The sequence below is a fragment of the Apteryx rowi genome, unplaced genomic scaffold (genome assembly GCF_003343035.1).
Source record: "Apteryx rowi isolate R43461 unplaced genomic scaffold, aptRow1 scaffold_4, whole genome shotgun sequence".
Taxonomy (NCBI): domain Eukaryota; kingdom Metazoa; phylum Chordata; class Aves; order Apterygiformes; family Apterygidae; genus Apteryx; species Apteryx rowi.
This window is the reverse complement of record NW_020450529.1, coordinates 7,803,419-8,091,776: the sequence shown is the minus strand read 5'-3', so window position 1 is coordinate 8,091,776 and position 288,358 is coordinate 7,803,419. Positions and strand designations below refer to the sequence as shown.

Sequence of the window (288,358 nt, the reverse complement as noted above, 5' to 3'; positions counted from 1 at the left end):
TATTACCCAGAGTCTACAATAGAAACCAACTGAAAGAACTGCTCCTCAGTCTGGCATGACACATCCTACACCAAAGAAAACAGCAATTTAATTTCCCAAACTACCCATGAAAAGAAATCAAACCCAAACCCCAGAAAATTTGTAAATATTACTTTTTTTTTTCCTTAGCACCATTAAAAGAAAGTACTGTAACAAAACGTTAAAAGGCAACAAAGGAATAGCTACAAAAAGAAAGTTAAAATATCGCATCAGACCAAACCTGCCATAATTGAAGGGATCATAGCAGATAAAAGAAAAACAATATTACAAAAAAAAAAAAGAGTAAAAATAGAAGTGCCAGGATATGACATGCCTTCAAGTTATAGAAAAAGCATCTGGATCGTCCTCAGATGGCCTCTTGCCTGCTGCCTGGCTCAGCGACCGTCCCTCTTGAGCAACCGAGTTTCCGCAAGAGGAGCAAGAGGGGAACGCCGGCTCGTTTGAAGCTGATGCCGTTTGGGGCAACGAAGCTGCCGATCCGGAGGGGAACAACTTGTGCCCTTGTGCTCGCAGCCGTGGCTGCTGCCCAAAGCGCGTCTTCCATCCAAACGTGGAGCGGCCGATGGACGTGCGTTGCACCCCCTGCGTCGCACCCAGGACTGTCTGTCTGTCCKTCCGTCCGTCCCTCCGGAGCCGAGACGCTGCAGACCAGCGCAAAGCGAGAGCAGAACTTTTCTGCCCGTCAGCAATACCAAAACTSTGAAACAACAGCCACACACCGCAGCTCTACAAATTAATACAGTGAAGTAAATTCACTCCAGTTGAAAGGAAGAGCACCGAGAACCTCATTTCGGTGTGTTACGGCCCTAGAAATATAATTTCCACCTTATTTCCAGAACCTGTCATTTATTTGGCAACGCTAAGGGGACCCAGTTCTCTTCYACACTAAGGCCTTCCCCTCTCCTTTCCACTGACCTAGGTGTAAGGCTTGGTAACAGACCCTCAATGGATACACACCGCACAACGTCCTGCTCTGTGCAAGGTCATCTGAGCACAGTGRATGACTTGAAATCTCTCTTTCTTCTTCTTCTTCTTTTTCTTTTTTTTAAGAGCCTTTTCAACTGAGCGATTTTTACTTTTACAGTAGTTACAGCCAACTATATTGCTTTGCATATGGTACCTGCCCAAATACGTCGTTCTGGTAAAGTGGTAACTACAGTGAAGTAATTGAAAACGTTTAAGCAAAAAAGATCTTTTGTCATTTTCTGAAGCGTTAACACCACTCAACGCTTGAGCRTTTTAAAGGATATTACGACTACTTGGCTGCGGACACCGACTTTCTTGCTTAAATTATGGATTTCAGACCACTTTGAACATCACTTCTGAAACGCAAGGACTTTGGAACGTTCCTCCTCTCTTCCGCTGTGGTCCCCGAAGTCTGAGCCATGGAGATATTTAACGTTTAATGTCTAAGCTAAGGCACCAAAAGAAAATCCTCGTCCAATAGGAAGTGGAGGAAAATGAACCCAAGCAGCTGCGTGTGAAAATTATATGAAGTCCAAATGCACCAAGCGTGAGCCTCAGGACAGAGAAACAGTCAGGCAAGTGCGCAAATGCCTTCCACGTGTTCTGGATGGAAAGAAACTGCATTTTTTAAAGACTAACATGGAAACTGCTTTAAGCAATTTGTCATTTTCAATAGAGACTCTGCAGCAAACCAGAGATTTAGACAAGTTAAACAACTTCCTACCGGAGTGGCTGCATGCAGTGTTTAAACTCCTTCTTTCAGCCTTCTTCAAAAAGGAATATTTATAATTTTGCCATTCAGGAAGACTTTGAAATGTCACTGCAGTTTGATTTGGCTAGTTAAGAGGAAATGCAGAGGTCAGAGATGGGGGAAACGATGCAAATACCCTTCTGTATTTTTAACTTCATTTCAGGCAGAGAGTTGGGGTGAATGGGAGCTAACAGGCATGAATATTTCTCATTTACCTACAAAAGTGGGAAACTTTAGAAATATTTCCTTTAAATGCCACAGCTTAAAGCTCACCTGGATATTACAASCCATGGATGTGCAATGCCATCTAAAAGACAGAGGAGTGTGAGAGCATCCTTCCGGCTAAACTGAAGCTAGGAACAATGTTCCCAGTTTTCATGGCAAAAAATCCCCTGAACGTGATCCATTACAACACTCCTACGTGCATAAGAACRTTAAGGTCTTTTCTACATTAGGGGCTTTGAGGAAAAATAACAAAATACACAATATTCCCTACCATTTTGGCTATGGGCTCAGCCAGCTATCTGCACCCAGCAGCGTCGCCGTTGGGTGCAAATAGGAACRGACCAGCCCAGTAGAGACCTTGCTGAAGCCGCGTTTTTCCTTGCTGAAGCTACCGGGAAGGTTTTGCACACCCGGGACCTCACGGAGRGGCGGATGCTGCACAAAACAGCCCCTTCCCCGGACGGGCCCCGAGGGAGGTTTTGGGGAAGATGCTGGAGACGTCTGGAGATGTACGAGAGGGACACGCAGGTGGAGAAGAGCCGCAAGTGCGGTGAAAGCAGCTGCGCCACTGCGGCCTGCTACAGACAACCATCCGCCCACCKGCAGCCAACACGGGCAAACAGGAACACCTTTTTTAATTAAGGTCTGCAAGATGGCTAAAAAGGTCCCTAACTCCTTAAAGCAAAGTTTTTAACCTTTCTGTGAGAAGGCTCCACAAGACCTGGAGGAGGGGAGGCTCTGCAGACAGCTGAAACACTGCGTGTTTTTTCTGCTGTTGTTTTTTTTTTAAAATAAACTAATGAATTACTGTACGCATCATCTGAAAATGGCTCTAACCGTGCAGCTGATGTAACCCTCCCTGTCAGTTTAATTGCACCGCAGAAAAACATTTGCACTCCCATTTAGAGGCAAGATCCCGTCACGGTAGCTACCACCACAGAAGACATCATAGCAAATGAGAGACAAATATTGAAAATAAAAATAAAATAAACGGTTGACTGTGATGAGCTAGCTCAGGAGCCAAGATGTTGTCGTTCTCTCCAATTTCCAGCCCACGACAGTAACTGTTGTCCCAGCTGTGCCGTGACAGCAAACCCCAGCGAGCGCACCGTGCCGCATTTCCTGGGGTTGCGGCTCCCGCCGCAGCCCCGAGCTCGGCCCTTCCTTGGGATTTTTCGGATACTTCTCGGCAACACGCGTCGACTCAGTCTCCAGTCCTAAACCACAGCACAAACAGCTACACGGAGCTGCGCACCCGCTAAATTAAATCAATTTGAACTAGATTTCAGTTGATCCGCCGCAACCTTTTAATGTCACCGAGCTCCTCGCGGTTGTGACAACTTGCTCAGCTTTTACGCGAACGGCAATTTCCACGCTGCTCTAGAGAGGCCTCGGCACCCATTACAGCACCTTTTACATCCGCGCAGACAGAAAGAAAAAGCCCTCTCCGACGTAGTACGTTAGCAGATGCTTAAATTGAAGCGCCCTCGTTTCTGCCGGGGCTCTTCTCACGCGTTAACAGCCCCGACAGAACCAAATTCACACGCGCACTGCTTACGAGCCTGTGACGCGACCGAGGTGTCCCAGCTGAGGTCAGAACTACCTAAGAAAGACTGTATTTCGCTCCTGGAAAAAAACAATATCTAGGTGTTTCCAAAAATCAACTAATACAATTGGAAAATTGTCAACAGAAAACAAACAAAACCACTTTCTCAGTCCCTAGGTTTCTTTTGCAGATAAAATCTCAGCAGTTGAAATGTTTTCCAAGCTTGCCGTAAAAAACATATAGGAGGAATGCGATGTTTCAAGTGCGTGAAGCAGTTCACCCACTTCCCCTGCATTTCCGTACGGATGCGAATCAGGGAAGAAGCGCAGATCCACGGCACAGCAGCAAAGGGGGGCTGAGATTTGCGGGTCCTTGGCTGTGCTCCAGGCCCTGCTCCGGCCATTTAATCTTTGTGCCCTGCTTCCTCCCCCTCAGACATCCCTCTGAGCCTTTTTAGGGACGTCTCCTTGCCCATTTCTCCTGTAAACCTTCCAGGTAGGGATAATTCCCACGGGTTCATGCAGCGCCTGGCACCAGAGGGTCCCAAGCTCAACCAGGCTTCAAAGATCACCATAACCACCCAAGTCTTCATTTCTTCTCTCACCCCCATAAAAACAAATTGCCTTCCATTAAAGTGTAACTTTCTCCTCCCTCTGGAACGAGGGAAGCGAACGCCACCCRGCTGCCTCCCGACGCCGCGACCTGCGCGCCCGGCGAAACTCGGCACCCGGCCAAGACAACGTCCATCGGCGCCTCCTGTCCTYGCTCGCTCGCCCGCGACGTGACTCACGGGCACGGCACCGCGGTCGCGATAGCGGCTGCCCCGCGCGCCCGGCGGCGGGGAGGAACGCGGAAGCYGCTCACGAAGCGAGGACGTTCCAAAGCAGGGGCGGCCTCATGTGCGAGAGGCTCCTCAAAAGCGGCAGATTATTTGTGCGACAAGTAGCGCTGAAACGGCAGCACCACGAGAACGTCCCAGCACGGTACCCAAGTGCTTCTTAAGGGCTCTCCTGATGAGCTAACAGGCAGGTAAACTTTTTCCCAGCCATAATGACTTTTTTTTTCCTAACTATTTCTTTTCAGCTTTCAAATAGCTCTCCTGACAGCAAAGCACTTAAATTTTACTACTTATTGTGAAATTCACAGCACTGGCTGGGCCAAAGCCTGAACCGCTGGAGTCATGGGAGTATGCAGGACGCTTGGTTTGCACTGAAAAGGAGTGGGGGGAAAAAAAAAAGAAAAGACACAAGAAGAAAAGAGTCTGGAACTCTTTGCCGGAGCAAAAATTGAAAACACAAATCCTAAAAAGCAAAAACTAAACACGTCAGTCACATGTGCTGGAAGCCTCACCCAAGAAATCTAAATATTTTGATAGGTGATACAGGATGTTTTTGTAAGTTCCTCCTCTCAGGCTGGGTGAAGGCTGCGCGCACGTGTAAAACCGTCCCTAACATCTTTGCAGCTCTCCAGAAAGCCAAACGTCGACCCCGGGCAGCGCCGGCACCGCTAGTGCCCCGACTGCGTTTTGCTCGGCTTTGCGCCTCTTGCGCAAATCCGGAAAGCCAAGTTCCGGGGYGAAGAGCCTCGCTCCGGGCGCGGGACACAAAACTTTCTGCCGCACAAGGGTTTTGTGCAGGTGATGGTTAAGTTCGGACAAAAATACCTCTGTGTGAAATGAGGTCGGTGATCGATACTCTTAGCCTACCCCTGCTTCTTCTGAAAAATGAAGTAACACAGCTACGGTAAGCATGGAAACGGATTCTTCAGGTCAGACCTCCACTTGAAAAAAGTCCAATTAATAACAGCAGATGGTAGGTGATGAGGAGTCCATAATTCATACAGACTGTACAAGAAGTCTATAAACCACTATAGTCTATTGCTGCGCGGGTTTAATATTTGCACACAAAACAAATATATAAAGTTTGCCAGCGCAGGGGGAGAAGATAACTTGACCAAAAAAAAAAAAAAAAAACTCCCCAAAAGACAAACAACTTTCTGATTTACCTTAAAAATAACTGAATCTGTGATTCTCAGGGGGCCCCACTGTTAACCCTCTGTAGCCTTTAGATTAACTTATGCACACAGACTGCTGCTATTTCAACTGCAAAACGGTGCAAATTAGCAAGATAATCTATATTAGCCACTTCGTTGTTTAAGGAAAAAATGCATACGAGGGAGAACAGAAAGGCATAATTGTTTGTTTTGCATCAAACTAATCCCTCTTTTGCCTTTAGGAAAGGGAGATGGATGGGGAGAGAATGATGCGATGCCCGGGCCATGCCGGAGACGGCCCAAGCCCGGCCCGGAGGGGCAGCCGGTCCCAGCAGCTCCAACACCGGTGCCGTCCAGGGGGGATTCGTCTGGGAGGCGGCAATATCCCAAATCCGCCCAAACCGCAGACTGCCCCTCCGCACGCCCACTGGGCATTAGCTCGCCCAGCACCGCGACGTGCCACGCCGTCTCCCGAGCTTTTTGCTCGCCGCCCTGTGCGAGACGCCTTCCCGTTCACGTKACGGCTGCTGGGCGCCCGTTTTGGACACGGTAGTTCTTCCCGCTACCCCGTGCCCTCCCGCAAACTGCAAGCAAAAACCACGTGCCAGCCTTTCTGGGCTCGCCTCCTCTAAAGGAAAGGCCAAATCTGCTGACTCCAACGCTGCCCTGGTTGGAGTCACTTTACTTCCCACATCCTACACATATTTGTGGAGAAGCAGGAGAATTTTGCTCTTCCTCCTCCTGCAGCAGCTTGTAGGACCACAATGTATTTTAGCCACCGCATCCTACCAGAACACTCGACAGCAAAGTAAATTGAATCCGAGATCATACACCAACRCTTCGGCATTTAGGGTGCCCAGAACAAGAAGATGTTTGCCTGGACTGCTGGGGACGGAGGTTTGTAACTGGCTGGGAGCACGGCCTCGCTCGCATCTGGTCCTGAAGAAAGCCCTTGGCTGCCTCTGCGCTTGGAGGGCTCTTTTGCTGCTCCACAGCAGATCCTCTCCTAATTTTCATCACCCATTTACAGGCCAGAGATGGTCTCAGCATCAGTAATAAGAGCCAGCGGAGAACACAGGAATCTTTCCTGAACTCGATGATTTTGGCATCCTTCAGACGTTCCCTGCTGCCCGGCCCTCCCTCTCCTTCCTCCAGCCATCCTTCACTTCCACCAGGGCTCTAGGTAATTTTTCTTCTCCAGTCACAAGCCCYGAGAGCTTCCCTGTGCATCCCAGCAGCTTCAATTGCTAATTCTACATGCACCTTTGAAAAAGGAGGAGGACAGACATATTCCCTGCTATTTTTAAGAAAAACCCTTGGCACAGCTGCTCCGAAGCCAGGTTGCTCGCCTTCCCGGTTGAGCTTGTTCGCCGTAACTTCCCTCTCTCTCGTGCACACACACATCTAAAATCAAGACCTTACTTTGGACTAATACCCACATAAAGCCGGATCTGCACTCCTGGAATAACAGAAGTTGAACATCAAAGTCTTTGGAAAGCACACAGTATCTGCTCAGCTTTGTTTATGCTGAGGGAGTGGCTGGGTTTTAGGCAGCCTCTTTTTCAAAGGCTTTTTGTTAATAACTAAATGAAAAACCCAGAGTTGAGGTTTTCTTCTAAAAAGCCACTGTGATTAAGGATATGAAGAAAGAAAAAGTCAGTCTCTTCCTAACCTAATTGCACAAGGCACTAACTTTAGGATTCCCAAATTACAGATGTATAAGCCAAGACAATGAGCGCTTTCGTCAAGAATTAGCAAACCACGCAAAACCGATTCCTTCCTCAAATGCCTTGCAATTGTAAGTGCATCTGTTCCACTTTGCAAACAAACCCAAAGGTTTTGGGAGGTATTTTTTGTTCCATTACGAAGACAGGACACTTTGCATTATTTTGCATCATGTAATAAGCAATACCGTTTAGTCTAAGAGAGGACACTCAATGGAGTCCAACAAATATTTTTAAGTTATTTTTAAGTTATGATACAAGCCCTCCCAAATATAAAAACAGGAGCTGTTCTTAGTCAAAAGTCAAGTCTGTGAAAATGTAAAATGTCAGGATCTGAAGAAAAATCTATTTTGTTTCCACAAGGTCTACTGGGGCAATTAAAAAAAAAAGAAAAAAAAAGAATTTATTCAGGTTTATTTAGGTTCATAATAATATTACTAACACAAAACAGTACAGCATAAATCACGCCAGAGGCAGAGCTGGGGCCTWGCACAGAGAACGATGCCATCATCCCAGCCCATAGCAGCAGAGGAGCTCTGGAAATCATTGCAAATGTCACAGCACGGAGATGGATGGTGTGGCTGACCTTGGAAACCGAYGGGTGGATCTCAACAAAAATATCCCGGCTACCCGGAGCCATGCAGCTCCTACAGGGCCAAGGAAGGTTCTGGCCCACCTCTCTGGTCTACAAGGAAAAGGGGAAAAGAAAAAAAAAAGGACAATAACATAAAAAACCCTCTCCAAACCTGCCAACATACCAGCCCAGTCTAGAAWGCTGCCAAGATGCTCTGAAAATAGGCAAGCTTTTATAGCTCTCTCTCAGATCAGTAGGAAACAAATCCTGGCTGATAGCCCAGGCTTGTTTCCCCACACCCAAAAACTGCAGAGAACCCCAAACTTCAAGCATCCAATGCCRTAAGGATTTAATATACAGACCTCAAGAGACAGCAAAAGCCTGAAAAACAGAAGAGTTTGAAACGGGTCCATGACGATGCCCACCCTCCCCTCGCTGGAGCAGCCAGATCAGCGACCAGGCGCCAGGGGACGTTTCCGTGCTCCAGCGACCACGGAAACCGGCTGCATCCTCCAGCGGGAGTCACGAGCCTCACCTGTGAAAACTGCGACAGCAGCCAAGCTGTGCAAGACCGAAACATAAAGTGAGAACAAACAAAATAGCAAGTGTCAAAAGAGGCAGAGAAAACGATGATAGCGGTGAAAATTATGTTTCTTCAGTAGATGGGCTTGCACGCTCAGCAGCACTGTCGCTCAGTGCCGAAAAGCTGCTGTCTTCCTTGTCCTGCAACCACTGCCTCTGGTGACGGGGTTACAGGAGCACAGAAGATCTTGGTATACCATAGGGGGGACAATCCATCCCTGTGTCCTTGGTACAAAAAGKTCACATAATACTCAGTTTCTGGAAGGCTTAACAAAATTTCACAGAGAGCTAGAGCAAAACTCTGCAGAAATATGGACCAGGACGATCCATTTTTTTGCTGCCCCAAGAGTTCTACGCTCAGCTAGAAGGAACTCAGATATACTGGAGGGGTCCGAGTACCCAMTCTGTAAATACTGATTGACCACAGTAAGGATCCCTGCATTCAGCTAACTTTTCCCCTCAACTCTTAATATTGCTTCTATAAATTCCCAGCACTTGCTCATACAGAACCAATATTCCATGTTTTTCCATCAAGAAACTTAAGTCACTTAGCTGTAGCCCACAAGGATCAAAAAGTTGTATGCCTTGCTTTTAGAAGTTCCAGYCAAAGTGAGAGAAAGTGTATAAAAACCTTGAAAAGACTAAAGTGTCCGGACTAAAGTAAGGGAATGTAAATAATTTGGCCTTTTTTTTAAACCATCAATAGAGGTCTTCAGGATTATACCCTTGCCTGTTGCTAATTCAATGTGAAACGCTCCTGAGGCAGCAGCATGTTCTCAGTCTCCAAGTTACCTTCAAACCGAGTGATGCTGAGCTCCAACAAGCGAGGGACRTGTTGGCCCAGRTGGCCGATCCTACGCGGCCACCACCTGYCTCCAACTAAGAGAGAGGATCTGGGCCCAGATCGGCAATTATACAGACTTGAGCTGTYTGTACCAAGTCTCTTGCAAGAGAAGATGATCACAAAAAGATGCTACTCAAAGATTTTTTAAATGCATAATGTCTCATAAAAAACTTAGCATATCTGTCTTTGGGGAGATGTTTTCCCCATGTATGCGTACAGTGTCAAAGGAGTACAAGTATTCTTGGGCATTGGATRAAGAGATAAAGAAACAGTCAAAAAAGACCCAAGAATGATTGCAGCCTGCACCAGAGAAAGATGAAAAACCCAAATGTAGAAACGTAATGAGCTATTGATGGTTTGGCTGTCAAATTTGCTAAAAGGCATTCTGAAACATCTAACAAGATTCATGGAAGATGAATCTTAAATCTCATATGAGCAGCCCAATAATTCACTAATGCAGAAGTTGAAACAGCCTTAAAAAAATAAACCAAAAACAAGACAAAGGTGGCGTTAACATCTTCTTTTGCAATAATCTTGAACAATTGCTCATAATGAGCCTATAATTGTGATTTAATTGCGCTGTGGTCTGACTAGCCATAACGAGAGAGCCTGGGATCTCCTCACAATGGGGGCAAAGATTAACCTTATTGTGGGGAGCATAATCCACTTTTATCCCATTGAAAGGATTGTATTAATTCCTGATTTTTTTTTTTCTAATGAAAGAAAAGATGTGGCACTTAGGCTCTGGGGTGCTAACTCTTCAGAGTCAGCAAAGGAACAGGCAATTGTTTTGCCACAAGTAGGATCACCTAAATCCTGACAAGTACTACACTGCAAATTCAGGCAGAGTAAAGATAAGGTCTTCCTAACACCACTATTTCAATATGCCGACATAAACATCTCATGACTATTAAATGCAATATTACTTTAGAGAAACAAGATTAGCAAYATGCAACAATATATTAGAAGTTATCTGAAAAAGAGAATCTGTCGTCTTTTATTTTACGTTTGGGTAGCGACTAGCCCTAAATAATGCTCATCCCAGCAGGTCAACGTTGAAAACAGGCCTTAAAAATCTAAAATGCATGAATGTCTCCAAACTTGCRGATGGCAAAATCTTTCATTCCACTTTGGATCCACTTAGGCAAAGTTTAAGAACAGGGGTCAAACAGAAAAACTACCCACAGAATTCACCGCACAAGCGACCGGCATTTAGTTACASACAGAATAAAGGAAAGCGCTTTTTGGAGGTCACGTGAGACACTCCAGGAGTAAACTCCTAGGAATTGCAAGAGCTCTCTGAACGTCTTTGACCTTYGCTAGACCAACGGAGGCAGCTGACTGCACAGCAAAAACGAGCGCCAGCTCTGCTACACCTCGCAGAGGCACGATGGCACCAGCGTTCGCTTTCGGTCTCTTTAATGCCAGGCACCGGCGTAACCTACTTAGCACAAGATGCTCGGTGTTACCCATTAACAAAATGACATGCTGCTTCCCAATGCTTGCAAAACTATTGATCACAGAAAAATTTACCAATGCGTCAACTTTTTTGTGTCTTTCAAAAAAAAAAAAAAGAGAGATTGGAAGACGGCACTTCTCTCATAAGCCCCCTCAGGGAAGAAAAAGCTCCAGATTCCAGCTCAGGGAAACTTCTTGAAAGAAGCTGCTTTTATTCACATTAACAGATGTAACTGATTCCAACATTTCATGGTAGGCTCGTACAGCAAATGCCAGCATGACATTGACGTGTACAGTCACCGTACCCATATGTTAGAATTCATCCTAGGGCCAAGTTAATGTTTGAAAAGAAACAAATACACCTGATAGGAGATGGCAAACAGTGATCGCTTCTGTTTGGGATCACGCCTGCTCGTATTTGCCTTGTACATGGTTTAAAAACAAAACAAAACAAAACAAAAAAAACACAGTCCTCCCTACTGTGGGATCACCCCAGTTCCAAAGGACTACGAACATACCTTCTGCATAAACCAATCCTCACAGTATCAAGGCAACTGATCACTTCGGGCCTGGGATTTTGAGAGCTACTTTCTAGGGAAGCAAAGTGTTGAGCTGAGAACTGAAAAACAATTTAAAAATAAGTGTACGGAAACACCAGCTTTGACAGTTCTCCTTACCAAACACCTGGCTTGGCATGATTTGGCATAGGTCACCTAATCAAAGAGCAAAAAAATAACAGGCAGCAATCTTAAGATCTCTGTGCACATGTGCATCTCGCATTGAGGTGGCAACGAGGCAAACATCTTCTTGCCTGCCTTAAGCAAGGCACCAGCTATTTGTCACAGACACAGCCTTAATTCTTCCCTTGTGAAGAAGAGCACGAGAAACTTTACTTGTGCCAGACTGTTAATCAGGGTGTGTAAGAAGAAACAGTGCACCTGATTTAAAATACCCTGTTCCTATTACTGATTTATCCAAATAAGCAATTTTGAAAAACGTGAAGTAAATTCTAGGAAGCTACAATGTTAACGACACAGCCTAGAAATCATTACGATAAGGCGATGCAAGCTTCTCACAAGATCTGCTACCAGTGCTCCGATACTCCCGTGCATCAGCTTTCTACTCTCCAACTAAGCAATAATAAAACTGCGTTTATTAACTCCACAGGAGTTAATGGCCAAATCCATCACAATTTAGGCACAGATGTGAGATGGAAACACAGTCRTAAAAGCACTACATTTTAACTAAAATAATGTTTTTTCACGTTTGACAGTTTGGAAAGAGATTCTTCTTCTCTTTCCCTGGCAAACCAGTCAATTATAACAGTATATTTTCTTCAATTATAATACCAAAAAGGGCACTTATGGGGAAAAGAAAAGGAAAGCTTTGTTAAAGTTCTTTAGTTTTCCTTACTCYTTCTCACAGGACAAGGGAAGGACCAAGAAATCCCATATGAACAGTATTAAATACTGTTATTCCAATTAAGCAAATTCATACAGGTTCCCCATTTTTGTACTGTGTGAGAACCTATTCAAGCTTATGACTCACAAAAGCAAGAAAAAATATTGTATTTGGACCTGTAAGCCTATAAACCCTAGTTTAATGGTAAAGCATGTGCATAACTTATTCAACCTTTGTTTCACATCTTAGTCCCTTGTCTTCTACTAACTGCAAGGTCAGACCAGTTATTTTCTCTGTTCATGCTTGCAGATGACTGACTTATTTATAGTAAATTTCCTGTTTTTCCAGCCTTGTAAATGTCATACARAGTAGACAAGCCTATAAAACTTATACATTTCCAGGCTAAGATYTCCACAGCACTTCAGCACCAGCTCATTAGGCACTAAGAACTGGGAAGAGGAAGAGAGTCATACAGTTAAAATTGTGTTTACAATCTGATCTTCACACTCCTTCGCTGTCTGCTCTAGTGCCACGCATCTCCTGTTGAATGACAATCGCCATCCCTATAATGAGATTTTTAATCAACATAGAAGTAATGCATTTTAATTAAAACACTCTCCTTTCCTACACATACAATCCTGATGCACGAGGGAGTTCCCTGCTCTGCACAGAACACCACGCAGATGCCAGGCTATCATTAAGAGAGGCATGAGGAATAGCTTTCTAAACCACAAAAATATTTAGTGATAAAAAAAAAAACCTATTCTATATTCCATTCTAATAAAGCATTTAAAAAAAAAAAAGGGGAAAATATGATCTCATAGTAGCCAGGGGCTTGGTTCTCACTCCTGGAGGAGGAAGGTCCAAGGTTCAAGTTCCTGCCCTGGCTCCAGGCAGGGCTTTGAACCTTTTTCTCCCAAGTCCCAGGTGAACCCAGCTACTATGAGAAAAAACACAGTTCTCTGACTCATTTTGACCAGATACTCCATTCTGGAGCTGAGATACATTCACCCCTAAATTCTGTCATTTCTGGTATATTCCCATGACGAGTTTCCATTTGGACTAAGTAACGTTTCCAACAAAAAAAAGTTTAATCGCAAATTGCTTGTCTSTTACCCACCTTCCTTCGCCCAGAACACTGATCCCTTTGCAGCATCGGAAGCTGCACGCTAACACTTCTGCTAAAACAATCAGCGTGTAAAAAACCTGCATAATTTCCTCATACTTTTCTTTATTTTACTCTCTCCCTCCCCTCCTGGGCAAAGGAAATCAGCAGACTCAGTTTCACTCCCTGGTTTCCAGCGAAGCAGAGAAAATGCAGCAGGGAAAAAGAGGCATTTGCTTGAAGAAAACTGTTTTCATTGGAGTCCAACACTGCTTGCTGGAATATTTCTACTGACTCAGGGTTTCAACATTAAGAGTAAGTAGTGTCATTACGATATATAAGACTCGGGGCAATTCTGAGCTGCTGTCATCCCTGGAAGAAGGGAGCGGAGGGCAGAGCAGGATTACACGGCACGAGCACAAGCGCCGGCCGCCCGCCCGCTCTCCGCCACGCGGAGCGGGACACGCCGTCGTCGACGGTGGGAGCTGGGACAACGGCCGTGAAACAAGTGCCCCCAGAGCGGCTCGTAAATCAGGCTGGTGGACAAGGCTTCGGAGGACCGGCCTGCCAACCTACCGTAAAAGCCAGGGCCAAGCAACAAAGTTAAAAGATCATTTTAGCTGCTACGTCTGCAGCGACCGGCCAGGTTGAAAACATGAGGTTAGAAACCATCATCTGCCCCAGCAGAACCCCCCAGGTTTGGGATGCGTACGTGCCTGGATAACAATAAACCCTCCCCTGAAGACTCTCCCGACAGATCCTAAGAAAACTTCCCCAGCTTCCTGCAGTTACCCGTGACCCTGGGGTGCGCTGCTCCGCCACCCGCACCTACAGGTGTTGCGGCACATTCCTGTTTATCCTGCCCAGTCAAATAACTTTAGCAGCTGTCGCAACACTAACAGTTTCCTGGCACTAAATTCAAGTCCTGCCCTGGAAACTACAAACCTATTAGCCAGGCCTGTTATGCGAACCTGTTAAACGACTGCTGCCTGCGCACCGACGTGAAGTGGGAGTTYAGGGGGTTTTTGTTTGGGGTTTTTGGGGGGTTTTTTTGTTTGTTTTTTAAACTATCACATGGGAAGGCTCTTCCCATCTTTTCCCCGGCCGGCTCTCAGCGCCCCCGCACAAGCGTCCCGCCGGGGGGGCGGCGCAGCGCCGCTCTCCCATCCCCGCGCAGGCCCCGCGCACCGCACCGCGCACCGCACCGCAGCAGCGCGCACCCGCTGCCGGAGCAGCAAACCCCCCCGCCCCGTGCCGGGCATCGCTGCGGNAAACTCCGAAACTCCCAGAGCCGAGGGCGCGCGTTGGGGGAAGTCTCCTGCCGTTGCTCGCTGCAGGCCGGGAAGCTGCAGGCTGATTCGGCACGATAACGTGACCATATGTATATATATGTATATACGCACATATATGTGTGCATATGCATACGCACGCCCTTGCACACCACCGCGGTGTGCACGCTGCCCGACGCGAGCAGCACCCAGGGGTGCTCCCCTTTCGGGGTCGTGCTGATGCTCGCCCCTCGCCTCGGCACCCAAAACTTCCTGGGCGAGCGCAAAGTTGGCCGCGGCGGAGCTCGGGCCGAGCCGAGCCGAGTCAGAGCAGCCCCCCGCTGCCCCCCCCGCTGCCCCCCGGCCCCCTCGCACCTTGTCTGACGGCTTTGACGGCGATGGGGTCCTTGCAGCAGCGGATCACTTCCAGCACGTCGTAGCGCGGCAGCCCCGAGACGCGGACCCCCTGCACCTCCAGCAGCAGCTCGCCCTCGCTCAGCGCCGCCTCGCCGCCCCCCGCCGTCACCGCGCCCGCGTAGGGGAACTCGCCGTGCTCCGCGCCGCCGAGCAGGGCGAAGCCCAGCTGCCCGCCGGGCCCGCGGCTCAGCGAGCACTGCCGCACCCGGCTGGCCCAGTGGTTCTTCTTCTGGACGACTCGCGACATGCTGAGCGCGGCCCTCCGCCGGCCCCGGCGCGCGCTAAGCAGGTGCGCAGCGGGGCGCCGACCCGCCGGCGCATAGACCGCGCCGTGCCCCGCCGCCGCCGCCGCCTCAAGCCATCGCCGCCCGCGCCGCTCCGCGCTGCTCCGCTCCGCGCCCCGCGCACCGGCTGCCGCCGGCCGCCGCCGGCCCTTTTAGGCCCTCGGGCCCAGGTGCGGAGCGGCTCATCAGCCCCCCGCGGCACCGCGCCCTTTTCTTTTTCAAACACGTGCTAAAACGCTCAGGTGGAAGCTCTTTTGTTTCGCCTACGTGCAAAAGCACTCGGTGTGCAAAGTTTTGCGTGCGCGCAGAAAGAGCGTAGGGCTGCAAAGCTTTTATTTATTTTTTTTTTTGCATGGAAAAGCACTTAGTGCAGGCGTGCAAACTTTTTTTCTGCATGCATGTAAAAATATTTAGTTCGGGTGTGCAGGGTCTTTTTGTGTGTGTGCCCGCACAGTGTAAAGGTGCAAACTCTTTTTAGCATGCATGCAGAAGCACTCAGTGTAAGGGTGCGAGCTCCTTGTGTGTGTGAATGTGTGCAAAAGAACTCAACACAAGGTGCTAACTTTTTTTTTTTTTTTTGCATACGTTCATGCAAACACAGTGTAGGGGCGCAAACTCTTTTTGGCARGCACGCGGGCACACTGGAGGCACGGGTGCAAACTTTTTTACGTATGTCTGCAAAAGCACTTAGCGCAGGGGTGCAAACTCTTTTTGGAATGCGTGCAAAAGCATTCAGCGTAGGGGTGCAAAGGGGTGCAAAAAGCCCCATGACTCAGGTGCAAGGTTTAGCGGCGGGGATTTTGGGGGTGGTTCCCGATGTTTTGGCGGGAGCGGGCACTCCCAGGCGTGCCCGCCGCTCGCCGTTGGGCGCCGGCAGCAGGCGGCAGTGGCGGGGCGCGCGCGGGCTGGCGGCGCCGCTCGGCCGCTCTCCGCGGCGGGGNGCCTGCACTCGCAGACAACTTTTTTTCTTTTTCCCCCCCAAAAAAAGGAGCGGCGCCAAACGTGCACCTTTGGGCTGACTGTGTTTTTAAAATTTCTGCAGGAATAATTCATTTCTGAGAGCGGGCTCAGAAGCAAACGCGCTTCGCTGAGTGTTCCTGAAAGCCCATTGAGAAGTTCAGCCTCTGTAATCTCACCGAGCGGCTCATGTTTCGGGGGAAGATTGGCAAGGGGGAGGAGGGCGATCCCTTGCTCTCCTGGGAGCATTTCCAGAGCTGGCCAAGTTGCAAACCTCGGAAAATCACTGCTCACCTGCACTTGCTAGGGGGTTGTTAGAGGACGGGACAAAATGAGGCAGAAGTCCTGAGGAAAGCCTTACACAAGTCTATAATTAAAAGCGGTATCAAAGTGCTTGTGCAAGGCTGAATTAAAGCCAACATAGATCCTTAGCTCTCTACTTTTCAATTTCTGAGTGCATGAATTTTAATAATGCCCTTATTTTATTTCCCCCGTATAATTATTTAGAACCTGGACAGACTGATACTGAGGTCCTTCTGCTGGGGAAGGACATGCATCAATTTATTTGCCCTTGGCCACAACTCTTCAAAGTTACCCAGAACTTTAATGACTGATGCAAAACTCAAACGGAGAATAAGTACGTGTGCTTGCACCAGCTGTCTCTTCCAGGTCATGCTCCCTGCTTCCAAAACCTGAAAGCCAGGCCTCATTTTGAGCAGTCTTATGCATGACTGAACCCCTTCCAGCAAGAAATTCAGTTGTCAGATGTACGCATGCCCTATTTTACTGCTGATCGGGACTGAGAAGTGACACAGGGAAACAAAAAGCCTCATCTTTGGTTCCTGCACGGCTGTAACACGCGCTCTGCTGGTACAGTCCAGCAGATTTTGCTGCTATCCGTGTTGCTGTCTCATCTCACATCTTCCAGCTATGACGGTATGGAAATGATCTGCGATGCAGGAGCGCCAGCAGGCTCGGGGGAGCTGGCTTTAATAGCTGGGGATGGAGCTCATAACATCTCTGATGCTGGCCGACTACTTTGCAAATGAGCCGGACTTGTTTCACAGACTAGAAAAGACGAGTGACTCTGATACCTTCCTTGCCTTAGATCTGCCCTAGATGACCAGGGATGCCAGCCCTTTCATCATACCCGCTGTCCTCCCCATCACCCCTTTCCTCCAGCCAAGACCCAGCTTACAGCTATTTCTGCAAAATCGCCGTCGTCCTAGGGAATGCCACGTAGCAGCATGACACGAACAGCAGGCTCTGGCTTGAATGGCATAGCCATCTTCAACCAGAAAACTGGAACACTGTCCAATGTCATGCATCACAGTAATGGAAGAGTTGGGTATATCCTTGAGTCCCAGGCCTCAAACACCTCTTTCCAGGTCCATATGGGAAGTATATGGGATCTTCAGCCGTTCAGAAAGTTGGAACAAGCGGTCCCTTCCAGGGGGAATCGCAGAAGCTGCCTTCCTGACTGTTAAGGACCAATGCAGAAATGGACTCATGAAACTCAACCTGCTATGTGTAGCCCTCGTTTCCTTCCAGCTTTCTAAAAGGTTTCTTTCCATTTGGAATTTGGATACTTACATTTCCTGCCCAAGCAAGCCATGCTGATGCTCTGTGTCCGAGCTGCAATCGCCCGGCATAACTGCCCTGCGTTCGCTTCCACTGCCTCTGTAACCRACTACCCAGCTTGTTGCTTTTAGGATCGTGGCATGCTTTTTATGGTGCCTTGGCCAGCAAACAGTGGATCAGTGATCAGGCTAAATGCCCCAGGGAGCAAATGCTCGGGAGGCCCACTAGCCATGAGCAGCAGCAGCGTGATTAGAGGGAAGGATTTCTATTTCATCTGCGTGCCAGCTGATGGAAGTCGTGTCACGCGTCTAAGAGCACAGTGCAGGGAGGCTCCTGTTCACGGCTGAGAACTGGGTGTGACGTATTTTCATCACTCTCGTCTTGTGTGATGTGTTATGTGACAGCCCTGCCAAGCCAAGATTCATCTGGGATCCATGTGAGCATCACATGAGTCGTGGCTGCCCCGAATAGATCTTACAGAACTACTCATGGAAAAATTTTTTGAAAAACACTATTTAGAAAAACAGTTYGGCAGTAAGATTTATGCCAGGACAGATTTCTGAGGGACCTTTTCCGTTTGCTTACAAATGCTGCGACACTGTAATGCAACTGTGATCTGTTCTTGTCTTCGTCTTAATGCTGTACTCTCATGTCTAGGCCACTCTGCTCCCAAAATTGCTCTTACTGCTAATTAACAAAATCCACAAACCTCAGCCAGAACTTTCTCTTAATTTTAAGATTTTCCCTTCAGTTTTGCTCTGTTCACTCTGTGTTCAACTGACTTCCTCCCATTTTACCTGCTAGTTGCATCCAGTAAGGACCAGTTGGTCAAGCTATTAGGAAAATCAGGATAGCCCTAGATCCTAGAAGCTRGTATTGCTTGTAACAGCTCAAATATAACCAAGAAGATTTCTTTGTTGTCCTCATTCTTGACCCTGCAATTGCCCAGAACGTTATTGCTGCAACAAGATGATTTCAGGACATACCTGCTCAAACTGCTTCTATTAACGGAAACCCTTGGTCAGCCGTTAACAGTGCTGAGCCGGTGACCCGCAGCAGTGTTGGTTTTGCCCCGAAGAGTCCCTTACACCAGCCAGCCAGATAATCAGGTCATTACGCTGCACAAAACCCTGCCCTTGCATTTCAGCTCTGCAGCATGTCCTCTCTCCCAGGAGACTGTAGTCCTGCCTTTGCAGGGGAACCGATTTAATGATCTAACAGGCCTCCTTCATCTCTAGTTACTGCCGTTCCAATAACAAYACCCTCCTTTTTGCAAGGGTCTCTAAGCACTTTAGAAACATTAATTAGCCAAGCTTCATAGCGTACCTGGGGAACAGTTGCATGTTAACATGGGGCAGGGAGAACCTCTGCCATGTCTCCTCTCTGAGGAGGGCTTGCTTCAGCCATCYGACCTCACCTGCACCTCCCGCAGGACCAGCTCAGAGGAGAGCATGCTGTTCACCAGCTTGCAGCCCACAACAGCACCAGAAAAGCTGATTCAGGCTGGCTCAGAGCTTCATGTAGAGCCCGTTTCCCTTGCTCCTTCGTCTACAGCGTCGCTGAAGTTTGGTGGCCCAGCTGTTGATTGCCTCTAATCTGTTGGAGAGTGGGATGCTGCTTTCTTCTTCCTTCAGAAAGTGCCTTGCATGCTTGGGGCCCCACTGTAAATATACAACAACTAGAGCGGTTCTTTCTGAGAGAATATTGACCTTCAGTCTTGGTCTCATAAGCTTCTCAAATTTCACGCTGCACCCTGGATTTTGGGCACAAGATGGGTCAAAACTCCCCCAAGAATCAAATCATTCTGTCTGACTTCATACTAAAACTAGAGAAAAACAGTTTTGCTTGTTTTGGGATGAAAAACCATGTCTAGTCACTGAGAATTTTGTGGGTTTATTCACCAGAGTTTAAAGAGAGACTAGAGTGACTAAGGCTGTGAACTGTAAATGCAGATGATTTAATACAACAGAATTAATTTTTAATTTCCAGATGAAATCCAAACCCTCAATGCTTTGACATCATAGGCCTTAAAGCTTTGAGAGCCCAGCCCTGTGGATACTAGGGTAAAAGAGACTTTAAACAAGATCCAGCCATTCTACCAGTGAGGTTTCCTGTTGGTACGCTCACACTACTAGTATCCATCAATACAAAAATCCTATACTGCTGTATTTGCCAAATAGGAATCATTGTTCATAGAAATCCCACCTATCTTTTATCAGAGGAGGATTTTCTGTGTGGTCAGAGATTTTTGTACAAAGCTGATCCTCTGGTAATGAGAGGGAATCTGGCTGGCTCTGCTTTGGATCCATCTCTGGATAACGTTTTGACAGAAGATGACCCAACTCCTACATCAGCAAAGCCCAGCTACGGGTTGACCCCTGGCACTTGTAGACAGCTTCCCAAGCATCAGGACATGAGCAGTCGGGGTTAGAGCCAAAGACAAGCCAGCGCGGACAGGTACTGCCTGAGGTCTTGCACAGAGCTGGGTCAGCGAACGCCGTCCTGAAACGCAGCCCCTTGCGTGCGACGGTCTCCAGCCTCCTGCCCCTAGAGTGGCTACAGCGCTGTTTCGTGGCACGTTCTCCTGGAGATGGACAGGGTAAATCTGTGACCGCAGGATCCCCTGAAGAAAAAGGCAACTCACCCCTTGCTGGGATCCACCATGTCACCTTCCTCTACAATTTACTTCAAAAATATCACACACAGTGGAATATAAAGCTGAAGATCAATCTCATAATCATACTAAGACACTCCAGCGTGTATTTTATAGGGSCATTAATATACTTCTTGGGTGGTTAAAGTCACCCACAGCATAAATTAATGGCTCCATAAAGTGTACTCTGCCATATCTTATGGCTTAAATAACACACAATAGGTGGGAGTATATTGGGGGTGTTATTGGGTTTTATTGAGTGTATTGGGTGGGAATACAAGGCCACAGAGCAAAGGCTGTAACCAGCCGGCAGCAGGTATACCCTCCTACGGGCATAAGCCTCTGGACATCTTACAGATAGTGTGAAGCCAAGAGCCATTTTAAAAAGTGATATTTAAGAAGCCTTAAACAATTTAGGAATGCAGGTCTCATTAACTTGCATTAGCATTTGTGCTCCTACGTCTATTAGTTTCTTTCAGGCATATCTTGCCCTTAGAAACGTTTGCAGTTACAGGATATGATTGCTGTGGGTGCGGCTTTTTGGCAACAGCGGGAGTCAGTCTGTTCCCAGCATTTTAAAGCTACCGAGGAAGCGCAGAGTGGAGGGGATAGGGCACAGCCTATTGGTTATATTAAGGATCAGGTTTGCTTTGCAAGGGAAACTAAGCCTGCCACATACTTCGACTTTCTAAAAGAAACCTGAAGGAATCCCTCAACACAGTATCCATTTCTGGCAGTTTTTATGGGAGTGAGGGTCTGGTACACATAGGAGCATTTCCACCTAATATTTTCAAAATGGAAAAAAATCTTGGCTTTTCTACTCAGCAGGACAACCTTCCTGCCCCATTCCCTGCATCTCCTCTCTGCTTTCTCTATRTATCTTCAACCCACAAAACTCGCTCTTCATTCCCTCTTAAAATCCTGAAAACCCRTTAGTGGGAGACAGCTGCTCCTAAATCAGGAAAGGCTTCTTTTATAAGTCTGTATGGTGCCATAAAGAAGATGCAAAGCCTGAACCTTCCAATGATCCTGCATGTTGAGTGAGTTGATAGTCCCTTGTGATGGATGTGGATTCAAAGCTGGTGGCTTAAATATAGAAAAGCGGGAAGGAAAAGCGCCAGAAAGCCCACCTCTCCCCATAGCACAGCATGGTTCAAACAGTTTGCACGGAGCTAATTAAAGGTGTCAATCTCATGTTTTTGTCTGGAAATAAAACTAGCCACAGAGGCTCTGCTTCCCAAAACCAACAGGCATGTGGGATTGAGTCAGGGTAGTGTCTTGTCCACTAGCTCTGATATGCAGTTTTTTCTCAAGAGCGGAAAGGCCAAGCACAGAATATTAATAGCAATACTATGTGCAGAATAAACAGCAGAAATCCCTTTTCTCCCTCCTATAAACTATGAGTGGAAGAAACATTTTTGTGATAGAAAATTTATTTCATCCTCAAGAAAAATTTGCCYGAACACCCTCAATATTATTAAAAGAGGGAAGGAAATAAAAAAGAAGTATCAGTAAAACAGAAYGATGGGACCAGCCCAGGGATTTGGAGAGGAATTTCTCCAGAGCAACATCAAGGCATCCTTCCTTCACCCGAGATAAGTGGCTGGGAGGTCCCTCTCTAGGTCATAATTATAATTCTGGCAAAAGCCRCAACAGATGAGAGAGCAATACACAGCATGGCCCTGATCCTGCAGCCATCTGTGGATTGGCTTTACTTTGCTCATGAGAGTAATTTACAGGCACGAGACAACCCACATGTGGAAAGCCAAGCGCACATATACATGTTCTCAGAAACAGAGCCAATTAACACACCACAAGATATCACCCAGTGATTTGGAAAATACACAAACACCATCTTGCCGTTTGAAGCACTGAAACAGGAGAATTCATCATGTTGCCTGATGCTATATCTTCACTGAAATATCCATGGCCAACTTACCGTTTGCTGATGCTGCAATAGCATCTTTACTCTAAGGCAGCACCTACTTCACGTACAAGCTCCAACAAAAGCAAGGTGCTACCTCTGCAGTCCCATGAAAAGATTACGATTATCATTGCTATTTATATATAATAAAGGCCAGAAGCCTTRGCTGGGATAAACAGCTCCCAGGGCTAACGTTATCAAACATAAAGGGAGATGCTGCTTTTCTCCAAGCAGCTCTGGGAGCAGGTCAACGGCAGAGTGGGGATTAGGATTCCTGACTCCCTGCCTAGTGTCCTAATATTAGCTCGCATTGTCTCCCAGACTGTCTCGCAATTCTTTCACATGAACCGCAAGCCCAAATTAGCATGTCTCGCTGCATAATCTGCCAGACTGCCCTGTGCTCTAAATTAAACAGGGCCTGTGCAGGCGGCACGGGAACGGCTCCGAGGCTCGCGTCTCTATCGTAYGTGGGCTAAACTATTCCTACTGCATTGTTTACTCCATATTTTCCTAGTAGCATCACAGAAGTACGACGGGCCAGATCCTGGCGCTATCCGATAGGCGCTGGTTGGTGCTCCAGCCTCCCCTTTCTCTGCAGCGTGGCAGAGACGCGAAAGCAAACTCGGCGTGGGCTCCGCTGGAGCTGGCTTCGGCAAGAGGCGTTAACACGCAGGCTCCGGTCGGGTGGCGTACGAGCAAAGCAAGCAACGTGAGGCAGCACCAGGGCTTGTACRAGCGCCAGCCCGTCCTCACGGCACACGCGCTGGCCTCCTCGGGGTGGCATTTACAAGCTTCCTTTCTCATTTCATATTCAGCAAGGCGACAGGCTGCCAACGTGCTGATCAGCTTCTGTCGGCTGCACGAGTCCCTTATCTCCTTGCACCCTCCAGCTACCAGCTCAGGGCTGTTTGTTCAGTCTATAAAAATACACAGCACACAGCAAAACGTGGATTTGGTCTCAGGGTGTCTCAAGCCACTGCCCACAGCGAGTTTCGGTCTTTTTTTTTTTTTTTTTTTGAGTCAAGCTCTTCCTGTTACCAGCGACCAATAAATCTCCGTTGCGCTCGTTATCGCCTCGCAGAGTAAACCCAGCCTCTTGCTCCCGCCCTGTGGGAATGAAGCCTTAATCAAAAGCAGAAAGATATGAGGAAGTTCTGTCAAATCCAGTCCCGACTCACCGAGAGCCGTGGGTCATTCGGTAAATAGCCGCCTCCCTTGGCAGGTAGAAGGGGACTGGGGTGGGTGCGCATCTCCTTCCCCAGATAAGGAGGCGTGTGCTTGAAATGTGAGCCAGGCTAAGCAACACGGTAGGCAGAATAGAAAGGGGAGGGTGTGGGAGATCCTGGAGACCTCTGGAGACATCGCTAGCTCTGTGGTTGCGCCGACATTAGGCTATGGGGCTGGTTTTATAAAGTGCAGACTGGGTCTTGGACAGCAGCAACAGAAAGACGAGCAACTCTTCGAGTGTGCTCCCTTTCTGGCAGCAAGACCCGCAGTCTGTTAGCTGTGAGATCTGAATCATGGCTCTGGCAGCCAGGCTCGAAGAGGAAGTAACTCCACCTTCCTGGTCTGCCCAGAGGTCAAGGCATCCACCACGCTATTCTGCCAACAGCGGCTTGCCAGACCTGTCACAGGCAACCACCGCAGTGAGGACGAATAAGAACGTTGCTCCCGTCATCCAGCAGGGACAACTCAACTCTGTCCTCAGCATATGGATGCTCAGCCCTTGGGGCATGAAGTCATGGACACCCTCTGCAATGCTCACAGAGGGGCCATCCAAGGCCACCAAACAACATCCTGTACAAGGAATCCATTCATATAGCACCATGATGGATGGAAATCATGAATATGTAGTGTATCCCATACATATATATATATATATATATATATACACACATATATGAATAGTCACATCCCTCAGCACCATTTTACTATTAGGCTCATTTCTGTGTTACTGCAGTAGAATCAAGTCTTAACACTCTTGACTTCCATCCAATGAGCCTTTAGTTGCAGATCTGGATCCACGGATAAAAGAAAAAAAAAAAACAAACAAGCAAAAAAACCCCACAACGCATTGTACAATGACAGATACAGTCCACTGCCCATCAGAGGACCCAAAATGGAGATTGCAGGTTATTCTCTGCCAAGCTGCTATGTATCACTTGTGCCTTCTCTTGTGGGAGCCTTCTCTTCTGCTCCCCAATTATTCTTTGGAGACAACATCTGAAGCAACAGTCTTTGCACTTCTAATATGTTGACTATAAAGCTTCATATATTTTTCTCAGTTCCTTGTGTGTGTCACTGGCCCTACATACACCCTACTGGCCAGAGATGAGAGCTTTGGGYGTTTGAAAACCCAAGCGACCTGGGAGTGAGAGAGGCAGGAGGTGAGAGAGCAAACTCTGCTCTGAAACAGGAACTTGGTGACTGTTGAATGAAAGCTCCTGCTGCTTGCCGCAAATTAAAACAAAGCCGGCTCAAGGATCTCGCTGGGGCATGAAGATCAGGTAGAGGAGAGGATGAGAAGTTCCAGATGGGTTGGAAGCGCCACGTGCCAGTCGTGCTCGCTCGCCACAGTATGATGGGGATTAGGCCAAAGGCATATTAGCTAAGTAGAAGGCTTGCTTTGGACCGAGTCCAATTTCAGCATATCAATAATTTATAAAAAACACACTGCTCCCCAACCTCCCCCCAAACAAGTTTCAGTTCTTAGATGATTCAGCAGCAGCGCTGCAAGGAAATATGAGTGTGGAAGAAAAAACGTAGGAATTCCTGTAAGATTCTGCATTAAAATAAAATGCCCCGAGCCCAGTGATAGGATGGAAACTGTGAGTTAAGGATCATGCCTTCCATGTCTGCAGGGACTCCTAATGGCAGGGGAAAATTTTAGTGGAGTTTCAGGAAAGAAGAGTGCTTTGGGTAAGAAGGCAGAGACTGGCAAGGATCTGGGTAGGAGCAGGAGGGGAAATACAGCGTGGGGTTTTGTTCTGGCCATTTTGTAGGGGCTATGACTCTGTTGCCACTAAAAAAGACAAAACATATTCCAAGAAACCTCTTCTCAAAATGCGGTCCTTACAGTGTTGTTGATCCTCTTGCTGTGACCGACAGGATGGAGTTTATCGCTGTCCTTCCATCAGCAGCAAGACTTCCCTTTACAGGCAGGACTTTGGCTGGCCAAGGCCTGTAGACTTAGTAGTCCAAAGTGGCTGGCTTCAACATGAAAAAAATCCTGGCAGAGCAAGTATGGGAGAGATTGCAGTGAGAAACCCAAGACATGTATTCGGAAGGTAGCCTGGGAAATGAGAAGTTTGAAGAGCTAAGGACAGCTCCAAAGCTCATCTGCACACTTCTTTGGGTTTGGATCAGATCCATGCCTATTTAAAAAATAAATAAAAATAAAAAGATAATAGGATATATAAAAGGAAAAGTACCAATGCTATGCAACTGCCCAATGCAAATTAATTTCTGAAAGGGCATGGCCAAAGATGAAATATGCATCTCTTTGTCTGTTCTGACCTCTTCCAATTCATTATCCTAATGTTGGCTTCAGTACCACGTTCAGCTTTTGCCTGAATGTCAAGTCAGCAGAGACTGGACAGCATCTAGCAAGGCATAACTGCTTTTCCAAAGAGATTTCAGCAGGGGTTGTAATGAAGGGGACTCAGAGCTGGAAAAACACTGAAACAGCATTAACTTTCTGCAAATGTCACTACTGGACAAATCCAGATCTTGGACTCTCGCCCTGCTGTGCACAGTGGCCTCAACCCATGGGGTGATGTTGTCCAGCCCATACCTGGCTAGGACCTTGCGTTACCCTGTGCACAGCCTGGGAGCTGGAGCACAGCCCGGAGAGGTGCTCAGCCCCTTGCAGGATGGAACCCTGCCTCCCTCCTGGGCCTGCCATGCAGCTGCTTTTGCCTCTGTCTTTTCTCTACAAAAGCAGCAATTCCATCCTTAATTTTATGAAGAAAACCCATTTCTGTTTTACTGTGCAGCGTAGACCTGATCCTCCATCCTCAAGTCCATGGGAATCCCGCCATGCATTCCCTGGCAGCCAATGCTGGCAGTTGTAGCCAGTCTATTGAAATTCCTTGTATTTTAAGTCTTCGTGGTTTTAATTGCCGCTCAGCACTGACATTTCAAAAGGATGCTTCTCCATTCCCTTTTCTTCTGTGTAGAGCCTGTTTGCGTTTTTGCTCACTGCTGTCTCTTCCCTGGAGCCCTTGCTAATGAATGCAGCATGCCGATGACCTCTCCATTATAAATAGTTTAATATTTTTAAATAAATATGGGATGGTGCCATGATTGTGTGGGTATTTCATCTAGCCTGCAGCACAAAGAGCTCGAGCTGACAAAGGCAACCGTGGTTTTATTTGTCATTCTGTTGCTTATTTGTCATAGAAAGCAAGGAGAAGGGGCCAGTACCCTGCACAGCAATGTGCAGCAGCAGATGTGTTATTCCAAATGTATCATAAGGAGCTACTCTTCATCCTAGTGGAGCAGATGGATGCAATAAAGAGAAAACTTTCTAGTTGTTATTCAGTTTCTTGAAACCTACAATGCTGCAAAACTATTATTCTGATTCATTCTGTGGCTCAGATAAGGAGGGAAAAAAAAAAATCTGTTATATGATTTTACACTGCACTCTGACAGAACTAACACAGTAGCCTGACATTTAGCTCATGTAGCTTATTCCTAACTTGGGAGCAAAATTTATCCTAGGCTGTAATATTGAAAAAAGAACCAAAACCCACCAAACCAATAGTGACAAGGGAGAAGAGAAAGGGAAAGTATTTGAGTTCAGGTCAGGTTTTGCAACATGTTAATTATGTTTTCATTCCAGCAACTTCTGTTGTCCTAATTTCCCTTCCTTCCTTCTGGGTGCATCCAGATTTCTGCTACATGCAGCTCATACGGGTAGATCCAAACTCGCTTGTCCCCCACAACCAGCTTCTTGGGCAGCAAAAAGCTCCCAGAGGACTTGCCCAAACAGTACCCGCGCGTTGCCTTCCCATAGCCAGCTCCCCGGTGGCACACAGCCAGTACTGATGCTCAGCATCTCCCGTTCCCAGCCTGCTATTTGACTGAGGCACGGGGTGTGAACAGGGATTGCTGCCAACAGCATAATTTACAGCAAGGCAATCCCTCCCCATGGACAAGGAGGAGCAGCGATAGCTGATACCAGCTGTTACCCAAATGTTTCCACTGACGAGCCTGCTCCTGGCCTTAAAACCCAACTTCTGGATTCGAGGAAGCCGCTCGCGGTTGCAAGCCTCCTCCTGCAGCCGAGCGCCCATCGGGCTCGTAGCGCCTCTCGGAAGCGGCGACACCGGGCGCTTGCCCCCGTAGAGCCCCTCTTCCTAGGCCCGCGCTCAGCCTGCCGCGAGGACGTGGCCTCGTGGCTTTTGCAAGCCATGCGGCTCAGACAAGTGCCTTTCCCCCCCACCTGAAGGCACCAAGTCTGAGCCAGGTGAGCCTTTCTCCCGTTGAACGTGGCTCACTGGCACAACGTTCAGCCCATACTCGCGGTGATCGTTTTCCATAGAACAGCAACAATTAAGCAGCCGTATGCGAATAGGTCAGTAATGAAGGTCACAGTTATTTTTAAGTGACTCGGCTCTGAGACTAACGAGGAGGCAGCCTGGGTCTACGCACTCAGTTGTTGTTCCTGCAGCCTCCATCGATGCTGTTGCTCCATAAGAGCAGCACAGGGATGACAACGTTTTCCCATATGCCAAGCCTCACCACCAAACGGGCATTTGCTGCTGAAACAGGAGGGCTGAGTATTAAAACGCCGTCTGTCTGCGCTGCTTGGGTCACAGCTGTCGATGTTAGGACACGCAGAGTAAATCGGTGCCCCGGGAGGAGCCTGCGCCGAGACCGCCAGCAGCAGAAGCACGGTTGCCCCCAGGCTCGGCGAGCAAGGGGAGGAAGAAGCGACACGTAGCAAGAGCAGAGCCTCTTTCAACGTGCTGGCTTTACAGAGAGCAACATGAAACCTGCCTCAGCCCGAGAGCTCAGAGTGCAAACTGAACTCAAGAGTATACTGGATAGGCATAATTAATAAATAACATGATTTAGAGGCAATTACTTAAGTGTTGCGCACGGTGCTGCAGCCTCTGGAGGAGACAGTCCCTGCCCTGGACAGCTTCCACCCCGCGCGCCGCCCTGCCTGTCTGGGCTGGTGCTTATGACCACCCTGGGAATTGCTCCTGCGGGGCGGACCGGGAAACAGCCCCACGGAGAGCCGGAGGCACAAAGAGCCACGGAGCCGCCAGCCCATGCGCCGCCTGCCTTCTCCGGCTGCTGTGGGGGCAACGCAGGTCCCTCCTGCGCTCCCAAATGGCTAAGCAGGTATTCCTGATAGTTCTGGCTCGCTAACTGCCTGAAATAAAAAAAAAATATATACATATATATATATATATATATATATATATATAAAATGGATTATCAGAAATGCCCTGTAAATTGAAGCTTCCCCTGTGAGACAGAGTGGGCATAAGTGCTGTGTTGTTAACCACTGGAGAAAATTAGGACATTGATTAAGGAAAAAGACAACAACAACAAAAAAATCTACAGCTTCTAAACAGCAAGTCACAAAACATTAAATTTCCAATTATTAACCTAGGAAATTTTAACATAAAAAGTGACTTGTGAGACAAAGTATGTGTTTTGCTGCTGATTAAAGCGTCCCCCAAGTATAGCTGCATTGCCCTTAATTCTGCACCTTAAGGTTGTCACAAGTACATAGCTAATCAACACAAACGCCTCTCGCGCCTGGCTCCTACGGCCCTGCAAGGCTGCTGCGCCCGAGCCGGATGCTCTTCGGTGGTTGCTACCACCTTGCCCTCGGTGCTGCATCTCCAGGGATGTTTCACTCGAGAAACGGAGCCCAGCAGCCTTCTGCGAGTTACTGCTATCCATGTAAACGTGAAGGAATGGGGTGATTTGCCCAGATTTATGTGCTGCCCAGGCCTGCCCGGGAGAGCTGGAGGCATTTGTGGGGCTGAGTGCCTGGTCCCGGAGGGAAGCTCCGTCACCCCCATCTGCCCGTGAGCGGCTGCCGAGTGCACGACAGCTGCGTTTCTACACACCGCCGTCGGTGACGAGCTCATTTCTTCATAAAGTCAAGTATGAAGAATAAGATATAGCACCAAATTATACTCCGTTTGCGTGCGTAATTCCCTGTGCATCTGGCTGGGAGCGTGCCCCGTGGCCTCCGTCACGCTGCATCTGATCCTCATTAGGTGCTTGCGATTCTTCCTCGATGGGGTTTTATTGCTCTCAGCCCCACACGGTCGTGGCCTGCACCGTTCACCCTCCCGGGCTGCCCTGGCGCGGCCACTGACCGCACAGCTCCTGCTCCGAGCAGATCCTTAACGGCACGGACGCGTTCTCGGGTGACGGCCCCGCGGGTTAGTGGCTGCAAGTGAAGCCAGAGCCCCCCAAACCGAATCCTGCAAATTGGCCGCATTTGTGGTAGCGGAGACCAGAGCACCAAAGAAGCTCTGAAGGTAGAGCCCGTGCTCAGCCCCCGGCAGCGTAAGACCGCCGGCTGCGGTCGAGCTGCAGGAGGTTTTGCTGGCCGAGGACCTGCAGCTGGAAAGGAGCCGGGGGCAGTCAGCTGCATGGAGCTGAACCAGGAGCTGGCATCCAGCCCCCCGACCTTCCCAGGGCCTGCCAGCACCTGGGACTCAGGTGTTTAAAAGAGCTAAAGTTGCATATGGCCACAGATACATTGTTTTACACAGGGGGCAACTTTGTACTTGCAAAAATTTTTGCAAGTACAGTTTTTTTTTTTTTTAATATGCATTGCACTGCCAGTCCCCACTCTTCCATATGTTACAGCCGTGTACAAGAGCACAGTCCTGGGTGAGCAGGTAAGGACAYGCAACAAGAATTTGTCAGATTGGGCATTAAACCTTATCTTAAAATTTAAGGTTCTGGGATGAGCGCAAAAGCAGACCAGGTTCTTTCCTGTATTCATCATCACCTTGAAATGAGGGAAACATTATCAGATATAGCCCTTGACACAGATCAGAAGTACCTAGCTAGATGGTATTCCTACTTGTAAAATGCAGCTCTACCGTGAAGGGGAAGCCTCTACCGCGAGCAGCAAGAAAACAAAGGTTTATTATGTTTACAGATTTCTTCTAGTTGCAAAGGAAGATGAGAGCTATGGATTTACTCCGAGTCTGAACTCTTTATCAACTCTTCAGAAAGTGACAGAATTATTCTGATACAGAACTAAAGCTATGACTTTCCACCATTAGTGCAACAACAAAACACATGGGTTGGAGTTTAAAAAAAAAAATTTTTTTTTGGTGTGCAACTGAGGTATCCTAGGAGCCCTGATTTTCTGGTAATCATTAAGTGACCAGCTGTTGTGAACAAAGAAGTAGGCAAAAAGTCATTTCTTACCGCCTTTACAGCTTCAGGGGGCTGAAGGGCTTTGCAGGGCCATCACAGCTCCTGTCAAGTCCCACATGCTCACTGGGGAATACTGCAATCTCTAATGAGGTTTCATTTGGGTTGCCAACTTACTGCGTGAGAGACCAAAGTCTCACTTGCRTGAAGTCTCTATCCTGCTCCTCATGCTTTTCTTTCCTCTGCTGCCACTTCTAGCAGAGGGTCTCCCCTCTTTGCTGGGCATGGCTCCTGTGCCAGCAGAGGAGCTTCTGGGACCTTGTGCTTCCTTTATGTCCCTTATCCACAACCAGGCCAGCACACAGTGGCCAGCATTAACTCCATGAAGTTTATAAAGCAATTAGAACCGGGTGAGCAACGCCAAAAATTCTCAGGGAAAGTCCTTGCAGCATTTTAAGCAAATTCACTCCAGCTGGGTTCATGCTCCTAGTGCGTTGGCTTCCCCTGCACATCCCAGCACAGGAGTTCAGAGGCACGAATGGTTTTGGAAGGGGTGAATTTTAAGTGAGAATTAGAAGAGGTATGCAAATTCTCAGCTTAAGTAAGGGTCTATGCAAACAGGAAACTCTCCCAGGCCATGTGAGTTAAAAGTCTAATTAAATCAGCAAAAGCATAGGTTGCTGATCAGTGAAAACAAACCATGAATGAGCTATGGGTCAGGGATTATTGAAGAAAGCATTCATGGAACTGATTAATTAAAGGTAGCTGCAATCTGTCTACAAATAATTCAATCAAGTAATTAGGTTGGGCAAGGAAATGTTTTTGCACTTACAAGTTTCTGAAATATTTCTTTGTTCTAACTCAGGGCAAAAGAAATACAAACTGAAAAGACAAAGAAAAATTTGGACAAGATCCTGCCTGAATCTGTTTAGGTTAGTTTCAAATGTGTCATTTCCTTTCTGGTCTTATTATAGTTCTGTGTTATAATTATCTTTCCTCTGAATATGAAAATGATGGTTCAAATTGGATATCTGGAAAGCAAATTAATTTTAAATATTAAAAACACAAGTATTGATAATTTCAAAATGTTATTTTTTTACTGAAACCTGTCTTTTCAAGTAAGAAACACATTTTAAATGAGTCAGCATTATTTGTTTGGAAAAAAACCCCTTCCAGTTAAAAATCCTCTGTCATTTACCCATCACATATTATTGAGCTCTAAATGCAAGAGCCTTGAAGGATGTCAAGCTTTCTTAGCTACCTTAAATGAGACACCCTGTCAAATGCTACTTTTTGATTATCTGGGTGCTGAGAGCAGAATCTGATGCCAGGGCTGTAGTCCAGGTCTCCCACATCTCCTTGATCCATCTTATTCTTTTAATTATCTTAGTTATCTTAAATGAGGTATCAGTCAAAAAGCTAGCATTTCTCCAGGGGGAAGGTTGGGGAGAAAAGATTTCAACWGACTCTCAAAATCAGTATGGGGTGACTCAGTTTCCCAGGGCAAAAGGCAAAAACACAAGCAGGGCACAAGGCAATAAGATTCCCTAATGCCAGAAGACTTCAAGGGAACTAATGTGCAGTTAGCCCTGGAAGGAAAGGACTATGTGAATAAGGGCCTGACCCCAAAGCTCCCTTGATAGAGCCCAAGGGAGGCTTTTAAATGGTTGCTTTTACATATAAGCATAAAGTAGGCATTGATTGGCACTTATTAAGGTTTAAGACGATTTTGACATGCAAAGGCAAGAAAACTGAGTTGGTTAATTTTGATCATTTTGAAGGTTTCTCTACCATGTCTGAATGATATTTAATCATCTTCCATGGGAAATGTTTGATTTTGATTGATTGAGTCCAAAGAAATGAAAAGTTATAAACTTTATCTGAATAATGATGATGTGCAGCAGTACAGTCCATAATAACAGGCTCTTTGAAGTAGCTTTTTAGGAGCAGAATGTGAGACACCCTGTCAAATACCACTTATTAATTATCCGGGGGCTGTGAGCAGAAAACGACCATAGGAAGCAGGGCACAAGGGCTGCAGTCCAGGTCTCCCACATCTCCTCAGTCCATCACTTTTATTCTTTTGGAATAGATGTTATTTGCTTCTTGACTGTGTGTATTATTGTCATATATTTCACCCTGGCAAAAGTGGTTTCATAAAGGTGATTAGCAATTTTTGATTGCTTCTTTGATTAAGATAAATAAGAAATAGCTTTAACCAACATCACCAAAGACTTAGAATGACTCATACGTCACTTCTAGATGCTAAAATTAGCCTAACATAAGAGGTTGCTGGAGCAAAAAGGCACAAACTTTTAAATAAATGACGATACTTTTTTGCTCTGAAAAGGTCTTCCACCCCAAAATCTCAAATCAATTTAATTAGAAACTGTAAACTTAATTAAACCTCGGAACAAACCTGCCACTAAGGCAAGTCTTTGATTATATAAGAAGTGTCTATCGGGGCCAGATTCAGTCCTGGCCAGGTTGGCAAAGGCATCAGAAATGCAAACAGCTGAGAAGAGGCAGAAGCAGGAGCTCTCCTGACCTGTACAGACACAGCCTCTGTAACAGCATTTTGGAAAGCGTTCCTAGGACGGAGAAGCTCAAAATCACACCTCTGACATCCTGTGCTGCTGCCAGGTGTCCCGTATTGGTGGTGTCAGGATGAGGTAGGACCTGGAATGTACCTGGGTCTAGAAAAGGAACAAGCAAAGCAAGGTGTCCTCAATCCCAAGGGCTTCTTCAGGAYAGCACAAAGAGGACCCTGGTTCCAGATTTGGTTTTAATCTACTGAGGAGGCATCTATTAAAGCATAGCATACAGCCATTTCTTTCCAAGGGCTCCAAGCAGGGAATACATGCTTTTCAGAGCAGTGTTTCACATGCAGGCTGCACAGTCAGTCTCTAAGGTCTGGTCCCATCAGCCTGTGACATGACACTCTTGGGCCACAGCAAGCAATTGGAAATGTGCACGGAACTGGGAGGCAAGCCATGGTTCTCCGCTTAGGAAATAGGAACGATACCACAGGATCACCTTATTGCTTTAGCTATCCAAGCCCCTGCGATACAGAAGGCTCAACATCTGCTAAGAAAAGTCCTGAATACAAAAAAGACCTACATGAGCAGAGGAAATAACATTTCAGATGGCCCTGAAAGAGCAACACGTCTCAACAGTTGGCAAACTGTTGGAAAGGTGACTTTATTTCACTCTGTGGCACAAGGACAAAGGACTGGCAATTTATTGACAGGGAGCTGTTTGAGTCCCAACTGGCAATGGAGAAACTCGCAGAAGCACCACCTGGCTTTCTGCAGCAATGAAACAAGGTCAAGGACTTAGCTCATCCCATCTGTGATAGTTTTATGTTGTAATTTATATTACAGGAGGAACAAGAGGCCCTGTCAGAAATCAAGACCCCATCATAGAAGAAAAACAAAAGAGGAGAGTCGAAGCATACCACAAAGCCCCTGCACTAACTCCAGTTTCCCAAAGTCTTCTTCGCAGAGGGCCGTGTAATAAGTGGGACCTCCAGGGGAGGATAGACCTCCGAGCAGCACTCCTTGGCAGTGGCTCATCTTTACATCTCCTGCAGCCCCAGAGTCCCTTCAGCAGCTGTGCATGAAGACCTCACAGCCCTGGTGAGGAACTGCTGGTGTTGATGGACCTCACCAGCCAAGGGGGGGGGGAAAAAAAGGGATGGTGAGGGACAACTGGTCCTGTTCAAAGGAACCTGCCATGGCTCCGTGTGCTGCTATTTTACAGGAATCTGCTCCCCGTTCCCTAGACACCTTTATGCTCCACTGATAGTGTCATAATGCCAGCCCTTTTTGAATGCTATAAGCATCCTCCTGCATTTGACAGATGGAGGCTCTTTGGGTCCAGTCTGGCTGTGGCTCACGCACACGGATTTCAGTGGAGCTGCACTGGGAGCACAGATTTCCTCCCAACCTTCGGTCTCCTAAAGCCTCGGTCGGTTTGGGGAAGGTTAGCGCTGAAGATGAAAAGAGTTCAATGTGCAGCAGGATCAAGGAGCAATTCCCTGCAGCCTCCTTCCGCTTGCTGTTCTCAGGGCAGAGGGCGGGAAGGGGAAGACATGGGGTCGGGTTCCCAGTGAAGAAACTAAAGAGTGAACGTAGCACATTTTCTGCTGAAACCTCAGCCCTCTTCTGCGTCATACTGTTGGGGGTCTGCCTCTTCCCTTCTTCAGTGCTGCTGTCTGAGGGGCAGCTGAACGCAGGGATGAGGCCCTGCTGGATGTTGAGGAAGAGTGTGGTGCTGTCCTTGATGGATACTGAGGAGTGCAAGCCCAGCAGACCAGAGCCTGGATCTATCAGCATTGCTGTCAGAAGTGGCACCTTCCCTACGTGCTGCTTTGTTGGTGGCTTCTTAGGATGCTGAGAATGGCTGGTTTATGCATCCTGGTCACTTTGACATGGATAATTGCAGATATATGCATTACTAATGAGATATTTGATGTAGTAGGCTTACTAAGCCAAAATCCCTCTGAAACGAAAGGGAGTTTTGCCTGAGTAGCAGGGTGTTCATTTGGCCCCAGAAACTCAGAGTATTCATGAGGGATAGTTAAAAAAGAAAAGAAAAAGAAAAAAAAAAAAGGAAAATCCCCGTTGGATTTAGTGTATAGTCATTAACAAGATATCCCACAGGTAGAACATGATTTATTGAAAACTAAAGAGAATGTCCTGGTTTTGCTAGAATGGAGTTTTTTGTTCTAGTCAGGGCACTTCATATGAAACAGATGCACAGTTGATAAATCAGGCTGTCCTGCAGTAAGGACAGCCTGCATTTTCTGTATAAATTATCCTGTGCTCTGTAGGTGAGTGCTGTAGATGAAAACATGAGTATTCTTGCTTTTTAAAAATCATTGATTATTATTTTGGGATAAATAAAATCCTCTGGCCTGTAGGATGTAGCAGTGGAGAGAACAGTCAAGGCAAAACCCCCTGCAGAAACCACTTTTCGAGTAAGAATTTGATTAAAAGATGAGACAATAGGAACACTTGAAACTTATAATCAGCAGGAAGTTCTGCTTTCTCAAGTTTCCCTTAGATTTTTTTTTTTCAAATGGATGCCCGAAAAAAGAAAGCACGTTCAAATACTTCTTCAAGCTGATAGGAGCAGCAAAGCCCGCTCGCAAACCTTTTTTTGGCAACAACATTAATCAGTGCTGAGGCAGCCTGCAACGCTCTGCAAGATTTCGAGTGATGCTGTGAAGAGACACAGCGGAGAAAGCAGCAGGACTCTGCCGTCGAAGGAGGAATATTCTTTGTTTGAGAACTGCTAGAATATGTATACAAAAAGCCCTAACGTGGGTGGCTTTCAGACAGAATTCAGAATGCAATAGGATATTACGGTTTTTCAATAAAACTAGCGAGGAATCATGTCACGGGATAGGATTTCCCGGGGTTCGTTGCTTACGAATGATGAATGTGTAAGACACAAAACAGAAGTTCACCAACGGCCAGTTCTGCCTGGCTCTTTTTTGCATGTAGTGTTGCCTTGCTTCTCTCTCCGCTGCATTAAACAGCTTTCTGAAAATGGATGTTGTTTTATGGAGAATGTCAACTACCTAAGCTGAGGCTTAAGCGAAGGCTGCATTTTCCTGCATGAAGGCGCTTAGGAATGCTCTGGATGGAACAGATCTGAACGTGTAACCCTCCTCACTCCTCGCTGTTTCCCTCCGCTTTTTTCTTTTAAACTGCATAAGCTGCAGATGAAAAATATATAAATAGTAACTCTATATATAGTCCAGGGATGAAACTGCAGTTCATTTATGACAGTTGACAAATCTAAAACGGGCAATGTAAGTGCATTACAAAATGATTAAACCTTAAGTTCTCTCCCCCTGGCTACCAGGCTGCATTAACATTACATTACCCACTGAATAATGTAATATGCTGCAGTTTTTGTCCAATTCAAAAATATAGCCAAAATAGCCCTTTCCATTCTCTTTACAGATTGTGTCTAAAAAACCATCTTCCTTGTGGCAGACGCAGCTTTCACTCCCTTACATCCACTCAGTTTCCATAAAATATGAATCCTACCGAGTTAAGGTTTGTTTGAAGCATATTCTTGGGTTTTAGCCACAGAAATGGCATGCATGCCTATGCTTGGGCCCCCGTTCATGGGATTTCAGAGGTATCAAGCTACATATCCCTGGAACTGGGACTGAAATCAATACTGGGTACATGTCAGAGATGTAATGGATTCAATCTGACCCTAACTTTAATTACATTTTTCATTATGACACTGACTTTTCTATGTCTGGATGTTCTCGAGTTTAGAAAGAGCATTTCAGAGCATTACATACGTGTTTGTTCAATATTCCCATTGATTAGTCTCTAATGAAGGCAGCAGTCCTCTGCAGCAGAGCAGTCCCTGGCAGACGCAGCAGACTGAAATCGGGTGTCTCGAGGTGTTACCATGCCCAGCCACCCACCCCATCCCCTGCGACAGCACCATCCCCGCAGAAAGGACACTCAGTCCGCCTGCGGTTTTGAWCCGGCGCGTGCATGTCAACTTCAATTTGCACCAGTTTACTTCACCATGCTGAGYACAAAACTGGGCGCTTTGGGAGCCTCTCGCTGGTGCCCTGAGCTCGCTGTTGCGGAGGTGGCAACGTCTGCTGGAGGGCAACATCGCAGGACAGTGCCCCAGCCCTCCCCGAAATCCGTCCCCCAGTCAAGGATCGGGGGAGGAAACCCTCTGCAGATGCACTCCTCCTCACCTCCAGAAGTTTACGTCCAAGCGGGGCTTCTCCAAGGCAACCCGTCGCTTCCCAGCTCATGGCCAGGAGATTTCTGCTTGCTGAAGCTTTTGGCGTTCTGAATCACACCCAGAGAAAACCAAATCCCAAGTGAGTGTGCGTTTGCAGCGCGTCCCCGATTTCACTCTCTGTCTGACACACAGGGCGCACAAGAGGTGTTCTTCCCCTTAATTTTCTTCAGKGTTTTCAGCAAAATGGGGATGAGCCCAGCAGAATAACCTGAACAAGCGTAAATCCTGCCGGCTGTGTCCATCCTCAGTAACCACCCTGCTCTCCCATGAGTCTCTCAGAGGTGTCGTGGCGCCCTCCAGGTGATGGGAAGCCCGCTTTGATTTACCCTCAGCATTCACCAGCTTCTCCTGCCACACTGAACAGGAGATTGGTTTGGTCACCGTGGCTGGACTTCGAAGCTAACTGCAGTGCAGCTGGCAAACTCCTTTGCAGGCAATCATTCAGTGCATTCACATTTTTTACTGTTTGTTCCTTACCTGATTTTCATGCCATTTGTTAGCCTGGACGTTGGTATACGCCAGCCTTGCTAGTGCTAAAAGGACCAGCAGACGTCTCTGGTGGGCCAGCAACTCCGTCCACCTCAGTCACCAGCCAAAGCTCACCCCACACTTTCCAGGTGCTGCAGGTTATGGAGGTGAGACAGCCGTGCTGCCTTCCTGATTTACCACCATACTGCCGTGCAAGGAAGAGCAAACTGGTGTCTGTAAAACAGATTCTGAGAACAGAAGAAGGCAGAATGCAGACTTGCAGCTGCACTTGTGAGCAACTGCTTCGTCACCTTGCAGGTCAAGTTCTGCTCTTTGTCGCTGACACCACTTAATACACTGTGGTCCCCTTGAACTCAAGAGAATAATTAATAAAGCACAGTGAAAGCCACATTAAGAAAATGTAACAGCTCTCGCCTTCTTCTGTGATCCTCAAGATCTATTTGATGTAGCCAAGACCTGTCCAGGGCTTACGTTTCACCCAGCATCACAGAGAAGGGACCTGGTCAGTAACTCCATGGGGAACCCCCCTAAAATAGCGTGTACTCAGATCCCAGAACTAATACTTATTTTTCCAGAAAACTTGAGGCCATGACTGTAACGAAAGCCAGCTATCAGATTTTCGTTTTAAACAGGCTTAGCTCAGAAGGAAAAGAAACAGCATCATGCTATTACACATGGAGCCTATTTTCTCTGGGGGAAAAAAATCCACTTTTCTTTCAAAAAGTACTGTTCTGTCAATACTGCTCCTATTCACAAAGAGGAGCTGTCAGACAATTCAAGCTAGAATTGGCTTCATACTAAAATTTCAGTATCAAGAGTTGAATGCAACTGAGCTAGAAGCATTCACAGTATTACGCTTTTACCTGAAGTTTCCCAACTGCTGGTTTTATTTTCATGACATTGATCCCTGCTCTTTCTGAGAGGCTTGATAGCTTTTTCCACTGCAGCAGCACGCGTAGAAGTGAAGCGCAAATGAAGAGCAGGGAGGTTTCTGGGCTCCCCGAATCTCCCCCCCCCAGGCAGCTGCCTGAGCTCACAGCCTGCAGAGGAACCAGTGAACATCTCCGCTCTGCAGCTGGACTCAAACCTTGGGCAAAGTGTTGCCATCCATTAGCACCCTGCCAAGAGGAACTGGATGTGACCAAATTACCTAAGTGAAGTAGCTGCTCCTTGAGAGACAGATACACGAGGGAAATTTTCCTCCCATTCGGAGTTACCTGACCTTGCTGAGAGATTGAGGATTTTTTATATATTGGTCCTTAATTATGAAGCTCCATTGGAAACTGCGTATTTGCGCTGCCTTTATAAGGTGCTGTCAGCAGCAGACTGCATTCAGCTGATGCTGTATTCCCCAAACTCCTTCCAAATTGATGTCTCCTGTTTTGCCACTTGCTCCCTGTGCCCACAGCATTGGTTCCCCAGGAGCTGCACCCGTTGCACAGCATTTGTCCATATGGCTGCTGTCCCCAGTGTAATTCTGTCTATGTGTTCAAGTTGGGGCTGCGATTTAACCCACCTCTACCTCTGCTGTGTTCAGGCTTCTCCAAGATGCTCCTCTTCCCTCCGTGGTCTCACAAACCGATGTAGAGTTTGCACCATGGTACCCTCCACCGGGAATAGCCTTTATGTGTGCTGGAAACCCCATCCCCTCCCAGGACAGCTTTATAGTTTCCAACCCCACACCTGGAACATCAATTTTTCCACTGCACTGCAAATTTCAACACAAAAGAGTCAATAGTTCAACCAAAACACCAGAACATAAAATTGAAACATCACATGCTAACATTGCTCCTTGATGTTATCTCACTATTTGTAGCTCACTACCCATATTAGCTACATATATATATATATATATTTTTAACACCACCAGTCAGCCGAGCGTGTTTTTTTTAAGGGTGGATCCATGGTTTGCAGTGAGAGGCAGGAGAAGAGCCTGGGGATGAGCAGTGATGCTCAAGGTCCCACTGCCATCAGCAACCCACAACCTGCCCCAGGACAGACGTTTCTTTTGACTTCTGCTCTGTCTTGGACTCACAAAACTCAGCTGTCATATGTTCACAGAGTTAATTAAGCTGTAATCCACCCCCTCCCACTCCCTCATTACCAGCCATTTTCAATAAGCAATTTGTTTGCTAGCAGCTCCAAGTGTTATTGCTATCATTAACACTGTTCACTGGCTTATTTATCAAATATAAGTAGCAGCTTTAGGACTCAGACAATCCTAGGACTTTCTCTAATCCTGACCAGGCTGTGGGAATGCTCCACGTTGCATAGATCAGGGATGGGCTGTGAATGAGTTGTCACATGATGTTATTTCTTCTCGATGTGGTTTGATGGTTTCTTGTTGCTGCTGTTTTGTATTTGCAAAGAGCAAGGTAGAAATAAAGCTTTTAAAGACAGAGGGAGTAGGATTTGATGGACCCGTTGAAATAATTCTCCCATCAATATCACATTTTCTGCCTCAAAGATGGTCAACRTTAGGTCCATCAGATGCAGGTGAATTTCCCACAGGATAGTGGATGTCTGTGTAATATTGCATGTGTAGGAAAGGGGAAAAAAAATCCTTCAAGAACTGTGCCAATACTGGCTTATACCCAGAGCACAACATTTGATTATCCTGTATTTTAGTACTGGCTGCAATTGTAGACATTTGCAATGACACACCACCAGACTCCTGCTAACTATGACTTTCAGAAAAGACTTACAGTAAATCTACGAGGACAAAATAAGCAGTGTTAGTTATATGTCAGTTCTTCAATCCAGCTACAATAACTAACATGAGAAAAACCTCCTTTAAATACCACTGGCTCACTAAAATGGGTCTGAAACAAAGCTCTGTTTGGGGAAAGAYGGATGGACGGACTAATGCAGCCAGACTGGATTCAGTAAACTGCTGCAGTGTTTGTGTTAATGCAATTTAATGTTGGCAGACATAAAAATTAGGTGTGTGGATGGGTTAGAAAGAGTGAATCAGCAAAATTCAGGGCATGTTTAAAGAAAATAAGCTGTAGACATCCTCTCCTACCTGAGGACAGCTAAGCTGGGGGCCAGGGGGAGACAGCAAAGATGGGAGKATTAAATTTAAGTGTGTGATAAACCATCTAATAAACCTCGGGATAACAGAGGAGATCATTTACTTCACTGTTGTGGGAAAGGAAATTGGAAGAAAGGAGACAAATTTAAATCTTCCTTTCCTCAAAGAATAAAAAAGTCAATTTGCTCAGGTTTTACCAATAACTGAGCGCTCCRTCCCCTCCGTGTGCTGTGACTTTACRAGAGCRCTCTYGAGGTCRGAACCCTTTACRGATTCATCCCTTCCAGGCCAGCATCACTCCAAATTTCCCRAGGCAGCTCCACGATGCCCTGTGTGGGCTCTACACCTTACAGCCYGGGAGCAGGTCCCCCAGGAAGCAGAGGCGTCTGAGAACATCTTCTGCAGCACGGAGGACCTTTCGCATTCAAGCCTGCCCAGCGGCTTAATGCAGCAGTAACGTATCGGTTGGGAAATTAATGCATCGCTATGCGTGCCCAGCTAGGTGATATCTTAATGGAGACTGCTTGCCTTTAATATGATAACGACGTTAAGTATAACCCGACATACAGCTGTAGAGAAGGTCTCTGAGCCAGCTCTGATGCTGGCAAAAAAAAAATTWGCTTCAACACAGTAATGCCTGCAAGGTGATTTTTATATCTGAGGACGCTGGTGTATTTTCTGCCAATGTAGTGTACCACGTTCTGAGAAATCACAGCTCGTCGGGGCTCTTTTTCAGCYTAAGGAGCCTGTCCGGTCTCCCGCTGCCTTTTATTATATTTGTATTGACTGCAGTAACACTACCTTGTGGGCAACTTCACTGCGACTGAACTTTAAGAGAGGTTCTCTGAGGATAAGAAGAACGGCTGGTAATAGATACAACACTCGCTCCAGCCCAGACAGCCACTGAAATAGCGCTGTAAAGCTAATCAATACAGTGCAAAGCAGAAACCCATCAACGCGAGCRCGGCACAGGCAGCGCAGCTTGGATTAAGGGCTCAATTCCCCGCCGCCCAGCGTCCAGGGAGTCAGCAGTGGTTCGTACCGCGTTTGAACTTTGCACCCGCACAAAAAACTACGCCAAGGGCCTGGCGGGGAAGCATCTATCCTCCTGTCGACGGAGGCTTTTGGCTTTCAGGCAGCTTCGCTCCCCGGCGAGGGCAGGCGCAGCAGCCACAGCTACTCGGCTTGAGCTGACCCCAGCCGCCCGCCAGGAGATCCCGGGGAGGAGCGTGGCCTCCTTCCCTCCTGGCAGCCGGGAAAGGCGGCCGCTGGCACGGCCTCTCCCTCCCTGCGAGGGATGTGCCGCACACGGCGATTCGGGGGCTGCAAAGAGGGCAGGGACAGGGCGGAAAGGGAGGGAGTAAGGCGAGAGCTGCCAAACCGGTGGAAGGACGTGGAAACCTTGGAGATGGAGGGGCGGGGGTGGAAAGGCAACGGAAAGGAAATGCGGAAAGCGCTGCTGCGTTTGACCGTTCCTGTTGGCCTGGTTGGCGGCGCGATGATGGATGCGGCGTGCGCACCCCTGAGCGCGCCTGCACCAGCGGGGCAGGGCACAAGCTGCCTCCGCATCCTCGGAGTCAGGCGACTTAGTAAAATATATTGCCTGTAATAGCGTGTCTCCTCTGTGCAACTGCCTTTCTGGATGTATTCTGAAATGTTTAATGAAGTGTGGCCGAAATGTAGGGATCTTCCTAACGGAACGCACGGGGAAGGAGAGCACAGGCACGTTGAGACATCTTATCTGCACTGGCAATTAATAACCTAGGAATTAAAACAAAGTATGAAACCGCAGAGTTTTAGGTCAAACCATACAATAMAATCCTGTAGCTCCATTCCAGTCAGGTTTCCACGAGGCTTCGCTGTAGTGAAACCCAGATGTCAGGGGAACTCCACCTGTTTGTTATTCATTTCTTGCAGACTGTGGGGCTCTTGGTGTTTTTGTGTCCCTCAGCCGGTCTTGAAGTTCATACATTCAATACGATTATATTGCTACAGATTTTTCTCTCAAGTCTGTGGTCCTGTTTTAAATTAGTCAATACCCAATAGGTTGAATTACAAATGCAACTGTAAAGACTAGTCTGGACACTGCAAACATTTGTTCCAGGATCCTAACCTCAGCCGTTCACCTACCGTGTGACTCAAATCCTTATGGAGCATCTAAATCAAGTTCATTAGTACCTATAATGAACTTGACAGCCAATTAATGAGTTAAACCACTATCACCAGTGCTTTTCCATAAAAAAATCCATTGCTTTAGGTGACAAGTGACAAAAGACCGCACATTCTCCAAAGAGTACGCAAGCTGGATAAAAAGTCTAAATCTAACTTGGTTGATTATGATAAGTCCTCTTAGAGCAGAAATTCGGTAGAAAGCCTGAACTGGATTAGACTATCCAACATGCCAGGCCAGGTAATATAAAAAAGTATTGCAAATGCTGTTCTTTGAATTTGCAAATTACTTTAGYGGATTCCCCTCATTGCAGAGAAAAAAAAAGAAAATCCAGAGACCAAAAATAATTTAGTCTCATCAGTTCCTATTTAAACAGAGATCCTCTCTTGATAACCCTTGGTACACTGCTCCTAGATGATCACAATAAGTGGAAAGAAGGACTTGCAGCTTCTAGCAAAGTCAAACCTCTTCCACTGCTCTTGAGTACAATGATTAATTGCTTTACAATAAAAAGTTCACAGTGTGCCTTGGCTAGGCAGAAATATTATTTGTATTCTTCCATGGGGAACTTTAAATTAAAATCATTAGCCACCTTACATAATTTAAGCCACAACCAATGCGTGATTAAAAGTACGTCACAGGAAAATGACTATAACATTGAAATATAAATGAATGATTTCAGAAGACTATCTTTGTTTCACAATGGCTTGTAGTATGTATTATTTCACCCTCCCTAAAGTTTTAATAAAAGTATTATACTGTCAGCACTTAGTAAATATTAAAATAATAATATATGCCATAATTATTTTCCAGACATTACTAAAGTGTTCTGATCTGCATAGAGCTTGGTTCTCAAATTACACCAAGATTTTAGAGAGAAGAAAAATGATTTCCTATTTCTACACCATTTACAGAAGGAGCCGGGTTAGCATGAGTGTTTCATGCCGGCTTGGGTCCTTCTCCTCACCCCAGGATCAGGAGAGAAAGTGAGTGGTTAGAGTACGTTTCATTTCAGCTATTTTCTGCTTTGCAGGGCCTGGAGGGAAGTAGATTATAAATCAGAAAGATGTTAAGTCTCCAGTGCGTAATGAGCACCACGATGTGCTAAATCCTGCCCCATCCGTACCTTACTGGAAGCGGTGTAGGTTGCTCGGTGAGGGCAGCGTGCTCCAGTTGGGGAGCCCTCACGTGCSATGCCTGCGCAGGGCGATGCCCCGGGGACTCATCCCGACTGCTCCCACCTCAGGTGTGTCTTGGGCATCACAACCTCTCAGAAATTTTGGGATGCACCTTACAGGGTCGGAAAGGTTGACTACCTGCTTGGGCCAATAACAAGCCGCTGCGGGTGCCGATCTATCGGAGGTCCGTTTCCTAAATCACAGAAGTGTGTATTACAAAATGAGAACGCCCCATCATTTTAGCAGGAGGATCTTGGGAGAAAAACTCGAGGTTGTGTCCTAGCAAAGCTCCACTTWTGCCAGCTAAAGACCATGCCCCCTAACTTTCCTTTTCCTGTTTATCCTAGGCAGAGTCATTTCTGTCTCGTGCCCACTAGCAGACACAGATGGAGAGCTGCTGCTTGCTATAACTCAGTGCGGAGTGCTGTGCTGGTGAGGAGAGGAACCGAGCTGATGAAGAAGAGATTTTTGGAAAAGATAAGCAGTAGGAAGGGGAAGGGTTTGCAACACCGTTGTTTATCAAGGCCCATGACCACAGACATATGCACCAGTGATTAATTGGTCAAGTGAGGCATATCAGGCAGTTTCCTGATTTCACATTTGTGTCCTGTTATCATGAGGAAGCTTTTGGAGGGGGAACCTAAAGGTAAGAGAAGAAACTATGAAGCCTTTAGTCAACAGGAAAAGGTTTTCAGCGTCAGGCTGAAGCTTGGTTAAGGCAGACTCTGGGGTCAGCACCCTCCGGGTGAGYGTACGCCATGCTGCCGTACACACCTGGAATGGCAGTACAGCCGGTTTGGACCGAACCAACAACTGCAAATCCTAAGCACCTGGTATGTACTCTGGGATCAATACCAGAAAGTCCTGCGTGCTCAGCTGCTGCAGGAAGGTGTTATTGCAATAATGTTCTGTAATTCCYGAGAGGTCAAGAAAAGTATTCCATGTGATTTCTTTTTTAAGCCCCATATTATTTCCACACCATTGCCTTAGACATTTGCAATGGAAATTGAAATGCATTTAGATTTAGTGTTTTAGTTTAAAATGGAACTAAGTGAAAACAGTTTCTTCTTATGCAGCTGAGCTGCATTGTACATCTGCAGATCTGGCCTCCGCCTACCACTGAGCCTACGCGGGCACGAGAACGGAGCCCAGTTTAGCTACAAGTCTGCAAGCGGCACGTCAGGTGGTGGGAGACAAGTGAGCTCAGCCCAGGAACCAGGCTRGAGCCAGAAACTCAAACTGACCCAAAGATGAGAAGGCATGAAAAAGGCATTTTTGCCTGKGGGACAGTATAAAACCATGAGTACATTATATCCCTTTCCAGCTGGGAGACAGCAAGCTCTCACCGTGATTAGCTTGCRGGACTAAGCTGCAGACTCGAACACTAGATGGCTATGCGTTAGTTATGAATTTGCACCCTGGTGACAGTTTTTGGGGTGGAAAGAGGAGAGGGGTCGGCGTACAGGATGGTTTGAGCCCTCTCTCAAAGGCAAAACTATTCCTTCGGGGAGTCCTAGTAGTACGGAGGTGTTTTTCTTCAGTGTTGCCCTGGTATTTAGGTCTGGGGAAAGCATTTACATCGCCAAAGGAAGAAACCACCGTTCCAGCTCACCTCTGCAAACTAGTCAACGCAGCCTGCTCTTTAACTTTGCTAACTTCATCTTCTGTTCTGTACTTAACGCAGAACAGTTGCATTTTTAAAAAGATTTAAAAGAATACATGCATGCATGTATGACAACTGTAATGAAACAATAGTTCTAACGGTGAAGGAAAGCCAAGCACACTTGTAATTTCCTTTCCCATAATCTGCAGTAATTCAGCAATACCATCATGAGATAAGAATTACTTTGAGAATAATTTTCTTCTAATAGCTCTTTCTAAAACAGAGCGAATTTCTTTTCTAGACGTTACAGCTTCTGGCCTGTAATAAATGGCTGGAGACTGAGCTAGAATTTAAAGGAAGCATCCTGGCACCACACAAATAAACAACGCACACCATGACTATTTCTTTAGAGGATTTAAAAAGGCATTTCACGTGCTGGGCCATGATGCTACTCATATACTACCCATTTAAAAGAAGACATTTAAAGACTTGGAAGCATTAGTGCGCTCCAAGAATCATTAATTAATTTAGCTGATGTATGCTTTGCACTAAGCATGGGAGCACACTGAGTTGAAGCAAATGATACACATCAATAGTGATACCAAAAACATTTACTTGCAGGAGGTACAGAGACAGAAATACACATGTGGCCAATAAAGCTAAGAATTTATGGCTGTGAGGCCAGAAGGGTTAATTTGGGTGCCTGGTGTGATCTCTGATGCATATCTTAATGTGAATTAATACTAGAAAAACATCTCTGAAAATTCCTCGCAAAGCTATTCCTACATTAAAATCCTGGGCCTCAGTGAYGAATCCCTGTTGACAGTATGAACCAGACAAAATATTCAGAGAGGCTCCAAGTCACAACTAGTTGTTTCAAATACGGATCCTGAATGAGATGTGAGTTCTCACCAGCTGCATTTGACCTTAGGGCTTCTAACAGCAGCTTCTTCAGTTTCAAGTTTCCGTACCTGTCACACCTAATATAAGCTTTCATTCTTTAGGTGTCTACAGATCCTCAGCCATTTCCACTGCGAGAGATTGCTTTGGAAATGTGTATCAAACTGCCAGGTTCAAAGTTTGGCTCAGCAGCTTCTCCAAAATCCATGAGTTACCGGGCCCTCACCCATGCTGCAAGGTAGGACAGTCTTCACCCTCAGACACGTCCCAGCTAACAGCTGACGTTTTATACCTCTTTGCCCTCCCCTGTGGCCACCAGCCCAAATCCACAAGTCTCTGATGGCATCCTTGGCACGGGATGTCCAACAACACACAGCTCCTTGTCACTGACACCCTTCCCTCAGCACACCCCCATGTATGTATATCACATGCAAAGTAGGAAAACGAGGCAGCAAATATGTAAGTCTCTGAGGGACCCTGGCAAAGGAGGTGCATTAAATACGAAAGTGTCTAGTGGTGCATATGTATTTTGTTGACTCTGCAGAATATGACCAGAAATTCCTGCACTCGGCCCCAGTTGGCATCCACAGACAACTGGGATTTTGCAGTCCTTGTTCTAAAAGAAAAGGCTGTAAAACCAAGCTGCCAGCAAAACCTTACTTGTATTGGCCCCAGGTTTGTGCAGTTCTCTGACTCTGTGCAGATCCTTATGATCAAAATGCCAGTTTACACATGCAATTAATTGTGCTTAATGTTCAGCAGAAACAGCTCGAAAGTCTCAGCAGACCTCTTATCCAATTGTTATTTATCAAGTTCCTTTCTCTCTTCTGCTCCTAAGCGAAAATTGGTTTCATTATATCATCTAATTGTGATGGATATTTTAAAGTCTATAATTTATCATATGGCACTCGTATCTAATGAGGCCACTTTTGTTCTTCCCAGTACAACACAAGAACAAGAGCATCAAACTTCCCCAGACACTGCTGGGACAATAAGCTAGACCAGAGGACTCCTTCTCTATGGAGCTGCATAATTTTAAGACATTTCTTTTTACTTAGTATGGAGATTTACAGCTTTTACTTCAGCATTCAATGGAGATTCACCATCCAGTTTTCAGCTGTGATCTCCAAATAAACTGGATTAAAGCCTGAAACTGTTATTCCTGTCTGAAGACAGGAAAACCATCCTTCTGTGTGCAGTACTTTTGATCCTGTTCTTTGAAAACATCAAGCACAAAATACCACTTTATCATTCTGATACTATAGCCAGGACATAGAAGGGAGCTAAACATATCAGAAAAAGTGATGTAAATAATCAGCGTATCTTGATCTAAGGCCACCTGACTTCCTTAGCGTTCATGATAAAAGGAAGAAAACTAAGAGCATGCAAAATTCACATATATGGGAAGGTCATGGATAAAAAAGTTAATAGCTGAAGTTGGTGTACATTTTGGAAAGATTAAAGACTAAACCGTAACAGTGATAAGCTGGTCTCTCATACGCTAAAGAACCATGAAGTACTAGATACTGTTAGATAGCAAGTCTGCGTCTCTTCAGAAATCCCAGCGTGTGCCCCAGCTCCTGTAACACCAACACCCCGACAAGTCTTACCTTGGGAAAAGACATCGCAATCCCCGTCCAAGCTCCCCTCGCTATGGCTGCTGGCRACTCAACTTTGCCCATCACCGTCTGAAAAGTGACAGCAAGGMGTAAACTAGAAACGTAAGGAGGCAATTCTTGTGGCAGCAAGAAGCTGAGAGAATTGGTTTATCTCCCCCACATCCTGCAGCTTGTTTGTGCACACTGGAAAGTATTCATTATTTACAGCCAAAACACAGCAATTAATTAAAAGAACAAAAGAAGCCYGAATGCTGCATTAGCTTTGATAGCCATGATAACCCCAAGACGCTCTTGGGTGTATATTTCATTGACCCAAGAGCTTAAGGATTAATGGATTAATTTACTAATGAATCAATAAAACAAATCCATATGATATTTTAGAAAACAGAAAAATCTCTTAATTTAAATTAGGCCCATACTTTTTCCTGGTGACCATGAGAAGAATATTTTAGCAGTGCAGAACACCTATAGCATCCGTTATCTCTAACGAGGATTGTGGTTACTCAGTGGTCCTACACACCAGAGCATATCTTTCTTTCTTTCTCACTTTAATTGCTGTTTAGTTTCTGCATTATTGATGACCAATACAAAGTGTCCAAACATGCCTCCAGGAAAAATATTACCCTTACTTGAAGAACTTGGACGTTAGTGTTCACAGGAGCAATGATTTATGTCCTCCGAGCAATGGGCTAGATTAGCAGCTTTGGTATCACAACATTCAGCCTACCCGTTCAGAAAAGCATTTGTAACATCTAAAGGGTAACATTGATTATTATCTTTGTTGAAATACACATTTTTACAGCCCAACTTGAATTGACATCCTGGTCTAATAAAACTACCTGACAATCAATACCAATAAACCGAATTTGCAGCTGTCACAACTGATATAATATCAAATTCTCTCTTGATCTCTTAACCCTCCCGTTTGTCCTAGCAGCTTCCTCCAGGCCAAGTGCACAATGTGACTCGCACTGGCTCACGACGGAGCATGACTTAAATTATCTGCCAGCTTTGCTAATACCAAACAACCATGCCCTCTTCATCAAAAAGCACCTCAGAAACGGCCCTTTGAGCCGCGCGCAGGTCCCTGGCCGCGTCTCTGCTGCAAGCTGGAGGCCGGCACGTGTAGTCCATTTGCTCCCAATGCTTTATGAGACGTTTTAGCTGCCAGTTAAAAACTCGACTCTTCCAGCATCCCATTCCTTCCCCTTCCCTGGGGAGGGTTATGTGCGGGGGGATCCTCCGCAGACAGAGCTGGGGCCCTGCCACTCGTGTCCTGACCCGCTGGGATCGGTCTCCTCTGGGAATGTGTCCAGCAGCTCCTGCTCCCGTATTTATGGCCTGCCCCAGCTCCGGCTGCCGGAGGGGGCTGCTGCAGCCCTCCAAACCGGCGCGCAGTAAATCACTTTGCAGGGCATACGCCACGAATGTAAGCAGGGCCATTATTTTTCAGATCCTGATTTCTTGTGAAAACCTTCATCTTCTGTTCAAGCCGATACAGTAAATAACTCTAGGTGCACTGAACTAAAGATCTGGCCTGTTTTCTGGCTAAAACTCCAAACGCATCCTTCATTGAAATCAATAAAGACACAGATCACTAGGATCAGTGGCCAAAAGATGGAAGAGGACATGTGGGCAGGCATTAAATAGTCATTGAGCTGTTTGCTAAAGATTTTTTTTTTTTTAACTTTCTCAAGGAGAACAAAGCCGCTGCAGAGGCAAGCTGCAGGCTCCCCATGGGCTCTGGCAGATATTTCTTACGATATCTGAAGGATATCTAATAAAATGACTGAACTCCGAAACAATGCAAACAAACATCAGCCGCGAATTGATCAGAAACCTCTGCACATTCTCTGATCTGTTGCTTGCACAGACCTTCCTTTTAAGAGAGGGAAGCGGAAACACAGGTTATTAATTCGCTTCTGACAAAAAGCAGAACACAAGTTTTTAAAGACTGCTTGATTATGGGAAAAATAAATACAGCAAAACATTTCCTAGATGAAAGATTTGTATTATTCCAGGCTCACTAATTGGTTTTCATATCTAGCACACAATTCCATTTTCAGAGTGCTGTCAGATAGATATAATGGGGAGAAAACTTTGCAAACTCTTATTGGCTTCGGAGAGTCCATGCTGTTTACCCAAAGGCTCTAATTCAGCCAGTGGATTACTACTTCTAGTCCATTCATGCTAAGTGACCTTGCTTTCTAAAGATAAACACAGAGTAATGTGCACTGATACATGCACACACATATACATAATGGAACATAAAGATTATTATAATAAAATAATTCAATATGCACATCCTGCCTCCCTGGAGGCTGATCACACATTACAGTGATATTCTGATATTTTATACATAAGCAGTATTTTTCACATCTAAAGTAAGAGATACCCAATTTCTTCCTCCCCCAGACAGCCCAGTGCCTGCAGCCTATGTATTCCCCGTGATTTCTAGAGCAGACCTGCATGGGATCTGTCAGCCACGAGCCCCCTCCATTCCACTGATCCCCCTGGGAAATGAGGGGGCAGAGAGGACACGGGTTTTTGGGGAGGGCTTTTGTGCAGGACATTGCTGCTCGCTCTTGGGTCTGAAGGGCGAGAGAAGCACATTACTTGCCATGCAGTGGTAATGGAAAGCGCAGAGTCGTCAGTCTAATGAGAAGAAAGACACCACCCAATTTATTAATTTAGGGTTCTGGAAATTAGTTTTGCTGAGCATACTTAAAGACTAAATACAGGTGTTAAGTCCAGCCATTCCCACACTAAATTACATGCTTTCACTTACATAATCACTGTCTATTTAAGGTTTTCCCATATTGCCTGCTATTGTGGTATCTAGGCAATAATTCCTATACTGGTAACCTGATACCTATTTTCACAGTACTGCTAAAGTACTAAGTAATACTGCTTTAGTCTGTCCTACAATCAATTCCTAATGTTGCTGTAGGAGCAAATGCACAACTTGATGTATGTTTTTCCCCAAAGGTTAGTATCATGTGTTTTTGATTGAGCAAGAAAAAAAATCCCTTTCCTTACAGGATGGATTTTGTTATGTCTCTTGTACAGCCATGGAGGAGGGGAAAACCCCCAGGGGACTAGTAACAGGACTGAGAACCGACGTTATCGTGTCAAACCCAGCCTAGGAGAGTCGCTTCAGGAAGCTGCTCAAGAAGCTAAGACGACTTGGTATTTTCTGCCCATACGTTAGCAGGCAGGTGCCCACATTGCAGCTGACAGCATGGCCAGCTCCAAGGGAGAGGTCTAAAACAGAGATGACAACAGATACCAGATCACCCAGAGGTACAGCCTACCCCTTGGTGATAACCGAAGTGTTCGACTGAAGCTTTCCTTACTTTTTGCCTCCTACTTTGACAGAAGAGACATTTTCAGCCTATCTGGAGGTCTATATATCCAACGGGAACGCTCTTCCAGCTTTGCAATCAAAGTGCACTCAACTCTGCCCTACATCCAGGAGATTTTGCTGTGAACAAGCAAGCAAATGCGCTGTGCTCTGATGCTGTAACATGAATCAGCCAGTGCGCCTTTTCAATATGGTCTGAATTGCATGATCGAGTATGGGTCTTAATAGCTAAGTGATGATTCATTTTTGATGGCACCAGGACAATCCAAGTGAGTTTTTACCTTTTATCCTGAATGTAATGCACTCCATCTATTACAATTTCAGCAAGATCTGAGCAAATTCAATAATCAGATCAGTATTCAGCACTCTTTATGTGCAGTTCTGAAATGAACTGCTACTAAAAGTTTAACGAGACCAGTCTTTTGCATTACTTTATAACGAGAAACACAAGGTTGCCTCAGTTCTGTGGGTATTTTCTCTCCACTAGACGTAAAGAGCTTTAGTTTTGGGTTATGGAGCACTGCATAATTCAGTGTGCTTTAACAGCTGCAAAAGGAGCCGAAGAGATTCGGAGGGTCTCCATTTGTGGCTGGCAAAGCTGCTCCCAGCAGCACACTGGGAGACGAGCTAACTGTACCACCCTTCTCGTTTCCAGCTGCTCAGTCCCATTAAAACAAAACTCAGATACATTAAGTACATTCCTAATATTGCCTTTCCGTGTAAGCAAACGCAAGCAGGGAGAGAGGTTATGCGATCGGGAGTGGGGCATGAGACATGAAGACATGAGACATGAAGATGGTTGTCCATGATACGAAAAAAAGTTAGGGAATGCTCGAGTTATACAAACCTTCCTGAAATAACAGGAAAACTTTAGCAGATGTTTCCTCAGTTTCTTTTCCCTCCTTCTCCTCTTTTGTATGTGGTTTTTCAGATCCCTCTGCTTTCTAAAACTTCTTTTGTAAGAAGGACCCATATTAAAATGTCAATTTTTATTTTTCCAAAAGACAACTGCCAGAAATGAAACCCTAAATGCTCTTTTCATAGCAAGGCAAAGATCTCTCAGGGAACCGCTGGGAATCCCACCCATATTTCTGATTAGATTTTTGTCAGCGGCATAGGAGCCAAATTCTCAGTTGCCCAAAGGCTTTCATCTAGATGAGAATCAGACTTGGAGGAGTTCTGAGGTATCAAATCATATTTACTGCCTGTGTTAGTTATTGGCAAGGCGTCTGGAAATACCTTGGGGTTAGTGTTTTGATTAGAATTCGATCATAGCTTTATAAAACACAGATAGAAATGATCTCGTTTTTGAGCCAAGAACTCGGCAGAGTTGAGGAAGGACTGGACATTTATATGAATGACGGGAATAACTTCTAGTGACAGTTAATACCAAGGGAGTTTTGGAAGGGATCAAGATCTTTTGCTGTGCAGAGCAAGGCAAACCCTGACAATTCAGGATTAGGCCAAAGCCTTCTGTGGGCTCCTCATTCAGCATGTCCCTAACACGGTTTGCCTGAACATCCTCTAAGCTCTTGGCCATSACTGGGGCTGAGATATTGAGGCAGATGAATTGTAGTCCAATTTCTACACTTTTATGGCAAGCAGGAAGTCAGTAAGAGCTTCTCTTGATGGCCAAGGTGGCAGCGGTTCAGCCTAGCCCTAAAAGGTTTCACCCCCAAACCTCTCCCATTGCCTGGCAGACCCAGTGGTCATGCATGAGCTATTCATATATAGAAATACAGAGGTGGTGACCAGGGTGAGAGGATAAGCTCTGAAGAGCCGGGGATTTTGGAAGGTGACACGGCAGAGGGGCTGACACACGCTGCTTCTCCTTGGGCAGACCTTTGGCCAGACACTCTTCTTCCCCATGCCTTTTTATCCCCCTCTCCGTCTTTATCTGTTTGACTTACATCTCATCCATCTGGCAAGAGCTGTCTCTGCCTCCAGCTCTCACAGCACCTTCCAGAAAGGGTCCTTAATCTTACACCTTATGAAGTGTAACACACACAAAAAAAAGGCTAATAAATGATATATGATGAAAATATGCAGTTAAGAACAGTGCTAGCCTGTCCCTTGTGCACAGAGGCACATCCATGAAAGGGGCATATTTTCCATGCATCATCCTCGGGCTTTGGGATTGTTTCATTTTGTTTTTAAAGGGAAACAGTCAYGTCAAACAAGGAGCCAGCCCTTGGACAGTCCTGGCTGCCGGAGGGTGGCTTTGCCCTCTGCTGGATAAAGCCAGACCTGCTGAAATTTTTCCAATTACAGCTATTCAGGCTTCAGCGGGTAGTTCTGCCTAGTTCTGGATTCATAAAGCAGGATCTGCCAAACAGAAACACTTGCAAACCTACGGGGCTCTCCATAAGACAGCTGCAAATCTGCATTGAAGATCTGAATAGATTGAGAAGCAGGGGATCTAGCAGTGCTGATGATAGAAAGCTAAAGGTCTGGGAAATACAAGAACTGGTCTGCATTGCACAAAAAGAAAAGAGAAGAAAAAAAGTGACAGGCTGTGTCTGGTCCCCTCTACTTCTGACTGTCCTCGTTTCTTCGCTACCTAATATTCAAACACCAGTTTTAAGTGAATGTATTGAGATGGCAAATCCAAAGTACATTTGAGAGTTATTGATTAAAATAAATCAAACCAAATACATCTTACTCTGAAACCCATTTGCAGTAACAGGATATGCCACCTGTTTCTGACAGGGCAAAGGCCAGAGAAGAATTCAGTTCCAATGGCATGTTAAAAATGTGAGCATTTTTACCCTTTTCTCTTGATTGTGAATGTTCAGAAGTAAATAGAGCTCACTGCCTTCAAAATCACATTAAGGGTCAGCTGCTGGAATTGAAAAGCAAGGAACTGAGGCTGCCACATGTGCTTCAGAGGGCTGTGCTCATGCGTGACAGCCCAAGTGGTCTCGTTTCAGCCGTGCACCACATCAACCCTGCCCACGCAAGTGCCAACACCAAGGAGAGAGGACCCAGTCTGTCTGAAATCACCTGGTGGTTTCACGCAAGAGCAGAAGACCACATGCAAGGTCAGCTTCAACTCACAGTTACGCTGTTTTTTGGGAATCACTAGCAGACCCAGTGGCTGGGAACAATGTTAGGATCGTAAGCCCAAGTTTTGGAAGGGAAAGGAAGAGAGCAGCTCTCAAAGGCAGAAGCACTATCCTTCTCTGACGCGTCCATCCAGCACAGCACATGTGTCTGAATCAGTTCACAGAGGCACGCTCATTGCCCCGATTTCGGCGAGCACCCCAGCATCCTCTCTCTTGCATGAGGAATCAGGCCGGCTAATACTGCTCTCAACCACGGCGTTACTGAAGTAAAGAGACAGGCACTGACTCATCACACGGCGATTTCCAGCCCATCATGAGACCAGGTTTCTGCTTTAAAAAACATTGAGGACTAATTACAATATACCTACAAGCAAATTTGCCCCTTTCATTTGTAGTTTAAAAGCTCTTCATTAATTCTGGGTTCAGTTCAACATGTTCTTGAAAGGTAAACAAAGTCCTAAGAGGGTAAATGATTTATCTACAGTCGCTCACAGCGCCACTCACAGAGTGCAAGATAAAACAAAGCAGTTCAGACCACCCCTCTACTCCCACTGATAGGAAACTGCACTAACTGTGTTTTCTTTTCATACATCAACTCGAAAAAAGTCAGGCATATAAACACAAATGCATCTAGGGCATCRTCTCCTCTTGACTGATTCCAGCCCAGTGTCACTTCAGACAGCTGCAGCATGAAATCCAGTTATTTTGTGTTAGCTGTGCTGCACTTGGGAAGACAAATGCATTAATTTTTACTGTAGCAAACAGCTTAATTAAACTTGCAAAATAAATACACCGTTCTGCAGCTTTTTTCTGTGTTGGAGCTTACCATTAATCTTTATTATTGTTATTAAGTGTTAGGAGGTGAGAACATTTTGATAAATAATAATGGAGAATACCCAATCAATGCATATTTAGAATTTGCATTTACAAAAGGCAGTGGCATGCGTATATGACTTGTGGGCTCTGAAGCTGTTTTGGCCAGATAGATTAATGCCAGTAATTCATCATGTGCTGTGGAGATTAGAGAGATGAATAAGAATACTTTCCATGGCTTTCTGGCATGTAATCAGTAATGATGTGCCTGTTCCGCGTCCCTAGGTCTTTTCACTCACAGTTCACCCTCAGATTCATCGGGCAAACTTTAAAGATAATGTAAGCCCCCAATTTTGCTTCCTTTTTATGGTCACCTACAATGATTGCTTCACATGGAGTCAAAACAGGAATAAATTCTGCATTCTTTTGACTCGTTCTCAAAAGAGATGAAGCCTCCAAAAGTTTCAGCTTCCTTTCTCTTTTGTCATTTTCAATTTGAAAAATGGGAGTTTATATTCATTTAGTTCAGGTTACTGTTAGCAATGGCTCTGACCCAAAATCATAAAGCTAAACTTTCTTTAAAATGAAAGGACAGGCAGTGCATAGTTAGGGTCCTGCTCAGGACTCAGAAGATCCCCACAGATGTATAGATTTGGAAGTGAAACGATACCATTATTATTGTCCATTTTGAGCTCTCCCGTAACAAAGCCCTCTGAAATTCACCCAGCRCTTCCCACCTTTAAGCCAGTAGTTTGTGGATGATGCAGAGCCTATTTTAGAGAACGAAATCCAGTCTAAATTCAGAGACAACAATGAGCACAAAATGCATCACATCCCTTCATAAACTGTTCCAGTGCTTAATTAACTGTTCATTTACTGCATCCATTCAAAATGGTTCCAATGATTTATTAACTTTGTAGTCAAAAAATTAGACTCTTATCTTAGGCTAGGCTTTGCTCAATTTAACAGTCTTGCTGTCTTTAAGATCTGGTTTCAGTCCCCAGCTCCGCCACAGACTTCCTCTGTTACCTTGGGCAAATGACTCATTTCCTCCGTACCTCAATTCCCATCTGCCTCGACAACACATCCTTTGTCCATCTTGTCTCAATAGATTATGTCCCTTTTCCAGCCGGAGATTGTCCTGGAGATACACAGTGCTAGCATGCTAGCAATTTTCTATCTATCTACTGCRGTTTCTAGCCCCTACTGTAATACAAATATTTAATAATAATTAAAATGCTGGACTTGATGCTGAACTTAATCTCCTGAATAGGCTGGATCAAATCCACCCAGCTGTGACATAATTCAAATCTGATATGGTAGTTCAAACTCACTTCTTTATCTCCTACAAATAAGAATAATATATCAATTACAATATATTTGCATTCAAAGTGCTTCTCCTTTCAGTTCACTAATCCAAGAGCCAACCCTCTGAGGTTTATTATACACCATCCAAAAGGGCTGGTATATGGCTGTGTGCCCTATTAGCTCTACAAAAATATACATCAGCGCTTCCCCCAGCAGGCAACAGTCAGAGCAGGAGTCATTTGGGGACCTCAACTGTACTAGCCCAGCACTTTGAAATTTCCCTGCTGACCATGGGTTACACCATATTTACAGAACCGAGGTATGGGAAAGTAAATATTGTCTCTGCAGCCACTCAGTGAGTTTTGCTTACATACTCGCCAGGGCCCAGGAGAGGGCTTGATCTGCCCTGTGTCTGCCGGTGGCATGYTGCAGCTGGGCTCTTCCACAGCTTAGGTTTCACAGTGCTGCCAGGAAGTGCTTGTGGCCTGTGGCAAGAGGTGGCATGTAGGGTGGATGTTCTTCAGGACTTCCCAAATTACATACCCGTTGCATGGCTGCCTGTGTATATGGAGAATTTCCTTTCATTACGCCGGGGTCGCTTCGAGTTCAGCACTTCTGTGACTCAGCTGGCGATGAGAAGCGAGACCCAGGAGCACGGGCTGCAGAGCGACTTCATCACTCCTCAGATCTGCACCCTCACGTGCAAYGCCAATATGCCGGCTAATGAGGACATTTCTTTTTTAGGCTCTCTGCCTTTCCTGCTCAGCAGTGAGCTTTCTTTGGACATGTAGCACTATTTGAGGTACAAATAGGATGTTATCCTTTTCCCCCTCTATTTGAATTTGCAATATAGTCATTCAAAAAACATTCTTATGGAAAGGCAGTGCTTGTCTAAACATTTGTGCCGCTGGGCCAGGCTAACGGTGCATGCACACACATGCTCCATCAACCCCCCAAAATCCCCTGCAGCTGCAGCATATGGTAGTCAAGGCATTTTTCTGCTCTTTTGAAAAGAGGTTAAATCCCTTCATACAAGCTATAGAGGGGGGACAGCCAGGCCTGGCCAACACGGGTCAGTGTGGCTGCATCACTTGTGCTTAGCCCCAAGCTGCAGCTGCAACTCCGGGGTGAGACCCTGGAGTGATGTTAGGGGCAGAAGTCCCAGAGGTTTCAATGGCATCAGGATTTCTGCTTGTGAACCTGACTGTGTGGGCTGCAGCACTCCTCTTAGCCATGACCTGTAGCTAYATGTAACCCAAGACCTCGGGTTACAAAGAGGCAATATTCTGTTTTACAAGTCATGATATTTTTGAATGATAAAATTTTGAATTATTTTCATTTTTATGCTCATGCAGAATGACATTTTTTTAAACAGTGAAAGCTAAGTTTTTTAAAGGTAAGTAGCTGATTCCAGCAGCCATAGCTTTAATTAAAATCCTGAATATGATGACATTAATGGCTAAATAGCTACTCTTTTGCTGCTAGTGCAAGATGTATGAGGTGGGACAGCAAGGTCAGAGACCTACATGGAGCAAATGAAGCTAACCAGTAATGTGGGCTAGTCCCAATGAGAGCTGAAACCTGTGTACTTGCATCACCATTTTTCTCTTGGGAAAAAGAAGCTCAGCCTGACTGCATCCAGCYTCAGCTCTTACTGCTGCCTTTCTACAGACCCTGCGGCCACCTGAATGGTCCCCAGTTGCCCACTGACGCTCGTAGATGCAGATGTCCACCTAAAACAGGGTATAAAAAAGTCAGTGAAAGACTAAAGTGAGCTGCGGAAGACGGGGATGCAAGCTCTTACGGTGAGCCACTGGTGAGCTGGTTCGCTTCTTCCTTTTTTGTGAATGCTATGTTCAAATGCACCTATCCGTCCTCGCTGAAACAATGCTTCCAGCTCCCAGCACTCTGCAGACCCTGAAGAAGAAGTGGGTAAATGCTCTTCTGATGCTGAATGCATCTCTCAGTGAGAAACCCCACTGCCTGAAAGCAGTGATTCACAGCGAAGTAAGAGTCACTGTGCATTTTATCCTTTCTCGTACCAGTTAATGTGAAGCGGTTACACTGATGAATCTCACTAAGAATCTCTTAGACGTGACATAAATCAGGGTAGCTTCACTGAAATGATGGAACTGCACATGTTTATATCAGCTGCGGAGCCAACCCTATATATTTTCCAGAGGAATAGCAGGACTCAAGACAGTGGAGCAAGGTCTTAAATGACTGAACCAGAACCAAACCCCAAAATACAGGCAAGACAGAAAGAGCATGAAGCAAAACTGCGGTAGGTTCTGATACCTGACCATACTTTTTGACATGGACAAGTCATTTGCACTAATGTATAATGACACTCTAAGCTCAGTGATATCTATGGGAATTTTACCACAGGTATCACCAGAGCCAACATTACGCTTAATATGTGCGAGTCTCAGTAGGCAATACCAAATTCAACTGAATCACACCTATAGACAATTTTCTTATGGGGTCTACGGCACCCTCCTCCCAGAAACATACAGTTTATACACCTCGGGTATTTTTCATGGTTCATTACTCTAGGTAATTTATGACATGTTTATTCTGCTACAGTACATCATTTTGTGATTTTCTGCAATAAAATTATTGCGTTGACTAGTCTTGGTTTTTTATTACATTTGAGGTCACTTAAAAGGGTAATTTCATCTACTGAACATCAAATCCTGCAATAATTCAATATGTTCAAGCTATTTGAAAGCAGAACTCTCCTTCTCTTATGCAGTGTCATGTGGCTAGCAATCCTCATAACCATGGCCAGGTATGGCATACAGATTTACACTAGCATGATTGCAAATACACTTTTCTGGCCACCTCTTAAATGATGAACATGGTTGAAGTAGCTTGTAAGGATAAGCTGAATGCTTGATATTTTATTATTAAGAGATGTACATGCTCAAGGCCATCACAGTCAGTGGAAAGACTCACATTTACTACCATGGGCTTTGGGACCAATGGACCAGACACTTGGTCCAATCTCAGTAGAATTTTCTTCCTGACTTCTGTAAGAGCTAATGATGCTTTTAAGCGTTTTCTCAGCCAACCATTTGCACAGCCAATGAGTTGGGATCCCTTGAGATTCTCTGAACTTGATTAATTTGCCACTAAAATGCTCAAGGAAATGTAGCTGCATAGCAATTGGTTAAGTAATAGCACTGAAATAGCTTTAATATTACACCATATCCTAGAGCTTTAGCTCAGACCCCCAAGGACTCCAGGTTTCGCCCACACTTACTAACAGCTTTACCATTCAGGATGGCCAGCGTGGAGCAACAAGAGGTGCTGTGGTRAGGGAAGTGATCTTGAAAGACCGGCACATCAATATTTTTTCCTATGGAAGCCATAAGCCAGTTCTCCCATCCCTGCCAAKGGATCAGAGCCTTAGTTGAAATTTTTAAATTATGTCATCATAAACCTTTAAAAAAATGTTGATATCATTCCCCACCTTGGGGAGGATTTGGCAAAGAAGAGAAAGGAAAAAAAAAACAAAAAACAATAACTCTGAGTGGTCTGAACTACCAGGAAAAGGGATGTCCTACACAAACCAGAGTGAAGACCAGCAACACCGCCTACCAGAACTGCTGTTGAGTGAGGTCCCATCAAGGCGAGGCCATGCAAAAGACTGCCACGAGACACGCCACCAATGCAACACCTACCTCAGGCATCCGGTCTGTTCAGGAAATAAAACAGACAGTTATATTACTACTGGCAAGGATTACYGTACTCTGGGTGCTAAAAATACTCACCATGCTACTTAGCTGACAGATTGGGGCACGGGGTTGATCATCAGCAGATTTGAACATCAAAATGCCACCCAGAGAGCAAACAGCTGCTGCCACGCCAAAAAGAGAGCGATGCGGGGAGGGCTGCCTGATCCCGAGCAGCTAATGAGGTGCAGGAAAATATGAACTACTCAGCTGAAATATGCAGACTGCCAGATGGTATCTCTCTCCTTTCAAGACAAAATATAACTTGTAAAACTTGGCTACCAATCTATCGTCTTCGAAGGGGTCTCTGCAAATGAGAACCTGCGTTAATAGCCCTGCTTCGCACTGCCTTCCTACAGCCATTGCTCTTCAGGGGCTTTCTGAGATGCAGGGCTCTTCCTTGGTCTTCAGCTCTCCCCTGGACCTTTCCTGCTCCTCTCCTGCATCATATCGGTGGCATATGGAAACATGTCAGAGGACAAAGTGGTTCAGTGCTACTGCTACTGACTGAACCATCTTTGCTTTCCTGTGTAGTTGCACACTCACTATCACCCATGAGAGCGTACTAGAAGCAAGAAAAAAAACCTCTCCCATCCCTGTACTTTGCTGCTTCATTGCTTCATCAAGCCTCCCTGGCAATGAAAATTCAGGTGGATGAGCTGTAGTGGCCTCACCTTTTGTCTATCTGGAGAAAAATTCCTCTTTAGCAAGCATTGCAAAGACAGATTATCTTGAGAGGACCCGCTAAAATCAGTGGGGCCATGGTCAGCCTGGGGGTGGATGGTGGGAGGGACTGCAGCAGGCTGGCACACAGCTGGGAAACGGAGAAGCCTTGAGCGGAAACTCCSTTTCCTTGACTGACAGCTGTGCACATCTTAAATGAGAGCCAGTGAAAGATGTCTACCCACCCCTACCTGTCAGCACTGGTTTTTACTCTCATGGATTGAGGAGTCAGGCTACCTTATTTCAGAGAGTTCAACCACATATGGTTCAGAGAGGGAAGCGATAATGAGTAGAAAGCTGGAACCTCTCTAGTGACATGAAGAAGATACTACACTGCATAGAAATGTGCTGGTTGCAAGGCTTGACGTCTAGGATGCTCTGAGGCTGGAAGCTGTACGTCTGTGCCATACTAAGGAGATCTTTTTTCTGGTAGATGGTCCTACAAGAGGTTTGGCACCAGAATCAGCCTCTCTCCTACTGCTTCCTCTACTCCTTCTGCCCTCTAGGATTTTCCACTACCTGCATTTCTCCATTACTTCCATCCTTCTCTCTCTACAGCCAATTCTTTTCTCTTTCTTCTATCTCCTGTATTTCACCTTTGCCTCTTTCATGCCCTTACTTAGCACAGGAGGGGGTAGGGACTACCTCCATGGAATATTTTGGTAGCTTACCCCTGCAATCTCACACACTCCCTAGCTGCGTAACTGTAAGGCTATTCACAGTGGGTAGTGGTGATGGCAAGAGTATTTGGACAGTAAAGAGAAACTGAAATAAATGGATGTTCTGGGAAAATAACGGAAGCACAAACTCTGCTCTTTGGTTTTACCGGCTCAGTACTGTGAAGTTTTAGTACTGTGCTTGCCCTAACGGTAAGTCTGTGGCTGAAGAGGCTGCAAGAGTCCCTGCCCTGGAGAACCTGGATGAGAGATTTCAACAGGAGCCTCATTTCTCCCCAGTCCCCTACAACTCCTCACGTAAAAACCTCAGCCTCAGACACTTGAACTCTTGATTCGTGGAAGAAAGAACCCAAACGCACCCTGTTTGTTTCACCAGAGTTGTTGGCCTTCAAAATAATTCCTGCTCAGTCGCCAATGATTTTTGCTGGAAAAGCCTGCGTTACTGTTTCCTTCTGAATTTCAATCAGGTGTCATTACTGTATGTTGCCCACCTCTTGCTGAGGATAGATGCTTCTCATAACGTACTGGAATTGCTTGATGTGGTCAACTCTTTTATTCTCTTTGAGAACCTGAATAACACTAAGTGGCTTTACTTACCATCTGCTTTTTTGATTTGCTTACTTTTCTTCTGCTCATAGTGTCTGCAAGAATCATTTGTTTCTCTGCCTATAAATTAGTGGTCTGGAAAGACTGCAGTGYTGTCAACAGACTACTGAAATACAGTTCTGAGAATGGACCTACAATAGAGATTGGAAGCAAAACTTAGCACAGAGCCAAACTACCTATAATTGGATTTTTAGACCAAAACATTGTAATGAACAGAGTGAGAGAAATAAACAGGATCATTTATTTTATTTGATCATTAGCAAAACTCCTCAGTTATGTGTGATAATTACTGGCAAAGATTTACATACAGAAAATGTGCCTGAACGTGTTTAAACCTATTTGTTTATAATAGATCCACTACCAGCATACCAATTACATGACATGAAATGCATCAAGCTCTGAGAAATCCCACGAGGATTTCAACAGCATAACCTGCTAGCATATCTTTACTCTGCTTTGCAGGATGTCCTGATTTAAGCGACAAATACACAGTCTCAGCAATCTGTCTTGTATGTTTACACATCTTTGAATGCTTCAGAATTATCTGCAGCAAAGCTTATAGTTTAGCCTGGAAATAAGAAGTGACACAAGATCAAGATCTTCAGTTCTCACTCTGGTAACTTACTAATGGATTATAATGGGTGATTTTTGTAAGCAAAGTATGTTCCTAATGTGCCCATTAAGAACCTTGTTTATCGTCTCACATTTAAAAAAAAGCCAAGTTTAGAATCCTGCTACAGTTTTATATCTATTAAAATAAATAAGAAAGCTCCAGCTTGCTTCTCTGGGACTGTACCTTCTTAGGGGTTGATTCGAAGGCCATTGCCAGAATGATGCTTACTGACTTCACAGTTGGATTCCAGTGGGTGAAGAGCCAAAATATATCAAATTAGATATAGGGAGGGAAGGAAACAGCCATGCCCAGAAGTATACACAATTTCACCTTAGAGGAGGGCTCTGCAAGGGGGAAAGGCACCTGGTGGCCCATCTGGTAGGCTGGGTTTCAACATAAAGGGGATACCAACAGGAAACTATGCATACCTTGCTCTTCCACCACCTAATTCTAGCTTGGCCTGCACAGTTTATGTGGAAAACAGCATCAGGACTTCAGCTGTGTAGAATTTTGCCAAAAAAACCCCTTCCACATCTGAGTGCCCCTGGTTCTACTGCAGGCTCAGGGCAAGGAAATGGAGCGGCAAGAGGAAGAAGATGAACTTGACAGGTGTCCAGACTTGACCCAGGCAATTCAGCTTTCAGATGAAGTATCTGGGTTAGCGAGTCTGTTGCCCAGTTTGCAGCTCCTGAGGCAGTTTCCAGGTGACCCAGAAAGGGAAAGCATGAAGGACACCAGTGCATCCCCATTCCTTGGGACAGACATGGTGGGAGCCAGACTCCAGTCAGCAGTACTTCAAATGCCAGTGGAGACAAGGCTAGGACTATCCTCTGTTGGGTACCGACAGGGTACTAACAGGTGGTGTGGCTACAGAAATGGAGGTAATCCAGGACATCTCCATAGTTTAAGGGTAGCTGGGAAGCACCTCTTTCTGGAATAGAGGAAAGCAATACAAGCCATAAATTGCCCASCAGTTATGATTCAAKATAGCAAATAGCAAAGGAGATAGCCAGACTAGCAAACCAAGGGAAAGTCTTGTTCAATTTTTCTGGTGTTTCCCCTCTGAGCTCAACGGACCTGCACTGGCTGAGACATGGCCACAAGACACAGAAAGCAGCAGGGGAGGAGACCAAAAGCCAAGGTTCCCAGGGCTTGAGGCCTTGTGATCTCCAGGGCTAAAGATCCAGCCATTTGCAGAAGAGTGCCTGTGCTGAATTTGGATTTGGGCCTGTGACCCGCTGCAGTTTAAGGCTGCTCACATATGATTTTCTCAGCCACACTTGTCTCTAGTTCAGACACTGTATATTGTAGTGAAATGGCATTAATCATTAGCTGTTGCAAAGGTTCTTCCCCTCCCCCCCCCCCAAATATGCTGGAATGATCTATTATTTGACAGCAATGTTATTCCCTCCTTACTGTTTGTAATACCAGCAGGAGGAGGAGGGAGAAATGGATACTGCAGTGTGACTGACTGAATGGGCAGAATACAGAAAGACCTTCAGAGGGAAGGGAATCACTTACTGTTTAGGGGGTTAGAGTCCAACCACACCTTAAATCTTTCTGGATCTTAGGAAATGGACCTAAAATCTCCTGGATCACACGTCTTTTGATATGAGCCCAAGCAAACCTCTTCTTCAAAAGTGAAGTTTTCAGTTCTCGTACTTATTACAAGCAACATTTTATGTACGTACAGAAATGACCTGAGAGGTGAACTGTGAGATCAGAAAGACAAGAGAAGGCTGAGGCACCATCAGAAAGCTAATGTGACACAAGCTGCTAACTTTTGGACAACACTTTATAGCTCTGAGACTCTTTGCAGCAAGCTTTACAGGGAGAGGGTGGGATGACCGAATAGCTGAAGCATCCTGTACTACCCGAGCCTTCATCTCAATCCCTGTGGACAGCTGTTTCTAGTCAGCTTACGAACATATATCCGATCTTTCTGGAGCAGGCAAAGGCAGATGGACTTTGCCAAGGACTTTGCTACCTAGCTTAATTAAGCCATGCRCCTTAAACATACTAGGCTGGTGTTTCATCTGACCAGAGCTGCTGGCAGCAATGCTTCTTGTGTTGCAAAGCTGCAGCACTTTCATGAGGTGCTTTGTTGTCTTATGACACCTTGGAAGAGGGAGAAGTGAGGAATCACAGATATCCTTGCTAATAACAGCACAGAAGGTCCCTGGTGAAAAAGGGAGAAGGACRGACACACAATCCATTAATCATATGTCCTTTAAACCCTGCCACGGGATATTTCACAGCAATGCTAGATCCTCCAGTCACAACAGTCGCAGGCATATCTGCATAGACATCTTAGCCTGAATCTGTTTTCAGCGTTAGTCAGTACAGTTGCACCTCCAGCACAGTGTGGATGGGAACCCCATAACGCTGGACATTGTACAAGCCCCAGAGAGCAGGGAATCCAAACGATGGACCCAAAAGGCAGGGTTACAGGAGAACAAAGCATCACACGTATTGCTTAGATTTTACCTCCCAGCCAAACTTTGCTACATCTTGTGTCACTTCATTCCTCTGTGCTACTACCTTTGTTCATTGGAGAGGCACATCTTGTGCCATTTTCCCTCTTCCATTTTAGTCCTAATATTGCCCATGGAATGGATTAATGGCATGCTATTTTCTAGTCTAGTAATCTTTGTCATGAAAGTGAGTAAAAGCATACAGTGAAAATGAAGATCCATCAGCATTGCCAGCTGACTGATAGCTAACTGATAGCTAAAGCTGAGATGAGAACAGAAGATGAAAAAAAAAAAAAAAGGAAAAAGTCCCTTCTTATTTTAATACCAAGAACAGTACACAGCACATATATCCATCTTTTTGACACAGGCTGCAATGAAAACGGCAGCGTGCTAAAACGTCATCCTGCTTCAGTGATGGGCTGTAATTTCACACCCTTCCATGGGCACTGTAGACAGTCAGTGATCTGCAGGCGTGCAGGGTAAAAATGCCTGTTGCTCTCTCCACCTACTGCAACTTGGAATCACCCAGATGACTTTTCAAGCCTCTTGCACCACACAAGCTACCACACATCCTATTTTCTATTAGCTAATTGGGCAAAGCCACAAAGTAGAGTGTGCACCATGTTTTCCCCAAATCAGTAACTGGTCTCATTTGACACACATATTTTTATACCCAACACCAGCTAGACAACAATATGTGGAAATGAAATTCATTACACTCATCTTCAGCCTTCCTGCCACAGGCATGTTCTTCACTGACCTTTTGCTCTGTTTCCCGTTTTAGCCACATCACAAGCTCACCTGAACTTTCACAGGAGTTAAAAAAAAAAAAAAAAACTGTACTTTTTTTTTTTTTTTTAATTTCCTGGCAAATCTCTTCTTACTATTTCCTTTTTCCAAGCCAAAGTCATGGCTAGATACTGCAAGGTCTAGACTGATATTGTTATCCTGGAAAAGACCTAAGCAGATTGGGTTTAGACATTGGCTCTGCTGGTTCAGCTTTTGGTGAAACTTGAAGAAATTGCATGTGTCTGGATCCATTTTGGGACCAGAAGCAGCCTCAAGCTAAGAGAGGAGGCACATGACTAATGTGATGCAGGAACAAATGATGCTGGATGATGGTAGGGTGAAGGCTAAAGTGTTCACCCACTCCCTTCCTCCCCGTAAACCTACAACTTTGCTCAGTTATTGGGCCCCCTTCCCTTTACTGGTTCTGGGCCAAGTCTCAATAGCTGAGCCCTTTTGCTTTCTCCCAGCGTAACTGGGAGGCTCATATTCCCTTGCTCCCCGGGGCCAAGGGGAATCTGGGGGTTAATCTTTGGGGAAGGACCTTGCCGACCTCTGGGCTGGGTTCAGGCAGGAGCTGAAGAAGAGGCCAGTGTAGAGCTAACTTTTCCAGGAGGGCTTTTGCTCCCCATTCAGTAGCGATGGGATTGCCATCCCGACTTCTGCATCTGGCAGAGCTTCAGCAGGGGATGAGGCTGGCTCAGGACACTTTCTCCCCTAGCTTTATCAAAAATGATACGAGTTTGCCAAGACTCTGGCACTGATGGGCAGTTGCACATATTTATGACTCACTCTCTTTCCAGGAGGATGGAGCATTTGGCAGCGGTTCAGGTACCTTTGTAAGGGATCTGTGCTAACCTTTCAAAAGCCCTGGGTTTACTAATCCCCACTAGATTGTTTCTTGCTTCAGGCAATTTACATAATAGTTATTAGGCCCTGTTCTCATTGTCTTCTCTAAAACATGCCGAGGACAGGACTAAATGAGAGGGGAAATTTGATTGCTTGGTATTTCATCTGTCTGTTACTATCAGCGGGGAGCAGCCACGCAACTTGGCAACAGTTTGCCGAAAGCCTAAAATACTCCAAAATTAAAAAGACTCAGATTCACACTTCTCCTGACTCCTCATTCTGGCAAGCAAAAAAAAAAAAAAAAGAAAAAAAAAAGAAAAAAGGAAAAAAGAAAGGGAAACAAAAAAGTAAAAAAGAAAGGAGAAGATCATTTGTTTGCAGAATATTTTTGTATGTGTATATTCTGCAAAAGGTTAATTGGAAAGGGTGTTTCTATGCCAACAAGGGCTGAGAACAGACGGCTGAACTTGGAGAATCATCCGCCCCCGAGCACACATTTTTGATGCATGGATGATGTGGCCTAGTGGCTAGCACATGAAACAGGTTGTTCGGAGACGTGACTTCTGGGCCAGAAGTCTTCCTGCCTGCAAACTTGGAGGAGTTGCATGACTTTTTCCCTCCCCAACTCAGCCTAGCGGATCCAGCTAGAGGGTGGTCCAGCCCCTTCAAGCCTCATTTTTCAGACCTTCCCCTTGCAAGCTGCGGCAGGAGCTGCCAGCCCTGTGCCCCTGCAGAGGAGACGGCGGGTCTCTCCCATCCTATGTAGATGTGGTACCTGCCTTGGGGGTTATAAGCAGGAGGCCGTGAAGTGCCGCAGGAGAAGCCAGGGAGTAGTTCAAAGTTAAACAGCAGCTGAAATAAATAACTGCTCCCCTTCTCATCACAGGAAAGCAGCCTCTTGGCTGACCCCATTGCCCCGCAGCCGCCTGCCCCTTGGACTATGCCAAATCCGATCCCTTCAGATCAGAGACTTGTGTAGTATGTTTGCATGTAACCCAGTACAATGGAGCCCAGATCTGACTACAAGCTTTAGATGCAAGTGTCACATAAAGATATCAATTCATTATCACTTTATTAACCTGTGCAACATTCAGGTCATTGTTCATCTGCTCTACCACCCTTTCCCTCAAAGGTATCTTATTTCAAGTCTGGGGAGGAGAACAAATGGGCTTTTAAAGGCAGATCATTTTAACAAGTGCATATTATATCAAATCTCTGGTTTAAGTTAAAAAAGACTACTAAGAAAACTTGGCTGAAAACTACTCAAACAAGGCTGAGTATGTTGCAATTCTTACTGACTCATTTCTCATGCAAGGACCATAATTTGAGCTGGCTCTCGGGACTGTCTTGAGAGAAAAAGCCTACTCAGACACTTTTGCACTTTGAAATATTTGAAGTGCAGATGGGGAACGAGGTGGCTTAGGCATGCCTTTGGATGCTGTGTTACAGACATGCTCAGAATTGAAGCATCAATCATGTATCCCAGATTTCTGGGGTGGGTTGCACAGTATTAGGGGTAGATGGGTCTCTAGGACACTTTGGATCATTCTCTCCTGGTGGAGTTCAGCACATAAGATATAGCGCCATACCCCTTGCAAAGGTCTTCAAAGCAAGTGTGCCCTATAAGGCCAGCTGGGGCCTTGCAGCTGGACTGGCGAGCATCCTTTGGATCAAAGGCACCCCTGAACTATGAGGGTTAGTGGGAAAGAGATGACCTTCCCCATTGTGAACTCAGGGGGTGAAAATAGCTTCGAAACACGTAGCAAGTGTGTGCTATTACAATGCCAGAAAGAAACCAAACGCTTAGAGCAGCTGGGTGGCACAAACCCCAGCTAACTGCAATCTCMCTGCAGTGCTGTTCTGCTCAGTTCTGCTGGCATACGCAGTAGTTTTCTAGATGGACTTTTTCTAGGTGATTTTGATTTTATGTGCTTGGCTCAAGGCATTCATCGACCCAGCACTGATTCACCAGGCAATTGGCAAGAACTCACCAGTTCTTGCTGGTTTGTAGCTGAATCCCCTTGAATCATCAGATGGACAAGTTTTCATCTCGTTTGCTCATCCAGGCTTTTACATGTGATAATGCTATGCCTACAGAGCCTGCTGTGGATGAGGGATTGCATCAGACAGACCACGCACGCCAGTCAGGCACCATACAGACAAGCTGCGACAGGTCCACAAGCGAGAGATACTTTGCAAGTGATCTACATCAGAACATCCAACGCAAAAGCAGCAAGCTCTCTTGATAACATCTCAGAGGCCTTCATCCTCATACCGAAATGAATAGCAATGTTTCCACTGAGCAGAGTGGGTAAGATCAGGTCATTACAAAACTGGAGCCAGAACCTAGCGTATACTCATAGCCCTCAGCCCACCTTTGGCATTCCACGCCACTACGCTTTTGCTCAGAGCCATTTCTGACTTAGCTAGAGCGTGGGCTGAGGTAGATCAAATTTTTATTTTGCCCTTGCTAATATCCAAAGAACCTATGTCATTTCAATAAGCTTCTTCAAGCCAGTCTTGGAAATCATTACCAAGAGACAGAACAGCTACAAATCTGTACCATGTTTTATGATTGAACCATTTTTAATATCCTACAATCGAGTACTTTGGTGCATGCCACGTTCAATAAAGAAAGCAACTGAACAGCTCTGTTCTAACATGAGCGCGCACAAGCTGATTTYCCTTGCTCTGTGGCATCTACTAAGGTACCTTCCTGGGAGCAGGGTTGCTGTACTTCACAGCTTTAACTGTTACCAGTGGAGAGCTGCTCAATCCTTGATGTTCATCACAAAAATACATTTTTGTCTAGAGCTTGCAGGGTATGCTCGTTTGTCTGTTCTTAATCAACACACAGGTCTGCACTTAAGCTTTGCCAACATAAGTATAAAATGATGGTTTATTTTATTTGAAGAAATTACATAAGCAAAAACACACTGACTATAGCAGCAAAGAGTCTCCAGGACCAAGTTAYAGATAAAAGTTTTGCCAGCAGAGTGATGTTCCTTAAGATGTGATTTTTTTCCTGACATTTCTGTGCCAGCAAAAATCATGTGAATGCAGCTATGCCAGCATAAAATTTCTTTTGGCAGCATAGAAGTGTTGAACAAAAAAAAATTAAAYTTATTGCTTTCCCAAGAAGAGTTTCTAGTGCAGACTTAAGTGCAATTTGTGTACTGGGGACAGAGTAATATATTACATTTGAAATCACTSCTATCAGGAAGGTAGGCAAGGCGTCTTACAGAGCATTTATTCAGTGGATGTCTGTGCTATTTACRGTGTCCTGACATCACATAATTTTCTCGTTTGCTTATATAGATAGAGCTTTTCTACAGGAGCTATGCACCAAAGAAAACGTTCCAAACAAATAATTTAAAAGAGGAGGAATTTAATTTGTGCATGCTAAACAACTTGTCAGAGAACCACAAAGCAGCTAGTGCTACCAGCCTTCTYGTTCCCTGCAATGGGACAGCGTTTAGCACACATCCATAAGCAGCACTCAGAGCATCCAAGCTAGACAGCCCTTGGGSATCTGTTAAGTATCGCTGGTGTATCAGATGGCTGCAGTCCTTGCTTAAGGCCTCCATCCCAGATTCACATCAGAGACTCCTGGACCTAAGGAAGTATTCTCTGGGAGGCCAGTGCAAGGTCGACACCGATGTATTTGACAGTAACCTACTGCTGCAATCTGCACCAGAGGAAGCTTCCTAAGATGAGGTTTGCACTGCTCAGGCACATGGAAATGAAGTGAGGCCAAAAGCCAAAGCCAAAGCTAAAACCAGCAAGGACCATATAGTATAGCAAGAGGGATGCTGCAAGCACGTCATCAGCAAGATTAAGTGCAGAGGAAGCGTGGGTCTGTTGCTGAAAGGGGAAAACTATGACTGTTATTTTGTGGAAAGGTCTTTGACAGGTTCCTTAATGAAGTGATGGTCTATGCAAGACATTGGCAGGCTTGCGATGATGCCATGGTGCTCTGATCTCTGGGCCAAGGAGGGATTGTTTGAGTAACCTGAACTAGAAATGATGTGTAGAAGTCCAAGTGAAAGTTAGGGGGATTTCTCTCATAGTAACATTCAGACAAATGAATATTAGGGTATGAACCCCACCTTTCTAAGGTAACACTCCTTCAAGGAGGAGATCACAAGGAAAGGTGGACAAGCCAACACTTCTGCTTAGCTTGGAAGCCTGAGAAGATAACAAAAATCTTCAAATACGTCTAAAGTTGCTGGAAAGAGGAGAACAAAGAAAACAATATAAGGATTAAAGCGCTTATTTAAAGCAAAAGGGATTTAATATAAAAATTAGGAACAAATTGCTAGCCGTATGGTAGTTATGCACTGGAATGAATTTACAGGTTGCTGAGGGGAAGCCTTGTCCAGGGAGATTTTGAAGAACAGGCTGCACAACATCTGCCCCAGTAGCTGGGGAAGGTACAGCCGATTCCGCTACAGCACAGTGGGATTTCTGAGACGACCCRGCCTATTGCGACAATCCGAACCCTGAGCCATCTGGCTTCAAGTACCATAGTAGTTCCCAAAAAAATACCCAAACTGTGGAATCACATCACCCAAGATTACTGATTCTTCCTCTCTGTGTTTAACACCACCTTTGTCTGTGAGCTTTGCAAAGCAGGTACCTGCTCCCCTCGGTCACCTCTTAAGCGCCCAGCAGCGAGAGGGAGGAAGGGAGGAGGCAGCGCTTGCGCCCTGCTTGGGATTCATCGGGGCACATGAGGCTGCGGCGTCTGCGCTTTTGGCCGTGCTACCTGGATTGTAATGTTTGCGTTTCTGCTATCCTCTAGATGCAGGGCAATAAAATTAGCATCCACATTCAGATTTATAACCCGGTAAAGGCAAGTTCACTCTCATAAAAACAAGCTCCTTTATGAGACCAGATTTCAGGCATGACTTGCAAGAGGGGAAAATAACATCCCGTGTAATCCTAATGGCTCATACCTCAGTGGGCAGACATGACGGATATTTTTCTGCAGCTCTGCTTCTGCCGTCAGCCTCCTCTCATCTGCTCAACGTCTGCGGGTCATTCGCGAGATCCTCCCGCACCGCTGCGAGCCGCAGGCTGGGCGCCGACAGCGCGCCRTTATCGCGGTCCGATGGCCCCCGCCTGCACGCTCCACGGCGAGCGCAGCGACTACGGACCCTCGCTCCGCTTCCCTTCCTGGCCCCGCTAAACGTGCCGCAGTGAGCGTTTCGCCCCACGCAGCARCCGCTTGCCCCGGGGGCGGAGGAGGAACGAGCCTGCACGCCGCTGCTCCGCTGCTAGCGCCCTCGTTGCTCAGCGTTAGCTCGAGGCGGGCAGCGCTCCTGGGGCCGCGCGCGATGCGGCACCCGATGCGACGCGTTTCGCCTCCGCATGCCCCCGTGCAACGGAGCATCTTCCTATCCCGTCTCTCCGGGGGCTCCCCRTTCACATTTTTCTTCTGCTCCGTGGAAAAAGCCCTCACTCACCCACAGAGCACAGCAGAGGCAAGAAACAGGAGTTTAAGCCTCGATGTTGAGCCTGCCRGGTTGTGGTCTGGCCAAGACTCCTGCCTCGTCGGCATAGGGGTACCCACCGCGATCGGGGCCAGCGYGGTCCCCCCCAGCGCACCTCTCACGCCGGCACAGCCAGGAAGCCCTCGCCACCTCCAAGCCTCCTTCCCCGGGCCGGCCGGACACCCACTCCCCAAACCACTCTGCCCAGGACATGCTGCCACCCACGTCGAGGCCAGCCCTGGAGAGGGGACCAAGGGGACAACGTGGAGCGTCCCCTTGGGAGAGATTGAAGGCTCTGGCACAAATAGGGCTGTGAGTTACAGGGCAGAGAAGCTCAAGCAACCGGAAGATTAAAAGCCACCATTTCTCTCTGTATTTACTATACCGATAAAATATCTTCATAGCAGCTGTCTGTAATGTAAATCCTCTTTAAGGACTAATAGCTGTAGAGGGGACCATTAAAAAGAAGAAAAAAAAGAAAAAGAAAAGAACACGCACACTCCATCGGTGAGGCTTTGGGCTGGGAGATTGCCTGCACCGTTATTGTGCAAGGCTGCACGGACGACCTCTCCGCAAGGCTGCGCAGAGCCGCTCACGGAGCTCCTCGCTCCAGGATTTTACTGCGGGCCCCGGCACTGCAGAGCTGATCAGCTCCCAGGCCGATCACCAGATAGCGGCTGGGTTTCAGGGGGGAATTTTCTTGCTCTCAGATCAATGCTACTCACCAGAAAAGAGCTAAACCAGCTCCTCTCTCCTGCACGTGCCCTCCCTGCTTCCTCTCCAGCAGCAAGCTGCTTGCTGGCCCCAGAGCCGGCTGTCTGCCACTAAATACCTGACCCCCCCGCAGAGCTGCGGGAAAGCTAAGCGAGCCTGGATGGGGCTGAGCACGCCTCACGCCAAGCCCAAACCCCTCCTCGGGCTGCAGCACAGGGCAGCGCCGGCCRCAGCAAGGCAGCTCCCTGCTGCATCTCGTCGCAGCGTTTGTAACAGGCTGCTCAGCAGGCGAAAAGGCTCCGGCAGCCTTTTTTCCTGCCAGCTCTGTGAACCCTGGATATATTGTCAGGGCCTTTGCAATGCAACACTTTTGTGGGTACATTAGGAGAAAAAAAAAAGAAAAAAGAAAAAAGAAAAACCGCACCTGAAAAACAGTTAATTAGTTGCAGCTCCAGCTCCTTTTGAAGGAGTAATGTAATCRTTTGCCTCTCTCTTTGTTCCTAGGGCATCTGCCTTTAATCCAAAATCTTACAGGCTTTCGTAACAGTGCTTGTCATTACGGCACTAAGCTCCCGGGATGCTGCACTCTGAGGATACCCTTCCAACATGCACCGACAGAAACACAGAGGCCCCTGTCAAGCCCACTACGTASTGGGGTGAGACTTGGAGTTCTTAGTGTGATGTGTCTTGAAAGCTATTAAAGGGTAGGGATACTGCACGCAGAGGAATGCAACAGAAATGATCCAAGCAGAGAGCCAAACAGTGACACTGCCCTGTTTGAAGACCTCATTCCAATTTCACCTGCGTAGGAGGGTATCAGGAAAAACAATGACCAAAGGAGGGAAAAAAAATAGAAAAAGAAAAAAAATCAAAGCACACAGAGGAGATGAGAGTCTGGGGCATTGCACTAATCAAAAAGCCATCATCTCTCTCTGTCTCACARTGCTGCATTTTTTCTCGGCCATTACATCGAACAAAGAGTTGGGTCATTACCTTCTCACAAGCTGTGGCTATTACAGGGTCTTGGATGCCATTTGGTACAGAAGTCACCTTAGTCCAGGGATAAGTTGTCCCATGAGCAGTGGGGCTGCTGAATCCTGTGTCCTACTATTCCCTGCACTGTGATAACCCTCAGTGCCCCCCCCCCCCTTTTAACTTCCAGCAGGTCAAGATGGGGCGGCTGTGCCAGCTGGCCAGCTGCGACTTGTGCCCATTGGCTGGCTGGCAGCCCATCCTCGTTTGCTYGTGCTCAAGCCTAATTAAGCAGATAATTGCTGGACTCCTGCTGTGGTCCTTCCTGTTGCAGCAATCTGGGTYACCCTGCTCTGCATAAGACCTAAATTCATTAACAACGCTGAGATCTCTTCACTGCTCCTCAATTTGGTTGATGTTGGCCAGTGGGTTCAAAAGATGCTGGGGAGAAGAGAGGAGGGACAGGCAGACAGTACTGAGCCCTAAATCTTGTTTTCTATCTTCACCAGCCACAAATGAGGCTCATCTTACAGCTGCTGTCAAGCTGTAGACTGCTAACCTTTGCAGTACTGTGGGCTGCACTGGTAACAGTCTTATCTTTCAGGTGATGGTGCAGATGGTGAGCCCAGGACCTGGTGATTACAGGCGCTCCCAATGACTAGAACCAAACCCCATGAGATGGCACTTGAATCTAGCACATAGCTGTGGGTTCAGATTTATGTTTCGCAATCTGCTTTCAAGCAGAGAAGTTGGCACAAATAACAGCACTCTTGCAGGATTCTGGCTGGCTGTTGCCTGGCAAGATTTATTAAGTTATGTTCATGAAATCTGACCCAATCTGCACCTGCTGACCTTGGTCCCAAGACTTGCAACATTTCAAATGAACATAGGCTTGCAGATCTTTCACTGTCTTTTTTCTAAGAGCCAGTATATCATCCACCCAGCTAATCTTGATGATCTTCATGTAATCAGCGTACAGATTCCTGATTGTATTTCTCAGATATTTGCAGAGAAAGAGCCTGCTGTGTCAAAAAATGAAAAAGATCATCCATGGAAGAGGCAAGTGAAAAATAGTTGCCTCTCTGTGCAAAAGCTCCATGTGTGTAATGGAGAAGAAAAAAGCCTGGGTTGCTCATTATGAAGCAACCAGCCCTGATTCTTCCCTCTGAAATCTGTGTGGCCTCGCTCCTCCACGGGGAAATCAGCTCAGTGACCATTCTGAAAGAAGGAATCCTAATGATGAAGCTCAGCGCGAATGAGAAGACACAGCAAGAGCAACCATTTCTAAATGAAGCTCTTTGCAAAAGAACATCATCTATCTGCTTCTGAGTTGCCTCAGCTAACACTGGAAACATCCTCCATAAGGAAAAGTAAAGAAAACATTACCTTTGAAGCCTTTTAAAACAGGAGTGTGAAGGCAGCCACCCTATGAGGTTTCACTGATTTTTATTTAGACAGGGAGTTTGATGGGTTTATATTATTCTGCTATTGGTATTTTTAAGATAATAAAACAAGCCAGCAAATGGTGGATAGTCAAATAAAGGACCCACTTCAAATGCAAGTTCATTTACTAATGTACTTGAAGGTTAGCAGACAGTGCATTCAGTCCTGCGCCCCAGGACTGTGCTGGGTAACTCTGAGGAGGACAGTTGTCGTACAGGCTAACACGCTGAATTCCTCTTTCCTTTTCAAAACCTATCAGATCTTCACTATGGAGCTTTATTTGGCACTTTCACAAATAATGATATCACCTGCCGGAATGTCCCGTCTCTGCTATCAAATGTTCAGATTTGTCTGCAATATGATTGAACTCAGTTTTAATTCCAGTATATATTATCTAATGTTGTCAATGCTYAAAGTATTCACTGTAGGTAGATATGATGTTGTGATTCTCTTTTTTATAGCCTACCAAAGTTTTCACCTCAATCATTAGAAACCACACTGCAGAACAGATGGCTAATTGATGCCACGTAATTTGGCTTTATCACAGCATTTCTTCTGTGTTTTTTTTTTTTTTTTTGGTGAATCTTCTTGCATTTCAAATGTAAATGTCATTAGAAATCATGTAGCAATTTTGCAGCTGAAAATCCACAACCACATCATCAGGAAATGACCTTGGAATTAAATGTTTTCCTATGAAGTTCTCACTTGATAAAATGCTACTGAATTTCCATGCTTGGGGAAACTCATCATGTGAGTAGGCAGCCGTGAGATTTTCTGGGTCTGCTTTCCAAGCTTGGCTAATCACACAATTTTAATAGCAATAAATCATTATTTCAACAAAGGGTTGTCTCTTCAGCAGAGATATGCAACTTCTAGTCACAAAGGTTTGAATTTATCATGTTTATTAATAGACATGCTCTACAGCTTTGTCTTGCTTTGTGTACTGCAAGCAGTGACTCAGCCGCCCTGCCGTGGGCACACAAACATTATTAATAAAGCCTTATTCTGTCACATTTAGACAGATTATGGACAAGCGATAAGGAGGTATTTGTGTATGAGCAATCCCATCAGAAGTACTTGAGAGAGGATCATATTTTCTGGTAAATTAGATATGTCATTTTCACTGGAAAAGGTCTAAAATTCAGGGAGTATATCAGTAAGTGTATCAGAAGTGGTAAACATGAGCTGCTAGCATTCCCTGAGGTATTTTGCTCCATCAATAACCGGGAGATGTCAAGACACTTGCAGAAGTGGACTTAGAGTGAGTGAGACCGTGGCCCTCTGCGCAGCCCTGCGCGGTGCAGCGGAGGCGTTGGGTTGTGCGGCGGGTGAGCGGTGCCTCCCCTGGCAGCAGCTCTGCTCTGCTTGGCCCTGGCTATGTGCCGCAGAATTGAGAAAGCTGGATTTGCTCATCAGTTTTGTGCTGAAAACATGTGAAACTGCAGATATTGATTAATGGAAGCAGATTTCTCTTTGGAATTAAACAGTGGCAGTTTGTGAGTATCCTCCAACCTCCTGATGAACCTCAGGTCTTCATAGGAGATAGGCTGCCACCCCATCCTGCTGGAGGAGTAAGAGCAGGGATCATTCATTTCACAGTGAAGCGTTTCACATTGAAGCTTTTGTCTGCACTTTGTGGCAACAGGAAGACCTGATCATTCCCCAAATCGCTCTGTTGGTGTGGGAACCTTGCGTGAAGACATCTTGCTCCACAGTTATTTCCATATTGCAGGGCTGTGCTGCAAAAGGGAAACCAGCCAGCGCTGATGATGGTGCTCAGGTCCCAAAAAATCTATACATGGGTGCTCTCAGTATCCCTCTCTTTGCAAGCCTGATAAGAGCTAACAGCAGGAGAAAAATCTACAAAATACTAGTAAACAAGGCTTCCCAGGAGGGAGACAGACTCTCCTCCTTTTCCCTCCTACTCTCTCTCTGCATGCAGGCAAACTTAGCGGTGAGCCAAGATTTACAGCTTTAATTATGAACTTTAGCCCAAGCAGTCATTCTGTAAATATTCTTACTGGGGAAATGCAGATTGGAACTTTGGTGTATGCAGTGAGGTGTACAACTGTGTCTTCAGCTCACTGTATTGAGTTCTGGTCCTTCATTAAGCTGACTTCATGTGAAGGGATTTTATCTTCCCACCTACTGCTGGTGACAAGCAAAAAAAAGGGGGAAAAAAAGTCGTCTCAATCTGTCTTTTACTTTGTTATCTAATAAAACAGCAGAAATTAGCCTCAGCAGCAAAGATTAGCCTCCTTCTAGCTCACACACCTTAATTAAACATGCTGAGCTCTGGCTGGCAGCAAACCCAAAATGTTTTACACTGTTAAAAACTGTTCATTTGTTTTACTGTCCAGTCATGCTAATTTTTACACACAAGCAGATCAGGACTCCTAGCGATAACCTGATGACAATGGTGGGCCATCATTTAGAAAACTTCTTGCTCATTTCAGAGAGAACATTTCAGGCAAGAAGTTAGAGGTATTTTTGTAAAAATGTCACTTGGGAGCCATTTTTCAGAACTGCACTGCAGACCACTGACACAGCGCCCACAGATCTTTGCATTGCGATATAATCTATTTGGGATACGCATCTCCAGTAAACACTATGGATAACACAGATTCATCACTGCAGTGATAAACCAGCTCTGATTCCGTACTGGTAGGGTAGCTATGCAACCATGTGCTTCCTTGCAGCAGTCCGTAAGTCAGCCATGACTGGGTGCTGTGCTGAGTTCACTGAAGAACTCACTGTGTTCACTGCGGTTCTGCAGATAAAGGAGTCAAAGTGGGAACTCAAGCCATCTGGAAGTTCTTTGTGGCATTTCATATGCAGTTTTTTTAATGAAGTACTAAGCTTTCCATGCAAGAGTAAGTGTGATTCCATAAGGGTGTAGTGGTGTCAGGAGCTTTATATGATTTTGCAGAACTTAATGGCAAGACACTTTAATTCCCTTTTGCAAAAGGTTTAAGAGACTTCAGAAAGCCCAGGTAAAGGGAAAGAGGAGCTGCTCAGAAACAAAAAGCCTAGCCGCAGCACCCTACCTGCCCAGGGCAGAGAGCTTCAGAAGAGGTATTACTGATAGTCAAACAAACAGGCACAACAGCTGAAACTAGCATCTGGGCTGGCCACACCGGACTGCAGAGTATGGTCATGATCAATTTTTGAAACACGTCTTTCATCATATCTATTATTCATTACACACTGCAGAAAGGGGACTTGCCATTCCCCATGGAGTCTAGGTTGGCCGACACTGTCTCAGAATATATTACATGAGCACCGTCCCCCCTCGGACAACCCAACATGTATCTAATCCCCAGCACAGGAGCAGAAAGGAGCATTTTCACTGCATAAAGATGACATGCTGGGAGGTTTCATTATGTCACATTTGACCTTCCCAGCTTTTCTAATAGATTGTTCTTGTCATCAGGGTCTAACAAAATGCATTACCTTTCTGGCATTTGCTGCTCAGCAGCAAGTACAAATCTTAACTCCACTAGCTTCATCTGGAGGTCCAGCACTCTGATTTAGTCAGAGACTAAAAAGCTTAATTTTTTTCCTCCAGAAAGATTGAATTTTAAATCTTTTTGTAAGAAGACGTTTGCAGCTGAGCAGTCCTTTTAAACTGTACTACTTTCTTGATAGGAAAGAAATTGAAGTACATTAGAAAATGTTCAACCAAATCAGCATTCTTAAACATTGCTGTGCAGGAGATAGTGGAAGTGCCTTTCCTGCCCTGTGTGGTCCAAGAGAGGGCCTCCCAGGACTTTTGAAGTCCTTGCTCTTTGTCTACTGTGCACTTGCTCATCCCAAATGTCCTCTTTACTGTTCTTTGAAGACTCTCAGTTTTATGTTTTAATTTTTGATTCCACCCAACAGCTAGCTCTTAGCTGGTGCTTGTGGCCTGTCTCACCAAAGCTCAGCAATAGAGGTCATGTTTTCAACGATATACTTTAAGGGTTATATCACTGCTTGATGTCCATTTTGATGGCAGCTCCATTACACTGARGATGGCTGCAAATATGGTTACTAATCTTGAACTAATTCTGTTTTCTGAAGGTCACACAACCCTGTTCTCCTCTCAGCCTCTCCTAAACACTGCTAGATATAAATCCATCCCCATGGTGTCACCCTCCAGTGGTCGCATGTCGGAAAAGAGCCTATGAGCACCGCTACTACTGACACTGATGGAAAGGTATCTTCAGCCCAGCTAATATAGCCATTGTCTTTAATGCATTGGTCCTTGGATAAAAAGCTTTGCAAATGCATAAGAAAGACACCTCAGCAGTAGGTTACAGATGGATTACTGAATGCAGCAGTAACTACTGTATTTCTAGGGAAGCAATTCAAGATAGAGTTGCCTCCACTCCCCACGTCACTGCAGAATAAACCAGCAGAGCCAAGAACAGCCCATTTGGCACAGGACACAACACCAGATTTGGGGATGCCAGACCAAGGGGCTGTAGCGAGACCTCAGGAAGAAGGTAAAAATTGCTGTGCACTTTAGCTGCTGAGATTAGGGCTCAAGTCTTGCAGCACTTTGGCTGTCCCTTGTTTCTCCCAGTGCCTGTTCCTGAAATTCTAACAAACCTGCCTTTCCTGTAGACTGAACTCACTGCTGGAGTGAGCAGACTGCTGGCACCACCCTTATTTATGCACTCAAGTGGTCCAACAGCTAGAAAATATCAGCACTAATGTAGTTGTAAAGAGCTCATGTCTAGAGACAAGGCAGTGACCCACAGACTACATCTACACTGGTAACTTCAACATGTCTGGGAACAAACAGTCTGCCATTCAGACCAGCCTGTGTCCACTCTAGCGAATGTCCTTTGCCGCTGACGAGGATTGAGGTTCACCAGTTGCCTGTTGGGGATTGCACCTAGGAACTGGTTGGGAGACATGGGTAGCTGGCACTGGCCAAGGAGACACCCTGCTAACAGATCAGCAGCATGGGCTCACTTTCCAGCACCCAGAGAAATCCCAGGGCATTATCTAATTTACAAGTGTACTTACTACCAGGGAAAAATGGACATTAGAAGAGTCTATGAAAGAGCTCTGAAGGTTCTTCAGATATTCACCTTTACCTCCTCTGTAGATAAATATATACATATACCTCCACTCTCAGCCCCTCTCTGGAGAGCTGGCATGAAATTGAGTACAAATGCTGTATTTCCTTTACTAGGAAAATTATCTGGAAGAAATATTGTATTAACTGGAGTTCACTAATGCACAGCCAAAAGCTGTCATTAAGTGATACATCATGCATTAAAGATAAAGTTATGGGCTCTAAAACAGATTTGGTAAAGGAAAATTTAACTTACACTAAATTACCTACGGAAATAACTCACCTAAACAGTGACTTAATTCATTATGATAGGTGCTATTATAATAAATATCAGATATATTCATAATTGCACAGCATTTATCTTGGGTTAATGACCTGTAGGAAGGTTATTACATAGGTTTTATCCTTCGGTTGCTGTAAATGGAAATATTCATTGGGCTGGCTTGCAGCCTCACTCTTCATCCTGAAGAACAGGTATTGCTGAGCCCTCCTGCAGCTTGACCAACATGTAGACCAGACGGTAGCTCAGCATTCACCCAGTGCTGGTATACCCTGCACACAAGGTCGAGGGAAAAAGCAGCTTATTTTTGATTGCTCTGGCCAGGAGCTATAAGGGAGTCTATGGCTCAACTCCACCTGCTCCCTCTGCGGCTGTGTGGAACCCCCCCCCCCCCACACACACACACCTACTTTCTTCTCTGCAAAATTCAGCAATGTTTGTGCCCCCTTGTGCCTCTTCTGCTTTGATCACAGCAGAGTTTGCAACTGAGCCTGGTATTAGTGATGTTGGTCCCTTCAGCACAGTTTACCTGTGAAGAGAGGACCAGAAAAAAGCTTTTATCTCAGGTTCGTTCAGATAGCCCAAGGCTTCAGTGGTATCCATGGAAAATACAGGACAGACATGTCCTGTCCCTCACCAGTGTTGGGTCTGTAGAGGAGTCTACCGTTGCTTCCAGAAACCAGAACTAATGCTGACCTAGGTGGCAAATGGATCCAAATAAGGTCAGATGAGTGAAAAATCGGCTCTTCTCCCTGATTCTGGGCTCAGTAAAATAATCATACAGTTAGTTATCTGCAAGTCCCAGAGATCCTTTCTGTTAGGAGAAAAAGACAGAAATCCATCCATTTCCCTTGTGAGCGTCACGAATGACATGCAAGTGGGTCACCCCTCACTAATCCAGTGAACTTCAGCCATGTTGGTTGCACTGGAAGCAGAGGCATTGCCAAATAGTGGAAGAGAAACAGGTCTTGGGAATCATGGTCCAAGAGGCTGCTTGGCTGAGTGCTCTGACATACAGCTCATCTTCCATGGCTGCATCTTTAAGCGTAATCATAAGTTTTCTTGGGTTTTGTAAGTATCAGCAAAGCAGCAGGTGGCCCAGAAGACTAAAAAAACCTTTTGTTGCTATTARTTCACCTCCAGGTCTTTTGGTCCTCCTGGGATCTTAGCCTAATGATCATGGTTCACATCAGTTCTGGTACGCTTAACCCAGCTCATCCTGTCACTAACCACAGTTAATGCTTGTAGTGTGAAGAAAGCAATCACCCCTCCTGGAAAGCTGTGGCTTTTCCTTGGCTGGTGTTTTGTCTATTAGTCTTTACCTCTCTGGATTCATTTTAGAAGATGAATTCAGTTCCACTTTGATAGCTGATCTTTTCATTTTGTAAAGATGTTTGGCTTTGTTCACCAGTAACTTAATCAGAGGCACCCTTCAAATCCCCTCTATTTACACAGGCTTCACACTTTTTCTTTTCTTTCTTTTCACTTTCTGTCAGACAGATACATCAGAGCTCTGAGAACCCAGGGTGATGCTGGAACAGGAACAAGTCTGTGGGAGGAACAAGGGCTGCAGCACCTGAGAAATGGTACGCTGAGAACCACTTCCAATTGCAGCTGGATCAAGAATGCCCCACCCTGCTGAAAAATGATAGTGCTTGGGCTGCTAGGGCCTTAAAGGGAAGAGGGGGGAATGGACATTTTGCAGATGACACAAAATTGGGAGCAGGGGATTGGACTAGACGGTCTCCAGAGATCCCTGCCAGCCCCAACTGTTCTGTGATTCTGTGATTTTTGCTCCCTCTAAGGCAAAGCTTCTATTACTTTCAATAGGGACAACGTTATCTGAAAATGTTTTTGTCATTATCTGAGTTTCTACTAGACAACGGTGTCTCTTTTTTTAAGGAGCAATAACCATCAGTCCTGATACCTTTTACCTCCTATCAGCAGGCATAGTAGGGAAGAAACAGCTAAGACTGAAAGTGATTTATTGTTTCTTAGTGTTTGACCGAAGCATGAAAGTTTATATCCTTTCTGAAAATCTCCATCCCTGTGTATGCTGGATGTTCTTCTGGATATTCTTCTTACAGGTATATCTCTCTCTTTTTTTAAACTTCCCAATAAATTCTTGGCCTTAACAAGAACCCCTGGGGGCAAGGAGCCCCTGACAATGTGTTATATTAAAACAAAAATATATTCCTTACAAAAAGTCTGAGTCCAGGTGTGATGGATTGTGCAAAGATTTGCTTGGATTCTTCCAAAAATGTGACCCAAGGCTGTGGGATGGAGGAGAGCTGTGATCTGAGCGGCACAGCTACCTGACCCTTGACAGGAGAGTGCGATCCAGTGAGAACGACAGCAGCCTTTCATTCCAGCATCAGGGTTGTTCTGGTTTTATTTAAATCGGAAAGGCAAGAGGACTTGGGAAGCTGCCAAAGTTAATGCTATAGTCACTGACAAAGTAAAATGTGCCTTTAAAAGATACACARTTCTCCTTTTACAAAGGCCATTGTATCACTTAAAGTTGAAGCTAAATATTTCCACCAAGCAGTTACGGGGAGCATGGATTGCACTCATTCCTGGCTGTGGACGTTCAGGAGAGATTCACCACCTAACACAACAGTTAACCTTGCTGCCGGAGACAGTGGAGAATAGGTTGACCAGTCTGCACGGTCTAATCGCTCTCAGCACTGCAATCCGCAGCAGTAGTTCGCTAAATTATGGCTAATGTTCAGCTTTATTTCTTTGTGAGAAATAGCAGCCAGTAATGAAGCAGAGCATTTAGTCAATAGTAATAAATAAAAATAATTTCCTTCTTAATCAGAAAATTAGAAAAAAGGAAGCCATAGGTGGGTCACCAGGCAATTCTTTTTCTTTTCTTCTTAGAAACATCACCAAGAAAAAGCCAAACAAGAAGTTTTAAGGAGACAAATGCACACTCAGAAGTTTATTAGTGTGTCAGAGCAGGTTCTTCAGTGATAATTCGCCATGTTATGTTTAAACCTTAAGCCTGTTCTCTGTGAGCCATGCATTATAAAAAAGATTATAATTCTGTGCCCACATAATGCTTTCTTCCCTCCTGTTTTAGCCTCCTAATCCTGGTGAGAGTGGAGTCTCCTACAGAAATAGATGTCCTCCTCYTACCTACCAAGGACCTGCTGCTTTTTGACTAATGCTTCCCATTCCCTGCTACTTCCAGGCATCACCATTAACCCCCGCTTCCTGCTGTAGCTCCCTTGTGTCCATGGCCACCTCTGGAGCTGCCCTGGGAGAAGGGTTTGAAGGGAGCAGCAGTTCCCTGGAGCATTTCAAGGCCTTTGTTATATGTCTACTCTCAAAAAGAATGAGGTTTCACAGGATGTGTTATCCCACTGTATCAGTGACTGACTTGGCTCCCTGAGAATGCCTTGGGCATTTGTGCTGTCCTTAGCATTTCCACAGACAAAGGGACCTGCTGGAAATCTTCAGCAGGGCCAAAGAAAGGTTGAGAAGGAAAGGAGCTAGGCTGATAGCAAGAACTTGCTCTTTGGGATCAAAGGACCCTCAAGATCCAGACTTCGGTTGTCCAGAACAGCTTAAATTTTATATAAAAATAAAGCAAGTGACTCTGAGATGCTGTGTAAGCTCTTATTGACCACACAAAGGCAATTTGGAATTAAGAATTAAAGTTAAGAATAGACCAAATGTCTAGGGATGTTGTTGGCGCTGCTTGGTTCCTGTGTATCTACTCATTAGTTCTTTATATGCTCTATTCTGCAACTGAATGCGATCAGTGTTTGGAAAGATGGGACTTACCAGTTACYGACTTGGCTTCCTCTCTTTTGTGCTTCATTAGTTTTTGCTCCTGGCATGTCAATAAAATGTTATCTCCCAGATAAGCCGAACACACTATGCTATTGTCTTGACTTTATGCAATAACATTTGGCCTCTGTTTCTGTGGGAAATAACGTTAACTGGAAAGGGTACCTTCTAAATCACGATTAAATTATCTCCTTGGAGGTACTGCCTGCACGTCACCACCACAAGCAAAGGTGTCTGAGAGGCGATGTGAAGATGAGCACCTGGCAGACGTCCCATCCCTGCTGCACACAGCCAGAGCGTAGCCATATGACGTGCTGCAGAGCCTGCCACGGGCGGAACGTGGAAGCAGAGGCATGAGGCATCCCAGCTGACAGCTGAGCAGCAGCAGGAGAGATACAACAGCCRAGTGTTGGACTTCGCAGGGAGTGTTAAATAAGCCCTGATTTAATAGCCAGGTGTGTTGCATCGGACAGGGAAAGGCAAGGACTGGTGTAGCTAGCTGAGAAAGCGATGCTGCAAATGGGTTGTAAAGGAGTAGGTGTGAAATGAAGGCTCCCTGCTCTGCCAGACACATACTTTATGTTCTTGTGACTTAGGGCAATCTGGTATTTCCCGAGGCCACCCAACCACTACGCCTATCAGCACTTTCTGCAATATTGGATTTAAGCTGCTTAGTTGCTGCCTGTGTTGCATTTGAGARGAGGCCTGCGGCTGTGTTTGGGCTTGGCCAGGCTGAACACACAGGGTTGCGGTGAGGTCCATGGCATGGTGGAAGCTTGAGCATCCCTGTGCCCAGGCCTGAGCCCTTGCTCCATGCTGGTTAGGCAGCTCTGGGATGGAGACGGGGGGCTGAAGGGAATTTGGGGCTAGCGATGGAGAACAGGGTCCATGCACCAGCAAGCAGGAGCACCGCGCCACTTGTGACGTATCTACAAGAGGCTGCTGGTCCTGCTTGGCTTTTCCTAAAGTACTGCAGAGGCCGTGGAGGGGGCAGCTGGAGTTTCAGCTGCAGGAGGGACTGGAATCAAATAGCAGCAGCGCAGGGTTAGAGCCTACACGCTAGGTCCAGGGAATTTGGATCAATATTTCTCAGCAGCTATACTGAGCTGCTGAGAGCATTACGAGCATGTTACAGTTGCGGGGAGTGTCAYTGGCTCCTCTCCCGCAGGCTTCAGGAGTCACAGTTTATTCGTCATCACTGTGCTCATAATCAATAATTGCTGCATTAAGCCCAAAGGAGCTGCAGCTACCRTCTCCAGTGGAAGGGGACTAGATACAGCTCTCCATCACTAAGGCAGGAGCCAAGTAGCTCGTAAAGGGCTCCATGCCATGACGGGAGGCTGTGGAGACTGGGACTTGCAGGGCTTCCTAAGCCTGTCTCTGCTCTGGGGTGGGCACAGAGAGCTCCCCCTGCTGAAATCTGCTTAACCTCTTCAAACAAGACTCCAAAACACAGGCTTTGCCTTGAAAATCTGATGCTCTGAGGAGGCCCTGGGCCTCTCTCATGAGGTGGCTGGGAAAGGTCTGCCTTATCTGCTGAGGGGGGTCATACATTCCCGTGGCAGGATGAGGTAGGTCTGGCTCAGAAGAGACCTGGTTCCAAAAATCACGTATTTTCAAGGTGATTTTTGAAAATATGCTCTCATTATCTGTATGCACGTGTGTGTCAGTAAGCAACAAAAAACATTGCCTATGACCCCTTCATGTGCTTTCTCTGCTGCTCTTGTCCTGGCTCCCCGGCATAAGCACACAACACACTAACAAGAGACGTGGGATCTCTTCTGCAAGCCTTTCAGTGATATATGACTGTCAACATTAATATAGCAGGAGAAGCACCATAACCATCTGCAGCACTGACAGAAATCAGGCTTGATCCATGAGAACACTGTATATTTTCAGCAAGGATCAGAAAATCAGCTTACCAGGGAGAAAAACAAAGAAAGACTGTCATTTAATACCTTTGTCTTTTCACCTGCTCCCCAGGATATGAATTTGGACTTTGTGACCTTCTGGCTTTTATTTCGTTCAGCTCTTGAGGGGACGAAACAACTGGGATCCCCGCTCCAAGGAGAAGCGCACGGCTCATATACAGGTAGTGCCACTGCTAGCAGAGCTCCCAACCTGCTGCAAGGCCACCGAGCGATCTGTGTTTGGCAGTCTCTGAAGCCGGCTGAAGTGGCTCATCTCTTTCCTAGCAGAAGCGTTTTATGTTCTCCAAGGGGGGGAAAAAATGGAGAATAACTGCATAAATTACCGGTGGAAGCAATTTCTTCCCTGACAGTCTTCCCTGTCTTCTCTGCTCCTGGAGGAACAGTATATACCGATTCTAATCAGGCTTGTCTGCTCGTGTTGGGAATTTCAACAAGACCAGGGATCGGAGAGGTTCCCTGCTTTCAAACAGCCAAAAAATCTCCTGTATTGCAGATTGTTCCCTGGTGGCAGAGGCCCTTTACCCTCATTGATCAGAGGAAAAAGTTGGTCGTAGGCATTATCTAGTTACCTTGGCCTTCATTTTCATGAGTAACATTACCATGACTGCTTCCYGCTGAGCGCCCAGCTTACATTTTAACAAGTTTGATTTTCGGGTGGGAGGTGCTTGGTACTGCCTGAAGATCAAACTGCTTTCCACTTCCTCAAGCAGGGCTYGCTGCTCACTCATGCAAAGCTGAGCGCAACCATCTTCAGCATCGCAGAGGCCAATGCTACAAGAGCGAAAAGGCAGAGGTTCACTGTGTATTTTCAATGCAGGAAAACAGGATCATAAAAGTTTCCTTTACAGCTCTCCTATTCTAATCCAGAGGGAAACTTCTTTCATTTTTTACTGCAAATTAAGGAATTCCAGGGGCTTCTAGAATATTTTAAATAGCTTGCAAGCTCTGCAGAGGCAATGACTATTATGTGTTTTAGCACCTGCAAAAATCACTCAGATCAGCAACTTTCCAGAGCAACAGAGTAGGTAAACCTGATATTTTTGCATCTGTTTAGTATGTGCTGTTAGTGGGAACCAGCTGAGTCTTTCCGGAAGGTTCATGTTTCTTTGCAGGAAAAAAGCGGATGACACAAAATCCCTTTCCTTGTATTTTAAAAAGAAAGCTAAGAGACGCCACTTCTCTCTCCTGCATAAAACATTCAATAGGGCCCAAGCTCATTATTTTCCACAGTTTTGGTATAAATCTCTAAGCAACAAGTGCAGCTGGGAAAAACTGCAACCTACAAACCATAAGACACTCATTAGGGCTGTACTGTCCCCATCTCTGCACACCAGACTGAATGGCAGGGTATTGATAGCCGTGATTTTTCTGAACAAATTTAAGTCTTGTTTCAAGTGAGATGGGACCAAATGATCCCTTTGCATCAGGTCTGCATGAAACTGTCTTCCTTGGCATTGACATGTTAGAAGATGCTATGGGAGCCACATACCTTGAGACAGGCTCTTTGTAACACTCCTGAGCTCCTGAAGTTACTTTCTGAGTTAGGAGTACTGGGATATTTATATATGGGAGCATACTTCTTCTAAACACCTCCAACACCACCTGACGATAACTTGCAACTCCACCAACTGCAGCACCAGAGTAGAGAAAAAATTGGCAGAAAAGCTGCTGTGACATAGAAGGATGTGCAGCTGATATGAATCACCACGGGGCTATTTACTGAGCTACGACTTCTCCAGTTTTCTACCCCGCCATCTCCACTCCACCAATTCACACCTGACTTCTCCAAGAACCAGGTAACTCCTCTCTGCTGTTCTCCACCCTGGCACACAGCCCATAAGTGCTCCTCTGCCACCCTCATCATCTACAGCAGGCAAGTAGCCAAGGGTGTCCTGGATGGCACATGGGTAGCCAGAAAGATGTGGAAAGAAGACAGTGTCTTTTGTTTCCAGTTTGTAGCCTTTCCCAGCCTTCTCGCAAGTCACAAGGATTTGGGGGTTGCTTGGGGAAATGGCTGAGTGAAAAAAAAAAAAAAAGGAGAGAATGCTAATACGGAGTTGTTAGGGGTTAAGTGTTGTCTGAGGCTGAATGACTAGAACATGACCCAACCGTGGTTTGAGATGCACATTAGGTGAGAATTCAGTGTTAAACTGCTTCCTTTTTCTCCTTGGGCACCACCTGCTGGCATGTAATTAAATTAGCATCAGCAGCCAGATACTAAACTCTCTGCAGTCACTGAGAATATGCCAGGTTTTTCCAGATTATTAAGCAAGGTAAAGAGAAGACTTCTTTTTTTAAATCACCTTGTGCATACCCTGTACCAGCGCTTAGTCGCTATAAATATATCTCCTTGTGCATCCCTCATGTTTTTGAGATTATGGCAGAGAGCTCTTAGGAAGAACATTTTTCTCTGCCTTACTGGCTGCTGACAGCAGGCAAGATCATTTGGGAGGAGTTTGAGCCCTTTGGCATGAACATGGAGCCTCCTGGACAAATGCAACCACTACCCTCTCAGCCTGGTACATAAATGGATTGGTACAGAACCAAGGCAGTCATTGGACCAGTTCCTGCACCCTGCTGATAGCTGGTGAGGGCACACTCTGCACAGAGAGGGGGGCCAAAACCTCACCCCTCTGGCACTACCTCTGAGGCTATCAGAGAACCTCTAACTGGAGTTTGGGGGAATTAATATTCCCACTGTAAGGCAGCTTATCCCATAAAAACTTGCCATGGGGTTCACACATTTCATCTGAAGCAGCTGGCACTGACCTATAAAGTTCTGAATTATGGTGACTGCTGGCTTCTTATATTAAGGCAATTCATATATCCTGTCACCCAAGGCCTTGGGAAAGGAGCCTCTGAACTCTAAGGCTGCAATGGTAACCAACCAAATTGGTCAGCAGGGCTATGTCAGAGGCACCCTGCCAGGCAAGAGCAGCCCCTCCTTCCTAAGAGCCTCCGTGGGCCTACAAAACCATAGCTGGAAGGACAAAAGCAGGACTGGAAGTCCTTGGAGGCAGGGACAAAGCACACAGTTTACCCAGGGTCACTTAACTTTCTATAACCCCCAGATCTAAAATCATTTGGCTGGAAAATAGTGGCCTAGCTCACATGGACAGCCCAGAAGCAGATGCAGGCTACAGTAAGAGCACAGCCGGAGAACTAGTGGGCTGCTCCCGGCCCAGGAGGTCTGCAGTGGAGATGCTGGGGACAAAGCGTGGTCATGGGACATGACTGCTGGCCTACAGATCTGAAGGTATGGAAGCCACAGCACAGGGTTCAGGCCTGATCCAACAGTCCTTCCTCTTCTGAAAGTCACGTATGTTGCTTCCTCTCCCTTGCAGAAGGGAATGGAAGAGTCTTCTAGCTGCAGGCTCTTCTCCAGGAGTGGAACAAAGTGGGACAGGGCAGCTAATGAAAGGGCTTTTTACCCTGGGCACTAAAAATCCCCTGACTGGGCACATGCTGGTGGTGGGGTAAGACAGTGCATGGTATCCCACGTTCATCCCACGATACTTCTTACTCAGCTTTTGGCTGAGAGCTTCACAGCTGGTCCCAAACATACTGTTCTGTTTCTCCATATTGAGGGAATAAGGATAACTAGGGCTTGGATTTGGAAGGCTGAGAGGAAATGAGAAGTGACATCCAAATTGCTCATTGCTTGCAAGATGTGTGTACACCACAGGAGGAAACAAGCCAAAAAATAAAATTAAGTTTAAAAACTTTGCTTGTGAGAAATTACACTGAGAGTGGAAAAACCTCCTATCGTTTTTGCTAGCAATATGCTGTTGAAGGCTTGTGGTCTTGTCTCCACAGTACTGTGGGAAAGCTCCATGTCAGGTGGCTCTGTAAAGGGCCAGGAAGGCCCCTGGAGACATATGGGAGCATTTATAGAATATCTGCCATTAGTTATCTGGCTGCAGAAGAGTGTGACTTTGAGACAGCATTGCTTTTGGGGGCCCTCATCTTGCTGCAGAGCAGATCTTTGCATTTTCTTGGCTATAGCATCAGGAGACACAAGAGTAAATCCCTGAATCCAACACATGCGTGAAGCTCCCCAGGTGTGCTAGGGACAGGCTGAAGTTACACCAGCATAACAACCAGCCTGCCTGGCTGACCTGCCAGGTCACATATAAATACACACATAAAATACCTAAAATAATGCTTAGAGAAGGGCCAGGCGTGCCCCTGCCACATGCCAGCCCCGCAGCACACAAGTCATTTGGTGGATCTCTTGGGCAAATGTAGCCCCTTCCCCCACAGAGCAGAAAGCACCTGGGATAGCCAGAGCTTTCAGCAGCATCCTTCCCAGGACCCTTTTAAGAAGGCATAAAGCCTTCTATGAAAGTCCTCTAAAGTCTTTAAAACAGACTGGAAGAAACAGATGGTCAGTTTTGACAGAATTTCTGTTACTAAGGAATAAAATCTACTCAAAAGTAACACCAGAAAAATACCATTTCCAAGAACTTTGCAAAGTGCAAACTTAAGGCAGTCAAAGCAGAAATGTTTCCTTATCAGGCACAGGAAGAGAAAAACAGGCATTTAAAAAGCAAGTTCTGGAAAGGATCTTACAATGTGCAGGATGTCTGGAGCTCCAAACACGATTTGTGCAGAAGGGATACAGAAGCAATCTGAAGCTGATGAAAGAATTTCCAGACTCTTGTGAATCTCTGCTGGTACACGGTGAAGGGGTTTTAACTTGGCAGCCATACATCTACTCTCTATCATTCAAAGCTGTTTCACACCCACATACAGGTAGGAGAAAAGTTCTTGAAACTGCCAGAAGAGAGATTTTTTTTTAACACACAAACCTGAGATTTCCTAGAACTCTTCAGCATCCAGAAAAACATGCATCTTCACGGCCTCCCTGCAGCAACAGCACTCCTTCTGCTCTTGCAGAGGTGACCGCAGGTTGGTTCTCAGTCAGCAAAACTCTAGTGGGAAAGGTCAGAAAAAGGAAAAAAAGATGGACCCATACCAGAAATTGCATTTAAGACGAAAACAGCACCCACAGTCTGAGGACTGTGGACTTCCCCCCAGCAACTGCAATTTCCTGTTGGTCTGACACAGTGTAGATAGAAACATCAAGATGTGGTATCCAGCAGAGCTGCAAGTTCTCTGCTTTGCTTTACTGTAGTCATTATTTATATGAGGGGGAGAGGTGCAGTTCCCAGCAGAAACCTCACAAAAGGGCAGCAGCATCTAGCAGGGCTCTTGCCAGAACTACCCACCTCATGGACCCTTGGAGGGGGAGCAGCCCCTTCACCAGGTGTGAGCCCTCCTTGCATTGCCTGTAATGACTAACACAGACACACATTCAACATGCCTCCAAGGCAGCATATTAAAAAAAGAACAGTGAAAAGGATTTTAAGTGTGGTTTATTAGTAATAAGGCTTTCTCCATGTTGGCTCCATCCAACAATCTCTCCTCATACAAATTTCAAAGAGGGTTTTACCCCAGTGAAAAGAACAGTGAAAGGCTTTTATGTTTTTTTAAAGCCTATGCAATCAAAAAGCTCTTTGAAGCTCCAGGAGCCCTAGACATTGTCTAGAAACATCTGCTTCTATTTTTCTGCTGTATTTTTCCTTGATAGGAAATGAAACCAATCAAATTCTTGTTAGGGAGGAGAGGAAGGATGGTCCTGTGCTGAAAGCCCCTGGTGCCAGGCTGGAATGTCTGGCCTTGCTCCTCCTTAGGCACCTGTGAAAACCAGCACTACCAGATTTCCAGAAGTGGCCCCTCTTGCAGGACTTGGTATTGACCTGGCTGCTGCTGCCAGGGTTCCTGAGGCACAGAGCCCCTCTGCTTGCACCATCTCCAGGTTAGCAAGCAAGTTAGAGAGAACATCTGTGGATCTGTCATTTAAAAGCATCTTATGGGAAGAAGGCCATTTTTCAGTGTAAAAGCAGAAGCTCAAAGAAATATTACAAACTGTGAGCATTATTTAGTACTTCTTTCACAGCAGGTCTGAGCCATCTCAGCTACTACATTATGAAGAAATTACATTAGATTTCCTAAAAAACCCGCCCAGAACTAATTGAGCTACCTTGCTGCTTCTTCCAAAAGGTAACTGCTTAATATGAACATCTCACTGTCTTCAAAGAGAAATAAAAATCACCAAGCCTACAGACCTTCTCTGACYGCTCTCTGCAAGTGCACACAGACCCTGCCAATAACTTCTATGTCACATATACAAAAATATCATAATCAAGATCAACCTCAATGTGTAAAACAATATTCACATAAGCAATATTCATCCATGATGAGAGCCAGAGTAACATGTCCTATGTTCTAGGGCAGTCAAGCTGATCCAGCTTGAATGGTGGCTAGGGCTTACATGCACCGTCACCTTGGGGTGACGAGGTGTCTTAGTTCCAAGCATGTCCTGACCCCTTATACTATGCAGATACAGACCAGTTAAAAGCCAAGAGCCTTGCAAAGTGAGCTTGTCTCAAACAAGCAAGAGGAGACAGCACAATGGCACTTGTGCTATTTTTTCTCCTCCCACACTTCTGAGCCCAGCAAAAGGGAAAGCAGAAGGAATGAGTGCCCAGACCTAGAGGGAGCAAGGGTGGAGAAGAAGGTAACATCCTCCAGAAAAAAAAAGCATATTTAAACAGAGGAAATTAGGGAAAGTTTTATGCAATTCTGGCATTGCATAAACGGTGAGTTGCCTGCTTGGCCAGCCATTTGCCAGCACCGTTACCCCAGCGAAGCACATTGAAACCCTTGGGCAGAGCAGGGAGATGGGATCTCCCATACTTGGGGTAAGCTCTGCAGCCTTTAGAATAAAAAGGACTGCTGCAGGTTTGGTCTTTTGGTTCTTCGGCACATCTGTTTTAGTGGCAGTCTTTTTGACAGCCATCCCCAGCCTAGCATTTAGCAGTTTTCATTTTTGTAATGGCAGCCGGATTTCTGCTCTCCTCCATCTCTTCTCAGACAGCTTCAAACAGCCTTTAATCACAGTTCTGTCAGCAGCTGCTGGATGCAGCTTCTCTATTTCTCCAAGGATACTTGCTTTAATTCTGTTGCATTAAGCAGCATGGGACATAAAACAGAACAAACCCTGGGCCCCAGCCCCAAAGAGCTCTCCTTCCTTGCCCGGCCCCATCATGTGCTCCCTGGCCCTACGCTGAGATTTCCCTCCTGTTTGTGGTATGATCAGGGGGCTCCTTCCCCTGGACTTCTGTTGACTCTGACAGGCAGCATTTAAATGCAACACCTGTGGCATAAAAGCTATTTGGGTAAATGAAGTGGGGGCAGGGGGGAGGGAAAGAACTCAATGTGAAGTTTTATACTCAGCTTGAGGTTGAAAAAAAAAATCAGTGTGTTCCCCACTTACCCGCCTGATTCCTACCCCATTAGCTCTGAGAGGGCTATTCACAACAGAATATATTTCTGTATGGTAACAGGGGGAGGAGTGACAATTTGGCATTCAAAAATGGATGCGGTTTATGCAGCAGGGAAGAAATTTGGGAGAAAGATTTGGCAGTGAAACAGGAAGGTTTTGGATAAGGATTCAGTGCTGCCTCCCCACACCCCCCAGCATCACGCACACGTGTACACACACACAGAAACACATTTAACAGCAAAGCCTAGCTGGAAAACAAAATGATGCCAAACCAGTTTATAATGCAGCATGAGCTGCATCTAGTGGCAAAGAAAAGTAATGCTTTTCATTTGGAGAACAGTTCTGCTTTTTTGTAGAAGGATAATGACCACTTTTGGGAGTGGAATTAACACTTCTCTCCTTGCTGCTCAAGTTCGGAGCTCAAACTGTATTTGTCCTGCCTTAAAAAACAGCATCTCTCACTAAAATCACAATTCAGAACATTTTAAACAGCACTAGTTTGGAAGGTGCCATAGRAAAAAGCCCTACTGACATAGGTTTGGCAGCCCTTGGAAACTTCAGGAACCTTGTTAGATGAATGAGAAAAGGCTAACACTGAAAAAATGCTATTGCTCCCTGCAGCACTAACAAATGATGCAGAGTTTATAGAGCAGACCTAGGATTTGGGGCAGAGAGACAACAAATACAGACCAGAGCAAGGAAGTTGCATGCATTAGCCAAGAGATCAGCATGGAAAAAGGATTAGGAGGGAGCAGATGATCTGAATAGAGCAGTATAAAGTCATCTGCCTCATCACTGTTTAGCTATCTTGTTACAGTAATGAGGAAAGTGAGAGATGTAGGAAGGGTGATGGGCTGGCAGCTGCACAAGCTGCTTTGGAGAAAGAGCTGCCTTTGCAGAGCAGTCGGTCTGGAGGCACATGTTCAGCAAAGGAGCTGATGAGCAGAAAGCTTAGGTACTCCTTGCTTTCTGTGAGCAACACTGAGAAGCCCGATAGCGTGGAGGAAGCGAGCTGGAAAGAATGTGGCAGGTAAAGGCAGCAAATAACATTCCATGGGAGAAACTTGAGACAGGAAAACCATGCTCAGCTGGGCTGAAAGCCAAAGACCACAAAGACCTCACTGGAGGGTTCATACTTTGCCTGGAAGATTTGGTAATTGGGCATTGCATTAAACCTTGTCAGGCCTGTAAGCATGCAGGTGCTGGCAGAAACCAGCAGGTTTCATTCGCAGTCTCACACCAAGTGCTCACCTGAGGCTTTGCAATCAGCACRTCTCACACCTCAAGAGGTGCCTCTGTGAGCCTTGCTTTGCTTTTGCAATGGCCTGTGTAGCTTTGTATTCTGCTCAGAGCTAAGTAATCCCTGGCTACGTTATTAGAATCCTCAGTATTTCCTCCTCTAAATCTTGATCTTATACTGACAACTCAATTCAAAAGCCAAAGCTTTTCCTTGATGTGGAACTTTTTCCAAACAGGAGGCAGAGTACATCAACCCATGGCACAATTACCCTCMTTTCAGAATAGATGGCATGTCAGGKATAAAGCTGTGAAGTTTTGATTTTAAAAGGCTAATCAAGGAGAAAGCTATTAACCAAGGGGCAATGGATTATTAAATAAAATGACAGAAGAAACAGGATGTCAGAACACCTAGTTCTCACTCTTGGAACATGTAATTGCACTTCTTATCTATCCAAAGTCTTCGCTGTGAAAGTTAAAGCAATCTCTCCATCTGAGATACCCACACAACTTTTTAACATGCTGAGAACCTGACCCAACTCCCATTTAACCATTTAGAACATGGCATTCAGAGCATGGCAAAGTGCTTGAAACTCTGGATAATGTCACACAAGGGCTTTCTCAGGAGCATTCAGTAACAGTGAGCTCAAAGACCAAGGCCTGGGTGCCACCCACTACAAAACTTAATAAATTGCATTTGACTGACAGCAGGGCTGATTTTGCAGTGGCACAGTCTGAAGGGCTGTGCTACAACATGTAGTCAGAGCGCCAGGATAACATCCATGGTCATAAATACTACTTTTCTGGCATCTCCTTCCAAAGGAAACTAGTCCCTCCAAAAGCTGTATGTGAATGTAAAAAGGAGGAAAATAAGGGGTGCTGAAACTCTACAAGAACAAGTCACCCTGTTAATGGCAACAGAGCTGCTGCAGAGCAAGAGCTCAGCTTCTGGGAGCCCCCAAGAGCTTTCTGGTTACAGGGGCAGAAGGAGCAGCTCTCAACTCCCCCAACTGATATCAGCTTTGAGCACACTATCCCTGGTCAGCTCATTTCAGCATCCAGTCTAGGGGCCGAGGAGCTGTACCAGTTTCCACAAAGCTTTAAGATTAAAAGCAGCAGCAAGCCAAGACCATCTTTTGCAGGTGTTCAGAGTGCTGCATGGGGAGCCAGGGCTGGCTGAGCAAACTCAGGATAGCTCCAACTTCCCTTTCATCCCCACACCTTCAGCCAAAACTCAAAGTAGCACAGAAAGTCGCCAAGAGGCCTATATACCTCTCRCTTAAGCCTTCAAAACAGAAACCTAATTAGAATATGAAGGAGGCACCCACCCCAGAGCAGGAGATAGAGCAAAGACAAGAGAAAGTCAGCAGGGAGAGGTGAGCATCTCCAGACAGAGAGCAAGCAGACTGCTGGTACCCAAGGATTACTGTAGCTGCAGAAGAGAAAATCCTCCAAATGTCCCATTTTTTCAGCAGCACAGCAAAAATTTACTAAATCAGCAGCTTTTTATTTTTCTTCTTTKGCCACTATGAGCAACACTGTTGCTCAGCAGTAGCCTGTCTCACCTCTGAAGGGAACTTCCAACACTGGGACAAGCAAACAGCCAAAGGAGCAATGATCTGTGAGGCAAAGCGAAGGGCAGGGGCTGCCACCGGCCAGACATCCACGCCAAGCAGGCGCTGCAAGCTCTGCCCGGCGTTCTGCGTACTGGCAAGTTCAGAGTAGACTGGACAGCTGAGCATCAGATGTTCAAGTCACTGCAGGGATAAGGCAGATTTTTATCTTTCTCAGGTGGCTAAGTTGAAACCTGTGCATTTCAGAAAGTGCCAACAATTTGGAAGAGCCTCCCATAAAGGCTTGTACCTATAGGTGACTTTGGCCACAAGATATGCCCTGTYCAGAGGATGGGCAGTGCAGCAAGGTTTTTTACTCTGATATGCTGCTGAGAAAGTGCTTCTGGATGGAAGATCTAACAATTATTTGTCATTTAGTTAGCTGTCAGCAGTCTGGTTAACCTAGCTTTCCAAGAGCTGAGCAGTCAGTCACCTGTGGACCTGTCGGATTCACAATGACTATATCCCTAGTTACAGTGCAGATAGAGCAAACACAGGAAAATCCTACCCCATGGACAATTTCCACCCTGTGCCCTGTGTTAGCACTAACCTTATGGTCCCTCTCTCTCCAGGTGCACGTAACACCTTTCACTACCGCCCAACTCCCTCTCCGCCCTGTTACAAAGCTGTCCTCTGCCACTTTTGCTCCAGCCCTGAAGCTTGGTCCTGTTCTGTCCCTACCGTGCCCCAACAGACACAACTGATGTCTTTATCCCAGCCCTCCCACTGCGTGAGCCTGTACCCAGCACTTCCAAAGCACTCYGCTCCTTCCTGCCATGATTGAGACAGCAGCTGCCACCACCTGATTTTCCCAGCCYGCTGTGCTCACGGCTGGTGCTCTTTGAGCAGGGCCGCAGACTGCTTGACTAAGCCTTGTTATTCGGCAGCGATCCACTTGAAAGTGCAATAGGATGGGACCTCAAGCAGGGCAAAACATTCTCCTACAACAGCTTTTAGAAAGCTGGCATTAGTGCATGACAGATCCTCTCTGGGCCCCAGTTAACATAGTTTGTTATAGCTATTTGGCTGCTTTTTTTCCTTTTCTGTTTAGTTTATCTGTTTTGCTTTTCAGTATCTATTCCTCCTATGTGAGGCAGATAGGAAGCAGAGCCGGAGAGGCTGGGCAGCATTCAGTGCCTCAGGGATGAACGCAAAGGCATGGCCCACAGACACACCTGGAGGTTTAACCTTAACAGAATTCCTTCAGCTGCAAATTCCCTAAACAGCAATTTTAAAACCCACTCAGCAATTTAGATAAGATAACTCACAAGTCAGTCAACACAGGTTACTTATCCTGAAATGTATTTGCAGAGCAGTGAGCATTTCCCATGGAGCAGCCGTGCAGAATCGCCTGCCCTCCCTCTCCCTGTGCATGGAAAGTCTCAGGGAAACCACTSGAGCCTGGGACACAGGACAGAGTCCTTCATGAAGCCAGGCTCTTTCCAGGCTGCTTGAAGTCATCAGTCAGCCTTCCTAATTCAGTCAGTGCCGGGAATTACAGAAGTTGAGGACAATGAGCTTGTTTGGGTCTCAGTACCAAGGGCACTGAGAATAGATAGAWGAAAGGAAGGAGAGAGAAAGGTCAGGAAAAACTGCTGATATCAACGCCAGGCTGGTGGATATGGTCTGAATGGCCTCTCACATTCCACTGATACCTAGGTTATCTGTGGTGAAAGAAAAGGTTGCTGAGAAACCCATCAAATAAGTTATTTTCTTAAATCAATAAAACTACTTTCCTCTAAAAGGGTTTTCTGGGCTGCTGCCATATAACTAGTGTCAAGAGAAAAAAGCCATCATGTTTAGATGTCAACAATGCCAGTTTTTTTGTATTTGAGGAAAGTACTTGTCTACATGTCAGTCCTGAGTTTTTTCTAGGTTTTCTCACTTCTGAACAGAGCAGAAGTGAGAAGGGCATTGCTTCTGTCCCTCTCTGCTTTAAAGTCTTTTACATTAACTCTAAGGAAAGCTTTGGTGCTCTGACACTGTGTTTTTGACTGGCAGTTAGCTTCCTCGGGTCTGCAATGACATTCAGGCATACATTCTTTGTTAATGAAGCAATACAGCAGGACAAGTTTGGAAATAGGGTGTTTCCCCCTGAGGAAACACCAGAATACTTATTGTTCAGCCTCTGCTGCTGTCTCTGTTGTGATAAAACTAGAAGAGGCTGCTGTGGTAATACTGGAGTTGCATTCAACCAAACATAATAATAGTAAGGCTGCGAAAAAGCCAGGGATGCCCCTTTAGCCAGTGTAATGCCAAGCTGCTCACACAAACTAGCCAGGTCATCATATGTATTAGTTCTTTATAATAGAAATCGGTGTCAGCCCACTGATAGCGCACTCTATCCAGGAATCTGTGTCCTTTACAGAACTGTCTCTTCACATTTTATGGGTGGGGTAAACTGAGGCAGGGTCACTAACTCCCTCTGCAGAGCAAGGAGCCAAACCCAAGCCTCCCACACACCAAGCCAGGACTCCTTCTTGGTTTTAGAAACTGATTATTTCATTTTCCCCAATAATTTTTTGTAAAGGGGGAAGTGTGTTGGCATCTAAAATATTTTTCCAATGAACACGGTAGGCTGGCTTTATAAAGCATCCTAAGTTACTGTGACGGAGTTTTTGCCAAGTTGCTGGATTAACAGCATCCCTGTTCGCACACCTGAGTGCAAACATCTAGGACAATAGCAACAAAGTTTAGTTGCACTGGAGGGAGCTGGATTGTGATACTTGACACGACTAAAAATGTCTTTTTCAAACCCAGGTATGGGTTGAAATTTCCTGCATAAATGGCAGGCCTGGCTCTAGCATAGGCAAGTAGGTGGTCAGTGTCTATTGGGAATGATTTCCCCCTGCAGCAGCAAGAGCAGGAGGCCCTGCTCTCCCACGACCCATCCCTGTGCTCTATCCCTACCTCTTTGTGGCAGAAACAGTTCAGCTCTCATCCTGGGGCAGCAAAATACACTTTGGCCCTTGTTACTGGGTAGTTTTAATTTTCAGATGGCCTTCTTGATCTGCAAAGGATTTGCTGAGGATTGCAGCTTGGATGTCTGAGCTGTAAGAGAAATTTGAGATTTATTCAGAGTACACTAGAGAGCATATTTTAAGTATGCTGAAGATGAAAGGCAGGCACTCTAAAAATGGTTAAAGTGCATCGACATCTTCAGCCTGAGGATGTCCAGGGCCCTTGCAACATTGTGAAATTATTGTGTCAATAATCTGAAGAAATAAGATACCATTATGGCTTCAGCATCAAAAGCAACATAATGGCTCTTCTTTGCTGTCAGTGGGTTAAAGGCTTTCTCTGAACTACAGTGGTTGCAGTAGAAGATGTATATAATGAGCATGGCATGGCACAGTCTGTCACAGCTCATTCAATATTGGCAATAAAGTAGAGCTGCCTGAAGAGTCCCTGATGCAATATTTTTCTAGTTGAAAATGCTGTTACAGCAAACTGTTACATCAAAACTGTAAGTGGGGGAATGGGAGGATTTGGAAAGGCACAAGAGATTTTGTAGGTGAAAGGGGGCCTTCTCATAGTTTTTTTTGCTTTGAAATTACTCTGAAAAGTATAATAGAAAGAAAGAGGATCTTGTTGCTTTCTTGCTTTGAAATTAGTTTGAAAAGTATAATAGAAAGTAAACAGTAAATCAATAAAAGTCACAGGCAGGGGATAGCTCCAGTCTCCCCTGCAGCAGCCTGGCCAGAGCACAGGAGTCATCTCCCTCTTCAGGCAGCCTTTGTGGGGCTTGAGGATCACCTAATGTGTCTTTGGAGTTGCTTGATTTTGGGGGGTGAGCACAGCAGGCAGAGACTGTTACTTAAATAGCCTAATTTTGCCAAAGTCTGCAGATCCACCATGAAATGGCCAGTGCCACGTGCAGCACAGCCTGCAAGAGGTATTATTAAATTGGTTCACTAATTTTTCAGGATCATAAGCCTGGTTGACTTTTCTATCCTAACTCAAGTGGTAAGATGGCATTTTGTGGCCTTCAGTCTCTCTTCTATTTGTACTTGTGTCTCAGGAGATGAATTCTTATGATAATGTAATTATAGTAGTGAACAAGTGATTGCATTGCACATTTTTCCCCTGAAGAAGCTGCAGTCTATCATCAGGACACTAGGTGGTAGTCTCAGTCCAGAAACATTTCAATGAACGTTTGACATTGCAGTGACAGTAAACCATAGTTCTGTTTTAGTAGTTTGCTCCTTGAAACACCAGATTTAAGATGAGTCAGTCGTGATGTGGATATGTTATTCAAATGTGAACTCTGTACACTTCACTTCTGGGGATGTTCATACAGTAGCTGGTAACAAATTCCCCCTTGATTTCCACAAATGATCTTAAATCTGTTTAATAATTTTGCAATTAACCATTCCTGAGTGTTACTGATTTACCAGAAACATTAGCAAAATACAGATTTCTGATGGTGTGAGCAAAATTTCTGATCAAAAGAGAAATCCAGTGCCTAGATTATCTTGATGACTGGAGTCAATGGGATGTTGAAGACATGCTAGTCCCTTCTTTTCCCAGTTTGGAGTAGAAGTATGAGCAAGTGTCCCCTAAAACTATTTAAGTGTACTCGTTTCTAAGCTAATGTGTGAAATTGTCCTATTTCACATTTGGATGGACAAACTATAACCCATGAAGTTATGGTAATTTTATCACCTGTGATCATGCTGGTATGTTCTACTTTGCATAAATCATCAAATACTCACTGACTTGCATTCATTGTTGTTAGGGCTCTCATATGCTTTAAGTTCAAGCCTCTGCTTTGAAGGAGGCAGACCAGAAATTTAAATTTGTATCCTCCATAGCCAAGCCCCAGCATTGTGTAAGACCTTCCTTTTTCACCCGTTTCTCTTTCCCTGGAAAGTAAGAATTTTCAAGGCTTATTTTACAGTTATTATGGATGTACTTACACAAAATAAAATCCAGATATACCATTAAACTTCCAGGAACAGAAGAATTTAATAGCAGTGCTGAATCAGAAGAGGCTTAGTTGGCTTCATTCCCCACTGACCAACATTCAGGTTATTTTAGATGTACCAGCTAGGGAGGGAGCTTCTTCCAGCTTTTCCTGAATCAAAGAAAAGTTTCATTTTGACCCCAGTGAGTGCACAGCTATGTTCCTGCTTGCTTTCTTCAGTATACATTTCCATGTGAGGTTATTAAAAAAAATGTATGTGGGACATGGAAATAACCTGTTTTTAATTGTGAGATATTGTAGAATGACTGAAAAATGAATCCAGTTTTCACTTGCTGAGAGACTGGGAATAGAATTAAAGGAGAAATCGGGCATATATTACTAGTACCCTGACCACTTCACAGCTTCAACAAATTGCAGACTAGTATTGATTTCTATACAAAAGCTATGAAGAGAAAAGAATTACAAAATTTTTCAGCAGCCTGAAAAGCCAATATCGACCAACTTAGAATGGCATTTAGGAGAGCGATGCTTAGCTGATGAAAATAAAYAGCAGTAAAATAGCTTTCACTTGTAATTTTTATCTAATATTGTATCAGGTCTGTAATCCTTTGCAAGTGTCATCTAATGCATCACTGGTGACTGGAGAAATGTGCAGAATTAATAAGGAAGGTGTCTGGATGCAGAGTACCTAACCACCTCCAATCTTTCTGAAAGCTTCCAGTTTGATGTATGATATTCCCCTGATGAAAGCACAAAACCTACTAGTTAGTTCACGAAGTGAGTCTTATTCTGTAGTTCCAGCAGAAGTAACACTTTGCTAAAGCACTCGGTTTCTTACCACCAATTTGTCTTTATCCGAACACAAATCTTCAGCCACGAGTTCATGTGGTCATGCTATGGCACTTCTAACAGTAGAGGCTATGGGGCTGCAAACATGCAGATTAGAATCAAATGTATTTTACTACTTCACTACTTTTAAATACCTGAAACAGAAGAAGGGAATAATGGATAGTAGATGGATGTAAATTGTCAGACTGCACACGAAGGGAACTCTCTAGCAGGAAGGGGAGCAGAGCACGGTTATGGGGTACCTTGGGTACTGTGAAAGAAATGGGCATGCCAGAACACCAAAAATCACAGGAGACCTTCCCCAGAAGAGCATGGGCTTGGTGTCCTCTGGAGAACCCTTCCCCTTCTGTTGTTCTGTTCCTAAACTCTATCATTTCAGTGCGTGACAAACGTCAATAGTTTTTAAGGGAAAAGGAAGGAGAAAGTCTTGCTCACTAATGCAGGCCAGTCATCGTTCTGCAGTTAACACTTCCCTGCCTATGTTCTGGTTTCTCTTCTGTTTTGGGGCTGAGGAGCCAGTGTGGGATGAAGGGGGAGCTTGGCGGTGGGCATTTGCAGAGCACGGCTGTGGGATCTGCCCATTCAAACATGCAGGTAAAAAGATGACTGACTTCCCACTGTCATACCAGTGCCCAAAGAAAAGAGCCAATGGTGCAGGTACCGGGTCCCTGAATGTGTCTGCCCAACACCTAACACTAACATCTCTTGGTTGAAACCGGCACACCTGGTTGATTCATGACACCTCCTGGGTTCCAGGTGTCCCCCAGGGTTTGGTGGGAAGTGAGATGTGGCAGGGTGCTGCTTGCCTGCCTGGAGCGCTCCCAGAAGCGCCGAGCTCTTTCTCTAAAAAGTTTAGAGCAGCAGCAGCTTTTCTCAGCTCCCTCAGTGAACTTCTCATATTGAAATGAGAAATCCCTAATCAGTTACTGCCACTGCTTTTTTTTTTTTTAACCTGTTAAGCCTAAAAATTACTGTTCATTCACTAACTCAGCAAGTATTTAAGCTCTTGCTAAGTATGGGAGTTTGCTTTCAATAGGATGCTTGTGTCTAAGGTTCAACATGCACTTTGCTGGACTGGAGCTCTAATCTTCATCTACTAGTGGCCAGTTGTAAGCAAGAGCACTCCATCACTTAGCTTAGAAATATTACTGTTTGACTGGTATCATACTTTGAGAAGCAGGGGTGGTAAAAGTTGTGTATGACCAAACAAAATAAAAGTTCAGGAAGCCTCTCTGTGTATCTTCAGCTCAAGACAAACTTTGATGAAGCTGGATATTAAAAAAATAAAAAGAAAGAAAGAAAAGTGCAACATTTTTCTTTCTCTTCTGACTTGCAAATTAAGCTAACCTCACATTATGAAAGCTGATTGGAATTTATTTTCAGCTGAAGAGTTCACCACAGACTTAAAAGACTAAAGCCAAGATCATAATTACATATTGTGGACTGCTCCCGCTGCAAAAGTTTTGCTGATTTCAGGGCAAAAATCTACTTAGTGAAAGGTTTTTTTGTACTCAATGAATAGTTAGAAATGCAGTAATTGATGTTTCTTGTTCAAATGCAGAAAGAATTTTGATTTAGATCCCTGCTCCCTTCCTTTGAAATGCCATTTACATACATCAGAGCCTAATCAGGTTAATGTGTTAGATGTTCCCCCAATGTAAATTGTATTGGTGGAAAGAACACTGCAAGAATAGAGTCCTCCAGCTCTCTTCATTTGCTTTCAATGTGTCAAATTAATTTTGCCACATGGGTAATAAAAGCTGTGCTTCTGTGTATTTCTGTAAACATTGTATGATTTAGAAAGTGTTTATGATTTCTTTTAACAATGAAACTTAAACTGTGCACAGTCCAATATCAGTGAGTAATTTCAGAAGCGACTGAAGCATGTAATTGAGTTAGTCAGTGTAATTGTATTTTGGAATAGATAGTGGTTTGGGTTTTTTAGTCGCTGGCGAGTCTCGTATTTAGTGTGCTGATTAATTCTATTAGAGGAGTTAATTAGACTGAGAAGGTGGGGGTGAGAACGGATACAAATCACTTTAAAGTATTGCATTTAACTTGGAGTTGATTGTTCTGTGCACAGAGAAATGATGCCTCTCCCTGTTACTGACTCACGTGCCTGATTAGACCTCATCAGCGCAGCCCTACATCTGTGGACAAGGACAAAATGATGAGTATGGGTGCAATTCTCTCTCCTTTCATGCGTGAACTTCCAGACTGATGCATTGCAGGGTACAGAGATGACCTGACCTTAAGATAATAAGCTCTTGTGTTTACTCCATAATAATAGAAATAATAATTACAGTATCTGTATTTCTGGCACAGCCTCCCCATATTGTTTCCTGTAAAAGACAACAAGGAATAAATAGGCAGACACTTGAAAACACTTGCTGGCATTGCAGGCTTCAGAAGAGCTTAGGCTCAAGTCCATGTGTGGGAATATTCAGCTCTCCCCCTGCAAAAAGAAAAGGTGCTTGGATGCTGGAGATTTGGCCACTGCTATAGCCACTTGCGAGGCGCTCAAGTCTGGAGCTGAACACGCTGCTCTGTTGATCCCTTGCAAGCGGGAGCTGGTGCTCCTCTGCCGCAGGTGGTCGCATTGACTTCTCTTACAACAGGACCTAGGGCTCAGATATTCCCTTCATGTACTTCCCGTGAGATCCCTAGTGCACAGTTTGCTCCCTTGCAGGCAATTCCCTGTGTGGTGTAACACCCTGAAACGGAGTGCCTGTGGCTTGAGGGCTGGGAGCTCTGCAGAGAGGTGGGAGCAGGGGACTCAGGTCTCATCTAGAAGAGGGAGCTGAACTTGTGTCTCYCACATCCACTGAGGAGTTGTATAAGAGGCACAGATCGGACGTGGACCTGGTCTGGTAGATGTGACGTAAGCATTTCTAGAACACACCAGCTGTGTTGGATATCCTAGGAAAAGAGAGAGGGGAATGTCTCCTTCCAGGATGATGGGACTGCCAGTGCTGGAATGGCAAATGGGACACCTGCACTGCAGGAGGAAGTACAGGCATTCTCCCTACCTGCATGACATGCTGGCTGGGTACTGCACACAAAATTATGCCCAGAGGCATGGCAGAGCATGGTAGCACAGACACAGAGGAGCTAATGTGATTCATCTCCTGCACCCGAGCTAGTGTGGACCTGGGCAGCTCAAAGCCCAGGTGGGCTGAGCTTGAATCCTCCTGCCCCTCTCTGTCTGCACAGCACGCCTGAAAGCACTTCTTGTTGTGTATGCCAGAAGGACTTCTGATATCTGGAAAAGTGAAGGTCAAAAAATTGGAGGCATCTTCCAGGAATATGGGCTCTCAGGGTATAGAGGAACAGGGTAAGATTTTCAGGATTTCTATTATGACAGTGAAATTCCCCTTATGTCCCAGTTGAGGCACACAGGATCGTGAGTATTTGAAGGTATCTGACAAAACTCCTGATAACTTCTGAGATCAGAGGGACTGAGGAAAGGGGGAGATGGAATTTAAACAGCCTCCTCTAAAATCAAAATATATGAAATATATAAAGAATAGATTTTGAGAAGCTGTGCATAATTTAAGTCACCTGGAATATTTCCAACTAGATAAACACAAGGCATTATCAGAAGAGCTTTAAAACATGCCTTGAGGCATCATCTGAGCTGGACAGAAGTCAGGTCTCCCTTCATAAAACAAGCTTAAATATTGGAACCTGGTGTCATTTTCTGGAAAACAGTTGCAGTCCAAAGGAAGGATACAGACAGATGAAGCAACAGACAGAACTAAACAAAACCCAGGTCAATAGTCTGTACATTTTCAAGAAACTCTGACACACTGTCAGGGAATTGCTCGCAGGATGCGTGATCAGGCCATTGTAATGCTGTCAGTAAGAATTCTTATCTCCAGACTCCTTCCATATACAGATAATGCAGTCATGGTCAGTACAGGGTATGTTTTAATAACATTCAGAGTGGTAACATCTGGCAAATTCACATGTCATACACTTCTCCTTCCTCATGTACAAACAGTCTGTGTTCCCATGCTTTTGTGTTTCCCTTAGATAATGGCTTTCCTCTAACAGAATAAGAATGACGGGTTATCTGCCAGGAATGGCAATGCATCTCATGATGGCATAATATGAAGAAGCAATCAGAAACTTTCCCTGTTGGGAAACTTCACATCGGAAACCAGCTGTGATAATTCTATTGAAAGGAGAAGAGCTGGCAATTTTCTCGTGCTGCAAAACAGAAGGAAAAGGAAGAGAACCTTGGAAATTCACAGGAGGGTGAACAAGAATTTCTTGTCATCAGCCTCCTTCCTCTGTTCCCYGGGAAGAACCTCTCAGCTACCTCTCAGCAAAGGGCTATGCTGCACAGTGTCAAATAAAATATGTAAAAGTCTCACAGCCATGACTGGATCAGGACTAAAGTATCTCAGTAAAGAATGGCATGGGGTGGGAGAAGTTGGGGGGAGCCTCATGCAAAAGGGCAGCTTGGCTGTCCAGGCTTGTTGTGTGCTGTCAAGATAAAATGATGTCACTTTGCAATGACATCTCATGTCCTGACTACTGGGATTGGGTTCAGCTGCTGGATTCTGTGGCTGCTACAGCAATAGTCCAGGGTTTGGGGTGACGAAAGATGCAGACAGATGCCTTTGGCGATATTCTAAAATGCTCAAAGTTAGTGCCTGCAGTCAGCAGGATTTGGGAACCTGACAATGCTTAGGCACTACTGAAACTCCCACTATCCTGCTTTATCTTACTGTAACATCATTGAAATTCCAGCTTCCTGTGACTGAATTCACCTTACTGCAATATTCAGGTCTGTGATTTTGTTTAATAACCTCTTAGGCTTCATTATAATCCAAAGATCAAGCTCTGGCTACAGATGGGGCTTACACCAGTTGTGCAGGTTCTGGTATAATCTGTGCTTGCAGCTTTGGGTACTGGATTGATGCTGCTCTGATGTAAGATTTTTAGCTATGCATCCAACAGCTGTACAAGTCAGAGTCCCACAACACATTTATCCAGAGCTTTTCAACTTCCTTAGTTCAAGGACCTCTACAGATTTTCCAGGAGAGATGTGGACCTCCRTCTCATGGTTTTAAACCTGCTGTCAACAAGCCTGTTTGGCTTAGTTACTTCTGACAGGCCACTCAAACAAGTGTGCTGCTGGCTGAAAACCTTGTGTAACCTCAGCCTTGCAAAATATCCAGTCCCTGAGCAACACTGCTATTTTCGTCTCTTTGTCAGTGAATGGCAGCATTTTGACAACTTCCTTGACTAAGGTGGTGAGCCGTAGGAGAGCAGCGAGGAGCAGAGCCAGTTTGGCAGGGTGCCGACAGCTCAGCTAGGCTGCGCTGGGAGGGCAGCTGCACCCCAACAGGTCCTCAGCCGGCAGGGGAGCAACGTGTATCCCCTCAGAGACCTCAGCTTGTTGCGGACACAGCGAGGCTTCTGGAAAGGGTGAGCAGCTGTGGTGAAGCTCAGACCACTCCCCTTTCTCTGCATGGGGAGTTTAATAATCTGTTCCCAGGAAAAACTATCGAAACCATTTACCCAGAAAAATAACATTCCGTAATTTTGGTTTTCTGACGCAGACCCCTAGGGCATATGGACAATTTGCTGAACATCAGGGTTTTGTATCCAAGCCTAGAGCTGCTGCAGGAGACAGAAGGCCTCTTTGATGCTCTTCTGGAGAAGTTTCAGTTCCCTCCAGGGGCATCTCTATGGGTTTGACTTGCTATCAGTAACTCACTTACCAAAAAGAGGAAGAAGGTGGTTGAGTGAGGTTAGGTAGCCTTCCTCCCTTGCAGCTGACACCCTCCTTATTGACAGGATAGCACAAGCCGAAGGGGAAGGGCAGCACATGCTCACACAGTTGTCTCCGCTTTGAGTTTATGGATGGGATCTCCATGGAGCAGTTGTCTCCATCCACTCCCTTGCTCTGCCACTGGCCCTGCAGAAGGGGCAAACGAAGTGGGACTTGATGCAATCTTAAAGAACATAGAGGGTAGTGTGGAGGGGGGGCAAAAAGGGACATGCAGCAGTTTTGGGACAGGTGACGTGCTGCAGCAGCTGGTCTTTATTAGACAGCTGGTAATCTCTTTAGCCCTCTTCCCCTTGTGATAGTGGTACTGTCATGCATGTGCAGTACTCTGCTTTCTTTGTACTTCTCTGAGTGGCCAAAATGGATTGAGAACAACCTTTCCTTGAATTAAATGATACTAAAAATGAGTTATATCAAGTACACCGTACATTTTTTTAAAGCAAACTATTATTCTTACCGTTTATGTTAAAAAATAGTTGTCATTTATAATGAAATTCAGCTGTTCAAATAAGCCCATAAGCTCCTTTTTCAGTGACATCTCCCAATAGGTGTATCATTCCAGCTGCAGTGGCTGCTCTATATGTCATTGCAAGCACTTCCTAACAGGCAGTGCTCCCTGGGAGCCAAAGAAGGAATTTAGCTGATAAAAACTCAGAGCTGAGCAAACAACTGGCAATGAACTAATTTTCTAAAATATTGCTCCTCATCTGCATGGGAACAGTTGTAATTTATTTCCACTAGAAGGTTTAAAGAGCTGAGCAACTGAGGTGAGAGTTGCCTTCGGGCAAGGAGCCGTACACCTCTCCCAAGGATTTGCATGCTGCTGAGAAGGGGTGCTGCTGGGCTCAGGGATGGAGGAGCCGACGGCCCTGGGTGGAAGCCATGAAGTCTCCCACTTCCCCACCGAGCAGGGAGGGGGCTCAATGTCCAGCTCTCAAAAGCCATATAAAATTCAAGGAGCACTGGAAATGGAGTCTTTCCTCACAAAGGCCCAGCAAAATAGCCTGAGGATCTCCACCATGATGCCCTTGGTCTCCAGCTGGTCCATAGTGGTTGGAAGGGGAGGGACAGTGGAAGAAGCTGCAACATTGCACACGCTCCTCCCTCTCCTAGGAAGTGACAGCACACACCGTGTTTAATTAACCCTGGCTGCAGCCTCTGCAAGAGGCTAGGTCTGTTAATTCTCTTTTTAAAGAGAGGAAGACACTAAATCACCAGGAGAGTGACTCAAGAAACTCAGCTGCTGAATAGGTGTCCCAATTCTAGCTGCTGTAAGAGAACATCAAAGATGTTCCTCCAGTACAGTTTGGTAATGAACAATTGTCAGGGCAGTTTAGGGCCATTGTGCTGCAAACTTTTCTTAGCTCTGCTTCCTGAGTTAACTGAAGTCATTGGATCAGCTCACAAAATGAACTGAGAACAGATGTGAGCAATTCCAGTGTCAGGGTTTTGGACCATAACCACAAATGCAGGCATAATTAAGATTTTCCTCCATTTCTCTTACATGCTAAATGGAAATATTAGATTAATTCAGCTGTGCTGTAAGATTAACTGTGGAGAGTCTCTGGAAGATGTGTTGACGTGGAAAAGGTCACTACATTGCCACTGGATCGTTACTTCACTTACTTTACCCAGTAGTTAAAATGGATATTTTGTGTCTTTCCCAAATCACTCATCTTCAACTGTCCAGGCAGCCAATAAGGCAAAATAAATGAGGATCATCAGAAAGTTGTACAGTTTAAGGCTTTTTATCATTATGCAAAATCTACATCTTCATTAATCACTTTTTTCTTAATGAAGTTGGGGACTAGAGTTTCTGCTGCTAAGTACTCAAAGGAGTTATTAAATCTCTGGCTGTCTGGTTCCCCCATCTGTTTCCATAAAAATGTACTGCAGTTAGTATTTCAGGGAACACTACTGTAAACAGTGAGGGGAGCTTATAGTCTGAGTGGCAAAAAATGATTCAAAATCCACATTAAACCAGCCTTCTCTGTACTTTGCAAGAGAGTTAAGACAGCAAAGGTGGGACCAACAAAACAAGGAGAGGCTGAAAAAACTGCTGCCCTTCCAGATCCAGAAGTCCACTGTAGGCTAGATGTTAGGATAATATTTAATTCATATTTTTTTTCTGAAGGAGGCACCCCCAGCAGCACATGCAACAGCCAGGTAAGTAGGTAGCAGTCTGTAGCGTAGCTACTGTGCGTGCAGACAGACTGTGGTCCCTGGGCACCACATAACGGGGCACAGATGGAGGTAAGTACCAGTCCAGGGGTAAGTACAGGACACAGGACCCTGCTTCCTTGCACAAGAGCCCCTGGCCACTTGGTCTCAGTACGCTGCTGAGATTTTATTATACTGAAGCTGTGGCCAAGAGCGTGGGCCATCCTTGGCAGAAGTGCCCCATCCTTGGCAGAAATAAGTAGCAAAAAATAACCCTGTGCTTGTGCGAGAATGCGGCAGGAGCGCTCACCTTAGCGTGTGCACTTGTCTGGTGTTTAAGGAGGCCGGTAACAACGTCGTCTCTGGAAGGAGAAAGGACACTGTCATATCATACCGCACAGTCATGCAGCTCTCCTATGCACGTTACACTGTCCCAGTGAACACCTTTTGCTCTTCATTAATTTCACAATCCTGTGGCAGTTTGTAATAAAATGGTACAAGCAGGTTTTTGATGGCCAAAAGGTTATGTTTTCTTCATAGTCTCTGAATTAACAGACTTCCAACTGGCATGATGCAGTTCTGTAGTGAATCACAGCCTCTTGGGTGCCATAATATGTGGACATATCATTGAAATCCCCCTCCAAATAGCCTCCCTGGTCCCTTTTTGTATCTGCTTAGTACCAAACGGGCCCAGTTTCTCGGGAAGGAAGAGCTGCAGGGTGTTGTCTGAACTGATGCAAAAACGATAATCCAAGAAGGGCTGACTGACTGGAAGGGGTTGGCTCTGACGTGCCTGAATTGCCCAGGAGAAAGATAATAAACAGAATGAGGAGAGCAATTGCTTTAATAAATAAACTGGAACATGTGTGCAACTGATACCGCCAGGGGCTGATATATGCCAAGAAGTCTGTTTTTAACATCTGCTCTTCAGCAGCCTTAATATGTTATAACCAGATCGATATATCTTCTGACACTGGTGTCAGACTTCCTGTAGCAGCTAGAGACTGGGGGGAAAAAAATACATGCATATGCACATACATAAATATATACATACATATTTGTACATAAATACCCAGCAATGGGAGGATTTAGCATTGGAATCAATACCAAATGGTGCTACAGCAACCTGGATAAAGAGGACCCATCAGTGGCTGATACATGATCCCTCTGATCTAATATTTTGTAAACTGTAAGGCAGAGTATTGGTACCGCTGTTGGCAACTTGTTTTTGTAGATGCAGTATGTTCTCTGTCATACTGTACTTAAAAGGCTTTTCATACTTCACCAAGGCCTTTCTGGGCTGCAAAGGTGAAGGAGGGAAGCAGGTGAAGAACTGAGGGTGTAATGGTCATTTTTAAGAGTGTTTTCTTACCAGCCTGCAGCCATGTACAGCGAAGGGCAGAGAAAGCGAGGAGGAGGGAACTGAGGAGTGAGGAGATGAAGGGAGAGGCTGCACAGGTGGATGTTTTGGGGCTGACTGCAGTGTTCAACTAAGTGCGAGTGGATGGGAAGAAAAGAAGAAATCCTACAGGCAGGAAGAAAAGGTGAGACCATATCCAATGCTTGAAAGCCATGTGGATGAGATCACTGAAAATCTTGAAGAACTTCTGCATACTGTGTGCCACAAGAGAAATCAGGACCCCACTGTGTAGGCACTGAGCGGTTATGTAGTGAAAGAAAAGCTAAAATCACATAGTACTTTAGGAAATCATGCCAGGATGGGGGTGAAAGCTCAGTCTGGCCTAGGCATGTGGTGGAGGACTCGGACAGTTTGTTCCAATGCAGCTGTATTTTTTGAGCCCAAGTTGCTGGCAAATCCCACAGACTATTGCAGCTGCCAACAGTGGGACTCTTTTAGGAAGGACCAGCTTGTTTGCCTGCCTTCAGCATGCTTGGGACAGACCCCAGCTATGGAGAAATGACCCAGCAAATTTGTGTACAGCAGCAGTTTGTAGCTTGTGAGATCATGACTGTGAAGTTCAGCTGCCAGACAAAAACCTGGTGACCACCAAGCTGCTCTGGTGCTGGCAGAGTTAGCGCTGGCAGCACTGCGGCCACAACTGCCAGCCCTCCCCATCCCTGCAGCGTATTGCACCTGCACCGCCAGGGCTGAAAGGACCATGCAGCTATGCCGCAGCTTCCCCAGCTCACCCTCCAGCCCCCGAGTCTCAGCCACAGCTGAAAGAGGGCTTGGGAGAAGGTACAGGACTGCGAATACCTATTGTTCAGGTGCAGTCAGATGTCTCCTTTGCCTGTGTGAGGGTTTTCTGCTCAGCCCATCTTCTTTGCTTGCAGTAGAGATGTTGGGCAGCATCCACAGTGTTTTCTCACAAGGAAGAAAGGACATGAGAAAACTGATCTTCTTCTTCTTCTTCTTCTCTCAACTTACTCCACAAGCTCAGGGGGAATCCATTGAAGGACTTATCACAAAGATTAATGTTTGGTCTGCAGCATTAAGCAGAACTTGTTCATCTAAGATAGGACAGCGGTTTGGAAGAATAAGAGATTGTGGCCTCTCTGATACAGCAGCACTGTTCTTCTGATAGAATGTGATAAATAAGAGTCACAGTGTCACTGAGTGTATTTGAAAGCTTCTCATTGAACAATGTGAAAAACGCTTGCTATGACCCCAAGAACCTTTACATCAAGAGACCTCCTGGGCACACATGGGGAATAAGGTCTCATTTTAAGTGCTGCCATCAGTAGATTATATGGGGATAGCAGTAACTCTAAAAGCATGCATCATTTACCGCAGATGTCTGATTTTCCCCTCAATACCTCTCCAAAGTACCTAATTTAATGACAGACATGGACTTGGAAACTGAGGAACTTTCAGCTGTTGTGTTTATTTAGCCGTTTACCAGAACACCAGCTGGAAACAGTAGATTTCAGATCATTTTTATTTCTGTCTAAATAGCAGGGCTCTTTCAAAAAGCCAAGTACTCTGCTGGATGTTACTATAATAACTGTCCACATCTCAGTCTCCGCTATATTACAGCTGAAATATATAACTGTTGCTCTGTTGCTCCTACTTGTTTCAGAAAACAGAACCAAAGTTATCAGGAATTAATTCCTAGGATACTCAGCCCTGTCTGCTTGGCCCAAGAGGCCTTTCTTAGGATTTATGTTCATTGCAGGCTTTGGAGAAAAGATGGTGAGACAACCAGCAAAATCAAATAAATTCACTTGTTTGATCATGCCCTGATATAAGACCAGCAGGTGATCTAGATAAACACAATGAAGCCTAAATCAGAACAAAGTATTGATAACTCACCAGATTCAAATATTGTAAATTAGGACCAGAAAACTAAGAAGCTAGCTCAAAAATCAAAGTAAGATGATAAATATAATGCCTTCAGGTTCTTTATATATTTGCCTGCAGCGCTTTGAGCTTTTCACTCAAATATGTTTTGTCTTTTCTCTGCAGACATACTTTCCTTCTCAGGAGATGGAGATTCTTAAAACATCACCTCTCCCTGGAAACCGAGGAGTTGCAGGAGAGCTGTAATAAATTTGCTGGAGTTGGCAGCTCCACTTTGATGTCAATCACTGCACTCCGGAGGGAGGACATGATGGGACAGGGCAGCACAGCATTTCCTACCTGCAAACTTCCTTAGCAGTTTGATGATGAGGAAGGTGTCTGAAGGTGTTGGAACGCTGAGAGGGTGAGGCATCATCACCTACTCAGTTGTTGCATCCAGAAATTTTCCGAAGTGATGCGCCTGCAGCAAGGAGATCTTGAGTTTAAGCTGGTTTTCCTGTCATGCATGCACTGTCTGTAGTGGTCTCCAGTATTCACCCCTTTTTGCTCCCCTAGAATTGTATTTCCCATAATTTCAAGACAAACCCTCAACTGACTTCATAATTGTTTTCCTCTTAAAATACATGACTTTTTCTATTGCATTTAGTTTTTGCTTTCTAAACAGATCTCCATTGCAGGTGGAAGGAACTGCGACAGCTACCTTATTGTTCGTTCATCAGCACTCCAAATGGCTCATGTTTAGGGTAGAAAACGTTATTTCTATTATAGCAAAGGGGCTTTGTGGCTCCTCAGAAGCAGGGAGACAGCAGGGGACGGTTCTCCTCCCCTTTGGGAAGCGCCTGGCTGCTAACAAACACCAAAGCGCTCTCTGCCCCCGGCTGCTCCCCACGGAGAGACCCCACCAACGCGGCCGTCTTGAGCGGCGGCTCTGTTTCGGGGCCCTGCTCGAGGGCTCGCGGAAAGCTGGCTCGCCACCAGAGGAGCCTCCGCACTTTCTGCTGGTGGAGAGCAAGGTGGGCACCCGTTTCTGTGCCTCCGCCAGGCCGATTCTTTTGGAATTTCCCTCATTCTTTTGAAAAAAAATCTAATGTTTCCGTGTTTGATAAATACAGCCTACTAATTAATTATCATTAAGTGATAATTAATTAATTAATATTTAACGATAATTATTTAATAGTCGAAGTACTAATACTTTAGCACGAGGTAACAGGCCTTACACCCCAGCCCCACCCCCCGCTGTCGTCCTCCCTCCGCACTAAGGGCAGCGGGAAGGGCAAGCCGCCGCGTAACGGCCCCGCCGCGGCGTCTCTGTGCGCCGTGCGCATGCGCGGGTCCTTCCGCGCAGGCGCAGAAGAGAGAGCGAGTGGAGCCGGCGGGTCAGGGGKCAGTAATATGGCTGCGCCCATGCGTACCCGGGAGGGACGGCCGGCGCGGGGGGGTTAGCCCCGTCCCGTCCGTCCCGGGAGGACAGAGGCGCGGCGCCACCTCCGCATGGAGCCGCGGGAGTCGTGGGCGGCCTTAGCGGTGAGTGCGCGGGCCCGGGCCTGCCCGTTGCCATGGCGACGCAGCGGGCCCGGGGCCGCGCTGAGGGGCGGCGGGGCCGGGCGGGCTCTGCGGGCCGGGGGGGCCGCGGCGGGGGAGGCCGCGGCCTCTCGTCGGGAGCCCCGCGGCGCTCGGGGTGTTTCTGCGGCCCCGGCGCTGCCTCTGCGGGTGCCGGGAGCGAAAAACTGCCACCTGTTTTCCGTTTTGTGTTTAAAAACGTGATCGCGGGCACCTGGGCTGGCCGCAGGCCTGAGCACGCACCGGGCAGGTGGCGGCGGCAGGCGAGGCCGAGGTCACTACGCTCGAGTTAAGCCCAGCAACGAGATTAAATAAAACCAGGATCTAAATTTATCAGGTGTGTCCAGCTCCTGGTAAAGATTTTTCAGCTCAGCTCCTGATAATGCTAGCGTTACTGAAAGGCAGCGGAGAAGGTGCATTTTTAGCTGTCTTATTATCTAAAAATCATTACCGTTTSTCTGCAGACAGCGTGAACGCGCAGGTATTGTCGCCCTCTGGCAGGTGCTCTATTAGCTGCTTCATGAATTTAAATGGCATTCAAGATACCGAAGTTTGAAATCCAGAGAAGCARTTAGTAACTTTTGATGCATGTTTCAACAGTTGGCTAGATTAAATCTGATCAATGTTATTTTGAGTAGATAAGAACTGTGATGAAAAAGAGTGAGAAAAACCAATGCATGCAGAATAGCCAAATAGATTAAAAGAGTAATTAATTTATTGATTAAAACCTTAGTAGTAGATAGTGAACACCTCTCTGAATCCTCTATTGGCACTGAAAAAAAAGTCAGAGTAACATGCAGTGTAATATGRTTTTATTTTCAGGCAGGGTCAAAAATCTGTGCTGTTTCTTGTGTGCTGTCTTCTCTTCAAAAAAGCAATGCATCTAAATAATGTATCATAATGGATTAATACTAAATATTGACTTTTTTGAATTGGGGTTTTCTGTGTATTTCAGTCTCATCCTCCTGTTTTTAAGAAGTAATTCTTTTCTACACATCAGCACTGTCCTGTAGAAGCTTCTTCCAGTTTCTGTGTTTCTAGATGACTTTTTTTTAAGTTGAGCTTTAATTGAAACTAATTTTTATGGTATGGTCTTGTGTCTAGGATTGTTATGAATAAAAGGCTTCCACTTTTCTTTTTAACTTTCAAAATATATTTGTTTAAAATGATTTTAAAAAAAGTTTAAAAAGACAATTAAAAGAAGTTWGCTAGGAAAACGTGAATGTGTTTCCTAGAGATGTTTTCAGGGGAAACAGAATTGCCTCTGTCCRTCTCTGTTCCCCCCCACCCCTTCACACAAGTTTCTAGAGGTAATGGTCATTCTGTGCTGTGTCATTTTGATAAGTGGCATTTAATGCTGTTTTGTAGCTTATATGTACAGTAAATCAGTGTTGCATTGCTTTGCTTGATATTTCATTGCTTTGAAAAAYACGTCTTAAAAATGGTTCTGAAGCTGGGATGTTTATTACTTTCTCTCTTTTGTTAAAGCTTCCTTGTTATAGCTGTAGAAGCTATTGAGGTCTGTGTAAGACCATCAGGTAAAATTTGGCCTCAGAATGGATATGCTCAGTAGTACTTTGGTTTAGGCATGACCCAGTTGCTCACATATGCACTGCTGTTTCACCCCTGTGAATATTAATGCACTTTACTTCCTGGTTTTATCTCGAAGGCTGGTGGAGTTGCTGGTGTCTGTGTTGACTTGATCCTTTTCCCACTGGATACTATGAAAACCAGACTGCAGAGTCCCCAAGGATTTAGGAAGGCTGGTGGCTTTCGTGGCATCTATGCCGGTGTTCCGTCCACTGCTATAGGATCCTTTCCAAATGGTAAATTTTGTCTGGATTATGCTTTCTCCCCCTTTAGGTGGGAGCTTATGTAGTATAGGACATCTGTGTCCATGGCTTCTTTTCCTGCAGGTGACTGTGTGTTTGGATTCTGCRAGGAGCAGCTTCTAGGATTGTACAGTATTGAACAAACTCTGAGGAAGCCTGGAGTGAAGGCTACTATGTGTTTACTCTGAAAAGCTCTGGTTTTGTGTGTCTGGTCTTACTGCTATATTTCAGCTGGGAACTTTTCTGAATGGGATCTCTTAAAAATAAGCAGTTTGTATCTGAGGCCTTCCTTGTGGTTTAATTATCCCACTTCAGCTTCACGCTGCAGTCAACCTTTCTGAGATGAACAGTCCCTTAGTTTRGCTCTTGACAGTGGGTAGGAACTGGAGCCTATGCTAATATTTAGAGAAGCCTGTCCCACTGTTAAGGGGGCAGCATACGTCTCTAACGTGAATGCGGTTCAGTGTTCTCTTTCAGTGTATTTTGCTCTGTTAAGTGTCTGTAAAAATCTCACTATCGTAAGCCTCATTCTATGGTAAGAGTAGTATATACTGATTGGTGTAGCCCGGCAGTTCAAACAAATCTAAAATAAATGAACTCTGAAAGTTATCAAGTGGTATTTAGCTGCCAGTATTAAACACTGCTGGTACTTCTTTACATGTCCCAGGCATACAACCCCCATGGAAGTGTTTATGGATATGTTATTAGCCTATTCCTACTTACAGGAACATGCTAAGGCATTTCCAGGTGCCAAAGAGGGCATAAGTCTTGCTTTCCGTGAACACTTGTGCCACTGTATTTCTTTCACTTTACTGGAAGTGCATAAGAATTCTTCAAAGTGATTGAATGTTGGAGGTCTTTGAGCTAAATGCCCTGGGGATAATATGCTGCTCTTTCTCTCCCTAGAAATAATTACAAGTCACTTAAAATTAGAAGACATCAGGGATACATATGAAATTGAAACTTTAAAAAGGCAAATACTTGTAGTCCCTGCAGAGAAAAGGCATCTAAAATTCCAAAGGCCTTTGTCCATTTCCTTTTTATACAGAGGAGAAAAAAAAGCACCAAGCTATGCTGTCAGTAGTAAGTGTTAGAAGTTTGCTGACAAATCCACTGACACCTTCAAATGTTTGATGTCCTTCATGAGATGATATAAAAAATTTCAGTTCTTTATCTTGTCTCGTCTGTTATCTCCTTTTGAGGTGATAAGCATCTTTTGATTAGCAGCGGAAGGCAATTCACGTAGTCCTTCTTTACAATTAAAATCTGTTCCCCCGTGAGACATGTCAGTTTTTTCAGGATTTGCATCTTTAAAATCTGAACTGTGTTTTTATCTTTCCAGTGTAAGACAGAGAACTGAAATTGTCTTTAGGAGAGGGAGTAACCCTTAAGGTGCAAATGCCTTTGTAGCTGACTCTTGCAGGGAAAAAAACACTGTTTATGTTGCTATGCGCTGATTAGTTTTGTACGTTTCTTGCCCKCTGGACAGAGTACTTCAGAAACTTTGAAGAATTTTCCTTCTGGAACTGAAGTGTGAAATATTAAACTGATCATTTCTAGGAAGATGCTATTAATAACTGCTACTGAAACGGTTTTGCAGAGTAGCAGACGTGTATCAAGTACCTCTTTTTTTTTTTTTCTTTTTTCCCCCAATTGCTCCACTGACCTTTTTACAAAAAGTAAAGACCAGTCCCCCAATTCAACTAGTATGGAACAACCTCATCTCTACTCTTCCAGTCTCCAAGTATGGAAGATATGACATTCTGAAACCTACTGGACAGTCAGGAATACTTAACACATCTTTTCTTATCTCAATACTAAATACCCTCTTGGAGTCCAGACACCTTTGATATTAATGGGAGGTTGGCCAAAGGTAATTAAGGGCGTGAACTTCTGAAGGAAATTATCTGCAGATTGTGTTGATACTATTGTACTGTTCTGAAGCAATAAATACTTTTTTTTTTCCCCTTCTCCAAACACAGTATTGGAATACTAAGTGACAAAATCCACTTCTAAATATCTTTGTATTAGTTCTGTGATGGAGGAACAGTTAAATGACTGTGTACTTTTGAATTTCAGCGGCTGCATTTTTTGTCACCTATGAATATGTGAAATCTGTGCTGCACCGTGGCTCGACACCGTACTTGACTCCAGTAACACACATGGTGGCTGCCTCCTTTGGAGAAGTGGTAAGAAAGAAATTCATCTATTGTGGGAGGAGAGGAAACAATTAATTTATGAAAACTCAGGTTTGGTGTTATCCCTCACTTTTCTGAGTGTAGACCATCTTCATACTTTGTGACACTTATTACAAAAATACTGCTTCTTATTTTCTAATGAACTGTCGACATGTTTGAAAATTCAATGTGGGACTTCTTTCAGAGTGTGTAAATGAGTTAGTAATAACTCCTAGTAGGCTTATTGGCAGAGCTCATTAAGTCAGTAGGTAAAGGAAGTATGCGTCACTCCAATACACGATTATACCTTTGCATTACAGTGGTTTTGTGTCAGTGCTGAAGTTCAAGAAGACTTTCTTTGCCTATACGGCCTTTCAGCTTCRTGTGGGGTAGCTGTGAAAAAGATTTCATTTGCAGAAGGTTTTTACAATCGTGACACAATGGTCTTATATGTATAGTAGGAAAGTCTCATAATTTGAAACCCATCTGCCTTTGCTGCTAATAGCCAGTGTTAATTCCTGCTAATATCCTACCCCCTTCCCTCCATGTATTCAGATTCAGTGAACGCCTTTTCTCAAAAGATAGGTTGTCATATTGATGAGAAGGCTTTCTTGCATTTATAAACGGACTCTACCAGTGAATGTACAAGGTGACATGACAGGATGGGGCAACTGGCAGCTGTGTAACTTCGCTTGCCAAATGATGTGTAATGCTTTCCTGATGAAGCCTGTCTCAGTGGAAAGTGTTGTAGGTAACCTAACAAAACGTTTTTCCTTGGGATGTATACCTGTGTATTTTAGTGACAGCTTTTCATATAATCCCTCTGATAGCTTTAGCTCCGTGCAGTTTAATGTACTGGTTGGGCAATTGCAGGAATAAAACATATGTGAATAATGACAATTATTTCTATATATAAGCTTTTTAAAAGCCTTTTYCCCCCACTTTTTGGAGAGGTTGCTCTGTTTCTGGTCCATTAAACCTAAATTACTGTGTTTATAGTAGGATCTGGAGCTGCAAGTAATGACTTGCTTTGCCTGGGTTCATACAATGCCCAAAATAATTGAGACCAAATTCTATTGAACATATTAGATGCTCAGTAGTAAGGAAGATTGCAAAAGAAGCATCTCTTGTTTTGATGCCTGTGTTGCCCTTGCCTTGTTAACAGTGTGGACCTTGCAATAATTGATTGTTTTTGTTTCTTTGTTTGTTTTTTTTTWAAAATTCTAAGTTACAAATGAAATAGCGCTAACCTATTGGATTTAAGTACCAAAATACCTCTGCCTCTTGAGTTTCCAATCTCTGTGTACTTAGGCTATTTTCCAGCTTACATTGACCACTGCTTTGATTTTTTTGTAGAGAGGAGAAAGAGTTTTCACCACTAAGGAAATRTCAAGGATCTATTTGAAAGCGACTTTATATTCCATTTTAGGATCACGAAATGAATTTCATTGCCAACATGCAATGGCAGGATGACTGGACAACCCACAGATCCGCTGAGTTGAGATTTTGGTTATGGCAAGAGCTAGTATGTGACATTTCAATAACAGGAAGGAACTTTTTGTGTAAATAGTCTGCAGCAACATATTTGTCTATTGGTAAACACAGAAGATGCTTTATCCACACTCTTCTGCAGTGTAGACCTAGAAGTTGCTGCTCACTTGAGGTAAAATACACAGACCAGCTTGAATATTGTGTTTAAAAACAAGGAGAGTAAGGTTGGTTTGGGATAGCTGAATCAAATACTTYCCAGGTTCAGCAAAACACTACTTTCCCCAAATATTCCTCTTGTTTTTAACTGCAGAGTTGGCATAGTGTCCTGGCAGTGTTCCAGGCYAGGTGTTCAGCTGTAAACAGTAAATTGCCGTCCCTGCCAGCACTGTCCCCCTCCTTACTCTTAGTTTTGGCACCCTGGGTGTTTCTTGGCAYTGCAGTGATGAAATGGAGTGTGAACTGTTCTCTCCCCACAAGTTTGGGGGAGGGTGATGGGCAGTACTGAATTAATTTTTTTGGCTCATTTGCAACTTAAAATTAGCCCATGACATGGAGCAGAAAAATGTATTGTGTCTTTGATTCCATATTCCGCTTTTATTAAGCGAGGTTTTTGTTTCTCCTGARACTGGCTTCTCGTCCTCTCCTTCATGTGTACCTCTGCATTTACACTCCCCTCAGTGGCCTAGCTTGCTTGTAACTCGGCCCCAAACTCCTAGAAGTGCAGATGGACCAAAGCCACTTTAGCTCACCTACTAGGTGCCTCAGTATTATAGSAGCATGGCCTAGCTGCTTCCCACAGGAAGCAAAGCAGCAGTTCAGCCCTTCCTGCTTTCCTTGATTTCAGCTTCGCTTCCCAAGTGATTTTTATTCTCATGTGGAGATGAAACTGAGTAGACTGAATGTGACCGTGGTTTCATGTACCAAGCATGTGAAGATAGCTGAATGCAGCATCTAATAATCACTTTGGCAATGGTTATAGGCAGGAATAGATGGAAGGTGATAGATGTCGGGTGGGTGGTATACTTCCGTGTTGCCTCCTCAGGCAGATTCCTTTTGATCTTGATTAGACTCTGTGCTGTCAGGTTACAGCTTCTAACTTCAGGCAATGCACAGAATTTGTTTCTGTGGAAATCTTATGAAAGCTTATAGGAATTGGCAAGAGATTCTTCACCACCATTGCAAAGCATAGCCCTTAAACTCCTTGTTTGCCTGACCGACTCATGGAACGGCAGATCTAAGAGGTTTCTTAAGTTTCCCAAGTGGACTACTCTGTTTCAGAAACAAGAAATGATGGTTGGCCCCTTGAAGAGGTGCCAGTGTTCTGTGATAAAAATCCACAAGAAAAGCTTCTAAAAAAAGGTCTCTTCTTTTGCGAGTGTATTTTTTTTATAGTGCACTTCCTTTGCCTGTGAGGATACTGTAAGAAAACCATGGCCAGACAATATAATTGGCAGCAGCCAAAGAATAGCTGGCTACAGATGACTCCTTGCATGATTGCAGATCTGTTGCATGAATGTTCCAAGGTGGTCTGTGTACTCGTGACCCTTACGAATCAGGACTGTACTGCTTTCATTTTCAGGCTGACAAACGGAGGTACGGCACAGCTGCATGACTTGCTCAGGGTTGTCTATATCTGTGCCTCAAGTGCAGGGCTCTTGCTTCCCTAAGGCCAGAGAAATGTATAGTGATAGTCATGGAAATGGCAGTCTGACTTGATGGTGTGGAAACTGCAATGCTGGAACAGCCATTTCTCAACTAATAAGATTCTGCTTTTTGCCAGCCTTCCCTCCCCCTTCCTCCCCCCTTCTTGGTACAGTGGGAAAACTAAGCTGTAAAATAATTGAGGCAGGGATTTAGAGATTGGCTACAACAAACCCATAATAAAAATATCACAAAGCAAGATCTTCTCACATTTGTTTTATATCAAGTCTTAGCAGATTGATCTATCGATATATAAAAAATGATTCCAAATTGCATCAGGGTGAAAGTTATAATTATAGTTTTATTGATTGGTCATTAAGTTTTAATCAAGGCATAGCCACTGGGACTATTATTTTGTCAGTAGTTCTTTTGTTTCATACACACTTTTCCTCCTTTGTACGCTTTAAATAATTGCTTTTGTATAAATTACTTTTAAATATGAAATAATAAGCCAAAGATTCTGTCATGTTAGGATTCCCAAGACATCTCTTCACGTTTTCAAACTGTCTGTCTTCTTACAAAAAGGAGGAATTAAGGTTTAGAACAGGAAACTGGTATTGGATTCCTAAATTTTCTGCTCATTCACTGGTGAGCATATGTGAATTGGCTGCCTTCTTGTGCATCAGTAAAATGTGAAGACTTGCTAAGCTTAAAGATATGTTAATGCTGACTGATCCGCTTTGAATGAGTGTTAGCACAATGTGCCCTGTTAAAAATAATAGTAATAATAATACAAAAGGTAAAGATTAAAAATGCAAAGGTCACATCAAAATATGATAAAATATGAGAGAAATCAGTCAAATGGGAGTTCTTGGTTTTTATAACAGGCATTCTTCTGTATTATTTACAGCCTGTGTAAATTCAGGGGAAACATAGTCCCCTGGAATTGGGTTGGTCCAATTTCCCAGTTATGGACTGGGAGGCACAAAACCAAGCAGTAAAAAGGCAGYGACCATAGCATGTGTGGTTTTTTTGTTTTGTTTTGTTTTTAAAGACAGGAGGAATATAGAAGGCTAATCTCATCTCCAGCAGTGAGATAAAGAAAAATGCACACAAAATCTGACCCCATTAAACATAATTATTTTTTCYTATAACTGAATCTTGCTGTATAGGGACTCTGAATAGCCCATAATACATGAGAAATTACTTACAAAGGCAGAGCCAAAACTCTAGAGGACAGATGTACACTATATCATATCATCTCATCAAGGAAGAATGAAGGTTGAAAAATACAAGAGTTACCAAGGGGGAAAAAAAACCCTTCGTATACCACTGTGTGTAACTGAAATTCAGAGCTAGGAAACACACTTACTGCATCCAGGGCATTGGAATTTTTCATCCTGACTCTACATTGCCCTGTATGTTTAGTCTGCCTGTATCTTTATAGCGAGCTGCCAAATGTGCTTGGAAAACATGATATCATAGGGGATGGAAAGGAAAACCAGATGTTTTGAAATTTTACTTTTAATATTCTGAGGTGGTGTAACTCAGAGAAGGAGCAGTATTTTTAACCTCCTAGTGCCCATTTTAAATAGTAACAGGGTGCTTATTGCAGATCCAGAGTTAATTGATTCGTACAGGTTTTTTATTTCAGCTTCATAGTAATAGCATATATACTATAATTACAAGAAACCTGAGTAAAGAGAAGTTCCCCTCCCTGCCCCCCACCAGCCTGCTGCAAACATAGTTTTATGGGACAAGTTTAAGGTTGTCCAAGTTTGGCTGATGAGGTTTCCTTCAAGAAAGCCAAAGTGCTTGGATTCGGCACAGTTAAGTTTACATCCTGCTGGCTTTTCCATGGAGGTGAGAATAAAGTCATTTGGATCACGTTCTAGAGAAGCTTGCTGACAACAGTCTTTTCCATCTAATATTTAGATATTGTTATGGTTACGATCTGAGCTTTGCAAGATATTTAGTGGGAGTTTTGGGCTGTTGCTTGTAAATATCAGGTCTACTTTTATCTTTCTGGCCTTTTTTCTGGTTTTAATTGGGCTTTTTTGGTGGCTTTGTCTTCCTACTCTGTAGGAAAATAAACTACTTGACTTTCAGCTCACTTGTGAGGTGAACTGTGGGGGAAGGACTGAGGATGGGATGTAGATGTCCTGTTCTTTTGGCAATTAGCATTAGTGACAGTGCTCTGGAAGTTGATTACTGCTGAAGTTATTGAGCTGTTGTTGCCTTTGTGTAGTTTTCCAGAGTACTTCAAGATTACAGCACTGGAGACGTGTTGACACTGTGCAGTGCATCTTCAAGCTTGCAAGATCCCTAGGTTACCCACAATAAGCTGGTGTGTCTGCACGGTATGCAGTAGCACCAGGCGGAGCGAGTAGCTCGGATCCTGAAGGTTGCATAGTCGTATTAATAACACAGTGCCTGCATTAGTTTGGCCTGTTTGGGTTCCTGAGCCAGTTTGTTTTCAACCTGCTTCAGTGTCTCTGCTCTTTACTCCCCTGAGTCATGTAAATGCTTGACAAGCTTGCAGGTCTAGGAAGGCATTTCTGGTCTGGCTGCAAGAATGCTGAAACTCAGGCTATCCACCAAGCTTTGGTGGCACGTGAACCGCTTAGGAAAAAATGGAGACCTCAGCTGTGTTCTCCTGGAACAATTTTGAATGGTTATGTAGGGACTGCTCCCTCCAAAGGTGATAGGCTTGGCTGGCTTCAGCAAGAAGGATTTTGGCAGAGCTGCACGCTCAAGTTTTTTCCAGATTTGAGAAATGAGGGATGTTAAATCCATTTGAATTGAAACATCCAAAAGTTTGTCACTTGACTGGGGAGAGGGGATGAAAATGGCTGAGTTGTCATGCTTTGCATAACCTAAACAAACTAGCAGGAGCATTGAGCTCAAGAGAGTAGTAACTAAAACACGGGAATGCAGTTGGGCGTTCAACTCTCTGCCTCCTCTTGGCTTAAATAAGTAGGTAGGTGGTGTCACATTATCACCTTACCTGCTCCACAGGGCAAGGTAAGGACAGGTGTTTCAAGGTAAGATTCCAATCTCACTTGTGTATTCCAGTGTGTTGCCACTTTAGATTGTGATAAGAGCAAAGTGTGTGGTTCATTTGTGATTACCATCTGACCCTCAGTATTAATAACTTGAAATTTTTTATCTGCTGTTGGAATGTGTCAAATAGAAAAGCTTCTTAATGTAGGAATTAGCTTACTGGAGAATTCAGCTAGCTTTCTCTGCTCATCCTAACTTCTTTCTTAGAAGAAGCAATCCCAAATGCAAGCAAGACAGTTTACATCACATTTCTGTAGAATGAACATTTTGAGAATGCTATAACATTAAAAAAGAAAAAAAAAAAAAAAAAGGAAAGAAGGCGAGTATTGTATTAGGCTTGTTTTTGTGAAGAAATGAGGCATATAACATCATGATGTCCATGTCATTATCTGTCCATTTGTCAACTCTTTCTTCTTCCCTCATCTGTGGCAGTAGCTTTTGAAACAGTTAACTGGTTTTAATTTAATAGAAGAACAGCAATCTTGGAAGTGAATATAAATTTCATGAGACTGCCTGGCTACGTCAGAAAAGAGAATCACTATCCTGAGGAAAAGGACGGAAGCATGAGCCAGACAATCCACAAAGATGTCATGAAAGCATCCCCAGCAGGATAACTGTTCAGGGCTTGCACCACAGTAAACACTAGAAGATCAGATTGCAGGAATCAGCTCCATAGGAGATGAAACAGCCCCTCATGCCACGCCTTTTAGCTATTTGAAACCCCCAAACTTGCATGTGGGAGGATGTGGTTTTTCAGTTYAACAGGTAGGCTGGACACCTTAGGGAGAGTTGCTTCTAAGCTAGCAATCATCTGCTGCAGCAAAGAGGTGATTTGGCACTTACTGTATCTAGGTTTTGAGCTAATGCCTTTGAATTTTTAACAACTTTCCCTTTTCTAAGAGCAGAACAAAGAAATGGACAGAACTGCTTCTAAATGGAAAGCCATGTTTTCTATTTTGTATCCCATTGCCTCCCAACCAGTGCCATATGGTCTGGCAGATAAATCTACCCCTTCTCCCAGGTCATTCCACATCTTGGTCCCTGTTTGTTTCTACCATTTCACAACATATTTCTGTTGTAGCAACTAAAYGTGGGACCCTGTGCAGTCACCCTGCTAGCCTCGATTCAGGTGGTGCTGAAGGAGGTTAAGGAACCTCTTCTGCTCATCTTGTAAGATTTACTGAAGGGGAACAGAAAACCTCCCTGTCTCCATTACTGAAATGGCCTTAGCTTGGACTGGTGCTGTATCAGGCTGGAGCTGTTTGGTGTCTAGAGTGCTGAGCTGAGGAGAGCAAGGAGGCTTTGGTGATGCCCACACATTCCTCCTAGTACACGCTGTTCATGTCAATCCCCACTGCACCCCTGCTGGTACTAATAACCTATCGCAGGTCAATGATACAGGAAAAACTTGTAATATTCAAAGCTTGGTAGGATCTCTCTTACAGTACTTATGCTTTCCAGGCTATTATTGTTGATCAGTGCTTGCCATTTTGGGCCTGACTTTTTTTGTGCTGCACGTAACTGGATACTTACAGGCCTTGAGCAGTGGAACATGCTGACCCTGGCAAGACAAGCAGTGTTGGGGAGTGCAGCAAGGTGTGTGGTCTTTTGAATTAATCGTGATGGATTTTGAAATATTCATAAATTAGTCTYGGTGAGGTCAGTTCTGCAATACAGTTGCTGTAGGATTTTTGCCAAGCTGTTACGCAGAAGCGTAGCTGAGCAGTGGTCAGAAGATCGTTGTGAATATGAGACTGCTGCCATGAAAAGCTAGCAAAGAAGGAGCATGGTGAGAGCAGACGGAAAGTCAAATTAAAGCTGCAGCTTGAAATTGCTTGTAAATAAAGATGAATGGAGGCATGAATCCACAAATACTGCCAACAAATTCATCATACAATTAAAGGCTGAAGCAGCAAATTAAGAACAGTCGAACACCTAACCAGCCACCCATGCTGCTCTTTTCTTGTATGCTCTATGTTAACTGCATGTTTTACCTCTTCTTCATCAGTTCTCCTTCCTAGATCACTTTTTATTTATTCGGCTCAGGACTTAAAGCATGCTGCTACTTTGGAGGACAGAAGCTTGATGTTTGTCACCTTTTTTTCTTTCAGTACTAGAACTGATTAAAAATTACTCTGAGCTCAAAGCATTGTTTAAAGAGGAAAGTTAGACTCTTTAACCCCAAATAAATAAGAAATAAATAGTTTAAAAATGACTTTCTGATTGATTTCCTGGGTTGCAACTTATTCTGCCAGAGTCAGCTTTGGCAGTGACTGAGATCATTTAAAATAAGGTATGCTTATTCCAAGGTAAGGTTCTGTACAGGGTTTGTCAGGAATGGCTATTTCTGAATAGCTCCATATGTGGACAAGCCCATAATCCTTTAAGTAAAGAGGCTGTAGGAAAGAGTAAGGGATCAATTAAAGGAAAATACTTGATAAAATACAATATAGCTGAAATTTCCATGTTCTGGGCCAATGTAACCCCGAGAGACTGAGCAAATTGTAAAATACTAGCCACCTTTCAACGGGAGACTTAATATGTTTTCAGAAAATATTGCCTGTGTTCTCTTGCCTGGAATCTCATTAACATTTGTCCTCCTGTAGCACAGTCTGACCCCACTTAGCTCCTTGGAAACAGTTTTATGCTGGATGGGATTCACCATCCTACTTTGGAAGGGAACTTTTGCTGAAAGAACAGTTTGGCTGGTGGATGGAATTAATTTCTTAAGACTTTAAAAATAGTTTTAACAGGCTCACAGTGGCGGAAGAGTTGCTAGGATAGATTGGATCATGCAGACAATTCTGTAAGTTGAGTTAAGGGCCTACTCTTCTACTTTAAGGCTGTTTATGTTTAATAGTAGTAGCAGCTGATGATTTGAGCAGTGAACCTTGCTTCAAAGCACCAAGCTGGTTAAGGAGGATAAAGACTGGAATTTTTAAAGCTATTTAGTCGTCTGCATTTTGTCACTCAAGGGTTTAATTCAACTTTTTGTGACTGTGCCGAAGAACTTCAAAATCCTTGGGACTTSTAGTTTGTGCCTGAGTACAAAAAAGAAGCGCGTAACAGCAGGATGCTTTGAGTAAGTTTTAAGTTTGGTTTAAAGCAAACAAACAAAACTGTATGTTGATTAAATTGCGAAAGACCACTTTAGTTGTACAGAATGTAGGCCTTGTTGGCTTCATAGACTTTCCCCGTTCTTTGCCCGTTAACTGATTGTAATGGGGTGATAGTGTTTCTTCTTGCTGTGAAGAGAGCTCAACACAAATCTCCACTGTCTGGGACAAAAGAGACCGGCCAGTTTTCCGAGGCATAACTGATACGGCTGACGGAGAGGTGGGCAGGGAGCCTCCAGCGAGAGATTCACAGCCCGTAGTTGGGCAATTGAAGAACAGAGCACGGGGAAGGAAATCTAAAGGTGAGGCAGAAGCCCATCTTGAGTGGACTACTTAAGTGATGGACAAGTAGGCAGCTGAGAGCTTCAGGCAGCTAGGGAGAAAAGGTTTGGTCAAGATGGGCTGTGTGAGGAAGTGTGTGGGGTGYGGGCAGTGCTCTGGAGCAGGGAGAGGAGAGCTCTGGAAAGTGATAGTAGGGAGCAGACTTAGGTTTGACAGTAGCAGAATGGAACAACACGCTGCAAAACAGCTCTGCAAATTCCAGGTGGAGTCATCTAAGGTAGGAATGTGGAGGAAGTTGAAAACGTTTTTGCAGAAGCTCCTATATTCCAAACGTTTGCGACATTCAGTCCCTCTGAAAGGTCTGCTCTCTGAAATAGTATGTTTTTCAAGCCCTGGGAAGTGCTGAGATCTGAGGGATCTTGCTGGGTGAGATTGCTCTTTGAAGAAATGTTTCCTACCAGCATACAGGGGAGCTGCAGTTAATTTAATGAAGGCTCTATTGTGTCAGTCAGAAGAAAAGACAGGACAAAGAGCTTGGCTTTGTCTAAACTTTCCCATCCAAAGTCCATTAGTCAAAACTTGTTCTCTCCATGGGCTTTAAATCAGGAGTGGAGTCACCTGTTCTTGACCCCAGCAGCTCTCTACAGGAATGAATTTAACTATGCTGAAAGGGCACATCCATGGTTTGTGCGTGTGTGTATACGTATGTACATATTGTGTCAGAGGAAATAATATTAGCATAGTCTGAAGTTTTATTTTGAAAGTGAACACTTATTCTCCGGGGTTGGCACTTAAAGCAGAAACTGATAGTGGACGGTATGTGTAATGGCATCTTCTTGCCATCCCTGGGGACAATTTCCTCATTAAATAGGTGTTGTGCTTCATTTCTCCACTTTTGCTGTGCTTTAGCAGGTAGCACAGCCTGCTGACAAGCATGTGCGGAAGGACTTCTTGAGTTGCAATCCACAGCAAATTACAGACCACAGAGACTCACATTTTCATTCTATCTTGGTCAAAAGGGCAGCGATTATTTAGATGGCGGCTTTATTGGTGGTTGAACTGTTATGGGTCTGTGATTGCAGCATTTTGGCTTTCTCCGTCCAAAGAAATATTGCATCGAAAATGTTCAGTTTTTCTCTTCTATCYGGCAGCTGAATCACAGTGAACTCTGAAGAACCAAACATATAAACAGAATTTGGGGAGGCCATGGGAAGCTGTAATGCTGAATTTGTGGCTTGTTGAAAGGCTCTTACTTGAATCAAGATGGAAATTTCCCCTGCTTTTTCAAGATCCAGAGGAAACCTGAGCAATTTAAGATCTCTTTGATTTTTAGACTTGCCTATTATTTCAAACAATCATTCAGTTATCTGAGGAATAAAAAATGACACTTTTCTTGTTTCAGATAGAAAATACTAATTTTCTATTTACAAGGGATTATCTGACATAGAAATTGTGGTACTCGGATTACGTTGTATTTATTACCCTGTTTTGAGAAGCATCGTGTAAAAAAAACTGAGCTTTGAAGTAGCTTTTGTCAGCAGCAGTATGGACAGGGATAATGCAAAGTGCATTAAAAAAAAATCCTTATTTCTTCTTCCCCTTGAAAGGGGTTTTAGAGATTGCTCTGTTTTTCTTGGCTTTTCTATACTATCTTGGCACAAACAATCATACCGAGTCTCAAGAATGAGGTGAGAGATTAGGATTCTGTTTCCAGATTGACTGCAGCCTAAACATATGTCCTTTGATAAGTCATAGCCTTTGTCGTCATTTTTGTGCAGTGGCTTTTGCTCCCAACTGGCTTAGTGATTATCTTGCACAGGTATTGTGAGGTTTAATTTATGTCTCTGCTCTCTGGATACAAAGTTGTAGTGTCATACATTAGACTCTTATTTGATTAAGAATAAACTTATGCAAATGACATTTAAGTAACTCTTCCCCAGGTATGTTCCTTTAGTGCTATATATTAAATTGTATTTGCATGGTGAACGTCAATTAAAGCTTCCCAGGCTACTTAGAAAAAGTTGTTAAAACTAACCTTCTTGTTGAGAACTTAAAGTCCTGTAGAAAGACAGTGTTGTAAAGGGTTCAAAGCTGCAACCCAAAAGCTTGCTGAACTTTATTACTTGTTTTTGTACCCAATTTTCAAAGCAGGCTTAGCCATATAAGCCAAAGATTCCCTGGGAGTCACTGTGCCCAGGTTCCCAAGTCTCAGTGCCCTGACATTATTCAAGAACAGTTCTGTGTCCTTAAGCTACTCTCTCCCCCTCGTAGCAGAATAGCTGGGTAACTGCAGTGTGGAAAAAAACTTACTCTTGATCCTCACCCAAGCCCAGGTTAGTGCAGAGAATACATCAGTTTGTTAGCCAGGAGCACATTAAGTGCCAGCATCTTAATGGGTTGGGCCCTTAGTCCTTGCGCTTCAGTATCCTGTTTTAAGAACAGGGATTATATCTATCTCATTTTAAGCGTAGGAGGTGCTCGGGCAGTATGGTAATGGCAGCTTGTAAATGCATAAGCTGGGTCCTTTACTGTACAAGGTCCATGCCAGGCTGCATATGGAAATGCTTTCTCAAGCTGCTCTCCTTAGAGTTACAAAGCTGGGAATAGCGTTGTACCAGCTGTGTCCCCAGTTCTGAGGAAAAACCTGCCATGCATCGACCCAATTTAAATACCCTGTATTAGCCCTTAATAGTGACTGCAACACCTGCCCTGTCCTGTTACAAATGTTTCTGGATCATCCTGCATGTAGATCATGTATGCAAGGTTAATAGTCAAGTTGTAGCACAGTTACCTAAAAATAAACTCACAAACATGACACAGTTGTCTTTGGTTCTCTTTTAAATCCTGCAAAAACAGTCATGTAGAAAATGGTTAGCCTGGAACACAAAGGGTAGAACCAAAAGGCTGATAGTCTAAATGGAGTTGTTAATTTTTCGAGTAATAAGAGCAATAGCTCTGAAGACTGGAAAGAGTTGAGCTCTTCTCTGATGTGTTTGTCTTATGATTGGCTTTGACTAAGAACAAGAGCATATTGGATAGAGGAGCAAAGATGTGATTATGAATCAGAAATGCCATTACAGTGGTTTGCAGCTAAGCGCTTGTTCCACCGTTTGCAGTGGATTTTTCTGTTGGGGCAACGTTTGCTATTCTGTTTCCTGAATCTCAGCTAAGTAAAGCGATATCGGGGTCCATTGCGTTTTATATTCTGCGATGCACGCTCATTATATGGTCCAAGATAAAAGATGTGAAAAAAGGTGTATTCTCTCTAGCAAGTAAGCAAAATACCAACGAAAAAAGAGCAAACCCGCCTACTGTTTTGGTAGTATTTAAGATATCACAAAAGAAAAAGATGTATAAATATCAGAACACAGGGTGAGAATTTCTGTTCCATGTTTGCTTTTTCTTCCTTAGGAAAAYGGATCTAAAACCTCTCCTACCTTGCGTAAGGGCAGCACTTCACATTTGCTGCCAGAGTCTTTTCTGTTGACACCTGCAAAGACAAGTTAACACAAATCAGGTGACTACTGTTATCTTGCCAGTGGAGGTTAAGAAGTTTCTCCTCTGTAACGTATTGAACTGCAATGCATTTAATGTCTGTGCCCTTACTTAACGGTCATCACTGCATCCTTTAAATGCCAGTTCACGATCGTGACTGATTTCTGAATTTTGTGAAGATGAATGGCGTGTTTCTTTGAAGCGCTATTAATGATCTATTTTGTCAGCCCACGGAGACACTGGGAATTGTAGTTTGTTCTCCTGTCAATAAATGGAAATGAACAGCTTCTTGAGTTCAACCAGCTACTTCACATTTCTTTGTTGTGTTAATCACAAAATCATTTAAAAATAAAAAATCTTGGTTGGGAGTTTTCTTCAGCCATTTTCACACTAGGCTCTGTTCTCTGCTGGTTTCTCTGGATTAGCAGAGCGCTGCGGGTATATCACAAGTTCTCTGGCTATTAAATCCAGGCATCTGGGTCCTGGCATCTGAAGCGAGGCCAGGATGACCGGCTCGCATAAAACCACCTTGTAAGCAGAGCTGTCCCCTCCTTGTGCTTTTTGGTTATGTGCCTCTTCTTATTGTCTAAAGAAAAATGACAGGTAGCTTCATGCTGATGACTTAGGTCAGCATTGCTTAATTCTGAGTAGTTGTTCCAGCTTTAAGCAGGATTGGCCCCTATGCAAAAGTCAGTGTTTTAACATGAGATGCTTTCAATAAACTTAGCTGAGCCAGTGTAAAAAGGTTTTGTGCATGTTCCTGTTCTACTTATAGCAGATGTATTTTCTTTAAGCTGCAGCCAGTTAAGAACAGGTTTCAGGTATACTGAAACAAAATGTTTAAATTGGTAYGTACAAAAGGCTTTGTTTTGATTTAAACAGATTTTGGAGACTTTAAATGCACTGGTCATTCTTCAGGGTCAATTGAGACAGTGATCAGAGCAGTCACAACCAGTGAAGTCTGAGTCAAACACAAATCAGACCAGAAGATGGCAGCCTTGATACACGCAAGGAACATGCAAAAGTTAAACACTTTTTCCAGAACTGACAAGAAAAAAATTACCTTCACTTAATTTGAAGCTGTACTGTCTTAGTAATATATAGATAAATTTTAACAAAATAATCGCATTTTTGTTTTTGTCCTTTACTGTGTAATGCAAATAGGTGAATTAAAAATGCACTTAAGTTTGTATCTGAATACTGGATTCAGCAGTTTGATCTGGTAATGATTTAAGACCAGGATTTTGAAATTCAGCACTCTTGTTCAGAAGTGGTTGTAGTAGTAAAAGGCTAGTAAGGTAACAGATGCTCACATTGTCACACGAGCGTCTGTAAGCTGCTCTGTGAACTAATAATCACTTTGTTTTTAGCTTTAAGATCAAGCTTTATTCAAGCTTAAATCTAAAAATACCTGAGCCTTGGTTTAGATGTCACTCCCTTCTTGTCCATATGGTATGCATGCATGTGCGTTGACATGGGAGATCGAACGCCTGCTACTTTGGGCTGAAAATTGGAGAAGTTTTATACCAGACCTGGTAAATAAGCAAGGACTTCATAAGGAAGTACCCATTCCCCCCCCCCCCCCCCCCCCCCCCCCCCGAACTTGGTCTGTAGGATCTCGATTCTATGTTTCTGCTTCCATCAACATATGGAAATAGGCTYCAGAGCTCGCTTGAAATGTGCTCTGCCCCTATCAATAGGGTACTGTTGTCTGATGCCTTGATGTATGCTGCRGTAACTGAGGGCCCGCTTCTGTACCCTCTCCATTTCTGGCTACACAGATGTCTGAYAGAGAGCTAATTCAGTGCTGGGTCATCCCTAAAACCAGTAGGATTCACCAGGAACGGCCCTGAGTTTGAGGGGTTGTACTGTGCTCTTCCATGGTAAGCAATCGGCTTCATTTCATGCAGAGCTGAGAGTTTAAAAAGTAAACTTTTCTTGGGATCCTGGTGATTAGGGAGGTGGATGGGCTCTCGCTACGCAAAGTCGAGGTTCCTTAGTCACAGTATTACCTGTCCTCTGTGTTTCTAGCCCTGTTTTCTTGGCACTCCCTGTAGCTCGTACCTTCCCGTGGGACCTGGCAGGAGCTTGTTTTTGTGGGGCCGTAGGCTGTATTGCTACAGTACCTAGGAACCCAGTTAACGCCGGAACTGTGTGTGCTGTGCTGTCCAGCCAGCACAAAGACCACCCTGAGGGAGCAGAGCCCGTGAGGCAGGGGAAGAAGTTGCATATGTGTAACTGAAGTTTGGGCACCTGCGTAAGATACAGTCAACTAAAGCAGTGTGAAACTTAGCTGCCTTATGGTGATTGCTTTTATGCTTTCACCCTTACGGTAGCATGCGGAGCAGCTCGTTTTATCTATTAGTCGATGCAGGTAAAAGCATGCATGTAGACAGTTACTGCAGAGCAGCTCTGCAATGATATTTTCCATCCTGGATCACATAGTGGTAACTTGCTTACAACTTTGAGAAGTCAGAACTTTTCAGCAGATACTGTCTCAGTGCTAGAAGGCAGTGTATTAGGTCACACTGACGTTGCTTGAACAGATTTAGCTACCACAGAAAACTGAGGGTTGTTCATCATTTGCTTTCTTTTAACTTTTGCAGTGTTACCTAGAGGACACTGAAATGATTTAGAGCTGAATATAATAAATTTGAGATTTCTTTTCTGCACCCATCTATCCCAATTCTCTCTTTTTCTTTTTTTCCTTTGTTTTCTTTTAACCTTGTGGTCTAATAAGACAGGTGTGAAGTTAGTGGTGCATACTTTCCTTTAGAGACTTGTATTGACTGACATCAAAAGACTGCTTGAATTGTTATTGATAGTAARGTACACATGTAGAAACAAATACGGTAACAAGTTGTAAGTTCAGGTGCACAGTGAAAATGTCACTGTTCAGTGTGATGTTGGCAGTCGCTGCTTACAGCTTTTTTAGCACCAGAAATGCCCTATGGAGCCAATCTGACAGAGGAACCTGGGTGACACAAGCTTTCACTTCCTTTCATAACGGCACAGTGTAATCACTTTTTTGTTCTTGTGCAGCCAGAGATTTCCTTGTAGCTCAAATTCAAATGGGAGGAACATCAAAGTTAATTTGAAACAAAATGCACCCCAAGTAGTCCGGGGGAAATAGAGCCATTACTTTGTAGCCACCCTTCTGGTGCCCAAACCGGAACAGCACAGATGTCAGGAAGCCACGCTGGGTTCTTTGTATCCCCTTGGTTGAATAGATTGTTTTCATCTGAGCCTTTTTAAAGTTTTCCTCCTGTCTCGATATTTTTAAGGAATGGAAAAATAATATAAGGACATGGAGTGTTATGAAGCATGAAGTTCTATAAATATTTATGCTGAACTATCAAAAAACTTGACAGTTCTTATTTTCCTGACATATTGGGGTCATTTGTTATTTTTGACCCCGAGAATTGAAGAGCACATGGAGTTATGTCTGTTTGTAATGACTCTGGGATATTGTTGTCTGGTAAACTTGTAAGAATGTAACAGGATAACAGACTTTATTACTTAGTCACTTTATGAATATGAAACTTAAACTTTGTACTATGTTATGGACAAATAATCGTTCAAGTTACCAGTAGCACTTAGGTATCTACAGTCTGGCAGTGAGTTTCTAAATTTAAGCTGTCTGTGGCACATGTGAATTTATGAGTTAGTGACTTAGTTTGCCACTTCAAACCTAGATATTTCACCTAGCTTACTCTTGATTTTTAAGTATTCAGTGATTACCTTTAATTCTAGAAACCAAATTCAGCATTGTACGTTCCTGAGCCCAGCACAGGATGGAATTGAAGAAGGCTAAAAATGTGGCAGATCTGTGTTATTTCCTGTGTTTTGCCACCAGTCCCAACACCATTTTAAGTAGCCCTGGGACCGACTGAAGACAAGCAGCTCTTCTTACTGCCCGTTTACCAGCCCTTAAATGCTTTTTTAGAGAGCTGAAAGGCTCATAACTCTCCCATGTTTCAGTGTCCTCATTCCTTAAAAGTGTGTGCACGCAACCTTAACCCTGATCTCAAATTGTAGTGACAGGTGAACATTTTAAAAACCAGATCTAACTTTTTCTGAAAAGCTAGAGCACATTTTTGTGGCATCCAGCAACAAACATCTTTCTTGCATAGTAAATACATTGAATAGAAAAGAGTCAATACAATCCTTCCTCTTCAATTGAAATCTGGTGTGGGTTTAAAGAGAAGCCTTGAATGTTTTGTGTGCGCTAACTGGAATGTCTCTTGGTGTTGGTCACTAGAGGGCACAATGGAACTATCTAGGAAATATGTTCGTTGGTCTCCAAGTCCTGATTCTCCCTTTTAGATCTGTATAGTTGAGGGAAAATTCCTGTGGCTGCCAAAAGAAAGGATGGCTTCTAAACTTTGATTTCATCAGTGATTTCATCACCCAAATCCATTTCTGCTTTGGAAGATAAAACTGAAGCATTAATTGCAAGACTATTTCCATTTTTCTGTTAGTACAACCTTGGGTTTAGAAAGCACAGAGCAAGTGCCTAAGTTTTAAGACCAACTTATAAGTACAGAAATTGTTTCCTGGTTTCTCAGATTTCTATACTTATAACAATCTCCTAATCTGTTAACTTTATGAAGAGCAAGGAAACAAAGGGAATTGCTGTCTGAATGTATGGCTCTTTTACAGGTTGCATGCCTCATACGGGTTCCATCTGAAGTCATCAAGCAAAGGGCCCAAGTTTCTCCTTCTTCTAGTACCTTTCGGATTCTCTCCCACACCTTATATCATGAGGTAAGATCAGAGCAAAATTTCAGATAAGTTAGTTGCTTCATTCTTCACGCTCAGTGCCGTACATGTCCAGAAACATTCCTACAGCTTAATCGTAATTCTGTTATGTCCCAGCACTTTTCCATCAATTCTCCTGTTGCTGAGAACAGCAAAGACATGTTATGTTTAAGGAAGCCTAGCCCTTCTCCCACCAAACTCCTCTTATTCCTTTTATTATTTGGGACACGTACATTTAAAATATAGGGATTTGGCTTTCCAGTTTCCAAAACTCTACTCAGATTTATGCAGATGGTGCTTGTCTGGAGCAACAGGACATTGAGTCCCTGTATCCTGAACTTGCTGAATGGTTTCCAGTTTTTGAAGCGTGCTTTGGTGGCACATCCGAAGGGCATTGTTTCAGAGGGGCTCTGTGGCAGCTCTGGAAATTAGTACTTTTCCAGTATCAGTAACTTTTGAAAAATAAGGGCTTTTGTCATCTTTTCAACAGTTATACTGTTCCTTCCTGTAGAACTTGTTTGCCACTGATTTTACTGTGTCTCACAAGGGGTGTTTTCAAATTGTATTCCATAAAAGAGAAAGTGGCTTTGGAAAACACTGGGGAAAAGTATTGTACATGTTTCCATGTACAAAAAATAGCAAAAAGGAAGAAATAATTCTTTAATGGTCAACTTGATTTTTATTTGTTTGCAGTGAAAACTATTGTGATAACTCTGCCCGAGAGGTTCCCTGGAATTTTTTCCTGTGGTTTGGTCATTCTGCTCTAAAATCTGCTGCTCTCCATGTTTGTGTGCTTTTCCCCTTCTTTCTAGCTGACCAAAGAACTGCAAGGTTTGCCAAACAGTGGAGAAACTGTCCTTGAAAATATTCCTCCTGATTTTATACACAGATGCATAAATGAACACAAAGTCCATTTAAAGTGTTTCAAATGTTATCACGTAGTTTAAAAAAAAAAATCTGTCTTGATAAAAAGCTCTGAATCAAAGCTAAGAAGCTAGACATATGCTCAAGCTGTCATCCTACATGTTCATTTTGCATGGGCTACTTAAGCAGATGAATAGTAGTTTCAAGTTATGCATGCATTTAGCAAGCAGAGTTAGAAATAATGTGTTTCTGTGCTTCCTTGCCTTTTTAATTTTAACTGTAAGGTGTATTTTCTTCTCCATGTGACTCCATAATTGATTGTTCTGAACAGTGGCTAAATGCTCTTTGAAATGAAGATAAAACCCTCTGGCATTGTAAATCATGGAATACAGTATATAGTGTTATAATCAATGTAGTCAATTTGTTAAAAGTTCAGGTCTGACTCTCAGTCAGTCTGTAATGCTTGCCTTGTGATCACCAATAAATTGTGGTCTTTGACAGACGAATTCCCTATAGCTGATGCTTTCTTTTGTTGGTTTATAGGGTATTCAAGGACTTTATCGGGGATATAAAAGCACAGTATTAAGAGAGGTAAAACAGTTTCTATCTTTTTTGAAATTGATTCCTTTCTCTTCACCTTGTTTGTATTTTCTAACGATATACAGAAGTTGTACAGTTGAGATCAATTGCTGTAACCATGTGCTTTAAATACTAGCCTATTTCATTCTAGGTTTAAGTTATCAGTCTGTAATTTAAACAGAATACTGATAATGTGCATTAAAAAACCTGATTCATGCAAAAAGTCATCTACTTTCCTGTCTCTCAGTTCTGTTGCTGCTAAGTCTTGAGGGGATGGAAATATGTGTATATTAACATGATGAAAATTATGAAATAAAGTACTGGAAATTTGCTCAAGTCTTGTGACTGCATCGCATGAGGTACGTATTCTAACAATGGTGAACCGCTGGCGTCACGCCAAGTTTGGCACAGACAGATTTAGGTGTTCTTTAAATACGTTTGTCAGCAGATGCCAAGAGATTATCTGTCATCTGTATATAGGGAGGATTGTGCTGGCTTTTTTTTTTTTTTTAAGTGTGTGTGAAAGAAATGCATTTAGTTATCCAGCCTGTGGATGGGGTATGGCGTTGCTTAACCTAAATCGGAAGTACCTCACTGTTGGAAAGAACTGGAGCTAAATATGTTTTAGTCTGCATGGCAGAAAATAGTTCCTAAACTAAAAGCTCTTCATAAACATACTATGAATTTCAGCATTAGTGTCATGGAAATGTTTGATATTCTGTGTGGACTGAAGACAGATTATAAAAGGAGTGGAAAAACGTTTCTGTTGGGTTTTGTGACCCTGGCTTGTTCCCACTGAGTTTTGCAGGTAAGCAGAGGGTCCGATCATGTTATCATTAGGTTATGGTACCGTCTTTGATACAGCTGTGGCTTTAGCCTTTTGCTTATCGTTGGTGCTCTTCTAAAGCAAATGGGACTGTGGCAACTGAGATCGGCCCAAGGGAATCTTGACGCAGGCCAACAGCCTTGGCATCTCTGACTTTTAGATCTTTAATATGGCATTTGTGCGGCTTCTTGAATTCTTGTTTCGCATATTGGGTTTCCTCTATGGCTTCCTTGAAAATTTCAGCTTTTTGGATATTCTGTTTAAATGTAAAACCTGTCCTAACATTAATGCTCCTGTAAAATGTATTTGATCTTCTCTGAACTGTTTCAGATTAACCAGTGCATGGAAAGATTTTTTTTTTTCCTTTAACATAGACTGAGGAACTCCCAATCCAAAACTTTGCTTCAGAATCAAACCCCAGGGGCTGTCATTTGACAAAGCAGAAGTTGAACCATGAGTATTTCAAATAAAGAGATGAGGCTTAATTCCTATGAAAACGTATTGGCTATTGTTCAGAAAGGGTTCTTCGCTTACTGTGCTCAACGTGATGTGTGTGGGTTTGTTCCCTTCTTGTATAACGCAACTGAGTAAATAGGTTTGGATCTTTGCCTCTTTTTTAAATGCAAGATCAGATCTGTTGGCTGTGTTGCCATTTTGATAATAATGCTAGTTGCAGGGGCTTTTTAAGCCCTTCATTCAATAGTTACTTGCTTTAAAAAGCCTTTCTTCACACTGTAAACTCTTTTTAGGACTGTTGTGTTAGCCAGCTCTTGTTACAATACAGGATAAAGATGGATATTACCTAAAATAAGAAATCCCAAATTTAGTGTTACTTAAAGTGCTGACAAATGACAATGCACTAGAGTTTATTTTAGAGGCTCTGAATATTTTAAAATTTAGTTATTTGTGCAGAAATGACACCTGCTTTTCTGAAACATAGCCCCCGCCATAGCTTCATCCTGTACTTATTTTCTGGCTCACTAAACACATGTTATTCACTCAGATTTCATTTGGAGACAGGCAAAAAAAAGGCCAACAAGTCATTCTGATTTCTCTGAGGGGTTCTGAATAAATGAATAAATTTAGATGTCATTGAATACAGATTTTGCATACTAACAGATAGATAAAACACATGGTTACAGCCGGGTGATATTCTCCTTAAAATTTGTTTTGACGTATGTCAGGATGGTAATTAATTTGCAGACCAAATTCATAGCACAGTGTGCGACCCAGCTGAGATAACTTTGTTTACTCAAAATGGCAGCACTTTGTTGGAAATTTAATTGGGGTCCTCTCCATTATGTATATTCATAAAAGATCCTTCAGAACTGATTTCAGTTGAAGTATTGCTTTTTGGGAGAATCTGTCCAATAGAATGAGAAATAAATGATTACCAAATGAAATGTGCTTTCTCTTCAAAATGAAACAAATCATAGCTGATGTTGAATTCACAAAGAGTTTTTTTTTATCACCACGTTAAGACTTGCATTTTCTGACACTAAGTGTCGTAGAGCAATAATCCATTCGAGTAAGAAGAGCATATTGAACCTCCAGCTGGAACTGTTGTAAGCCTGACATTTAATCTTGTTATTTTTCCCTCTCTTTAAATGTACTTCTACCTTTAGGGAAAATCTTTATTTTCAGATAAAAATCTGTACTAGTTCATTATTGGACACATCCAGGTAGCTGTGTAGCATAGGTAGTCTGGTGCTTAATTCAAACTGAATTTTATGCTTATAGAGTTTGTTTGCATGCTTCAGTTCTTTGCTCACAGAAAATAATTTGTTTAGTTACAGTGGAGTGGGTTTCTGGTTAGAGGGGCTTCAATGCATGATTTCTCATTTAAAAAAAAAAAAAAAAAGAGGGGGGATACTGGAAGAGGCAGTGAATAGAGTTCCTTTTAGGAAGTGATATTCTTGCACTAATGAAATACTTAAGCCAATACTTAAGAAAAGTTAATTTTAGCTGTTACTTAAAAATAAAGTTTTGCATATTGTGCCAAGCATATCTCAGTGCCTGAGCAGAGCTCTGCTTGCCAGTTGCTTGGACTTATGTGAAAATGAATCTGACTGTTTACAAAGGGAATGAGATCTTGAAATCTCTTCTTGCTCTCCTTTTCACCTTAGCACACACAGTAGGTCTTTTCAAGACAGCCTTATTCTGCTCTGTTTAATTTGCATTAGCCGCTTTGGTGCGAGGGAGTTGTTTAACCCTTCATTTTTGATTTTCCATTCTTTCACTTAGCTTCCCTATTTTCTCATCAATATGCTTTCTGCAAAGATGAATATTAGGAGAGGAAGAAGGTGGCTGAATACCTGCTTTTTGGAAGTATCTTTGAGTGAACCTCAGTGGAGAGATAAAACTGGTCAAGCTTAGAAGTCTTGGCTGTGACTTTTCTTCCCACCTTCTTTTTGATGCCTCCTCCCTTACAATCTCCATTGCCTGTTGGTCTTTACATCTTCCTTTGACATTGGCTACTCTGAACTAATGCTTAAAAACTGAAGGGAGGCAAGGGACAGCACATCTTCCTATTGGCAGTAGCAGCTTGAAAGAGACACCTGTGCTCCAAGAAGAAGGCTTTTGTGATAAAGCAAAAAGTAAGAGTCTGGTGGTTCTGAGGTTGCCGAATGAGACTTTGAATAAATGGCAGAAATTGGAGGCTGTGAAGAGATGTGGAATTCCCATGGTATCATTTCCAAAGCAAATCCAAGTGACAATCATCCCTTCCTGTGATAGTAGTGCACCAGTGTACACCAGTGAGGAAACTGGGTCATGCTATTCAGAGCAGTCAATGGACAGGTAAAGTTATTCATCTTTTCCACAAGACAGAGGAGTTTGTAAAAATCTCTAGCCATCTTATAACAAGGCAGGAGTAGACTGTAAATTCACTGTAAATCCTCTAGAATTTCTTAATGGGAATGTAGTTCTTCTGCTGAGACCTTATATAAGCAAATGGAGCCAGATTTTTAATTCCTGCATAATTCATTTTATTAACTATGACCAAGTAGAACATCTGTTAAAATTCCATAATGTTAAGTTCATGGGAAAAAGAGAGAAACTCCTGAGTTCTCTTTGGAATTTTTCCATTTCCATTAACATTACAGGACTCTAACAGATGTCCTAAAGGGCATTATTATTAATGAGAAGACAACCCAGAAGAAAATGAAGTGCCTCGTCCAGTTTCACTGAGTACAATAGCTCGCTGTACAGTGAGTTAATTTACTCTCTGCAGGTCTGTGTGCAGGTTTCAGCTTCACAGCAGCAGTGCCACAGTTAGCTGCAAGTGTCCATTCTGTCGTGAATTACTGTAGAAGCGTTTGGAAGAAGTGGAGTTCTGAGTGGGTGTTTTGTGTGTTTTTAATCTAATTTGTCACTTCTAAAAATATCGCAGATGAACTGGGCCCGAGCCCAGAAGTAGGCTGAAAAGGGTAACTAAAATGAATATTAAACTCTTCTCTTAAAGAGGGCTGTCAGCTCTTTATGATTTGCAGATGACTTGAAAGGAGACTGAGAATTGCTTTCAAATGTCAGCCCTTGCTATACAGGTAGCCCTGGGTGAGCTAGTCCTCTGTATTACCCGGTAGATTTTTCAGAGGAAATTTAAGCTTTTTGCTTCTAAAGGTCTCCTTTCAGGTAGTTGTAGCAATGCTGCATTACTTGTAGTGATGTTTCAGAGCCTGTTGCAGGATTCGAATGAAAACTGTTGATAAATCTGAGCCCACTCTTGCATAGCATGCTCTTGCCTTGTCTTTCAGGGAGACAGCCTAGCCAAGACTCAAAGGTGTGTATTTAAAGTAACTGAGAGATCTGGCAAACAAGTCTCAAGTGAGTCTCTGTGCTGAGCTTGGGAAAAGGGTGTCCTGAGGCACCCAGTGTAGCCCCAGGCTAGAAGTTACCAGTCCTGTGCCAGGGATGGGGGAAAGGAACAGATTTCCACACCTCGGTTTCTCGAATTCACACCTTGATGTCTTAACCAAACCGCTAATAGTGGTTTCTGGTGGTGCTGYGATGGGAAAAGTCTATTTTACTGGGGGTCCTAACACTTTAAATTAGTACAGCTGTTTTCTTGCAGCGTATGCGAATCGGAGCCGTAAGTGGGCAAAGGCAGCCGCTACTATCTTCAGAAGAGTGCTCTCTATACTATATTTGTTTTGGGGAGGAGGAGAACAGCTAGTTAAGAATATGTTGTTGTTGCAGCACTGAGTGACGGCAGTGCTGTGACAAACAGGTAAGGAATTCAGGCCTTTCCCAATCTGGGAAAGCTAGGAAGTACTAATGTGTCATGCGGAAGAGGTACTCCTGTGTGTATGCAGCAGAACTAGTATCCTTTTATAATGTGTGTACCAACAGGGAGAGAGAGGATGCACAGTGCATCCTTTGCAGAGGAAGAGGGAGCTGGCAGAAAGAAGACCAACCAACAAACCCTCCTAAATGACTTATTACCTAGGAGAAGGTGAGAAGCACTCTGCAGCAATTGGAAGCAAAATGGCTCTTAAAGGCACACCTGCTGCACTTTCCTAAATTTAAAAGGTCAATGCATAAAGGATGCTGAGAAGGGTTTGCATAAAAATGTGAGACCCAGCTGAGACATGTTAAAACATTGACTAAGGGATGGAGGGGATCTTTGAGGGTTGATCTCAATAGAAAGCAGTCTGCAAACAGGGAGCCTAGTTTGTTTATCTACTTGAGGTAGTTTTGTGTGCTTTTCTTTTGTTAGGACGTCTTTATATAAATATCCTGTTCTCCTAGCTGTTAAGCTTTTTTTTGCCTTTTTTTTGCCTTTTTTAATTTATGTTTGTGTTGCTGTAGGACAATGTTATTAAGACATTCTTTTACTTGCACAATTAAAACTTTGATCTTCTCTCATTTGCTGTGTATTACAAAGCAGATGTTGATAGAAATAGGCAAACAGGACACTAACACAGTGTTTGGAAAAATAAACATCCTCTTTAATGAAATATGTGCAGTATCTGTCTTTTGTTACCTTCTAGAAAACTGACCAGGATTTACTTTATTTTGCTGTTCTAGATAGGCTAGACTTAACCAGGAATTTGCTGGGCAGGGTCTGTAGGACTAGGATTTTTGACTACTAAAAAACTAGCACTTCTTAGACTTGGATATTTCCATACAGAACAGCAGCAGTCTCATAAAATGGATAGAAACTGTTTAACTAGTTAGTCCCTACCCTGTGGAAAATGTGCAGAAGTTATGTAACTTGATTAATAAGAGTAAGCTGGAAAAGTAAGTCTCTACTTTTCTCTCTCTCTTAACTGCGTTCTTCTAACACCATTGTGTTTTGGAAAGTGTATCACTGAGATTATATCCTCTCTCTGGTAGAATACTTATATCTTTCTAGATTGTTATATGCAAGAGACTTTCATTTTGGAAGGTGCGTAAGTGTTAAAGGCAATCCCTGCAGGGTAAGAGCAGGGGACAACTGCGTGCTCTGGTGTAAGGGCTCAAGCACACTCTAGGAAAAAAAACTTTCTAGCTTATGACCTGGAACACTGATAAATGGACCAAAGGAATAAGTGTCCTTCACTGTTGTGGGTTATTCAGCACAGTCATTAGCATCTCCCTACAAACGCTAGGATAGGATTTGGAAATGAAAACTGAGATCTAAAAAGGCACTTGTAAATGACTTTTCAAGCCCACAAAATAACCCTGCTTTTTCTAATTTACCAGTGTTGGAAAATACACTTTGTGACATTCCTGAATGGCAAATAAACTGGCCAGGATAGATGGAAATGGAAAGCAAATTCTCTGTTGAAAAAATTTTGTGACAAGCATGTGCAATGATCTCAGATTTTCCAGTTGAACGCCCTCTCTTTTTCAGGCTAGGTGCAGTATCCATATATAGTGGTTAGAAGCAGAATGTAACCATCCTTTCTACCATTGATCTGCAGTTTACCAATGGACCATACAGTTATGTGGTTTGTCTGACATCAATGGATATCTGCAGGTGAAAAGAGCTTCATATGTGCAGAGCATTTCTTTATTTAAAAACTACAGCCTTGCATCTAGAGTCTGAACAGACAAACCACTTTGGAAACTAGGTACACTGAAAACAGTTTGTGATTTGGTAATGCAGACCCTTTGCAAATGAATGTGCATGCAAGTACAATCTTGCAGGAAGCATATTTTATTGCATGCTTGAAATAGAGATACTATTTCTATAAMTCCTGTAAGTAGCTTGATTAAAACATCTTTGTAAGTGATGCTTTCTGCAGCATTCGTAGTGTAGGAATGTGTTTTGTGGGTCAGTAGCAACAGCACGGGCAAGAGCAAGGTGGGAAGAGGCATATGCATAACTTGGATCTGTGTGTGTGTGTTTTCTTTTTATGCTGCCCCCCGCCCCCCAACCTAAGAACAAACAACTTTCTTTACATTGGTTGCCCTTGATTTTTACATGTTTAGCAACGGTTCGAATATCATGTTCCCCATGTTATCTCCAGTGGCAGCTGTTAATATGAATTTCCCCACTTTGTTTCCACACCTAAATAAAATTATAACAAAGGATCAGGAAGTGATTACAAATCCCTTATGAAGGAGAACACACAAAAAGGATCGTTTTGCCTGATAAGAATGTGAGATTGTAATATGAGGGGGGACAAGCAACAAGAGATTCCTCATGGCAAAAGGAGGGGAAAGGGCTTAAAACTGTAGGTAGCAAGCAGAAGTGATCTTAAGGGATTAAAAAAAAAAAAGGTTAGCAGGTAGTCCCATTGGATGAGTAACATCTTTACAGCTTTGGAGCTTTCCAAGGAAAACTAAGGGTATTAGAAGTAATGGATTAACATAGTATTCTTCGGTCATTGTAGTCCGATGGCATGACATTAAAGTCAGTAGGAGTTACTACACGTCTAGTGGGATTAAATTGTTGTGCCTATTTCTGTGAGATTTGGCTAGCTGTAACACTTGATACTGTTTAAAAGCAAAAAGAAAGAAGTAAACAAAAATTAGTGGAATTTTTGGCCAAGTGTTGGATTTTAGTTTTAATTCTGCAGCTACATTCCACTACAGGCCACTGTATTCTGTCTGTCTGCATTCTTTCTGTAGTTCTCGGTGGGAGACGAGATCTCCCGTCTCACTAAGTTGTATGGTAATCCTGCAGATGGCTGAAGAGTTGCCAGGCTATCTCTGGCGAAGACTCCATTTCATTTTGGGGTGAAACAATTTCTGTATGTCTGTGCTGAAGCAGGTAGTTGTCTAACCCCAAAAATATATGGGTGTGTCTGTTTATATAAAAACGGTGCAAAAGAGACGCATGCATAGACATTTAAAATGTGATATTGTTTTTAAGAATAGTAACATCCCTTGTCAAGGATCTTACACTCTCTAAGGTGARTAGTCCTGTGAATGTGTATGATTGGTCTGGAACAACAAGCAATTTAGCAGTATAGAGTTGTCTCTCAAGGATGAAATTCTTGCTTGAAATAGTCAAAAAGACTTTGACAATAGAAGACTTCCACAGCCAGAATCACACTGCTGTCAGTATTAATAGCCATTTTCTGTTTTTCAGTATTTTGCCTGTTATCTTATTTCTGTACATCTGCTAAGGAACAGAAGCACAATTTAAAAAAATCAGCAATACGAGATCAAAAACTTTTTCTCCAAATTCCTTGTATGATGTTATCTCAACAAGCAGTTCTGCTTTAATGCCAAGACTTTAGTTTCAGCGCTGGTCAAGAGAAGATGTACTTCTAATGCAGCTTGAGAGCCTTTAGCACCTGCAAGCCCCTAGCAGTGAATTGAGGGAGGATTGTCATCTTGTTTTCTCTTCTATCAAAAGCACGACATTTTTGGATTCAGTAGCTTAAGACGGAGGCCTGAGGGCATTGACACGTGAGCTCTAGTGATTTGTTTGGATGAGTCCCCTCTTCTCTGCTGGGAGGTTAGCACCTCTGTAACTTAAATCAAAGTGGCACTGAAGCAGTGGGCTTTGAACTGCAGTAGCCGAGGACCTGGTATATCCTGGCTTCTGCAGGTTCTGATACAGGGTGAAGAACCTCTGGCAGTGGAGTGAAGCAGACAGCTGGGGAGAAACACCTCTTAAATCATCCCAGCATCAGTTCTAGGAATTTGTCATCCATACCCTCAATATCAGAAGTGCTGATCCACACGTATCCATAATAACATGCCTGTCAGTGGTGCTCATGTTGGTGGGATCCTTGGCATTTGAATTACTGCTTGTGCAAACTTTTCTTTTGGCAGTAGCAATCATGATTTCCCACCTTGTAGGTACAACAGCAAAATTGGAGGGATGTGGCTAAAGCATGCAGAAGAGAGGAGACTGATTTTAATCTAGAGTGCTGCTGTTGAAACTGTGGCTTCATTTGAGCAAAAATAATTCTACCCATCCCCAACATGTCATTAGATTTTATTTATTTTTATATGTGTACATAATACTTGCTCTATTTGTTCATATCTATCTATATAGCTATTATCTGTTTTTATTTAAATATAAAAAAAACAAGTATTAGGCTTCTACTGAGAAATATGAAACTAAAAACTTGAATCTGAAAGCCAAAGATTATGGATGAAGGTGTGAAAAAGAAACCAGATCTGCAGCAGAGAGCTTATATAGTTTATCACAGTTATGGTAATGTTTTAGAAATATGGCCAGAGAGACCTGTGACAGTCCGCAATAAGAACAGTTCTTGCAAGTGCTTAACGCAGATCGCACTTGAATTTTGTGGAAAGACTAGTTTATTAATAATCTTCCAGGAAGCAGGGCTTGATTCCACTGGTTTGAGTGTAGCAGAAATGAGCCCCAACACAGAAAATGCTGAAAGTCATACCAAGCTTCAGAACATCTTAAGGGCTAGATTCAGCAAGTTTTAGTTAATAGAGTAAAAGAAATAACTTGTTTAGCTTGTTTAAGGGGGAATCGTGGGAGTGCAGTAGCAATCAATATTTGTAGTACTTTTTGGCAGGTTAAGGGACGAGACAATAACTCTCGGTAAGGGCACCTTTGTTTCTGTTAAAAAGGTTGGAGCACAGTGGCTTTTTCTCTGTTTCTTCCTTGCTATGGCATGTTGAATTTAGTGCTACAAGCTGTCATACGCTAGAGGGCACACAATGCCTGCGCTTTCTGTAGTGCCRGCTTGAAGAAATGCTTATCGCCAGGGATCTACTTTTAGGATGACCTGCAGATCTTGAAATTGGCTTTGCTTTCATCCTGCCCCTCAACTAAGCCGCAAAGGAAACATAAAACTTGAAGCGCTACTCACTTCAAGTTTTATGTTGCTCTGGGGAGTAGTCCCATTGAATTTCCTGGGACTAACTTGTGCGAGTAAATGGAGTGAGATTTTAGTTTGAGAACAACCTTATGGATTCTTTTTTTTTTTTTTTTTTTAACTTTGATTAGACTTTCATTTGATGTGAATTGATTGAATAAGGTCTCTAGGCCTGTAGCACTCCACGTGTGTTCTAGCCCGGTGGAATAACGCTACAGTCCTGTTATACAACAGGAACAGAAAAAAGTCTCACCAAGATCTATCCTCTCCTGAGCCATCCTATTCGATCATAAAGAAGGGAAGGGAGGTTGGAGGATCATGACACATTCATTAGTGTCCATGCTGAGACTCCACAGGCTATTTATTAACCTGTTTTAAGTTTTACTTCAGCATCGGTTTTTGCCAAGATTCTGAATTTGTTTGGCTTACCTGTTTTTAAGAAAAATACAATAAATGTTATCATATGTTTTGAGTTAACCCCCATGTGTTTTGCACCATAGTTTGAGAATACCRTTGGAAAATGAGCAGTTCTAAGAAACCAAATCTTCTTAAAGATAGAGAGGGACCTTTCTGCCAATGTAAAATTAAATAAAAAAAATATATACATACATACATTTTTGGTAGTAAATGCTGCTTTCTGTGTCCAGGGTCACCATGGTGATCAGCTGCAGTCGCTCCTTGAGAGAGCAAGTGGTTAGAAACTCAGTCTCGTGCAAGACAGCAGAGGATCACAGGTGTTGGTGGAATATGGGGAAGTATGAGCAAAACTTGCTCGTAATCTGGACCTGTGTCGCATTCGGGGCCCTCCTATTTAGGTAGCTCTGGTGGTGAAGAGCAGTTTGGCTGAAGAGCAATTTGTGTAYGTTCCTACTAGGAGAAAGGACTCCCTAGTTTTTCCCAGGGCTCAGGAGACAGGTTGGCTTTGTTTTTTGGGGGGAGCGAAAAGCTGGCAGTGGAAGGGGAGAGCTGTCACTCATACCCAGCTGGAGATGCGCATGGGGGCTGGAGCCGCTGGCTGGGGTGGTAACGCCAGCCCTCAGGTTCGACTGCCCTAGCTCTAATCTCACCGGAGCAGAACCCCTGGGCTATAAGCTTTRTTTACATGATTTTCATTATTTTTACAGAATGTAGGCAAAGCAGGCCTGGTGTGTATGCTGTAGCTGGAAATAGTGTTATTAAAACAGGCTCTTATCTCACTTTTATTTTTCTGTTAATTTTATAGAAGCAATAAAGTGAAAGCTCCGCAAATTTTCTTTTTATTGAGATTGTGTTCTTGCTTTTTCAAAGCCAGCAGGCTTGGTTACAACAAAGTAGAGCTTGGCCTGAATGCTTTGGCATCACGCTGCAGATGCAGCGATCCTCAGATCACTCTGCCAGATCTGGCTGTTCCAGCCTTGAACCTTTCCCGGCTAAAGACTGCTAGCGATGCACAATAGGTTACATGTAAGAATTTCTGTCATGAGTAAACTGAGGCTTCTCCATGCTCTTTCAGACAAAACAAACCCAAAAGAGAGAGAAAGAAACACAAGCCATGATACTGCCCCTGCTTTCCATGGGAGGATAGCCAGTACACTGTATTCTGCAATTGTTTGATATCACAGAGTCTCCCCCTTTAGAAAGGGAAGAGCAGTTAAAGAAATAACCTCCCTCTGAGGTATGTGCATATTATTATTTATTGTGAGATGTATGGATATTTGCTCCCTTCTTGCTTTCGTTGGTATGAAATTCTAAAGTGCAAGGTGACATTTTAGGAGTCTTATGAGATATAAGAGCATGAGGCACTTGACTCAATGATGTCTTGCTGACTTCAGTAAACAGAATGCCAATTGCAGCACAATTTGGCCCAGTATAATTTTGCCACTGGCTGCATACCTCACACGTTTTGGGAAGATTCACCCCCTCCCTCCCCCCCCCAGCATTTTGCCTTCTGGCCTGTACAGCTGTGCTGCTGGTATGCTTTCTATTTCTGGAAATGACCCATGCGGTTAGGTCAGTTTGTTTTAGCCTTGCTCCTTGTTGCTGAAGTAGAATAGCACATTTCCCCTAACTGCATGAAAGCCAGGGTAGACATTCTTGATAAATATGATTAATGGGCCTCTTTGCTTTGCACTGCAGCTGAAGGCTTCCTGAGAGTCAATGTCACCTGGGGTACAGCTCCCTAACTAGCCTTTACATAGAAAGTATGCCTCAGATTCAATTATGCTGTTAAAGATATTTTTATTCACAGTTTTTGCTACAGTTTTTGCAATTGAAATATGGTAATAAATTCTAAAGAAGTAATGTCAGGAAGAAAAGCAATCTGTAAATAATCCCCCCTGTCTGTTATCTAGAAGTTGGTTGGTTACATTTCCTGTGACTGAACACAAGTCTAGGGTTAGTGAGGTGTTTAAATAAGTTACCCTGGTCAGCATAAATGGTAGTGGCTTACAGTTGATTGCAACGTGTCAGTACACAGAATATGTTCATAGGTTACCGTTATGCTTATTTCCAGTGGCATGGCTAAATATGGTATTCATAGAATTTGATAGAAAGTATCTCATGTTGTCACTTTTGTCAGAAAGAGAAACAAATGAAGTATCATGTTGTCTTGATGAAAAATATTGTCCAGAGATCCCAGATGTCCAAAAAGAAAGCACTGATGTGAGTGATAGTAAAGTAAAATTTGTGATTTGCATCAAGGACCGTTCAGCTAGCACATGTCCGAGTGTTACTGAACACCTACATTAGCGAGGGCACTTTGTGAATTCTCTGTAAAAAACAGAGGCCAGACTTCTGCCCTGCTGGTGGGAATAGCTGGCTGCAGCCCAGGCTGGATCCAGCTAGGCTTTCCTGGTGACTGCTATGCAATTGTAATTGCAGGCCTCCTGAAAGGAGCACATCAGCATGCTCAATAATTGAGTACAAGTCTTAATGGCAAATAATCCTCTTGAATTTTTTTTTTTTCCTCCTACTGCAATCAAAGGAGAGCTTTGTTAAGGCATTAACTAACAAATTAGTTGTTAAATACTGGTAATAATCTATTTCCTATAGATTGCTTTTTAATTACACCCTAAGCTGTGCAATTCTAGAAATTGCTTCTTTGTGGCAAACCAATGTTTGTGGACSTTTCCCACCACTGTAGCTAATTGGCAAAAACCTCACTTTTTAAAGCCTTTGCTGATATCAGACCATACTTGGCTTATGTTTTCCTGTCTGCAGGAGAAGTGCTTTCTCAATTTTTTTTTTCCTCTGTTACTAATATTTTAATCTTACTGTGTTATTTTCTGCTGTGAAACTGTAGTTTTAGTTTTACTTCAATATACGATATATAAGTTCTCATTAGATTTTAGACAGCATGGATACTTTCCACTTAAATGTTACAAGGAAGAAGTTTTCCTATGAGGAGGAGAGAATTGACCTCTTTATTTTTATACGTACTGCTTAATGCAAATGAGTATTTATTTTGCTAATTTGTGTCTCAGCCACCATTTAGAAGACTAAATGATCTTTGTTTTGGGGCTGTGTGTGAATTTTTGTATATTCATTGCCTTTTCTCCCTTGATTTCAGTATAGTCTATACCTCTTCCAATATATCATTCTCCTTCCTTTCAAACTTGACTCTTCTATAAAGGAACACAGCCATCAAAATTGGCAAGCGTTAAGCATGATAATTAGTTCAATATACTGACCAATTTTGTGAGTTACGAGTTCAAAGCAACATATGGACATGGATGAAATCAGATTTTGGCATTTCTCACTTAGATTGTTTCAGGACACTGCTGGAGCTTCTTTGATCTGTAAATAACAACTGCAGTTCAGTGCCTTACTTAAAATACATCAAACACGTTCATGACTTTTGTTTGTAGATAGAGACCTCATTTCTACTTATAGTTTTGAGTCAGATAAATAGTTATTCATGTTTTGAGATTTCATAGAGAAAGCTACCAAAGAYAGTTCTTTTCATTCTTGATGTTTTAATAGATGCAGCAGACAGTTCCTTCTGTGCCTTAATGTGCACCCCAGAGTATTTAAACAGATGTTGGATGAAGTCAGAAGCAGCTATCTCCTTTATTGCAGTTCCTCTACAACTTGATGGAATTGGTGTCTTCCTTTACTCTTTTCAGCAGTGTAAAACATGTGAACCATCGGTTTTTCACTGCACCATTCAGTAACTTATTTCACTAACTCCTTTCCCTGCTCTAGCTCGCACATAGCAGCCTTTTTCTCAGTTCTAAACTTTAATGGTTTTAACTGTGATGTGCCACCTAGCAGACACCAGCTTGAGATAACCAGATAGTCCCTATTTGTTACTTACAGCTCTTTAACATGGTTTTTTGCAGGTGCTAAACTAGTTCAATAAGCAATATTTGCCTTTCCACAGTTGATTAAATGCCCTGCATCTGTTTTTTCAGGTAGCTATGAAAGGGCTATTTGATTTTTGGGAAGAAAAGACTGTGGAGAATTATGGGTCCTTGGTGTTTTACCATCATCTTTCTAGCTGGGTAATTCCATTGCTTCTAATTTAACTTCCACCATTTTGGTTAGAAATGTTTTTCCTAATCCGGTGTTCAACTGTAGTGCAATGTCAGTTTTTTCTGCTGTTGCTGTGTTTTGTTTTTGTCCCGCAAATCCTCTGCATAGTTCGCTGTGTGGTTACCAGAGTTCTACACAAACCATTAAGAGATGTTTTCATAATGCTTTCAGGTCTACTTCAATCAAGTTTTTATCCTATGTAACTCCAAATCTAGCTCTGTGCCCAGTGAAAATTCACTGCAAAAACAAAACAAAAACATAAGCTTGTAACTCAGCTGAAGGATGAGCTTCTTCTGTAAGGAATCCCTTCCCTCTTCAGTTTATAGTGCCTTGATAAGAAGCCAAATACCTCACACTTGGTACGGCATTTATTTCTGTGTGTGGCAGATGAGAAAACCCAAGTAGGAATGTTAGACTTGCCCGACTGGATCAGACCCACGTTCCCTTTGGTCCACTGTGCTGTCTCTCCTTGGGGCCAGATGTTAACTGCCCAGGGAAGTCTGATGTTAGGAAAGGTGTCCTACTCTGTTTCAAGCTCACAACTGACAGCTGCTGAAAGGCCTTCCTCAGTGATTCCTTGTTAGTATGAGCACTCTCAACAGAAATGATGTTAAAAGCAGGTACTAAAAATCCCAAACTTTTACATTAATCTTTTTAAATGAATGCAGCTGGCTCATAGATTGCTTATGCCAATGATTGATTTTTTGCAGCAACTGATATTTATTTTCTGGGACAATGGATGACTTGAGGTTGATCCTTCCTACATATTTCCCCTTTATCTTTCCCCTCAAGCCGCTCCCCTCCCCTTCCCTTTTTTATTTGTGTTCTCCCTCACAAAACATCATATTATACAGATATAAATTTTAATCTTTGTGGGCCAAGTTTTCCTGCTGACTTCCATGTCAGCAGAACTATGCGCTAACAAGCTGGGGCACAGCCGGAGAGCACACGTCTTCCAAACCCAYGGGGCAGAGGATTCCTCAGGGTGCCTGCCTGACTCTCCTTCAACTTCATTGCAAGGTCCTTCAGACATTGCAGTTCATTGTCTGAAAAGTAATAACCGGAAGAGTGGCTAGCACAGCTATGGGCAGAAAAAACATTTCAGAAAGATGTTTCACGTTGAGAATTCTTGGCAACTTTGGAACAACTTCATCTCACACCTGCTATGCTTGGCAGTGGATTTTGCTTCCATGTCATGGAAAAAAACCCAGCCGTACACATCCAAAGAACCCCGAGGTGTGGAGATATAGTGTGGTATGACAGAAAGACTTGACATCAAAATGTAGCTGAAGCTGTCATGAAAAAGAAAACAACTGAACCGGACAAGGGAAAGCTGAGGTGTGGCACCAGCAAGAATGCTGAGGTGGGCTGAAGGAACTGCTGCTCTTGGTATTGTGTCAGATCTTGTGTTTAGCGCCAGACTTAGTCAAAAATTGGCATTCGGAGATAGAGTTCTCAACTTATTTTGTGCTTTTTTTCTCTCCATTGGCTTTCTTTTGGAAGCAATGCACTTGCTCTTTCATGGACAGCTGAACATTTTTATTGTGTACTCTGGCTGGCTGCAAGGCCTTGTATTTTGCAAAGGGATCACCCTGCAGTAAAGGAGTGCGTAACAAATGATTTTCAAAGTGAGAAGTGCCTTTTGGTGCTTTCAGGCTGTATGGGGTTTGTTTCCCCCCCCCCCCATCTAATTTTTATGGTGGTTGCCCCTCGTAAAAGCCTTTAGCTTCTGTACTAGCTTTTAAAAATATGTAGGGGATACTTCTGTAGAGACCTTCGTTCTGTTGTTAATTCTTTCAGAAGTCTTGGTAGACTCTGCATTTTCCAAAAGAAATGACATGATTCAGTAAAATGCAACTCTTTAGCTTTGGCTTGGCTAGCTCACCACACTGAGATACTTCATTTTTGTTTTGCTCAGCTGCCTTTTTGAGCTGAGGATTCTGGCGTGACTGGCTGGAAAGAGAAGGGCTCACTGGGATTGGGACTGACTTGGCTAGGATGGTATGATGAAGAGCAAAAGGACAATGAGGACCTTCTGAGAAGGTAAAGGGCTGCCTCTGTGAGGGCTCTGGGATTAAACTTTCTCAGCAATATTTTGTACACTAATATCTGAAGTTGCGGAGATTTGGTAAAATTGGATTCTGAAGCATATTAGTCCTCTTTCAGTTGTCTCCAGCCCTTGTGTCAAAACAATATCCATCAGATCATACTTTATGCATTTTTTAGTCATGCTTTGGTTTTCTTATTTCTTTACCCTTTTTGATGATCTGAAATATATGTATATATTTATATATACTATATATGTTCTCAATTAGTGCTAACACTTCCTCTTAAAGTATTCAGTAGAAATTTTGTTTCAGATTCGCAGCTCTTTCTCTCCAATGCTCTTTATTGTTTTTTTCACTTTGGTTGTAAGTCTTGGTGTGTGTTTATTTGGTTCATCTTGATTTCTGTGTAGTTGAGAGATGCTTATCCTGGATATCTAATAGTACTAACAGTTATTTTTAGAACATGTAGTTTCTGAAAGAATGAAATTACAAACCAGAACCAGGAATTTCTGTGGCAGGTCAGGCACTTCTGGCCTCAAATGTTGACTGGAAGAAGAATAAAGCTCATGCTGCCTCTATAAATCACTGAAGTGTTCCTTTCCTTGATGTTATGATATATGTCATATACTCAGCAGAGAGACAATATCAATATGTCTGGTGGTGTACTGAATTATGTTCTGTGGACAAACTTGGATGTTATTTCGTCTTCTCACTATGCTTTTTACAATTCACATCTCACAAACTGCTGTGACTATGTAAAATATGAGCTGTCTTTAAAAATACAGAAGTGTGTCTCTATCTAAAGCCTATGGAAAAAAATTTCTGGGAAGTAAAATAGATGGTATGGTGCTGTTTCAAACACCAGGCAACAAAGGAGCCCGTGTGTATTTGCTTTCATTCCCATACTTTTGAGGGCCTATTTCATGATTGTTGATGCTTCATTCAGGATTTTAGGAGTGCACTTGAATAAGGCAGTGTAGTTGTGTGATTTGAGGCTGGTAAAACCTCAGTGGTTTGTGAGCACAGTGGCTGGGAACAAACTCACCTTGCCTAGATGTTCCACATGCCCATGAAGAAGAGAAAAAAGCAACAATTTGGATAAGGAAGAAATACTTAAAAATAAATGTTTGGGATCAGCAAGCCATGGGGAGAGAACTCTGCCAGAGATCCTAAAGGCCCTGTTGTGTTCAGTATGGTGAAAGGCAAGATGCAACAAATCTTTGGTGTATACTTAGTACTTTATTTTACTTCAAAGTATCTGACTCGATTGGAATTTATCCGGCCAGTAACTTAACCTCTGACTGACCCTGGCAATGGTACAGCATTACAAATGTAGTCTTCAAGGAAGGATGAACAAATTTTTTTAAGCCACTGGGCACAAACAAAAGCTTCAAAATCGGGCAAGAATACCTCCTTGTTCCACTGCTTCATCACCCTTCGTGCCCTAGGATGTATTTATTGCGGCCAAAGCTAGGAAAATTCCATCTGCCCATTTATGTTTTGTGCTCGGAGTTACTAAATGTACCTTTCCTAGTCTTGTCCAAMTCATATGTTTAGTTTTGTGTCCTTTTAAAAATTTCCAGACCACCAAGTGTGATGGCTCTCAGCTAAGCATGTGAATATCCATGGTTTTACAAACTAACCCCTTTTGTTAATTTACATCAACAGAAAGGATCATAAAGAAAGGAATGTAAAAGCACGTTTTTCTTGACAATCCCAAGTACCTGCATCAGCAGTTTAGGAATTAACTAATGCAGGCCACAGGAATCGTGTCTTCTCACGGGTCCCAAAAAGGGAAAGTGGTCTCTCATGTGTGATTCCATTTTACCTTCATTCCCTCCCCAAAAGTACCAGACATGGAGAACTCCCAGTAAGAGCAGCGAAGGAGATTAGTGTGCTTAGTACTTCCAGAAGCAAATCAGGCTGCTTAAGTGCTTAAATATGGATTTAGCTCTTTAACTTTTTAAGTATATGACTTAGAAATGTGTTCTTTTTTGTGTGTTTAAGGGATTGCCAAATCTTCTTTTTTTGGAACTTCCCACCATCTTTAATTAAAAAGGGGAAGTATTAGTAGGGAGCAGGAGTAGGTTATATTGGTAGGAAGAAGCCAGCTCAAGGATCTAATGTGAAATTCATGCTATGTAGGTAGCTGGAAAATCCTGTTCACATTATGGGGCGTACTTACAGTTTTTAAATTCACGGGGTRAGATGTAGACGCTCTACCCGCTGTGTGTGTTCTGCAAGGCAAATAATGACGATTGCTGGAGGAAAACTGCTTGGTATTTTCAGAGATTATTTTGAAGGTTCTGTTGTTTCAGTGGGTTTCACAACTGTTGAACAGCTTGTAATGGGAGTAAATTGAATTCCAACATTTCTTTTTCAAAACTGTAAATTGCAGACTTTGTAGACAAATGTTTATTGGCTTGCCAGTTGTCTTGACCTCCTAAATTGCAATTTACTTTGAATTACTTGAAAGTTAAAAGAAAAAATTTTTTTTTCCTTCTCTCCTTGTGATTCTGCTATATATGTATGTGGAGAAGACTCTGGGAAGAGAAAAAATTCTGTGTTCTTACTCAGAGACCTAGTGGAGAAGGGCAAAACCCATTACCACCCACAAGTTTGATGCCAAGGGTAGACCTGACTTTATGGATCCCCTTTAAGTGTCTAATGAGCTTTATGCCCTGTGATGCTGTGTGTGGCAGATGGATCTTAGGAGGGTATTTTTAGAGACCTCCCCCCATCTTGGCTTCTGAAGGGGTTTTATTTGCACATTCCTAACATAAAATGAGGTATGGAGTCTTAGCTCCTCCTGTCATGTTTAGCTAGAGTGATACCATTGGGACACACTGAAACATGGGACCACTTGCCGAGGTTAATTTTTGATCTCTCAGCCCCCTGGGAAATGCGGATCTTGAAGCAGTAGGGCCTAGGACAACTTAAAACATTTATTTTCCCGAGGCCCATGAATTGCTAACACAGGGAAATATTTTACTGTAACAAAATACTGTGTATTTAAAGAGAATTCCTTCTCTCTCTCTGAGGACAAATGTGACCTTGATTAAATTATTTCTATTTTTAATCAACTTGAAGGTCCCTGGAACTTCTAAGGTTCTCTGCAGCTGTTCCTCRGACGTCTGCTGGCCTGTCAGCCTCACAGATTTCCCCATCTCCTTGGCAGGACTTAAGGACTCTAAACAACCAGAAATACCATTTTGTGGCCAGGAAAGACTAAGTGGTACTGTAAGCATGAAAAAGGTTTTGTGAGTGAGGCATCTACAGAACTTCCCCACAGAGACTGATGTTAAGAGAACTCTGTTAAAGAGTGCTTCGGCTTTAATAGATGTGCACTGACCCCCAGACTCTGGATCCTCTTTCTGCTCCCATGTTCTTCCTTTCATGCAACATGTTTTCTTTGAGGGCAGAATCTCATAGGGTCTTATTTTACTTGGTGGTGCTCCAGCCCCACGAACCAGAACTATTTGGGTTTTAAGCAGCTTCACCATTGATTCACTGCAGGTCTGTGGTGGCTTTTTTGTTTTCTGTGTTGTTTCATCTCTGTGTGTGTGCGTGTTTTGGATGGTTCTCTCTTTCTGGCAGGAAATTTGGTAGGAAATTTCAGTAGGAAATGAATGGCCGTTTAGCTGCGTGAATCCTAGCTTTCCTGTGCCTTCTTCCAGTAGTCCCTGAACGTGGTGCAGTTTATGTCCACCATCATGTTCTCAAGGCCGTGGTACCTTTTCTTTACTGAAGTGGTTTTGTAAACAGCAGATGCCTGGTTCCCTGTGGACCTGTAATCCACAGCACTTCTGCCTTCCCCACTGCGCTGACTCCTGTTCTCCTTTGACGTCCTTAAGCTCCCACCCATCCCTGCAGCACCCCAGCTCCCTCCTGCAGCCTTTAGCTGTTGGCTGAGCAGGTGATAACGCAAGCCGTGGTGCTTCCATAAGTATCCATGTGCTGATTGCCTGCCTGTATGTACACACAAAGCGCCTGGCGGGCAACCGAACAGGTAGCTGTTGAGCTAACGCTGCAGCCTTTCCTGCAAAGCGGAGTTGCTGCTTTGAGTCTCTCTGCTCAATTCGGATGCTTGCAGATGTTTGAGAGATGTTTGTCTGACTTCACAGAATTTTTAGGAGCTTTGTATCTCCAAGGCCCCCACCTCTCTGGCGTATTTGCTTAATATTAGCCAGTGAGTTCAAAAGCTAAAGAAAGGGGGGAAAAAAGAGGGCAATGTCATACACTGCTTCTATAGTAAATCAGTTCAAAAATGCACCTCTTTACAGTCAGATACAAGGTGTCAATAAATATCCCATTGAATTGCCAGTATTCTATTACTTACTGGTGTATCAGAGACATTTATTTTCTGTATAAAAATAATTACATTTATTGGGACCAGATTATAAGCATATGATGGAGAGGGAAACCTTAGTACCAATTAAATATTATTATTCAGGTGATTAACTAAAATCTTATCATCCAGACATTGTGTAGTTGGAGCTGGGGGAAGGCAAAACCCAGCAATGACACTGAAATTTGGATTAGGCCCATGCCATGGTATTTGTAATTGGCAAAAGCATGGAGTTTTACTGTAATAACCCAATACTGTCATTTATCCTGTCTCAGGTACCCATTGAAAATACATGGGCTACAGTCCAAATACCTGTGAAGATTAACAAGTTTAAGGTATAATATGGGCACTCCTGAAACCACTCAGGGATTAAAAATGAGGAATGAGGAATGCTTGTTGCTACAAAATGTCCTTGAACTTTGCCAGACCAGATGTCCTTTCAGTAACTGCTATGGATAGCCTGCCTGTGCTCAGCCATGACTCAGTTCTGAGATACCATTTTCCTTTTCCTGGTAGATATGAGACCACTTAATTGGAGATTTAGTTATGGACTTCACTCTCTAGAAGCAGAATTCCATAGTTTATTATAGTGAAATTCCTGAAATAACAAGAATAAAGTCTATAAAAGAGGATCAGGCAGTTTAAAGCAAAGATAATAGAATTGCATGTTGTTGTGTGTGCTTTGGGTTGTAATGGACCTTACCAACAGTGAAAATAGTTGCAAACCTAATTTGCAGAGATGGAGTTTACTGTTGTTGGTTTATTTTCAAATAATTGTATCCATAGAAAGTAACTGTTTTATTTGCTAGAATGGCCTTAAAAATCTTTTTCTTTCAAGGCATCTGATCCGTGTTTCTTTGGTTTTAAGCTTTTGCACTGGTAGTTAGTCAGGTTTTATGTAAATATGTCAATGTTATTTCTACCATTGGTGATCTTATTTCTACAAGCACTACTATTTAACTCTATCAAAGGTGTTTCTGTAATTAAATTTATATTGCAGCTTAATAACAGTTGAGAGAACATAAAGCTCCCAATGTGTTTTAGTTCTATTTGAAAATGGATACCCAGGCTACAGTTTGGATCAGAGACAGTAAAATTGGATAGCATTTTGTGACCATAAAGCTTTTCTATTCAGTCACATCTTAATTTCCAAATTACTGAAATGGAAAAGATTTTTGTACAAGCATGTTTTGAAATATTTTATTACAGTACAGAAAAGTCACAATAAAATAGAACACTGAGCCTTTTCTGTATATTAAGAGCTGTTCTGCACTCCAAACTCCTGTTAACTTAAGTGTGAACTGCTTAAATGGGATGTTTGCAGGATCAGACTGCTTCCAGGCATATAGATGGAAGATATCCTGGTTTTCTTTACGTGACGAAGCATGTTGAATTAACAGGAATTTACCAGTACCTTCTCTCTCACCCTCATGTATTTTTTCATGAGAATAATCAGGAGATATAAGTTTCTTACCTAAGAAAGAAATGGTCAAATTGTCCTTTGACAGTAAAGAAATGACATTAGAAAATCCTGTTGACCAAAAGTATTTTGTGGGTTTTGAAAATAGGAGTATCATGAATAYGGGGACAGTCCAGAAGCCACAGTTTGAATTAACTTTTTGGTCAAGCATACAGGAGTACCTTTGGGTGAAAGAATGTAGAGTTCAGCAGTGCTCCCTTTTAATCATGAACTTTACTCCAATATATCCTTTAATGGCTGTGCTTATGCTGACAGAAAATCTTTTGATTATCAGTGCCTATAAAGGGCAGATGGTATCTTCTGAATGTGTTTTAATATGAGAAAGTATTGAGTATAGCTTGAGACCGTACATATTTTCAATCAACTGTGTCTGTAAATTCTATTTCAGTGTTACCTGTGCTTTGAAGACCTTGAGGTATTTAATACATCTACAGACATCCCATAAATTCTTATCCATCCCACCTGCCTGCTTGTGCTAAGTTCCTGCTGTTACAAGTAGAGCTTTGATGAACATTTAGTTTGCACTATAAAGTTCTTTCCTTCTAAGATATGGATTTTCCTCATGGAAAAAGCTTTGTTTCTCTTCAGAGAAACACATAGAAGAAAAGGATTCTTAGGTCTGCAAATCACCAGTATTGCGAGCAGAAAGTGAGTGAACAGTTCTTGCCAGAGCAGTAAAGAATAATGAACGCAGTTTCTTAATGCCCCAAAATTTTGGTCAAAAAACAAGTTTAGTAAGTACTTAGAATTTTTGGCACTGAAGCAGTCTCTTTCCTTAGTTCTGAAATTATTGCAGTAATCTTCTTGACAGATATTATTTTGTGTTTGTTACATGCTTGTTAATCTTGTGATCTTCCCAACCCCCAAATATCTTTCCAACCACCTATCTGAAGTACCAGTCATAGGAACTTTTTCTTTTTTTTCCCCGGGAATCAGCTATGTAGTATGGATATAGTTTTACATATGCAGCTGTCTGAAACTGCAGCTATGCAGCTCSCCTTTCTGAAGGGGATATTTTAGCTGGTATTAATGATGCAGCAAAGTCCAACCTTTTAGCCTTATGTTAATAGGAACAAGGGTGAAACATCAGTGGAAGGCTGAGGTCTGAGATTTTCATTAGTGCTTTCAAGTGTCATTACCATCCTACAGGTAATCTAGTGTTCTTACTAGAAATGTGTGCCACTTATCTGGCCGGAGGGCTTATAAGGCTTTAGACTTTCATTTATTTTCCTCCTTGTTTTTCTTTACTTTGTTCTTCACAAATGACCCTTTTGCCAAGCTTTATAGTAGGTAGCAGTTTGGTTAGAGTTGACTCTCTGAGAGGTCTTCCATAGAACTTAAATTATTAAGTGATGGGGAAGACCTCATCATTTAGTAATTTAATTTGAAGTATTTGGTCTCTATGGAAAGTCTCTTATACGTGTGTGCATACACCCCTCTAAGAGAAAAGTTCAAATCTTGCGGGTACAAGGATTGTGTTGCAATATTGGGATTTGACCCCTCACAATCCTGATAGTGCTCAGCAAGACACCTGGATCATGTATGTGCTGCTTTAGGCTTCAAAGCAAAATGGGAGATGTGCTGACATAATTTGAATTTCTTTTGTGTTGCTGGAGGAGAAGATTCGTAACTGAGATGTATTCTTATAGAAAATACTTGTCCAGAAGTGTTTCCTTTCTAGGAGTTTTTGCTTCTGAATGCAACGGTAACCCGCAGTGGAAAGGGAGGCTTTGTTCTCAGGTAGACTTCATGTATGTGATCATTGCACATCTGAGCAGACATGTTATGTTTGGGTCCTTCAGCCACTGCTGTAAAATAGATAATCCATGCAAACCCAATCAAAATCAAGGCCTTGTTGTTCTACTGGCTGTACTCGCAGCAAAAGGTTGTCTGTGAGCTGAAGACCTTCCAGTCCAAACAGACAAGACAAAGACCTACCATTTTTCTCAGCTGTCAGATCCATAAAGATTGAATGCTTTGCCTGAGGTTATGCTACTGACTTCCTATGCAGTTGGGGAATTCTCCTGATTCCCAGACCAGTTTCGTAAATTAAAGCCTATCCTACTGCCTCACTTAAGGGTTTTCGAACTAACAGTTGAACACACACGTTGCATTTTGCTACGGTGGCTGATGTTGCTAACAGTCTTCTCTGAGATTTAGTGTACATGTGTGGTGACTTCTCTCTGGTTCACTTTTGAGCCCCAGAATAAGGTGGGCCTGTAGCTCAAGCTTCTGCACCACAGCATGTCTGAGACTACATAGCCTTTCACAGACTCTTCGGGTTATACTTGTTTCCCACAATTTTCTGCATGTTTGTCTCTAAACGAACCATGAAATGATTCAGTGCCCGCATGTGGTTTTAATAACAAGCGTATGTGGGCAAATGAGAGAATACAAAATGTTCAACTGGAAGTTTCCAGCATACGTTATGGGTTAAAATCGAAGTAGGTTTGTAGTACAGTGTTTGTCAGAGTTGGTTAATTACTCGTTGGTTAATGTGATGTTTCAGATGAGACTTCTATCTAACTTTATAACAACTGCTGAGTGCTAGAAATCTCCATACATAATCAAGGGCAGATTTGAAGCAATGGAGCAATAAGCTCCGGTTTGATCTTCACTGTGATCTGATTGTTTTTCTGGGAGGTTTGTGTGTTGTTGTTGGTTTTGGAGAGTTTTTAGTTTTGTTTTTTGGTTGTTGGTGTTTTGGTGGGGGTTTTTTTGTTTGTTTTTATGAAAGAGTGGGAAGTAGTTTTCTGATCTTGTTTCAGCTGAGGTCATTAAACTTTTTAAATAGAAAGCCAAATGAAGCATCCACATCTTAAAAACTATGAGCCTTGTAGATATACTTTGGCTTTGGATGGGCTTTGCAGAGTCCTGAACAATCCTTCCATCAACCATGTACCCTCAGCTACGCAAAATGCTTCTGAAAATACTTTGTGTTTTTCATTATTATTTTGTGAGAGATTAATATGTCTTCAGATTTTAAAAATCTGTTTTTCTATCCTTTTCTCCCACCTCAGAAATATTCCACTCTGGTGTTTCTCCTTCCATGGATACTGAAGTGAGATTGTGACATCTCACTAGCCCAAGATCAGGACAAGAAATTTTTTGCTGTCAGATGAAAGAATCTCTCTTATGCTGTTGTTCTGATTCTCTGTATTTTCCTTTACTCCCAAACTTGAAGGCTTAATGCTGATTTATACTTGACCAGCTTTTGTTAACAGTCTGGTTTAAGCTTGTTGATGAAATGCACAGTGAGAACTGCCTTTGTCTGTCATTGAGACTGATATTCTTGTATGTGAAAGGCTGGAAAAGCATTGGAAAAGACACAGGGAAGAAACATGATCAATAAAGACACAGTGTACTTGAAAATTTTCTGCAAAGGGGAAAGGAAAAATCTGTTCCTCTGCCTATGATGAGAAGGTGAAGAAGTAATGACTAAAATTGTTCTGAGGAACTATCCAACAATGCAGCATCCGAGTGGATTGTCCATGCAGTCCATCCATTATGAGAGGCTGTTAAAATAGGTTAGACTAATGTGTTGGGAACAGGTCTTGCCCTTGTTTGGGGGAATAAAGATCCTTCAAATCCTTTTTTCTCCATAATACTGTAATTCCAGGGAAAGACAGGTATAGTTGTAAGAGAAGATGAATGAGAAATGCAAGGGAACAGAGCTATTACTGCTGTAACAGTGTGTCACAACAGTACTCTGGTGTAGAATAAGAGTCTGCAGTAAACGAGGTAGGTGMAGTCCATTAAATTTGTTAAACTCAGTCTCTGTGCTTGGGTACCTGGAAGAGTTTTTTCTCTGTGGGATTTCTTTAGCATCTAAATGATGTGTCAAGGTGATTTTATTGTGTGGAGGTACCTGAACTTGGTGTATAGCTGTGTACATGAGCCATTCTGCACCATGTTGGTTTGTTCTCGCCGAAGTCTTTGGGCGTCAAACTTGATTGAAAGAATTAGTTAAATTGCTCACGTATAAATCTTTCTGCTGCTTTGTGAAGAGTTTGGATCTCCTGGAACCTCTGGGTCATAGTCAGTGTAGGGCTCTGAAATGTTAGCAAGGAAACCATGGTAAAATTTGTCATAAATACTCCCACCTTTGCCACAGAGGGGGCCAAATGCCCAGTGCTCTCCAAATCAGAACTTACTTTAGAGACCCATTTTAGAACTGTTCAGGTATTTAATTGCAGGTTAGTACTGATGCTCTGAACTCTCTACTTAATAAAGAAGAAAAGAGTTATATGTTCAKAAACACCTTATGTTCTTAGCTCATTGCTTGTGTGCATGCAGGCTCACTGACCCCAGGACTCTGTTGACAAAAGCTTTGCAATCCCTTGTCAGCAAATAGTTGAATTTGGCAAAGGCTTTTTGGTTTTTGTTCTTTTCTTTGTAAGGTGCAGAAACCAAAACATGCTTATTGTAATACAGCATAACAGCAAAAATGGGCAGTCTGTAGTTTCTCTTCATTGGCTAGAGAAGTAAATTAAAAATAATTACAGAGAGGAGACTAAAATCTATAATTGCCTTATATAAAACTTCCAAAAATATTTTGGGCCCATAAGTTTTAAAACAGTTGTATGTCATCCGTACCCCGGGATAGAAGCTGGAAAAGGGTGGGTGGTCTGAGCTTTGTGAGTGCAGAAGACGGTAGGAGCTCCCTGAGGCTGAGGGAAGAGTAGCCCCCGACGGCTGCACTTACCTTCTACCTAGCCGTGGATGTGGGGCCAACCCCAGGCAGCATATGGAACTTCTCGCAAAGCAAAGGCTGTAGTATCAAGGCAAATATTTGCATGTTCTAGAGGGGAGATGCACTGCTCTGAACCGAAAACATCCCAAGCTACTGTAGATGATAACACCTGTATGCAGTTATTTTATCTCTGGGCTCATCAGGCTTCAGGAACTGAGCCATATCTTAAAGGAGCTGTCACAGCAATCCTCGTTTGCCTCCAAGGTGTCTCCTGAAGTGCTCCTGAAGGTAATTAATCACCTAATAAAATACACTCTTTGACAGTAGGTGGAATTTGGGAATTAATTTGCACCCCTTAAATGAGGGTTCTAAAACTATAATTATCATGAAAGGAAGAAATGATCTGTGTCAGGTGTATAAATGATTTATTTAGCAAGGATAGACTGTCACAAAAGTGGCACTTAAACTTGCAGTGTCTGTGCTGCATTTCTTTTTAAGTGAATTAAGCAATTATATTTGCTTTCCTTCTCGTATTTGCAGGTCCTGGGGCAAATCTTCAGTTTGTCTGTGAAGTGTTCAGTACAAAAGTGACTTGCAACAAAATTATTGCTGCCTTTTCCCTGTTATCCTTCTCCAGTGTGCTGGTCACTCCTTCTTGCTGCCCCATCATTCCCTGCTTAATGCCTTATCCCCAGAAGAGCCTGTGGCCTCAGAGGACGCTGCGTATCTTGTGTGGCCCAGTCTGCCRTTCACGTTTCTTATTGTCTCTCCAAATGGTGGATTTTGTGAAATGGGTGTTGGAAGCATCCACAGATAGAAAGAGAAGGAAGTTTTAAGTAGTTCAGTTGTCTGGACTGCGTATGCTCATATATAGTACTTGGAATAAGAGGAAATCCAAGATACCCAATTCTCTCTCTCTCTCTTTTTTTGATAAAAGTTTGAAAATGCCCGAGATCTATTTTTGAAGGTTGTGAGAGAGCRATGATTTGTTTGGTAAAATCCAGAGAGGTGTGAGAATAGCGACATTTTAAAAGCAAATCATTTACAAGAATATATTTGCCTTCGAAATTGAACCCTACTAAAAATGTGTCACGGAAGTGTCTGACCTGTGCACCAGAGCATTTGGAGACTTAATTCAGCTGTATAAGTAAAGGGGACATGGGCTTCATTGCAACCTTCACTGTTAAAATTGTTACTAACAACTCTGTCCTAGTTGCTACATTTGAAAAATGTATTTCTGGCTTCAAAGTGTCTGTGTGGTGTACAGATACAGCATGTAGGTTGTGTCACATGGCAAAAAAATACCATATTATTATATATTAATCTTGCATTATTGGTGGGCTTGTTTCTTAGCTGTAAGAGGATTTCTATTCATTCGTGTTAAACTGACTTCTCTAATGTACAGGTTTCTGGGAAGGGTTGTGCCTGATTATTTCCCCCTACTTGTTTGCCTGAAGTTAAGTTGACTTGGAAAGGGGATGAAGTCAGTACCACTGGCTTGATTCAGAAGTCCTTTGCATGTGATGAGAAGACTTCTTGAATTAAAGCCCCACACTCCTTGAGAAAAACCTGTGTGGGGGTGAAAATCATTTAGAGTACCCTTTTTGTTTAAATTTTAGCAATGTTGTCTCCTGCAGCCAGAAATCGCTTTTGCTGGAATGCATCATTAATACAAACAAAATAGGCAACCATTCAAAAAAACTCATTTGATGCTATTTAGATTGGAARGGCCATATTTTAGTTTATGGGTACTGACAGGTTGCAGGCAACTTATGTGAGCAAGGCGTATTTGTGAGTCTTACTTTTCACTCAGGATTGTAGGTTTGGAGAATGCTATGCAAAATCCTTTCGGTATAAACTAAAACCTTTCTTCTCCCTCCTGCTCTGAAGTTTTACCACAGACTGTTTTTACTGGATTACAGAATTCTTTGGAAGTGCGCTGGAAATATTTTTCATGAAACCAAGTGGCAAAAATTAAACGCTCTGGAATGCAGCTGAAGGGGCAGTCCAACCACCCGAAGCATGTCCCGGTTTGCTTGAAATATGGTTGCCCTTTACAGGCACTCAATTCATCTTGAGGCCAATTTTAACAGTGCGCAGTGCAGAAATGACTAACTGTTATGACATGCCCTGAGCCAGCTCCAGTTCAGCTTGTGTAAATTCTACATGTGGGGTGCTTTTGGAGCTGACAGGTGGAATTTTATTGTGATTGTATTTAACTATTCTGCCACAGTAAAGGCTTTTGTCGTTTATCTTGCTAAGCTGCTATGTGTTGCAAAGCAAAGGAGCAAGTTCTTTACCCTCTTATTTATTTATTTTTAATCAGCACAGTCTCGTAAAGACTGTTGCTCAGTGTCTGGAAATGCAAACGGGATCTTCCCGGTGCTCAGTTCTGCTTTCTCACCAGCTAGTCTTGGGCACAGTACATCTGGGAGGGCTGCTGCTGCGCGTGCTGTGGTGGTGGTGGAAGTGGCTTGTCCTTGTTTTAGGCCTGCCAACCTCCTAACTGAGGCAGCCAGTACTGACTTTTTCTTAGGCCACGATCAGATACCCTCTTTGGGCTGCACAGCCAGCAGAAGAGGCTACAGCCCCCAGTCACTCATGGCTGTCTTTGCTAACCTGCCTTACTCAGGACTCACTTGGGAGCAGGATGAAGGTGGCAACTCCTCCATACTGACAAACGCAGCTGAAAGAGGAAATTCAAAGATACAGTAGAAGTAGAGCTAATTTTGTCTTGAATTCTCTTAGCATATGGAAATTYCTGTCCAGCATAACATGCCATTTCCACCGTGTGTATTAGCATTTCGGCGCAGATTTGGGAACCTCCTTTCCACCCCATTTTAGTCCTAGGCCTAAAACACTGATGATACTYGCTGCAGGACTTCCAAACAAAGTCAAGTCATTTACTGGCTTCATGTCAGCTGACCTTTTAAAATTGCACATGTGAATGTAGAATCAACACACTCTTCTGCAGGTTTGTTAGTTCTCTCCATGATCCCTCAGACCATTTCCAGCCTTTGGTAGCACTATTTAAAGAAAGGTGTTAACAATATTATAGCTTTTGATTGAAGGTCCAAGTTGATTTTTGCTCTCATATCACTTAGGCAGCTTTTGGTTTTATTGTCTGGCGTGATTTACTTACTCTGAGATAAAAAATTGTGAGTGTCTTAAGTGAAGAGAATGTCCTGGCACAAATTAGAAATTCCCAAGGAAGATAAATGAAAAATGTAATTAAAATGCATCAAGGTTGAAGCATTTTGGGAAGCGTAATACAGTGTGCTAATCTCATTGGAAAAAATTCTGTTGAAGTCGCCTGGATATATTATATGCTGCTAACACCGCTCTGTGCCTTTTCAGCCCAACACATTACCAACATTATACTGGAAAAGGCATTTGTTTTGAGATCCCCCTATTCTTTTTATTAGGCAATAACACTGCTTTCTTTTTCCTTGGGTTTTTTTTTTTTTTTTTTGATCCTGAACCTGTGTGTTAGTTTTTCTTTACCGCACTGCCTGTTGCCCAGTTCTTTGAGTCCGGGTATGTGAAGTTCAACTTCAAGAATACCATATCTTTAATCAAAATCAGTGTTCCTTTTCTTCAGATACTGCCTTACAATTTCTTTGGGATAATTTGGGCAGATAAATCGCAGTGAATCTCAGGGTGAAAGGAGAATCATGTACCTGTTACTGGGTCTGTGGGTGGCACTTAGGATAAGGCATCCAGAAGCTGCAGAAACAGAAAACAGTTCTTGAGCCCTTCCTAGAGAGTAGGTTCCTCAAGCAGGTACTCAGTACAGATACTCAAATATTGTGCATTAAAAAGGTAAAATTTCTGGAGATCCCTTGTGTTGGGGTATGTCCGTTTCCCCCAGCTCCATTTTTGTGTTTGGTTTTGATCTTTCCTCTCAAGAAATGCCTGTTAGCATGAAAATTGTYTCGTCGTTGCTGTTCTGTTTTCCAGCTAGAATACAACTGGGAAGATTACGGTCCAAATAGATGTAAATGTCATCTACTGTTTTATATAGCAGACAAAAATCCCTGTTGGGCAACAAGACTTGAGCCATTGCACAGTGAATTTTACAAATCTACCTATGACAGCAGGGAACTGGCAAACCTGCCGCTTGGCTGTGATGGGCATCTGACACGGCTGCCACGCCAATGAGGAAAAGAAATCATCTCAGTGGAACCTTCTGGATGTGAAGTGGCCTCTAAATKAATTAAAGCTGCGAGAGCAGCATTTCCCATCCCTTTCCCCCCGGGGGCCAAGCTGCAGTGGGCGTGCAATTTGGCTTTCTCCTTTTGGTATCGATGTTTTCCACAGAAGCTGGTTTCTTAAAGGGGCCATCAGTGCAACAGATGCTGCGCCCGGACCTGCTGCGTGAGAGAGGAGCTTGCTGGAGCTGGTGGGATCCGAGTCCATCTTGGAGCCTTGGCAGTCACACTGGCTGCTTGGGTTTTTCTGCTGCTAATGGTAATGCTAAAACCTCTTGGTGGAGCTGCAGTTGTGTAACCATTGCTTTATCCCGTGTTTGGTGTTTGAGGTCACTTTGAGTTCTTTATTGCGTATCTAAAGTAACCCACAGAAAAGTGTAGACTATTTTCTTTGGCTTTTCTCTTCATTCAGCACATTGGTTGCAGCCCCAAATTAGCAGAAATCTTTGTTTAGGCGTCAGTTCAACAAAACACTTTGGCGCATTTCCAGCTCTGGAAGAGCTTTTAGATTAATGGGAAGTTGGGAGCGTAAAGAAGAGCGAGGAGTCTAAAAACTTGTTTGGGTCTGGTCTTTAATGTTTCTAAAGCATAATCTTGTTCCTATTCAGCAATAGTTAAAGTTAAGCATGTGCTTAAGTGCTTTGCCAAGCATGGAGGGGATGATTTATACTTGTAAAGTGGAAGCTTAATAGTGTCTACTTTGCTGATCATAGCTATAACCAGGATTTCATAGAACAAGAGTTAGCTGCCGTCACGCTCTGCAGTTCAGTTCCCATCAGGCCCTGGAGATAGCCTGACTCTGCAGCTGGGATGTGTGAACAGCCCCACAGGGTGACCAAATGAAGAAAATAAGGGTTTGCACATGTCTGAGGGCGTACAGATGTTCCTGTTGTTCACTTTTCACTCACTCACCAAAGCACCCTTGTTCCTGTGGGTGCTGTTCCCCTACTCTTGCAGTTTGGCACAGTTTCTTTGTGTCCAAGCCTGGGTAACTGAGCATGAGGGATCGTTTTGGTTTGGTTTCATGATTTAACTTTGTTTTTGTGATAGATCCTCAAGGCAGATAGAAATAAGGTGGTTATATAAAAACACGCAAATGAATTCAAAGGCCTATGGTGAAAGGATCTTCTCCATAAATGACTTAAAAAAAAGAAAAAACTTGATGGACTTGGTTGAGTGTGAAGTTTTATTTCCACAGGTCTTTTTAATGGCTGTGCAGAGTCGTGCAGCGGGGCTAGACTCCTTTGAGGATGCCTGCAAGAGGTTCTTGAAAGCAAACTCCCCCTGCTCTCGGCATGCTGGATTTGCAGATGCAGCCAGGCTCTTTTAAAGTTTTTCCCAGCTTGCTGACAGGCAGGAAGTGTGGGGGGGTGCAGTTCGCATGACGACTTTCCCAGGGGCCGAATTGCCGTGGCCTAGGCTGCGACTCCACACCTGGGAGGGCAGTGAGTCCCAGGTGGCCATGCAGGGTCTGACCTGACATTGTCCAGCTGCTACCTTGGGGTGGGGGTGGAAAAAATACTCCATTAGGAGCAGCGAGTAGCTCTCCAGCTGCATAGGCAGGGAGGTCTTCTGGGTCCTGGGGGCTTCCTGTTTAAATAGTTACAGAGTCTGCAGAATTGGTTAAACCATCAAAAAAAAAAAAAGGCTAAAAAAAATAGTAAGGGAACCATCCTTCCTCTATCTGTACATGTATTGTCTAACTGTTCGTTTGGGTCTTGATCAAGTGCTTGTTGGGATTTTTCAATTCACTTTAATTGGTTTTAGATTAGTTTTTTTGTAATGTAGAATCTGATTGAAGTTTGTCGAACTGTAGCTGTGGCTTAGGAAAGCTCATGCCTTAATACATTAAGGCTAGAAGAGACAATTTTTGTAAGGTAGTAGGTCCCCCTGTGTAACATAGGCAAGTAATTTCGCCCAGTAATTTCTGCAAGGCCCTATCATGTGGTTGGGCTAAAGGTTTATTAAAAAAGGAAGAAAATAATGCAGTCTTGATTTCAGGCATACAGAATAGTCCGACTCGTGTGCAGGATTTAAGGACACGTTTAAGTGCTTTGCTACAAAGAGGTGGGATATTAGACATGTGTTTTAGTGCTTTACAGAATCAACTCCCATTCAGCTAACACTGAACAGAGAGAATACATGTGGTGAAGTCTTTCAAGGAGCTTACGAAGATCAGTTCTTTAACCCTATCTGTATTGACTTGCCATTTAGGCTGCTGTATAACTGACCACTAACTTGGGCCTGCTGAAGTATCCTCTACATTTCCTCTTAGGTTCGTTGTGTGGGTCCCCACTGGGGTACTGCCCACGAGACTGTAAGCACTTTGAAGGACAAGCCTGTCCTTTTACCTGTGGCATGCAATGAAGATACAGCTCCTGGTAAATAGCTGAAAACATCCAGGCACACAAGGAAGCTTACCAACGTGCCATTTTGAGAGATATTCACAAAATGTTGTGTGTGTATATACATAAACATGTGTGTGCATGTGTGTAAGACGCATTAGATATCTTTACATGAGTAGCACTGCCTAAATTTGATGTTAATCTGCATTTTTTCTCTTTGCCACATGATGGAGATAATGGTGTAAGATATATAAGCAGTACTGTATGGTTCCTACACTCTGAAGACAAAAGTTTCAACCTGGGTTACTGTTGCCCAGTTGTATTGTTGTGTTACAGTAGTTGTTGTGGTGGTGTTGGTTTTGCCTTAGACTTGGTGGAATAATTTTATCAAAACACCTGTGTGGGATTTTTTTTCTTTTTTAAGCAACTTTTACCTGTCTAGTTCTGCTTTTCCATAAAAGGCAAATATGCAGGAAAATCCTTTCAGAATCATGAGGGCTATCAATTCAGCAAAACCAAAGTTCATATTTGCTAAGACATTCAAAAGCATAAGTGACATTGATGTCATTGGAACTTTAAGTTGTACTTAAATGTTTTGCACAATTTGGGCTTGAATATAGCTACTAGGAGGGCTATGATATCAGCTTCTCTAAAAGCAGGGAATTTGCAACAGGTCCTGCCCAGCAGGTTGGAAAAAAAGCACATCCTTAGCTTGTAGTCACACCATGAGTTTGACTCTCCCTGCATCCTGGGAAGGCCATGGTAGTATCCAAATTAGTTGATCCTCATGTTGTATATTAGAATCCTTGTATCTGCTCTCTCTTCTTTTCTCCATCTTGAGCGTGGATCCTGATCCAAAACCTGTTGAAGTCATATGTGCAAAACTTGGATCAGGCCCATATATGCCAAGGAAGAGATGGATTTTCCCATGGAATTTTTTTAATGACATTCAGAAAACTCCCAGTGAGAGACATTTTTAATTTTTATGGTAAGAGCTGCTGTGTTATATTTGTAATCATAATGTCATAACAAGTCATTTGTAACAAAATTACTGTAGATCGAGATACATCTGCCAAGAGAGAAGCAGGTTTCCTTGCATTCTCTTAATTTTTTGTAGCTGTTACTCTGAGGACAGGAGCTCCTATGCCAGTGTCAGTGCAGGTATAGCTACACTGTTGCCTAGTTTGATTGATTGAATATTTGCTGGATGAAGCACTACTCTCTACCCTGTCTGCAGATTCACCTGCCTTATGAAACAAACATGCCGTTTAATTCTCAGTGCTCAGGTCCTTGTATCTCACTCAAAAAATCTCTTTTGAGGAACTTTTCAGCTATGTGATATTGAAAATCTGTCAGTCAGATGCCTTCCTATGAATTTATTTTCTTGGATTAGATTTTTATGTGTTTGTACTTGGAGGGTCTCACTTGATAGTTACCTTTATAAGGCATTTTTGTAATTATTTTCAAATTAAAAATAATGCATGTATGTAAAATGTACATGAAATGTCTTCAAAGTTACGGAACTGAAGTGCTCCACTGAATAGCAGCACATAACCATAAGTGTGTGTCTGCATATTTGTGTAATAGCTTCTCCAAATGTTAGGCTTTTCCTTCACAAGACTTTTTCCAGAAATGTTGTATTCCATGCTCTAGGGTTCTGCTGTTATGTTTTTTTCATGAGAACAAAGATTAGGCCTTCATGGTCCTAAACTCAATGCATGTGCATGACTTAAAGGCATTACCTACCAATAAATAGGAGATTAGCTGCGGCTTGTGTATTTCCTGATCAGTTCACGTTTTTTCAGATGGCTCATTGTTATCCTGTTTCCTTTAACGATGGGACACTTTAATGAGTTTGCCATCTGACATACATCTGCTTCCTGTTAAACAATACCTTCATTCTTCCAGAGCTGCTAAACTCATCTTTTAGCCTACAAGATTTTTATCTGTGCCTTAAAAACGGCATGTACAAATTGATGTTAGCATATTCACTTCATTGCCGAAGATTTTTTGTGTGTTGTTTTAAAGATGGAATAACAAAACGGACATCTCCCTCTGTGCTTGTCTGTTGGAGGCGGGGAGAACATGGCTAGTATTTGCCTTTTTAGGGCCTGGTCAATCCCGCTTCTGCTTGAAGTTCAGTAAGATCAATTTATTTGGCTAACCTTAGACAATTTCTAATACAGCTTTTCTGTCCTCGCAGCAAAGTATGGGGCTGGTGCAGAAGGTGAGATTTTAAAGGCTGTTTCCTTGTTAATTTGTTCCTTTGAGGAAATAGCTTTTATAGCTGCATGATGGTCTGTGTCACCCTTGTGAAAGGTTAGAGCCTTCTGTGGTCATCAGGCTCTCTCTTACACAGACTCAACACAGGATAGGTTGATAGATCTACCTCAGTGCTTCTCTTATTCCCATGTGTTGGGAACATGTAGTCATGGCAGATCTTTGGTTTTTGTCCCTGTGCTAGTCAACATTGCTTCTCTAGAAAAACTCTTTTTTTTTTTTTTTTGGCCTCTTTTTTGTTTCATCAAACTCTTTTCTAGTGGAGGGGAAACTGGATAGAATTTCACTTTTATAATACAACCTATTTATCTGTCTCTGCTTAATTCCCTTTTTATGTTCCCCTTCTAATCAGTGTGCAACGCTGTTGAAAAGAAAAACCTGTTGAATGTGAACTTCTATCACATAGGTCCAAAAGACATCTGCGATAATGGCTTGTAACCAAATTAAGCAACCCTGCAGGGCATGTAATGTTTTGTCTCATAAAGGAATTTATTTCCAAACATTCACATATGCCAGGTGACAAGTGGAATTACTTTAGTTTTAGAGCTGGAAAAACAGAGGAAGCAAGGTGCAAATATTTATTTGAGGATTAGTGGATGTTTGAATCAGAATAATGCTTACAATTCAGGTGTTTTGTATTCCTGCACATTTACAGCTTGCAGTTGTCTCCCTAGCTCAAACAGGGTTAATGTTAATTGCTTGAAAATGAGGGAACTGCAGATTACCTCGGACAGTTGCTGGTGTATCGGCCGAAACCTGCATTTTAATGGTACTCTTGACAATGTTGAGATTGGTGTTTCTGCCATCGTGGATGCTGTCCGTCTGCCCCTGGCAGTGCTGCAGAGCCACACGTTCAACGCCGAAGGATTTTCAGAAGTTGTTTGTTGCAAATGCAACTTCAGAGTTTTACCTGTGATGGCCCTGCTTTCTCATACAGTCCTACAGCTCTTTGGCTTTGCGTAGTTGTATAGGAAGTTGCTGTACGTGGACTTAGCGTTTCATTGTGTTCCTTAAGAAGTAGAGCCAGAGATGATCTTCTCTGGTCATTGTTATACTAGAGTTGTCATGTTCTCTTGAAGACTTTTGTTTCTAATTGCCTCAGTGTTTATTAGCAGAGCCTTCCATCATTTTTTAATATATAAACTTGTCCGTTCTTTCACTCTGCTCACTCCTTTCATCTCTCAAAGCTGCAGAACATGGCTGATGGCCTTGACAGCCTTTCATTCATGTTAAGATTACAAATTACCTTCATTAGGTTCCTTGTGGAGTATGCCATTTATCAAGTAGGACCTGGGAGGCAGTATTAATTGAAGCTTTGCAAGAAAATAAGTCAACTTTGTCAGCTTCAGGATACTGTTGAAGGTGGCTGTTGCCGAGCTCATCTACACCTTCACCTTTAGTCTGTACTGTGGAAAGCTACAGTGCTTTATACTGCACTGTATATAATTATGTCTATTGGTGCAACCTCTGACATAACCAAGGGAGAGGCTTGCCTCATCTCATGCTCTCTCTTCAAATCCTATTGTGGGGAAAGTATAGTTAGAACATCAGTGTATCGTAACCCAAAAGTATTGTGCAAGTGCATGAACAATTTTAAGAGGACAAGACACTGAACCAGATTTACTGTGGTGGTGAACTGCAGTGTTTCGGTGTTAACTCCAGCGGGCGGACAGAGTTGTTTTATTCTGCTGTAACATGAACCTGTTTGAAAAGAACCATCTCTCATAAAGGGGCTGATTTAAAAAACAAGAAAAAAATAAAAACCCAAAACAAAAAAATAAATGAAAGATTGTTCTTTTGAAATTTGCAGACTATGTATCCTTGGAAAATAGCTTATTTTTTGATCCCCAGTAGCAGGTTATTTGACTTTTTGTCGTAATTATGATGGAGAACCTGCAGTTCAGCTTACCGTGGGGGCATACTCGTGACAGAGATGCTGGCATCGTTGAAGCCTGTATTTGTGAGCCTCATCAAAACGCTTGCAAGTGACAGATTAGGCGCAATTTCAGAAGATGCAGTGCTAACTGCAGTAAGTTCTCCTGAAGCTGGCAGATGTTCTTGCCATTGGCCTTTGTGACATTAGAGCTACCAAAATCCTCTTCATAAACCATCAGCTTTTCGACAGTTGTTAACGATATAGGGAATAGTGAAGGTATTGGGGAGAACAGTTTTGGGGACGAAGGTACAGTTTCGGGGACGTTGAGAAAGCTCTTACCGGGTGAGCCTGTTTCCTCCTCTGGCTGTTTAGCAGATCTCTCCTTCGGTATTTACTCTAATGTTTGCAAAAACAGATAGCTCGTTGGGAGAGCACAGCCCCACTGAACTGGAGACAGAAAACCTGAATAAACAAACATGTGCCGCAGATTAGTAAGAACATCTGTAGTTTTTATATTGTTTTGAGAACACATACCACATAGCTTTTCATTTCTTACGCTTTTCTAGTTTCTCCCTTTCTTTCTGTCTTTCTCTTTTCTTCTTCTTTTTAAATATATTRCTAATAAAGGTTGGAGGTAGAAAGCACAGCTGGACTCTGCATGACATGCCACTGTTTAATTTCTAGCTCGGAGGATGAGAAGAAGAGTAGTTTTATTGTATGCTAGAAGAGAATAAAGCCACATGCAAATTCCAGCCATGAACATCTGTTTCCTCTTTATGTGAAAGAATCCTCATATTTTGAAGGGAATCCCAGTTTTGAAGGGACTGATGAGTTTTTTTGTTGTTGTTTTTTTTCCTTCCCCTTCTCCTCCCCCCATTCTCTCTTCTTTTCTTTGCGACTCCTTCAGCATGCCCTCCCTGCTGTCTGGCTGCTGAGTTTCCTTCTGGAAGATGTCAGCTTGCAATTTAGCATCACATATTGAATGGGGGAATTTTGAATTACTTAAAAATGCTGTGTTATAGTTATGAAGAGTGTTACCACTACCTCTGTTTTCCATGCTGATGCATTTCTATGGCTCTAGTTATAAGCTCCTTCTTAAATTTTTCTTATTTAATTAAAGAGCATTCGGTGAGACTTTCTCTGTTCTGAGATAAATCTCTAGTACGTGCAAGTTGGTATTTTTTTAGAATTGGAGATTTGTTTTTCTATTTTGCTGGCTGCGAAGTGCAACTGTTTCTAGAAGCCACTTATAAAAAATAATCTTTTTAAATCCTTCTGTATGAAGAGAATTAAGTAGATCTGTAAAAATAAAAAGGATCTGCAACATTTGCTACATTAAGTTAGGTATCAGGTGCTAAAGAATGCAGGGGCCAGAGTAACTGACAATTTCACTAACCTATAAAACATTTTAGAATAATGATTTACAGCTGTCTGGGAGCTTTACACTTTTTTTTTTTAGTGTAAGATTTGACTGGGCTGAACAAACAGCACAGTTATATAACATCAAGCCAGACATGAGAACTGGTACTCTCTGTCTATTTTACATGAACGTCAAATGAGAGGTTGGTGGAGCTCGCCAGGGTTTCATATTTGCTGGCAGAAAGTTACCCACATGTGTGGACCACATTTTCATTGTTGCCTTAGCCTATTTCAGGCACAAATATCGCTGCCTGGCAGGGTGTGATTCTGTTCATTGCTGAAGAGCTTTTCTTTTAAAAAGAAGAATGTGAAATGGAATCAAATGGTAAATGCTGCAACTGTTCAAATTGAGAATCGTCCCCAAACTGAGAGATTTTTGTCACATCTGTCATGGTAGAGGAATAAAGGCTCACATGACATCTAAAGACATTTTCATTGTTGGATGAATTACACTTGCAGAGATGCTTCTTTTTGCATATATTAATCCTACTTTTGGGCGTAGGCTGTTTAGTCTGGTTTCTTAGGGAAACTGGGCTTATGCAAGCAGGGTGTTTGCACACATGAGCGCGCACCAGTGTGTACAGCCCAGCCATTTCTTCCTGCCCAATACCCTCTGGTCCTGTTGGCCACAGAAATGTGGCAGAAAGGCAGAGGCTGCAAAGAGAGATTTAAGGTCCCATACGCTTCTTAAAAATAGGTGCATGAGGGGAGAGTAGAAGTAATTTGGGGGTTTGAGGGAAGGCCTGCAATGTGAACCCAACTTTTAACAAGGGCTGYGGGATCGGTATCGCAGAGAGCTGTGATGACGATCCTGGCCACGGGAAGAATGCTGATCTCGGCATGTAAATTTTTAGGCTTCGGAGAATCTAATGGCGAAAAAGAAACCTGCGGGAAGCCAGACCACCTTTAGTTCCCCTGCCCATGAGACTGCTTGTGTGGGTTTTGTTTTAAATCAGGATGTTGTCAAGCAGGCTAGGATGGAGACTTTGATTTTAGGAGATGGAGAACATTTCTTGTTAGGATCTTCTGGATGCAAGTGAAGGTGCTTCGTTGTTTGGTTTTGGTCCGTCCTTGTTTGTTGGTTTTTGTAAGCTTTCAAATTCTATTAAAGTCTGATTTATGAAAATTGAGGTCCTTATCTTGCAGACATCCCAGGGAGGATGGAGCCTCGTGGCTGTATAGGTCCCACTGACCTGCATCCTAACCTTTTCCAGTGATTTTTGGTAGGCCGTGTGTTACAGCATCTTCTGGGACTCATGGGGAAGTGAAAGCGATAATACCCATCCAGTTCTGATTCCCTCTGAGCAGGACACAGAAAACAAACAGCACTAACGCTGGAAATCAAACAGCAGATGTGAACAAATTTCCTCTTTGACTGAAATGCCGCTAGCTAGCAATGGAGATAAAAAAGGKTTTTTTGTCAAAAGCTTCCCTTGTCTTATTAACAGCTGCATAGTTTTACCACTCATTCACAAGTATAGAAAAGCAACTGAGACTGTGTATTTGAAAGCTTGTTTTGTTTGGTATACAGCTGGATATAAGCATTTCCTTTTCTCTTTTTAACAAATTTGAAGCAAATGTAGTGGGTATTGTTTCTTTTTCCCCCCTATTTTTTGGCCTAGATAATAGAATATTATGTTGCTTTTCATTTTACATTGCAAAGAAATCATGCCATTTAACTCCAGTTCAACAATGATGCAGCAGCATGTGTGTGTATATATATATATCTTCTCATAAATATATTACTGCACATTACTGTCAAATAGCTGGACTTTTTCACCCAGTATTGAAAACGAAATTTAATTGCTACACTAGAGTTTCAAGGCCCTGATAAATAAGAGCCATGTTTGACCTTTATTGTGARGCTTTGAGATGCCACCAGGGATATTGCTCATTGTTCAAGATGACAAACTTCCTCTGAGATTTCAGTTTGTCAGCTCAATGTACAGCAGTGACATTGATTTCTTCTCACTGCCATTTCCTGCCTGAATAGATAACAAATTTTCTGTGGCAGGTGTCTGTCAAGCTTAGTTTTGCCTGGCAGATTAACTTAATAGACTCATTTATTAATCATTAGTCGCTACACAGTGAAGCAGACAATACTCTTTAACTCTTGTGATGTTGAATAGTTGTACCATTTCAAACTTCCTTTGTATAGCTTGAATTTAGATTTAATAAGCTGCTCATATCTCTATACTGAATGTTTTTAATCTGCTGTTACTCATGTTAMAAAGAGTAAAGATTTATGCATTAGCTAAGTATGACCCATTTTGAGTGTCTACTACTTCTCRTGACAAAAGCTGCACRTKTGCTTTCTAAGACTAATCAAATAACACACAAACTACGAAAACAATGCAAATAAGTGAAAATCTAACCCAACATGCATCATGTTTGAGGACATGAAGATAAGATTAGGGGAAGAAAATAGATAGTTGGAAGGAGGTTTAAAATTGGGGCTGACTGGCTGTTGAAGTGGGGGAGATAATGGAGAAGCATTTAGCAAGGGGCAAAACAGAGCTGCAGATGCAGCTGTAGTACAGTTCTGGCACAAGTTAGTATTGCCATGGGGACTCCTTCCTCCGACATGTCTTGAGACAGAGAACAGGGCTGGAGATAGTGAAGGCAGGATGAGTACCAGACGTGGACATTGGACAGGGCTTGTCGGAGTGGTGAAGGAGTAGGAAGAGACAGAAGAATTTAGCAGTGAGACTGGAGGAGGAAGAAACTCCAAGAAAGGCAAAACCATGAAAAGTAGTGGCTTCTTGTTGTCCCTCTCTGTTTTCTCATCCCTTTCTTAATGGATGAAAACTAATTACATGTGTTAGCCCTGTACAGCCTACAGAGCTAAAGGAGAAGTACGTTTGCTTTTCTCCTGTGTGTTAGGAGGGTTGGTTATGAGGCATTTATCAGGGCAAAAGCAGTGAAGGAGCTGGAAATGCACAGACACTGCTGGGGATGTGTCGCAGAACTAATGAGCCTAGCTAGAGATGAGACTACTGTTGGACAGAACCAACTCTCATTATAGGTGATGAGTGAGGGGAGAACCACAAAGCTTCTCCTGTGAGTTTTGGCTGTTTACAACCTGCTTTTAATTCTCAGCGGATCCTCTTAATCTGAGATCACTGGGAGATGTTCAAAAAAGTTTCCCTCTGCTGTTGATGCCTCATTTGCAAAGCCCTGCTTAGAGCAGAACTGGTTTATAAGCCCATCATTCGTGAGAGTGTGTATTACTGAAGATGATTCTTCGCCAGCGTGTTACTTGAACCATCCTGATGGCTCTCTTGGCGAGGAGTCAAGCCAAGAATGTCCCTGCACTAGATCATACTGCTTATTGCTCTTCTAGGCCACCCTGGTAACGATACATTAACCTCTCAGCAGGGAATGCGATAAACAAAGTAAAACTGCTGTAGTGAAACCAGTCATTTAATGGCAGCATACATAAAGTGTCCTTAAAGATTTGTAAATGTAATAAGCTGCAGTTCACTACTGAACAATAACTGTTCCTAATTTAGCCAGTCAAGAAACATGCCAACCTAATTTGCTTTTGTAACGTTGTGTTTTTTTTCTTTTTTCTTTTCCCACCTTCTCTCCAGATTCCTTTCTCTCTGGTACAGTTTCCACTCTGGGAATCCTTAAAGGTAAGTCCTCTTTAATGACAGAAATATGTTATGTATCCCACAAAGGCTTTCTGTGGTAATTTACCTAGCTTGGTTATCACGTTCATGGACACAGTGCAGAATCAACAAGTATGTACCAAGCTGCCTGTGCATGTCAAGGTCTTTTGCATGAATATTTGAAAAATAACAGGAATCATCTAAACCTTGATACGTGGCATGCAGACCAAATTTTACTCCCCAACATGCCAGAAATCTTATTTGCTGCCCTAGTTAATTTTATTGATTGAAGTAGAGTGGGAGCCATTTGAATTGCRTGATATTATGTTATTATGATTTAAATTTTTTAGCATTTCAGTCTTAAAGGTAACAGGAGTTGTGACTGGTGCAGAGAAAACTGACAGAGCCTGTTTTTGTAGACAGGGAGAGACTCTTAGTATATCACTGACAAGCTATTTTGATTGGCTTTGTATACTTTATTTGAAAAGTCATTTAAAGAAGGTGTCAGTCGGATGATATTTTAATAAAGCAGTCTTTCAGAATGATGCACTGTTCTCCCACCTGCTGGTTGCTTTGTTTATCATGGACAGAGTCACRGTCTAGTGTTTGGAGCACAGAGCTGGATTTGAAGCTGTGTAATTTCTCAGTCCCTCTGTTTTCCCTTTAAATGGTGATGCTGGTTACTTACTCACTGCAAAAGGATAAAGGACGGCCAGAGTTTTCTGTTTTTTCTGGTGCTTTGAGATCCTGGGTTGGAAGCACAGAAAACTATTGCAGAACTTTAAAAGCACTGTGGCAAAATGTAATATTTATAAGAGAAGGAGGGTAGGGAGAGAGAAATTGTCTTTTTGTTAAGGTGCTGGGCTTCTGAGAAAGTCTGCCTTAAAGCATGATCAGCTGTTTTCTAGCAAAATGGTAGGCAGAGGCAGCAGCAGTACTGGCTCCCTGGGTCGGCTCAGCAAAGTGCACGGGCCCTCTCCACAGAGGAAGCAGATCCAGAGCAGATCCAGTTTGCATTCAAACATTTAGTGCTTTCCGGAGAGAGCAGAAGTTGTGCTGGTGGTTTTGGTGATGTGGATGCTTGCTCCCTTGGAGCTTGCTTGAGCCTTCAGAATAATTCCCCATAAATGCTGAACAGCTGTCAGCCATTAACTATTTGTCTTTCACTACCAGCCACTCTACAGCATATACTGTGCGTTGCATTGCCGGGTCTTTGCTCTGTTTTGCCCTCAGAGGCTGGAGGCTTGGCTTCATGCCTTCCTCCTCCTTACCCCGGCATTCCAGCACCCCTGCAGATGCTCTCCACCAGGACCCAAACTGGGAAGAGGTGCTGAGAAGGACGGGAACTGCTGGCAGACTTCCTCGCCCCTTGCTGCTCCTAGTTAGGGAGGTTGGCTTTACGTTCTCCTTGGTGCTTGTACGCTCCTTGTTGTGTCGGAGGGTAGGAAAATCCCCAGAGCTGCATGGCCCTGCTCTTCTCGGGCCATGTCTTCCCACTCTTGAAGGTTGTGAAAACAGCTAGTCTTTTCTCTGTGTGGCAGAGGTTGTGCTGGGGGGATGAGCCCATGCTCTGAGCATTAGCATCTAGAGGCTTCAGTGGGAGTCCAGTACCCTATGCTCCACCGGCATTCATGGAAAATAAAGGCTGCCCCAAAGAGCTGGCACTTCAAATGTAAGGGGAGTCCACAGGTAGGAGGAGCGTGAAATACGGACATGAGCATGCATAAAGCCTAGCTGGATTTTGTAGGTCCTTCATGTGCTCAGCCTGATGCAATATCTGGGCATTGTCCCATTGCACGGGGTAGCTTCGGCTACCTTATTAGGAATCTGTTTCCCTGCCAGTGTCTAGGAATGGCTTTCTGTAAACTCTGCCGCAGTGATGCTGCCGTGACCTGCTGAATATTAGTGCAGCAGCCTGCTTTGGGAGCCAGAGATGGCAGAACTTAAAGAGAAAAAGTGCAGTGTTCTCTCCAAAACCACATAAAACGGCAACATCGTGGAGTTGTTTTCAGAATGTAAAGTTGTTGTAACTAATGTTCCTGTAGCTGTGGCAATAAAATATATTGTTTAAAGTGCAGGCTTAAGGAAGACAGTTTGAATTTAGCTAGCTAAGGGAGTGAGTCACTAGAATGAGACCTCATGTTTAATCTAAAGAAGTGAGTGCAGATCTGAAGAAAAATCGAATTGGGTTAGTTTGTTCCATGGAGCAGTTGCAATATATTCTTCTGCATATGGAACTGAGAGTAGAAATCTGCAAAAATCAATCTCGCATGCTTCAGTCACTTTGTTTCAGCACATAGAGGGAGCTCAGGGTTTGTCACATCAAAGCCAGGCAATGAAAGTGGCATACGTTTTATTTAGCTGAATTAAGCTCTTAGAAAGCTCTTAGCTCTTACTGTCTTACCCTGACAGTACAACAAAGGATGAAAGATGTTATGGCCCCATCAACTGGGAGAACATGGCCAGCAGCATCACTAGCAGTACGAGTGATGGTAGGGCTTCTCGCTGGTGCTTTGAACCGAGAGACAGTAATTAAGATGAGGTGGGAATGCAAAGGATGAGAGACGAACAGTGCAGATCCCAAACACGGAAGGGTTAACTGAAGCTGGTGGTTTGATAATGTCTAAGGGACTCTTCTGCACTGTATTAATGGGATTACTTGGGAAGATAAATGCTGAAATAGTTATGCATTAAATATGTGTTGTTCATCTCACAGAGGAGAACAGTTCAAGCGTTGTGTCTGGGTGATTTTTATAGCCTTTGGTACAATGTTGTATAAACTGGTGGATAGTTGACTCAGTCTTATACTTCTCTGAGCAAGCTAATCACCTTAAGAATAAGGAAAAAATACCTTTCCGCTGTAAAGGACAGTTAGTGAGGCACATGGAAGAAGAACAGAATTTCCTTTTCCTTCCTGTATGTGCTGACTGCAGCCAGCAGAAGGGTGTTAGGCTTAAAGAAGCCTAATAAAGGCTAGTCATAGGCAGCAGATCAGGTGCTTCCACATCCCTTTTTGTCTCTCTGCTTTGCTCCAAGCAGCTATTCGTTATGGTTCCAGCTGGCTTTAGCCACATAGTTTACAGGCACAGTTTTCTTCTGCTTGTGAATGTAGAGCAGCTGTCCTATGTGAGAATAAACTTGCATACCATGCACTAATGTAAAGTGAGTTAGAAAAAGGAGAGAGATATCACTGGGCTATTAAGATCACTTAAACTGTGGGTGCTGGTAAAGGGGGTATTGCAGTGATTAACAAGAAGTAGATATTGCTCCTTATAGTCTTTATTTCCAGTTACATAGGTTAGCAACTCTTTTCTTAGATCACAATGACTTAAGAAGCAACAGTAAAGAAATTATGGTGATTTTAATTWAAAAAAAAAAAAACTTTTATATTTATTTTGATATAGCATCCACTGATGGTATGTGTGTTTTACATATGTCCTTTCCCTTCCCAAGGTTCAAAAATATAGCAGTTTGTCTGTCTTTTTTTTTTTTTTTCAATTTAGGCACAGATTATTGATATAAATCAAGAGCGAGAAGGAAATTGTATTATGATATATTAGATATCAGGACAGATGTTGTAATTCTCTGTAGGGTGATCTAGTATAGTGCTTCCCTGTCTTTGCAGCCCAGGCCGTACTTCACTCGGCTAAAACAACTTCTCAGAGTTCAGGAAGAGAAGGGGTGCTTCAAGTCTCATTCTCTGCCTGTAACACCAACCCTGGGAGAAGCACCCTGGCTGATTACCCTTGCAGCAGTTTGGTCAGATTTAGGCTCTCTTAGATGGGACTAATGCTTCTGAGCCCATGTCAAAGCCAGCCAGCCAAGAAGAAAGACGGCAGAACATAGGTGCGGTATGCTTCTCAAACCCCAGCTGAGCCCGTTGCCGTCCATATCAGTTCTAGTTTTGGAATAATGTTGTAAAATATAGTTCCCTTGCATATTGCCCTGGAATTTCCAGGGTGTCTCTGTAACTTGCTTTGGAAATACTGTATTTGTTTTCTTCATTGTGGAAATTTCAGATTACAGGACTGCATTTTTGAAGTGAAATTTTTGTGAGTTATAGGGAGTTTAGCCCATCCCTCTTGCTTTACTCTGCTGCAGGGAGTATATAGTCTTCACTCAGATGAGTATAGCACTATGAAGTCCATCCCTTCTGCATTAGCTTACGTTCTGCTCTGTTTAGGGGGTTTTATTCCATAATTCTAATCATAATTTCTGAGCACCTACCAGCAGCATGTAAGAGATTTATTCATTTGTTCCATGTTCCATTTTATCCCATAATTTGTCTGAGGAAGACAACTTAAATATCTGTTTTAGGGATACTGCAGAAATGTGGAGCATCAGTTTGTTCAACAAAATAGGAATTTTGAAAAATCAGAATCAAGAACCCACTGGCTAGTTTGAGTGCAGCAACATCTCTTCAAAAATGCCTGCTTCTTATGGCTAAGTGGAAATGATCAGCTGAAAATCTGGGTGTCCCTAGGACAACAATGCTTTGTATAAGATGAGCCCTTCTCTTAGGTGAAACAAGGCTCAGTCCTCTTGGTTTTCATATTTCTTCTTGTTGGCTGTTGTTTCAGAGCCAGTAAGAGTTGCTCCAAAACAGCCGTAAATGGAGAATGCTTTCTTTATAGACCAAATGTATTGTATGTCTGTAGAAAGGCTCTGGTAGTCAGTGAGAAACGAAGGAGCAGATAGGGCAGGAGGATATAGATCTCAAATGAGTGTAATTGAAAAATAAGGTGGTTTTATTTTTCAAAAGAGGAAAAACAAACCTAATATGGTGGGAACCTTTTGTGTTTTCCATTAGACACGTCCGATTCTGAGATGAGACACTTGCACATTGCTAAGAGTATGTAATGTCAGGGTCATGCTGACTTCACCCTCCAGAACGTGTGCCAAAGAATGCTGCTCTTGCACATGCAGCCTCTCTAGGAGGGCTGTCACAGACTGTGCTGCTTGGCTGGCCTGGGTCCTGGAAGGCAAGAGAGAAATCTTGGACTGAATACACTGAAGGTGAAGATCTGGCTCTTCTGGCACTGAATGGAGCCAGAATTTTCCTCTTAGTCTTAGTGATGGGCAAAACCCAAAGCTCTTAGACTTTTTGCAGTTATACTGTACTTACATAATTCTTTTTCATTGGTTTTAGCCATAAGATGAGTTTGCTCAAAGCTCTAATCTCTCAAATTAGCAGGTGTTTTTACAAAGAGATGTATTTGGTTGCACCTTCAGAGTCTATTGCTGGAGAGACGGAGCTGAGATACATGGGCAGGTCTCTCTTGTGGGATTTTGCAATGACTGTGGTGGCATGTGATAGCAGCGAAAGGCCCTGAACAAGCAGAGGGTTGCTTCAAGAGAAGCAACTGAATAGTACGTGCAGGCACATTGCCACCCTGTGAAATGAGCAGGGCATCACAGCAAGGGAAATGGGGAGAGTCCAGCTGTTCCTCCATGAGGCTGAGTGGTGACAGAAGGATGGTTGGGTCGGAACAGGAGGTCTCTGCGTTTGTTCCTAAGCTGGTTTCTCTCCACATGGTGGRGAACAGGCTTGGGACTGGGTTTACTCATACTCGGGCCCCTTCTTTTCTCTCTAGGTTCAGCCATTGTTTAACCTAGGCACAAGGGACCCGTGTTGAAAATGAACAGAGCTTGGGAAACTTGCTGGTGGACTGGGCTCTAGATCTGCGTGAAGGCACTGGGCACAYGTGCTCATTTGCTTGGTCCTCTCGGTTCTCCCCTCCAGGACGGTCTGCTCCTGGGGGCCTCTCAGGTGGCCTGGTTCTCAGTGTAGGGTGTGAAAAAGTCTGGTTGCGAGGGTGGGCTCAGACCKGCTTGTAATTGTCAGTGCAGAAGTACTTTTAAGACGTACCCTGAGGCATGCTATGCAAGGACCGCTTAGTGGGTTTCCATCTTGTTTGGAGCTCATTGCACCTGATTTTTAAAGTTAATAAGAATGAAAAGCTTACAGAATGCTTCTGCCCAGGCAGCTGGGGTCCTGAGCAGTAATACGTGTTTATAACTCCACCATTGAAACAATAAACCACGTGCTATTTCCCTCCTAAAATTTACAATCGAACCTGTTGCTGTTTAACAGAATAAGTAGAAAATAGAGGAATGTAGCCAAACTGGGCCTAAAATGGCTTTCCCTGCTCTAGGTGACAGCTTTCCTTTTTTCCTGGAGAAGTGGTCTAGTATTTCTTTTCTGCTATGCTCAGCTGCATATAAGTCAATAGTAAATGAAACCCAGGCACAGCTTTAAACCCATTTCCTTGCACGCAGCGTAATAAGTGTTTTACCATACCTCGCTCCCTCTTTGAGTAACGATCAGGCTGATTTAAGGATTAAGTCCTAATGGTTAAATAACGCTAACGTGTCTGCCATTTGCTTAGGTGCTGTATCACGAAAACAGATTTGCACTGCGGCRTTTCAAGGCGTGATGTAACTTGCAGCCAGTGCGGAGCGCGCATTCCTTTAGCATAACGGCTGCATTTTTCTCACAAAAGAACAATGTAGCCAACAGCTGTTCAGCAAACAGCCCTCACTTTATTAGTGTCACAATAACTGTCATTCAGAGAGCCTTTAAGCACAGTCAAAGGAATGCTCCCCGCCATCTGCACTGAAGAGCAAGAAACAAATGCAATCATTACTTACAGCGCTGCAGACACGTCTGAAAAAGTCAGATGGCCTTGGATCGTCAATGCGCCATTTGAAACAGCAGAAGTAAAACAGACTCGCGCAGTTTATAGATACAGGGCTGGATTGTGATGCTCTTGATCGTGCTTAGACCATGAGCAGTTCTCTGGAAGTCACTGAGCCTGCCAGTGATGTCTGGGGATGTTTTTGGTAGAATATAGACGTAATCAGTGCAGAGGGCTCACCATTTGGCTCAGATATTTTCTTCTTGACGAAGAATCTTCCAAGTCCCATATAATTCTTCCATGTAGTTTATTCACACAAGCCTACATGGAGCACATATTTATTAACAGGTAATAGCAGTGCACCTGCTCAGGGAAAGTTGTTCTGACTTTGAAGTGATTTTTTTAAATTGCTTTTTCCTTCCCAGACACACAACTGTCCCTTCACACTGTGGAGGCTGAGAGTGTCTGGCATATTATGCTCTGCCTTGCCATGGGAACACTGGTTTCGAGACAATTTTCTTTAACCAGCCTTTTAGCACATCCATTTTGATTTACATTCAAATGGGTCACAGACATCAATGCAGTATTATATGGGGAGAAAAAGGGAATGAAACGCTTTTAACATGAAAAATATGCTGTTGCATGTAGGCCAGCTTTTGTTCTCTTTCTCTCAATTTATCTGGGATTTGGGTGGGTTTAAGTTCTAGGGCCAAATTCACTGCTGGCATAAGCGAACACAACTCCATTAGTGTGATAGCAGTCTCAACGTTTATGTCAACAGTGAACTTAGATCACTGAATTTTTCCCATGTTAGGGCTTGCATGTTTCCTGCAAGATAATATACACATGTACTGCACATATGCTGCACACATGCACATAAAAATTCACTGGGGAGGACGTTTGGCTCATTGCTTTTCCACTTTATGTGTAGAAATTGCAATCTGCTTATGAATTTTTTGCTTCTCCTATAGCTAATGTGCCATGCATCTGTAAGGACCAGCCATGCAGAATGCCACGTTGCAAATAAAATACCTAGTAGCAAAGGCAAGCATGAAGAATGCTTTTTTTTTTTCCTCCGTCTGCAGGATTATGCATACGCACAAATCAATATGATTAATTCAGAGAGTTTTTTCCACTCTCTGTTATCATGAAGTTGAACACTGCCTGGAACAGAGGGGTGCATAGAAATACTACAGATGCTTATCACTGGAGTGAATTGTAATATTTACTCAGCTGCAGACCTAAAGTTTGGAGTATGCCATGAGCCCTGCTTCCCTCTTAATGGCTGAAGAATAATAAGGCATCTGCCTTAGAGGGATCTCATTCTCTCCAATGCTTATTGCAGCTTTTGGGATATTGGTTTGGTCATCAGGTGCAAGAGAACRATGCGAGTGTTGCACTTGCCCAGTGTCACCACAGCCTGGGGGTCCTGAACATATAAACCAAGACCCCGCTGTGCTGCAAGCACAAAGGCAAAAGGTGATCTCTTCCCCAAATGCTTACCACAAATGTAAAGCAAAGATGGCAGGCACATAGGTAAGAAGTTATGTGAGCTAGTAAAAAATTATTGGCCAGCTTGAGGCCAACTGTCCTCAACATATGTGTAGCCTCGTCAGTGCCATGCTTCTGTGGGCACCATAAAATTCTTCCCATATTTAAGAGATAATCTTTTCTTTTTTTTGTTTGTTATTTAGAGATTGAAAGGATTTTGATATATCCTAACACTGACTATTTCAAAGTGCCTTCTGCTGAGTAAAGTGTGGTGTCCAAGTGCTCTTRTATTCTCATATTAAAAGAGCTAAATAATGGTCGTGATGAGAAATAGAAGACAGTGGCCTATGGGATGGAATGAGATGTGATCAGGAGAAAGAAAAGTTTTACTCTTCTTTCACTACTTACATATAAATCTGAACTCTCCTCTGCAAACATTGTCCCTGTGAATACTTGGAAATCTGCGTTCAGGCTTCCCGCTGTGTCCGACCCCTTGGGGACACACTCGCTGTATTGCTTTACACGGTGCAGCAATGCACAGCGAGTTTTACRTATATATCACATAAGAGTGTTTACAAAAAAAATTAGCATGTGATTGAGCTGGGAAGCTGCAGAGGGCCCCAACTGTACAAGTTTCCATGCGCTTCAGCCAGAAGATTTATTTCCAATTTGTTATTCATAAGGGAAGAGCGAGAGATTGGGATGGGGTCCTTTGAAGTGGGAAACAAAGTCTTCTATTCAGCCTTCAGCCTAATAGAATACACATGACACAGGCTTGGCATGGCGGCCTGCTTTCATGTAATGTGCTTGCTGTCGTTTTGCTTTCCTAGGCTGCGAATACTAGTGGGAACGGGTATTGCCCAGAAAAAGTCTCATTATCTCATGCTGCCTTCTGTAGGACAAGCCTAGGGTAATCAGGTGGGAACTATTTGTGGGGAGGGGGGAACCAGGCTGATCAAATTGTGGCAATTACGTTGCTAATAATTCCATGTTTATACTGTCATGCTAAAATGACACATGCAGAAAAAGCAGYGTAATTACAGTGCTTATACCGGCCTTTTGCAGGCACCTCTGCGTGTGCTTAACCAGCTCTGGGGCTCTGAACGGGGAGTCATGAAGCATGGGCTTTAGTGCTGCCTCTGACGCTAATCTGCCGCGTGACCTCAGGCGCATCGCATTGTATCTCTCCCAGCTCTGCCTGGGCTGAGTGGCACGGTGTACTGAGGCAAAGCTGCTCTGAGCTCCTACAGCATCTAGGGAAGTGGAGCTGTGACCAGGGTACCACGTCACTGCAGATAACAAGCGGTTCTTGAGCAGAAGTTGGTGTTTTGAGGAGGTGTGATAATTGCACTTTTTTTTTTTTTTTTTTTTTCAAGCCTGTAGTAGCTTCTATGCTTTGCTCTGTATTGTGCTAGGTGCAGCCCAAAGTGAAATGTTGTAAAGACCTTACAAGCCCATCTTAATGTAAAGCCCTGTCAATTAGCGGGTCCCTGGGCTATAATGTGTGACCTTCAACATGTCAGCTTGGCCCGCAGCATGAGTGTGGTTAGGAAGAACATGGTCCAGGGACTTGCTTGTCCTCTTGGCCCTGTGGCACTCATTCATTTCGGTTTCCCCTCCTTCTGGGCTGCTGCACTCATTCCCCTCTTCTCTGTTTCACATGTTCAGGTCTGGAACTCAGAGTGAATCACCGAAATCAGAGATGGAAAGAAATGCATGAGGTCATCTCAGCTGGCCCTTGCCAATGCAGGATGATTCCCTACAGAACGATCTTGACTGCCTTCTCCAGTCTATTTTTAAATGACTCAAAGGAGAGGGCTTTCCTCTCTTCCCTGGGGAGACTGGCTCCACAGTTCAATAGACCTCACTGTTGGGGAATTTTCTTCCTGTTCTCCAGCCTCAATTCTCCTTTTGCCTAATTTAATTGAACTGTTCCTAACTCCACCCTTCTAAACAATTTTCCATACTGCATGACTCTTGCAATTACCTGTTGTCAATTTGCAAGCTGAACAGATGGAGATTCATCAGTTTGCCTTGCTTGGCAAAGGCTCTTTGTACAGAACTGTACTAGGAAGTCAGGTTCTGTCAGAAACTAGATTTCAGAGCTGCATGCCAACAAATGGGAATGACCTTTTGCTGCTTCTTTGGGCAATGCCGTTAACATAAACCCTCTCCTGGCTGAGACCAGGCTGGGCTTCTGGCAAAACCATAGAAGTCTACATTAATGTTCTAGCTTTCCTGTTAGTCCTGCAGCAGATCTTCCATAGTGGTTTTTGCATAACAAAAGTAGCTGTTCTGAATTCCAGGGTCTGGTTGTAGATGTATACATACTTGGGGAATGTTTAATTAAAAAACCACAGTTGCTCTGTTTCTGTCAAGTGGCCCCAGCACTTAAATTTCTAAATCCCGATTTTCAATTTGAGTTTTCTTAAGCACCTTAAGTTTTATGAGAGCGGGTTTTGAAAATGGGACTTATGCTTTGACAATACTTAGATGTTTTGGAAAACAGCACTCTTTGTCTTATGGGATTTGCGTGTCCTACAGCAGGACCAACTTGCAAGAAAACAGTATGTCCAAAGAGTGTAAGTTATTCCAGAAAAGCAACCTAAGGGTTTGAAGAATTATGAGTCCTTATTTATTTATAAGATGAAAATCAGTTTTTGCTGCGGGTGACAGCAGAATAGCAACGCATGCTGAAAACACCAGGAAAAAGAATGGCTAGCATTAAAGACGCTGAAAGCCCTTTAGTGCTTTCGTAAAGCAGAGCTGCAGCTATTTAGCTGTGGCAAGATACCAAACATCATTGTGGCTGGCCATTGTTTTTTGAACAGTTTGATTTTTAAAACATTCAGCTGAAGTATAACCACCAGCCAAGTTGGAACATGTGAGTTGCAAGGACAGCGCGTTAAATGAAGAGTCAGCAAAAAGGGAAGCAAGAATCCTAGTGCCCCAGTGGACTGTGGTCATATTGCAGGTTGGGAGGCTGAGAGCAAGATCTCAGCCTAGCACGGCTATCAGGTTGCTTTCAAGAATATTTTATAGCATAGAAATAATACGGCTTTAAAAAAAGTGAGATAGTGCCACAGCTATAAAATAGAATTATTGATTTCTCTGCGGTAGGGCTCAGAAGGGCCAAAGATCCCATGCCTTTTCACTAAGCGCTCTTCTTAACATAACAAAATGGAAATCCSTACTCCAGAGAACTTCCACTGTTAAGCATTTGAGGAGACGGAAAAGGGGGAGAGATGAAGTGTGGGTGGAGGAGGAGAGAACAAGGTGACCGTAGCTGGAGTAATAAAAAACACCATCGCAGCATGCCTTGGCCTTTGTTGCTGATACCAGTCTGACTCATCAAACTATGTTTGACTTGATCCTTAATACTTGTTTTTAGAAGGCACCATTGGTGTTAGTGGTTTTAAATGTGCATGTTTAAATGACGTTATGAATTAAATGGATTGGAGCATGGTGTGTGGGAGCGGTGGAGAGAAGGAGGGTGTGTGGTCCCTAATGACGCCAAGTGAAAAACAGAGACACACCTGCTTTGCAATGTAATGGGAGTGATAAGAGTAATTTCTTAATGATGGGGTTTTGGGGAGGAGGGGGGCAGAAGGGGCTGGTTACAAAGTGTGGAGGGGGGCGAGCAGGATTCTTACYTCATGGAGCCAGGGACCGTTCGGTCTAGATGGGGGTGTTTGGTGCAACTGGGCTGAACTGATATTGGATATTGCATGACACCCCCGCCCCCACAGTGGTCTGCTTCGCACTGTTTTATCTGCCAAAAAGAAAATAAATTCACAAAATATTTGCAAAGTTGCATGGCCACAGGCTTAAATACATACATATGAAATCCCTGAAAGCAATTTGCTTCAAGCCCTCCTCAGTTCCAGACATCTTTCTCACTCCATCTGCTTGTTCGAGTACACAAGTTCCTTGGGAAAAATCACTTATTACATCACTGAAAAATGCCGCAAAAATAGCTTTTCACTTCAGTTCCCATCCTTGGAGTTAACTCACATGGGGATCAGATAGATTCAAACATTTAATAAATTTTTATTTTCCTTTCTCTTTAAACACAGGATCTCTGGTCATGGAAGCAGGGTCACGTGGTGGATTCTTGGCAGTCAGCAGTCTGTGGAGCTTTTGCAGGTGCAAAGGATTATATGTTATACTGGGAAAGACTAAAGAAGAAAGGGAAAAATGTGCAAATCTATTAAGTATAGCAGAACAGCATTCTTTTGTGATTCAAGTTTGTTTAGAGGAAAACGGATCCAGTTGTTGTTTGGAAGAAGGAAAGTCAGCAAAGGAAAGAGGAGGGAAAAAAAAACCCAGACAGACTCGAACAGGGTGTCTGTTTGAAAGACAACCAATTTGTTTTTGACAAATTTCTGTTATTTAAAAACCAGGGGCCTGTCAGTCAGGCTTTGCGATTATTTCAAAGTTGATTTGTGAAATGCTCATCCAGGGGAAGCTTTGCTTGGGTGCAGGTTCGTGCAGCTGTCTGCTCTGAGCAGTTCCCCAGGGGCTGAAGTGATTGCAGTGAGAGGCCGTGATTCACCATTCATGTGACGGCTCTGACAGCCCTGTAGATTAACTAGAGTCAGGAGAGCAGAGGCCAGCACTGCACCAGCCCCAAGGCAAAAGCCTTCCACAGCAAAAAAAAAAAAAAACCCACAAAAAACAGAGGACAAAACATCTGGGCAATCTCCAGACACTAGAGCAAGAATAAAGAGTGGCAGAATACAATACTGCACTATTTATTACCAAACAAGCCAGAAGTTAATTGAATTCTTCAGGAGGCTTCTTTCTTGATTTTAGCCTACTGTAGATGTTTCAAAAAAAACTAAAAAAAAAAAAAAAAATCAATTAATGACTCATCAGTATAGCTGACAAGTTAGAGGGAGGAGAGACTTAATTGTCTTAATAGAAAAAGTAGATTAGTACTTTAGAGATGGATAGCCAGAGCTTTTCCCCAAGGAGCTAAAATACTTTTTAAGATTCCAAATCAGTAACAGAATATGTGGAAAAAATAAATCCTGTTAAAAAAGACATTATATCATTTCTTGAAATAGAGATTATCAAAAGCAAAGCTTGTTCTTTGATGACTTACAAAATCAGAGCCATTACTTTGTATGTCATTTTTTAAAATAAGCTCTGTTAGGGGAATTGAAGTATTAATAGCAGCAGAATTCCAGCAGAGATTAAACTATTGAGGCTTCATTTTGATAGGCACTGTGCATACACATGCTAAGAGAGGATTCATTGCTTTARTTGCACACAGTTTAGTAGAGCAGGCACACAAGCTGTGAGGGAATGGTTTAGGTAGAATTGATTCTGTTTTGGGGTGGAGAGGATATATAATATGATCTTTTGTAGTTTCATCCAACCCTAATTTCCAAGTTTATGTAACGGGAAGGGACTTTTATTCTGCCTAAGATTTGATGTACTTTCGGATTTCATACTGCCTTAATCGGTGCAAACAAAATCAGAGTGCTTATGTTGAAACAGAGCATCCTTTTTGTTTTGAAACAAAACAAGCTATCAGACTAAAAATGCTTTAAAATGCAATCTGTATGTCTGCAGGTGTAATAGGGGATCATTAATTTAACTCTGATCTTTTTACAGTCATATTGATACAAAACCGGTGTTCAGGCATGTTCAGAGAGCTGGAAAGGTTATCTGATTTACCCAAGGCCTTGAGGAGTAATTTCCTGAAGCCCAATTCAGTCCCTCAATTGGAAATCTAGCGCGGTGTCTCCATTTCCTTCTCTGTACATCTTGATTCTGGCCAGTTATGCTTGGGCTTGCTACTATTTGATGGATGTTTGGTAGTGTCTGCTCACTTTCTAGTAGAAATATTGCRGAAGGAGCTTCCAGAGGCACAGTCATGCATGAACGGTTCGCTAYGCTTTGGCACGCACTTGGGAGACCTAAAGCTTTGTGCTTGGGGAGACACCAGGTTCTGAATCAGCACAGAGRTTTCCAGGTTTGTAGTGGTGGTAGATGAGACAGTTCAGCCTAAATGACTTCAGAGAAACTATTCCCAAAGCAGAAATCTTTGGAGAACTGCAGTCTGACTTGGTAGATTATGTTATAATTGGTGATGATATATTCTACTATAGTAACTTATGCCTCTAGCTTTGTTTCCTCCACCCTGCTTTTTCTTCTTTGTTCTTTCCTTCCCTATTCTTTCTTTTCCTTTCCAACAGCAATATTTTTAACTTCTTCCATCATTTGTCCTCTGAGAGCCTGCTTCAAAACTCTCAAGATTAAATTGCTTTTGGATCAGAACCTTACTCTTCTATCTCCATTCCCTCCCTCTGTAGATATGTGATAGGCAGGCCCAGTATTGATCTAATCGGGCACTGCATCCATTCTGTTAGGTTGAAAATATTCAGCCCCTTTGCTGAGTGGAGGAGGTGGAAAAATAATTTCCTAGCTTCTGAAGATGGAATCCACAGTTAAAAACCATTAACTACCTTCTTACAAGTTAAAAGCCATTAACTACCTTCTTACAGCTTCAAACAAGGGGAACAAAAAACAAATCAAACTCTTCCTTATCCCTCTCTCCCCACTCCAAACCCCCCCAGTACCCTGCGAATAAAATGTGTGTGTGCATCAGAATGATATTCACCACATTATAAACCTTGAAAGGAGAAGGAGGTTATCCAGAAAACAACCTTTAAACACAGAAATACTGTCAAATGCCACCATGGTAACAGTGGGATGGAGAAATCATACAGGCATGTTCTTCTCCTGTGTTCTTTGCTTGAATTCAATACTTTCTAAAAATATATTACAGATCCTGAGGGGCAGGGCAATAAGCTGAAGCAAACTGAAAGAAAAGTCTTGTTTGGCTTCCCTGTATGGCACGCACACATATATGCGTGTGTCTGTGTGTGCTTGTTAGCTCCTAGCGAAATYGTAATTGATTATTTGGCCAAGATGGAACAAAGAGCAACAATATATTGAATTCCATCCCAAATGCCTGTGAAATGGCAGGGACTTAAGCCAAAGTGCTGTGAGAGGTTTGACTCTTCCTTGTTGTGTGCAGATGTGTAAAATATATGTATGCAATCCGCGGGCTTTTTATAGCAACGTAATAGACATGAGCATAAATATCAGAGATTTGGAAACCTCTCTGTGTCATCTGTTAATAATTTAATCCCTGGAGGCCTTGTCCAGCTTTATCATCATCTCTGGTGTCTTAACTAGTGGAGATGTTTGGAACAGTCTAGGAGAGAAGGAGATATCTGAGCAGGCAGCTTGGGAGGAACCCAAGGGTAGATCTACATTATGTTTTAAGCCTAAGGTTCTGTTTGAACCAAACTCATGTCTGAACTGTTTGGGTACCAGCCCGGATTTGGGCAGAGGTTTTGACAGGCTCGAGGCAGGTGAGGCAAACATGTCCCTGTGCTGCAGACAGGCCAGAAGTGTTTTGGTCTGTGCCTGGTTGTTGAGTCGTCTTTGGGCTTGGCCGGCCCATTCTGCCCCTGAACGGTACCAGGGCAGATTGTTCCAGGAGAGGCATCTTGGCAGGTTTCATACGTCTTCCATGGAGCTAGGTGCATGGCAAGGAAATTCTGCCATCAGCTACTGACTGTTGTTGGGAGAGCAAAACGCTGCCCTAAACTAGTAGGGCAGCTCCTGCTTGTCAAAGAACCTGAGTGTCAATTTAACACAATTGAAAATTGTCTCTACTAAAGACGCTCTCTTTCTCCCAGAACGTGTGGCTTAACATTAATAATTTACGCTCTGTGGTGACAGAGTCACAGTCAGAGAATGGAGGTGCAAGCCTAGTGAATAATAAAGCACTAACAAGAGCTTTTTGCACATTAACGGAGAAGATTTGCCATCATTTTTTGTTTTGATTTAATTAACTCTGACAAGATTACATGCTGTGTCTAAAAGCCTCTTTAACTCTACAGCTCTGACTAAATTTTGGAGTAGTTTTCAAGATTTCCCTTCAGTGTCGTCTTGGACCGTGCTTCTAAATCTAGATTGCTAAAATCACAGGAGGAGAAGTGCTTTGTCTCTTGGTACTTTTGCTCAGATCTGGCGAGCTTCTTTCCTGGGTGGCTTTGCTCTGTCATTATCAGGAGTTATTCTTGCAGTCATAAAGGACCAGGATAAAGTTCCCCTTGAAAATTAACATAATATCAATAAAATACAAGTTCAAATAAGAACTGATTGAGTGAAGAGTTCTGAGAAAGACCATCTGTGAGTTTGGAAATCGCTCAGTATAAGAGGATGTTGTGAGGTTTAGTAGGGTAGCATTAGACCTGATGCTACTCAGTTTTTCAACCTTAATTTGGGATTCAGTCCTAAATCTGTCCTGAGGAATCTTCAGATAGCACAGAAAACGGTAATACAGACAGGCAATAATACAGGTCATCTGCATTTTTTTTCCTTTACCTAAGGTGAGCTGATTCAAAAAAATACATTTTAATAGTCCAATACAAGTTTGCATTTCTTGAAACGGGCTTAACTTACAGAAGAAGGGCCAATGTTTCAGAAGGGGTACTGGAGTCAAGCTAAACAACRGAAAGTCAGAATCAGGAGAAACCCTTATGATGTCTGGCCAGAAGGGTTCCCTGGGCCCTTTAGAGTGGGTGAGAAAAAGTTGAAGTGGTGAGGAAAGAAAAGATGCAGGGACTGAAGAGGAACTTGCCTTCCTCCCTTCATAGGATCTCGTTTGAGGAGTGTTTGAAAGAACCAGTGACACATTTTGCTATAGCAGCAGCAAATTGTGCGGGCAGCCACCTTACTGCTAGGACCTAGGGTAATACACGGTTCTCAAGTGAGGTATTTCACTTCATTCAGATGCTTCTCAATTTTTATTCAAATATGACAGCTAGAAAGGGTAGAAAATGCCAGTAGGAAACTAGGAGAATATCCAAGTCTTCAAGAATTTTTGCTCTTAGTGCCCACTAAAGGGAAATTGTTTTCTTTGCTTGGCCTCAGTTTAGTGGGTGTCTGTCACTATCACTTCCACCAGGAACCGGTCACTGGGGAAGTATGCGCAGCAGAGGGATTTTCTGTTTAACGCTCTGCTCTTAGGAAAGTTTAGGCTGCTCAGTTGACGTGTGTGAATATAGTGTCCATGTAACTTCTTGGGAGGCGGGTAATGGATTTTTAAATACGGTGTGAAGCTCTGTTTTCCCATTAGAGGAGTTTGTCAYTCTGCTAGAAGTATTAACAAGCCAAGAGCTTTCTCCCTACATGCAAATCCATCTTTATGCCAACCCACAGAGACCAAGTCACCCCTAGGTCCTTCTAGGACAAGGGAAAGAAGGAGCCTTCTCCAAGAGTGAGTCAGTGAGTGAGTCAGCCCATCTGGGCACGGACTGCCTCTGAAGGGTTTCTTTTTCTTTTTGTCAACTTTTCAGAGAAGCCAGAGTGATTAGGAATGTATGGTTGGATGTGGTTAATCCTCCCCCCCCCCCCGATACTTTGATATCTGGTTTTCCTAGATGTGGAGTTGAGCAGACTCCAGCCCTCTGTGGCAGCTCTTGGAGGAGTCAGTGATGGCAGGATTGGACTAGATAAGTGACAGAGCTTTTAAAGAAGATCTGTTGGACTTTCCTGCATATTGGACAATCCAGTACACACCCTCTTATTTTGAATGATTAGACTCTGCTGCATTAGTTTGTATCTGTTTTATTGATCTGATGATTGGGAACAATCATATCATAATAACTTCCTTTACCTGGTTAAAGTAGGTGGGACTCAACAGTACCTCATAAGCTGTAGCCTGTTCTTGGATGTGTGTGCAATAAAGTTGAGGAGGTCATTCTAAAATCACCTTGGGCATTTAGGGTTAAGGATGGAGCAAATTATTTTTTCTCAAACTCATTGCCTTCAATAAAACATAGTTCTCAATAAGTGCTAGTTTTAAGCTCGTGTTTTTGTCAAGCATATACAAACTTGCATTTAATTTAGTTGTTATCCTGCTGCTTGTTGTGCTCTTGAAGCACTTTATTGCTGCTGTTGTCACTCTGAATTGATTGGTAAATCTGTACCAAATACTTCCCAGTGACAGAAAAAGAAACATTGAAATGTTAACAACAGAAGAGCTTGAAAGATCCAGATATTAGCTGGGAAAAAATGAAAACCTAATCGGCCTTGATTAAACCTTTCTGATAAGAATGTTTGGGAACATTGTATCAGAATAAATTGTACTTATTCTAATCCTTCTATCAGCCAAGATTGAATCTTCTGCCAATAAGAAACTCCTAGGACTGAATGCCTAAAAAAAATTGCCAGGGTCTGATAAGGAAAATAAGTTAGCTTACCAAGGTGTATACTGTCGACTCTATAGCTGAGTGGTGCGTTGAGATGTCTGCTTGATACAGGACTAACAGCCATGTGGTTCACTGTTTAATTTTATCTTGTTCTGTGAGCAAAGGAAAGGCCTCTACATCCAAACTTGTAAATCCACTATTTTCCATGGAGATTATTTTTACTACTCTAAAAATACATCACTGACATGAGTACCAAAGTTTCTAATCAGATCATTCTCTCAAAGCCTTTAGGTCATTTAGTCAAAAACTGGCTGACATTGAAAGGAATTTTGACCTTAAATGAGGTCCAAGAATGGACTGGAATTAGGTTTTTGTGTTGGCTTCTTGAGTACAACCCATTTTTCTACTTTTTTTGTGAGGTATCACTGCTAGAAAGCTTCTGGCAAAGTGAAACTGATGGGTCAACCTTCTGTGAGCAGAAGCGCTCGCTCTGAGCTAGGCACTTGGGGCTGTTGGTTAACTCCCCTTCCCTGCATTCTTGTTTGAGATCCAAGGAGTTGCATGTTTGCCTTCCTACATGTCCTAAATTGTCGTGGAACGTTCCTTAATTAACCTTGAGAGTCAGGACAGGGTGCCAGCTGGCCCAGCCCCCTTTCTGACAGAAGTCAGGATTTTAATATTTTAAAGCTAATGTGACTGAGGGAAGGGGATACAGGTAAAAACACCAGCCAGTGGAGAAGATGGATTTTTTTTCATTACTTTACAGATGTATTAAAAAAAAAAAAAAGCATCCTCCCATCCTAAGAGAAGGGAGATCAATTTTTCTACATTCCATAAAACTTGGAACAGAAGATAGATTATTTTTAGCTTATTCCCTGGATACTGTGTAGACTTCAGCCTTTGGAGCCACTTTCCCCACTCTAGCAAATACAGGATTTATATAAGCTCCAGAGAAGAAAAGAAGGGAAGAAAAGAGAGAGAGATTCAAAACAAGTCTCTCCTTTCTTCCCTCCTTTCTTCCCCTGGCTTCACTTACTGCTGTGCTGCTCCTGCATTTTAACTGTTTCCTTCATTTCACCTCTTCCTGAACATGAATTACTTGTTTAAAATATTGAGAACAGAAGCAGAGAGAGATTAGAGTGAATTTTAAGATGGGGTAAATAAGGCAAAGGGAGTAAGAGCCTGGGAGAAAAAGCAGCAAACCTAGTCCCTAAGTAGCATGAGAGGCTGTAGCCACAGGGTTAAAATATGGAGAAATACGCAAATTTATGGGTGAGATGTGCACAGGGACAAGCCTAAGATTTCTGGCTTTCAGTAAGAAAGCCACAGCTGAGCTGGCTGCTCTGAGTGAAAGTAATGAGCTCAGAGGGTGATGTTTGGGAGTGATTACAGACTATAAAAATGCCTGTAAGGAGAGGATGACACTTGTGGGAGCTCGTGGCAGCAGACTTCTGACAGTTTCAAGACTCTTGGGCAGTTTCAGGCTGTTACTTTCAGAAATGGAGCTGATCTCCTTCCTTGGAGATGAGCTCCATCCTGGGCACTGGCTTGTCTTTTCTAGAAGCAGAATCCCAGGTCTAACATTCAAAGTCCAGATCCTGTCTATATATGTCTGTACCTGTATGTGTCTTGTGAGCAGGCCTGAAACGCACATGCTTCAGGTGCATAGCATCTTTCCTTTCTTTTTATTCCATCTTTCCAGTATTTGAATAGTCAGACTTGAATTCTTAAGACAGAGCACAACATGATGAGCTTATTTTTCTTTCTCTGCAAGTGAGCRAGCAGTTTCTTTCCATCATGCTTGTCTGTAGATGTTGAAAGTGGAATCTGTTACCCTTAAGTTGTAAGGTCTTCATATGTTTATATACGTACAGAGACAAAAGAGCACAAATCTCAACAGGGGTGTTTAGATTTACCGTTAATAGTAGAGAACAGTTTTTCTATAAGTCAACACACAGGAATAAAACACTCTGTGTACAGACATTTGACAAATGTACCTATTTTCTGAAGTGAGGAAACATGCTGTAGGCATTAATAATGAAGCAATGTTGACCATAGCCATGGGAATTAAAGGTAGTGTGGCATTCATATTCAACCAACAATGTCTCACTTGTGTTTGGTATTTTAATTTGCTCAGGTGGATTTGCAGCTGCAGTCACCACACCTCTCGATGTAGCGAAGACGAGAATTATGTTGGCAAAGGTAAGTGGTGGAGGAGGCCAGCAGACAAGCAGGTGAATGGCTTGTGTAGTTTCAGAGTTTCTTAATGGTCACAACAGAATGAAATCCAGCACCTATTAATAATGACTTTTACTCTGGTTCTCAAAGACAGCATTAGATGTAAACAGACACTATGCACAGAACTAATGAAACTGTTGTGCTCCTTTCCTTGAATCGCTTTTCTCGTCCTTTCCCAGAGGAGCTGTCTGAGAAGGGCCTGCACTTGTGCTAATCTCTAGACTTCTGGAGTCTCATGCAATGTCTTTAGGAGAAAATCCCCATAGGGTCAGATGCCCAAAGTTAAGCATCCCATTGGGAATTTATTCCTCTGTTGTTTTTGATAATAGTTGAGACTGTGTGTATCTTTCCCAAGGAGGGTTTGGCGCTCAATTTTCTGTCCTAAAATTTCAAGCCACAGATGATATAGTGGCATAGTTCTGCCAACCAGGGCAGAAGGAAAATTGCTTGTAAGAGTATCCATTAGCCTTCTCATCATTACCTTGCTGACCCAGAGCAGAGCTGACCAGCCACATAGCCAGAAGCCTTCAGCAGGTGAATATTCCTAAGGTTTTTTCCTGCCCTGAAAAGAGCTGTTGTGGTCTCAGAGGTCAGGCATCCTGAAGTTTCAAGGTGCAGATTTTGCCCTATTGCTCACGTCCTTCAGCAAAGGGATGTTTCTTGTTGATGACATGCACCTCCTCGGCTGAGTCACACTCATCTGTGTCCACCATGTCGATATTATGTCGTGCATCTCTCATTGATAGGTGTTGTACCTGGTGCAGCTTCTTTGCCTTCGGATAGTGTGTGTGATATAATTGTTAAGAACTGGGTTTCATTTATGTCTGCTGCTCTCCTGGGCAACCGTGTGTCAGCATGGGTATGGGAATGACGGTGCTCTGAGATATTCTGAGACCCTTTAAACAGCATCTTTATGTTAGTCATCTCACACTAACTAGATCACACATGTAATCTAATAGTCTGTAGTCCTGCTGTTTGGCCTGTTTTCCACTCAGGGTAATTTTCACTTGCAATACACTACTCGTGTTTTTTTTTAACCATTATTTGTAATTTGTATTTTTTTTTAAGTAAATCTTGAGGCTGCTGTCCATCAAGTTTTGAAGTCAGTGAGCAGCAAAGTCACTTGATGCTTTGAGAATGTGTTTTTATTAATGTCTTACTCCTGTGTCAGCTGCTGGACATAGAGCAGTCTAGTGCAGAAGAGGTGGGAGCCCCGATTCTGTAACTAATTAGTTCTGGAAGCTTGGAGTGATTGCTTTATTGTTCTGTGCCTCGATTTTCCTTTCTGTCCTTTGCCTCGTTCTTGGTGACAATGAGCTTTGCCTGTGCCTGGGGTAAGGAGACTGATTAGGAAGTGCTGTAATGTAGCACTAACCAGGAACAGGGAGCTCAATAAATAAAGCTCAATAAATCTCTTTGGCAACAGTTTTCCGAAGGGAATGTCTCTCTGTTTTTGTGGTGCAGGCTGGTTCCACCAATGCAAGTGGGAATGTTCTGGCTGCTCTCGGTGGCGTCTGGAGGACACAAGGCCTGTCAGGGTAAGAACATGCTGAAGAGCACGTCCCAGGTGCTTGCATCTCCAGGTGTGTCTGGGGCACAGGAGAGGATGGGATGGTCTGTTTATATGTAAGTGCTATCATACAGAAAAGATTTTAATTGCTGTGTACAGAGCCAGGAAGCAGCTCTCAGGTAGCTAAGAACAACTGTCCTGGGTCAGACTGAAGGTCCTTCTAGCCTGGTAGCATGTCTCTAGCACTGATCGTGAGTAGTGTCCAGGAAAGAGCGTAGAAACAAGGCCAGACGTACAGCGTATACTTCCCCAGTATAATCTCTAAGATTAGCTCCAGACTTCAGAGACAGGGGAGGTGGATTTGTGTTTAATAACCCATAATGGACTTTTTTCCAAGAATGTGTGCATTTGTTCTGCATCCTCCATTTAAACTTCTGGCATGCACAACATCCTGTGGCAGTGAGTACCACCGTTTCACCTTGAGATGTGTGCATCACCCCTTCTGAGACATCAGGGAAGGCCAACATGGGAGCCATGTGTTCATTATGGACAACCCTTTTCCTTCTGACTGAAAACACCATCAAGGTGTCCTCTGTTCCTCTATATTCTCCGTTCTTATTAAGATGCATGATGGGAGCAAGAGATGCTGGCATGATGCTGGCAGTAGAGACAAGCTGAAGCCAAAGAAAGGAGAAGMAAGGGAGCAGTGGCAGGATTTTGCAGGTTTGCATCCCCTCCCTGGAGTACTGTGTTTCTGCTTCAGCGTGGAGCTGTGTGAGGCTGTGCACCTGGAGCACTCCCGGCCTGGCATCTCCCGTCAGTAAGCCCAGCGCCAGCGAGAGAAACGCCTCCAGGTGCAGAGGCCAAGTGTGCAGGAAAGGTGAGGGCGGTGGGTCTGGCAGTGTGCTCTCTGACTTGTCCTTTAAGCCTCCCGTCAGGCCGGGAGGCTTTAGGATGCTGGTCAGGGCTGGTAGCTCTGATGGTGGTGGCTGAGCTTTGGCTCTAGGTGAACCGTGCTCTTGCTGCCCAGCAAATGGCCGTCTCTGTGGCCTGGCAGAAATGACTCCATGGGAGAGCACTTACGTTACGGTAGTCTTGTATGCGTGAGCACACGTAAACACATGCCTGCTTGGATTTCTCCAGTGAGGTGCTCGTTACAAAAAGGCAAACTTTCTGAAAACAGGCTTGAGCTCTAAGCGTCATTCTGAGCAGCCACAGAGCAGCTCTCCAACTGCTTTCCTGCTGTGATCGGGGTGTGAAGATGCTGTTCTGGGCTTTCTTCTGACTGGTCAGGGAAGGCTGGGGTGATGTCAATCCGGTCTCTTAGCTGCCTCCCTTAGCACATTCCTAAGGCTGAGAATTGCTCTTCTGACCTTGGAGCGGTGTTGTGAAGAAAAGTCCTCACTAGCATTTGTAGAACATTTTGAGAGCTTTTGCAAAAGGTGTCACAGGCCTATAAATTGTTATTCTTTTTTTATGGACACCTGATCCATTTATGTTACTGTGTCCTCTTTGACTGTGTGAGTCATAAGTGGTTACTGGCCACTCATAATGCCAGTACAGAATATACGTCCTTAACAACTGCAGCCAACTTAGGCTCCTTCAGTCCACGGGTAAGGCCTGTGCGTCTATCAGTAGGGCCTATGTCCACCTGCCCTTGGCCTGGAGGAGAAATGAAGTTTTTCTGGAAGCTTTAGTTGGGGCTTTTTATTGTAATTTCTCATAGGTTTTTAATCAGCCTGATGTGGCTGATGCTTTCAGGGTGCTGTTTTAACATTTGTAAACTGTTGCTTGAAGCAGCTATGTACTTTTCAGCTTTGCGGGAGATAGTTTTCTGTTAACATCTGAGCTCTGTTCACACAACTAATAAAAGTTCAATACTCATTTTACACATGTGGAAAATAATTCAAAACAAATTGCAGGAAGTTCCTGGACACTTATTCCAGGAAGCCATCCAGCTGCTGTGCCCCCACCAGGCTGCTTTTATGGTTGTGTTGACTAAGGCTCGCTCTTCAAGACGATGAGGTGACCCATCTGGCAGGCTGGTCCGGGTCCTACACTGCTCCATGGGCTCTAGGACACGTTTTCAGGGGGACTGAGAGAAGTGAGGCCGCTTCTACTGCTGAAGAGTTGAGTGTTGGACTTGAGCAGGTATCCTAGTGTGGACTCGGCTGGGGAACCCTCCCCCTTCCCCCGGCCAAAAGCAGAAAATGAAAATGTGTATTTGTGTTCTTTTAACAAGGGTGTTGCAGCAGTGCCCTTTTCCAAACAACCCCGAATTAAACTCTGCCTAAAGATAGTACCCATGGACTAGGACCAAAGGGAACACAATTCTGCTGAAATCAAAACAATAAGTGATCTGGAGAAAAAGTAACATGTAAAGTAGGCCAAGCTGCGTCAGCTGCAAAGAAAAGGAAGAAAGTCTTGGGAAAAATAAATGCAGAGGCTGCCATGCCTGCTGCCGATTATAAATCTATTAATCAAAAACAATAAAAGTGTCGGGCTTTTTTGGCCAGTTGCAACATGAAATGATTTATGGCTTCTCTAATAAATCTCATACTTGAAGAGGAGGAATTTTGGGGGCAGAAAGATGCATTGCTTATTGCCACCTTATTAAAACCAGAGCACAGGGCTCAACTTCCTGTTTTGCACCTAGTAAATCCTTGAGCTTCATGCCAAGAAATTTAGCATCCCTTTCTGTCCAGAGAGAGACAGGCCAGCAGTAATAGATAGACTAGGCATAAGATTAATGCGCCAGTTTGCCTGTTTGCTCTTGTCAGGGGGGTAAAGGAGCCATTTGCATTAATGCAGACTCGCATCTTTTCCTAATGCTTTTCATTCAAGGACATGGTGGCACTCACAACTCAATGGTGAGAAGGACAAGTGTTATTTTACTGATAGGAAAAATCTGGTCAGATGACTTGTCCCAGCTTGTGCTTAGCTGGTGACAGAGCTGGCAGTTCGCACCGGGAGTCCCGTTCCTTCGCCTTTGGTCCCCGGCTGAGCTTCCCGGTCCATGCTGATTTAATATGGCTGGCAGCATGACACGGCGGGCGCTAACCACGCTCTTCTCCAGAACCTGATCTTGCGGATGTGAGTTGGAAAAGCAACCCCTGTGCTGAGGGCTTGCTGCTTGAAGAAATACAAGCTGCTCAGAGGAGTGAGGTGGTCTCAGTGCAAAGCTGCCTTCAGGTGAAGGTGGTGGTTTTTCTCAGCATGGGTATCTCTTTGGACCAGAGTGTAATACAGAGGTCTTGTGGCCCAGTGCAGGAAGCCTTTTCAAGCACTGGCCCATCTTTACGCTGTGTCCAGGCACTGCGGTGCCTTTTCCAAAAGGTGACTTTAGACAGGAGTCCTGTTTGTTCTCTGTTGAGAAAGAATTTGCCTTAAATTGCTGRGTTGTGGCCCAAAATGTTACCTTTGACTTTGGAACTGTGGGGCTAGATACATTTTTGGGTCGGGAACCCTGCAATGAAGTGCTGCACCCTGTGGGAAGGGAGACCGTCCTGCTGGCCAGGTCAGAGAAGGCACATGCACCCCACAGTATTAACACACCTGCAGCCAGGCATCACTCTTGAATTTAAATGTGATTCCCAGATCTGTATCTGCTGCTAAGCCGTTCATTGCGTGGTTGAAGAAAGCATGACGTATCTGTACCTGAAAGCCTACACTTGCTCTTTGCCAGTCATTCCCATGCTGCGCATTTCTTACAGCTGTTGATCAGGAGAAGGCAGTCTTGGAGCCATCTAGCCCGTGGTGCTGGGTCTGGCTAGGAGCTGGTAGAGGTTGCTTAGGCAGAAGTGGAAACCAAGGCAGGTACAGAGCAGCCCATTGCAGGAGCGGCAGGGTACCCAGCCAGGTTTCTGATGGGGAGCGCAGAAGAAGCTGTTTCCCTCGTCCTTCTGCTGTTGAGGCAGGTGTGGCCCGGAGGGGTCAGTGTGCCAACACGAGAGTTTGGATGAGTCCTCCAGTAGATCTCAGCTCGCACATTCAGGCCAGCATCTGAGCCATTTGGCTTTCTTTTCCTATGGAAACATGTACGTGTGGGAAGCGTGGACTTGAGAGGCCGCGTGGAGAGGCAAGGGAAGGGAATTGGGGGTCGCAGGGCCAGGATTCTTGGAAGTGACGGTTAGTAATAGATGTTGCCAGGGATGCAGCTTCTAGGTAACTCAGTTATCGACCCTGTTTATGTAATAGCTGTGCCTCAGATGGGCTGTGCTGTAAACGAACGTCTGCCGTTGCTCCCGTAATCAGGGCTGTCTAATTTGGCTGGAGAAGGATGGTGCGTGTTTTGAGAGCGACGCTGCACCGTAGGATTTGCCCTATCAGCGCTGTGTCCATACATGCCTTGTACAAATTACTCTGTTTTAAAGCTGTCATTATGGTAATAGACCCAATTGCTGTCTAGTAAAGCCATAAAACGTTTCCATCTGCCTGCGTGCTCCAGGCTCCTTAGCAAAGCTCATTACAGCAAAACCCAGCGTCGCTGCAGCCGGAGGTTTCCCAAGCTCGGCGTGAGCAGCGGTGCGGAGGCAGAGCAGAGCGCTCCTACGCGCCCCCGGGGACGCCTGCTGCTCCCGCGCAGCCCCAGCGCTCGAAGCAGTCTTGCGCTCCCGGGGAATTACACGTAATCCCGCGCTGGAAAAGCTCCTCGCTGGAACCGTGATGAGTTACGCTGCCATGGCTGGAAAGCCGAGGGCAGCGGCGTCCCCCTCGCGGCTCATCCCACGCGTGCCGCGCAAGCGGTGCTGTCGCTGCCGTGGGGGGCGCCTGGCTGGGAGCGTGGGCCCGTGCCTCAGTTTACCTCGCGGCACCGGCGCTGCTCTCCTCTGCTGAGGCTGGGTGGGGGTGGCCGGGGCACTGGACGCTTCCTGTCTGTCTGCACCCCTTTGGGGGGATTTGTCGGAGCTGCTCTTTCTGTGAAGCAGCCCGTAGCTTCCTGCACCTTTGTTTCTGCATGTGAGGAATACGGGAGAGGAGTTAAAAACCCACAAGGCTTGCGAGTGCTCTGTCAGTAAAGCCCAGACAAGGTCCTTCAAAGAACAGTGTGGTGGGATCTAAGAAATCAGCAAGAGAGAAGTTTTCTTGGCTACGTTTTCTGCAGCTTCTGCAGGCAGCCGTGCTGCATCTGCTCCTCCGCTGAAACTGCCTTTCTTGTGCCTTCAGCTTGTTTGCAGGTGTCGTCCCGCGGATGACAGCGATCAGCCTGGGAGGGTTCATCTTCCTGGGCACCTACGAGAAGACTCGGCAACTGCTGCTCTGACCCAGCCCGGCGACTCCTGCGAGGGGTCACGAAGAGCCGGAGAAGGGATCTGCCTGGGAGCGCAGCCGTCCCGCTCCCGCCGCTGCGCTGCGCTCGGAGCAGCTGTTCAGCAGCCTGAATGCCACTTTCACTGTTAAAGAAAAGTAAATCCTCAAATAATCCAATTTCCCAAACATGAAATTTTCCTGCATGGAAAGTGAGTGAAGTCATTGCGAGAGTCGTGCCAAAAAAGTAACATTTGGGGGGTAAACAGCTAATTACGGTGGCTGAAAAAGGCATTATTAGCACTCCTGCAGGGGAAATGTTTTGCAAACCTCCAGAAGGTGGGCTGAGCGGGGAGCCTGGAATAAAGCAAGTTTTCATAATTCAGTGGCACCTGCCTCGTAACACAGGCAGGGTTTTACTGTTAGCGGCGGGGACTGATAGAGTTACAGCCTGTTGCCCTCCAACAGCACAGAAAATATTCCAGGTTGGGAGGGCTCTTTGTACAAGACAATAATCCATTTGTTTCTGATTTGAGCCGTATTTGTGAAAGTTTATATTCCTGTTTATACCTACAGGTGCACAGCAAGCATTCCTGCGTGGTAACCAGTGCAGCTTTATTAATTAGACTCACGTTTCTCCAGTAAAAGCACGGGCTTGTTTTGTTTTACAGCTCCGCCAGTCTTAACCGTGGTGCTTGTGCTGAGAGATGCAGTTATGCCTTTTCTTGGTCTTCCTCCCTCAGCAGCTGACGGAGCCCAGGAGGGAGCTGGGGAGGCAGGGCAGGGAGCGCGCGCGCACGTCGTCCGGCTGAAGCGCGCACGGATCCTAAGGGCTCTCGGGGCTGCTGGCGGGCAGAGCAAACCTCTGCTCTTGCTCTCACGTTAGGGAAGCGGAGCTGTAGCGGCCAAAATGGTGCTGGGAAGCGCTCGGCAAAAAGGCATTATCGAAATTACTCAAAATTTTTGCCGGAAACCGAAAACAAAGCGGTTGGCCGGGTTTACAGCAGCATCTTGGCTAAGTGGTGCTTTGAAAGGGTTAGGGGTAGCGGGTGTTTGTGYGGGGAGGCTTGTGCTTGGGCAAGGCGCGGGCCGCTGCGGCGAACCCTTCCCGAGGCGTTCGGCGCGCGCCGCGGTGCTGCACCCGCGCTGCGGGGCGAGAGGCACCGCGTTAGGTGGTTCGGGGGCACACGGTGGCCGCAGGCGGACTCGCGCGTGGTCGGAGGCCGACCCTCGCCCCGGGCTGGCTGCGGCAGGGGCTCGGGCCCCTCGGGGCCCCCCGCAGGACTCGGGTGACGGTGGTGGCTGCGCTATGCACACTTGGGCCACTGCTTTGCCGGGAGCACCAGCAGTCGGGCTGAGCCCCGCTTTTGTTGTGCGCRTGCGTTTTAACGGGCAGGCAAGGTCAGCTCGAGAGGGGCACGGGAGCYGGCTTGCGTGGCCGCGGGAACCCCGCTCGGAGCTGCGGAGCCGCTGCGCGTTTGCACCCGCGTTGTCTGCGCGTGCTCCTCCCGGGTTGATGGGCACAGCACCTTGGGCTCAGGGAGTTTCTGGGCTGAGGGGTTCCCCGGAGCGCTGGGATTTAGCGTTTAAGCTGGTCTCTGCACTGAGGAGGCACATACGGGTGCAGCAAGCTGGGGGCGAGGGGGCACGTGCGAAGCCCCAGCCCCGGGAAAACGCTATCTCTCGGCAGCAAACGGGGACCATGAAGTATTAAGTGTGSATGTTTTATTGTACTGTCTCGCTGTGCCGTAGTAATCACAGGGCGTTTCGAGGCCAAAACTTAGAAAAGAATTGGCAAACTAATAAACTGTGAAGAACAAAGGATGCGCTGCTTAAAAAAAAAAATAAAAAAATTGGAGATTTTTTTTTAATCAGGTCCCAGATTGGCTGGTTAATGCCACTAGCACAGTGCAGCAGTGCTTCCCACTTCTTTTAAGGCTCTTTTATGAAGTATTTTTTTTAATATATAGCGAGAGAGTAGACCCAATTTTAGGGGCATTTGTTGATGGGGGGGAGATTTATAACTCAGTCTTAAAAGCTAAAAGTTACATTCCCTACTAAAACTTTTTAAATGAGAGGGTTAGAACTACAGTTGGTGTTTTTAATTGCTAGAGCTGTTTGATAATAATTATGGTGCACTTATATTTTGGGCCTCCCCCCCACCTAAGCTTTGCAAAAATCAGTTTTTGTTACACTTTTTATTTTTATTTTTTTAACTATGCAAATTGTTTTTGCAAACCTAACAGTCGTGTGGGCCTTGCACTTCTATTATCTCTGCCCATGTTATTATTCCTGAGCAAAAAAAACCCCCAGTGTTTTAAGAAAAGCAAAAGAAAGAAAAAGCTTTTGCTCGTGATCCTGTTTGCCAAGCTTGCGGCATCAGTCAGTGAGCTAAGGGAAACCCCGTTTGGTGACACTGCAGCTACTGCCACGTGCACTAGAGATAAAAGCAAACCCATTTGTGGTGTCAAGGCTTTGGGGGGGGGGGGAGAACCTGCCCTCCTTTCCCTTTCGCCACCAGTATGTCACACCACGATAGATTTTTTTTTTAGGTATTGAAGGCCCATCTCAACTGCAGCTGAAGAGCCCCAGCCACACTCGAGTCGGCGGACGCYGGCCTAGCAGAGCTATTTGCTATTTACCTGTGACTAACTATGTTTTCAACAGACACCAAGTGCTCCCCTTCCCTTGCGCTGAGCGACCGGCTCCGCAGCCCGACCCGCCGCGGGAAGGACAGCGTCACCCCGAAACGGCACCAGGCAAGTGAGAGCTCCGGGGCTGCCGGCGCAGCGGGGGGCCGCGCTGCAGCAGGGCTCGCCCGCACGCACCAATTTGTCAAATCCTGCTGAAAATGAAACTTTCGCTTAGAGGACTGTGGGGAAAAAAAAGACCTAAAAAATGTGTTTGAATATTTTTCCCTGATGCCTTTTTGCTCGAGTTTTAGCTAGGTGGGAAACTTGAAAATTTGATTTTATTCCATTACTGGGATAATTTGGAACAACAAAACTTGAATCTCACACCAGGCACCAGCTTTTTAAAGGCTCTTGCTTTTCCATTTTAAAATAGTTTAACTCCTACATGTATTAAGGGAGTATTCTCCTGAGTATTCTCAGAAAATGTGCTTTATACCCAAAGTTATAATTTAGAAGAGGATATACTTTTATTTTTTTTAAATAGACAGAAACTCAACCGAGATTTTAGTTAAAGGAAGAATTTGAGCTTATCTCTGAAGCTGCCTCTGGAATTTCCATAAAGGGTGGGGGCAAGACGTAAAAAGCCAGACGTGTTCGCAACTGCAGCTGAATCTGGTGCAATCCTGACCCCATTTTTCTTACATACTTAAACACACATGCACACACCCCCATCTGCTCAGCTTTCGGTGCCAAGATTAGGGCACTTGCCAGACACTTAAGCAGTTGATATATTAGACATGTATTTCTTGAGTTCTTTCTTGCGGCTTTCAATACAGCCCCCAAATTCCATCCCATCCACAAGTCAGACTTTGAGTCTCAAGCTSATCTACAGTATCCAATGTTAAGTCTGTGGGTCTAATTTCACCAGCAGCCACTTTGCATTTTCATTAGAGAAAGACAGAAAAGAGTGTAGCAACAGATTAGAATTTTATTTAATTTTCCACTGAAACTCCCAAAAGCTCACTCTCAACAAAAAAGCTGTAATATTATAAATGAACCTTTATTAAAGACACTTCAATGCCATTTGTTAGACACTTCAATATCTTACATGTTTTTCAATGTACAACATTGTACCAAATTTTCTAATAAATAAATAACTTTGTACACAAAAGTAATACTTCCTCTTTCACATTGCCTCTTAGAAGCAGCAAATTCACATATTTAGTGGAAGTCATAACATTAGGCAGTTAACTTTATTCAGAAACATTATTTTCAAATGTTAATGTGGCAAATATGCTTTATCTCTGCAATGGTGATGACATTTCCGCCAGCAAAATGAGTCAATTAAATCACTCCCATCTTCCCCCTGTTCCCAGTTCCACTGTTTTCACCTTGTGAGTCAGTTCTGAAGYGTACTTTCCCCTTGAGTAAAGGGAAAAGTATGCTCGGTTTATAATTTTCTCACATCCATTTCCTTTGCGTGGAATAAACTTGGCACTCAACATACTTAGCCACCTGTCTCAAAGTGCAAACGTGTCAATAGTCAGAAACTGATACAGACAGGTACCTGGCTAAACTATGCCTTGCTCCATCAAGGTCAGCTTCAGTCAACTAGTTTACAGTGAAACTTGTCTTAAGCTACTCAGCAAAAGACAAGGCGTCTTCTTCTCAAGGGAGATGTTGCCTCCTCAAGGTAAGGCTGGACAGGACCAGCTTGTAATAAAACGAACGGGCACCTTGAGTCCTGATTCAAGGCAGCACTTAACTTCTTACTGAAAGCCCATAAGCTTGGTAGGACTCTGGCAGATCTGTAATGATATCCTGAACAGAAAATGCAGCGTTTCTGCCCTTACTTCTGATGCCTGTTTTTAGCCACAGTACTATTAGCAAAGGTGGGTTTCTACTGGACTCTGCTTCAGTGGAACTGGCATTAGAGTTGCTCCTAAGGAAAAAAGTAATAAACCCCCCTAATAAACCTTCCCCCAAAGTAGTCATCACCAGAGTTTAGCAACCTTATATTAGCAGAACTCAAATTACAAATAACTGGAAAGGAGTCCTCCATCCACAGGTACCAACACCAACAGAAAGCAGCCTTTCTATAAATAAAAAGCTTCATAGTGAAGTTATAAGTGACAAGGATCTGTTTGACCAACGTGGGTATTTTTTTCCCCCTATTCATGGATGAACTTAAAAGACCACATAAAAATACTTGGGACATTTCCATTTAACAGAGCATATTCGACCATCAAATATACCGTTTCCCTTCTAAATTAGTATATTTATTTCTGAATAGCCTGGAATTGCTAAACAAAGCAGCATGATTCATTTGAAGCAGATAATTTCATACGAAGAGTCTGGCTGCAGATCAGGGTAATGATGCTCAACAAGAAAGCTTAATAGTGTGTTGCAGGAAAAAAGGTTGAATTATCACATGAATTAACAGTATAGCTGTCAGCTTAGGAGTGTGATTTTATTTTTTGTTGCCAAAACAGTTACATGGTTCCAAAACCACTCTGGAATAGATGTAGTTATAGTGGTGGGAAAGCGCATTACACTGGTATGGGTTATTCCTTTCCCTAAACAGGGACAGGCTGTATCGTTACATGCGCCTTACAGAGGTGTAACTGCACCCATCGGCAGGACGTGGGGGGCGCCTGCAATTCAGCTCCGTGGGCGATTAGTGCTGTAGCAGCCCGTATGGGCAGACGGTGCCCTCTGGTATGAAGTTTTTGCATGGTGCAAGATACGAGACCACCCCATAGTTTACCGCATGATTGATTTATTTTGGTAATGACCGTATTCGCTAATCGTGGTATCCTTTTTGTCTGTCTGGTTTGGGGCTCTGCACGGTGGCTGAATTAGTGCTTCTTGTGTGGTCCACTCTAACATATAGGTACAGTCACAGTTCGCCTATTAATTTTTATGCAGTTCTGAAAAATAATAGAACTTAAGTTCTTCCACAAACAGGAAAAAAAATCAGGTTGCTATGCAATGTCTAATAGCTTGGGGGTTTTTTGCTATAAACTTCATTTGAAATAATTGAAGATCTCTGTTTAAATGTGTTAAGTGCAATAAATTTCAAAGGGGAAGGAAATTTGTGCTAAGTAACCCAATTGATATTTGATTTAAAGGAACTTCCATTGAAAAGAGGACAATCCCTTTAGAACAGTCTGTTTTTTAAAGTTCTGCTTATGCATTTAAGGCACCAGAATTATTTTTCTCACAAAGTTTAACAGCAACCTGATACTGAGAACAATATTGCCAAAATTGTAAAATTTCACTCAGTTTTCCATGCACTAAAGATTAAAATAGCCTCTGTAAAAGATATATATATATATATTTATATATATATATTTATATATGAAAACTCTTATATACAATTGTATCAAATACTTTTCTCTTTACACAATAATCCCTTGCATTTATGTGCTTCATATGCAAGTCAACTTTTGAACGCTTCATACTTCTCAGGGAAGTTTTAAACTATATACAAACAGGTGACGCTCGAATAGGAGTTTGTTCCCCATACAAGCTTGTTTTTCATACCTCAGTTGTTTGCCTTTGACAGGTCATCAGTTCAAGATTTGAGGTAGAAGTAAGTAGCCCATACTCTGTGCAAAAAAAAAGAAAGTAATAGCATGTTTGTTAATTTGCACATGGCAGTCTGTTCTCTCAGTCCATCGATCTTCTCGGTGGCTTAAACTCATGAATGGAGTCACACGACTTGGGTACGTAGCTGTTGGACAGGAGAGCCTGCTTCACTTCCGCTTCACTCTGCAAATCCAGTAGCGTTGGGGAAATTTCAGGAAGCACGTTCAGTTGCTTAAGTGACCCTCCGGCTGGAGAAGCTCTCACCAAATTCAGGTTGTTAAGCTCTGAAGGCTTCGCAACCGATTGTGAAGAGTCTGCAGAAAAACAAATGCCCACTGCRGTTAGTTGATGCTCAGTCCACCAGCGCTCCTCGAAAAACCAACCCTGCCGCTATCATGCAAGTCCTTCAACCAGCTAAAGTCACTGATGGGAGAAAAYAAGGCACGGATATAACCCAAATGGTATTACAGCTGGGGAGAAAAAAAGACATCCCCAAGTAAACACGTACCGTGGTTGTCTGCCAGCAGCGGGCTGGTCGTGGTTGTGCCCGCGGGTCTCATTCTGTCATGGTTGCTGGGGTAGAGGGTCCCATCCGTTTCCACCCTCTTGCTGCTGGCAATCCCGTTGCACTGCTGAGGATGAAGAAGGCTGGTGCCTGCACCCCTCTTCCTGCTTCGTTCCTTGCTGCTCAGTGCATTTTGGTAGGTGTTATCCATAGTCTTAAGGCTCTCGGAGTAGTACTCCGACTCCTTGGGGTAAATGTGGACGTTCATGCTGTCTGTACTCCCACTGCAGTCTGCGCACACAACCGGCAGGCCATAGCCTTTAAAGGGAGGAAGAGAAAACAGCAACGAATGAAGAATAACCAGCTGGAAGTTGTCAGCCCTGAAGCACACAAATTGCGGAAGGAAAAGGCAGCTCTGTTTAGTTAGTCTGTCCCTCCRCAGTATGGGAATCGTTCTCACCAAATAATACACACATTTCTTCGTTTTATACAATGCTGGTAAATACCCACATCGTTCAGAACTCTGTAGCTGTCCCATAGCTAAAGGTAGTTCAAAATAATAGCTTGGGTTGGTTTTTTGTTCATTCCAAAGAATTATTTTTTAAATATAAAATATGTATTTATTTCCTTTTCCAGACTTTCTAGTCAGAGTAAAGTTCCACTTTCTGTTTCTACACTAACTGCTATAAGTACYAGGTTACCTTTATTTTTGTGCTGCTGCTTTAAAGGGATCACTGTCAAATCATATTGTTATCTCAAGATATTTTATTAGTTAGTGGGAATAACAGATGAGCAGAATTCAGAGAGGCAAGCGGGAAAGAGTTTCCAAGTTTTCAAAGTTAATTTCCTTTGTGTGTTTGACAACATTCCATTATTCAACTTTACAATTTCTCCTGGAGAGAAAATTTGTTTCACTGGCTGTTCTTCTGTATATTTTACAATACAGCATGAGAACAGAAAACACATCCTAAAAATAAGAAAGTGCGAGTGTAAAACCCAAGAAACTCGCAAAGAGGAGAAGCAGGTGTAGTGCCCAAAACAACTTTTAAATTAAAAAGAAAAAAAAAAAGCTGAGCTTTGAAGTTGACAGACCCTTTAAAGATCATGACCAATATAACACTTCCAGTGTGAAAGTACTCTCACATTTTAGGAATAGCTCAAAATCAAATACTGATCAGCCAGCTGCAAGCAATACTTATAAACCTTAGCCTGCCTCTTTCTGACAGTTGCTTGAATTCAAACTATCCAAATTTGATAGMGGATCAAAGCAAGCAGGAGAAAGTAAATTTACTGTACTCACACCTGAGAATCATTCTGGCCTTTTTTCTTAAGGTAACAATTTCTAGTCTTAAATGCTGTCTGACTTGGAGGGCTTTCTGATCTGTACAAACATGAAATACCTTTCCAGATTAATGGGTTTTGTACCTGTCTTATCTGGAACAAGCATTCCATCAGCCAAGTCTTCAGTTTTCCAAGTGTCTTTATTATAGCCGATGCACAACTTTGGCTGTCTGCAACCTACAGTGGGAGCTTCAACATCTGGACACCTTCCAGCATCAGTCTGACACATACCTGTAACAAACGAACCATCTGCCTAAAGATTACAACCATCTGCTCTCTCAGCTGAATGACCTGTTAGTTTTATTTCTACCATAAAAGCTACAAAAAGGAGAAAAATAGCAATGGAGATAATAGATAATTTTAAGCTAATGTTTAACAAAATAAATGCTTTATAAACTCAGAAGAATCTTAGTTCAGAATGCTTAACTTTTCCTTCCTAACACGCTGTATTTAAATACTGTAAAATCCCAGCATTTAATTTCTAAGCCTGAAGGCAGGGACAGGCCATGCTAATGTATTTTGTAGTAGAGCTTAACTGTGGATAACTCTGGTGCCAAAGAAGTAATCCAAAATTAGCAAAAAAATACTCCTTAGGGCCTGACTGAGGAGTTCCTGAAGTAGTCTGCTTGCATAAATGCTGTTATTAGTGGGAGAAGGTAGCTCTGTAAAGTGAAAGTCAGATCCTTGTTCTGCATAAACGCAGTAGCTAGAGAATTACATTATGAAGATCTTTCAGATAACTCAGAACAAGCCCAGAAGTACTTTGTACTGTGATTTCTCCCTCCTCATATCAAGTCTAGATACAGTATTGCAGAAAAAATAACCGGACTGGTTCTCACCGTTGCTGTCTATGTGCCCATTAGGCTGTTGGTTATCTACTCTGACAACGGCTTCCTGCCGGTCAGAAAGAGTCCCTTGTGAAGACAAGTAGCTCGGCACGTCAGGAGGCACAATGGTCTCATCTAGAGCAATGGGAGGAGAAAAACATCAGTTCCCGGGAGGATGTCAAGGCTTCTGTTTTCAAATGCATCTAGGTCTCATTTTCACAAGGGATTTGAGAGCAGATCTATAAATGGTCTTTTCCATAAATGCAATGAATTGGAATTGTACTATCTAAATGCCCCATGCTCCTAGAAGTCCCATCCCCTCTGATTTTCAGAGAGCCTAAAGCTGTGAGATTTGGTGCTGATAGGCCATTCTGGATATTTGCATTTGGCATGGTCAGTACAAGGTACGTGGAGGTGGAACGGTCTCTTCAGAACAAGTAAATCCTTCCTTTACTCCTGAAATTCAGGGCACCTGATTTAATTCAAGGCCTTCATCTCCCAAAGTCACAAGTAGCAGACTTCTGGAGAACAGCAGCTTCAATTCACTTAAGCAGAAAAGTCTAAGCCCCTTAAAGATCTGTGGCTTTCTCCATGCTGACTGAGGCAATCTCAGTTTCCCCTATTGTCACAAACACCAAGTGAAATGCAATTATCCTAGGCACGAAGCCTTAGATTTTCAGAATTGATCTTTAATATAATGTGCAAGATGGAGCTTAAAAAAGAAAAAAAAAAAAGGGTAAAAATTCCCACATATAGATTGCACTAATTATATGGCAGCCAAGACTTCCTACCTAGGCTATGGCCTTGAAATCCTATGTTGTACTATACCTAATACTGAGAATGATACAGGAAGGTTGTAAATCCCTGAAGGGCAGGGAGGCCCTAGGCTCATTCTTCCATACTTTTGTCCAGAGACTGTATAAAGCTGAGGGCAGGAGAGTTTACTCTCTCTGCAATGCTGAGCTCAGCAACAAATTATCCCCTTCTGAAGCAGGAAGCAATAAACTCTTCTTCTTCCCAAAGAAATGAGGGATGTCCCTCATCAGAAGGGTTATAACAGCTCTTACGGACAACAGGAAAAAAGCTTCTTGCTTCCAAGTTTAACGTTTCTATGTTTTGAATACAAAGTCTTTGAAACTACAAATTCCCAAGAAGCAATACAGGTTCCCAGCATCATGGACATAATCCAGACTGTCTCAAGAGTTATCATTCATGGTCATGGAAAACCAAAGTAGCAAAGCAAAGGCTGAGACTACTGCCAAGTGGAAAAGACCTTGCTGAAGAGCCAGCCAAGGGGAGAAATGCAGCTCTGAACATGCTTCAACAGCAAGCGAAGGCTGGTTCCAGCTTTCTGAGCCAAGAGAACCACAGAGATAAGCCAACYGCCTTCCTAGTGTGATTGTGGCTACCTGACGTGCTGATTCAGCCTTAGTGGGAAGTCTGACAACACAAAAGGTTTGAGAGCACCTTAGCAGGAGACTAGACCTACCTGTGTTGGTGACACTGTATTCTTCACTCTTCTTCCTGGTTTGGTAGATGATGCAGACCCAGACCAGAGAAGTCAGCACAATGCTACACACCACTGCAATGGTGATGATCCCCACAGTGGTACGGTCTTTTCTACAGCCAAGAGACTGCAAGATGCTCACATGGCTGTGTGCACGCTCTGTCCCGAGGGTGTTGGACATCTCACACGTGTATTTCCCAGCATCCTCCAAGACAACATTCCTAACAATGAGCAGCTGGTTGCCAGGGGTAAAGTGATGCCTTTCTGTCATGATTAGGGGCTGGTCCCCTTTCAGCCAGGTAATGCGGGGAGGTGGACTCCCTGTGGCTTTGCACTGAAGAGCCACAGTCTCACCTACAGACACTACATGGTCTTCCAGTGGATGAATCAAAGAGGGTGTCTCTGCAGGGGAATAAACGCAGAAATTAATTCCTGGGGATAGTGTGGTAACAGATTTCTACTATATTTTCTTTAACATTATTAAATAGACCTGATCTTCCTGCAGACAAATACATAGCAATGCACTACACAGCCATGCGCCCAGGGGAATGGTGGCCTCACACCACAATAGTTGAGACTCATGATCTAACATGCACAACCAAGGCCTTCTCTTCACCAGTCTGCGTTAGTCTTCCCACCAAAGAAACCCCTAGGACAAGCGATAATGGCTGACAGACATCAAGAATCTGGTTGGGCAAGAGAGGTGGATTGCAGTTTCCTTTTGAAGTGATTTTCCCAGGCAGGAAATAGCATGGTTGGAGGGGTTTCCCTGGCAGAAAAGGAAATGTGACTCACAACTCCTTTTTTTAATTAGCAGGGTATTTTTCATTAGTTAGCCACAGTGTAAAAGCATGAAACAAGACTAAAGCAGAGCACTGACTCCTTGTCCCGTTTGTGTATCTACAACTGCTAAAGGGCCTGAGCAGAACTCCCTTCCAGTTCTCACTTCTGGATCTCTTGGTCTCTCAGGGGAACTAATGCACCTTACCCAGTACGGTCAGGGTGGCATTCGCGAGCACAGACCCTGCAGAGTTCTGTGCTGTGCAGCTGTAAACACCCATGTCTTCTATCTTCACATCCGTAATGAAGAAGACATCATCGTCAGGCATGACGTGCATGCGGCGTTCTCGAGCTGCAGGGAAGTCGGTGCCCCCATCTTTCTGCCAGGCAATTTGTGGGGTGGGGTGTCCCTCAGCTGCACACTCCAGCCGTGCTGTTGTCCCTGTCCGGCTGGTGATGTCGTGAGGAGTTTTGATAAATGAGGGCAACACTGATATAGAAAAACAAGAAAAAAGGATGAATAATTCGATGGAGAAAACACCATCTCTGAACATGCTTATTTTCCTAAACAGAAGACAGGCATGACAACTACCCATAGGATAAAAAGCTGCTTTTGCAAGACACATCTAAGCTGTTGGGGACTGATCCTGTATTTCTATAGCACATACCTGTCTACAGTGTCCAAGACACCCCCACTTGGGATCATTAGACCTGGGATCAAAGCTAATTGTCTTCTGTGATTAACCTGGAAACAAAACCCATTATCCCTCCTACAGAGAACTTTCAATCAGTATATTCCCTCTACTTTGTAACCTTTTTGAATCTCCATTCCCATGGGCAAAGACTCTACTGGAACAGCCAAAGAGAATGGCTGAAGCCAGTGGAATGACTCATGCTTAGGGACAACTCGCTGAAGTGCTTGGCTGGATAGCAGCCATCCCAAGGCTGGCGCSTGCTCCTCACGTGGCATTTCCCAGAATGCACTGAGATGCAAGTGGCTAGCGTGAAGAGGTTAGGAGCTTCTCATCATCAGGAGTGGACCCTCAGGAGTGACTGCCTGCCAAAAACGGGTTCACAAGGAATTGGAGGAAAGGAACTAGAAAGCAGCTTTCTACTAACCATTAACAGTGAGTCGGGCCTTGCTGGAGTAGGTGGAACCAAAGTGATTGGTAATGATGCACTGGTAACGTCCTTCATGGGTGAAGGTGACATGCCGGAGGTGCAGAATGGTGGTGTACTCCATCACCTCACCATCCTTTGCCCGCACATGTGCAAAGTTCTCAATCTCAGCATTGCGCAGCACCTCGTTGTCTTTCTTCCATGCAAACATCATAGGGGAGCTGCTACTGCTGGCAGCTGAGCAGGTGAAACGGATGTCCTTCCCAAGGACAGCCACTGTTGTCTCAGGCTGGATGATGATTTGGGGCTTGGGGAAATCATCTAAGAGAAAACAGCAGGCATAGTTAGTCCTGGTCTGTGAGGATGAACTGGAACAAGCAGGAAGATGTAATGAGAAATGAGTAGTGCATAAGTGAAAGACATTATTGTACACCTGTTTTTACATCCACTGCTGTCCACAAGAGAAGAGCAGCTTGCTCTTGCAAAGCACTTCACCTTYGGGACTGGCTTTATTGTACAGATATGCCACACACAACTCCACTGAGTGGCTGGTCTAAACTAGAACTCTGGTTCCCTCTTTCATCAGTGGAGTGAGATGGTCACCTAGGGACCAGGGACACTGAAAAGATGCCTAGCTCTCTTCACCCATGTGCCTGCCTTTATATTCCTAAATTAGCCCCCTCAGTTCAGTGTCCAGTTAAGTGAGATGAATCTAAGCCTATTTTAAATGAGTCTATCTGCACTTTGAGAGAGTCATCAGGACTATGAGTGTACAGTGTATGGATCTACCTGGTACCTTACACAACTGAATTTTGACATTGAACCTGGGCCTCAAAAAGATACTATGGTCTAAAGAAAATATCCTTCCCTGTGCGACCCGTGCATAAAGAGCAATACTGAACCTACAGCTTCACCTGCAGACCTGCCTTAGCCTGAAGCAGGAGGGAAGAGAGGGAGGACACTTAAAGCGAAGGGCTGCAGTGCACTTATCCACTTTCTAGGAATGACTGCTCAGGAGCAGGGTAGCTGCAGCATGCACCGCCAGTGCAGAAGCAGCTGTATTTGCCTGTCACCCGTCCGGTGTGGAAAGCTTTGCACACTCTCTGCCCAGAAAGATTGTTGTTTTTAGCAGGGTTCCAAGCAGATTCATTTATTAGATTTCTACAAATGGTGTAATTTAATATTTGACTAAGGTTTAATTAAACAGCCAGGCCTCTGGAACCAGGCATACTAGTGCCTGGAGGACTTGGCAGGCATCGGAGAAGCAAAGCTGTCTTCATTTTGTGATGTTGCTGTGGGGATCAAGCCATCATGATCTCTTCTTCCAGATGAATGCAGCAACCCTCCCTAAGCCCCCTCAGAGGGAGGCCACCTAGGCAGCCCTGGGACTGTGCTCAAGATGGACATGGGACAGCAGCTGGAGCAAATCTTTTGCTCAGTTCTCAATACAAGTCATGCATTCAACTGAATTAAAGGGTGTTGCAGGAGCATATTTGGACTCCATCAAACAGCCATGTGCAGCTCCCCCTAGAATCCATGTCGGCTCGCATCACAGACAGCTTCCAAAACCAGGCTTTTATTTTGCCCCAAAGCTGGATGCATGAGCAACACGACTTTGGCTTCCTCTGATCATTTATGTTTCTTTTTGTTATTAGTGAAGTGGTATGTGTTTGTGTGTGTTGGGTATTTAGTAAAGCTGTTTGGCAACCACAGCTCAAGTGCAGAAACAACTGCAGTGAGTGTTAGGTGGGAAAACAGCTGTAGCTGCTGTCTGCATGAGAGAACAGCATAGGAGAAAAAATAAGATTGCAAAATCCAACTGTTAGCAGTTGGTTGATTCATATGTAACACATTACTGGCCCAATAAAAGGAGCTGTGATGGAGAGATCCTCCTCTACTTTTTTTTTTTTTTTAACCCTTTGTTTCCAAGAGGGAGAAAAGTTGAATGATGAACAAAAAGCCACAGCACAAGCTCATAATGCTGCAGTGTGAAAAATTTATAGCTGCAGTCCTGGTAATATCAAACTGAGAGGACTGCAGAAGTCTCTGTGCAGCTGTGCAGCCCAATTTAGAACTGGAACAACCATTAGTCCCTTTTGATTTAATACTCAGGCAGCCCTGTAAGGAATACACTAGATGCAAGCAATGTGCTGTGTGGTTTTGGTGGGAAATAAATTGTAGCCAATGACAAATTTTTAAAATGTAGGCTTGGGCTTGCTTTGATCCCAYTGAATAACAAAACAAAACAGAAACTGTCTCGTAATAACATGCTAGTAGTCAAAGAAAATGTTTCCCAAGTGAGTCCTGCCCTTCATACAACCTCGAAACACACAGGCAAGACTTACCACACACAAAACTTTCTGGCAGCACAGCAAAAATGCTCTTGCTCTTTAGCGACTCGGGATGGGCGCAGGTGGCCACCACAAAGGCTTGCAGCTCTTTCTCAGCTAACCACTGGGGCAACCATTTCAGCTGGCAATCGCAGAGGAAGCTGTCGCTGTCGATATGGCTGCAGGGAAACAAAACCAATACAAGCCTGCTGTGATTCCTGTACAGAGAGGCGGCTGGAAAGTTCACAGCCCTTTCAAGTTATTCGCATTCCTTCCTCCCAGCATGGGCGGAAGGAAAGCAGGACTGCAGGGTTGTCCTCTAGGCACAAAACTRATGGTGCTAAATATGTCACGCGTTTAAACAGCATTTCACCTCCGCATAGAGCAACCTACTCCTGYACTCCAGTGATACTTCCTGGCGCCTTATAATTAACTAACTTTTACAGTGATCCCAAGGAGCAGATAAGCAAGGTCATCCCTGGCTTAGGTGAGGGAAACTGAGGCAGACTGTCTGCAAAGGATACATGCATTAGAGGCACATTAAAACCCATGAATGCTGCTCCTATTTCCCACATCTAGTTACTACACATGCTCCTTCTCTGCCCCTGCGGGACTGAGTGTCTTTGGTGGGGACTGAATTCAGGACTTAATTATTGAACACTGAGAGGATGCCAAGAAGTTCCCTAAGACCTTTAGTTACCTCAGTGGCCAACAACAACGGACTAAGTGGAGAAGGCCCTGCCCTCCTTCTCCAGGGTATGCGTTAGCAAACAAGCATCATCAGGGGTAAGAGGGATAACAGATGTTGTGTTTATTGGTTAACTACCAGTACAGAACCAGTGAAGGGGAAATGACCAAAGACATTTGCGTAAGCCCAATACAAACAGTGACTAATTTGGAAAGCAAAACAAAAAAACATTTCTCAGCATCCTACTAGTACCTTAGCACCTTCTCTTTAGAAAAGAGCTTTGAAAAAGGGGCAAATTAAATGGGAGCCTCAGAATTTTTTTTTTTTTTTTAAATACGCAGGGCCAAACTGTGTCTCAGCATAGCRCTGAAGCCAGTGAAGAACTGCAAGTATACACCAACAGGGAATTCACACTTTGGTCTGGTTTGGTCCAAAAGCCTAGGAAAATTCAGTCCGATCCCTGAAATTGAATGTGAGGGGCCTCAGAGACTGTGGAAAAATGGTCACTGACAGAGAAGTCCCGTCCTGCAATACTGCAAGTTGTACAAGAGCAGGAGATCAAGAGCACAGGAGAATCCCAGTTCCAGCACTGTATTATGGGAGGATGCAAATCTCCCATTTTTCTACCTGAAAACCTCAGGAAATCTGGAAGTCTGAAACTATCCGGGAAAGAAGAAGAAAAAAAAAGAAATGGACTGGAGAGGGAAGGAATGAGGGAACACAGGGATCTGCTTTTCCAGAGTTGTTCACTTTGCTGTCCTAGATATRTTGCCCCTAAGATATGTGATGGATATAGCTGAGAAAGCTCAGAGAAACTTTTAGTATTAAAGATTTCGGTAAAATACATTCTGCATGTATATGTCATCTCTGAGGGCCAACTTTCCCCTGATATAGAGGTTCCTTCAGAAGACCTGGATTCCCACAAGCTCTTCCTCTAATCAGATCAGAGGCTTTCCCCTTAATTTTGTTTCAACAGCCAGTGCAACAGGTAAGGCAGTCGAACAAACAGTGGACATGCCATGTCTCTTATTCCACAGTCATTGTTAATAAATGGCATTGCTAATATTGACCCTCAATTCCCATCTCCAAAGTCAGGAAAAAGAACCTGAACCTGGCCCAAGTACCAAATGAGTGAATTCTTGCTCCACAGACATGGTGYACCACTCCAGTGTGCAGCAATGCACAGACAGTGGATTAAATATTTATGGAGAAGAGGAGAAAAGGAAACCAGGCAGGACTGGAAACAGTGTCTGATAACAGTGCAGAGCCCCAGCCYGGAGCACAAGCAGTAGCTCTGATAACACACCCGTATTTTTATACCAGAAGGCTGGATGACAAGTGGATCCAGTTCAAATGGTGCTTATCACTGAAAYGTCAGTACTGTATGCGAACCCTAAACATAGGTACAGTGGAGGAGCAGATGGGCCACTGGGAATTAAATCAKTCAAAGCGTGAGAAGGAGAGATGGCTAACAGGACCAGGGCTGGACTTCCTGAGCGGAGATGAATAATTGCACAGATGCAAACCTGCTGGAAGAACCTGTTCCAATGATCTAATTTCACTCACTATTAAATGCAAGATGTTCCCGTGACATCTACTCGTGTAAAAATACCCTGCAGAGGAGGACAGGGAAGAGGAGGAAATAAATGAGCGGTAATGTGAATAACACCCCACTGGAAACAATGTACTACTTCTCACGTCCAGGGCAAGAAAGATCCCTGCCTCCTTCATGGGGCGTACAGTCCAATAACTTACAGCTGCCGCAGGCTCTTCATCTTAGCAAAAGCGTCTGCTTGAACGGAACGAATGGCGTTATCTCCGAGGTTCCTGCAGAACACAACCAAAGGCACTTTGAACAAAAGGGCTGCTGTGGCTGYGAAGAAATCTCTCCATATTTAAGCAACGACTCAAGCAGCAGATGATACGGTAGCTCCTTGTTAGGACCGTATGCACTTGCAGCTCGCAGAAATGGCATTCCACAAAACACTTAATATTGAACAAGTATTACTGAACAATAGTCAACCAACAAAAATTATGGGAATAAGTCACTAAGTCATTCCATACCCCATATCCYTCACTGCACTTTCGCAGTCTCAGCTACCTCTAATCCTCCCTAGCTCAGAAATTCCTCAGCCCCCTTGATAAGYACAGGTAGCCAGGAATGTCACATCATGGCCCAGACCTTCAGCAAACAGAGAGAAGGGCAATATTTGCACTAAATGGCATCTGCCAAGTTACTTGAACATGACTTTGAGAGGATACTGTTGTGCTTGGAAAACACTGCAATGTTTCCAAAATAAGGTATTTTTGAAAGTTTCTCTCACAGCTATTGCTAAATGAAAAATTCATTTGTTCTCTAAAAAAAGGACGGTGTCAGATTTAGGGCTTATTTTTCATAAGTGAAGTGCAGGACAGACAAATGCCAGCCACACTTGCAAAGGAAATCGCAGTACAACATTAAAAAAGAAGGCTTTATCTGGGAACGTACCCCCACAGTCAGGCAGTCCTACCCCTTCAGCATGCKCTCAGTGACCGTAACGTTCATACGATCAACAGCCAATAAAACATCTAGAGCAAAATCACATATACTTCAACTTGTCTTAATTCGGAAAGGAAGCTATTCATGAATCACTGCTGGAGTCATCAGCCTTGGGACACACAGGAAAAAAAAACATAGCGGCAGCCAAAATTTACTTCTTGCAAATCGCTCTAAGGCAGTTGTGCTGAATGGGGACGTTCGGTGCCTGTATCATAAGCAGTCGTTTGCAACATGTGTCATCACCAGAGTCTAGATTTAGGAGGAAGCTGGGGCAAGGGAGGAGGAGAGAAGGCTACATCTGAAATAGCAGATTTTCTCTACAAACAGCCTGCAAAGTAGCAATGTGCAAGTCAAAGCGATATTTATCCAAGTACAAATCAAAAAATTAAGAGCATGCAGATTTGCCATATGTTCTATAACTTTGTTCCTGGCACAAAAAAAGGCCAAAGTTGAGGCGGACTTATAATGAGAAGGAAGCAGGTGGCCCCCACAAATGGACTGACTTCTCAGTTTACAAAGCTGCTATTAAATTGCTAGCAGATCTCTCAAGCAGCTACTTTTGGCAGACCCCCCTTCCCAAACTCCAAGGCATGGTGGGTTACTCACAGGTGCTCCAGGGCCTCCAACCCTGAGAACGCTTTCTTGGCCACCGACTTGATCTTGTTTCCAAACAGAGTTCTGCAGTTTCCAAACATCCAGTGCCAGATAAACAGAAAGAAAATGGGGAGGCGGGGAGAGAAAAAGAAAGAGCGAGCACAATTAGTGTGGCTGTATCTGATATAAGCACTCAGTGTAAGGCCCGGGAAATCTGAACTGCCCAGAGATTAAGGGGGCTGAAGTACATTCACTTTCCCGCTCCTGAAATTAAATCCTTTTATCTGTATTTGAATTTAATAGTGATGACAGCATGAAAGGAAATGTGCCATATCACGTAAAAAGGCAGGTTTGCTCCAGTACTTGGAAACCAGCTTGCTGAGTAACAGAAGGTCCCCTCTATTCTTTGAAGGCTGGCTGTGGACAGGATTAAGTGCAATGACAGTTTAACAAGATTCTGGACTCTCCCTGCAACACTTTCATTTCTGCCTTCTTCCCAGATAGTAAAAGAGGAGTAATTTATTCCCTGTTCGCTGGCCTGAATGGATATCCACGTACAAAGGCTGGGGGCTGTCTCTTGGCCACATGTTTACGGAGCACCTAACAGAAGGGAGTGCTGACTTTCTGCCTTGGCCTTTTATAAATATCATCGCAGAGTAATATAATGCAATAAATAACAGCAGAATGGGAACTGCAAGGGGCAAAGGGAAAAAGAGGAAAGGTAATGCCCAGAGAGCCCCAGAGTGTGTGCTTGCACTCCACAGCATTCCTCTGAATCAGCAGGTAATGCCAAGCAGCAGCAAACGAGAGGGACTATCACTAGGCAAAAGCCAGCTGGTGTGATCACAGCMCAGCTGGTATTGGCAAAGTAACAATTTTCTATAAATATTGACCAGTGGTGATTGGTCAGGCACAGAGTTCATAAAGAATGGATGGTTTCATCAGATGTTTTAATAAAACATCAACCAATGTCATTAATTAGGGTTTTTTTTTTCCTTCCCTGAGTTCTCTCTGTATAAGGATTATCTTTCAGGTGCATCTTTTTTCACCACTTGCTTCACATTGTGCCCAGTCCAACTCACTACTACCAACTCAGGTAAGATCTGGCATTTCAGGTGCTGTATTATGTTTTCCTTCAAATTTTTTCCTTCAAATATAGGGTGCAACCTACATGCTTGTAGGCTCTGAAACAGGGTTCATCCCAGTGCTTGCTCCCAGCTGGGGAAAGGAGACTGGGGTACATGTGCAGCCATTATAGGAGCAAATACATTTGCAGGAGGTTGTGTTAGGGCTTTCCACAAAGCAGCATTCAAATGTCGGGGTAGTGTAAAGTCCTGCCACTGACTCCCAGAGCGCCTGGTTTCTGTGTGGATGACACAGCCGATGCCACACTGGGTAGAAGGAACAACTAGAGCTCGTCATGCTGTTACAACAGGGAGGACAGAAACGTGTCACCACCTATCCCTAAAGTCCCTTCTGTTTGGAGGGAGTTTGGGTACCTGCCAATGGGCAATACTATGACCAAGAGTAGGTGGTCCTCACCAAATCAGTTGCCCTAACAGAGGTATTACCGGAGCAGCCACCATTCCAGTACATAAGCGGGTGTGAAAGCCCTGGTCCTCCTAGCTCCATACAAAAGGATCTGTGGCCCCAGAGCCACAAATCTTACCCTTCCAGAGCAAATGATCCTACGACTATTTTATGCTAAAGCACATCCAGCTGGCTCAAGCTGTACAGCACGGTACCTCTCTCCTGGTTGCCCAGGCAAGCCCACTGTACRCCCAACAAAGAGAGGTCTGTCTGGCGGTGGGGAAGACATCCCATCGCCCCGTTCTCAGCCGCGCTATAGCCCGCAGCTGGCTAGTGTCCAGCGTCATGGTAACTTTGTGTCACATGGTTAATCAGAAACAAATTACTGCTCTTAGCTTTCCTCTGAACAAAATAGCCAGCTACAAAGCCCGGTCACGAGCTTCTGTTTCAGGCAAAGCTAACTCCCAGCCTCCGCTGCGAGACACATGCTCGTAGCCCTTTCTTACGGAGAGAGCTCACTTGGTATAAAACCACAGTTGAATCTTCAGAGTCCCTTCCTTAACTATTTGATCTGAGATGAGAGTAAAGACAGCTATTGTAGGCATGCTGGTGGCTGATAAGGGATCCAGATAGTTGCAGCCTGCTTTATAGACAACATCCCACATGTCTACAGCGAGCTTTGCTGAGCTCCTCGTTACAGCATCAAAGTCCTATTTATTACATGGGAACGTGTGGCTGTATGCCCTGGGTGACATACCCAAGCACCAAAGGATGCATGCAAGGGCAGAGAAGGCCACCGTTTGGTTAGATATTTTGTTTTAATGAATGCTTGAAAAGTCCTTCTTTTACAATATCAGGACCACACATTCTCTGAGCACAATTAATACAGTAAATAATTTACTATATGCAAACTCTGGCCATATGGCTGCATCCATGTACACTCATTTAGAGAGCCATATTCCTAAACGAGGGTGTTATGCTGAGCTCAGATTTAGTAACTGGAGATTTCTACGTATTGTTTACAATGGATCTTGGACTCTGAAAATTGGATTCTATCCAATTCTATCTATATTCTAGAGATATAGATCTGTATCTATATTTACCTACCTGTCCAGAGGTAAGGAGCAAGTCTGGGCATGAGAATATATACATGTATACACCATTTGTACAGGTGAGTCCGATTTTATGGTTGTTTATATGAGAAATATATAACATACTGATAACAACTCTGTGCCCAGCAAACTCATTAAAATCATTATGCCTTTCAAATCTCGAACCACCACTGCTCTACTGCTGAAACRGTTCAAACCCAGCGGCCCCCTTCAAAGGGATGGGGCACTCTGGAATGCAAACGCGGCGGCATGCAGCTCCGCACGGAGCCCGCTCGCTGCAGTCGCGAAAGCTCCTCCACTGCAGGCAGTTAGGCGCGAGCATGCTCTCCCGGTGATTGCATAAGTGTAATTACACGCTAGGCACGCAATTCATTAGAAGGCAGCATTTTCTCCTTGGGCCAGTTCTGCACCTGCAGGAAGATCTCAGTCACTGAGTGAGCCATCAAAAAACTGGTTACATTTAGCAGCTTGAGTAATTAGGAAACTGGTTGTTCCCCAGCCATTCCACTGATGCTTTTCATGCTTCGCTGCTTCTCGACTCCCTCTTTCTTGAAGCAACATTTTAATTTAAGCCTGCACTCTCCATCCTGGAGAGCTTCATATATAATTCAGAGAAGGCTAAAGTGACTGGCCTCCCCACCTCTCAGTTTAACACCTTCATTACAACGAACAACACTCTCCTTGCTAAATCCTTTCAGAGGCTAATCTGTGCCAGATCAAAGGGGAACAGCTTTTAAGGCAATCTCTACAGAGCTGAGGTGATTATTAATTCATTGGAAGGTCTCCTCTGAAGTGCCCATTTATTTTTTGTATGCTAATGCATTTAAAACCATTGACGGTTTAAACGCAGGCAGTGAAAAGTTCTCTGTAGAGGCTGATATTTTATTTTAATTTAAGAAAAAAGCCCTGCCAGCAGGAATGATATTCACTTCAGCCGTAGATGAAATTACAAGTTTGGGATTTAAGTGCTGATGAGCTAAAACAGACCTGGGTAGATCCCTTTAGTCAAGTGTCCCCAAAATGCCTCAAGAAATATAATGAAATAATCTCTTATTCTGAGGTTTTTTTCCAGCCTCCCATTCTGACCGAAAATGAATGATCCCAGCAGGAGTAAAACTAGCAACCTGTCTGTCCCACAGCAGGTTCGTTCTCTTTGGTAATCTAACCGCCTCCTGCCTGCCACAGACCAAACTGATCCACATGCTCTTCAAGGGTACGAAATTCGCTGCAACCTTCCCGCACAAACCACGGGAACACGACCCTCCCCGTGTTCAACCAGACCTAGCACCGGCCCAAGGCCACGTGCAGTGGAAAACAGAGGACAACAAGGTGAAGCAAGACGTAAACCTGGTCTTCTTTAGGCTTGCAAGAGCCCCTGCCACGTCCCCTGCTAACGGCAGACAAAACCGGCTGCCTTTTGAAGCTGTTCCTTCTGCCGGATACGTCAGATCAGGCTGTGGCTGCTTCACCGGTGAGCGATAGCTGCTCCGTCCAGAGCTCCGACACAAGCCGGCAGGCTGCCGTTGCTCCGCTCCTACCTCCTCCTGCTCCTTGCTCTATCTCCTGGCCTCTGTCTGACCCCAGCTCAGTGCTCATTTCTCCTGATGGCTGAATCAATCCTTTTGCTGAACTCTTTCCTTCATCGCTGTCTCCTCTGGCTTTTTCACCTCTCTCCTGCTGTTTGCGCCCAGCACTTCTAACACGTCTGGATCACTTGAGACCTCTGTTCTTGCTCCCATGCCTTTGGCCACGTTTGGGGGATGCCCTATGGTGGAAGTCGCACCCAGACAGCTCTCCTCTGCTCCTGTCCTCCGCCATCTCCCTTGTCAAAGCAGCACTACTTTCAGACTCGCAATCCTACTGCCCGCAAATCCCTCCAGAAAAAGCCTCTGCTCCCACTGTCCCTTCAGCCGCTCACATGATTTCACTGGTTTCTTCAGGCACTGAAAACCTGTAAGATCAGCCAAGGACTCCCACCCACCACATTTGTCTCCTCTGCCTTTTTTCGAGGAACTCACGGAAAGACTTCACACACACAGTGATTCCTACCAGCCTCTCTCCATCTCATGTATCTTCTACCTCCCTCCTTGACTCAGCCTGTCCTTAAGCCCTTCCCTGCCTCACCTCACTTGCAACTACAACCTGGTTCCCCTCTCCTTCGATCCAATGACTCCCCTCAACAAGGATCAAAAGCCATCTAGGTCTACTCCATCTTAGCATTAGGTCCCCACCAATCCTGCCATTGCTCTTCCCACTCCCCCAGGAGTCTCTAATGAAAGAACGACAATATACCTACCGCCTGCTAGGATTCATTCTAGCCATCTGCTATCCATCGAGGTACTTTTACTGCACCTCTAGCTGTGCCATCTCAGCATCAGAGACAGCGTGATGGGGGGTGGTGAGAACTCAAACAAAGGCAAGAGGTAATGATTAGAAAGAGACTCCTGATTTGTCACAAGCCATCAGAGACGTCTCTAACAGGGCTGATTTATATGGCGTATTTCAAATAGAAAACAAACAAGTACAGAGCAATGTGAAAATACTTGCGAAGGCCAAGCAAGCCATAAACATTTGCAAGGCGCATGCTTGCCTTAGGTTTCTTTTTATCTCTTTAAGAGCCTATGCCCCATGGTGCCTTTTATTGTCACTGCACATGGAAACAAGCCCAAAAGATCACTCTCAGACAGAGTATCCCACAGAAATGAATCCTGCTTCAGTCCTCTGTTGTAACAGGAAACGGTGTGATTTTTCTTTTCTGTTTATTGTTAGTTGCTGCATCAATCAGTGGTTTGCTGAAGATTACAGGGGCTATTTTTTCTTGTTGCTGTCTGCTTTTGGAAGTAAAGGATGGTTGTGCTGAAAACAAATTAAGTTTTTCTATCCTATGTTTGTGAACTATAGTATGTGACACAGACTGGTTATTGCTCTAAAAGGGCCAGAATTGTTCCACCAGCTTAAAAACACGAGTGCTTGATAACCACCTTTACACTGTTGCATTGAGCCTGCAAAACTACCATGTCTCAGATTTTCTGCTGATTTTTATCTTGTTCCAAAAGGAGCAAGAGACTTGCCTCAAAGAACCTCAAAGGTTGCACAGGAGGGGAGAGCTGCACTCCCACACAGGCACATAGCACAACTTCAAAATCAGAAATACTCACAGCTTGCTTAGGTTTTCTAGGCCAGTAAAGGCTCCATTGGTATCTTCTATTGTGCCTGCAATCTCGTTGTGGTCCAGATCCCTGCGGAGAGGAGGAGAGAGAGTTCACAATCAGTGTCTTAATCCTAGGCTCATCGTTAAGAACAAAAGAAAGACAGTTTAAGAATGGCTAATGAAGAGTTTCCCATTTTCTCCTGAGAGTTATCAAAAAAGCCGAGTCTTGCAGCATAGCAGCACTAATCACCTTTCCTGCACTGACTCACTGAGGTGATGCATTCCAAAAAGAGCCCTGGCTCCTCCGTAGCTGAAACCTTCTATGTTTCTGAGTTAACATCAGATTTTTTTTTAAAAAAAGAAGTTGATTTGAGTCCTTTTCTAATTCTGTGCATCCGAATAGGAGGAAAAAGAATGAAGTTCCTAAACTAAATTGAAGGAACTGAAGTGAATTGGTAGATGAGACCAGACAAGGAGTCCACCTAGATCATCATCTGAGTCTCTGACAGTGATATTTCATTGCAGGATGGATGGTGACCACTGAAGGCAAATGAGAGTAAATTTCTTCCTCACTTTACCACTCAATTCAAAAGAGAATGTATTAAACCTGAAGTACATAGGTTTAACAGCTGCTCTTAAATGCTACAATCATTAATTAAGATAACTTTAGCTATTCCTACGTATACATGTATTTGTATATAGCTATATTTTCAGAATGCTATTTGGTCTATTTTCTATGAAGCTGTAATTTTTTCTGGCAATGAACTTGAAACCTCTGCAAAGAAAAGTACTATCATCACTACACAAGTCTAACTCTCTGTATAAACACTTTTTTTAAAAAATGAGTAAGAATTCCTTTTCAGAATTAGCTTCTTTTGGCTTTCAAATTGACCATCAATTACGAGAGTCAAAGGGGTCTGAAGAAAAACAAGCACAAAGAACAAACAAAAAGATCCACAAAAGCTGTTTAAACAGTCTGTTTAAAAATCCTTCCCTCCTGTGCTTTAATTCCAGCTAGCAATGAATACCAGTAACACAGACAGAAATTTATCATTTCTAATGCTAAGTAAAAAGAAAGAAAAAATAAATAGGCCTTGTTGGTTTTGTTACATCACTCAGATTTAAAAGCTAGTAAAAACCACCAACAAAGTAAACTAAATCATCCAGATAACCCCCCCAGACCCTGATTCTCCTTTTGCACCTTTTGAAGATTACTGTCAGAACAACAATATTTCCAGTTTAAATAAATTAAGACCAAAAAAGAAAAAGACTGAGTCCCCTGCATTTTGTAACATCCCAGGCAGGGGCATCATGGTGGAGCTTCTGGGGTATGTGGCATAAATACACAATAAACCACAAGAAGAGAACAGAAATCAAAAAATAAATCCCACAGTTTTAGTATTTACAGTATTTTCCTCAGCCAGGATGGGGCTGAGATTTTTGCCCTCAGTACCTAAGCTGACTGCAGTCTTTGCTTGTTTCCTGGCTTTGGTGTATGAACTAAAGATGTGAAAGGAGATGGCCAAAAGCCACGATTCCTGTTTCTCAGCTGGCTTCAGCATGAGACCCAAATCCCACGTCCCTGGGGAACGCCGGCCTTAGCCAGTGTGACTGTGGATGTCGGGGTGATCTGTGGGTAGATCTGTGCCAAGGGGATGGATAAAACCCAACATCCCAGCAGAGTGCGGGCATGCATAGGGCTGTGGTGGCATAAGAGACAAGTCCAGGAGAGCCGCTTTGATGTGCTAACAGTTTAAGTGTTATCTACGTGGGGCAACAGCAGATATATCCTCCTGGAGCTAACTTTCTACATTTTGCTTATGGCTGCCCCACCAAAGCCAGTTGTTCTGTTTGTCTGTTTTTTTACAGGCTAATCCCTTTCTCCTTGGACATTTCTTCTGTTCAGTTCCACCACAGGCTTCCAGCCCAGACCCTCGTCCCGTTCCCAAGGCAAATACAGACAAGYGGGAACAGCCTTTAGGAGCTCTCCGACACACACTTTTATTAACCGACTGCCACACATTGTGCGTTCTTGAAAAAGAAGAAGAAAATGGTATTGCTTGTTGCTATGCTTGTTCTACCAGAGGCGACTCAAAGGTTTAGTGTTAGAAGGGAGAAGAAGAAGGAAAAAAAAGCCTTTTTAACAAATAGATGAAAACAGAGAGGGGGGAAAAAAGAGCGGGGTATTTTGGCCTAGCTCTCTTTGTATTCAAACTCCTCTCCCAGCCCCTGTTGCCAATTTCCTATTCTTTCTGGCTGGCTGAGCTTGAATGCTCGCAGCCTTGTTAATCATTGTGCTGCGAGGTCCCTGGGCCTGACCTCCATCTGAATAGCTCCACATTTCAGCAGTTTCACACCCACCAAAGGCTCCCCAACAATAGGCCATAATTAAAGCATGCTCGGGTCTTTTTCACCAGGTGCAGGGCCCAATAGGCCTTTCTCTTTATTAAATTAGAGCTCGCTCACACACTCTCTCTCCTCCTCCCCCCCCTCAGCCCCAAACATAAAAGAGGCTCCACATTCACTGCAGAGCAAAGAGAGCGCTAGCAGCTCCCCTTCCCCTCCATTTTTCTTTGGAAACCTTTAGTTCCGGTCCTGACAGCTGCCTCAGAGAAGTCCCCTTCTGAATGCCCAGTGGCTGAAAGGCTTTGGCCGAAGTTTAAAAAAAAAAGAAGAAAAAGAAAAAGCAAACAAAACCCAAACTCACTTTCCAGTCACTTCCTCCACTGTGAACTTCAATAAAGAAACGAGTAGGATACAAAGAGTACTGTAAAAAGGGGAGATCTCTCTGTTCTCACTTCCTTTTAATTACTCAGAGCATAATGGGCTTCTGAAGAGGAATGAAAGTATCAAAGTGCATTTCTTTCTTTTGAAGGAAGAACTATATTAGCCTGCTGAACACAACCAGCCTGGAAGCTTGGACAGTGCTATAAAAGGGGCTGTGAGAACTCGGTGGTGTTTCAGATAAAAGTGCCGAGCAGGCAAGTCTTTGGAGAGTGGATGAGAGTAGCCAGACACTCAGCAGGTGCAAATGAGAGAGAGAAGCACCAAAGCTGCAGGAACAGACAATTACAAGAAGTTTTTGGCCCATCTTTTGATGTTTCCAAGGCAATCCCAGATGTACTTCAGTCTAACATAACTCTTGGGCTTAGCAATGTATACTAGGGCAATACAATAGCGCTGGCATCCTAGAGGATGTCAGACTGGTCTATATAATGGTCTCTACTAGCCCTAAAATCTAGAAGCTGGTATCTGGACAAGCAAGCTCATTTCCAGTGCCACATTTCCAGGTATTATGTTATATAAGCCAACAAGTGGGAAAACTCCTTCAAATAAAAGTCACTGGCAAATGGCCATAGCCACCACTGGATGGATCATTTTGTATTCAATAAAAGGGCACGTAAAACTTCTCTCTTGATACAGCACAGCAACATTTTTGGTTTTCAGGTGCTATCATAAAGAGTCAGAGCAACAGAACATTTCATGACTCCAGTGAGCCCAATTCTGCCACTGCTGCATTAAAGAGAAAGACTTCTGGCTACTCTTATGGTAGCTGTAGCAGCTTTCCGCTCTCATGGTCAGGCCCAAGACTGGGTGAAGCTTTGTGTGTTGCTATACTTCTGGTCTGCAGCTAATCAGATCCCAAGCCCAAACTCTAAATTTAATTGTTTTGCCTTTGATTTTTTTCTTCTCAGTACCATCTTAGCACAGGATTTTATATTTATTATTCAATAAAAAAGTAACAGCATGCAGAAATGGTTGGTAGTGCACTCAACATGATATTCAAATTTCATAGTGTTGTCACTGGAAGGGATTATTCTTTATGCCTCCTGAGTGCAGAGTGACCTCACAGAAACAGTCCTTTTCTAAGGATTTCCACTAAAGCAAATGAGACAGCAAGGGAAATCCTGCCATTAGCTGAAGAAAGACTGAAATCTCAGGGTTCCCTTGCTCAACTGGGCTAGATTCAGGAGTTCCTTTCAAGTCCTCTGTTCCTGTAATTTTACTCTAGGGCCAGGATCTGAAAACAGCCTACAAACACTGATCAGTCCAGTCACAGTTCTCCTGACAATTACTCTTGTTAAAAAAAATACAAGTTCACTGAATTGTGGGATAAATACAACAGCTGCTTAAAACAGCACAGCACATAGTGGAGTTTGTGGCTGAGGACAGAGGCCCTCAAAGCAACTGCAAAGCAGAATTGTTTGGGAAGGGAAGCTGACAAGTTGGAGGCAACTTACAGGACACGTAGGTTTTTGAGTCCCTTGAAGGCACCTTCTGCGATATGATTGATGGAGTTGTGGCTAAGGCGTAGCACGTGCAGTCCTCCGAGGCCTGCCAAGCTTCCCTCGTCCAGCCTGGTAAGGTTGTTGTAAGACAGTATTCTGAGGAGAAAAACAACAGTCCCTGTCAGCCCAACCAGTCTTTTCCAAACTCCCCTCCACCATCCAGCACCTGCCTCCCATTACGATCTTAGGAAATGCAGTGTATGCTGGGTGGGTGCGTGACAGTGTGACTAGGGAACAAGACTGCAGTCTGCAAATACTGCCAAAGGATACCATGGGGCAGCCTGGACGGCAGTAAGGGAGCAGGAGGCATTTGGTACCCATTTAAGGCAAGTCTTTAGCTCAGGGAACAGAGAGAGGCTCCTTCAGGAGTGAATCACAGCAATAACCTAACACAGACGCTATCAGTTACTCTTGGGAGAAGCTGCTCTCTCTCTATGGCCAGTACAGAACAGCTGGGTTAGGGCTTGGGACCTCAAACACAGAGGTGAGGTTTAACTCTAACACTTAGGTATCAGCAAGGAACCTTAGTCCTGATTCTGCTTAATCCAGATTCCCGCTTGGACTCCCTCCGAGGCCTACAAGAAAAGGCAGTCCCCTTCTTCCCCACGCCCTGCGAGGTTGCGAGTGACGACAAACAGAAAGATTTTGAAGTTCAAACGCGCTCTTGGCAGGGTCCTGACTTCTGTATTCAGGAGGTGTCTTATCGTTCTGCACTTGTGCACAGCAAGCCCCAGGCGGCTGGGTGTGGGTGTCTCCACAGCCTGCTCCACGCCGGTCGAGAGCCAAAACCATTTCACCACAAGGCAATTGAACGCTTCCCTTTCATGCACAGGAAGAAGGTATCCGTTGCAGCCGCCTTTCCTCTCGCTCCCCTTTGTCACGGGGTGTACAGCCTGCTTGAAATCTTCTCCCTTACAAGTGACTAATATTGGAGGGTTATTTTTCTTTCTAGTTTTCCATCCTGTATTCTCTCTTTTTTTATTTTTTTAGTACTACCCCTGTTGCAATTTGGAAGCTCAAAGGCACTGGAAGCGCCAGTCAGGGCACAGATGAGACTTTTGAGATTAGCCGCCGAGGGCAGGGCATGGGAAGCTGCAAGCCACTGCAGACACCTCACACAATAAGCAACCAGCTTCTTTGCAGGCAGGAAAACTGCGGCTTTGCTGACTCAAGGTCAGCTTAGCTGGTCAAATGAGGGATCTCCTGGGGCAGCAGCAGGCAAAGTCATTGGCCATTGACCTTCAGCCTGGAGCACACATCCACAGCACATCATTCCTCCAGTGCTCTGGATGTCATTGCGGCTGGGTGGGCCCTGTGGGGCTACTGGCAAACGAGCGTGACTAGCAGTTGCCTCAGCTTTAAGTTGCCTAGGCCCTGTACTGACACCTGGGGCATAAAAAGTGGCATTCAGCTACATCCCGCTGCTTGCATTTTCTCAAGCTTATCTCTCTGCAAAGGGCAGTCGCGTAGGATTTTAGAAAATGCCTTAGTGACCTGGGAGCACAAGTCCCATTAAAAGTTATCAGTGCTAACTTTTCTAAAGCCACAGTTATGGTGTTCTGAACAAGTACTGAAATCCTTCCTTGTACAGGCAACCAGAAAAAAAAATCTCACCAAGTTCCAAACCTCCAAATTCCTCTTCTAGTCCTGCCTTTTAATGAGCCTGCTTAAAAATGTGTCTCGGGCTTGCATGAAAGTTACTGCAAAGCCAAAACCTAAGTCAAAACAGACACGTATTCCTAAGCACTGAGAGTGCCATTTATTTGGCAAACGAGCTGTCTATCTTTTAGCTGTGCGAGTGGGCAGAGGGCAAGCTTTGGAAGAAATTCAGCAAAGATTAATGAGTTTCAAGAAGGCATGGGACAACATACTTTCATTCCTAAAGAAGTTGTAGTGTTAGTTATGAAGAACTGGCATCTGGTCAAAATTATGTCCTCACCTGCGATTAAAGAATTTGGCTTAAAAAAAAAAAAAGAAAAAGAAAAAAAAGCGTTCAAAAGTAATCCTAAACCTGGCTGAGAAAAACCCCCCCGTTCCCTCTGATTCTGCACAGAAGAGTTCCTGCCACAACTGGTGAAGGCATGTTCCCCTCAGTTCTTCCTGATGTCACCCAAAGATGGATGGACAGCAGCAGGCTTTAGAAGCCTGTCACGATGGCTGCAACCAGATGGAAAGCTTCCCGAGCTAAAACACCTGGCAGTGGCTTCCTTCAGCACATAAGGTCTCTGCTTCCTGCCAATGGGAAAGGCCATTTTGCAAAATAACGCATTCTCCTCCCCAGCAGTTTAGATTATCTGGGTTGAGAGAAATCAGCAGGTCTTTGCTGCTTCTCCTAGATTCTCATCTACCAGTGAGAAATCACTGGAATAAACATGTGGAAATGGCTCATCTGCACAGCCCTTCTGCCCTGTCAAGGAAATGGGAGAAGAGCATGAAGAGCAGATGCCAGAAGTCTGAGGTCACGTTAAGAAGCACGATACAGAAAGGGGTTAACCAGCAACCTGTTGTACAGCTGGGACTCCTGCTGCCAGGCAGTTCTGGACGGGGTGCATCTCCTAACACATTTCATTTCCATTGGCCAAACTATAGGTATGAAGTGAGACTTCTTCACCTTTTTGAAGAGAAAGGCCCAGAAGCCAACTCATCATTTAAGTCTGATGAAATTTTATGCCTCCCACCACGAATTTTTCCACAATATTGATGTCTCAGCACCTGACTGGTGAATATCAACTCCTTCTCATGCCCATGAGATGGCATGAGGTTTCTTTCCTTGTTATCTTTTACATCAATCCAGAGACCTGGGGTCATGTTTTCACCCAGCAACCGAAGGGGAGCCAACATTCATTCTTCAGATGACCGATTCCTCCCTCAAGCACAGTTGAGCAGGGGTCTGGCCGTCTCTCTTGCTTCAGTCACAGACTTTAAAATTCATTTCTTATACAACCACAGAAAGTATTTTCTGACAACTGAAACCCAGCAGATTTAGCAATAGGGGAGGTAAGCAAGGATCTTTTAATAAGGAACGAAACACACACATTCAAGTAAGTGCACAGAGGCAGTGTAGATATATCTAGCGCTTCCTTTCCTCACCTTTCAATTTCCCAGCAGACCTCTCCTACAAGTACTCTTTGGCTGTGGGAGTTTTAGTTATGAGTATCTGATGGCTCCCTGCAGCAGCCTTACCCTAAAGGCAACACCTGCAAGAGCTTGCAATATTTTGCAGAGATGTGTGCTAACACCCACATAATCGCCTTTCGAATCTCAGCTAATGTCGTCTCTGGCCTCACACTCTAACACAATCCTGTTTGTCAGGACAAGCATGCCTCAGTGGCTCCTGCCACCTCACACCACCAGGCATTTCTCAAATCTACTCCATTCTTCACCAGGGCAAGTGGCTTCCTGCAGCTACTGCAGAGGATGACCTCTAAGCCAAAGCAGCTCACTGTTAGCACTACTTCTTGGCAGGAGTTCTCACTCCATACCTGTTATATGATGGGCTCAGCACCATCTGCAATCTCCCATCTAAACCATGACGGTTTGCAGAGACAGTGTCAGGTAGAAAAGAGAAGCATACTTCTCCCTAAAGGAGTTCTGATGTTAGCCAGCTCTACAAGGGCAGACAGGACTTGCCAAGCCCATCTGAACTCAGGCTGAAATACACGGTCAATGCAAACATCAGAAACTGGACCCCCAGACTGCAGAAGGCTCCCAGAGCTTTCCTGCCAGCACAATGCAGTGACCTAAGTTTGGCTATTCCAGGGATCCAATTTGAACATCTAAGGAAGGTAGACTCCCCTCTTTTTGATGCTTCAGATTTAAGCAGGCCATGCTTGGAGCATAGTGCTGATTCTGATCTGTCGCCTTGAAAATTTCTGCATTGACATTGCCTTGATCTAGTTAAATATCACTTGTGGCTCACACATGAAGGAAATGTAGCTGTCTACAGCATCCCACCAAGCAAAGGAGCCATTTAGGCATGGGCAATCTCAGAGCAGTTTGAAAAATYAGGTAATTAAAACAATCATGTATGTACTTTCCTAAAAAAAGAAGATAAAGTGTTTCTTGTGCCAAAAAAATCCCACCCCACATCTGAATGAATCATTTGGGTTCAACACAAGATCACAGTTGGCCACTGGGCCATGTCAACTCTACAGCCAATAAACTTAAAGAAAGATATGTGTCATGTCCAGCTACCTCTGAATCCACACCCCAGAAGACTAGGGACTCACGGCTGAGAAAGCAGATCCAGACCTTTCACTCAAGTTCAGAGTGAGGCCTCTGAAAGCAGGAAGCTGCTTTAGCGTTCTGCTTTTTGTGGAAAGAAGAATCCCGAACAATACTTAACAAGAGATTTCCGAGCACCAAGCAGAATGAATTACAGTTCATTCCATTAACCACATGTGTAAAGCTCTCCAAAGAAAAAAGTGAGTTTGTCCACAGTCCCACTGAGGGGATGACAGCTACTTCTGCAAATACTACAACCATCCATGTGTATCTCTTCAAAAAGGCATTAAGCAGTGCCAGAGACCCAAAAGACACCCTTGTGGGGCTATCCTCAACAGCAAGGCACTTTTTCATTCATTAGAGAAACTGTATTCACAGCCGGAAATCTCAGGAGAGTGAAGCCAGTGTATTTACTTTTCAACAGCTGAGACCTACAGGAAGGGTAAAGTGTAAACAGGAGAAACAAGGAGAGCTGCCTCTAAAGGGCCAAATCTCTTCTGGTAGAAAAACATGATTGTTCTTTGTAAATATGGAGGATAAAGCAAAGCTTCCTTCAGGCTGTACAGTCATTATTACATGGCAAGCAGTGCATGTCTTGTAACTAACCAGCTAAAAAGTGTTGGCAAGCCACAGATCACAAGATCTCCAGGTCTTTCGGCACTGTATACTTTTAGTGGGTTCTAGTCTTTGTTTCTGGGGCAAACGTATTTTAAACAGGTGCTCTGAAGGTCATAACATCATGAATAACAAGAGCATCGCTAGAGGCTGCATCTCCTGAACTTCTACAACTTGATTCAGTGGGTACTGTGGGCCATGTGATGGGGGAAAAGTCCTCACTCCCCTTCCCTGCCAGCACTACATTAGCAAAAAATTTTGCTCAACCAGCTACGATGGAAACCAACTTACAGTTCATGCAGCTTCTGACAGAAGCTCCATCCAGCCATGCGGGATATGGAGTTGTTACTGAGGTGAAGCTGGTAAAGAGATGAAAGGCCATAGAGAGACCCACTGTTTACTTCCGTCAGGCTGTTATACTCCAGGTGGCTGTGGAGAAAAATCAGAAGGAATTGACAGTTCAGCAGCACTGGTCAAATGCTGAAGAAGTTCCAGCAAAAATTGGGATTTTAGCCATTCCTACAYGTGTCCACATATCCCTGGGGATACGTGCAGGCATGGGCATTACTTGCGGCAAGTGAAGGAGGGAAATTCAAGGACAATCCAAGCAAAAGGTTTAAGAAGGTTTTCACTTAGCAAATGGCTGTCTACCATATCCACTTCCCCACCTCCTCCCAGTATAGAGGCAGAACGCTTTCCACCACAATCACAAGCTACTGAACTGGTGTATTCTGAGGGCTTAATGTCCAGAATGAGGTGCRACTGCAGGGCTATGCTCCACTGCAAATACACCGGGCTTAAACTATACCATTCAAGTTTGCATTTGCGGAGGTTGTAAGTATATATCTGGATCAGCTACAGCATCTCATTTGCAAACAGCAGCTTCCAGGAACATGCTGCCTTGATCACTTGTGACCTTAGAAACACACTTGAAAGCCAATCACTTTGGAAGTTTCAAGTATTTCTCTGGAATGACTGTTCAATTTGCTCTTTCATATGGAAAGAGCACATCACTGAGATAAGCCAGCTTGGTTTCTAGGTATCCCAAGAGACTGAATAATCAGGTCTGCAATACATAGTTTCCATGTATCAGTCAAAATAAATCTGCAAGAGCCAAATGAGCTTTTATTTAAAGACCAACTGAGATTTTACTCAATGTTCAAATCACCAAACTTACAAAGTAATATCTCCAAAGCTTGAAAAACAGAACTTTTTTAGCGAACACCTGTTAGGGCAATGAAATTTAGGAAACAGTGAGCCAATGAAACAGAAGACATACTAGCTGCTGTAGCACTTTAGAGTTCTGTGTGTGCAGGGCATAGAAAGAAGCATGAAACCTGGCCTTAGGTGTCCACAGGTCTCTCATGGAGTTCTTGCTAAACTGCAGAGAAGGACATGATAGCAGGCAAAGTTTCGGCTGTTTAAGAGAAAAGAACCCATCTCCCCAACTTACAGAACTTGCATCTTGGCTAGACCCCAGAAGGCCCCATCAGTCAATTTGCTTATGTTGTTGCGCTGGAGTTTCAGGACTTCCAAGCTGTCCAGTCCTTGGAACGTCAGGCCTTCAATCAGGCGGATGCGATTCCGGTTTAGCTCCCTAAAATCACCAAGGCCATACACGTATATTAAATCCCAGTCCTTTCTCACAAAATAATTCTCACAAAATCAGCAGCATACAATGGGGACAGCAATGCCAACAACTCCTCCGCCAACCATTCCCAAGAGAGAGCAGAAGCACACCGGAAACTTTCAATCATGGAGCTAGCCAGGGAAGTCAGCTGGGTGTGATCTCTTAAATAAACTCACCCTGGGACAGACATTGACTATAAAGAAATAACAGCGACAGTGCAGCAATTCCTCTGCGCCCCTCCTCTCTCTGCGCTTCTTTTAAGCCATTTATCCTTTTCAGTTTTCACACTTCGTCCTCCCTCAAGCAGAGGCGCTATTTGAATCAATACAGTTAAACATCAGTTAAACATTTCCCTACAATCCATTGTTTTTACAGGACTGTAACAGCCCAGTAAAAATGTGCTCCGACACAACRGGTGTGATATGAACTCTGAGCTCAAAAGCAAATTTTATGGCTAAATTTGAAAGGACAGCTTTCAGTTCCCTTGAAAACTTTCACCTCTTTTCCTATAAGAAACTAACAAAGAGTGAAACAAGTTGTTTCCAATAATCAGGCAGTCTAAGTATTTTGCGTAAATGAAAATCTCCAACTTGCTTTATTAAACTTTTTTTTTTTCCTGAGCAACACTGGGAGGGGAAAAAACGGAAATCTTTGCAATACCTTTATTTTTGAATAATGGTATGAACAGCATAATGGCATGCTTTACCAACCCATATCAAACATATTATGCATTGCTAGTCCCAGACCCAGGCATGCCAGGTGCAATTCCAGTTCCATAGTTAGTAGAAAACTCCATCAACACAATGCTTTAGTGCTGAAGATAGAGCTTTTAAATGAGACACCTTTTTGCACATTAAGACTAACCTAAGGAGAGTTTCCAGTTCAGTGTCTGTGTTGACCAAAATGGTGGATATTACAACAACATTAACAATAGTTTTGGAAAAGATGAGAAAGCTGTAGGAACTTTAAGCTCACTTTTTAACTGCTTACAAAAACAATGTTGAAATTGCACTAAAGTTGAGTGCAGTTAAAGCAAGCAATTAAAAACGTTTTCAAGCCTTAAGACTTGCCTTACTATACTTAAGCTATTAGTGAACTGCATTCTGCCAGAAAAAGAACTGTACACAACAAATTCTACAACATATCAAGTCTCTAGAATTTATTTACAGAGTTAAACAACCAGCTGTGAGACTCTCTAGGGAGTATGAGAGTACCAATCGCTCCAAATTGCAGTGAAACTTGTATTCCAAAGTAGGTTAAGTTGACCCTCGTTTTATTACACTTTTGCGAGTGATACAGAGGAATACAGTAGATTAAAGCTCTCAGCTAAGGGACAATAACTTCTAACTGAGAGGCAACAGATACTTAAGATACAYAGGCCTTTGTGTCACACCGTTCAATCCCAAATTTGACGCCAATTCTACACATATGCAAGCACAAATGTACACCCATTCCTTAACCACACCTTGGCTTATATCAAAGGACTTGTCTGTCAAGAGAGAGGTTGCCATTTATAGGTGTGGCTTCCACCACCATTTGTGGACTTTGTGTTAATAGATCTCCTGACAGAGGTTAGTCCTTTGACTGCAACAGGCTTCAGGATGGGCCCATTTTCCCAGCAGAAATAGCAGAAGGGAAAAGTTAAACCATTAGACTTACTATTTACACATAAAGCATATTTATAGCTGCAGATGTCTATGGGACCCCATGCAGCTCCTGCCATGTGGACTGTGGGCAGGACAATAATGATGTGCATGTTAACTCATCTAGAGAGCTATTTTGTCTACCCAAACACCACCACACAGTTTAACAACCTTCCGTCATTGCAATTTTATTGCCACATAAAGATACCTGTGTGGTCTTGAAAACCTAACAACATGGTGGCTGAGCACGTCACTCACATCTTCCAAATCTCCTTCGCTCCACAGAACACCAACAGCTTTCAAGGGAATGGATTTGCCTTATGCTGTCAAGTGCACAAGACACTGGTGTCTGCTGCAGCATCCATCCATCCCTCCCCACCTGATCAAGAGAATAGCCTCAAAGTCAATAGGTACAAGACACTAATTCGCTTTATATTAGGTGCTGGCACAGGACTGTTACATAGCTTATTCTATGTTTTATAGATAGTGGGTAAGGAAGGGTGACATTTAGTGTGCATATCCTCAGGGATGTTTTGTCTCCATAAAGTGTGGCTGAGCTTAATTAAAGTGCACATTTCTACTCACAGTTGTGTTAGCCTGGGCAGTCTGAATGCCTTGACAGGAAGCTGAGTGATCCTGTTTTTACTCAGACGAAGTGTGAGCAGGGACCGTGACAGGCTATCAAAAGCACCAGGCTCCAGGGTGCTGATTCTGTTGCTCCCCAGGTAGCTGCAATAAATCATGGCAGAAAAATGAACAGTTCTGTCAGAAATCTCCCTTTATCAGCATTTGGTTGGTCTCCAGACAGGCTGGTGAAATTACAGAGGTGGCTTCAAATCAATTGGATTTTTGGCTGCTCAAAAAGCACAGGGCCTTTCCCAGAGTCATGTGAGGAATGTGAAAAAGTGCTGTGGGCTTCCTGAGAGCTCCTTGATACCCTCTGACTTCGGCAAGGGAATTTGGAGTTGAAGCCAGAAGCCAGAGAATATTCCAGTACAGCATGACTCTACCCATTCCCCATTTCTTAGACTTTTCCATCAGCATCTGTCCTAGGGCTCTTTCTTACTTGGACCCTCATCTTACCCACTGTAAGAGGCAGTTCTTAGGGGACAACAAGCAAACATCAGTCCCAACACACACCTCTCACATCCTCTTACAACCAGGAGCAGAAACTTTGGTGAAAACTTTAATGCAAGCAGATCATTTGTCTGCACGTTTTAGAAATTACTGATTATTTTATGTTTCCTGGTACAGGCAAACAGCTGGATGGGAATAGTGTTACTCTACTTAACCCCTAGTTTAGTCTCCAAATAACCAATGAGAGATTTCTGTTCTTAACATTCAATAACTACTTTAATGCTGACAAAGTCATTTCCCCTCCCCTCTTCCAGATGCATGTGGGCTAATCTGGGAAGCAGTATATACACTTTGCACTGGAGAAGAGCTACAATTTTGCTGCAGACCATTCTTCTGGCTTCTAGGTTTTCAGCTACAAAGACACCCACACACCAAATGGGTGCTTTATACCTTTCCTTTGTCACTGTATAGGTTCCCATGCAACATGAATAACAATAAACTGCATTCTTTACAGATATATCAGAAATCAAAAAGATGGAGCTCCATAAATAACCCAAGACAGTGGGGATAACATGCTACCTTCCAATTCTCCTTTGCATTTAAAAATCTGCTGGATAACCCCATACTTTATATTTTCATTCACTTTTCTTCCTTTAAATAAGGTTTGAGGCCCTTTTCTCTGCTGTGGTAACTCAACAAAAGCTGTTCCCAACAAGAAAAACTCACAGCTCCTTTATGTGAAGTCCCTGCGGAAAGCAGCCGTTTCGGATTTCCGTGATGTCATTGAAACTCAGGTCCAACGTTTCCAGGGTAACGTAGGGCTTCAGTTGACTTGCTTCAATGCTGCGGATCCTGTTGTGATGCCTGAAACAGGCAGGAGGAGAAACGGAGACAAYTTAGTTCTCTTAAAAAAACAGATAGAATATCTGAGGCTGCAGCAGGCCCACAGGCTGGCCACTGAGCTAATACATTGAGGTTCGTGGTACTTCTTTAACAGCTGTCCTAGGAGAACACCCCTGCCCCGAGGTATCTTCCCTAGTCCCTGGGTTGTTCCTATGACCAGAGAGATGAGGTCACAGACATTTGCAGGCCTCTGGACCTTTTTTTTTGGTTCGGCATGCAATTTTTCCCTTCTGCAGAACTAGTGACTCCATTAATGAGTTTTTCTTTCGGCAACTTGGGCTTGATCTCCTACAAGCCTGTACTTCCAGAATAGTTTTGTTACGCACAGGGACTGCAGGGCTTGATTTTAAGCTTGCAAGCAAGGAGTGCTGATCAATGGTTTAAGCAAACTGCCAATGTTTTACACAGAAGACAGGATTTTCAAAGCTGTCTGCAGAAAATAGATAAGTAAATAGGATCTCAGGAAAAATTACAGAGCATTGCATCCCTAATTCCCAAGGATCCTTCTGAGAACTCCCAACTTTGGACGACGTTACAATGATTTGTAATACACAGAAATACTGTAAGGGGGGTTGYTCTTGCGAATGTTTCCTCATGTTTTGCTACCTTTGTCCTACAGCGTGATTAGGACAACTCTGCAGTCCATGCTCTGCCCAAGTGCTGACTGCAGGACAAGACCCTGTAATGATCACCCGAGTTTGCTGCCTTATCAGCACCAGCCTGAAGGATTCAATCTAATGATTTTCCTTAGAGAACGTACTGCAAGCTAGTCTCAAGATTTCAGCAGCTGTCAAACAGTTAAATACCTACAGCACTCATCTGTACCCAACAAGGTCTAACTGAAAATCCCCCGAGTCCTTTCCTCTGACTCCTTTCTTGCTGAAAGCAGTAGAGAGAACAGTAGCCAATAAATTWAAAAAAAAACAAAAAAACCACTGTGCATTAGTCACAAGAAGTAAAGMACATGCCTGATGTGAATTTAGACCAGTCATTGATATTACTGGCAAGGCTGAAACTGAGGCACTCCAAATAGAGACGCACACCAGACACTTGAGAACTTGCTGAATAATAAGAGATAGCAGAGTGGGTTCAGACAAATGCTGTGGCTTAATCTGCTGGCTGCCCACTGAGTAACCAGAAGAGGAGTGAGCAGCCAGCCAAAGCACTCAGGAATGCAAACTAGGACTCCCCAGCTCTCCTGAGAAAGCATCAGCTCTTTGAAGCAAAATCTCACCTAACCGCATTGGAAGCACTGAAGCTGATGGGTCTCTGGGAGCCGGTCTTCTCCAGCCTGGTTCAGGCTCTCCCTGCTGTTCCGAAGTTCAGAGCAACCCCTTTTAAAGAAAGCCTCTCTCCCAAAACGACCATACTGATAGCACGCGGTGAGGGACCTGCTCTCCACCCTGGGATTTTTCTCCACTATAGCAGTATACTGCTAACATGGTGTAAAACAGCCTCAGAACAAAGGAAAATGGTAACTTATGTCCCAAAATTAATGCTGGCAGGCTGCAGGGCTTTGAGTAGTCTGGCTATTCCGCAGGCCTCATATGGTTATAGGCACACTGGTCTCTGCMACCACAAGCAGCGTAAAGGCAGTGATATGGCTACTAGCCAGATGACCGATACTCATTTATAGCTAGGAATGAAGACTGTATTTCCACATCCATGGCACATAGTGGAACAGAGCTCCAGTGAACTTATGCTAATAGTCTGAGCAAAATATAGGAAAACTCACTATACCCAGAGTTCTGAGACCTCCATAAATTAAACACATGAGAGGGCAGGGGAAAGAGATTTATTTTCCCCAGGACTAGTTTCTTTCACATAAATTCAAGCTGAAAATTTTGAACTCTCTGAATTTACTGACTTTTTTTTTCTCCCCTCAAAGTAACAGAATCCATTAAATGAGCGTGTGCTAGACCCTCGTGCAGGAAAGCACCTCAGCGTACGCCTAAGCAAAAGCAAACCCCAAGCATGTTTCCTGGAGGTTTGCTGAACTAGGAGCTGTGAGTTCAACTCTGATCTCGTCTAGGCTGTTGTGGCTGAGATGAATCTGGCTGTAAATTAACAGGAAATGAAGACTTGCACAAATGAACATCAAGAATCTATAAATTACCTGACAATTCCTGCACAGGGCAGCTAAGCCTGTATGGGAGTGAGAGTACAGAGTGAGTTTGGACCTGAAGTGCTCTTCAGAAGCCAATGGGTGGTTTTTTTGGAGTATTAGTATTTCTGTRCTTTAGTTGCTCAACATATATCCAATCTGCCTGTCTGCCAGATCTCCCAGCCCTTCCCAAAGGACGGAGTTTAAGAAGGGAAGAAAAGAGCAGGAAAGAAATTTTGTTTGAGCCATGTTCACAGTTTCCAGGTGACTCCTGTCCATTTGTCTCTTGCTTTTCTTGTGCTACAGCTGGCAGATTAGATGGATGCATTATTTCACACAGGAAAAAAACAGGCTTTTTTCTCTCCCTCTCCCTGTCTCCTTCAAACATGGGCTGACTCCAAATGTAGCTCTCAGCTCCAAACACCATCCCCAGCCAGTCCCAGCTGGGGAATGTCAGACAGTTTGCTGCAAAGCACTGCACCCTCTCAAAGCACTGCACTTCAAACAAAACCAGCCCTGCTGACTTTTCCTATACACAGCGTGCGATAGGATACAACATCTTCCAAACCTTTTAGTAGCTTGATTACATTTTATTTTTCATCCTTTCGGTAAGAGCTGAAATGTGATTTAACCCTTCCTGTTATTACTTGGATCCTTTCAGCTCGTCTCCCTTTGCTACCAATCTAATCACAAGGCTGTTTTACAGAGTAAGGAAAAGTGACATCATGACTTTAYCCCTTTCCTTTAGCGGCCACTGGAAAAGGGCTGGATTTTTACCAACTAGCTCCTTAGTTTATCTTCCCAGACTTCAAAGGTGACAGATCAGATTTTTGTACAAATTGCTGAATCAGGCTTTAAAGCACAAATTATTGGTGATTCCACAACCAGTGTGCCTCCAGGTGTCCTTTCCTCTCCCCCTTCCTTTGGTATCACATCCCTGGAAGCAAATTCCCCTGTCTCATTTCAGCCAGTGTTACCTCAAGAGTATAAGATGACAAGGCTTCAATGTGAGATTGAGCAATTAGAGCCAAGAGTCAGAGCCAAGTCTTTTAGTTTCTATTCCCAGTTCTGGCACTGACTAATCCGCCTCGGGCAAGTTTCTTAACCCCTCTCTACCATTGGTTTATCCATCTGCACGGGAATGTAATACTGGACTAAGATGCTGCAAGACTACGTTCACTGAGGGCTATAAGGATTTGGAGTGAAAGCAGCTCGAGTGAAAGATAAATCCTAGGGACTAAGGAGCCCGTCTGAGTCCATTTGAGTTTGCTCATGAATATGGGAGGATCTAGCTAAAGCAGTTTTATATCCCGGCTCTGCACTCAGCCTCGTTCCTGGAGACACCCCCTGTGCAGCTACAGCACATCTTGAACCGTTACAGCTCAGTGCTTGATGCACTAAAGCAACCCAGAATCAGCACCACCTTACTTTAATAGTGCAAGCTGCGCAGAAATGGCAGTCCTTCAGGAACTGCTTCACCCGCGGCTCAGCATCAGCTACAGCTGCAAACAGAGAGGCGAGAGCTGCGGGAACTGCCTCTCCGGCTACCGCCGCTTAACCTGCCTGTGCTCCTTGATCAGCACCCCGCGACACCGTAGCCTCTGCGCTTTGCTCCCTTGCACTTTGCACCGCTCGTGAGCGCTCCCACCAGCATTTCAGGAGATTCGGATTAACCTCAGCCAGCCCTCTACTGAACCAAGCCCATGCTGACCACGTCGGGAAGCAAACACACGCTCTGCACTCCTCCGGGCTGCTCCGAGACAGAAAAACAAGCAAAATGTTCCAGCGAAGCAAAGCCTGTTTGGGTTTGCTCTAAGTCGGGAGGGAGCTGAAGGGGGTGGCAAGAAAACAACAGGTGGCGCAAATTCAAAAGCTTGCAGCATTTCCAGGAATCTCAGCTTGTATTTTAGAGGTAAAGTTACACTTTAATCCCAGTGGGTTTCCTAGTTCGAAGTGTCTTTGTGAATATTTATTTGATAAACAGGCTGCGAAACATTTTCCACTAGACTTAAGAGGAGAAGAATTCACCTTCCTCTTTGCAGCAAGCGTGTCCTTTGGAGTACTACTAATCAGTTTAATTTAAACCGTGGCTTCAAACTACTCCTGTGAAATCGATGCAGAGAGCAGTGCAAACACGCGCCTTTGTTGTTCGAGCCCCATTTACTTCCCCTCAGCAGCTGCCCATTAGAAAGCTGACAGCGGAAAATCAAAGTAAGCAGACTCTCAGATGGGAATGTACGCGGGGCTCTGGCTGGACTGATTTAAACACAATCAGCGCAAAACGGTCGGGTTTAGACAAAGCCTGAGTTAAGGCTGCCTTGGCTGCCGGGAATCTGCAGCGCAAATGTTTAGTGTGAAGTGAGGCTAGAGGCAGGGAGAAGTCACATGTTTGGCCTTCATGTAGTGTCAGTTTACAGAGCTGGCTTAGCTCACTATAAAGAAAAAAAAAGAAAGCCTTAATACAGCAAACCTATTAAACCAACACCTGTTATAGGCATCAAAAATAAAATCGAGCTTCAAAAGAAAGAGGCTCCACACCTCGGGTAGAGTTCTATTAATATGCAAGCACACTTTCAAAATTAGCATAAGAGAGAGACCACAAGGCTAGAAACAGAGAGATTAAAAAGTTCAGGGTTTGGTTAATATTTCCAAACAGGGAAAAGCATTAAAGAAAGCAAAAGCTAGAGCCAGAAAGAGTTATGGGGGGTTGCTACTGAAGGACATGCAAGGTTTGATGTCAGAGACAGGCCAAGCACAGGGGGCATGGCCAGAAGCTAGATCAAAGACACTGCAACTTGAGAGAGATGATATATACTGTGACTAACTGATGCTTGGAACTACCTGTCCTTGTTCTTCTCCATCTTCTCCATTTGAAGAAGACAGAGATTTAATACTGATCCTCCTAGAAACACTAAAAAAAGATTCAGGACATAGGTTCCTAAACTTTCCCCTTAGATGGAAACATCTGCTGCCTGATTTTATCCCATCACTCGCTATACATAAAATACAGAAAAAAAACAGTTTCCTCGTGGAAGGAAATGCCTGAGCTATTTCCCTGACAAGGAAGAAGGAGAACTAATTATCTGGAAGATGCATTTGCGTTTACACTGACAACAATTGAGAAGTTTCTGCTCCTTCTGATCACAGCATTATTATGATCCATAATAGATGATCTGTCCCAAGTGACTCATTAATACATGGAAATAAGGAAAGAGAAGAACGCCTTTAGGAACTGGACATCAGTTCCGACACAAAGTTCATACATTTTAACAATGCAGAACTTCTCGTGTGGTCTTAACATTTTCTTATTAAAAATATTATGCTTCTAAAGACTCTTATTCCAGCTAAATTCCTCTGCTGTACCTCCTTTGCTTCCATGCCTGAGACCTTCTTAAAGGCTGAACTGCCTGAAGAGCACAAGTCCTCATGCTTCCCAATTGCTCTGGGACAGCACCACTAGCTGTCTGATTCCTTGCACTGTCACGTCAGCCCAGCCAGGATAACCTGCGAGGCTCGAGATTTTTTACCATTAGAAGAACGTACATTTTCATCCAACCAAATATATGTTGTATTTGCTTAAGGGCACAGCCCCACTTTCCTTTCAAAGTAAAGCTGCATGGGTTATCCTCCGGTCAGGAAGCGAGGATGCGTGGAAGCAGCCCCCACTTTTCTCAGATGCTCTGAATCACTCCTTCCCTAAGGAATTCTGGCAGATTCCCAGGGCTGCTGCAGATACAGCTCTGTTTGTTCAGGTGCCGGCTGCACGCACGACAAGGCTAGAGCAGTGGCAGGCCAAGCAGCCACCACATTTTAGGGTCAGCCACAAAAAAACCCTGCGCAAGTTTTACATGTATCCTACTTACTTCTGAAGGTTTACATACTCTGCTTGGGGACATATGCCAGGACCTTCCCTCTCCCTAGTACTCCTTCAAAACAAGGTCTTTCTAAGGTGCATCAAACAAAGTCTGTGACCATTTTACACTGTTTCACTTAAAATCATTGTGTGCAAGCGTAAAGCAAGAACAGGCTAACAGAGCTATTCCAGCTAAACCGAAACAGGGCAGGAAGTCTAAAGACATTTCTCCATCTGCTGTACATCATCTTCAAAACTGATACATTTCAAGGGGCTTGCTTTCATCAGGTTATGCTCTTTCCCTGCATTGGTGGTTTAGGATGGACATGCATGAAGCAAACTGTTCACAGCTATACACTGCCTGGTGCGCAGGTTAAAGAAAAAGGGGTTTGGGTGTCCTTCCTCCYGCCCCCAAAAGTGTCCCTGTCCAGAGTTATGGTCAACCAGAGACAGAAAGCAGCGGGGGAGATGGGATTTGCTCATCCATCCCTGGTACCTAGGAACAGCAGCTGCCTGCAACTCAATGACATACAGGGCTGGGTTATGAACTCCTTATTCCCACAAGCAAACCATTAGTCACGCAAATAGTTCCACTGAAGTCAACAGGACTATTCATGTGAGACTGGTGTGACTCAAGGGCTATGTATACACCGTCTATTAAGGGCTACTCTGTGGCCACCCACGGGAGCAAGCTCATCTGCCTTGCACATTGAGAGACTGCAAGCCCCGACTCTGGTGCGGGCCAAGCATGGCCTCAGAGTGTCCTTGGATGCTGGGTGTCTGAACACAAGCAGGGGTATCTCTTCCTGCCAGGCAYGCTCTCATAGCCTTTTCACGAGACAGCCCCATAGACTAGAGTTAGGCAGAGGCCAAGCACGCTCTGGAACCTGGCTTTCAGAGCAGCTAGACATAACCAAGGGTCTAGATCTGATGGACATTCATCAAGGGCTCTCACTGGGTTCAGTACTGTCCGCATGAAGCAAAGCCTTTGTACTATGATAACCAAAAAAATCCAGACAGAGATATACTCTTAGAATATTTCTGCACTGGCAACATTTATGTAAACTTTCTGATTCTTGTTAAGAGAGGACTTTATGCTGTGTGTTAGCTTCACTGATATAACTGATGTAATTTTTGAAAGCTCTCTCCCCCATTTTGATCTGCGTTTACTCTCACGAGAATTTTTTGATGTGCCACCACGTGATTTCAGAGACTCTTTGCAATACGCAACTTCCTAAGCCTTCAGCATTCGATCYGATTAGCAGAGTAAAAGATGTGGGACAGGCAGGATTAGAAGTYAGTCATCTTTAAAACAGAGGCTGTCTTATCTGCTCAGCAGATTGCACAACCTGTTATGACATCAAAGCAAATTGAGATTCCTGAAGACAAGGCAGTCTCTGTTATGGATACAGTCCCCCCCATCAGCAACAGGGTGGTTCCAAGAGCACCAGAGTCTTTCTGCTCTCTTCAGGTTACACTTGATGTTTCGTGAAGACAGTACTCCACAGGGTTTTTTAAATGATGTATTCACAAAGGACACAGATTCTTTAAAAAGGCCATGTAAGGCACATTTCATTGTCTATCACTGTCTCTCTGTAAGGAGCAGCTCTCATGAACTTCTGCAAACTCAACATCAGAGCACAACCTCGCCTCCAGCTCTACCTCAAAGTGTTTTGGCAATGATCTTCAGCACCGCTCAGTGCACCCATCAATGGGAGTTGGGGTGAGAGTGATGCAGCAGGGGCTGCCCATCTTGTTGCACCACTGTTTGGACAGGTCTCTGGCACAAGGGAGAGAGTGAGCACCTCCAAGTCACCAGGCATAATCAGTTCTGGTTTTGAAACATATGAGAGTGTTCACAAAATTGGTTATCTGTGCACATCTTTCAAAGCCTTCTATCCCAGCTCTTAGTCCAAATAACTGCTCTTCTCACATTTCTTGACCTAGTGCAAGCACACTTAGTCTGGTGCAAGCACAGAGAAAGACAAAGAAGAGGAGAGAGTCTGCTGAAAGGAACTCTGCTAAAAAGGAACAGGACTGTCCTACAAGAACAGAGAGAAGAGTCATATAAGGTAAATGGCAGTCCTCATACAAGAATGCATGAAACTACATGGTTCTGCACCAGCCTTCTGAACAGGGTTGGGGGGCACAGCATCATCTCTTTCGAAGGCTGGCTTCAGTCAGTGTTTGAAAGGGGTCTTTCAGATGCAGGTGCTGGCAAATGACATAATAGGTCCCTTTCTGGGCAGTGTTTTTATGCTCTACATCTTTTGCCCTTGGTCTGACACTCTCCTGCCTCAACACCATTCATGAGCCAGTCCTTGAAGCCTGAGAAAGAGCCCAGCTTCACCCCCACCAGGTTGCTGCTATGCTGAGTTCCTGCTCTCCACTGCCCCATCCTTGCACAGATCCCAGCACAAACAGGTCTACTCTATGTCAGGACTGCTGGCTGTCCCACACGCATCCTTATCATTGGCTTCGAGGACGAGCCAGATTTGTGAAAAGAAGGAGCAGTCACTGCAAATCAGAGCTAGTCCAGATGCCAATTTAACTAGCCCCAGAGCAGAGGTCAGGCCAGCTACCATATCCCACCTCCAAGCTGGAGATAGCATCTTCCTTTCACTCTCATCACACCTGAGTTTTGTGCTTCTGGTTAACAAAAGTAGCACTTTCATTTGAAAGCCAGGAGGTCCAGGATCACAGGGCATGTAGGCACTTTCATCCTTAAATCCTGATGCCAATTTTAGTTTTTCTTTGTGTAATAAATGATCAAAGCAAAGAATATTCATCACAGCCTAGTGGGTGCATGTGTTTTGTGGGTGGCTTTGTTTTGCTTTTTTCTCTCCACAGGAGTGAGGAGGGGAAAATACACAAGTAGAGAAGCAATTTTTAAGTGCAAACCAAATGTAATGACTCTGCCTGTAATGCTGGGACATTAATCCAAACTAATTACAAGCAAACTCCTTGATAGTATGCACTGTTTGTGCATGTACTGTTTGTGCCTGAAAGCCATGATGTGACACACACACTTATCCCATCTTTGACTGAAAGACAGTGAAAACAGGTGGATTTAACTGTACAAGAGTTCTGTTAACCTAATGCTGAGGAAAGTAAGTAAGGGACAATATACTGATAATTCAGTACCTGCCTACTCTCTAACAGACCATGAAACACTCAAAGTCTAAAGAAACTAGTGGCAGACTCTTGAAGAAGGCAGCAGTTGGAGAAGCACACATTTTCGACTGACCAGTCCAGGTCCTGTTAACACTTCAGAAATACAGATAGGCTGGCTGGTTAGTCTGTTCCAACAAGACACACACTTGTGCTCTGTTGAAATGGCTTATCGGTCTTGTCAGCAAGGCCCCAAAAACAGGAATAGCCTCTGGGCAGACTTCACTGGTGAGCTCTACTTGGCTGAGACTGTTCAGCCTGCAAGAGGGAATCACTCCTGTGCAGAAAAGCAACAATCAGGTTAGCAGAGAAAATAGATTTGATAGCCCTTCTTAAAAAGTCTAGACGCTGTTATTTGTAAAGCACATCAGGTAGGAAGGATGGCTTAAGGAAAGTGCAAAACAAGGTCTCAAAAGACCCAGGGCCCTGAAAGCTTGAGCTCTGAAGCAGAACTGCTACTGTGCTAACTCAGACTGACGTAAGACACTATCTGTTCCTAAAATCCCCTGGGGTAGGTCTTGTAAAATCAGTGGTAAGAATTTACCACCACTTATCCAGTAAGTTCTTCAGCCTCTTTAATAGGACCGTTTACTCCTTCAGTTCCTCTTATTTTGAAAAGGAAGCAGGCTAACTGTTTCAAGAACATAACCTGGGGGAAAGCAACTTCTTCAATAAGACGACCAAAGGGTGTTTCTTTTCCAGGGTACTTGGAAAATTACTGAAAGTCCAGTTCTCTTCCCCAGCTGTTTATGCAAATCACCCCTCCACTCAGCAATTATTTCTATGTAGCGTCTGACTGGTAGTATATGGACGGGTTGGGAGAAGGTATTTTAAATCTAAAAACAACGAGCCATTTACAGATTCTATTTTGCCATCTGCCCTCAGTTCTCCCCATCCCCCCCTCCCGCAACTTATTTTCTTTCATTCAAATATTCTACCACTAAAACAGTTGTCTTTTCACTTGTATGCCCCTGTACTCCTGTTTCATTTTCTAGCTGCCTTTGCTATTTTCCCTGATGTGCAATTGAACATTAAATGGTTTGACAGGCAGAACATGTACTCACTCAACCACTTTCTCCCAATCAATATTCACGTGGAATTCCTGCTAACAAGCAAGAGTTATGCACACACGTGGAAGGGAGAATGGTCTCTTAAGCGATTGTTTCATCTAAAGGTATGACAGATCATTTTCTCATCTACCTTAATAACCAGCATTCACATTTTCCACTCTGCCTCCCTCCAACAGGGCTGTTTTAACAACAGTAAGATTGTAACATTTAAAGTGATGTCTGTTGTTCATCTTTGCAATTATTTGGGGAATTTAACATGAGTTAAAAGCAGAAAATTCAGCATATAGTCAGCTTTTATTCAGTTAAAAGTGAGTTTTCTAGAGATTATTTGCTAATCTTTTCCAACTTAGACATGCCAGGATCACATTTTAGTGAACACTGTTTACACTAGTAATTCTTTACCCTGAATTATGCACTATTTCTAGTAGTGTCAGTGGAAGCAATGATGGAAGTGCTAAATGTTGTACAGAGCAGAAGGTAAATGGTAAAACTGATGTTTTACTCACTGGGCTTTGAACCACATGGGCCGGGTTCATTTTTGACACCTCTGCTGAAACAGTTTTAGCCTTGTTATATGCAGAGGAACTAAAAGACACTGCCTGTTCTCAAGCCTTCCAGGATGCTTGAAGGTAAACAAGGTAATGAAGGTAATGGAGAGATTTTGAAAACATTTATGGCACCATACTTTAAAAAGCATGATTCTACCCAGACCCCTGCTCTTACTGTTCCCTAGGCATCTGTTGGCAGCTACTGCTGGGAAGGGAATGGCAGGCTAGGCAGATTACACTCGGAGCAAGGACCACTGATTATGGGCCTTTTGTGTCTCTCCGAGAACCAGGATAAACTGCCTGACACCTGAAGATTGGTAATGAGGACTCACTGAGCAATCGCAGGAGGGAGGGAAGCATAGAAATAGTAACACATACTCACGGTTTCCTGATTTTGTGCAATTTTCTCACAAAACTGCATCAAAGTTTCATGCTTGCGGAAGAAAAGAGATGGACAGAGAATTCTACYGAGAGGTAATTTAACCTGATTTTATTGCAACTGTGGATATTCTTTTACTGACCCCAGAGCAAACTAATTACAGTTACTACCAGTTCTTAGGCAGGAAACTCCAATATACGAAAAAACTTTTAGCTTAACTCAGCAAGTTATTTACATTTGAAATCTGTTCAACCTGTGAAGGCTAACAAAGTAATTGCCTTAATAGACATGCGGTTTATTTGCCATACGCCATCAAATGAGACAGCCAATCTACCAAAGATATTAATAGTAGCAAGTTTGGGCTATTATAAGGCTCAARTACGAGGCTATTTTTCATACTGACCTTAACAAAAGATCACAGTCGCAAATGACCCTCACTGCTCATCTAGACTTGATCTGCAAGGGATGGAAGCTGGAAAGCAGCTTGCGCACTGTGCATCACGACACACACGCCTGCTCTCAGGCAACACACCAACGGCACTGCACGTTCATGCGTTACATCTGCCCCGGGGCAACACGGGTCTTTAGTTGGGGCAAGGGGAAGAGTGGGCCTACCTAAACATGAATTTACTTGTTTTTAGGGTGTAATGGATGTGGGACGCTCAAAAAAACACCATTCAAGTATTTCGATTCCTAATCTTGTGCTCTGCCTTATGTCCTTTCCTTCCTCCAGAGCAAGACTAAGCTAACATGCCCTGCTAAGCAACACACAAACTTTAGATCAGATCTAGYCCAGCTCAAAACAATTCCCTACTTGCAGGAGAAGTTGCCCCGCCGCACAGAATGGTTATTCTCACTAGTAGAGACATAATAAAATAGCCTCAGGGGGTAACTAGTATTCCAAAAACTGCCACCAACTTTCACTATATCTTTTTCCTCTGGCCAATTCTTACATTGCTCTGTACGTGCCCAGCTCGCTTTCTGACGCTCTTTTGTTGAGTCTGAGGACRACGTGTTTCACTGCTGCTGCTTTTCTAAAAGAAAGGATTACTCATTTCCCTGGAATAGCCTCAGATCCTTTGCCATTTCCATACACTCGTATTATATCTGAAAGCTCGAAGAAGACATGCAAGTGATTAGAATCGTTCCAACAACCCGAACGAAAAGTCAAAACAGTGTCTCTTCTGGTGCTTGGGAGCACATGATTAATGAGAATTTCCTCCGCTGGGAAAGGCTCTTGCAGTCTTTGGCCTCACTAACTAGCAGACTTTACACACCAGAGCCTTACTATGAACTCTGAGCAAAACAAACAGGAGAGGTGGCCTTAAGAATATATTATGTTATGCCTGCACGTTGCTTGCATACTAAATAGCCTGACTGCCAACATTCTTTCTATTCACCTTTTCATGTTGCCATATTCACATTCAAAAATAGTAGCTGTACTGAGTAGCGTAGCCTGTAGTGTGGACCAAATCCCTCAGAAAGCAACTCTCTCTCCAACCACTGAGGAGAGCTGCCCGAATAAACACTGGAGAACTGGCCCCTGCAGACATTACACCAAATGAGAACTGATGCAAGCACAGGCTGGGGGTAAATCCACTCATGCTGCTAGATCTACATCTGCATGCATCACTTCGCCTTATTTACCAGAGAAAGTTTTCTTTGCGCAAGTTATTATGCAACATGGCAGGCAGCGTGGCTTTCAGAGCTGCTCAAGTAGCACGAGCAGAGCCCTGCCGACTTCAACCGGACCCTGCGCGCAGCCGCATCCGAGTCATCTATATTTTGTGCTTAGGAGTACAAAAACGCTTGCTGGGACCCAGATGGAATTAACGGAGTATTATCCTCATTTCTAATTATTAGCTCATTCTTTTTTACTCCAGCAAGGATGACTTGCAGACTAAGTCCCTTGGGGGTCAAGGCAGTTGTTTTGCTTGTATAGCAATTAGCACAGCAGGATCCCAGGCCACGACTGGGCTCCACGGCTACATCTACACTGTCGTGTTAGCTCAGGCCTCAATCCCTTCATTTGAGCCCCAGCTTCCTGACTATCAACACCGCCTACACAGAGGCTTATGCTCTAGCCTAGTCAGGAATACACCAGCGAATTCACACATCAGACTTGAGCCGTGCTCTACCAACAGTGAGGATGCAGCAGTTTCAAGCCCTTGGCTCTAGGAAGGGTCACAGTCAGAAATTCAATCTGTAGTTCTCCTGCGCTCAGCCGAGTCTTCACCATCTTAACACAAAAAGCAAAGTGGAACTGGACTCGCACATCTCAACATCACCACCACCTCAGCTCCCGGGAAAAGCTTGTGGAAAGGAGGCATATTTGCAAGATCACRCTTGGCTCTGATCGGTGTGTACAGCGACTGCAAGCACTGTTTCAGATAACACAGCAAGGCATGTTGGTCTCAAGGGTGAAGGCAAAACAGGAGCTCAAAGAATCTAATGGACCACACGTGACCCCAGGAAGAGCCTCTGCAAACCGCATTTGACAAGAGCAGAGAGAAGCAGTGTAAACACCACTAAAATCACAACTGCTTTCCCAAGCATTCTCTAAGAAAGCGTGAGACAACAGCTGCAGGAGGAGGAGCAATAGTATGATCCCAATTCTGCCATGTTAGAGATCTCCAAGACTGGTCARTGCTTTAATCCAGTTCAAAGGAGTAATGAGATCCAATGAAAACAAAAGCTAAAGTCAGAAAAGAAACGAGGGCCACGTTATTAACGATGAGAGTAACTTAACCAGAAACCTAGCGAAATCCCCAACACTTCAGAGAAAAGCTCTCTAAAACACCACGCAGTTCAAACAAAAGCATCGCTCCTAACATAGGAATTACTGGCTGCAGTCTTTGGCCTCACTCCCGCGATCCCATGGAATATATACAGGACTCCCCTCATGATTATCATGTTGCTCCCATCAGCATCTGAACCCACCAGTCATTTCAAGCAAACCTAGTATGTTCCCTGCCCCTCACAGTTCCCAACTCTTCATGTACTTAGTTTTCAAATTTTACATTATATATTTTGCCTGTGGCACAGTAGATCATTTACCCTTCTCCTATTAGCCCCTTCTGTTTAATTACAGTTTAATGTGAATTGATCTTTACATTAATGAGCCTGTAAAGAAGATTGATTTTCTTCAAGAGACTTTTATGCTCAGTTTGGCAGCAGAGTAGTCCTATTGATTTCGCTTCCCCCTGTTAAATACACTGCAGAGTGTCACTGCATCCTCCATGAATCAGCTAATCCAATTTCACACTCTTTTGCTCCAAAAATCCTTGTTCTGACTTCCTTGTCATCCATGCTTATTCAGAGCAAGATCATGGGGCCAAAGCATCTCAGACAGCTTTGACTCTTGCTAATAGACAGCTGACTACTGTGGGTCACTGTCCCCTTTGTTCCTAAATGGCGGAGGCTTAAGAGTTGCAGTAAAAAAAAAAGAAAGTTATTTTAAAGTGTTTAATCTGTTAACTTCCTCAATTCCTAGCCAGCTAAGGATGTGGCATAGAGACTGCTCTATTTACCATGCTTGCTTTAGAGGTCTGGATAGCAGGCTCTCCATCGAGCTCTTTTAGACCTAAGATTTTGGACCTTTGCTAAGTTGCCCATTTGGGACAGAATCTGTCACCTTCAGGAATGCTCCAGAGTATGGTCTGAACTTGGGCTTGTGGGAAACCTGCAGTAACAGACCAATACAGAGCTGATCACGGCTCAACTCCTCTTATGTGACACTAGCAAGGCTAAGCAGGTCCCCACACAGGTTAGTCAGAAATTGCACATAAACAGACTCTCAGTTCTGCTACAAAGAAATTGTTTCCTCCATCCTCCCCTTCCCCACCAGATCAGGTAAAAGCTTGAGCAGAGAGTCTTTTCAAGGGCCTAGAGAGTTAACACACTTGAGTTGCAGCAGAACATTGGGAAGGGAAATCCTCAGCCAAGAGCATGTCAGTGAAAACATCCTGCCATCAACTCCCAAATGTCCAAATCTAGGAACTCTAGCTAAGTTACAAATGCTGTGGGAATTTCAGGCAAGACTCTCCTCTCAGCTACTCCRATGCAATTTCGGAATTAATCCAGATTCACAGTCTCTCCCCCTCCCAGCTGAATTTCCTGGCTTTTGTTTGCACTAACAGATGTTTGCATTTAATGTCTGTCTTTATTTGGTAACCCGTACAGAGATTATTCTTCCCTTCTGTTCTATTAAAAGCTTTATCAAGTCCCTTATGTTTGCTCTTGTTGAGATGAACTACTTTGGCAGCATTTTCAACGTGCAAGGCAAACAGACCCTTCAAGGAATAATTAAACTGAATTAAACTTCATGACAGTATATTAAGGCGTAGCATGTTTGATACATATGGTATACTTGCATCCATCTACAGCCTGAAACACCCAAAGGTTTGCAGTAAACCTTGAGAATTCTCCCCCCAACAGATTCACATATGCTTACATATATATATAACAGCCCACGGTCCGCACGCACATGGGGTCAAGCAAGTTTTYGGATGATGGAGTCAAGGATGGGAAGCTCCAAAGTGGGGAATCCAAAATGGACAAGCTGGTTTAAAACCCGGGGCAATCCCCATTCACACTGCTTTAATCCTACGGCAGGTTTCTTGAGTACAGTCACAGCACCAAAGGGGGAGAAAGTCTCTTCCCCAATTCGGGAAGAGTGGGAGGTGAATGGTTTAACCCATTCAAAAGGACTGTTTTGAGTGACAAATATACAACCATTGCTCTGATAATACATTCACAGCCCTTTGGAAATGCTTAACCACATGCAATACACAAAACCTACTTGAGAGGTTCTGAGGTAAACACACTTCACACGTTTATAAACACTGAGAAAAAAARAAGTATTTATTTTTCTTTAACAGTAAGAACACACTGTAACACTATATGCTTAAATATAAACCAATTTCTCAGTACACAGTCTTCATTATGAGTCTTCACCCTGGTTTGGTTTGGCAGCCTCCCCAATTATTACTTCACAGATTTGAAGGCCAGAAGGAACCAGTGTGAGCGTATAATCCGACTCCTAACACCACACAAGGGCAAAGACTTTTACCCAACAATCAAGCCCATTAACCCACCGTCGAACTAAAGGTCCATCTTTTAGGAAGCCATCTAACTGATTTAAAGACTCCCAATGATGACGAAAGCCTCACTTCCTCAGCAAGTTGTTCTAATGCGAGTTAGTCACCAATGTTGATTAAAACAGGTACTTTAAAACATGCTTGCAGGTTATTTTTTACCTCTGATAAAAATTAAAAGGAAATGCAGGCAAAAAAGTAACCCCGCAGTGGCATTCTCTGAAACGGGGTAAGCAAGACCATTCTTGCAGAGGTATGACAGCAGCATTACAAATCCCGCTATCRCCAGAGTTATTTATGTGTAGCAGCTGAGGAAAGCAATACAGATTTCTGGAAAGTGATACTAAGCAGGTCTGTTTAGAAAATGTCCTTTTATCATTTGGCTTTGTACCTTCCCCTTCCTTCTGTAYCCTCTGAAATTTCAGAGGAGTAGTAAATCTACTGCCTTCCACCAGTCRTTATTCCTCCTTTCCAAACCGCTTATTTCATTTCAGGAATCAAATGCCAAAGCTCTTGCAATTTGGTCCTTTGCCAATGGCTAAATTAATAGCAAAAATAACAACAGGGGCTTTTGAAACTCGGATCATTTATAGACTTTGTGAGAAAGGAAAGCCGATTTGGGGGGCCTAGAACTATATCCGAGATAGTAAATTTTATGCAGGCTTTCCACCCATAAAACAGATCTCTGAAGTTTCTGAATCCCAGCGCATGACATGCTACACACTGGGTTAGGTGGCAGCCTGGCGAGCTCGGTGAAAGTGGGAAGCAGGGATCGTGCCTTACACRAGGGACCCTGCACGGAGGCAGTCGCTGCGCAGCGCTACAGCCAGCAGCCCCCAGATCATGGGCTTGGACTTCACACATGGTCCCAGAGCTGGGGAGAGGCAGGAGGTAGAAATCAAATAAGCTGGTTTCACACCAGCTGCGTGCGACACATTTRGCAGGTCTGATAACGGCTGAGACACAAGTCACCCCTACGCTCAGGAGATGAAGTGGTTATTTATCCATTTAACTGAAAGACGCTCACTAGATCCAGAGCTGGTGATAACACAGGAGCACTTTTAGGTCTTTATAAGCACTGTACGAACACAGCATGCCCAAGAATCAGACCAAAGGCACTATATCTCTAATAAAAGCTAAGCTTACTTCACACCAGGAGAGAGATATGGATGCCAACTTTAACCTAAGATCCCTAAACTGAATTAAGACAGGGAAAGAGTTTTTCTGTTTTGCATATTTTAACACTGCCTAAATGGAAGAACAGGAACAGTGCCAATTCATTTCACTCTATTCTGTCCTTGATTTAAGTAATAGGAAGGTATTTTTAGTCAATGAATCAAGCTGTTTCAGAGTAATTCAGAGCCTTTTTAAGCCCTGGAGGACCAATCACCTGGTTTGGACACTGGTATTATCCACCATGAGGAGAAGTAAATCCAGCGCAATGGGAAAGGATGAGACACCTGCCCGTAGCCAGACACTGCAAGGTCATGCACACTGGAAGCCATCCCTTGAACTGCTCAAGTACATTGCTGGAATCCGTATCAACTATAACCACTTCCCTTTCCCAGGAACTTGGGAGGTATCATGCATACCTCAGCAAAATTCCTTCTCGGTGTGCATTATAAGCAGACACATGCAAAAACAATTTTAGAAATCCACACTCTTAAGGTACTAAGAAGTTTGATACAGGCGATATTACAATGTCACTATTCCCTTCAGCAGTGTCCCCAACCTGAGATCCTTGGTGGCAGATTCACAAGGGCCTTCAAGTCTAATTCTTTTGCAGGCACCTAAACTCCCAAAGTTAGGAACCTCAAGGTTTTTGCAGATCTAACCCTACAGTGACTAATCACTCCCTCAAAATAAAAAATTAGAGGTTGAAAGGCTGACTATAAAAATTGTTAGGAAGCCTGGAATGAGTTCCCTGAAAGATTAGGACATGAATAGTCTCTTGGTTTTAAGAACAGAGAATATGACCAGAACAGGGCCAAGAAAAAAAAAGAACAATAAAGAGAAGGTAAAATTATGTACTTCTATAATAGCACAAGAACAAGATAATGATTGAAACCCAAAGGCAGACAATGAAAAAGAACGTATTTTTACCCCAAATATAGTTAACCTGTGGAATTTACTGCCACAAGTTATCGCTGACCATAAGATTTCAATGGCTTGGCGAAGGATGAAATGTTTATGGGAATAATGAGAACAATCACAAAAACAAACAAACAAAAAAACCGAAAAGTACTATCTGCGTTCCTCTAGCAGCAGGAACAGTGACCATCTGATAGACTTTAGTGTAAATTTCTCCTAGGGGTGTCTTATTTCACAATTACCCATAATTGCCCATACTGGTATTCCTGAAGGCTGCACGGAAGCACTACCCACCGTAATTATCTGCGACAGGTCACTAGCCAACGAACCCTTCACCTGAATAACAACTGCAATTATTTTTGCTGGGTTCTGCTGGGGCACAGGTCAAAAAGTCACGCTGCACCCAAGATCAGRTTTTGAAGAACAAATTGTATCAGTTATGTTTGCTTGAATCCTGAGCAGCTCCACTCCAGTCAGACACAAATCCAGATTTGCAAAGAATTGGCTTTTGGGACTCTGGAAGACATTTCTACAGACTTGGTTGAGCTGACAGAGTGGTCGCCTATTTTGGATCATTCCATAAGTTAAGTATCAGAGAAATGATCTATTCTAGAGTTTGCAGACTTCTAATTGGCCTTCAAGTGTTACCTTTTGCCTTGCTCTCACAAACTGTGTTAGAACAGCGCAAGATTTATCAAACAATCTCACATAAATCATAGAACTCCAGAAGATGTTTCTTAATTAAGGTATCAACAAGCCTCGTAATGAAACTTGAAGAGTTAGCAGAAGCGGGTGTGACACACACGAAACTCTCCATAAGCAAGTTRAATCTACCCCACAAACAATAACAGACAGTCAAAGGCAAAAAGAGGCAGGAAGCCGGAGCAGCAACTCACAGGTGAAGCGAGAGGACGTTGGAAGCAGCAGCTCCCAGGGACGGGACGGCAGTCAGCTCGTTGTTGTTCAGTCGCCTGCAACGAGCAGAAATTCATCRTTTAAACAAGCAGCCGAAGACGAGGCACGCGCGAGCTGCGTACAGCCTCAGCGTGGGGCTCTGCATAAACACGCGGCTCGTTATCTGCCGTCCTTGACTCACCTGGGACCCCCGTCATTCGGCAGAGGTCTCCATCTCGAGGGGCTTTGCTGCATCTTTCCGGCAGTCTCACCTCTCAGCCCCAACCCAAGCCTTTTATTTATTTATTTTAAATGAGAGCCGCCATAATTATTCCTACAACAGCTTTACAAAGTCGGCTCACGCTCACGCGGGAGCCTTCCAAAACCCAYTGGGAAACATCACCGCCTCCCGCGCCGGGAGGGAAGGGCCACCCCGAGCCCCCCAAGCACACAGTGACCCCGACAAAATCAGGCCGTTTGCTCCAGGTTCGCTTTCATCTCGGTAGCTCCGGGCTTCCTAGAGAGCCTTGCTCTCCGGCGGCGGCCCTGCGGGGCTAACGGCAATTACAGAGGGGGCCCTGCTCTTGGAAACCCCCGCCCGGCCGACACAAAAACGTCCCCCTTCAACGGCCTAATGTTTGAAGTGTTTTTCTGACTGAAAACAGATCCTTGCCATGCGACGGGCTCTTCCTTGGTTTAAAGAGCCCTTGTTTGTACGGTGAATTAGTCAATTAATTACTGTAACAGTTGCTTGTCTGGCTGCTTGAAAATTACCTAATTTCTTAGCCATCTTGCCGCTCTCCCCCCACCTCCCCGTCCCCCGCCGCCGCATGCTGAAGCAATTAAAGCCAAGCCGCTGCCAAGCCGAGCGAGGGGCAGCGCGCACGGCAGTGCCGGAGGACCCCCCGGCCGCCTCCGTGGCCGGAGATCAGTTATTGGCAAGGCAGCATTTCGCAGGGTCTCTCGCTCCCGACTTGCCAGATTCCCGCTGACACCCCACCGCCGCCGCCCCCCTTCCACCTCTCCCCCCAGACGCGCTTTGGCAAAAGGGGAGGTCGGGAGGCCAGCAGGCTCTCGCGCTCAGCGAACGATCCCCTTCCCGTTCCAGGGTGTTTTACAACGGCGTCTTGAGAAGTATCATAACGCTCTGAGAAGGCATCTCGCTTTACTCCCCGAGGCCTCCCCTCTCCAGGAGGGGAGGGAGGCCTGCAAATAACTTGCAGATGCATCCGACTCCAAATTGGGTGCGAGAAGCAGAGCATCTCGTCACTGGTGAAGGAGCACAGGGAAGCTGCGAAGTGCTAAGCCATAGGCACGAGTTGGGGCAATCCTCAATTTTGGCTGGGGTTGGTTTTTTTGCCCTTTAAAAATATTTTTGGCCGTTGGGAGAGGGCAGCGATACATCCATCACAGAACTTCCTTCTGACTCCTCCGAGAGCAGGCGAGAGATTTGATTTCACGAAGAGTTCCAGGCACTGCTGGGATAAAAGCTTTTCTCGACCTCAGCTCTGCCTCTAACATTGTATCCGTACTTAAAATGTAAGGGAAAAAAGCCAGATGCATTGCAATTCAGCAAGGAGCTCTGCTTTGCAACTAAAAGCTCATTGTTACTGATATTATATGCAAGGTCTAGAGCTTTCAGAGGTACAAAGCAAGCTGGAAAGAGCATTAAAATGCACGTGTGCCATACTTTAATCTGCATCCAACCAAGCACCTTTTGGAAAAGCGCAGGAGAGGAGGGAGAATTAGGCCCACTCTCCTCCAGTCTGAGTCAGTTCTGGCTAGGCGGCTGCAACACCAATCAGCGTCTAACAAGTGTTCAAATCCTTCTGACATAAGTGCGATTTTCAAATATTGGTGGCCTGTCAGGTCCTCCTCAGTAAAACAGCATAGTCAGAAGTTGTTCTCCCACCTCATTTTCTCTCTTGGCTCGCAGACACCAGTTGCTGATGCAGTGGAGACGGCCAAGCTTTGTATTTGTCTGGGATTTCCCTCTCATCCTCCCCCTCCCACATTTAAAGGAACAAAACAGGAAAAAAAAAAACAAAACAAAACCACCAGACTTCTAGCTCAGCAAATTTAACATTTCTGTCTCCTTTCTGCTCCCCAGCCCTCACCTTTGATGACACAAATCTGCTGCCTCTGGATGGTAAGAGGGGAGGAAGGGGGGGGGCCACCCGTATAAAATATTTACGGTCAAGTTGCCAGGCTGGTGTCAAGCTGAAATGGAGCCTGCTCAAAAATAGCACAGCTCTCCAGAGCTTTCAGTGAAAGGCACTTTAGAAAATAAAAGGTGAGTTGTTTGCAGAGGAATTTTAGCACAATTACTATTACCTCGTAGTATGAGCTTGGAAAACATGAGAGCCATGCAACCATCACTCTCACGGGTCCCATGATCTGTACGACCTGAGACAACCCCAGAAAGGACAACAGGGCCTACCCACAGCAAGACCCCCCCCATCCTTTCAACCCAAGTGCCAGAGTGAATAGACCCTGGGGATGGGATGGTCCTTAGAGGGATCAACGAAGGGGATGCGAGAAAAAGCCTAGCTCTCCTGAAGGAGATAAGCACGCTTCAGTCCCTTCCATATGAGGCTTCAGCAGCACAATTAGCTATTTCAGAGCTCCACTGCCATCTGAAGGACTCCATATTGTGCGTTTTGTAGGAACAAGCACAAAACTGGTGGACAACCTACCCAGAAATGTGCTGGCGGGAAATGAAGGGCTCCCTTTGTAAAAGGGATCAATGCATTCAATCATGTGGGACTATGGGGTTTCATGTTGCTTTGTGCTACCAAATTTCATTCCACACAGACTCAAACTCTTAGGTGAAAGCTGTGTTTAAAAAACAGGAAAACYGGCTAAACCCAAGGGAAGGGAAAAAATGGAGGCTAGAGTTATTTTATTACCACCTTCATAAACCAAAACAGAAGCATCGACGGTCAGCTATAAAGCTGAAATCCTTTGTTTCAGGGACATCTTCTTAAAAATCAAGAGAAAACAAAGGTTTTCAAAATACATTGTGCTAATTATGCACATACAGTGACATACAGCGAGCTCTGAGCCTCATCTGTAGTGCTTAGGAACCACAGGCTCTGTGTTCGAAGCATCATGGGAGGTTTCAGGTCTTATCAATGCATCTATTATTTGGGGCAATCTCTTTCCCCGAGGGTGACTTGATTTGCCCAGCGCAGCGCGCACAGCAAAACACTGACTTGCTCTCAAGACATGCCACAGCATGACGCTTATTTCATGAATGTCTGTAAAGCGCTTAAAAAAAAAAAAAAAACAACAAAACTCAGAAAGGAGATGCTCTGGCAGTACAGATGTGGTTCTCTTTGTGAGATACAGTTTATTACAGTGGTCTGTGGTTTAGCTGTTATTCAAAAGCAACCAAGATTGGTAGACAGGGCTTTTAATAGARTTTCTCCCTCACACTTTCCAGCGGCTGCCTTCCAGGCTCCACTCCAGACCTCTGGTTCTCTTTCAGTCTCCCATTTCAGACTTCTCCCCTTCCCTCCTACTCACTTCTCTGCTTCCCTTTCCCCTAAGCCTGCTTTTCTAATTCAGCACGCAGCTCTTATCTGTGCCATTACTTTGTGGGCTGCATTACTTACCTTCCCCATTTCCCTCACACCTTTTTAACAGTTACCTGCTCAGYGCAGAGCCTGTCCTGCCCTCGATGCTGCAGCACTTTGCACAAGGGAGCCCACCAAGCAATCGGGAGCCACGCAATCTTCCCAACACCTTGCTCCCTGAAGTCACACGCCTTCAGGCGCTTCCACTAATAAAAGCTATTGCTAAGCCACAGTCATGTTAGAATAACTCTAAAGGCTCATGGGATCAGGGCTGTGATTCTGTTCTCTAAGCACAGAGCAATTTAAGGCTTTCCATAGTTTAAAGAACAGTTGAGCAAACAGATCCCATAGGAAGCATTTTGCTCACCTGCATCACTTTCTCCCCCTCCCTTACTGCTAAGATGGTTATGAACTTATGTCAGAGAGTTGCAGTCACTCCTGATGCATGTTCCTCACTTAATCATGTTCCCTAGTACTACTCTAGCGTAAGCAGGGGAGCCACGGGAGATTAGGCAGGTGGAGAGACAGTGTATTAATCCCCGTGGTCCAGTTCTGCAGACATTAGTCAGGCAGAAGTCCCACAGTAGTAAACTGCTTTGCCTATTTAARGATCGCAGAATCTGGCCCCTCCACGAGCCCCAGAGCCAACGCTTAATGAAAACAGACAAAGGACAAGAGCAAATGAACGATATACACAGAGCACAGTATTGTTTCGGAAAGGAAATGTTTTTTCAGTTTCCCATGAGGCATCAGTAGTTCTTCAAACAGAGCCCAAACCTCAAGTATGTCAGCAATTCAGCATTCAAATGAGAGCTCATTACCTCAACCCACCGCTTGCAATTTCAGTCACTTTCACTTTTCGAAACCCCAAATCAGAGCTTCAGAATTGCTGTGAAAAGCTGACAAGTGCAACAGCTCTAGGAATATTCACTGCTGAGCGCTTACGCGGATCTGGAGTTGGGAAATCCTGCAATTCCCCCAAAACAGAATTTTCTTTTACCGACAGTGCAGAAAGGGGAATCTGTAACAGCTACTCAAGCCTTCATTAGCTCCTTCTCTTCCCCCACCAAACCAAAAGAAAACTCCGTCATTTCAGGCTCTCCTAGCAGACTTCAAAAAAAATTTGTTCTGGTTCCAAAAGCAGTACAAATGTCTAAGAAAGGAGGAGACACAGTTAAGTGCTTTGTTATCCACTACACTACACCTTTGTTTCCTGGGAGATTCGGGCTAGGTTGGCATCAGATATCACGATCCAGGCTGTTCTGCCTTGCTTCAGGGTTATCCTTTCAGCAAGAAGCTTAGTGTGTATGCTCAGGTGTGTTAGCCGAACTGCTCCCTCAGAGCATTGCACAAGACAGGGAGGGAGGCAAACTCCAAAGATTTCCAGTAACGGCTATGCTGTTTCGATTAGGAAGTTGTGTTCTGCTAATTGATTGGTTAAAAAAAGGCAGCACAGGTGGAGTGTGAAAAAAACACCCACACCAAGTCAGCTCYGCTGATTCAAGTTAGCCAAGGGAAGGTGCTGTCTTGGGAAACTATATACAATTTCCTTCTGTTCAACAAGACAATACAATTAAAACCTTGCAAAGAATACTTACACTTCCCGTAGGTTCGACAGCTCTGCAAAGGCAGAAGGATCAATCTCCGTCAACTTGTTGTAGCTCAGGTTTCTGTTAAAATAAAAGGCAGTAGATCAGCATACTCCAGTTACTGTGCTCAGCAAAACCCAGTCATCTTAATTATTCTGGATTGTACTGGGAGATGATCTGTTGTTTTAAAAGAACCTTTAAGAAACAGGGTTGAGCAGCACTTCTCTGCTGAATAAACTAGACGGTTGCTTTAATTTTGTGGTCAAATATTATCTAGCTCTCCCTAAGCATTTTCTTCTTTTGTATTAGCGTGTACAGTTAATTTGTCTTAATATTATACAATTGCACTTATAATCTTCTATTGATTATTCATAACCATGTAACTAATCACAGATGAATAAGGTATTTCCTGACAAATTAGTCTGAACTGAAGGAATCAAACCTGCTGCTATTTTTATATCTGCATACACATGGGATTTTTTATATGCCACTACGCATTACATACAGATAAAACACATATAGGCATGTACACTTACTATGTATTTTCTATATTTGCTAACAAGATTATAACACTAATATATCACTAAATGGTTCTTTCTTCCTTTAAAATCAGTGATTACAGCTTTCAACCTGCTGTTGTTGTATTGCCACCTCACGCAACAGTAAATGTTTTGCTCCATAGCTACCCCAACCAATGCTTTCCAACTACCTGCCAGTCAAAGCCTAGATTGTATTACAGCACTTCACTGAGGGACAGGATGGCAAATAAACTGTGCTATATTATCTGAAAAAAAMCTTCTGGGAGAGCAGACTTGGCTTGCAGGACGTGCCTGTTTGGAAATACAGCCATTGCAATTGTTTAACGTGCTTCTGGAAAGAACACACTGCAACTACTGCTGGGGACAGCAAACAGACAGAATAACGAAACAGGGGTGAAAGCACGCGTAAAGCACCAATTCCGAAAACAAGAGCGACGCCTCTGCCCTGCTCTGCTGTGCCATCGCACACAGAGCGGCAGGAAAATCTTCCCTCCCAGATGCACATTAGCAGCACGCTGACATAGGACAGGTCAAACCTGCAGTTATGGACTTACAAGGAGAGCACAGATCAATTAAGACCAAGTGACGAATGACATGGAATTTAACAAATGGCCTAATTAACATGATGTATGCAGTGCTGGCGTGTTACTACCAGTGCGTAATCTAAAGAGGGAGGAAGCAAATTGATGGGTGGTAGCAAGAAAAGCAACCACAAGGAGCTGTAAGGAAATTGTGAGGGGGGACCTACTTTAATTTTACCCTGCTCCACACCCATCTCTAGGATATTAGCCCRAGCAAAATTCAACCCTCCTGCCTCCTCTGCAGGGAGGTTACACCCTCTTACTGCACCTCTGAACATGACCTAAAAGATTCACAGCCTGATTTTAGATAAGCCCTCAAACATTCAGCTGCCTATTCAAACTACCGAGCCAGTCTGACTAGAAAAGGGGCCAATCTTCCCCGGTTTGTACATCTGCTTTGTTTGGAAGCTGTGCCCACAGACCCAAAGCAGGTCTGCAGCCCAAACTAGTAAACAGGGCCTAAGTCACTGAGGCACCTATTGAACTCCTATCCATACCCACAGGACCCAAGAGCTTACAGACAAGAAAGGGACAGCTGGCAGAAGAACATAGAGAAATCTCCCATTTGAATTGCTCCTGCCAACCCATTGCAGCACTTCGGGGTAACACAGAGATATTTAGGCCCATGGCAATGCTTGCAAACACCAACAAGACCTGAAAGACTAAAAAGCCCACCAACCCTGGATGGTTAGCACAAGTGCCACTTTGGAGCTGAGCAGCAGTGATTGCTCACACGTCCTCCTAGGACGCGCTGACGGGAAGTTCTTGCAACGTCCCGCTGCACGCTGGCACCACTCGATAGCTCTCACACACGCCGTTCCCCACGGCTTCCCAAGGAGCCGGYTAAGAAAGGCTCCTTGCATCTTGCATGAAATATTCAGTTTTCTACAAATACCTGCTGTGAAAGAAGGCACAAAGCCTTCAGCATGGGGTGGCTTCAGGTCTAGATTCTGTTAAGGGCTGCACAGGAGTGTAAAACCTAACCAAGCATCCAGTTTTAAAATATGCTGTCCTGTAAGCCCCTACTGTCTTTTAAAACACTCAGGAGACCTTTAAATCAATACCAGCCTACAGCAGATATCCATTTCACTATGAACTCAAAGGCATTTATCTAAATAAAAGTCAAACTGCAGTTTAAACTCTGAGTGTGTTTGAAAGCCAAGTCCATATTCATAGCACAATTACAAATTAAAGTGCAATTTGCCCACAGATTACATTACTAGAATTTTTTTTTTTTTTTTTTTTTAAACCACACAGCAAAATCAGGTTGGAGCTTGTCCCTGTCTGATGTACAGGCAAAAAAAGAGGAACGTACAACAGGTAATATCTTATAGGCTCAACACAATAAAAATAAAGCAGGGACAAATGCTAGTGACAAACTGCACGGGGGAAATACAACCACAGTGCCGGCACTGTCATGACTGAGCATGAATCCATCTGTCTTAATATATTTCTGCATCTTCTGTTGTGGCAATATCTTTGCACTTCTTAAAGTAACATATTTATCCCCAAAACATTCCTCTGCCATAGGCTAGTGGGCTGTTGTACAAACCAAGCACTGAGAATCAGAGGCACCAAACTGATCCCTGCACGCCTGATGAAGGGAACAGATCCCAGGCTTATCCAGTGCTCCAACATTGAACCATGTCAACGTGAACTTCAGAAGTTGAAAAGGGAAAAACCAAAGTTCTTAGAGAATTTCATAACCAGGGGTTAATATCTTCCAAAGCAATCTTTAGATTATTGCTGTTGCCATTTGAGAAGTTTGAACACCAAAGTCATTGCACAAGTAGCTAGCTCTTCAGATGGCATAGCTGTGTTTAGCTTCCTGCAATCACAGACAAGTAATTTCCAAAGCTTGCTGCAGAAATACCTACTCAGAGCTGGATTTGGGGCGTTATTTTTTTTGTAGCTACAAAGAACATTCAGCAAGAAAACAAGTGTAGCTATGCAAAATGTCTACCTGAGCCTTCCAGCAGCCTGAAACAGCAGCTCTGAAGGATGTGAACATGTGCTCGGTTCCAGGGGTTTACTCTGAAATATTTTGTTTCACCTGTGACTACTTGAGCAGAAACATCCCATTAATGGAATGGCCCACCAATCCCACTTCCCATATGCCAAAACCTTCAGCCCTCCTCAAGCTACCTGCTCCAACCTCCAGCTATCCTTGCCACACATACAATACTGTGCTCCTGCAAAAATCAGTGGGGAAATGTAAACTAAAGATACAGGGTTGGTGCAAAATAAATAGAAGATTTGAAAATAAATAGATACACCAAAGTAAACAGTTCTACTCAATTTCCCTGAGACTAGCTGTATTTTAACTTACATTAAAATGCCCAGGAATTTCAAGCCTGAAGCATCAGCAATCACAGGATCCCCTTCCCAGAACTCAAATCCCCCTCACTAGACAGTATTTGGCATACCAGCCAGAGCACGCAAATGGTAAAAAGACTTAGCGTGCTCCAATAGATAGATCAGTGGGACCAGGAGTCAGGAAACCTCCGTTCTACTCCTGGCTCTCTTAAGCTCCTGCTGTGTGACCGGGTCATGTCACATCACCTCTCCAGAGCTTTTGTTTCCACAGCCACCCTTTGTCCGTCTTGTCTATTTAGACTGTAAATAAAATTGAGGTTCGTATTGTCTTGGTTTGCCCAACGCTGGTGAAATGAGGCCTTGATCCTGGTCAGGCTCCAGTAATGCAAATAACGAAGGAAACTCAAAACTCGAGGTCAGGCACGCATGCAGCGCTCCCGCACAAGGCATGGGCTCCGAACGCAGGGCACCGCGCCGCAAAGGCTGCTACGTCCCCAGCAGCTCTCGGCCTCTCTGGTCAAGCAGCCCAGGAATGCGGCAGGCCAGGGACACCAAACGTATGGGAACGGCTGTCATGGCACTGGAAATGGCCACATTTCTGCTCTGCGACAGCAGGGACCAGGAGAGTGCAAAGCGTGTTGCTCCTCAAGGAACCCCTTGGCCCGATGCATTGCCTCTGCAACACAATAATGGAACCGCTCACGCTGAACAAACACTTCTGCCATCAGTGTTTTAAAGCATCATCTTTGAAGAGAAAGAGCTCCCCAAAACAAAACCCCATCCCTTTCCCAATCGGCACTCCCCTAARGCAGCTAAAATTTATAATGCACCATCTACAGTGTTGTATGCCAGCCCCAAGACACAGAGAGAACATGCCTTAAGTGGGCAGTTAGTGCATTTTTCTGGCACCATATCCACATATTGGGTTAGCTGTGCCCAAGTGTGGGAATATCCAAGCAGATGGCCCTCTGCCCAGCATCCTGCCTGCTTCTGCATGTGTGGACATGTTTTTTCTTCTTTCTTTTTCTAAACAAAAAAAGTATTTTGACTTAGCAGCATGAGAAGCGATCTGCACTTTATTTAGCTATTACATGTCTTTCAGTTCTTCCTTGTGTTGGCTAATCCAGCAACATAGGGTTTTTCCCCCTCCTGTCAGTAAGATGTCCATGATCAGGAACTAAGAGTATGTTAAACCAATATGGGAAGGGCCGTGTTCTATTTATCCAGACCTGTCTCTGAATAAAAAAAAGCAGTGTTTGCCTTTACTTAGCRTTGTAAAAATGGCACTGGGGATCACTGAGCATTGCGAAGAGGCAAAGGAAGGCCTTGTTAAATAACCAGGTACCCAGCCTTCCTTTAAACTATCTCCTGGAAGTAATAATGGTGTCGCACAAAGAGTCATGCACACCAACGAGGAGGGACTGGTAGCTCCTTGAATCCTGAGAYGCCAATCCTGCCTCCTTGGGGAAGGCACGGGGTAGACTGCGGGTTAACACGGGAATGTTGGTTGTGCTTTGGGAACTCGGCCAGTGTGGAGTAAAGCCACCCCTCTTTTCCAAAACAGAGGGGCATGGCTGACTTGCCAGACAGAAGAATAAATAGATGTCTTGCTGCTGGTCTCTGTTCATCACAATGACGGCTGAATTCTGTTCAGTGAGGTGAAGGTTTCCGACCCTTACGTCAAAACCATTTATCTGTCAGTGGGGAAGATTATGTCAAAAGCGTTTCTGCACCTTTTGATGACAGGCAGAGGAGAAAAGGAGGATGGCTCGAAGCTCTGCCACTGCCAGCTCCAGCTTTCATTAAACACTTTGTCAACCATTGTCATAACACAACTTTTCATTGATCAGGCACAAAAGGGAGCCGAGGGCCCAGAACAATCGAGTCCTGCAACAGAAATTCCTCTGGCTAATCTGTCGAAAGATAGCTGCCTAGGCCGCAGCTCACTGAATAGGCACCAGCCTCTTCCCACATGGTTGTAGCTGGCTTCACAGCACTGGAATGGAGGCCCACGCGCACTTGACTGGATATGAAAAGCAACGCAGCTGAATTAGCTTGGCCATGGAGGCCAGGGAAACAAGAGAAGGAGCACACTGCCCATGCTAAAAGCATACAGCTGTGTGCAGAAGAAAGCACGCTTGCACTCGTCCCTTTTAAACAAGCTTTTTGAGCTTCCAAAGAGGCAACGGAGTCCTCATAAGCCGTGACATGCAAAGTTTAACTCAGCACCTTTCTAACAGGCACAACCAAGCATACTGTACTTTATCAAGCCTCCCACAAGAAGATTGAAGCGCAAGGTAATCAAAGAGACTGCAAGGATCCAGTCAGTCATATGCACATTGGGGACAGAAAGAAGCAGCTTTAGACCATTTTTTTTCCTTGTGCGCAAGACAAATCCCAAATTTTGACACAAGAAACAGCAGTCAAACAGCTACTGTAGCTAGCCCCAGCTAATGACAGCTGCATTGCATGGCAACATCTTCCCCTAAACAAGATTTCTTCAGTCCTCCCCTAAAACTAATGGCCACTCAATGGAGTKGCATAAGCCATTAACACTGATTAGAGTTAGAAGGAGCTTTTACACACTAGACATGCTAGTCCTTAATTACCTGCTGCAGGATTTCTTGCAGATTCCTTTGAAGTGGCTGCTGCACTGCCAGAAGCTGAAGCCTGGACATGGGGAAATGCTCCTCCAACCCACCACAGTCATTCCTGCATTTTCTTTGAATCTGTCTGCTAAACTGATACAGAACCACAGATTCTTACACCCCGAGGCTCGCTCACCACCCCCGCCTCTATCCCACTGCTCCCTAACTTAGCTTAACAGGCCCAAGGTGAGCAAAGACAAACAACAGAGCCAAAGGCTTCACCTGAGGAATCCGCGCTCCCTAGGTCTTGCAGTTCAGCCAGCCTCAGATGCAAGCTCCCACACTGCTAAGCGGTGCTCAAACAGTTGGGCTGACATAGGCCGTGCAGTCTGCGGGATGCTCAGCTTTCTGGGTTGCCCACAACGACAACCAGCTCAGCCCGTGGCAGTTTCTTGTGCAGCATATTCTGGGGAGCTCTGTCTGTCCGTCTGTCCTGGGCGCCCGGTGCACATGACAAGGAACACTGCTGGTGCACAGAAGCTTCCCGAGCCAAGAATCGGCAACAGCGCCTCTTAAATGGAGGTAAGAGCGCCAAAGCACAGGGCACCAGAAGGTGAATGTCCCTGCTCGCTGCTGCGAGTAAGCAGCAAGCTATTTTGGAGAGAAGAAAGGGATGCTGAAAGACACAGGAGGACAAGCAGCACTTGCGTGGGTGAAACTGCACCCCATTACAGAGAGGTCCTGTTATCGGCTAACCGATTGTGCTCACTCAAGCTTTACTTACACTAGCTCAAATTAACAGCAGCAGCAGCATATTAGCTTGGGTTAATAGCATGCTCATATAAGGGGCTTTATGTGCAGAAGGGAGTCAACTTAAGGGCAACCCTCAAGCCATAACATGAGCTAATTTGACAGTGAAGACAAACTTTGAGAGGTCATCCAGACACCAAGCAAACTGCGCCATGAATCACTCTCGGTCATGACTAACAATACTGTCTAAAGGAAATTCTTGCAGCATGATTACCAAAGAATCAATACCATGCTGATTCCAGCAGATGCATGCAGTCATTAACGCAAATAATACTAATTAAAACCACATCACTGCGATCCATTGTACAGGACTACAATTTAGCTTAACATGCGGTTGATATGGTTCAAGGAACTGGGGAAGGATCTTCCCATCTGCGAGTCACTTTCGGAGGCGCGTTTTGAGCCCTGGCCTGCCTTTCTGCTCCGCCACTTTGCCCTCCCGACTGTTTCCACTCACGAGAGCCCGGAGACCACACATCTGGCACACACAGGCATTTGTGCATACAAATCGGGTAAGCGACCACCAGAGCGGACTGGTGGGCCTGCGTAACGCTCGAGGCAGGCTGGAAACGTAGAGAATACGATCATTATCGGCGGCCCGGCTCTCCCAGGCAGCCCGGGAGAGCGAGCGCGCTCGCTGCAGTTTCCCAAGGACAGCAAATTCTTTGAGCAAAGTGTTGAGTAATACCGAACTGCAGCTGGGGTTTCTAAATCTCCTACAACAAGGGGCTCTTACATGTTTGCGTCTTTAAAAACAGCAGGGTCAGGTTATTTTAGGCTCTGTTAGGTTTACACAAATGTGTTTGGACAAAACCTAGGATCCTGTTTCCTACTATTCTAATAATCTTAGATCAACAAAAACTGAGTTCTTTTCAGTTTGGGGGGGTTTTGTTGGAAAATCCTCTCTTTGAAACACCCCAATGTTTCAAGTCTTTTTTTTTTTTTAAAGAAAGATCAATTTGAGGCTATTTTTTTCTTTCTGTGTAATCACACACACATACAAGTACATTGCAATACATGTGCAAAGCACTTCAGTATCTCAGGTGTTTACACACCTCTCGCTATGCCTCAGCGGCTTCAAGACTAAAGTGACCATACTCATTTCCCCCAAGGCCTGATCCTGYGGTCCATTCAATGAAAGTCTTGTCGTTACTTCAACAGCACTGCGCTCCAAAAAAAGTAATGGGAGACTTCAGAAAGTGAAGTAATTTGAAAGCCATCCAGTGGCCTCAGTGGTAGAGGGAGGACTGCGGGGCTTTGTCCCCGCAGGGCGCCCCAAAGGGACCCCGGAGCGTTTGCTCCCGGGGTCCCCGACAGCCCTTTCCCTTTACGGCAGCCAGCAGGGATCCGGCGCGACCCAAGCGCAGGCAAGACAAAGCRAGCACCAAGGAGGTGTGACAACGTATTCAGCAGAGTTTTCTCTGCTTCTGAAAAAAAAATAATAGCAGCAGCCGCATGGCCTGCAGTTACTGCGGCTCCGAAACCTCCCACTWTGATTGCATGTTCCTCTGCTCCGGGCAAGGCAGCGCAGTCAAAGGCGGCATTGTGCAGCAGGGAACAGGGGATGCTGCAAGGATTAGAGCAGACGATATTTAATTGCAGCAATTTTTCACTTTATTTGCTGCTTCTATTAAGCTGCACTGCCTGAAGGAAATGGATTCTCTCCCTCTCTGAAACACACGCAGCCGTCAGCTGTGAGAACTGCCTCCAAGCAAAAAGCAAATTTCAAAAGGGGGCAGGGACATCTAAATAAAAACAAACATATTTAATTTAACATAAAACAACCCTGGTTTGCCACCTGTGACAGGTAAGAAACTGGAAAGGAAAATCAGGATGTGGAAGTTTTTTTAATCCACAAATAAACTCCACCTTTAATCTGCTCAGATGCCCATAGGGTTTGTTCTCGGTTTATTGTTTTGTTTAATTAAAGTGCTACTTAATGTCATGAGAAAGACATATCCTAAAACCAAAACTAGCAAGGAAATTTCTTGCTCCACTGTGTAACAGCAGCCTCTTTTTTTTCTTTGAATAATTTATGCCAAATTTCTTTTTCAGAGACTTTGTCTCCACAAGGCAAAGCACACTGTGTCCTACAAYGCTAAAGCAACAGCTAGAAGTCTTGCTCATAAACAAAATACACATGAAACAGATTGGTCCTGCTTCCATCACCACTGTGTTTCTTTGGTAAATCAATAAAGGCCGTGACTTCTTTACTAACATTTTTAATTAAGGTTCCCCACTGTGTATTCAACATACTAAGCCTATTTATTGAGGATTAACAACTATATAATTTACTATACGTCTCCCTTAGAACAACTGCTAAGCCTCCACTAACTGATACTTAATACACAAGAGCTCCATTGATAAATCAGTCTTAAATACGAGTTACAGTTCAAAAAAACCTCCACTACTTCTGAAAAAACAAATATTTTCATCTCAAAGTTGTGCAGTTTTCACAAGTACTCACAGCAGATAAACCACGCTAACCTCTGGCTTTTTCAGATGCAGAAAGGCTTGGAGAGATCCACAGCAATGCGTTCGACTGCTGGCAACCTAAAACCCCCATCATGTGACTGTGCAAAATCCAGCTGTGGGTTACAGATCAAGTTCAGATGAAAAAGAGATAACTCAAGCTCCCTGCACACTGTTCAGAAGTTTGCACGGTTTAAGAAAACATCTGAGGTCAACAATCATTCAATAATATCAAATAACCCATATTTTAAGATATGTTTTCTACTAAAACACAGAATTGTAACGTGCTCTGCTCTCTTCAGGCATTCAAGTGGTTTCAATCACATCCATAAGCATTTCTGCTAAGTCCAGTGTTTAACTAACTGAGGAGAAGTTTTTCCAGTGTTCCAGCACCACGGTTTATTTGTCAGACACGTTCATTTGGTGACTACGTCACGAGACCTAGCTCTCGCAGTGCTGTTAACAAGCGGCGCCGTGCGAGCACACGCTGCTCGCCTGCTCGTGCAAAGCTGCAGGAAGGGCTTGTAACACTCACTGCTCGCTCCAGGTGCTTGTCTGCTGCCAGCGGAGGGGGAAAAAAGAAATAAAGGGGGAAAAAAAAGAAAAAGAAAAAAAGAAGTTGAGATTTTAAGTCATCTGGACCATGCCCTTCTGCATGGATGGGAGAAGGTGCTCCCTGCCCCAGGGCTTGGGACGGGGTAAATGAGCTTAAACCCCATTACGTGGTGGCTGGTAGGGGTGCAGGAACGCAAGAGTGCCAAACCCACTCTTAAATTTCTGCACCACAAGACCACCCTGCAGAGCCCAAGCCCCTGCCCAGCCTGCTCAGACCAGCGGGCCAACGCTTGGCCAGGCCCGGGCCGGCACCAGCGCGGGGCACCGCTCCCTCTGCTGCTGCCGGAGCGGAGCCCGGTCAATCATTAATGCTGCGGCGAGGGCAGGGACCCACACCGCGAGTGTTTGCTCATCTTTTCATTCTCTCTCTGTTCTCCTTATTAATAGTTAATCAGGGAGGACCAATCTGCCCCCAAAAAACACATTCACTTGGAAGCGGCACAAAGGAATATTTGTGAGCTGGTTAAGACTAGTCAGGCAAAGAGGAGGAGAAAAAAAGGCTTAGAAAAACAGCGTGCAGATTTCTACTACGGCACCAGCGCGCAGGCTCGCCACCTCGCTCGTGCTGGCCTGGCCCCTCCTGCGCTTGACACCGCCGTTGAACGCGGCAGACACATTCTTTGCTTCCTTCCCTCATGAAGCAGCCGGGCAGAACCCAAGAGGGTTGGCACTTCCCAGAAGGAGCTGCTGTTCACGCCCTCACCGCCGGCCCCGGCCAGGAGCGCTACCTTGCTCTGGTTCACCAGCGACTCTCGCTCACGTGCTGCGCACACTCACCAGCCGCCCGGTGCACCTGCCCTGTAGTCATCGGAGAAACGCATTTGCTGGGATTTTGATTTATAGCTCCGTCTCATTAGATCCGCTGCAAAATTCAACAAATTAACTGACAAGAGCCAAAGTAGCCAACTCTGCAAAACATCTTCCAGCACAGTGCGTTTCCCGGTTTGAGGAGGAAAAGGGTGTCCTGTCCCCACCATCTTCCCACCTACCGGCAGTAACACAGGTCTCAAAACGCTTGGACAATTTCGCAGGGAAATGCAAGGAAGATAAATCAACAAGGGAAATAAATCSCTTTCTGATCCTAGCAGCAATCCAGCTGCAAGTGGAATTACAACACCGGGCTCCTCACAGCGCTGTGCCCAACTAGACAAGGGCATTCCTTACAGTTTTCAGTACCAGGGACTGACAGACTCCAAAGACCTCACAGGCTGGCTTGCGCATGAAAAAGTTGCATGCATATCCTCAAAGCATCAGGTAAAGGGCTGGTTACCACCTATAGAGCAGTCAAAGGCTGGCAGCACTGCATGCTGTACGGCCAGCTCCAATATCCTCGAGGTGTGAAAAGACGTACAGCGGACAGCTCTCCCTTTTCAGTTTAAAATAGTTCTCTTTTGTAATAATGAAGAGTGCTTTAAGGGCAAAACATGCACATTTTAAGCTAAAAAATTCGACAAGCTGGCCATTGTGGCTGGAGGTGTGTGGTTTCCACAGGCATCAACCCTCTCTCCTTTTGAGTAATCAATGTCCAATCATAATGCACTTCCAGTCCAAGCAGTTTTATATTGCCAATAAAGCACCAAGCAATTTAATGGATTTCTAACCCCAAATTGGAAGCTGTACTGCATCCAAGTGACTCAATTTGTTCAGTTTTAGAGGAAGCCCTGGAACAAAATGCTAGAAATAAAACCACATGCACTGATAACATTACAGAAATAGATACAGCAAGAAGCAAATGTTCTGTCCCTTTATTTTATCTGACCTACAACCTGTTTTAATTGACCTTCAAGATGGAAAGGTTGCATTTTAAAGAAACCATTTCCACCTAGTTCAAGAGAAACAAAAGCCAAGCTATATATAATGAATCTGCTGCAAAACAAGGCAAATAAATCTACCATGAAACTACCTTTCACTTGACAATGAAAAGCCAGAAGAAACTCCCAAGTTAATCTACTCCATATTTTAGGTCCTAAGCAGAGCTATTTTCTAGATAAACCTGCCTTAAACTCTGCACAGGGCCTGATAACAGCAGTCACAGCTTCCTCCCTATATCACAAACTATAGCACCAGATGGCAAATAGCTGTATCATCATCTTTCACAAAGATGGCAAAAGGCTGAAGCACATTACCAACCCAGCAGTGTGAGGTAGAAATTTCCAAAAGATGCTCCACAGGCTCCTGTCATTAGACAAGTGTCAGCAGGTCACATACTGCTTGCTTACATGCAAAGTCAGTGTAAGGAAAGCGTCTAACATATGTCCATCCCTGTGGTTACCAAAGGCATGACACAGAAAATGGCATCCCTCTAGAAGATGCTCTTTATTTTAAAATGTGGCCAGTGCTACAGAAAACTAGAATATGCTGAGTATCTGAAGGGGAACTGTCCATAAAGCCACACTGATATGGGAATATTATAACTGTATTATCTAACAACAATACTGCTGCCCTGATGCTATGAGCTCCATGAGCAGGGCTGTCCATCAAAACAAGCAGTCTGGACGTTTTTGCAACAACTCCTCTATCAGTGTTTACTGCCCGGACAGCAACAGGATATCTGCAATGATTTCAAAGCAGATGAAGCTGGTGCCCAAGTCTCTGCCCAAAGAATGCCTTAAGGAAGCCACCGGGGCTTAAATCTATTGCTGCTTTCCAGTCATTACTTTCAGTCATTACATACCAGCCATCCCATTCCTCATTACATACAGCAGAACAGCACAAATAAGAATATATTCTTGCTATCTCAAGTAACTTGCGCATTTACATGGCTATGTGCTTCACTATGTGTATGAATTTATAGACATGCACATAGCCATACGCACACATACATGTGTACAGGTCTACGTATGCATGAGCGCAGACCGCATACAGCTATAGCTGTATATAGACAAAAAGACTATCAGCGGAGTTCAGGACAGCTGTACGGCTTTTGACTGAGTTGTGAAGAGCGCCAGTAAAAATCTTTATTACGCTCTCCGCCCCACCATATAATGCTACATCTTTTACAGAAGCACTATTTGAAAAATGTTTGAGAGTTTTACAGTTTTTATTGGTGCTATTTTTCAACTCCTTCCATTTATAAAGCCAGACTTCTTTATTAGTGCAACTCAAACTGTAGAAAGACTCAGAGAAAGAGGAAAAATTACAGCCAATAAAGTTTTAGAAAGTTGTTAGAATGAGCTCACTGTCCCTGCTGAAGGAACTGATATCTCAGGACTTCCCGGGATCAGAAGACACTGCCGCAGGCCCCTCTTTCCRATGGTAAGAGCTTCAGCTTTTTCCTGTTCAAGTCACTTTTAACCCCTCAGGAGGCCTGGGCAAGCGGATGTGGGGGCAGAGCAGGTGAAGCAAACCCCATGTTAGCATGAGCCAGGTGCCAAAACTGAGCGCATGTGTTGCCTTCAGACCCATAAGGTATTTTTTCAACTTCAAAGGGCTACAATGTACTTCGCTGGACTGATGTCTTGATTTATTATTCAATGAACTGCCTTGGATTTGTGCAATTTCTCAGCTAAAAGCATCACAGCTAATTCAAAGCAAGGGCAGTCATTATTAAGGTTGAATCAAGGAAGAAGTTTTCTCTATCGATTTTTATCCTTCCCATGTTAGGTTACTAGTGGGATGGGAAGGGGAACATTTCCATGTTCTTTGGCTATAGAAAGCAAGACACAGTCTCTTGCAAAACTGCTGGATTCAAAAGGTATTTTGATAAGCTCATTCTACCTTATTTTAACTATTATTGCTAAAGTCATATTGCTGCACTTAGCATTTTAGATCAGATTTTTTGCTGTAAGTCCATTTTAGTCACTACCCACCAGAAGGTGTTTATATACCAACGGAGGCTCCAGTCGCAGCTCTAAACACAGGTAACCACTTCGTCTGAATGAAGAGTTCATCTGACAACAAGTTCTGCAGGAAGATGGTAAGAGACAGCCAAATCCACCCTCTTGCTTTGAACCCATCCCACTCCAGAAAAATCCAAAGTAGCACTGTCTTAAAACTGCCTGGTGGCCTCTGAAAATAAAAGGTGTCTAGTAAGCAAGAACCTCCACGTGGGTGGCAACCTGACTGACACTGAAAATAGAAAAGCTAACACTACAATCAGGCAAAGAGCAGAAATACCCTTTCACTCTTCCGAGTGGTCCTTGCAAGCCTGGGCCCTGTGCCAAGGAGCTCACCATTCACTGCTCGCACTACACCTTTCGCGGGCCAAAACACGCTCTGGCTTTGCACCAACACCTCTCAATCCAGAAAGCAATCATTTAAAGAACAGGAGTGCAGAAGGCGCTCCCAAGGTTTGCTATTGCATGGGGAGGGCCACAGGTGCGCCCACTGCTTGCAGGGAAATAAAACCATACCCCTTGGGGAGGAGGTAAATTAATCTCTGTTGAGAGATCAAGGAGAAGAAATGTTGCTGTTTTACCGGGACCAGAAAGAGAATTTTTAGGGCTCATGGAAAACACATTGTTCTAAGTACAGAGAGGGATGGAAAAGCAGTGCAGAGTTTCAAGTGCAAAGAGATGAAGGAATCCCAAGATGAACCTCAACGGGGATCCCAAGGCAGCCTACTAGCGGGGTCATAGGAGATACAACACAAGAGGACAAGTCTGAGGAAACTAGAGAGTATGAGCACATCACATGCTTGAAAAAGACACACAGGTAAAACTCACCTGTGCAAACTGTTACTACATTTGTGAAGCCACATGCTTAAGAGAATTAAAAAAAAGACAGGTTTTATGTAGTGTGAACTCCTCACACTACGTTAGATTGGATTTCTAAAGGAAGAGGGCAACAAACTCTCCCACTCAAGCAACRAACAGTGTCTGATCACAGGAGATGCTTCTCCTCCAGGCATGTTACAACCTGGTGGTTTGCTACGCACTTTTCTTACACTTTCTTAAAAACGGGCATTGGCAGAAACAGGATCCCAGGCTAGACAGGCCACCAACTCAGTGCACCATGCAACTCTTGTGCTCAAAAATATAATTTGGATTTCCAAGCCTGGCTCACTGCTACAGCAACACCACGTAAAACAAAACAAAAAAAACACTCCACTTTCCTCAATTTGTCACAGCAAGTAGGTATGAAATAAAAAAAACTTTCAGAATTTTCCAAATACACAGGCTCCCCCCTCTAGAAATCCTTCTGCAAACCAACGAAAATTGTGTAAAAATAAGTTGTAGTGTATTTTGCAACTGGAAACGTATAATCTAGCTTTCTCTAACAAAACCTGCAGGAAATGGCTCTGCAGAAGTTAACTAAGTGATACTGAACTTTCTCCAGAGTGTCGTATAGGAAATAGCACTGCAGAAACGACTGCCTGATTTAACCTTTTGTCCAGACTACGCTACAAAGCAACACTGCAGAGGTATCTGGCCAAAGTTAACAGTCCGCCGGTGCATTCACTAAGAGAACTGCAGCAGAGAAAGCAGGTTATCTTGCACAGGCTCAGCGAAAAACCCCTGCCACAGCACAAAGCCCAGGCAGCCAAAGCTGATGGAAACCAGGAATTTACAGTTCTCCCTTTCTGTGGCTGGGATTGATTTTTTTTTTTTTCTTTTTTTAAAGACATGAGGAGGTAAAGGTTTGCGTCTATGGTACAAGCAGCAGAAAATCCCTGGCACCCCCTGCATTTACACCCTGTCCCCTCTGCAGTTTGCTGGACTGGCAGCACCAGTCCATTCGCTCTGTAGGGAATTCAGTGCCAGCTGTCTATTTTTCAGCCTGAATTTCTCCTCGTGATAAAGAGGAGCTACTGCATAACATACACACTTCGTCCACTGAGCCTTCACCATCAAGTCTGCACTTTCTATAAAATATGCTGTCTGGTCTAAAAGGTGAAGAAAAGAAACCGAAACCTTTCTACAATCCTGATGTCCTCAGCTGCCCGCGTAATGCTAGAAGACGTACTTTAACCAGGACAGAGATTCACAGGCGTTATGGAAAGCATTTACGGCTTGAT

At 44.0% G+C, this 288,358-nt stretch overlaps 4 protein-coding genes across 13 annotated transcripts in view; 1 reads left to right on the top strand and 3 right to left on the bottom strand.

Moving 5' to 3' along the window:
- Positions 1-15,297, bottom strand: part of MAGI1 (membrane associated guanylate kinase, WW and PDZ domain containing 1) — a 348,309-nt gene extending 333,012 nt beyond the window's left edge. For both annotated transcript variants that reach the window (XM_026074919.1, XM_026074920.1), the window contains exon 1: positions 14,851-15,297. In XM_026074919.1, coding sequence (XP_025930704.1) covers positions 14,851-15,139 — 289 coding nt within the window. In that variant the 5' untranslated portion in view covers positions 15,140-15,297. The remainder of the gene's footprint in view (positions 1-14,850) is intronic.
- A 100,411-nt stretch (positions 15,298-115,708) lies between these two features.
- SLC25A26 (solute carrier family 25 member 26) lies at positions 115,709-213,288 on the top strand. 9 transcript variants are annotated; one of them, XM_026074771.1, is made up of 10 exons: positions 115,711-115,887; positions 117,593-117,749; positions 119,835-119,944; positions 137,683-137,787; positions 139,189-139,236; positions 182,095-182,139; positions 194,321-194,390; positions 202,623-202,687; positions 204,188-204,261; positions 212,148-213,288. In XM_026074771.1, the coding sequence occupies exons 1-10, from the start codon at positions 115,855-115,857 to the stop codon at positions 212,245-212,247; spliced, it is 807 nt and encodes a 268-aa protein (XP_025930556.1). In that variant the 5' UTR covers positions 115,711-115,854; the 3' UTR covers positions 212,248-213,288. The 9 variants fall into 9 exon arrangements, with proteins under 9 accessions (XP_025930558.1, XP_025930561.1, XP_025930562.1 ...); XM_026074772.1 differs by lacking the exon at positions 212,148-213,288 and adding an exon at positions 209,400-209,859 and having other exon boundaries at positions 115,712-115,887; XM_026074779.1 differs by lacking the exon at positions 212,148-213,288 and adding an exon at positions 209,400-209,482 and having other exon boundaries at positions 115,712-115,887; positions 204,188-204,306.
- Positions 213,086-218,294, bottom strand: LOC112970420 (leucine-rich repeats and immunoglobulin-like domains protein 1). Its single transcript, XM_026074781.1, has 2 exons — positions 216,213-218,294; positions 213,086-216,018 (listed from the first exon to the last, which is right to left on the bottom strand). Exons 1-2 carry the CDS (start codon positions 216,745-216,747, stop codon positions 215,786-215,788), a joined length of 768 nt encoding a protein of 255 aa, XP_025930566.1. The 5' UTR covers positions 216,748-218,294; the 3' UTR covers positions 213,086-215,785.
- LRIG1 (leucine rich repeats and immunoglobulin like domains 1) lies at positions 213,086-277,739 on the bottom strand. The gene is made up of 17 exons (XM_026075010.1): positions 277,651-277,739; positions 272,491-272,562; positions 267,317-267,391; positions 247,932-248,069; positions 246,714-246,857; positions 244,309-244,452; positions 243,147-243,284; positions 237,969-238,112; positions 233,735-233,815; positions 227,947-228,018; positions 226,557-226,628; positions 224,129-224,292; positions 221,784-222,104; positions 220,873-221,154; positions 219,867-220,286; positions 218,390-218,512; positions 213,086-217,781 (listed from the first exon to the last, which is right to left on the bottom strand). Exons 1-17 carry the CDS (start codon positions 277,737-277,739, stop codon positions 217,558-217,560), a joined length of 2,703 nt encoding a protein of 900 aa, XP_025930795.1. The 3' UTR covers positions 213,086-217,557.
- Positions 277,740-288,358: the final 10,619 nt, after the last annotated feature.

What these genes read in the sequence shown, in the direction of transcription:
- LRIG1 (XM_026075010.1), bottom strand. Translation starts at nt 277,739, where the DNA reads ATGGTTGACAAAGTGTTTAATGAAAGCTGGAGCTGGCAGTGGCAGAGC. An exon ending in TTGGAGGCCCTGGAGCACCT is followed by an intron (nt 226,629 to 227,946) that starts GTGAGTAACCCA and finishes TGTGTTCTGCAG; the next exon opens with GAACCTCGGAGATAACGCCA. An exon ending in GGCCCGACTCACTGTTAATG is followed by an intron (nt 221,155 to 221,783) that starts GTTAGTAGAAAG and finishes TTTCTATATCAG; the next exon opens with TGTTGCCCTCATTTATCAAA.
- SLC25A26 (XM_026074771.1), top strand. Translation starts at nt 115,855, where the DNA reads ATGGAGCCGCGGGAGTCGTGGGCGGCCTTAGCG. An exon ending in AGTCGTGGGCGGCCTTAGCG is followed by an intron (nt 115,888 to 117,592) that starts GTGAGTGCGCGG and finishes TTTATCTCGAAG; the next exon opens with GCTGGTGGAGTTGCTGGTGT. An exon ending in CTGCCTCCTTTGGAGAAGTG is followed by an intron (nt 119,945 to 137,682) that starts GTAAGAAAGAAA and finishes GCTCTTTTACAG; the next exon opens with GTTGCATGCCTCATACGGGT.